The sequence below is a fragment of the Sander lucioperca genome, chromosome 24 (genome assembly GCF_008315115.2).
Source record: "Sander lucioperca isolate FBNREF2018 chromosome 24, SLUC_FBN_1.2, whole genome shotgun sequence".
Lineage (NCBI taxonomy): Eukaryota > Metazoa > Chordata > Actinopteri > Perciformes > Percidae > Sander > Sander lucioperca.
In genome coordinates, this window is record NC_050196.1 from 5,770,566 (window position 1) to 6,058,923 (window position 288,358).

The 288,358-nt window shown below is 40.6% G+C and overlaps 8 protein-coding genes, 1 long non-coding RNA gene and 3 other non-coding genes across 40 annotated transcripts in view; 6 read left to right on the forward strand and 6 right to left on the reverse strand.

Moving 5' to 3' along the window:
* Positions 1–5,682, reverse strand: part of LOC116044620 — a 24,039-nt gene extending 18,357 nt beyond the window's left edge. Inside the window, exon 1 of the long non-coding RNA XR_004103722.1 lies at positions 5,671–5,682. This is a non-coding gene — a long non-coding RNA (uncharacterized LOC116044620). The remainder of the gene's footprint in view (positions 1–5,670) is intronic.
* The window catches only part of dmd (dystrophin), a 458,768-nt gene extending 390,712 nt beyond the window's left edge, over positions 1–68,056 (reverse strand). For 16 of the 20 annotated variants that reach the window (XM_035998533.1, XM_035998526.1, XM_035998523.1 and 13 more), the window contains exon 1: positions 67,742–68,054. In XM_035998533.1, coding sequence (XP_035854426.1) covers positions 67,742–67,823 — 82 coding nt within the window. In that variant the 5' untranslated portion in view covers positions 67,824–68,054. Of the gene's footprint in view, positions 1–21,418; positions 21,780–67,741 lie in introns of those variants that run through there. The other 4 variants (XM_035998529.1, XM_031291960.2, XM_035998540.1 and 1 more) reach the window with 4 other exon arrangements.
* Positions 68,057–79,483: 11,427 nt separating this feature from the next.
* On the reverse strand, positions 79,484–112,384 carry LOC116044814 (transmembrane protein 47-like). Its single transcript, XM_031292302.2, has 3 exons — positions 111,873–112,384; positions 85,521–85,661; positions 79,484–81,199 (listed from the first exon to the last, which is right to left on the reverse strand). The coding sequence occupies exons 1-3, from the start codon at positions 112,099–112,101 to the stop codon at positions 81,021–81,023; spliced, it is 549 nt and encodes a 182-aa protein (XP_031148162.1). The 5' UTR covers positions 112,102–112,384; the 3' UTR covers positions 79,484–81,020.
* Positions 112,385–131,914: 19,530 nt separating this feature from the next.
* On the reverse strand, positions 131,915–213,713 carry LOC116044623 (cilia- and flagella-associated protein 47). 3 transcript variants are annotated; one of them, XM_035998549.1, is made up of 67 exons: positions 213,366–213,713; positions 212,732–212,889; positions 212,316–212,431; positions 209,002–209,140; positions 208,790–208,874; positions 208,481–208,621; positions 208,003–208,172; positions 207,533–207,639; positions 207,096–207,325; positions 206,801–207,005; positions 202,661–202,889; positions 202,232–202,384; positions 201,932–202,118; positions 201,700–201,787; positions 201,301–201,517; positions 200,964–201,208; positions 200,620–200,750; positions 198,058–198,180; positions 197,803–197,934; positions 197,571–197,648; positions 196,075–196,222; positions 194,870–194,955; positions 193,697–193,895; positions 193,384–193,469; positions 192,899–193,115; positions 186,665–186,890; positions 185,886–186,003; positions 182,315–182,442; positions 179,244–179,344; positions 177,249–177,371; positions 176,837–177,062; positions 176,641–176,712; positions 176,034–176,171; positions 174,549–174,630; positions 174,170–174,265; positions 173,196–173,382; positions 172,286–172,383; positions 171,887–172,003; positions 168,754–168,888; positions 168,113–168,225; positions 165,413–165,563; positions 164,606–164,694; positions 164,315–164,398; positions 161,821–161,885; positions 161,542–161,678; positions 158,312–158,414; positions 157,697–157,923; positions 157,415–157,553; positions 156,203–156,330; positions 156,015–156,080; positions 155,532–155,675; positions 154,040–154,213; positions 153,164–153,275; positions 152,712–152,765; positions 152,466–152,563; positions 151,190–151,365; positions 149,442–149,549; positions 147,550–147,661; positions 147,043–147,147; positions 146,254–146,410; positions 146,047–146,130; positions 144,588–144,735; positions 143,384–143,568; positions 139,741–139,915; positions 134,514–134,675; positions 133,194–133,359; positions 131,915–132,862 (listed from the first exon to the last, which is right to left on the reverse strand). In XM_035998549.1, exons 1-67 carry the CDS (start codon positions 213,507–213,509, stop codon positions 132,671–132,673), a joined length of 9,315 nt encoding a protein of 3,104 aa, XP_035854442.1. In that variant the 5' UTR covers positions 213,510–213,713; the 3' UTR covers positions 131,915–132,670. The 3 variants fall into 3 exon arrangements, with proteins under 3 accessions (XP_035854442.1, XP_035854443.1, XP_031147826.2); XM_035998550.1 differs by having other exon boundaries at positions 176,837–177,044; positions 201,920–202,118; XM_031291966.2 differs by having other exon boundaries at positions 201,920–202,118.
* trnag-gcc lies at positions 154,589–154,659 on the forward strand. The gene has a single exon. It is a non-coding gene; the product is annotated as a tRNA-Gly (tRNA).
* Positions 207,709–207,780, forward strand: trnad-guc. Its single transcript has one exon. It is a non-coding gene; the product is annotated as a tRNA-Asp (tRNA).
* A 3,812-nt stretch (positions 213,714–217,525) lies between the features above and the next one.
* On the forward strand, positions 217,526–243,316 carry zgc:65895 (uncharacterized protein LOC393546 homolog). 3 transcript variants are annotated; one of them, XM_031291794.2, is made up of 3 exons: positions 217,526–220,327; positions 238,380–238,431; positions 241,472–243,316. In XM_031291794.2, the coding sequence occupies exons 1-3, from the start codon at positions 218,289–218,291 to the stop codon at positions 241,733–241,735; spliced, it is 2,355 nt and encodes a 784-aa protein (XP_031147654.1). In that variant the 5' UTR covers positions 217,526–218,288; the 3' UTR covers positions 241,736–243,316. The 3 variants fall into 3 exon arrangements, with proteins under 3 accessions (XP_031147654.1, XP_031147656.1, XP_031147655.1); XM_031291796.2 differs by lacking the exon at positions 217,526–220,327 and adding an exon at positions 233,480–233,710; XM_031291795.2 differs by lacking the exon at positions 217,526–220,327 and adding an exon at positions 237,663–237,985.
* An 18,802-nt stretch (positions 243,317–262,118) lies between these two features.
* LOC116044795 (coiled-coil domain-containing protein 122) lies at positions 262,119–267,314 on the reverse strand. 3 transcript variants are annotated; one of them, XM_031292277.2, is made up of 8 exons: positions 267,119–267,314; positions 266,348–266,463; positions 265,448–265,801; positions 265,187–265,303; positions 264,931–265,004; positions 264,474–264,556; positions 263,180–264,084; positions 262,119–262,229 (listed from the first exon to the last, which is right to left on the reverse strand). In XM_031292277.2, the coding sequence occupies exons 1-7, from the start codon at positions 267,144–267,146 to the stop codon at positions 264,026–264,028; spliced, it is 831 nt and encodes a 276-aa protein (XP_031148137.1). In that variant the 5' UTR covers positions 267,147–267,314; the 3' UTR covers positions 262,119–262,229; positions 263,180–264,025. The 3 variants fall into 3 exon arrangements, with proteins under 3 accessions (XP_031148137.1, XP_031148136.1, XP_031148135.1); XM_031292276.2 differs by having other exon boundaries at positions 263,180–264,340; positions 264,475–264,556; positions 265,403–265,801; XM_031292275.2 differs by having other exon boundaries at positions 265,403–265,801.
* Positions 267,315–267,400: 86 nt separating this feature from the next.
* On the forward strand, positions 267,401–270,419 carry mtrf1 (mitochondrial translational release factor 1). 2 transcript variants are annotated; one of them, XM_031292273.2, is made up of 9 exons: positions 267,401–267,831; positions 268,248–268,345; positions 268,424–268,505; positions 268,660–268,767; positions 269,041–269,213; positions 269,311–269,428; positions 269,538–269,674; positions 269,801–269,899; positions 270,072–270,419. In XM_031292273.2, the coding sequence occupies exons 1-9, from the start codon at positions 267,453–267,455 to the stop codon at positions 270,195–270,197; spliced, it is 1,320 nt and encodes a 439-aa protein (XP_031148133.1). In that variant the 5' UTR covers positions 267,401–267,452; the 3' UTR covers positions 270,198–270,419. The 2 variants fall into 2 exon arrangements, with proteins under 2 accessions (XP_031148133.1, XP_035854648.1); XM_035998755.1 differs by having other exon boundaries at positions 268,254–268,345.
* Positions 270,420–272,507: 2,088 nt separating this feature from the next.
* On the reverse strand, positions 272,508–276,067 carry wbp4 (WW domain binding protein 4). Its single transcript, XM_031292256.2, has 10 exons — positions 275,893–276,067; positions 275,587–275,659; positions 275,432–275,494; positions 274,864–274,990; positions 274,554–274,775; positions 274,359–274,429; positions 274,179–274,254; positions 273,839–274,053; positions 273,479–273,717; positions 272,508–273,293 (listed from the first exon to the last, which is right to left on the reverse strand). Coding segments are annotated over exons 1-10 (1,293 nt in total). The 5' UTR covers positions 275,895–276,067; the 3' UTR covers positions 272,508–273,088.
* Positions 276,068–276,924: 857 nt separating this feature from the next.
* trnae-uuc lies at positions 276,925–276,996 on the forward strand. The gene has a single exon. It is a non-coding gene; the product is annotated as a tRNA-Glu (tRNA).
* Positions 276,997–279,427: 2,431 nt separating this feature from the next.
* LOC116044541 (glycerol kinase) overlaps positions 279,428–288,358 on the forward strand; it is a 19,046-nt gene continuing 10,115 nt past the window's right edge. For 2 of the 3 annotated variants that reach the window (XR_004103705.2, XM_031291799.2), the window contains exons 1-16: positions 279,428–279,639; positions 280,968–281,041; positions 281,131–281,237; positions 281,352–281,429; positions 281,598–281,677; positions 283,142–283,279; positions 283,396–283,505; positions 283,868–283,934; positions 284,160–284,177; positions 285,718–285,753; positions 285,868–285,935; positions 286,055–286,097; positions 286,186–286,266; positions 286,595–286,673; positions 286,856–286,952; positions 287,034–287,118. Coding sequence is in view for 2 of the 3 variants with exons in the window: in XM_031291799.2 (XP_031147659.1) it covers positions 279,547–279,639; positions 280,968–281,041; positions 281,131–281,237; positions 281,352–281,429; positions 281,598–281,677; positions 283,142–283,279; positions 283,396–283,505; positions 283,868–283,934; positions 284,160–284,177; positions 285,718–285,753; positions 285,868–285,935; positions 286,055–286,097; positions 286,186–286,266; positions 286,595–286,673; positions 286,856–286,952; positions 287,034–287,118 (1,254 nt within the window). In the remaining variant the exon portion in view is untranslated. The remainder of the gene's footprint in view (positions 279,640–280,967; positions 281,042–281,130; positions 281,238–281,351; positions 281,430–281,597; positions 281,678–283,141; positions 283,280–283,395; positions 283,506–283,867; positions 283,935–284,159; positions 284,178–285,717; positions 285,754–285,867; positions 285,936–286,054; positions 286,098–286,185; positions 286,267–286,594; positions 286,674–286,855; positions 286,953–287,033; positions 287,119–288,358) is intronic. The other variant, XM_031291800.2, reaches the window with a different exon arrangement.

The window sequence follows — 288,358 nt, forward strand, 5'->3', positions numbered from 1 at the left end:
TATCTACCACTACCATTTTAACTACAAACTTCATATACTGTTGGATTTATTTCTTACTTGTGGAACTCTTTATCTATGTAAACAGAAACTCTCTGACCTGTGTAATATTTCTTTTAACCAAAATGACTCTAACAATAAAACAAATATAGTCTTATTTTAAACCTAAGAGATACATTTAATGCCATGGTACAAAAAATCCTTCTGCAGAAACACAGATAGATAATATGTTCAATTTGACAGAGGCTTTTACCTGAAGGACCTTAAAGTGCCATATATAAGCCAACCAATTGTCTTATTTTTTTATTTTTATTTTAAATTTTTTTTTTTTACAGATAATTTTTTTGGGCATTTGACATGAAAAGAGAGAGAGAGGGAGAATGACATGCAGCAAAGGGCCGCAGATCAAACCCGCGGCCGCTGGGTCGAGGAGTAAACCTCTATATATGGGCACATGCTCTACCAGGTGAGCTACCCAGGTGCCCACCAATTGTCTTTTTGAATCAATTCATTTCTCAAGGGCCACTGTGCCATTCTATTAAATTTATATCAGCATTGACTTTCTGTCACCACTGAAGGCAATATAACCCACCTATATCAGCAGTCAAACTGAATCAATACCTGGAGAAAAGATCTGCTGCATCTGCATGGACCAGCATATTATTGGTCTTTTTGCATATAAAATCAACCTGAATTCTTGGTTATATTATCTGAAGAGGAGAGGACACTGACCCTCCACTTTGTATCAAAAAGAAGAGTACGTGCTCTGCGTACTGCTGCCTGTCGCCCTTCCTTCCCTGCTTCCTCTTTACAGGTATGCATGCACACATGCTGCACACACTCACACCCACCACAACAAGTACAAACTGACTGAAATGACAATGAACCTCTTATGCCCTTGTCAATCGACCAGTCAACATGAAATCAATACACAATCAGATTATATTAGGAGGGCTCGGTGTAATATCTGGACCCCGATCAGACTGAGTGACAATCACTCTAGAATAATCTTCAGAATTCATTCGTTCACAATGCTAGTTTTATATTCACTGCAAACTGAAGGAAAGCAGATCTTGTCTAGAAATTCCCAGCGACCCAGGCTAATCTCTGTATGGTATCTGTTTGCAATGAGGATTTCGTTCCAAGCTGCTGAATCACGACAAGCACCGGCCCGGCTCAATCTACCACACAGGAATGAAATAAGGAAGATTATCATCTGTTTCTGTTGAACGCTGGGCGAAGGGCATCATATATAATGTATATTTACTATAGAACTGTTGTTGTCATCCACACCATGTTAGAGTTACTGCAGAAAAGCACAAAGAAGTCACTTGCAAAGACATGCAAGTGTAATGCCTTTATTTGTTTCACATTTAAAAATGTAATGTAACAAGAAAAGAGGAAATTCAGAAGGGAAAATGTAACTGTTACTTTGGAAAATTGTAAGCTTCACAAAGCATAACCCTATTATTTAGTTCCCTGTATACGTATCCAGGTTTATGATGATTGCCAGTTTTTTTGTCAGGATACTCAAAAACCTGATCCAAAATGGGATAGTAGTGTGCATGTAATTGTAACTGACAAACAAACTCACTTAGTGAGAAGGTGTTAAACATATCCGACTGTAAATGTTAAATGAGTCAAAGCCAAAGTACGAAGCCCCAAAGTGTTCAATATTAAATAAATAAACAATACATTATGATATAAACAATCATATAAATAAATACAGACAGAATGTATGATATAACCATGAAGTTATGAAGAAATAATCCAATGCATTTTCAAAAGTCAAATCTTAGATCATCAGTTTACAAAAGGGCACAAAGTCTTTATCTGTCAATCAAGGCAAATGGGGCAGAGTTAGTTATGCGATTGGCTGGTTGCTCAAAGCAACAGCCAATCACAAATCTGGCTTTGCTCTGTTTGTCTTGATTGACAGATAAAGACTGTCGAATAAAAACTGAAAAATAAATTTAAAAAAACTGCTGGAATTATATTAAAATCTAATAATCAGAATCAGTTTTCAGTGGCCAAGTAAGTGTGAACATAAACGCAGAATTTGACTCCGGCCTTTTGTTGCTCTCTAAGTACATACACAGAAATACGACTTAAAACAAGGCCAACAAAGCTGAACAAAACATAAACACAAAAATATACATAAACTTCTTGATACTATGTACAGATATACAGTAAGTAGTAGTTTGTCTATAAAAAGTGTATATATACATATGCACATACATATGCATACACATGCGTTCATACATACACACGTAAACAAACAGCTCGAAAACTTTTTTTTACATATATTTTGTTTTTATTTATACTTTAAACCACACTGTTGAAGAGCTGCTAAACAGATTTGCATTCTACTCTGAGCACAATGAAAATAACGATCTATCTATCTATGATGATTAGGGGTGTAACGGTACGTGTATTCGTACTGGACCGTTTCGGTACAGGGCTTTCAGTACGGTGCGCATGTGCACCGAATGCAATCTTTTGTGTGCGGAACATAGGTCAATTTTCGTGTTTCCACACGAACATATTAAGTGGCGGAAGTCTCCGCGTTCAGTGCAAATCCCGCCCTGCAGCTGATTCTAAAGTTTTCATTGGTCATGTCAATATGTCAATCACTGTACAGATTGCCTACACCAAACACTGATCTCTAAACCTACCCGCCGTCACTGTAACCTAAACCAATGAAATCGACTGCAGGGCGGGATTTCCGCTGAAGTGGTTTGGGGAAAAAAATAATAATCACACACCGCGTGCTGTACAACAACACGGCACGCTTTAGCCCAGCTTCTCGCTAGAGTGTGAACATCACTACTACAAGGGAAAAAACGACCGTAATTCAAACGCAGCTCCCGTTTAAACAGATCTTTGCTGGTAATTCCAATCGGGCCAACGCAATAACGAGCAATTGGTGTTTTTATAGCAGCTGATCTATGACCATACTCGGTTGTTGACAAGCTGGGATTGATAATGCTGCACTGTAATCCATAGTTATTTATTTATATTTTTCATTATATTTTATTATGTGATATTGGTTTGAGACTGAGAATATTTTATTTAGTGGAGAACTTTGCAGCAGTATTTTATTTCTTATTCTTTTTTTATTTTATATATATATATATATATATATATATATATATATATATATATATATATATATATATATATATATATATTAATAATATATATTATTTATTATATTTTATTAAAAAGTGTTTAAAAAAGTATAAACAAATTGTTAAAAAAAAGTTTATAGTAATAAACAACCTGCAGTTTAATGTTTGCATTTCTTTCCCTTACTGTACCGAAAATGAACCGAACCGTGACTTTAAAACCGAGGTACGTACCGAACCGTGATTTTTGTGTACCGTTACACTCCTAATGATGATTGTTGATTTATCATCTAATAACATCAGAAGCTTCGTCCATTATGTTTACAGTCTATGAAGTGTATCGTGATAGCACTGTAGTTTATTGCTGCTGCTTGATTTTCTTTTGTTTCCATTCAAATGTGCTATCTGGCACATGCACGTCGATACAAAAGGGAAAAAGGGAAAATCTACGATTTTTCATATATTATTTTAATGATGTCTTTGCAATATTGCTCTTTAGTTTCATGCCTGTGTAAGACACTGAATTGAAAATAAATTGAACATGCTGGTTGGAAGGAAGGTCCGCATTTAGCACAGTTATTAATTAGGCAATAAGCTTGCAGGAAAAGCAAAACCAACGTCTGTCTTTATCAGGTGAATTTTCTGATTCAAACAGATGCTGCCGTCTAAATCAAATAGAGATAGGGCACTTCTTCCTTTGCAGTCATATCCTCCTTATGCTAACCACACCTATTATGGTGATCATGAGACATCATCATAATATATTCAGACTGATAAAGTCCAATCTTGTCACAGGACAGTATCCTCCTGTCAGTTTTGAGGCTAGACTCTACGTGTTTGTGTGTGTGTGTGTGTGTGTGTGTGTGTGTGTGTGTGTGTGTGTGTGTGTGTGTGTTCGGACAGATATTTAGAAATGATGTTCGGGTTCGGGTCGGTCTCGGTCACATCAGCGCGATAAGGCATTTGTTGTAAAATGGTGCTGTGGCTCCTTTAAGAGAGCTCAGTGCGTGTGTGGGTGTGTGTGTGTGTGTGTGTGTGTGTGTGTGTGTGTGTGTGGAAAGTGGGCAGAAGAGAGATAGAGAAAGAGGAAGCAGACGTGTAGATGCGACTGGAGCAGAGTTGGTGGAATAAGTTTAAGTTTTGTACACATTGTGTGCTGTGTCCGAAATGAACCCCAGACTGAAAAAACACAAAACAAACACAAAGGAACATTGTGAATGCTGGCCAGGGGGCTAAAAGCATCATCTTTAATAGGAAAAGCAATGTGAATAGTACTGAGTGATGCAGATGGGGCTACTTGTACTACACGCACACATACACACACCCTTAAATAGACAAATGGACATACTGATGCACACAGGTGCATAGACACAAAAAAACACGCAGACACACACACACACACACACACACACACACACACACACACACATAGTGCGTCTCACTATCATTGTGGGGACCCATCATTGACATAATGCATTCCCTAGCCCCTTACCCTAACCTTAACCATCACAACTAAATGCCTAACCTTAACATTTACCCTCACCCTAACCATAACCTAATTCTAACCCTAATCCTAAAACTGAGTCTTAACCCTCAAACAGCCCTTTAAAGTTGTGGGGTCCAGCATTTTGGCCCCACAAAGCTGTCCGGACCCCACAAGTATACTGTATTCCCGGTTTTTGGACCCCACGAATGTAGTTAAACAAGAACACACACACACACACACACACACATTGATGTGGACATCACTAGAGCAGACAGAATATGGATGAACCTGGATCACACTGAGAGACACCAAAGTAATGCTAGCAGGCCATATTTGGCCATAAAATATCCTCTGAAAACTTCCTGCAGCATGAGATTTTCAACGTTTTCAATCTGTTGATATGTTTCCTCCTTCAGCAATCTACATCAACCAGTTTGGACAGGTCTTAATAGAAAATCATGGCGGACCACAAAAATAACCAATTTACCATCAAGAGCCCAGAGTCAGAACTCACATACACAAACGTTCAGTGCTGCTTACATGTCAACTGACATTTCAGCTGCCTGCATGGACTTGAAATTTCAACTTCTTTTCGTGCTTATACTTCAGCTTGCTTTTACCAATTACATGTCAACTGAAACTTTAACTAATCTTGAGATTTTACTGCTTAAATGCCTGCTCGCTTACATACCAACTGACAACTTCAATGCATTTCAATGCATTTTTAACTATTTCTGGCACTTTAACTTCAACTGTCAATTGCTTTAATGATTTACATTTCAATTGCTTGCATTTCTTACCACTTAAATGACAGATCAACTGTTTTATCTCTTAGACTTTAACTAACAGTTTCAGTGCTGACTCTGCAAACCAAATTTCAGCTGCTTTCACATCTTACTAATCAGCTGGCAGTTCACCTGCTTCCTCTTCTTTCTTTTAGTGTTTGCATACACACTGACAGTTCAACTGCCTACGGGGCATGAACTAGAAATTGAAGTGTTCAACTGCTTTCAGTGATCACACTTTACTTAACACATTAACTCCTTTCAATGCTTACACTTTTACTGACAATTTTAGTACTTCAATTTAAATTGACATTTGAACTGCTTAATGATCTCCAACTTAAACTACAACATCTCACGTTACATTTATAAATTACAGTTTGCACTGGCAATTTTCAGCATAAGCAAGCACAAATAGCCTTTTCTAGTGGTAAGTTATTTTGACAATAATGATTTTATCTTTCGATATCTCCATTCTCTACTGTCTGATACAGACAGTAATTGCAACGGTAATTTGATTAGAATAGAGGCCAAAAAAACATAAAAGTGATGGAATGGTTGGAAAATTCCACATTCATTAGAGAAAATGTAGACCATAAAATCATATTTTTTTTACTCAAATTTTATTGCATTCTATTGTATTCATACAGCCAGTGCAATATTTTCCAGTCTCCCAGAATGTGTTCAATGTTTGCATCCAATTAAAGGTTTGTATAGCCACATTCCACAACATTGCAGGAAAAACAAGAATTGTGTGACCAAAGAAAAGCACCTGCATTCAACATCATAAGACCAAATTCAACTCTACTAGAACTCCTCAAAGCAAAACACTCCCCACAAAAACTGAGAGAGAAATGTAAAATTCCGTTTCAGAGCTGTTCTGTGCAGCCTTTGCTTTAATCTACAAGGAAAGCCTCTTTAAAAAATAACCACAAACAGGCAGGCTGCCTTTCAACTATGCTTCTCTCCTGTCTTTTCTCCCATCTGCGTCGACCTCTCTGTTCTGCACTAACCTGGGCAGGAAGTTGGAACTTTTCCTGGCAACAGAAACGGCAATGCCAATATAACAGCAACTCATAACAGGCCAGAGATGGCTCTATCTGTTGAGTTAGTTCATTGATTGGCTGTACATACATTTGTATCTCATCCCGCTTTTCATCCTTCCATCCAATCATCTGTCTATCTGTTTATAGACTGTTTATAGAAATATTTTCATATTTGTACTGTCAACTGGGCAAATTACCATGTTTTTAATCCAATCTAATTTGCTGTGTGTAAAAAAAAAAAAATGTTAGAGTTGACTGCACTACGATTTCAGACTTTGTGTTAATATTCATTTCGCCAAAAGACTGTCATCAAATATCTACAAGCAACGCAGCTCCTTGAGTAACAGACAAGGGTGGTATGGAAAATATTTTATCCAATTAAGCCAGTGTAAGCGATGAATTCCTGGTGAGGAACAATGACAGACATACATTTGATACATGGTGTCTCTTGTGAGACTCGTGTGACGGTGCAACAAGATGGATGGATATATTCAAAATCATTGAAATATCTATGAAGTTATGGTAGAGAATTTACGTAATATGTATAAATTGAAATGAACTGTTTGGCAAATAGATTTTTTGAAGGGTTTTTTTTTACATTACCTTCAATTTTAAGCTATTTATTTTATATATTTGTTGCAAACATCAACAATTGCACTTATTAACTTTACCTATATTTGTTCAAATGCCAGCATTATGTGCCTTTAAATAATCATTGAGTGCCTCCTTGTTGACAAATAAAATAGCCTGTTTCAGTAGGTTGTTTTTTTCTGTGCCACCATGTAGTGTTAAGTGCAGATAGTTTACCACATCATAGTGGGTTGCCTCATTGGCAATATATATAATTCCATCCTGGTCTTCTTGTATTTAGAGACTTGTGAACTGAGAGATCCTGTTTAATCATGAGACTGTAATGGTTAATGGACTGCAACAGAAATATACTGTAGCAGAATATAGCACTTTTCTAGTCTTAACGACTACTCAAAGTGCTTTACACACTTCAGGCACTATTCACCCCATTCACACACATTCATACACTGGTGGCTGAGGCTGCCATACAAGGTGCCACCTGCTCATCAGATAGACATTCACGCACATCCACACACTGATGGTGCAGCATCTGGAGCAATTCTGGGTTCAGTGTCTTGCCCGAGGACACTTCATGTAGACTACAGGGGCCAGGGATCAAACTGCCGACCTTCCAATTGGACGACCGCTCTACCACATGAGCCACAGCCACCACTGTAAGTCTTAACAAATAATTGTGTTGAGAGGTTTGAAAATATTACTGTTGTTGATTTTCCTGCTATCACACTATATACACTATTTTTCTCATTCTGATGTTTATGGATAAATAGAACATTAGTAAAATATTAGTCTGTAAAATGATAGTGTTAGCGCCTCCTTTACTTTACTAAGTGATCTGTCTGCAGCAAGGATCTCCTTTATACCAGAGCAAGTCCCAAAGATATCACTCCTCTGTTTAGTGGCCCAGTCTCTATACACACTGACCTTGATTAGAAGAAAACCAAAAGGCAGAAATGCAGATACACATGGCGGTATTGTTAAGCTTTAGCCTGTGACGCACACAGGATTTTTTTATGTGTTTTTTGTGTGTTATTTTTTATGTGAATTTATGTTCCTTGCTAACTGAGTTTACACTGTGAAGGCTTTTGAACCCTGTTCTGTCACCACACCGCCCTATAGACTAAACATTGTCAAACCATATGCTGTAAAATCGATTAAGATCCCTGAAGAGAGCAAAATACAATAGGCCATATAAATGCAGCACAGTGCAAAGGCAGTTTTCCATCTAGGCACACTTCCCCCTTAGTTTTCATCCTGGCATCATCTCAATAATGAATGAATGAGCTCAGCCATCTAATTGTTAAATACTGTAGCACCCAGGTCCAAAAGCCCTTTAGCCCATCACTTTGGTGTTAATGGAGACAGTTTATATGGGAGAAACTGTCAAAACGGTCTAAATTAACAACATTTACAGTTAAGTGTTCCCAATGCAGTTAAAGGCAAACGATGATGGTGTGAAGTCATCATTGCTGTGGTCTTTCTGCATCTTTTACTTGTATTTTCTATTAACCTTTAACCCTGATTGATGCAGTTTTGCAGACCTTATACCAACTGTCATTAAACAATCAAACTGGAACACACTAATGTAATACACATACTGATGAATCAGCCAAACCTTGTCCGATGTCTGTTGCATATAAATTATTCTTTTTAGAAATCATTCAAAATTATCACTGCTTATAACTCCAAATTGAGACTTTTTCATTCTTGAAATCCTTGTGGTTGTTGTCTATTTATCCATGGTTACAATGCAAACATGAACAGTTAACAGTTAATGCAACAAGACTTTCTATTGTAGAGATTCAGCACAGTTATGCTAACATAGAATGTCCTATCAATCATGAGGGTCGGGTTCACACCTAATGGAATCAAACCAATTATGAGGATGATACCTTGTTTCGATTTTCCAACTGGTTTGTGTTTCTAGTTTGCGTTCACAAAGTCAAACCTCATCCATATCCAGAAAGATCCAGAAATTGTAAACAAAAGTTGTCTGGTGGAAATGTTGTTCAATTATTATACAGTTAGCAGGAAAAAGACAACAAACCCCTGCCAATATGTTCCTGCATATCGTACATCATGGAGCGATGTCATGTTCTGTTCATGTTGGTGTTGATCTGGAGTGCATATCAGCAGACTTTAGAGGGCTGCAACCAGAAATGAACCACTCCAGAGTTCACTTGACAGCGGTTCGAGACCAAAGACGCGGACCAAAGAACAGTTGTTTGGTCCACACCAGAGTTCAAGTCCGGCATTCACACCGACCGAAATTAACCGCACCAAAGCGGTAAAAGCTACAGGGTCCGGTTCAACTCGACTAAACAAGGCTGGTGTGAAGCGCTGTGACACACGCCTCTATCAATTCATATAGAGATGCTGTTTAGCTGTTTGTTGAAAACATGAGGACAATTTTAAATTGCTTGAACATTGTTTTCCTAAAGTAATTTCTAGTACATATTCATGTTCTTTATGTTAATTGAGAATACTAACGATTGAGACCATACAGTATACTCATCATGAAAATTTTACTGAGGTAATAAATCAAGTGAAAAGTAGAGTCATTTTCTCATAGACTTCTATGCAAGCCGGCTTCTTTTTGCAACCAGTCGAGTCGTCCCCTACTGTAAATTAGATAGAATGCAGGTTTAAGGCACTACAGCATTGGCTTCACTTTTCAGAAAAGGATGCTCTGTTAATTATTTTTACCGTCTATGTTGAGAATGTACATGCTCTCATTATATTATTGTGCTGTATTAGCAGGGCCTGAAATTAACACCCGACCACCCGCCAAATGCGGATGAATTTTGCAATTGGCGGGTAACACTGTCAATCTACCTGCCACATTGGCAGGTAGCCAATGAGATGAGAATTGAGTGATTCAGACGTGTAACTATCGGTAAGCAGGGTATGCGGTTGCTTACGGGCCCGGACCAGCCACTTGGTCAGTGGCTGCTGCAGCCACTGACCAAGTGGGAGTGAGAACAGGTCAAATTCATTTCCTTGTTTCTGATATGAAGACGAGACAAGATGTTTTTTTTTAACATCAATGTACACTGTAACGATTTTTCTCTCTAAAGTCGTTGGAAGCTGCTGCGGTTTCAATTTCTGTCGGCTGTCTGCAGCAGGCGGGGCTGCTCCGTTCTCCCCGCGACTGATGCACGCACACACACATAAACACACACACAATCACACACAGTGGATGCAGGAAAAACCAGAGATGAGACGTACAGGAAATTAACTAAATTGAGGACAGCTACGTTATTGTAAGTGCAATGATAATTTAAAGCCCAATAAGTACTTCATCAAACTGTATGAATGTGTGTCCCAGGCTAGGACAGGAAATTAACTAACAATGTCAAGATCAACAAGCCACTGACAGTGACATATATGTTCATATTTGATTCATTCAATAAATTACTATTTTTTGTCTTAAATCCACCAGCCATTTTCATATTATACCAACATTTGCAGCATTCTGAGCCTTTTTGGTAAGGTTCCTAGGAAATCTCAGCCCAGAGTAATTAATTAATAGTAATAATTATTATTCGCCCCAAAACAAGTTTCCTTTTTATTTTTAAAGAACTATACAAAAAAAATTGCAACTTTTTTTGCAACTTTCACTATCTTCCGCAACTTCATTGCAACAAACATACAAAAGAAAATGCAATTTTTTACAAAAGCTCCCACGAAATCAGGCATTTTGGGCTGCAACAATCTCAAAAAAAGGCCAAGAAATCCTTGAGGGACTGCCCATGTGTTATGGTGCACATTCACCAGTGTTTTTTTGTTGTTGTGGTGCGCGTAGGCTACTCCTGATTTTCATCTCATCTCTGATATGCAGTGGCGTATTGAGCCAACACCGGGCCCCTATGCAGGATTATCAAGGCGGGCCCCCCTACTACAGCACGTGATGACGGCGCAATGTCCACGAGTAGGCTACCATGTATAGGACAGGATAGCCAATAGGACAGGATAGGATCATAGAGACACAGCAATTCCTATTTTTCACCTTTATGAGGCAAACAAAACTGTGGCAGGTGGATTTTTAAATCCACCTGTCACAGTGGCTGGTGGTCAAAAAAGTTAACTTCAGGCCCTGTGTATTAGAGAGAGGCCAAATGGCATTTGTTGCAGGTTGTTACTTGAAAGATGATCAAGCAGCTGGATTATGGTATATTTCTCTCTGTCACCCTGGCCCCAGGCTTTATTTTTTCACCTTACTCCTCTAATTATCCTTCCTTTTAACCCTATCGCAACCCTGTTTGCCAATTACACACAAAGACACACACACAGAACCAGGGCTTGGGAGGATTTAATGGGAGTCTGTGATGTCACATAAACAGTCTCTCACATGATGAGGGGCCAGTTGATTTATCAAGGGCCTGAGTGCTGCTTAAGGATAGCTGTCAATACAATCACGGCTTCTGCCAGCACACACACGCACAGGCAACCGTTAAGCTATTCATGGTTTTATCTCTTTCCATGGCTCAATTCAGCTGGTTAGACAGACACACACACACTTCATTGCTGTATTCAGCCAGGTGGTCAGACAGTCCAGTAATGTAAATACGAGGAGGAATTCATGCTCTCACTTTCTACATTTTCCACTATTTGCCCTTCTCACCCCTTATCCGAACTTTTCTTCTCAAACAATCTTCCTTCATTTCCTCTCATTCCTCATTTCCAATCAAACACCCCAGTTGTAATCACGGATAACATTTTAGAAAATGCACAGATGTACATGCTGTGGATTTTGCACTGCCGGCTGCTAACTAATGCAACAGACTGTAATACTATCATGATAAAGGATTGCTCTTCCTCAATCTTATGTAGTCTGGAAATCACGTTTTAGTCGTGAATCTACACCAGAGATCTTCAACAGGGGGGCCTCAAATATTTGTTAATTTTTTTTCAAAAGTTAAAATGTCTGAACATGAATCCAACATATCAGATATTAAAGGTCTCCTAATAGGGTACGTAACATTGGTTCTCGCATAAAAAAAGTCTCAGAAGTGAATTTAGTGATGAGGTAGCAGACGAACAATGTATACAATTTCTGAGATCTGCGCAACCTATTCAGAAGACTACCTGATCTCAGATCAGTGGTGTAGCCTATGTAAATGTTGGGGCGTGACAAAGGTAGAGACTAGAGCCAAATAAGGAGGAGCCACCGAGTTGATGTCAACTTAGTGGTTCGTTGAGATTTGCCTGTTTTCAGAGGATGTTTCAAATTGTGAGATTTGCAGAGGAAAAGGATGTCAATGAGATTTTGCTGCTTCACAATAAAAGCTTTTGAATAACGGAGGACTTTTAGTGTGAAAAATGTACAGGAAATAAAGCTGTTCCATCGTTACAGCCGCTGCTTTGACCACTCAGGATCACCGACAGTATAATAATATCTGAATTAGGGCTTTGACTTTTGCCCAAAAATCATATTCGAAGTTCGTTTGTTTATTAATATTAATATTCAAATATATTTGAATATTTATTAATAATATTTTGACCATTAAATGCCTTCAGTAAGGCTTATATGGGTATCAAACTTTGTATATGTTCTGTCCACCAGAGGGCAGTGTATCAGTCAGTAGGCGTGCAATGATGTTGTCAGAAGAAGAACACACTGCCGCCACTGTTTTTTTTAAATTAAAAGTCAGATCCTGGATTAAACACAAACAGTATGCTTTCAACAGGAAGGTCGGATATTTCACCGTGGCCTACGTAAGTGGTCTGATGTTTATACTTTTGCGCTGGTGTGTGCGTCGAGCCGCGTGTGTGTGTGTGTGTGTGGGGAGTGTGTGTTGTGAGAGAGTGACGGTGATTACCGGTAGCTTCAGAGCGAGTAGCGACTCTAGAGTCATAGAGAGAGAAACAAATCGTCTCCCCTGTGTTTTCTGACCACGGTGAGACATCCGGAGCAGGAGAAATTAACCCTCTCCTTGATTTTACGTTGTTTATGGAGAAGGAGAACCAGGAAATGAGTCGGGGGAAATGCGCTACCAAGCCGCGGCCGAGCGACGTGCGTCGCCGTGACGTGTTTACATTTTGAAATGCGTGAAAAAGCCTCAGATTCTGAATTGAAAACAAGGTTTACAAGCAAACACATTAACAAAAAAATAATGCCCATAACAGGTTCGAAATTCGAATATTAAGGGCTGCCTAATATTCGTTCGAATATCAATATTTTTTTTTATATTCGAATTATATTTGAATATCGAAGTTCGGAGTCAAAGCCCTAATCTGAATTGCACAATTCAGTCTCAGTGGTTTCTTTGACATGATTAATAATTTAGATGAGGTGGTCCTTAATGTGTCCCAGGACACATTACCGTACACATGGCTAAAAGAATGTGGTCACATGTGGCCTAGTCTCGCATTGCCAGACCTTCCTCCACAGCACTGTGAGACACCAGAGCACAAAAATGTGGTTTACTGGCATTTCTTTAAACCAATCCCAATTGTCTTGGGCGTCGCTAAGCCCCGGACGGAGCAACGGTGCCTCTGCAAAATAGCCTCGAGAAGGAACTCGTTTTGGTGGAATGTGTATGTTCAAAGGTTGTTTTAGTCGTGCAACAGAAAATTTGACAGATAGTCTAGCTAGCTGTCTCGATTTACCATGCAGAGATCTGAGGAGCAGTTATAGTCCTTATAAATCCACCAAAGTTTAAAATGCCAACACAAAGAAAGCGGAAGGTGACGGACATCTTGCCGAAATGAGGGACATCCTGTGGAATGAAATGCCGTCGATATAGACTACATGTGGCATAAACCACCTCTGAATGCAGTCCGAGTGATCAGATATTAATGCATCCTCAATGCGCCCTGGGTGCATTCTCACCTGTACTTACAGCTGTCCACTTGTGATCGGATCACTCAGATTGGATTTTAATACCAGATGAAATTCAGTACTATGTGCTTCGGCAACTCATTTTTCTGATTATTCTGACACCACATGAATGCAGCACAAACGCCCTATCTCGCAATGTTAACGTAAGTAAAAAATAATTTATGTATCCGCCCCGTGATTGGAATCAGCTCCAAAATGTATGACATGACAAGTTTATTGCCACCTTCTTTTTGTAATGACACTCCATACGTTTGATTCACATTTGCTTTCCAGTTAGATACCAACCCTTTCTTCTCTTTGTTTCATGTCCCTCCTCTGTCTCTCTCTCTTCTTTTTACACACACAGTTTTAAGCATTGCTCGCTCAGTCACGGCAGGTCCCCCAGGATGTGACAGGGGCGTATTAGGCGGTGAGAGGTAGACCGCCAAGGGTGACAGAACAATAATAATGCACCTCAGCTTAATGGATGGCGGGATGGCATCCCCCCATTCAACCCCCTCCCGTCCTACCACCCCTACCCTAGCAACCCTAACCCACCAAACCAAGCGTGGTGAGAGGGCTTCGTCACCTAACAACTGTAACAGCTGACTAGACTAATCAATCCACACAAATAGAGACAGAGGATGGAGAGACTATGCAATACGAGAGAAACAGAGAAAGAGAGGGTGGGGGTGACAGTGGGAAAAATAGCAACAACAAAAAAAGAGATGACAAAAATAGAACAAGATTCAGGTACACAGAAAGGTAGAAAAAGAGAAGAGAGAAAAATGAGACAGAGGGATGGAAGGGAGGGGGGAGAGGGAGATTACGTCTGTCCTTGTCCAAAGAGGATAATGAGGTGAGTGGAGCTGAGCTGACCCAGTGTGGCAAATCCCAGTGTGCACCTGGTGCCTGGGAAGCAACATACAGGACAAACACACAGCCTGACACACACTTGTATGACTATACTTATGAGGACTGTCCTTTCCTGACTGTTAAAGTAATGCTTCACTTTGGAAGAATATTACTCAGAGGTCAGTTACAGAACATTACTGGAGGTCAGAAGAGTTTCATGACTTATTCAAGGACTCGCTGACCTTATAACCCTAGCTGAGGTTCTGCCATTTTGAACTTGTGTCATGCTTAGGGTCAGTGGTGGAAAAAGTATTTAGATCCTTTACTCAAGTACATGTAACAATACCACACTGTGCAAACACTGTATTACAAGTCCTGCATTCAAAATCTTAAGTTAAGGTAAACAAGTATTATCATCAAAGAGGAAAATCAAAAGTAAAAAAGTAATATCTCCATCTTACTTAGTAATTATTAGTTACATACAGGGCTAGAATGTAGTTGATAATAGCTAGTTAATTATATTGCAGAAATGCTAAACATTTGCTAATATCAGTTTTCAAACATGAAGACTTTCAGCTTTTTGTTGTTGTTTTATATCTTTATGGTAATTGAATATCATAGTTTTGGGACATTTGGTGAGACGCAATAAGTGATTTGAAGATACATCATGGGGCCTTTTTACATATGTTCCTTACATTTTACAGAATAAACAAATTGCTTATTCAAAGAATAATTGACAGATGAATCAATAAATAAAATATTCTGTAGCTGTATGATGTGAATCTTACAGTATGGCAGCTTGTACTGTGTGATATGAATTTAAAATAGCTGCTGTATGAATAACTCGTAGAATAGAATCACCCTTTAGCACCTGATTATCATAAACTGGATTTGGTTTCTATCACTCCATGTTCACAGAATATTTTAGAAAATCTAGTAATAACTACTTGTGATGTACATCTGAACTACAGTCAGGGAAAACTTGATGAACGCAGAAGAATGCAATTATTTCAGAAATATTTCCCAAAGTTGGAATAGGAGGAATGGCTTGAAGTGAAACATTTTTATTTTCTATTCAACGCTCTTATATAGCCAAGAAACTCATGTATACACACACACACACACACACACACACACACACACACACACGGAGGTCAGGGAGGGTAAAATCGAAATGCTGCTTTTATAATAGCTGCTTCTATCCATCGGTGTAAAAACAGAGCAGAAATCCCACATTTATTTAATGGGGTAGGTGCAGGATAACTGCCAGTTTACTAAAATGTCGACCAATGGTACATGTGCCTCTTACACACACAAAAAACACACATTCATTCACTGTCATGAACAAATACATGCATTTTAGGTCATACAAGCACAGAGAGTTCATCAGTAAATGCACTGGATTTAAGGACCTCTCATTGACACATACATGCAACATCTTTGTGGTGGAAAATGCTCAATGTATTAGCACAAAAGCATCTTACAGCTTGATAAGTCTAGTGTATTGGGTCCTAAAGACTTTCCTCACACACACACACACAGTTCACTTGTACAGTTTTGGGATCTAGGTGTGAATTACTTGAACTTTTTTTAAACGATTAATCTAGCGATTATTTTTTCGATTAGTCGACTAATCTATCGATTAATTTTTCGATTAATCTAACGATTAATTTTTCAATTAGCGATTATTTTACCATTGCTCAATTATTAACAATTTACACAAAACAAATTTCAATAAGGTTCAAATCTCTATTTATTAAAATTGTTTAACACTGCACTGTTCAAGTAAAATTAATTTGTAGTGCAACCTGAAGCCAAAATAAAGTCACTTTCAGGAGGAATACAAAAATAAAAACTTAAAGTAAACAGAGCAAGTGCAAAAAGAGTAGCCTGTATTTGCTTTGCTGTCTTAAAATCCATTTCAACATCAACAAAAATACATTAAACACAAAACATTTATTTTCCACCTTAGTTGTGAATCAAAACAGTTGTCAAAATTAAAAAAATTCTGGTAACACTGCTCACTCAGAGTAACATTAATAAAACTGGTTGTGCTTTTGGATAGAGGTGCGCCAGTCAGATACTCAGGATTGGTATCAATCCGAACTGTAATAATTGAACTAACTAAAATGCAAAGGAATGTAAACAACAAAGACTTTTTAGTGCAAACTGCATAATGACACAAACCTTTAACAATAAACTTGATGACTGCCCTGTTGTCAACATTGAACTAATGGAGAACTAACTTAAGTGCAAAGGAATGTAATTGAGTTGCCTTGTTGCTGAAAAGTGCTGTAGAAATAAAGTTGCCTTGCCTTACTCCTCAGCCTGTCAGTCAGTCACCAGGGCACAGAAACCACTGTTGTGCCTGCATGTCTCAGGAGGAAGTGTCACCACGAATGCTTTCGGTTTGCCATTAATATCATATCGCAGCAAACGCTGTCTGCATGAAGTTTTGAAAACTGTAACCACACTTGAAACCACTTTATCAGCATTACAGTGACTCTCTGGGACTTCAACATAACTGCAGAGCCGACGTAGTTATCCCGCACCTGTGAGCGCGCACGTGTCTCTCCCGCACCTCTGCGCGCGCACGTGTCTGTGTCGAAGCTCCGCTGTCTGTCAATATGCAGACAGGACAGATAAGCTTGCGCTCAGATGCTTTTTTATTTTTTTTTTGACTCAACGTAGTTCAGGCGGCAGATTATTTGTGTCGACGCATTTACGTAATCGATGACGTCGACTACGTCGACGAATCGTCCCAGCCCCATTGCGTTCAACGCGTTCAGCGCGTTCAGCGCGTTCAGGGCGCTGCGGATGGTGTGCATGTGGTCGGCGTGAACCATCTGGTCTTTCATACTGATTGAGGTCCGACCGGCTCAAAGAACGGACTTCTTCTCTACTGTAGCCAATCATTGCAACGCGGTCTATGCGAAAGCATCCGCATTGTTACAAAATCTTGGAGGTGAGCGGCTCAGCGATCAGACCCTCCGCAGACCCTCCACATAAAGTCGGCCAGGCCGCATTTGCATCATATCGCCGACCGCACCGCGCTGAACGCGTTGAACGCGCTGAACGCGCAGAACGCGCTGAAAGCAAGAAGCATGAAACGGCTTTAATGCTTCGTTAATACACCCTTGTCACAGCATAACAGCCAAAACCCACCGGGCGCAGAAGCCCTGCGAATAGCCTAAAGCGCCGTGAAGCGAAGCTATTTTAATTTCGGCGCCCATGTTATCCAATCTGTCCGTTCATACTAGCAGCGATCAGGCAGGAATCTACGCTTTGCGGCTATTCGCGGCGCTATAGCTTGCGGTGTGTTTTCGCTGTAGGAAAGCACAGTGCTCTCACCACATGACTGACAACTTGTTCAGCTCATTATGTCTAACCATTGTCGGGTGTAATTAGCAAGCTAACTTCATTAGCGTTATTTAACAATAACGTTAGCCAGCGGCCGCAGCGATGGACTGTTCGATCCCTCAACTTTTTTGCCGAGACACAACGTTGACAGCCCCAGAGATGGACAATCGTTTAGCCATCTCCGGGTATCCGCTGCTACCTCGGCGGGGATTAAAACCGCAGACTCTTTGCTGCCGATGGCCTACCACTGATTCGTTTTATTGTTTGGTATCATAGCAACGACTACGACTCACAGCCCTGACGGATTATTTCCGGTTCAAAAACCACTCCATACCAACCACGCATACGCTTAAACTGATCATACTCTGTTAAGGTGTATACATGCAGAAATACCCTGGTTACTGAAGGAGTTCTCTAGGTCTGTTAACCGGGTTATGAGAACTATGCTTTTAATAGGGGTGTGGTGTTTACATGGCGTTTGACAAATGGGGATATTGCCTCACACCCGAATATGATGATGTTAACAAACTGACTCACTCAATTACACACACTCAGTGACTGGGCCAAGCCTCCCTTTTATCACAAGACACTTTAACCATCATATAACATCACTCCTGGATGTTGTCATAGGAGCGTGAAAGGGATCTTACATCTCTCAGCCATGCACAGACGGCCTGCACACTAATAAGTCTCACCTACCAGGCTCAGTTGGCGCTGGCGCCAAACCCTCCCCTGAGGGGAGAGGACTACAAACAGACAGGAAGTATGGGTATGTGTTGTTTGTTTACTAGTCACAGTTGGCTCAGGCTCACGGCCACTGGGCTACCGACGGAGAGTCTAAACTGCCCCGACAGCCAAGCACGCAATGCAGGGTGGAACGATCAGCTGGATAGTCGGTCTCTAATGGAAAAATAAGTATGATACTGCTATGATACTGCTGTGGGGACTTTTCAGTGAACATCTTTGTGTGAGCAGGAACTCATTAATTGCAGGACTTTGTCATTCACTATTTGGGATAAAATAAAGAAAAGAAACATGGCAATTACTCTCAACAAAACAGACAGTAGAAAACAAGATTTTCTACAGACCAAAAAGTGTATTGAGCCTACCCTTTTTCACAATACACTACCTTTTAACCTAAAAAAGTAGCACTCCTCAGCACCCGGGTAGCTCAGTTGGTAGAGCGTGTGCCCATGTGTAGAGGTTTATTCCTCGATGCAGAGATCCAGTGTTCAAATCCAACCTGTGACAATTTCTTGCATGTCTTCCCCCTCTCTCTCCCCTTTCATATCTATGCTGTCCTGATGATTAAAGGTGGAAATGCCAAAAAAGAATCATTAAATAGTAGCAGTCCCTACTAATACATTTTTAATATATATTTTTTAAAGTACATATTTTCAGTTTGTCTCTATAACAGTTTCATAAATTCAGCTCTTTAACCGAAATACATTTTTTATTTTTACATTAGTCCACAGCATGTGTTTTTCTAACATTCATATTCCTCTCAAGTCATATTGGTTTTCTCATTTTAAACAATTCTTGGATACTTTCAGTTGGTAATTTGCTTTTGACTTTAGACATGATTTGTAAAGTTTTAAAATACCAAGTCTCTGAATTGTACAGCCTTTATTTAAAGCCCTCACTAACAGTAAAGTAGGAGACATCTTAGGTCCAGCTGTTGAACTTAAAAAAAGAAATAAAAAAAGAAATAAATAAAATCAGAAACTGTATTTTTATTGAGGGAGAAAGATAACATTAATTTTTTTTTATAAATTTAATTTTGATTTGCAGAAAAAAAACATACCAGACACAAATTATTACTTAAACCTTATTTTGAATAATTTGTATATGTAAATATGTATTTTTCTTTAAACATATCTGGAAAAGGTCTTTAAACAACATTTCGATTAAGTTATCCATGATTAGTACTGCTTTAAAATCTACTTCATCTCTGAATTTAACATTTAATATGACAAACAGGTTTGTAGTTCTTGATTTTGTTAACTTTTATGGCTCTTTTGAAATATAAGAAGTGCTTTTGTATTTGTTTCATATGTGTTTCCCTAGTGACTGTATAGAGTTTTTTTTAATACTTAATTGATTTCCTTGATTTTCTCATATTTGTATCTCCTATAGTAAAACACGTTTATGTCTTAGTGGGGTCACTTTAAACTCATGCTTTTCACATTGGTTTATAGTAACCTGATTGTACTTTATATTATTTCTGTCTCACGCTGTGTGGTATCAATATGCCCAAAGGGACTTGTGTAGGTGTGATGCTCAATAGTGGATTTATAGTAGCCTTATTGTACTTTAAAGTATTTTCATCTGCTTTGATATATTGACTATTTTATCCCTGTGTGTAAGTTATAATAAACGTGAGCTGGTCTATAGTGAGTTTATGTGATCCAACATAATTTGTGCTATTTTCATCTCCCCAGGGATCATCCTTATATTCTGGGCCTTGCTGTGCAGTGTATTTTTTTCCAAGTATCCACTCATCATATGCTGCTATATAATAGCCAGCTTTAATTGGCTGTCAGTCCAGGTCTGAGATATAGAAAAATGTTTCTATACAAAAATCAAGCTGCTCCTAATTATTTTAGGCAATGGAAACTAAGCTCTTTTGTTGAAGAGTTTATTAAATCCAGTTTAACCTTTATTTATAACGTGGAGCTGGCTCAGAGTGAGCTGTCATTGCCTCATGTAAAGGGTAAACAAAACAAGAGATTAAAAAAGGGGTTGTAGACGTTGAAAGTGTGAGCGAGACAGGATACACTCAACACGCGTACCACGCGCGCGCGTACTAAAACACACACACACACACACACACACACACAGAGCTGAGTGTGGATGTCCTTCGTTGCTAAGTCTCCCTCTCTAAATTTAATGACACTGTATTAGAATGACAGAACAGAAACATGTGTTGCCAATAAACCAATACAGATCCAATGTGTTAGATAGCATTAAAAGATAATCCCTTGCAAACACGCACACGCGCGCGCACAGACGCACGCGCTAAATGCTGAGGAATTTCATAGCCTATCACTTGCAAGTCTTGCATAACACCGCCCTGACCGCCTGTCGTACAGAGTTTATTCCTATAACATGAAGATAATAAGCTGCGGAATTCACCAAACTCGCCTCAAGACTAATCTTCCAAATTCCTGTCTCCTGTTAAAATGACCTGACAGTCGCGTGCAGCTGCTCTCGTGACATTCACGTTAGCTGGACTTGTTTTGACTTAAATAAATTGCACCCAAACCGCCGGAAACGCCAGCGGAAGAGATGACTTCAAGTGTTTGGTGCGCATTCTATCAACAATCATCCCAGCCTGCTTTCCAGGGTCTTACCTGAAAACGTGCCTTTCTAGCCGCTTTCCATCTCAGCTGCCTATAATCCCGCCTAGCCGGGCTGAGCCGCTCTCGCACAGCTGAACAGGTAGGCTAAATGCCGAAGGTGTTCTCCAAATTCCCCAAGCCGTGCGTAACCGACCTTCTGCTTATCCAGGTGAACGCGCAAGCACGGCTGATGTAGGTGCGTATGTTAATGTGTGTGTCTAGGTGTCAAAGCCGAACATGAAGGGCTACACTGAAGTGTGTCGGAGTGCTCCGGCCGTTTCTCCGCTCGCTGTCAATCACAAATAGTCCTGTTGTTTGAGAGCCTCCCGGTGCCGCTTACAGAGTGGCCGAGACTCCTCCTCCGGCGGCGCTCTCACCGTCTGGCGTGGTCCGGTGTACAACAGGCAAAGAATCTCCCCCTCTCTCTCTCTCTCTCTCTCTCCCTCTCTCTCTCTCTCTCTCCCTCCCTCCCTCTCTCTCTCTCTCTCTCTCTCTCTCTCTCTCTCTCTCTCTCTCTCTCTCTCCCTCTCTCTCTCTCTCTCCCTCCCTCCCTCTCTCTCTCTCTCTCTCTCTCTCTCCCTCCCTCCCTCTCTCTCTCTCTCTCTCCCTCCCTCCCTCTCCCTCTCTCTCTCTCTCTCTCTCTCGCCCCCTCCCTCTCTCTCTCTCTCTCCCTCCCTCCCTCCCTCCCTCTCTCTCTCTCTCCCTCCCTCCCGCTCTCTCGCTCCCTCCCTCCCTCCCTCTCTCTCTCTCTCCCTCCCTCTCTCTCTCTCTCTCTCCCTCCCTCCCTCCCTCTCTCTCTCTCTCTCTCTCTCTCTCTCTCTCTCTCTCTCTCTCTCTCTCTCTATATTTATTTCTCTCTCTCTCTTTTATATCCTCCCCTCTGTTTGAGGTGGTTTCTACAGGCTGACAAGTAGAGTTCAGTAGAGGGTGAGAGTCTAAGACCCCACTGTCAATGCTGTGTAATGGTGCTGTAGTTTCCCATAATGCAACTCAATACTCTCTTTCATTTGGATGCTCTCTTTTTTTAAACTACACACGCAAACTATCGAGCCCAACCTGAGATAACCCATGTGACATCAGTATGACATCACGGTTATTTTTTAAGGGTTATTTTCTCAGACAAAGTTCATCCAGAGCCACAGCAGACATTACACAACTGTGTTCACAGGCTGTCTAGTGCTCCTTGTGACAAGTAACATTGGTGGAGTGCTGTACAGTAGTAGGCTACTTGAGTAAAGGTAGTACCTGTCAGATAACTGTGGGGAAAAGGGTACAATATTTTCCTCTGAAAGTTAGTGGAGGAAAAGCAGAAAGCAGAAAATTGTAAGACAATTACCACACACTGAAAGCAAATATTAATTGCGCTTTCGAAACAATTACTTATATAAGTAAGACATTAGGTAAGGTAGTCTTTATTATGCCCGAGGGTCAATTTGTGATACAGCCAGCAACCAACACATACAATGATTACAAAAGACAACAACAAAAATAACATGGATTAACCATTCGGTGCACGTATGGCAGTGATAAATGAGTTTGTAAATCTGTTAGTCCTGCAACTAGGAAGGCTGTAACTATGGCCAGTAGGGAGCGAGCAACTGAAATGCCTGTGACAGAGGGTGGTTGTGGTCTGCTAATATTGACTCTGCCTTCTTAAAAACCCTCGCTTTAAATAAATTGTAGAGATCGGTCAGAGTAGTGCCTGCAATTTTCCCGCACACTTTCACTATCCCCGAAGTAATTTTTTAGTCTTTTTGGTTCAGTAAACCATATACTAAGGTATAAGTAAGAAGTGATTCAGTAAAACAACAGTAAAAGATTTGAATCAGAGTCACATCAATGTTAAAATTTCAAAGCTTGGGGAGCCTGGATAGCTCACCTGTTGGAGCGTGCGCCCCATGTACAAAGGCTCAGTCCTTGTCGTAGTGGTCGCAGGTTCAACTCCAACCGGCCCTTTTAATGCATGTCATTCCCCCTCTCTCTCCCCTTTCACATCTCCAGCTGTCCTATATAATAAAGGCCTAAAATGTCCCCCAAAAAATCTCCCAAAAAAAAAGCTTACGAAAGAAATACAAGCACTGGTTGGCTTTCTTAAACACCACGTTGACATGATACACAAAGGTCAATTTTTTTTGTCTAAGACAGCCCCTAAATATTTATGTGACTGATCACTAATTCCTGAAATCTACTGCCATCTCTTCGGTTTTTGCCACATTAAGGGTTAAAAATGAGGCTTTACACCAATTAGTAAAATAATCAATAACAGGGCCAACATCAGGATCATCACTGCAGAGCAAGGACACAATGAAGAGCAAACTTAATGATGTGACGACCTACATGCTGCCTTCTTGGCCAGGGCTCACTTGTAAAAGAGATTTTAATCTCATTGTGATTTTTCCCTGGTAAAATAAAGGTTAAAAAAAAAATGCTGGCTTTGGCAGGAGTTAGTGTATAGGACAAATGTACAAAAGTAGGAATAGTACAAAAAGTAAGGTTTTTTTCTCCCACGGTTACTCCCCCCCCCCCCATAGACAGTATATATATAATGGACCAACAGATCCCGTTGCTCTGGACGGAGACCAGTGAAGGATATTAGAAGCACTTTTCCGGTGAGCGCCGAGCGTTACTGCGCAGCCTCCAACTGAGAGAGACGACGTAAATGTGACGTGAGCAACCTGTCTGAAAGTTGGAAGTCTTCTGGTAGCTGTGCCAAGAGAAATCTCAATCATTCCCAATCTTGCAGAGACGGAGAGCGTAGGTATATGTAAGGAGATAACATGGACACAGGCTAATTATTGCTAACTAAAATGCTAGTTAACATTAGTAATTAAACTTAAACAGCTAATGTGAGACGAAACTGTCTGAGAGCTTCTCCTGTACTGTACGGTAATTCCTCTACTATGCGACAGTAAGTCCCGTGGTTATGACACAATCGTTAGCCTATTTTTACACAACGTCTGCTACGGAGCCATAACGTGAGGTACAAGGTAATGGAGCCTTTTATACATTGTCGTGTTTCTTTAGAAATAAACAATGGACAAATAAAGTCTTTAAACGCTTTAGATGTAAAGTTATTCGCTGTCAAAGTGACGTCAAATTGAATGGCAGTCAATGGAATGCTAACGGGGGGTGATGATTTATTAGCATCAAATTGGCGCCATAGGAGGCTCGGGTTGTGAGGAGACGCTTACCCCCTTGGTTCTCCCTAGGTTGTCTTGTTTTACTTCCTGTCTTTTGGTTTTCCCACCTTTGAGATTGTCTGCCCCGCCCTGATGTCTTTCACCTGTTTCCCAGCCCTTGTGTCACCTGTCTCTTGTTAACCCTTGTTTACTTGTGTATTTAGTCTCTGTGCTTTCTGTGTCTGTTGTTGGTTGATCGTTCATTTGTCGTCTGTCTTTTGGGAAGAGTTCTGTCCTGTGTATTGCTGTGGTTTTGTGTTCCTGGAGTTTTTCCGTGTTTCCTTCCATGTTCCTGCTTTCTCTGGATAACTTTTCCTGCTTACAAGTTTGTAAGTCTCCTTGTGTTTCATTAAAATGATTGTTTATTCAAACTGCTGTTTACTCCTCGCCTTCCTGCACTTGGGTCCAAGCCTGCAACCTGACAGTTAATGCATCATCAATCAGCCTTGGGCTTCTTTTGGACAAGATTAGCTATAAAAATGATTTCGGAATGAAAACATTTTAAACGCAGCCCATCAGCTTGACTGATGATGCATTGACTTTAATGAAACATGTAATTATTTCCAGGTTCTCCCTATCCACTTTGGTTAGTTGAATGCTTAGCTAGCTGTTAGGTAGCTAGGCTTGGTGTCATTATGGATGCTATTCATTTCTCAGCATTTCCAAAATATAAATGATTACATTAGATGATTAAGTGTTGTATTTTGTAAATAATCACACAGGCTAACACAGCTAATGGCTTTAAGAATCAGCCAGTTAGCTTCAGTTTCTCCTTCACAATCATTCTGTGAGAGTGGGTGTACATGTTTTCAAAAGATGGTCTCAAGTTTTAAGATAATTTTTTGGCTTTTATTGGATAGGTAAACTGAAGACAGGAAAGTGGGAGAGAGAAGGGGATGACGTGCAGCAAAGGGCTGCAGGTCGGAATCGAAACCGGGCCGCTGCGGTAAGGACTGAGCCTTAGTACATGTGGCACATGCTTAACCAGGTGAGCTAACAGGGCGCCCCTGAAGATCTTATTTTAAAGCCAAGCCCTTCATTTGATTGAAAGGGGGTCATCCCTATGTTCCCCGGGTTAGGGTTAGGGTTTGGGTTAGGACAGCCCGTAGGCCTACATAGGCCTATTTGCCATGGAATTTGGCAGTAATGGTGGAAAAAGTAACAGACCGGGGAACACCCTTTTTTTGAAAAAGGGTCCTATGTTCCTCAGTCTCATACAAAGAGGGGAACATAGGACCCAGGGAACATAGGACCCGGGGAACATAGACACGCTCCCATTGAAAGTAGGATACAAATTGCAGCTGGCCAAATGCAAGCTGTTATTTTTTACAGGCTGTCCCCCTCTCACTAAATTCCTGATTAATGCATTTACTGTTGTCTATTGAGTTTTAAAAATGTCGGACTGCCTCTGTAAGAAGCCCTGCAGCTTTTAGTGCTCTGAAACATTCATCAAACCGAACAGTTGTAGCCCAGGAAAATTTTACAAAACAGAGTTTGATTTTGGAATATCTAAATGAGATAAAACTTAAATGAGGGACAATTATCAAGCGTGAGGATCTGTACTGGGGTGACTTGATCTCCGCTCAGCTCTGCAAAGTGTATTTTTCGTCTCATGAATAGAATATCAGCTCATTTCCTGGGTCATCTGCTGCTCGGGTAATTGGCTTAAGGGCTGAGAGCATATTGAGCACATCCAACTTTCACATCCAGGGAAAGGGCAAACAAAAAGGAAAGCATGTTTGTGTGTCACTCAAAAGGTATTTTTAGCTGTTGAATACTAAAACCAACATTTAAAAGAAATACTTTGTAGCAAATAGGCTTACAATCTATCAGCTCAACCAATGGGTAAAAAGGTTGAATGTTGAATTTTTAGTATAAAGTAGCAAATTCTTCACTCTTAATCTCTTCCATCTCATCATGTCTCATATGTCCTCCGATGAAAAAAACGACACCATAAGTTGTTTGTTCAAGCAGCAATTATGACCCATTTTTATGTTTATAGTGGCAGCACTCTCTATTCAATTCAATTTAATTTATAGTATCAAATCATAACAAGAGTTAGCTCAAGAACCTTTACAGAGAGTAGGTCTAGACCAAACTATAATTTACAAAATTATGGCCGCAGCAAAGCAGTAAGTAATGTAACAAAATATAAAAGTGACAAAGTATAAGAGTGCCAAACTCTGCGTAAAGAGGCAGGTTGGGGTGGTGGATGGGTCAAACAAACGCAGGACTTTTACGCAGGAGCCGGGGTTTGTGTCCCTTCGAAAATAAAAGTAAATGGCATGCTTTATTTTTTACTTTATAGAACAAACAGAACTACGTCACGTCCTGTGTCACATGCATAACTGGAAGTGAAGTAACGTAACAAATGTACTAGGGCTGCAACTAACGATTATTTTCATTGTCGATATATCTGTCGATTATTTTCTCTGTAATTGGTTTGTCGTTTGGTCTATAAAAAAATATGTCGGATTAGTGTTTTCCATATCCCAAGATGACATCCTCAAATGTTTTGGTTTGTCCACAACTCAAAGATATTCATTTTACTGTCATAGAGCAGTTAATAACCTAGAAACTATTCACATTTAGAAGCTGGAATCAGAGAATTAAAAAAAAAACTTTAATAAATGACTCAAACTAATTATTCGATTATCAAAATAGTTGGCAATTAATTTAATAGTTGACAACTATTCGACTAATCTTTGCAGTGCTAAAATGTACTGATTTCATCCAAACCACAATCATTTACTAAACCTAACAAAGTAGTTGTGTTGCCTAACCCTCACCAAGTAGTTTTTGTGCCTAAACCTAGCCAAACTGCGACCGTTTCACAACGTTAATGACTTATTTAAAACCATGAACCTTAGGTTTAGATTTGTGGACGGAAAACGCTCCTGTGGGTTGTATTTCCTGCCACAGCTAGGGGCCTTAATTTATCAAACGCTCCTATTGGTCATATAAGAGGGTAGGAATAAACAACCTATATGGTTGAATGGCTTGCAGGACTTGTTGCTTTATATTTATGGTAACCTAATATTTCCTACTGCTGCTACTCCACATTAAAGGCATTTAACTGGAGAAGCAGTGTGGTTTTTATTGTGAAGCAGTCACAGGAAACACAACATATTTGTCACAGAGGTTAGTGGTGACAGTGATCATTCACTCATCACATCAACACATTTACAAAACCAGACATGGTCATTTTAATCAGTTTTCTGACAGCAGATCAGTTTTACATATTTTTGTGTGTGTGTGTGTGTGTGTGTGTGTGTGTGTGTGTGTGTGTGTGTGTGTGTGTGTGTGTATTCTCTCTAGGACACATAACCAATCATATGTCTCACTAGTATAAGAAATGGAAACGGCCTCAGACTGACATGTTTTATTTTTGATGGACTTGCATTGAAGCTCAGATTTTGTTATATGTGTGTTCTTAAAGTTAACAACCATTTAAACATGCACAATTTGCATTTTACCAAAAAAGCTACTATATATATTTCTTTTCTACAGTTACTGTATCAAACATATGTTATTGGGCTTTTGAAATCAGTAACTACAGTATAAAGCCTGTGCTGCCAAGTGTGTAGTTAATCATTTTTTTAAATTGCACTGCAATATTCTTTATAATTAAAATAGTAAGGCATTCTCATTTATTTTTTTCATTTGGCAGTATTAACAAGAGGAAATAAAGGGACCATTAGGAACCATAGCAAAGAACACGACTTGCATTTCTTTATTAGTTTTCTTTGTTTTGAATTTGGAATCATATTAGTCAAAGGACGGTGGAAGGGTTGTTACTTCGCACATTACTATTCATTTTCTTTGAGAACTATACTTTAAAAATCCTTTTGTTTAAAACTTAAGTCTTCCTTCTTTAGTCATATTGTGCATTATCCTGTGTGTCAGCTCAATTGCACCATGCGGCTGATGAGTCAGAATCATGTTTCAAGTTATAATGTCATCTATCAATAAATCCATTACACATACATTACAAATAATTCCCAGTTTTTAAAAACAGTGGAATGGAAGTCTGATCAAACATCCTACTGATATAAATAAATCTAATGTTACAGGCTAAAACATTACAGTGGAAATGTAATACATTTGTCCAGTCTATGTGGCTCATACCAAAAGGTTTTTGGATAAAAATCCAGCTTTTTTAAATTATTTAATGTACATCTTTTCCTGCCTGTTCATGTTGCATATAAACACTACACATTAACACTGGATGAATACTGAATGAATACATTTGCATTATACCTATCGAGTATTCCTGCTAAGGTGATAACAGCAGAATGAGTTTGAATGCATATCCAAGGAGTGGCCATTGTTCAGACAGTGATGAAGGCCAGGATGCTGAAGCCATTTGTCTGCAATGGGAATAAAGCGATCCGTCATCTAAAACTAGTTCTGTCAAGTGCAGCCTTATCTATTTAACATTAAATGCTACTGACAGGGTAATGCACTGACTGGTCTGAGCACAGCGGGCTGTGCGTGACAGTGATTTTCCCCGGTGAGTCGACATCATCAAAAACATTGGAGCCAAAGTTAGAAGGACTCCACACTTCTGATAAGAATGGGTTGCTGTTTACAGCAGTCGTAGAGAGAAAGATTACATCCACACATTAACACCTGGGACAGTTTTGTTCTACTGGCCTGTGAGCTGAGCCACTGAGCCTGCGGAATGTTTTGTTCAAGGTTATCGTGGACAGAGTGATTATTTTTATACCATTACTACCCAGATGTTTCCAGCTGATTGGAATTGACAATAGTCCAGTAATAAGCTTCAGGGGTGTAGCACAAAATTCTGAACCCTGTACATAGGCATTCTCTATAGGCCCCTGCTTGCATCCACAGGAATTTATTCTAGGATCTTTGTCAGCCATCCTCTGACCTCCTAATGAGCTAAAACAAATTACACCTTCAGCTGTTATGGTAAAGGTATTAGCACTCAGTTGCCTTTTTACATGTCCAACAGATTGTGTCCACCTGATGAATGCAATCTCACAATATAGTTCCTGCAATAGAGAAACTGCAGTTTCAGGGCCACAGTCCTTGGGGTTGCATTTCTAGGACGGTAGGACCCTTGTTTTCCGAGACAGCGCCACCTAGCGATTTGGATGACCAACCCAAACACTACTATCTGTCTAACGACTTTTAGTTTTAAATGTTTTACATGGCACATTGTAACTCCATTTGCATTTCCCAATATATTGTTTGCAAATGTTTTCTTAACATTGAACTGCATGGTTAAAATAACTTTCTAAATGGGTTCTGACCTTGCATAACTTTTTCAAATTGAGCTACAGAACGGGCAGTGGAAGTCCTTGCAGCACTAGGTGGATCTTTTTAATATGGGCAAGGATCTACCTTCTTGGATTGTTATATGCATCTTCAGTGGTGCAAAAAGTGGGTATGCGCTATTTGTGGCGCATAGGGGTGCAGCACCATGGGGGGGCCAAAGCGATGGTAAAAATAAATTATAAATAAATGTTTTGGTATATTCTATATGTAGTTGCGTTTCTAAATCATTTCTGCATTTCCTCAATGTTGTATAACATTTTAGAGGACTAACAGGCTAGAGTAGGCGCTCTATCTCATAATATTCCATCATAGAATGTTGACATAGAAGAGGGGGGGGGGGGATGGGAATGGGAATGTAGCAGCTTACCATGGAATCGTGCATATATTTGCTACCAAACTTGGAGGCTTGCAAATGTTCATGTTAACAGACTGTTCTCAGAGTAGCTAGTGTTTGCTAAACACTAGCAGCTAAAGTGGGGTTTACGGCTAGCTTAATGCAAACCAATGTTGCTGATAGCTACATTTAGATTTTGGTTAAACCCGATGGTACCAATCCCATGCATGACATATCTCAATTTTATTAAGGTAAAATAACAACTGGAAATATAAGGTAGCATGCACAATAAATGACAAGAAGCTGGAAAACATAACTTATGCATTAACTCTGGTTTACCATGGACTCATTAATAGATTTTGTTTTACCATTAGCTGTTCATGTTAGCTGTGCTGTCAGACATACAGGCTATAGTTACATCGGTTGGGTGACATGGAAGCTGTAATTACAGGGTCACATCTCTCTCTCTCTCTCTCTCTCTCTCTCTCTCTCTCTCTCTCTCTCTCTCTCTAAAGGTCTGTGCTAAGTGGCCTTCCATATTTGTACTTTTTAAAATCCAAAATGTGAATGTAATTTCAACAGCAGCACAACCTTATTGCATAATAGTTGTCTTATCAGATGCCATCACTACACTGATAAGAATTGAATTTAGGCTGCTATAATTAACAATGACTTGATTTCATTCAGGTGTGAGAATGGTGGATCAGGAAAGACAGGGGAAGGCAACAGGTAGGTGTAACATTAGGTGAAAGTGTAGGGGGAGCCACTTGATACCAACAGATTCATTTCTTAATATTATTAATATGGAAAAACTAATATGGAAAATATATTACATAATGTTTGTTTGACAATATGTCTTAGTGGAGAAGAACACAGGCAAGGAGTGAATGAGACAGACATGAGGTTGGCGATGGCATCAAGTAGAGATGAGACCAGTGATGACATCAGGTAGGAGTTCTATTAGACCACACAAAACTAAATGTCCAGTTCAAGCTCCGAGTACTCCTCACTTTCGTTTCATTTTGCACTTTAACGTTAGTGTTGCCTACAGATGAAGTCTGATTACTTCTAATGCCAAATCAAAATAATTTAACATGTTTTGTTATATGCTATTAGGCAAATCTTGCCATTGCTAAGTGCATTGCACAATGTGAAACTGAAGAGACTGGCTGATAACACGTAGTAAACAGCAGAGTTTAATTATTAATATAATTTAAATAATAAAAGAAAATGGTAAAACAATTACTTTAAACAAGCATTTATATTGGTTACTGCTGATTTAATGTAGCTGACAGACAGATCATCACTGACATGCTTTTATCATCGTTTGAAGTTTAATTAATGTACTGGCTTGAATTAATTATCATAGTATTTAAGTCAACAATTAATATAAAACACGTGTTTTATATTAATTGTTGACTTAAATACTATGATATTTTCTAAAAATCGTGCTACGGTTTCATTTAACAAATAAACAAATAGCTAAGGATAACAGTTCGTTTTGCAGCAAACTATTATGAGCTAACAGATGGTTGTTTGTAGTGCCTTTAGAACTATCAAAGTTAAAAAACATTAACTTTGCTGTGAAATTAAGGACACCAGAATTGTGTTTAACAATATACAAATAAAACTTGATTCCCACTTGATTGTGATTGTCGTCCATCTTGTGCATGAAATGCGTCCTTGGTTATCCAATTTGGTAGTTGGCAGTTTCACGAAATGCCGTCCCGGGAATGCGGTCCGGAAACTGCAACTTCCTCTATTGCATGAACATGCTACTTGCTAGTGTGCAATGGGTTTATGGTGAAAAAAGCTGCCTTTGTATTGGACCAGCATTGACGAGAGCCAGTGAGGGTGAACCAAAATAGTAAAGTGGTGGGCCTGAAAACCAAAACAATGAGTTGAAAGGTGCTAATACACTCAGTGGAGCTTAGAGGAATTAGAGAGTCAGTTGATAATTCTGGGTTCATCACTACAAACAACCCCTTTCATATTACTCACAGTTATTTGATCCATTGTCAATATACAAATATTGTTTAGGCAACTTTAAGTAATTTTGAATTCATGATTTTTACTGGTAACAGAAGCACTCAGCTCCTTCACTTAAGTGAAGAAATTGAGTATTTCTTTCACCCCTGCTCTTATGCAATTGTCTGCCACTTTATCAGATTTATAGTTGCAATTAGACCATTTTAGCATCTAAGACTGCTGGATCGGCTATCACCAGAAATATTTAGTATTTCAGGCTCCAAACTATGTTTTAATTAAATAGAAAGAGACATACTGTAGAGAGAGAGAGAAAGATAAATAAAGAAAGAAAGAGGTTAAACTTTAATAATCCCCCAGGGACACAGCAGTGCAAAACTGGTGGAATTAGTTGTTAAAAAACTGGAAGTAAGATTTCAGTGCTTCAGATTCAGCTAATTGAAAGGACTGACAGTGACCCCAGCTCTACAGGGTGGCAATTATTAGTGCGGGAACATAGGGAACTACTGCACAGGTGTTTTAATGTGAAGATGCTTGCTCATATACATGTATGTATACGTACACCAACAGCTGCACCTACAGTCACCAGTCCGTCAAGGCAAGGCAGCTTTATTTGTATAGCACATTTCAGCAACAGAGCAATTCAAAGTGCTTTACATGAAAACAGATTAAAAAATTTAAAACAGATAAAATACAAGAATAAAAGTTACAGTGCAGTATAAGAAATGAAACATTGAAGAGCAATTAAAACAGTTAAATATATAAAAGCAGATAAAATAGGAATTTCTCTTTATATGCTTATATAGATTGTCATACAGTGTCAACAATGCAACTTCAGTATAAGAAATGAAGTTATTTAAAGAAAGGCAACATCAAATAGATAGGTCTTCAGCCTTGATTTAAAAGAACTGAGAGTTGCAGCAGACCTGCAGTTTTCTGGGAGTTTGTTCCAGATATATGGAGCATAAAAACTAAATGCTGCTTCCCCCTGTTTAGTTCTGACTCTGGGGACAACAAGCAGACCTGTCCCAGATGACCTGAGAGGTCTGGGTGGTTCATAGTGTACTAGCAGATCAGAAATGTATTTTGGCCCTAAACCGTTTAGTGATTTATAAACCAGCAAAAGTATTTTGAAATCAATTCTTTGAGGCACTGGAGTGATGTGATCCACTTTCTTGGTCTTAGTGAGGACTCGAGCAGCAGCGTTCTGAATCAGCTGCAGCTGTCTGAGTGATTTTTTAGGGAGACCTGTAAAGACTCCGTTACAGTAGTCTAGTCTACTGAAGATAAAAGCATGGACGAGTTTTTCCAAAGTCAAGCTCCTAAAGTTTGCGGATGACACCACCCTCATTGGTCTCATCGCTGGTGGGGATGAGTCTGGGTGGACCATCTGGTGACCTGGTGCAGCACAACAACTTAGAGCTTAACACTCTAAAGACAGTGGAGATGGTTGTGGATTTTAGGAAGAACGCGGCCCCACTTGCCCCCATCACCCTGTATGACTACGCAGTCGACACTGTGGAGTCCTTCAGCTTCACGTTTTCATTATTCCACCAAGCAGAAAGTGTTCTCCACATAACCTTACTTGGCTGATTAATTGAGTCACAACCCCCTTTTATTAATGACCAAACACCATTTGAGCAAAACTGTAACCCTAAGTCTGGGGTAATTTCTGACATAATAAATCATCTGTGTTTCTTAGACAGATATCAATTTAAATCTGAAACAGTCCAGAGCTTTGAAAAGGGAGAACCAGTATCATTTAGCTTTACTGATAAATACCAATTTCATCTTTTTAAAAACAGCCTGAAGACAGAAACAAAGCAAACACAACAAAAGACAGACAAACAAAATAGCTTAAAGACAGACAATAGCTGAAGTGAAAGTAGTGTGCAGGTAGCAGACACCAGACTACCAATATTAATGATCTCAAATTATCTTATTTAAACTCCACATAGTGTTACCAGTAAGGTCTATACAGAGTTGCTGGGCTATTTTGCAGCCTTACATCGCCAGACTAAATTGCAAATGCAAGTTAGTCCAGAACTTCTGAGTTAATTTTTCATTTCCAAGGGGCGTTATCAACGGCCGTATGACCAAAATGCCTCTGGACGCAATTGGATGCCTATCAGAGCGACGAAACATGTGACGTAGCGCTAAGTGACAGACAAATTAGACTACAGCGTGCAAAGACAAGCTGTGATGGTGATGTATCAATGTCTGTAAACAAGTGTTTCTGTTTTTGCCATCAGAATTTGAAAATAGTAGGCTACTTTAACATAAAGTAGTCTACTTGCTATCAACTGCAGCCATCTTGGTTGTTTATCAAAAATGCCTTAACGGTGTTCATCTTTACTGTGCTATTTAGTATTTATTTATTCTCGGGTATGATTATTTAATGACTATGTTTTGTATGTTGTGTCTGAATGTGCTTGACTATAAAAACTACTAAAAAGTTCCCTCATGGGAAAAATACGTTTCTTTTGATTTTGATTTGATTTTTTGCTAGGTTTATGCACACGGCTCTGTAAGTTGTCATCATCTCAAACATGCCCCATAGATAAACGGGTGTGATTGGCCTGACCAGGCCATGGTCTGGTGGAAATCTGTTTGAACGGGAGGGGATCTGCCAAAAGCAATTAAAAATATGAGATTGCAGATTCGTCTGGTTCCCAGGCTAGGTATTTTGATGGAGAGTGACATAATGAGAATTGACTATTTACTAAAACCCACCTGTCTTAGGTACTGTTGCTACTGTTGCTACATCTGTCAAACTTGGTCAATTTCGCCATTTTTATTTTGGCAAGTAAACTAAATGGTAAATATAATCACGGTGCAAATTATAACATTATCACATGTTGTCTAACAAAATAACAACAACCCCCTCAGCATTTATATTTGTCTCTCCATCTCTCCCGTGCGCAGTCTTTCAATTCAACAGCCAACACACAACTTGTAATCTGATCGTGCACATCCACACTAACTTTAAAAAAAAATACAATTTAGAAACTTTATTTTTTTTTGTTTCAAATCACTCACATAAATAAGATTCCTGATATTATTATACCGTATAACTCACACACACAACAACTGTCAGACAAAAAGTGTGATTAGGTTCACTTTCATTTCTGATATATTACACTTACCTTAATGTGAATATAATTGATTATACTGTAAGTGCATGTGAGTGAATATTGGTGTGCAAATGAGTTTCTATGTCCCATTCATTGTCTCAATGTGGTGTACAGCCATAGTGCAAATGTATCAATTCTGCAGTGAAGGAGAGGCAGCGGTGAGTACCTTAAGTACCCTAACGTTAATAGCCACTGCTCCTGGCAGCTGAAGGGGGGGTGTTTTTGTAAAAATCCACATCAAAAACCCATCTATTTGGTTTTCTAACACTATTCTGTTTGTTATGACAATATAGGTATGTGCAGAATAAGTATTTAAAAAAAGTCGTGGCAGGAGGGTAACATAGCACACGCAGTATGTTTACATGCACACCAACATTCCACTATTATTCTGAATATGACTATTGTGAATTTGATACAGGACGGCATATTCTTTTTGGATATTCCGAATTAGGCCTTTTTCCGAATTTAGCATTTTCCTATTAAGACATATGGGATATGCCTGTATTATTCAGGTTTTAGAGGCATTTTAGAGCATTCATGCGTCTCAATCTGGGTTTTTACCGCAGTTTACGACCTCTTACCTGTTTACGGCTTACGGTCAGCTCTGTGCATTGCTATGGTTGTTGTACACAAACCAACTTTTAAACATTATGTAAGACTTTCACATCAACAGGTTTTTGAATATGCACAAACATCGCAACGCCAACCTTTTTAAGAAGGTGTTTGAATGAATGAAGGAGAGAGGCAGTGTTCGCACAGTCGAACAAGTCCGCCACTGATGGAAAACTTTGAAAAAATCATATTTTGCACGGCTACATGTAAACAGGAATATTAGTAGAATATTTGCTTTCATTAGCTATGTAAACAGCTTAGTCGGAATATCATCTTTTCGGAAAAAGGGCAAAAACGTGTACGTGTAAACGTAGTCAATGACAATGACAATGATTAATCACAACGTTAAATGGCATGGGCTGTGGCGGTTCTAGTGTTAAGGAAGAGGATTAACTAACATGTTTGGTGAATGTAACACTATCTCGGGCTACGGTTACAGGAGTGTAAACTTCCCCAAAGACATTAGTAAACAATTTCTGATATAGTAACATCCCTAGCCAGCTTGCATCCATTTGATGTGCTAGAGTAGATGCTTCTTAGCCTTGGAAGACTCACTAGGTTTACTATAGTAATCGCTGTTCGGGGAGGGGCTTAGCGACATAATCAACATCAGTCAATTGATATTCACATTTTAGGTGTAAGGTGTTAATTTGTGATGATCACTACTCAAAAAAGTCTTGTAATGACAGAAACACAGAAATACCCAAAAATATGTATGATGAAGGACATTGGGTCTTTCAGTAAAAAAGCATTAATTATCATTGTGTTTATTTATTTTCTATCATATGTAGATAGTAATTTTAGTCTCAAATAAAACCAAATCTATGTCCTTGCATATAACCCTTTTCATTGTTGACCAGGGATATATCTTTCCATCATGTTCGAATGTACGGATGATTTCTGACCATAAAATCATTGATTGCTTCATTACATCAAGATTGCATGGCTCTAACTCATAATCTCAGTGCATGTATCCTGTAGCTCCACAGTAAAGCAGTTGGCTGATGGGAAACAGGACCCAGGCTGAAAACGTGGAGAGTTTTGTTTTAATGTCCTGCAAGGGACAGGTCAGTCCCCGAAGTGGAGAGGATTACCAATAACCAGAGGGCAGCTGGACTGATCTTTGGGGTTGCCTGGATGTTGTATTCCAGCTGTGATCTGGTGACTGGAGAGCGTCTGGTTTTTCATCTGCTGTGCCCAACCATGACTGCTGAACAGCCCTGGAGTGAAGCACTGAGCCCAACATTTGTCCAAGGACGCTGCAGACCCTGCTCTCTGCTACTAAGTCTACTATGTTCAGGGCCACGTGTGTATATATATCTTTCCTGGTGAGATGCTTCAAATATCAAATTCTGGTTACCATGTGTTCAGTAATGATTAGGATCCTTTGCATTCCTGTATAGTGTTGTAGTTGCAGCTGGTCTGAAGTATTTTCCCTGACTGTACTCTCATTATTTCTCAGCGGACCTGGGAGTATCATAACTCTATTCTGGGCTTGCTTGCCTTTGCCAACTTCATGCTTGCCAAACATCTAAGAGCAAAACAAAATCCTACAATACAGTGCATTATCCCCAGCAGCTGAGCAAGTCTGCATACATTACACCACCCTCAAATTGGCAGATCCTCAGCGAGAAAACATATGCCTTTATTTACAGTGATCATGAGCGTCAATAAGTGCAGCCAGCCATTTGTCAGCCAGTGCAGAGAATCGAAGGGATCCTGCTCACTCATTGGCTGGGGAACCTCTTTACGGGGTTTTAATTGGTTTGACGACGACCTCCCTGTGTGTGTAAGCGTGCGTGAGAGTGTCTGTATGGGTGTGTGCTTTGGTGGGGGTGACAGATAGGAACACAGCCGGACCAGCTGGCTGAAAATCACAGCAATCTGCTGCCTAGTTTAGCTGGCACAAGTATGCACGCATGCACGCGCACACACACACACTGTGTGCACACACATACACACACAATGCACACGTACATTAGCTAAAGACTTAAGTATATCAATTATTCACTACACATTATACGCAAAGAGTGCCAATTAAGTGCTGAAACAAGAAAAAAATCAAAAGAATAGAAGTCACACAAAGTATCACAAGGAATAATAAACAAAGATTATTTAGGTTAAAAACATTTTAAATCATAAAATGTTAAATTATTTGGAATGTCTGTTCTGTAAATTACCATATAACACTGACTAGCAGTCGTCACTAAAAAGAAACTGATTTGTGTAATTTGGCTCTGACATTAGCAATACAGACTTTTTGTCCATCCCCTGGTGGAACCACTGGTGTGTGTCTTCTCTTTTTCCCTCTCTCCACAGAGAAGTAAAACCATTTGCAGGTCATTAAAATAATTTATTACAATTCTCAATATTCTCTTAATTAAAATTCACTTATCGCAGTTGGGGACTTGAGAGCTAGGCTATTAAGGAGACTGCTCTCGAGTGTATGTATAGGAGAGTGTGTGTGTGTGTGTGTGTGTGTGTGTGTGTGTGTGTGTGTGTGTGTGTGTGTGTGTGTGTGTGTGTGTGTGTGTGTGTGTGTGTGCACTGTATTGGTATCCATGCATGCATACCAAGCTTGGGCTCTTAATCACTAGCTTTCTTAAGGCATACTGTTGGGCAATTCATTTTAGATGCTCGCAATCAGGTGGTCTCTTAACCATTTAATCACCAAACATAGAGACTAAAACATACCATGTTTTAATCATGAGTAACAATTCCAGTTAGTGGACAAAAACTTTACTTCAAATTAGCTTTAATTTTTACCTTGGGATTACAAAAATACTTAAACATATGGTATTCACTATTCACAAAGCCCTGGCCACCTTAGATACTGTTGCTACCGCATGTCAAGCTTTCCATTGTAGCACGTCACATCTATATGTATGTATATATGGAAAACAGGAAGCGAGATAGGCCTATGCCTATCTCGCTTCCTGTTTTCCATTCGGCCCTGTCTGTAAACAGCCCCGCGGCTGCCTCCTCCCCGTGCTAACTTTGATTGTTTGACCTTTGACCTATATCTACGGCAACGGCTTTACCAAGTTCACCAGGAACTCCCAAACCGCAAGTAATACCCCTTTTCCATCAACATTTGCGTGTATATGCAGGGTTTTTAAACACATTGAATGCAGATTGAAACCTTTCCCATTGCAGACAAAAGCCAAATGTTAGTGGGTGTAGGTGAATGTTTTGGACAGTGGGATAGGGGTTCTCTCTGCTGTTGTTTTTTACATAGAGCCTAACATTAGCTACGATAGCTGACATTAGCTAATGCTAGCTAAGGTCTTCTTACGGTGGACCTCTACATTAGTACGTAGTTAAGTTACTTTAACCAGTTTTGTCCGATTCAAATGGATACTAGTGTGGTTTCCCATTTGGTTCAGTTTATTTAGCTTGGTGTGAAAGCTATCCATTGAACTCTGGTATGCAGTGCTTGAAGTGGAAAAAAAGGTGCCGGTACTCTCTTGCATTGGCAAATCATTATGACATTTGAGATTTCTACAGTGAAAAACAAAACTTGGAGATATTGCTGGTACAACAACAATTTATTGTTATTTATTAACAACATAAATGTATTTATTTAAACAAGTTATTACAAGTGTGTGTGTGTGTGTGTGTGTGTGTGTGTGTGTGTGTGTGTGTGTGTGTGAGATTCTCTTGACAGCTTTAGTCCCCTCTCTGTCTGGCCAGCAAGTGACGGGATGCTGCTACATGTTTTGCAGCCCAGTTTATCTTTAAAAACGAGCCAGCTGTTCGTGGAGCAAAAATACATCATTTGGTCCCTTGACCAACAGTCAGGCCATCCATGTGTTTCGTTACTCACGTTATTGTTGACGTCGGTGTCATTGACTAAGGTAACGTTAGGGTTGGTAGCTGCAGACTCCTTATTAACGCTAGCTGTTCCGCTCACATCAACGTTAACGTTAGTTTGAAGCTCATGAATCGTAGCTACCTGATGTTTCTGGTTGGACTTGGACCTCTGTTGATGTGTCTGGCTCTGGCACACGCGTTCTTTTAGTACCTTTCTGAAGCCAGGCTAACATCACGACTTACAAACTCGACACACTTCTTTTTAGAGATGCACCGATTACAACTTTCTAGGCCGATTCCAATTTCCGATTTTCTTTGAGTTAGGCCAGCCGATACCGATTTTAGCCGATTCTGATTTCATTTTTTCTAACCACTTTACAGCACATACAAATATTTATTTTCTATCTTTTCTTTAACAGAACATTTTGCACAGAACATAGAAACAATTTTGAACAGATAATGGATCACTATAAAATAGAACTATATAAATTACTCCTGGTATGGTAAATTCACACACATCTAAAGTGCAATGTTAGAACCATTTCACATCCAATATCCAACTAAAAAAATGTGATTTTGGTTTTTGGTGTCGTCCCTCCACGCCCTACTCCTTCCTTGCAACTGACATGTTGCAGGTTAATTCACGAGGTTCCCTACATGTGCGAGAATAGCGCAGACACGCGCTTCACAGCGCGAGCGGGTACGCACGACACACGGCGGAATAGTTGAGAGAAAGGAAAGTGTGTGTGTGTGTGTGTGTGTGTGTGTGTGTGTGTGTGTGTCCTTGAGAACTGTAACTCGTATAACTTATGTTGTCAGTTAATTGTAGCATTGACCGGCATGAAATCGGCATATGTCAGACTGACCTGCCGGTCGCCGGTCATGGCCGAGCACGTGAAAACCGGCCAATTCCGGTCACCGGCCGGTCTATCGGTGCATCTCTACTTCTTTTTAGTTTCTAGGTTTTCAGCAGTGAAAAACCTGTTACGGTCAGGCAGCAGGCATCAGACAGCTTTTCCGAACTGAGATAAGTCACGTAGTGCCCTCTGGGTAGTGTAGTTTATGTAACGTTAGGGTCAATCTCTCTGACACTGACGCTTTCTCTGTCAGTGGTAGAGTACCAGCTACATACAAGAAGTAGTGGTACGCAAGAAAAAGTGCAGGTACTGCGTACCGGTGAGTACCGGCCCACTTCGAGCACTGCTGGTATGGATAAACAAACCGACAAGGACCACCTGAAAAGGAGGGTAGGGTCCACTTCCAGGTGAACTTCAATACGGCTTGTTTGTGGTGTGAGATCAAAGCACACCAACTACTGGATGTTGTGATAAAAGATATAATTGTAGCATGAATTCAAATGCTAACTATTAAATCCATGTACTGATCACAGGAATTGTCAAGGACCATTACGTAAACAAAGTAACACAATGCTTGTCCTCACAGCTCTAGTCATTGTTTAAACACTGAAACATTTTGACTCTTGTCCACTTTTATAATTGTTCCCACTGATGCTGTGTCACAAGCTTTTCTTCTCAGCATCTTCTCTGTACAAACAGAACAAAAAGATGCTGCAGGCAAACGTTCAGCTGCAATTTCAATCATAAAAGCCCTGAACTGGGTTTGTTAGATAAAATGGCTTAACAGTGGGGGCAGATATAGGGATCCGGAATCTAATGCTCTCCTCTCTAGCTCACACACACACACACACACACACACACACACACACACACACACACACGCAGGGCTTGCAGAGTGTGCGTTTACCAATGTAGCCATGTGTCAGCTCCAGCTGCCTTCAGGCTCACAGGGAGTTCTTGAGGAAGTGCCTGGGTTGCCAAGGACCTCAGCGCCTACTGTATTGTATCCCAGCTACAGTTGCTATGGCATCTGTATTGTTGTGCTGCCAGCAGCGATAAATGTATGCATGTTTCCCACAGAGACCAATCCTGCAGAGGGCGGAGTCAGTAGCTAAACGAGCACTGCTCAAAATAAAACACACACACAAAGACACACAAAATCACAGACACAAATTTGAGTGTTTGCATCTCACCTGTGCACACTGGTAAATTGTATTACTACCTTGTAACTCCTGGCAGCATGATACTGGAACGTTTAGTCTTTTTATGCTCCAGTGTGTGTATCCTTTGTGCCTTTGATGTGTCCAGCATGTTGCTCTGCTGTGAGCTTATGTGTGTATATAGGATGGAGAGAGAAATAAAGGGAGAGATTAGTGTAGTTACAGTGTAAGGCCTCAGTAATCTACTCTGCTGATGTTTGATTATACTAACAAGCCAGGGGAGTTCAGATTACTCTCAAATGTTCCCAAGCTGATACACCAAATAAACTCAAAGACTGTTTGAATCATACGGCTGCCCCGAGTGACACAACCTGTAATCTAATCCAATTGTTCTATTTGTTAATTTATTGAAGACTTTTACAACCCTGCCCTGGGTGAAATAATCCTATGGGTAATTCAATTGTGGGTTTTATTTACTTATTGATAGCATTTTCACTCCAAAAATGCCGTCCCAGCTTCCCCTGGTGAGCAAGCAATTAACCTGTGTGACACCCTCAAGTCAATTTCCTCATTATTGTATGTCTCAAGGAGTATCTGAAAACTTTAAATCACTCCTCTGTATCAATTTTATAATTGGAATTATTATTATAATTAGGGGAACTAGTCCCCCAGCAATCTTCTTCGGGGATTTAATTAGTTAAATTTCCACATACCTGAATACAGACTATCCGGTGAATTACAGTGAACGGATATTTAAAAATTTCTAGAAGATGCGTTTAATAATTGTTAACAACGTATATCTGTAAATGTTATTTCAACAGACATTTTAATGTCAAGCAAACAAAAGCATGAACAAACGTTTTAATGGTTACGTTTAGGCCCTTGAGCATGGTCTCGATTAAATAATTGAAAAAGTCAAAAGTGACTTGAAGCACAAGGCAGGACATTTAATCAAAGCCATGATCTTCCCCTAACCTTAAGTGCTTTTGTTTCTTAAAGGGGTGATAGAATGCAAAACCGAGTTTACCTTGTCATAGTTGAATTACGACAGTTCGATGGGTAAAATAGGCATACATAGTACCTCAAAGTCCCATTGACATCCCGTTCCTATGCAAATCTCACAATTTGAAACTGCTGCTGAAAAATGCTGCTGCACTCGGTGGCTGTACCTTATTTGGCTCTAGTCTCTACCTTTGTCACGCCCCAAAATGTACATATACCACTGACCTGAGATCAGCTAGTCTTCTGAATAGGTTGAGCAGATCTCAGAAATGTTATACATTGTTCGTCTGCTATTTCATTACTAAATTCACTTCTGAGACTTTTTTATGCGAGAAATCAACGATGTAAAGCAATGTAAATGTAAAGCGCTGCGGGCGGCCGCTATCTCGTCAGACTGTGTGGAGCTCCTGAAGTCCGACACCGTCTTACCAAATTTGCAATTAGCCATACATTTTCGTAAAAAACGGCCCATATTTGAGCTGTACATAGTTGATTTCTCGCATAAAAAAGTCTCAGAAGTGAATTTAGTAATGAAATAGCAGACGAACAATGCATTGCAACATTGCAGTGTCTGAAATATGAGACCTGCTGTCTCGTCTCCACTGTGTGTGTATGTGCTTCGCACAATCAATCGGCCCGCAGCTCATCTAAATATTCATGAGCTTACCATATTTGGAAGAAAAGCTCTCATTCCAAATAGGGCCATTCCACAGGGTAGCAGTAGGGCCCATAGAATAGCACCCAGGCCATTTTCAGCCCAACCAGTTACATATCCTATTAGGAGACCTTAAGGAACAGTGTGGAATACCCTATATAATCATTCTTTCACCCCTTTAAAGTTAACCATACGCAGAACGCAGTTCAGGATGAACTCCAGGACCAAATTTCACAAAGACAGACTTTGATTATGCCTTAGATCAAAATAATATTCAGACTTCAGATAGACATCTTAATTCATCAGCTGCACAAAACTATCTAGTTCTTGAATTCACTGTTTCAGAGAAGAATTCAACAGTTACAAGGATATTTTATTGGGAAAATTCAGTGAAGAGCGTTATCTGCAGGAGCATAAAATGTCAGTGCAGTGCAGAACTGTAGCAGAGCTGAGCTGCTGTGTCTTTTTAACTCTTAGTCAGGCTCTGGATAGTTTCTGGAGGAAAATGACTGACAATGTCCTCCCTGCTATGTATATTTCCGACAGGTTACTGTGTATGGCGTTATATATGTGCCTCATTCCTGAGCGAGAAATTGTATGTTTGAGCACAGAGAACTGTATTTTGCAAGCACATTACATTGCATTTTGAACAGAAATTAACACTCGCAAAAAATAATTTAGTTTGAGTAAACAAAAACCTATTCCGTGCACAATAAATGTATTTACATGTCTTTCTCTGCTCCAAGGTAGACGCTGCTGCGCTCCAGTCATGTCTCCCTCGCTCTCAACCTCTTCACTCTGCGCGCTCAACTCTAGACACTCACTCAAATTTTCACAGCGTTACAAATGTGCCACAAAACCAACCAATCGGAGAATTAAAGGTAAATTCTGATTGGCTGTTCGTCTCCAATTAGATCGCAAGTAGCAGGAAACATATCTACAGGGAAATGTATGCCCGGCTTGTGGAAGGTTACCACCCTCGCCTTCGTCTAGGGCGGTAAGCCGTCCACAAGCCGAGCATATCAAACTGTTTATTGCCCTGCCTTGAGGTGATTATCCCTTACTTATTAACCGACCGGTATATTACAGACATGCCTTAATAGTTGTTTTAATCACAATACCGTTGTGTTGTTTGAATTACATATCTCCGTGCGTGACTAACGTCATCCTTCACAAGCAATCTAACATTAGCCCAGCATGGATAAAGTCTATGCATCCAACATATTCATCCGAACACACCTAAAATGTCACAATACAGCCACTTGTTAAGAAGTTTGTAATACTGGTTACATAGTTATCGTGTTTTATTAACTTTAATTCTGTTTGCCTAGGCTATATTTTATTGGCTTGCAAAGTAGCTATCTGTTGCTAACGCTAACGTTAGCTAATTTATGTCAAAAAGCAGTAGCTAACTAACATTACTGCCAAGATATGGTCTATATAAATTCAATTTATTATTATGGTTTCATTTTAAGACATACACATGACAAACTTGATGAGTCTTACAACACCTCTCTGGTCTCCAGTGAAACCATATCTTGGCAGTAGTTAGCTAACGTTTCTGCTTTTTGAGATAAATTAGCGTTAGCAACGGATAGCTCCTTCGCAAGCTAATATATCAACAGAATTCAGGTTAATAAAACACAGTAATGTAACCAAAGTATTAAAAACTACTTACATGTGGCTATAGTGTGACAGGCCCACTGCTGTTCAGTGTCGCATTGCGAGACCTAACTTAGCTACAGTGCTGCGAGGCCTGTTCAGATGACATGTCGGCTGCTGTGTGTGAGGTAGCTAGTTAGATTGCTTGTGATGGATAAGTCAAACTAACCTTGTGTTACAAGGAGATATGAGTCAAACAAAAAAGACTGTTTCTCCTAGTGTTGACGAACTGACCGAAGAGCCGGTTAATTGACTCGACTCGTGTCACTGAACCGGGAGAATCGAGTGCCATACGTCAATGAACCGACTCACTCCTGTTTTTTTCTTTTACCTCATTCATGCCATTGTGTGTAGCTGGTATTCTTCTGCTACTGTGTGTGTAGTAATCTAGCTCATTAGCGCCTCCACTGGAGTGGTGGTGGTAGAATCAATCAGGAAATGAGCTACCTAGACCCAAGGGGGTAAGCTTCTCATCGGACCGCGTAGCTCTTATAGCGCCATTTTGATGCTACCAAGCCATCACCTCCTGTTAGCATTCCATTGACTGCCATTCATTTTGGCGCCACTTTGACAGCGAATAACTTTACATCTGAAGCGTTTAAAGACTCTATTTATCCATTGTCCATTGCTTATTTCTAAAGAAACAAGACAAAGTATAAAAGGCTCCATTACCTTGTACCTCACGTTATGGCTCCGTAGCAGACGTTGTGTAAAAATAGGCTAACGATTGTGTCATAACCACGGGACTTACTGTCGCATAGTAGAGGAATTACCGTATAGCACAGGAGAAGCTCGCAGGCAGTTTTGACTTACATTAGCTGTTTAAGTTTAATTACTAATGTTAACTAGCATTTTAGTTAGCAATAATTAGCCTGTGTCCATGTTATCTCCTTACATATACCTACGCTCTCCGTCTCTGCAATATTCGGAATGATTGAGATTTCTCTTGGCACAGCTACCAGAAGACTTCCAACTTTCAGACACGTTGCTCATGTCACATTTACGTCGTCTCTCTCAGTTGGAGGCTGTGCAGTAACGCTCAGCCATCACCGGAAAAGTGCTTCTAATATCCTTCACTGGTCTCCGTCCAGAGCAACGGGATCTGTTGGTCCATTCTATATACAGTCTATGCCTAGACCGCGCACAAGGCTACTGAACAAGACCGAATGTAACCGTCCAACCGGCCGAGTCATGTAATCAAGCGGTGTCTTGGTTCTCGGCAAGTTTGAATTATTAACCAAGCCTTGTTTCTGGTGCATCTTAGATGATTGTGTTCATGGAAATTCACACATTATCGATGTACATCACAATAAGTACATCAAATACAAATACACGTCATGTTATCTTGGTAGTTATGTTAAGTTAAATGTTAGAGAAGTGAATGTTGCTACATGGTAGGTAGGCTGTCACGACGAGACCGCGCACCAGGCTACTGAACAAGACCGTAAGGGCCGTAACCAAGGGTACTGCATGAGTCTATATTCAAACGGGTGTCTAGGTTCTCGGCAAGTTTGAGTTATCAACCGATCCCAGAAGCCTTTATTTCTCGTGCATCTTAGATGATTGTGTACATACAAATTCATAGGCTACATTATTGATGGATATCACATACAAATACACGTCATGTTATCTTAAGTTAAATGTTTGTTACATGGTAGGTAGGCTGTCACCAGAGGAGACCGCGCACCAGGCTACTGAACGAGACCGTAACCATGCCTAGTGCATTCGATTCTATGTAATCAAACGTAGCAGAAGCTTATGTCTCGTGCATTTTAGAATTGTGTTCATGGAAATTCATAGGCTACATTACCAAGGGAAAAGTATTATATCACATACAAATACACGTAATGTCATCTTGGTAGTTATGTTAAGTTAAATGTTAGAAGTGAATGTTGCTACATTGTAGTTAGACTGTCACGAGAAGACAGAGCACCAGGCTACTGAATGTAACCGTGGCGAGTGCATGAGTCTAGTGTCGGTCAGTATGATTGTGTAAATAGTATGTCGAGACCGAATGTAACCGCAACCACTCAAGTCTTCTGCGGTGTCTTGGTTCCTGGCCGGGGAAGTAAACGCGTGATTTGCTCTCTGTGCTCAAAACATACAATTACTCGCTCAGGAATGAGGCACATATATAACGCCATACACAGTAACCTGTCGGAAATATACATAGCAGGGAGGACATTATAAATATAACGCCACAACTGTGGTCCCTAAAAACCTTTCTAATGATTTACTCTACAACATTGTTAACAAATCACAAATCATCTTTTTTGTAATTTGGTGCCACTGGTTAGCAGGTAATGATTACATTATAACACAAATGCTATTTCTACTGTTAACCTGGTGATCATGGAACCAAAAGATGAAATTATTACCACTGTGAGAGTTGTAAAATTCTGTCTTGTATTATAAACCATTGTGCAGTGTTTCTGATAAACCTTCAAACTAATGGATATATATCTCAAGTGTATATTCAAACATGTACATACATCAATATAATAACAATAACAGCACACTAGATATACATTAAATAGAAATGTAAAATGTAAAAGGACAAATCCGGCGCAAAATGAACCTTATAACGCTAGTCGTCGGGGTACAGGTAAAGTAAAAAGAAATCGCTATTTCTATACCACTAACAAGGCTCAAAATAGCACCACGCTTCCATTGTAGCATAATGAGGGTCCCTTCATATAAACCGAAGCATTGAAAACTTTGTAAGTGTACAGTTTATTAAAAAGTTAGTTAATAAAGACAGTACCATTTACATATACAGACAGGCACCATCTTGGGAAAACAGTCACGACCAGTTGAACAACAAACGCCGTGTTTGAGCTATGTTGCTGCTTACTGGTTACACGGCGTTCGGTTTTTGTTCCTACCCTCACCTATGGTCATGAAGGCTGGGTCATGACCGAAAAAACAAGATCCAGGATACAAGCGGCCGAAATGGGCTTCCACAGGAGGGTGGCTGGCGTCTCCCTTAGAGATAGGGTGAGAAGCACAGTCATCTGTGAGGAGCTCGGAGTACAGGCGCTGCTCCTTCGCGTCGAATGAGGCCAGTTGAGGTGGTTCGGGCATCTGGTAAGGATGCCCCCTGGGATGCCCCCCCTGGTTCCAGGCACGTCCAGCTGGGAGGAGGCCTCGGGGAAGACCCAGGACTAGGTGGAGGGATTATATCTCCAACCTGGCCTGGGAACCCCTCAGGATCCCCCAGTCTGAGCTGGTTAATGTGGCTCGGGAAAGGGAAGTTTGGGGTCCCCTGCTGGAGCTGCTCCCCCCGCGACCCGATACTGGATAAGCAGACGAAGATGGATGGATGGACGGCGTTCGTCGTTCGACTGGTTGTGACTGTTTTCTGTACACTTACAAAGTTCTCAATGCTTTGGTTTATATGTAGGGATATGTCGGTTTATTATGCTAATTCAAAAACATCTGCATTCCATTGTTGGTCTAAGAATTCTTTCAAAGAAGTGTTGGACAGCAGTATGTTCCATGCACCCTTGTGTCCAAAAACAACTTACATAACCACTCATACTGAGTGCTTGAGCAACTTTGGCATCAAGTCCAAAGCCACTTAATGAATTTAATTGTAGCTTAAGGGCGTGCAAACAAGTCAACTGACACTGCAGGCCCTGCCGCTAGAAAACTGACTAGCCAAGTGAGACTGGCTCATTAAGACAAAATTCTGATTGATCTGCACTTCTGCCTGGGTCAAATTAAATCTAATGGAGTTAACTGAGCAAGACAACTACCACACTTGAATTGGACGGTCTCTAATTAAGCTCGAACTATCCTGCAGAGATGTGTAAATAATCAACGATAGAAAAACATTTGCACCAAACTGTTGCGTTTGATGATTTTGACAACTGTGCTTAAAATGGATGATGTGGAGTGCTTGTCTCTGTAAAGGTGCTGAATAAAAAACAGTGAGGCTGCTAATAAGCTTCCTTTGCAAGGCCTCCTCTTAAATTTCATCAAGCACATAAATGATATTTCAATCAATTGACAGAAGACAACAGGTGGTGAATGTCAAAGAAGAAGGGAGACGCTGCTCAGTAATCACAAAGCCAAAAACTTTGATCACTCTCACGCTGCATTTTCTAAACTGTAAGTCAGGATCCAAAGGGGACCAGGGGCAGTAAATCTAAGAACAGCAAGGTGCACTGCAAAACGCCATAAGAGGTATTTTCTACCAATGGCCATCAAACTGTATAATTCATCCCCCCTCTGTAAGAAGGACAGCTAAAACATCGGACACTTAGAACAATAATATCAACATCATGTGCAATATTACTTTTAATTACTTTTCATTATCATGCGCAATATTACTAGTGAAGTGGAGAGGACAACAATTTTGCTTTGTAGTCAGTGTCCCTTTGCATTCTCCAAAAACTACATTCATCTTCCAATCATTTCTAGTACTAGGATCACCAGGACCTGAGGCCGACGTCTCAAAGATCATGTTTTTAAACAGTTATCTCGGTATACACACTGCCTGGGTGCAACCTAGCATTGAAAACGAGGTATGGAGTTTCATTTATTTGGGCATTCTCTCAATAAGCAAGCTGAATGGATTTGACAATGAAGCACTGACACAGCACTCTGAAGAGAGCCAAGTGGAAAGACTGGTGTTCTTGATTTGTACTTAACATGGTAAAAGAAACTAATCATTTTCAAAAGTGGGTTTTTGTATATGTAATTAGAGCTGCAACTAACGATTTGGATTATGAAGCACACAATTACTCATTGGCTGGTATTTACCTATCAGCTTTTCAATTTAGCTTGAGGCATGTACTAACTAACAATTAAGACAATTAAGTTTAAATTCGGAACTGGATTATAATTTAATATTTTAAATACAAGTAGGCTAAATGTTGTTTGAAGAGCAGCAACAGTAATGTTTACAACAGCAAAGTCACTTCAACTCACTGGAAACAATCTAAAATGTCAGTAAAATAAATAATATTCCTGACATCAAAACACTGAGTCAAGTTTAGAAAGAATGAAGATTCAAGAGATTTATGGGGGGCTGGTTTCTCAGCCAGCAGCTAGGTTTACAAGAATATGCTAATTTCTTTTAGTTGATCCAGTCTAGCACCCCTAAAGCCCTGTTTAATTCAAACAGTCTTTTGTGTAATATATGTAACTTTGAATGACAATATTCTTTACATAAAATTATCTAAATGTTATTCCTTCATTTAGCACATATATTTCAAAAGTGGCAGATACCATTTCTGAGTGGCAGACAGAAAAAAAAAACTTGCCTGCCACAGTGGCAGGCAGTGAAAAAAGTTTATTTCAGACCCTGCCTCCAATGTTTAATTTGTATTTGTTTAGTTTATAGTTTAGGTGCATAGGTGCCTTCAAGGTCTATTAAAAAGCCATTGTAAGAGTTTTGCAAGAGGTCAAGTGTCATCACCTTTTGGCTCACTCCCTAAAGAGGTTCCCTTTATCCCCCAATCACTGTTAGTGAAAATACTTACAAGTCCCACTGGACCAACTGTCCCCCAGTGTCAGTTCCATCTGGCTACATCATTTTATAGTTAAACTTTGACTTTATTATTAGAGATTGCAGTAATATACATAATAGTACAGTTTTTATCAGGACCTGTCCGTGCCTGCGTCGGTTTCCAGCAGAAATCGGGACCTGCGGTGTTCTTTTGCCAAAACTTGGCTGGATCCTGGAGGGCTGACTCTTTTTCTGCTTTAAGATGAATCATTCACAAGTTGAAGGAGCTAATGGGATAACATTTCACTAAAATTGTACCTTGTACGAGTTACTGCTTGTTACTGCTTTGCATGGTTGAACGGTGCAAGAAGATGGCTCGGGTCTGTGTTGCTTGGCTGTGTTTTGATGCTTGCATGGCTTCTTATACTGAATGGGGATACTGTTGATGTGTAGCCTAACTGTGCTAATGTCTTGCTGCTTCCTGTAGCTCTGCATGGCTTACTGAGAAAGCGTATTTGTTGCTCTAGCTGTATGTTTGTCTTGTTGACTTCTGTCTGTATAGTTTAACCTGTAGTGTTTCCTGTTGCTCTGGTCGAAAATCATCTGGCCAAAGGACTACAGTTGAAAATTAGCCGGCTGGCTAACACTGGCACATTTACAGAAATGTTAATTAATGTGTGTTGTCCTTTAAAAAATAAAGAATAAGAATAGGAACAAATAAAAATTGATTGATTGATTGATTGATTGGTTGATATCCCCCCATTTATAATTTATTATCCCTATATAACTGCTTACTAAATTGTTTACAATGTAATGTTGTAAGCAGATAGGCCTAGTCTATAGCCAATAATATCAATCTACTTATGCACTGTAAAACTTATACTACTGATGGTTCTATTAAAAACTAGAGCTGCAATGATCGACAACGATTGACTAAACATTTTCAACAACTGTTTTGACAACTGATTAATTATTTTAGTAATTTAAAAAAAAATCACTTCAGCACTGAGCTTATTCACCACAAAACGTTCAGAAGCTTTGGATGACAGAACCCACCAAATGGAGAAAAAAAAACTACTGTAGGTTGTAGAGTGGACAAAGATATCACACAGGCACATACAATTAAGGAAAAGAAAAGTTATTTATATGGTGTTATCTATGATCCTGGCTCCCTGTTTCTCCTCTCAGTCTTATGTAAGTTGAAAAAGGGTCCCTGTCTGTCAAGTTCTGGAATATAATCTATTTGCTAATTATAAACCAAGGCTAAAGCACGACCAAGCCGCTCCACTGAGCTCAGGGCTGTACCCAGAGGCTGGGGAAGAATTAGAATAGTCTGCGCACACACACACATGCACATAGCCTCAGAGTGATTAGACCCGCCCTGGATGCGAGCAGCAATTAACTGCAATCTGAGCCCTGTCCCTCTCCTCCCCAGCCCTCCCACCATCTCTTCCTGTGTCTCTCATCCCTCGTTCTTTTATCTGCATGTCAGCCCTTTCACTGTCTTGATTATTCTTAAAGGGATCCCTTGATGTTTTGGATTTTACTTGGTATCTTTTCTTCAGCACACACAGATCGCGTTGCTGCTGAAGAAAGCGATTACACATACGCTCCTGGATAGGAGAAAAAAAAATGGTCTTGTGGGTTGTTTGTACTTCTTTAAACCAATCACTTGGGCAGCACTAAGCTCCAGTCGCAAAGACGGTGGATCTGCAAAATGACTCCGGGAAGGAACTTGATGGTGGAACATTTGCACCCCGCAAAAGAAAACGCCACATAAAATATTAAAGGAAGTTAACTGTTCACACAATACAGTAATGTGAGCTATATAAATTAGCTGAATACATGGTTAAACGTTATAAGCCAGGCAACATTGCTTTCCTTCCCAATCTTTAATATCCTGTTGAAGTTTTCCATCATTAGTATGTACAGTAGCATGTTAGCTCCGGCACTAGCAGCTGTTGCTTTTAAAGACTACGATAGTGGCAACATAGGTGGAGCAGAATGGAGAAAAAAGAAAGAGTATTTGGTCCGTGGGAGGCTTCACACAGCGGTCCACATCTGGTGGGTCAGACTGCCTGCTAACCAGCCCACAGACTCACAAAACATCCCACAGAATCTTACTGGTTCTCATATTTACGAAACACAACTTTCAAAACTCCAAATTATTATATTATTATTCTCTCTGGTCATGCCCTCATTCCTGCCAGCTCCTCGGGTGCACTGTTCTCTAGAACTTTAAAACTGTCATTATTTTCTTTTGCCCCTCCATTTCTTCATCTTTCTCACTACCCTGTTCCTCTGGTCCCTGAACCCCTCTATCCAAAAACTTGTTTGAGCAGCTATCCCTGTCTGCTTGTTCAACCTTCTCCACTCCATCCCTGAGTATATCCTTCATCTAAAATCGTCCTGCAACTTGCTCTCCCAAACGTCTGGGCTCCTTTTTGTTTTTTTTCACACCTCCCCATTCGTCCATCTTTCCCTCCTTCATATCATCCATTCAACCCTTTCAACCTAAGTGGCCCCATCTGCCCTCTGGCCATCTGTCTCCATTTCGCAACATTTTTCTTTCACTCCCTTTTTCATCATCTGTAGTTTCTAAATCATCTCTCCCATTCCATTTTTCCTTTCCACAACCTTGTGACACTATTTTAGGGAGCAAAAATAAAAAGAACATTGCTGACAACAGTTGAAAAGAGATATTGAGAAAGGTGTGAGGAATAGAAGAGAGTCAAGAAGCAGGGAGTGTGTGTTTAGTGCCGGTGTGTAGAACTAGACAGTGTGAGCAAATAAGAGATTATGAAACAACAAAATAGACATGAACATCAAGAACAATGTGGAGACAGACAGCAAACCAAGAGGAGAGAATAGAGTAGACAAACAGAGATTCTGCAAGGGAGAGGAATGAGTGAGAGAACAAACAAGTGAGAAAGGAGCAAATATATTTATATATCATGTTTTAATGTTAAATTGTGGCACAGTGAGCATAAGCTTAACTGTATCTGTGGATGGCTACCTTATCTATAGGTCAGTAAGCCTATCATCAAAAAAAGATTTATTGTTGCAAATAATATGTTGGAATCATGTTAATGTATATTTTCAGACATATTTTATTATATTTTTTGTTTTGTATTGAATATCGAACAATAATTTGGTGGCCCCCCTGCAGCAACTCTGAGGACCCTTTTGAAGATCTATGGTCTAGGGTTTGGTGGGTTGGTTGGTAGGGGTTGGTTGTTGGTTTAACCTCCATTTTACATTAATTCTCATGTAAATTAGCATCAGTTTGCTGCTGTATCTAAATCAGCATCAAATCAGCTGAGCAGACATTTCACTCTCAAACTACAGAAATAAACTAAAAACATGAATAGTCAAAAACAGAGGAAAGACATACAAGACAATAGCTTTCATTATTGATCAGTCAGATGTTTACCCAGGGCACACATCTGTACAAATGCTATTTAAGAATCCTTACATCCCACTTACAAGATGTTTTTGTGTTGCTAAATACTTCAATAATTAATTAAGTCTAATTTTAATATACAAAAGACTATGTATAGTTTAGAATCTGTAATATAAATAAAAGTCTCTCTGACTACTAATCATCACCATCAGCCACACATGTATTCTGTTAACAAAATATAAAAAAATAAATAAAACAAATATCAATCAAAATCTCTACAATTCAACAAAATGAAAGATTTATATAAAACATCATATTTTTGAGTCAAAATCTAAACCAATAAGCTGTTAGATCAGATGAGAGCCAGGGGTTTCCCATCATGCCCTGTTATTTGACCACATTAACCACCAAGGCACCACACCTCAAACAGGCATTTGATGGTTTGTCCCAAAGCAAGGATGAGCCAAAATGTCCTCATTCCAAGATCTAAAACTCCAATTGGTCCTCACAAAGATAGACGTACAAGAGCACACAACACACATATATACGGAAAGTGTCTGATACTGATGCAGCAGAGAGGATCAAAGTGGAGCAGATCTTATTTCTGGCCTTGTGAGTCTCTGTCTCTGTGTGTGAGTTTGGGAGGGAAAGGCGTGTACATGCACGTGCACAATATGAAAAATGATTGCTGACTTTAACAGACCTACCAATTGATCTCACTCATGCAAATAAGAACTGTTTTTTAAATGATTTATTTTCAAAAGACAACACCTAAAACTTATCTTTGTCGATTCTCTTTCTTGTTGTATTTTAGACTAATTTCTTTCACTTTAATTGTCTGTGTAAAAGTTAAAGGGGCGCAAGGCAATTTTGGCAATTTCTTCGCTGTTTTCTCGCTTTTTGCTAGCAGGTTTCTCTATATATTTGGCAGCTCCGATGTTTACTTGTGTCTGACTCCTCGCTCAGTCAGTCTGCCGTTTCCTCTTTCTCTGTTCCTCCGACAATGCTTTCCTAGCTTTCTGCTTCTTTTTTGCCGGCTCAGCCATGACGATAGTGTGAAAAACTCCAAAGCTACCTTGTTCTTTCTTATAGCTAGCCGGTTCCTGAATGGGGGCGTGTATGTGTGCAGTGCCGTGAAGCAATTTGTTACATCGCAAGACCTGATATCACGCGATACTTCCTGACGCTGAGGTTTCACTTAACTACGGCGCCTAGACTCAATCACATCTGTGATCTGCGACGACAGTACAGTGGAACGTTTGACTTTAACAGAGCGACAGTAATAACCTAATATATATTCTCGGTTATATTTACACCGAATAACGCATTCAATAAACAGAAACATAACTCTTGCAGCGCACATGAACAGATGCGCAATATTAGCTCACACATAAAATAGCACCCTCGGGAATTAGCCTACTGTTGCTAACGTACATTCATAAATCCTACATAACATCAGACTTACTTATTGATGCACACACACCGCTGTGTCCAAGCCGGGGCACAGAGCATGGTTACCGCATGCTGATACGTTACAGTGTATCAATGTTACTAGTCAAGGTAGAGCGAGCTGCTACTGACAGGGAGAGAGAGAGACTGTAAGGGAAAAAAAGCTTCCACTTAAGGGGCCCTATCTTGCACCCTGCGCAGCACAGCACAGTGACCAACACAGTGGTGGACGATGATATCGTCCATTGGCACAACGGGGGAAGCGAGACGGCCACCATTCAACCTGAAAAAAGTCATATAACCATTCAAATGACTCCGAAGCTGTTCAGTTAAGGTAAATTAAGCTAAAAAAAACTGCATAGTTCCCCTTTAACAAACTATTGATCCACATTTTGACGAGTTGAAAATCCCGACCAATCCAAACCCAGGGAGGATTCTGATCCCAAGCCCAATGTGAGTGGAAATGTTTGCAAACAGGTTCAGGATTCACACCCACCTGCGAACAAATCACACAAAGTCAGATACGGTGTCCTTTAATGACACCATACCAACTGCCTGTGTGGGGTGATGATAATAGAGGCTTGACACATCAATGAGGCATGATGATCTGCAAGGCAAATTACTTTTTGGGGTTGACTTCAGACCAGCGTGAGTCTTCCTCCGACCTGATTGATCAGCACACACCCTGCTGTGAGCTGTTGGCCCACTTCTGTTGACTCCTCCTAACCCAGAAAGGGGTTTTGTAGGCTCTGACATGTGGGTGCGTCTGATTGAGCAGGGAGGGGGTTCCTCTGGGATCCTCGACTACCAGACTCATTACAACACACACACACACACACACACACACACAAACACACACAGCCTCCTCTGGCCTGTAATGACCCACAAACTCCATGTGGGTCAGATCATACACTAAACCCTCCACTCCATACTGACTGAGAGACAATGTGTGTATGTTCATATCCATCACTACTCAGTCATTCATTTTGCCACCCATCCCTTTCTTCCCTCAAGAAAACAACAGCTGCCTCTTTTTCTCTACCACATTTCATGTTATGTTTGTTTTCCCCTCGATCCTCTCTCTCTCTCTCTCTCTCTCTCTCTCTCTCTCTCTCTCTCTCTCTCTCTCTCTCTTGTACAGAGCCAGACTCAAATCTCCCAAGAACAGGTGGATCTGTTCCCACACATTCATCTTCATTGCCAGCATCTCACACAGTCTCTCTGAGGACAGGTACAAAGCCACCATCTGCCTCTGCTGCCATCTTCTGTCCATAAATGTCATTACTTGATCATGCAGATCCACTGAATCAGAGTTGGGAGTTAAAGTTTGGGTTTTAGACTTTTAATTGTAAATTGTGACTTTCTAAGATTTTCTTCCTCAGGGGGAACAGGTGCTTAATAACCTCTAATCAAACATAATCATTTGCCTTGTCAAAAACACTGCAGGTTACTGTAGGTTTTAAGCAAAGTAAGTCTAGCCAGACTTGCTGACGAGTGCAGCTTATGTTACAGCAGATAAACACACCGTTTAATCCATTACTTACATTGTTGCTTGTGTTTTTGTTAGTTAAAATGATGCGTCAATTTCCTCTAGTTGACAATGTTTCAAAATGTTCATACTTGCTGAAAATATGTATAATTTAATATCTACTATGAGTGAGCTATAACTGAGTCTTTATGCAAGAATCTGTGTTCTCTTCACTCTCTTTTTTCCATCATTTGGTTGTATTTTCATTCCTGTAAGGCCTGTTCTTTTTATATGAAGCATTCTACCAACTTCAAAAATGAATTTCTTTGATACTGGGGGGCTGAAATGTCCAAATATGTATTGGTACTATTTAACAACACAATCGAGAACTATAATGTTCTATTTTTCTTCTGGAGATGCTCCGTCTTGGATGGACATACGGTCAGGTTCCTTTAAGGTACCATTGCATTTGTACTTGTATTCAGCCAAGCTAAAATACTTAAGAACGCATACTGCTCATCCTAAAGTTAATATGGTTATGTATAGTATGAGGTAAAAGAATATATGGACATATTTGGCATTCCAAGGAAACAATTTTTTTAAATATCTCCAAGTGAGGAACTCTATTTCTTCTATGCAAAACCAATCAGGTTTCCTTCACTCTCATCCTTAGAAGAAATTATAACAATCTATTGCAATGAGAGGGGTTTGATTTCATCAATCTATAACTGGCTTGCATCTGGCTCTAAAGACATGAAGGGCGGACTTAAAAGAGGACATTTCGGAAAACTTGTGACACATCTCAGAAAAAACAGCAAACTCTAATTAAAAGCTACTCCAATAAAATTGGCTGATGCAGACATACACAACTCCTGTTACTTTGATATATATATATATAATATAAAACAGTAATATACTTGACCTTTGTTTTAAATGCAGTAAGGCTAAAGGGACATTATGCACTGTCTGGGAGTGTGACAAAATTAATATTGGAAGGAGGTGATCAATAAAAAATATGTTCATCTTGTCTGTGAACATTCCACTTGATCCTAAGATGATTTTGCTGCACGTGTATCCAACAAATCTGTATCTGAAACCCCAAGAAAATAAATGTATCGATTTTGTTATACTACAGGCAAAAAGGACTATAGCTCTCATCTGGAAGGGGATGGATGCACCTACAATTGGTGTTTGGATCAAGAATATTGCACAATGTATGGAGAGCCTGACATATAGTATATTGAGAGGCAAATTGGGGGTGTATGAGAAGAAGACATAGGGGAGCTGTTACTGTGATACTTTCATATAATTTATCATCATAAATAGAAGTGAATAGATGAGGATGAGAAGAGAGGCGAAGAGAGTAAATGTGAAATGGGGAGAAATTAAGTGAAGAGAAGAGTGAACTGAGGCAAAGTCAGTCAAAAGAAGTGAAGTGAAGTCAAGAGAAGTGATGTCAAGTTAAACAAAGAGAAATAAGAGAAGTGAAGTGAAATAAAATGAAGAGAGACAAGGCGAAACGATCGAGGAGAAGAGGAAGAGAAGGGAGGTGAAGAGAGCAGAACCGTCGCATTGGCTGTGCGAAGCGTACAGGGCCTCGCACCTCTGGGGGCCTCTTGCCTGGCCTGCAATCCTGCAGGGGTTTTATTTTTGACAAGTCTATATCGACGACGTTCCATTTACAGGATTGTTCCGGTTCCGCCGGATGTCCCTCATTTTCAGCCAGACGTCCCTCACCTTCCGTCTTCTTTGTGTTGGCATTCTAAACTCCGGTCAATACGGGAAACATCCTCCGAGCTAGAACCGACAATAAAATTATATCTATCTATTTTTTGAGTAAAATTCTCATCACATGCTCGACAGCCATTTTAATTCCAGAGCTCGCCTCCCTAAGTGCACGTTCCACCAAAACAAGTTCCTTCCCGAGGCTATTTTGCAGAGTCACCGTACCTGCATCCAGCGCTTAGCGCCGCCCAAGACGATTGTGATTGGTTTAAAGAAATGCCAATAAACCAGAGCAGGTGTTTCTCCTATCCCGAAATGCTGTGTGGACAAGCCAGACCCTCCTCCTCAGCGCTGTGGAGACATGTCTGGCAATGCTAGACTCATTTTTGACTGACCCGACATGCTTCTAAAATGAAATTCCTATTGTGTATGATAAAACTTCCTTCAGATCATGAAATCCCTGCAGCATCTGAAGGCAGCAGGACTGATATTTTAACAAATCCGCAGCCTCTGAGAAGAGCGCCAGAGCGCAGCGCCGTTCACAAACGACACCAGGCTGCTACAGTATATCCATACAGACCTTAACACACATCAGACTGGTTGGTTATAACCAATATATATATATATATATATATTAGGGCTGTCAAAATAACGCATTCATTTCGATTAATTAATCTGAGAAAAAATAACGCGTTAAAAAAAATAACGCGTTAAAAAAAATAACGCAGATTAATTCATTCCATATTGACGTTTGACCCGGAGCCGTTCTAGCCACCATTCGACTGTAAAATGAAGGAGGGAGACGAGAATGTGCTGTCTGGATCATTAATTGGAACATTTACTTGTAAAAATCTTCTTCCTGCCAACCCTGGCTACCGAAATCTGGTGCCACTGATATGTCCGCGCTTCTCTCTGATGCTCTGAAACAGACGATACAGGCAACACAAACACCGCTTGCACGTGACGCTAGTTAACACTATACTCTACAGCAGCTAACGTTAGCCTACCGCTAGCTAGTAGCTGGATTAAACACGGTTACAATGCTGACAGCTAACGCTAAACGGTGTAAAGTTTGACTGTGTTTTACTGTAGAGGATGTAACAATCTGCAGCTGCCGTCGGAAAAACAACACAGACGGTACGTTCAATGAAACTGATAAACTACAGCCTTGTGGTGCATTTGAAGTTATTGTAAATGTCCTTTTCCCATCTGGTGGTTGTTTTTGTCGTTCAACAGCAATTTACTAGTGAAATAAATTATTGTTATACATTATTATCATTTAATTTTGACCATATGGCCTTAGCAATAAACAAGCCGTTCTTTAATGTCACCGACTGTTGTTTAGTACCCTTATTTTTTCTTTTCTTTTTTTACTTTCTTAAAAAGTATCGGCACCGTTAATTATGTATGCGATTAATTTCAATTAATTAATCACAGAGTATGTCATTAATTAGATTACATTTTTTAATCGATTCACAGCCCTAATATATATATATTCATTTGTTTTTTTATGGAGACATTTGTTTACCAGAGCTCATAATAGCCTTTTTTCCAACTTTCTTTTTAACAAAAGTCTCATATTTTATCCTTGAAAACCATTGCAGTGCAAACGATGTTGTGTAACATTAATTAAGCTACTAAACTATGGCCATGTACTAGGTGAGATAGACAAGAATTATTGCTAAAATATCGTCAGTCGGAATTATATAGCCGGTTTCACCAAATAAATTTCTTTTTTTATTTATTTCAGATATAAGTAACTACCTGAATCATACTCCCATCTGTTTTTTGGAGCAGATGTGTGGTGATGTGTTTATGTCGGGACGCTCTAAACCATCCAGGACATGTCCTGAGGTAAAGCTTTCCGTTTACTACGAGACCAGTGACATGACTGGCTGAGAGAGTATTTAATAATCACCACATCTGCTGTTCTATATTCACCTTCACCGAGCCCTTTTGCACAAACATGTATGTAAAGCATCTTTTGAGGAAGAGATAAGAGAAGTAAAGAATGCAGAAAAAATAAGTCTAAAGAAGAAAGGTGAAAGGAGAAGTTATATCAAGTCAAAGGAAGAGAATGAAGTGAAAAGAAGTGATGCCAAGTGAAGAGAAGAAAAGTTAAAAGATGTTTTGTTTTGATATACATGTCAGCTTTCTATCCTGGCCCCCTGCTTTTTCTGGGTGTACCCACTGTTTTGCATATTACACAGGAGTCCTTAGCATGGCCTGAATTTACCTGCCTGAATTTACCTGTCTGTCTGCTCCAGTCAGGATTAGTGTCCAGAGGTCTGTGCCTGGGAAAGGAATGATGGGTAATAGCGAAGTGGTTATGGACCTGCAATGTGTGATAACAAGGCAGACATGGCTACACATCCAGAAACACATACACGTAGATGCCTGTACACACACAAACACACACACACTCCCAGTCTCACAGACCAGATGACGAGTTGTCAATGTTGATAAATTCTACAATTTTAAAACCAATCTACAAAAGTACACAGACCCTCCCACGGCGCCACACCCTCACACACACACATATTCAGACACACACACTGACACACACACACACAGCCTGGCGTAGGGATACATTAAGTGGGAAACAGGTCCTCTCCTGCATACTTTTGTGTTGCCAGGGGTGGTATATTAAACAAAATTGCCAATTGTACTGTTTTCAGAGCCGAGGAAAAACTGTCTCTATCCATCCATCTATTGTGAATAAACATCACACTGAGAAAATTAATGCATTGCTTAGAAAATGAATGGTAACAATTACAAACAATTCAAAATGAATTCACGGCACGTAAAAAGCAGCAACTTCATAGATATTTGTATTATTTTTAAATATATTTTCAACAAATTTGGGGAAATCAAAACATATGATTTCTGATGTGTTGCTTATACATTGCAAAAACATTGTGAATCTTTGTACAGTGATGTTATTTTGTCTAAAACACAACTGGTAGACAGGTGCAGAGGAGAATGAAGTATTGCAACAGAAGGTTGTGACCTCCTGCGCACTGTCACCACTTTCTTTAATGACTTTAATGCTGACAGTGTGCATGAACCTTGGTGGAGAAAACATTTGAGAAAATTGGAAAAACAAGTAGATGTAACATAGTCCCTTGCACTAATCAGGATTTAGCAACATTTCAGCCCAAATCCGAAACAGTTGGGGTCATTTGCTTATCTAGTCAGTCCACTGTCACTACAATCTGATGTAATGGGCAACTTTTAAGGACCAAAATCAAGCAAATATTTGACAGAATAATGTAAATTATTATTATTTTTAGCCCTGGCCTGAACTGCATGATCAGCTGACTTGTTAGACTGACTCTTACTTATTCTAGGTTCGCAATTAATTTTAATTAATTACAGGAAGTGTGAATTGAACACATCCTTACATATAATTATGTAGTTCTTTCCAGGAATTATGAAGAACTTATTACGATTTTATGGACCTGTAAAATAAAGCGACATTTCACAGTTGTTTTGGATACATTATACCAAACAGTATGTGGTATGGTAAGTATCTAGAGTGTTGCCTGTACAGAACTGAGACGGTCAGCTAGATTTAGCTACTGCCAGACCATACATTGAACAACAACTTGGGTGGTCAAATATGACACAAGGAGGGAGATGAGAGGAGTGGGGCGCATAAAAAGAGCAAGAAAGCCCTAAAAAGACAAGAAAGTTTCACTGATAAAGAATGCAGAAAAGGGAGAGAAAACTAAGTTGATGCTAGAGAACAAAGGAGAAACAGTAATAGGGAGATGTACAGTAAATAGACTAGAAGACATAAATAAGGTGTGGAAAAAGCTATGGAAGTGGAAAGTGGGAGAGGTTGAAAAGGGGGAGTGAGAGATAGAAAGCGAAGATAGAGAGAAGGTGGGGGCATGGCAACCTCCCAAACTAGGCTATGTGACACCGCACAACAGCCGTCCATCAGGCCAGCTGACCGCTATTTCCAGCATGAGATGACCCACCAGCTGTACAGCGGGGGAGTGGGCAAGAGACACACACAGAGACAAGAGAAAGTGTGTGAGAGAGAAAGAGAGAGGGGATACAGGCTTTATTTATGCATTGGAGCTTTATTTAAGCTGGTAGCTCACTCAAGGAAAAAAGTTATTTACACAGACAGACAAGAGCAGAAGGGGGACCTGTCCCAGTCCCCATCTGTATAAGAAAAACATGACCCTACTGTTTGACTCTGTGTCTCACCGCCCAGTGAACCATTCTAGGTCATCCAGTATTTACAAGCGCAATAACAGGAAATAAAATCTCTGCTCATCAACTAATCCCAGCACGCTGTGAGAGATTCAGTGTCATGGTCACAGATCACATAAACAACACTTTCACCCAGAACGTTTTTAGCCCTTGTGTATAGGTGGCAGGTTAGCCCGGATATAATTTAGTCCCGATTTAGTTCTACAAATAATACTAATGATACTGTTGACTTTAAATGCAGCAAGGCGAGGCCTGGACTGAACTAACTGGATAGTTCAGGGTTAAAAGGAATTAAGTGTACTCAATTTGGCACACAGGGTCACAAGACATAACAATAACCTAAGAACACTACATCACATCACAGGGAGGGGCAGCCCAACCACATCCCACAATGTTTTATATTGCATGTCTTCATGTTCTTTGATGATTGATTTATGGCAAAAAAAAAATCAGGAACATATTTACGCAAGTAAAATTAGTACAATGTTTAGAAGTATTGCCATTTACTGGTACTACTTTTCAGAGGGCCATATTGTGCTTTTTACACAATGACATTTAGGCCTATCTGACAGCTAAAGCTACTTTTCTGATGAAGATTGGACTCGATCAGCTTGTTTTTAAAAATGTTGGCATGTGACCTGAAATAGCATCTGGATTCAGATGTCTAGATGTCACGAAAAAGACATTTCTCCTCTAAACCTCTCACATGGTTTCATCTAAATTGAAATTGAAACTGTTTAAGGTCCAAATAGGTCAAATTATCCATCATTTCACAAAAAAAAAAAAACGTTTCATCATCAAATTCATCTTGTGACCATTTAGTGGGGCCCAACCCTAGGTTGTGAACCACTAGACTAACCTAGCTAACTGTATGCAGAGTAGTTAAAACTAGCTCCACCTCAAGCAGCTACAACAGTAACATTTTACTTACAATTTGATGCATCAGTATTAACAATCTAATATATTATTATACATGATATAAAACATATCAGTTAGAGGGGACATTTTACTGTGGAATGAGTGTTTTTATTTTTTTAAACTTCTGTACTTTTACTTGCAGGACTACAGTAATAGAGTATTTATACATTGTTGTGTTGCTATTTTTACTTAAAGCTTTAGTGCGTAACTTTTTGATATTAATAAATATCCGTTACATTCAAGCCATTGCCAAATGAGTTGATACAAAACCAATTAAGACTATCAGCTCCACAAAACACTCTCTGTATTTCTCAGCATGGCTGTGTTTAGAAATTGTTGTCGTCCGGCGACTTTCGCATGCAGAAACTCAAGTGAAGATAATTACCTTTTTTAATCCTCCGTGTCCTCCTTGGCTACTAGCAACTGCGTGGCGGGGGCGCCTGCGCAATTACGGAAGGCTTGTGTCACGTGGATGCACAGTGGTGTTGTCATTACTTAGAATTCCTCATGGGGGCGACAGAAACTACGCACTATAGCTTTAAAGGATCTGAGTCCTGGCAAAAATAAGATCACTTTTATGTGCTCTCCTGGCTTGAGTTTGCACATTAGGATTTTTTGCTTGTATATTTCTATATTTTTTACAAGCATGAGAAGTTTTTATCTTGGATAAAAATGGTACTACCAGCTGCATAAAGTTAAAGTCTTATTTTACCTTAATGTATTTAAATAGGTTTTACCATTATTTTTAATATTGTTTTTTTTTTCTCCTTTGTGTTAAAATCTTTAAAGAGGTGCTCCACCAATTGTACATGTGAAGGTAAGTTTACTTGCGACACCAGGAGTACTCAGCCTGTGAAAACAGTTGTCTTTTGTGGCTCTGGAGGAAAGTCAGAATGCCTGTGGTTCTTCTATTTTGACCATTCTTTTTTTAATCTGTGTCTCACAGATCTGTCTCTCTTTTTGCTGCCAATTTTATGGAAGTGTAGAATTAAATTAGGGCTGTCAATCGATTAAAAAATGTAATCGAATCAATTACATACTATACTATATATTATACATAATTAACGGTGCCTGAACCGATACTTTTTAATAAAGTAAAAAAAAAAAAAGAACGTCTTGTTTATTACTAAGGCCATATAGTCAAAATTAAATGATTTAATAATAATGTAATAACTATAACAATAACTTATTTCACTAGTAAATTGCTGTTGAACGACAAAAACAACCACCAGATGGGAAAAGGACATTTAACAATAACTTTGAATGCACCACGAAGCTGTAGTTTACCAGTTTCATTGAACACACCTTCTGTGTTGTTTTTCCGACAGCGGCAGCTGCAGATTGTTACACCCCGGTGTTGGATTCCTCTACAGTGAAATACCATAGACTGTATATAAGAATGGACCAACAGATTCCGTTGCTCTGGACGGAGACCAGTGAAGGCCGGTGAGCGCTGAGCTTTACTGCGCAGCCTCCAACTGAGAGAGACGACGTAAATGTGCCGTGAGCAACGTGTCTGAAAGTTGTAAGTCTTCTGGTAGCTGTGCCAAGAGAAATCTCAATCATTCCCAATCTTGCAGAGACGGAGAGCGTAGGTATATGTAAGGAGATAACATAGGCACAGGCTAATTATTGCTAACTAAAATGCTAGTTAACATTAGTAATTACACTTAAACAGCTTATGTGAGACGAAACTGCCTGCGCGCTTCTCCTGTGCTATACGGTAATTCCTCTACTATGCGACAGTAAGTCGCGTGGTTATGACACAATCGTTAGCCTATTTTTATAAAAACGTCTGCTACGGAGCCATAACGTGAGGTACAAGGTAATGGAGCCTTTTATACATTGTCGTGTTTCTTTAGAAATAAGCAATGGACAAATAAAGTCTTTAAATGCTTCAGATGTGAAGTTATTCGCTGTCAAAGGGGCGCCAAAATGAATGGCAGTCAATGGAATGCTAACGGGGGGTGATCGCTTTGTAGCATTAAAATGGCGCCATAGGAGGTTCGCGGTCCGAGGAGAGGCTTACCCCCTTGTGAAATACAGACACACTTTATACCGTTTAGCGTTAGCTGTCAGCATTTTAACCGTGTTTAATCCAGCTACTAGCTAGCGGTAGGCTAATGTTAGCTGCTGTCGAGTGTAGCTAGTGTTAACTAGCTAGCGGTAGGCTAAAGTTAGCTGCTGTTGAGTATAGTATAGAATATACTATTGCCTGTATCGTCTGTTTCAGAGCATCCGAGAGAAGTGCAGGCATATCAGTGGCACCAGATTTCGGTACCCAATCCTATTCAGGAAGAAGATTTTTATAAGTAAATGTTCCAATTAATGATCCAGACAGCACATTCTCGTCTCCCTCCTTCATTTTATAGTCGAATGGTGGCTAGAACGGCTCCGGGTCAAACGTCAATATGGAATGGATTAATCTGCATTATTTTTTTAACGCGTTATTTTTTCTCAGATTAATTAATTGAAATTAACGCGTTATTTTGACAGCCCTAAATTAAATAAAAAGGTGTAGAATCAAATGAATTAAATCGCTTGAGTACCCCTTGATTGTTATCACTTATCAGAAATTAGGAAAAAATAGCTAAAGATCCTCAAACTTTATTTGCCACTTTAAGTTTATGCAGATAGTGAATTAACCCGACTTGGAAGGCCCTGAGATCTACTGTGCAAACAGCACTACTTAGCTGTATATAGGATTGATGAAAAAGGTAATGAAATTCATTCATTCATTGTGTCTTAATTGCTCATAATTGACATATTGTGAAACTATAACTGTAGTATGCTTTACTGTGTTTTCTGCGACAAGCAGCAACTGAAGTAAAACATTCCCGAGAAAGGTCACAGGCATCAGCTGTTGTTGGATTTGCACTGTGTCAATATCCTCTTTGAAGAGGAAGAAATTGTGCTCATGGGAAAGGTAGTTCAAATTTTCAGAAACAGCACTGACAACATCATGACATAGAGGCTGGAAAGTCATATTTGCATACATGTGCAAATGTGTGCACAATATAACAAAAATAATATAAATACATATAAAATAAGGATAAAACAAGCAAAGTTTGGAAACACCTGTTGGTGTTTTATTTCTTATCTTCAGTAATGCTAAACACCAAATGTATTATTTACATTTAAAATAGTTTTGGACCCAAAAGAAGATCAATTAAATGATTCAAACTTCCATTTAGTCGATGTTCCCACAGTGTTACATGAAAGGGATTAATACTGTTATAATAAAAAATATTGAATTTGTTTTCCAGTACAGAAAACAGTAAGTAACTGTCTATATGTCTATATAAAATATTTTGGGAAGCCGTTTTTCTTTGGTCACGCTGCAGTTATTGAATAGGTTTAAACTGTGATTTGTAAGTCCATTGTACATTCAGCTGATATTCTAATAGTGCTAACACTAGACTAACCTTCTATTTCTATTGTGAAAGTTTAAGAATAGCTTTGCTAAAGCAACACACCATTTAATTCCAGCTTGCTATTGGCATTATTGTGCACTTGTCACAGAAACAGGAAGCTGGTCCTATTTAAATCAGCACACATTTTGATGCTAAGCTTCCAATTTATTTGACCAATGACAGGTGATTGATTCTTCTATTCTCATTAAACCTTGCTCAGAGTTGTCTTTGTCTCTTGCTTTCAATTGTCAGTCTGGTTGAACCATTGTAGTCCTCTCAGCCATCTGACTAGACCCAATAAAGCTTTTGTGGCAGGAGATTCTCAACTTTTGAACAGTATTGTATATTAAGTATTTTTATAACATCATTGTATTCATAGTTTAGCGTTTTCAACTACTTCTTGCTGTGACAAGTGTCAGTCTAATGGGAAAGTGTGTGATTATGTTTGAGGAGTTTTCAGTGGTATGCTACTGAGCATCCTCAGCAGTGTACACAAGCATATGGTGTCTCTCGCGTGCGCAAATCGACACACACACACACACACACACACACACACTTTGGAAAGCTTTGATATCCTACCAGATCGAGACTTGATTATCTCTCCAAACTCGTCCTCCACCGGCTCGTCGCAGTAGTCCTCGGGGCGCACACTGTCCGCCATCGATAACAGGGCACCGGGTGTTAAAAGTTCTAGGCTACGTGTGGGTGACTAAACGGACAGGTTAAATCCACCAGGAGGGGGAAGAGACCCAAAGTACAAATCCAGAACAAACAGCCAAAGGTAGAGCGCACGACAAGAACGCAGCTCCAGTGAAGACGGGGAGGACGAAGGCAGGAGGAGGACCCTCCGGTCTGTCAGACAGGGACAGACGGAGCGGAGCAGGTGTGCAGGGGGAGCTGGGTGTCGGAGCATTCCCACCTCTAAATAGTAGGATGCTCGAAGGTGGTCTCCATGCCACTACCCCACCGCCCCTCCCCTGTTTGGCGGACGCCATGCGTAAAACCCGACACCCAGCGGACACTTAGTGGACAGTTATTTCCGTACTGGGACGATGAGGTAGTTGAAAAATATCAAGGTGAGTCAACTATGGACTCAACTTTGACCTGGGTGGTGTTCACATAACAGGCCACAACCAATGTGAACAAATGAATATTCAAGCATAACGATTCCCCCCATAACCCAGTTGAGTTTAGTAGGTTACTGTTGATCACTTTGATGTTCATGTATTTGGGTCACAGAGTTTTGAGCAACAAGATGGATGAACTTCACTGTAAAATATAATCTGACCGATGCCATGGTATTCATGAGCCGCAACTTGAGAAATGATACTGTGTAGCAGACAAATTGCTTTTCTTTGCTGTTCTCTCCAGTGAGGAAGTGCATTGCTCACTGTGGTTAGATGGCAGCGCCGTTACACACTTACTAATATTAGATCTGCTGATAAACTGATATACCCACTTGGATTTCCTGGCTATTCAGAAGTAGCCTAGGGCTTGGTTTCTGGCTCCATTGCGCACGACACGGTACGCATTGATATAGCCTAAGAGTTGCTATTATTAGATATGATGGTGTGATGGATGCAGGCGCGGCTCTGGGCCACAGACACCCAACTACTCATAAGTACCAAAGCCTTCGGGGATGTAGTGTGGTGTAAGTGAATGAGGTGTTCCAAAAACAGAAACCTAGGCAATGACTGGCATCCCAAGCAGCCGCCGACTGGACGGTCTGCACTGCTGTCTGGACAGGGGGAGGGGGTTGGTGTGGGTTGCCTGCTGGAGTGGGGGCTGTCGTTCAGCTGCTCCCACTTGGTGATGTTGAGATGAAGGAAAGTCGTTAAATTCACAGTAACACTTGTGTTTTGTTGACATTGGCTTTACTTTCTCATTATTTTGGAAATGCAACCTTTTTTCCACTGTTGGTTGAAAGTTTAAAGTCAGATGCATATGTAAACATGGCAGTGGTGGCCTAGGGGTTAAAGATGCGAGCTCGGGACCGGGAGGTTCAGGTGCAGTTCAATCCCCAGACTGGCAGGGTACAATCTGGATGGGGGAAGTGAAAGAGCTTCCTCATTGCCCTTGAGCAAGGCTCTTAACCCCAACCGCTCCAGTGGCCAGCAGACCGGACTGTGTCTAGGTATGAATGTGGAACTGTGTGAATGTAACAAATGAGAAATTGTTCTCAATTGACTTACCTGGATACGTTACAAAACACACATTTCAGAAGTCAAACCTCAGGAGGAGGTCAGGAAAAAAACACATTTTAGGGGTGTTAAGTATATATTTTTATTTTATTTTGAACTTATTAAACCCCAATATGTAGGCACTCTTTGCCACAGACTGAGCTTGTATTTGATGAAGGTGACAGAAATGATTATAAACCATTGTTATTAACCAAATAAGTAAATATTTCATGTTTATAAACTATGGGGGCAAGTGCCCCCATAGCAAGTGCCGTGCATCACACTGCTAACATTATTAGCTGACACAACATAGCTAACAGTGCTAACATCTTAACCTACCTGAGCATCAGAATGTGCATGGAAGACAAACTTTTGAGGCCATACAAAATGTGCGCCCTTTATTGATAAAATAAGGGGGTTGTTAGTGGTGCTGCCTTCTCCCGATGGTAGCGGCACGAGCCAGCCCAAAACCCAAGGTGGGAGTGGGTGAGCAGTTCCGGGATGGTAAGTGACGTGATCCTATCCCGAAGCTCTAAGCGGGCTAGCGCCGTCCTGACGCTAGCTTTGAGCTGAGAGCCCAGCTGCTCTGAGGCTTTACAGGAGGATTCCAGCCTGGCTATTATTCCTGAATGTTTGTCCCGAAAAGTGACTCCGTGAAGAGAGAGGGTCCTCATTACATGGAGGACAGACTAAGCCAGAGGTGGCTGTGCCAGCATCAGCTCGGTCCTCTTTTGGGTGTGGGAGTTTAGTTTATAGCCTACATGTATACCTAAGTATGAAACTTATACAGTACATAACTAAGTATCAATCAATCAATTAATCAATCAATTTTAAGTAACGTGAAATCGTACAAGGTACAATTCCATGAGTGTTAGCCAATCTGAGGCAGAGCAGGGCATTTTTTATTGTTAATTTATGCATAAAGGTTCTACTGTTTCTTTCTGTGTCCCAATTCCATACTACAGTAACTGCATACAGTATGTAGGATACTATATACTATACTTTATAGTCTTACAGTTATCAATTATAACTCAATTATCATAGCCTACCTCTTTTTGTAATTAAATGTTTTTATTTTCAACTTTCAGTTTCCTTTTTGAGGGTGGTTACATACAGTACATGGATGCAGTGCAAAATAATAAAGTAGCCTACATTTAACCCCTCCCCTAAACACCACAACAGCCTTCCCTTTATGGAACACACACAGATAATAGTCAGATCCGGATAGTCACATGGATCACAGATTTTTTTTTTTTTCAATTATAGTTTATAGTAGTGTGCATGTGTGTGTATGTTATCATGGCAAATATATTTATATGTCTGTTTGGCCAGATTTAGTCACCGCGATAGCATCACAACCGTGCAAGATACAGTCACGAAACGTTAGAGTTGAGATCAAAATGAAGGCTGAGTTCGAAGATGGCTGTGGTCTGAGCAAAAGCGGGGGTAAGAAGTAAGGAAGTGGCCCCTGTCCTGATTTGGCGTCGCGGCTGGTGTGATCCCAATCGCAAGATGGTCTCTAGATATTAGCAGTCAATCTTTTGCAACTGATTTAAGTTTTACAGATGTGAAAGCTTCCATTTCTTTTGTGTGTTGCATTTTGGGAAAAGAGTGTCGTATACTGACATTTTTTAGTATACTTGATTTTGTGATTTGTGAAACCTGCTTAGAGTCACAATATAGTGGATTTGGGACACCCTCAATCAGTGCTCTGGGTAGGCATGGCAGAACGTGGACAGCAGGGGGAAGTATAAGCACAGGTTACAGAGTACAGCATCAATCTGTACTATAAACTAGGCCAGTCAATCTTGGAAAGATGTTTTCTGGAGACATTTCTCTCAGGGCTGAGCTGAACAAAGGAGCTGTAGTTGATTCTAAAAATAAATAAATGGAGCAAGAGAAAGAAATAATCCATTGTAGTATCTCATTGTCAGATCATTCAGACACTCCCTGATTGTGTGTTTGATGCTAAATGACACAGATGTTGAGTGTGGCAGATGTTAGGTGTACTTAGGTGTACTGTGCTGATGAGACCTAATCCAGGCTGACAAGCTCTTTAACTGACCCCACTCTCCTGGAGGTTTTTAGCAGCAGTAAGATTGGCAGAGAAATCATTTCACTCGAGTTTTCAGTTAATCAGCTGTGCTATAACTCTATGAGTAGAACTTTAAAGTCTCTCAGAGCAGAAAAATACTTTGCACATCTACAACGTGAGATAGGTGCGTCAGAGGGGGACAAGCAGGTCAAAAGTGGCAAAGAAAAACTCCTGCACACTGTCTAACTTGTAAAAATATATAAAGTTTAATTATATATTTTTTCCTAAAGATGGTCCAGTACCAAAACGTTGCCGACTATTAAACTTTATATATTTTTGCAAGTTAGACAGTGTGCAGGAGTTTTTCTTTTCAAAGTCTCTCAGAGGAAAGAGTGCTTCTAACTTCAGTTTGTTTTGCAGTCTTTCCAAGGTGCACGTTACTGGAAACCAGTCTTTGTCATTTCACATTTGGTACAAGGAACTTTTAAAGCTAATTACCCTGTAGCCAAATGTCGTGGAGAGGCTGCACAGATCCACTCATAGCCGGCTGATTTGCGCGACTGACTGACTTGCGCAGGAGCTCGTGGGTCGTCGAGGACTCGTGAGTCATCGAGGACTCGTGGGTCGTCGAGGGCTCGTGAGTTCTCGAGTGGTCTGTGAGCTTGCAATGTTTCCGGCTCTGAGTCTGCAGGTCGGGAAGTTGTGTCTCGGACTGGCTCTCTGCTCGCTCAGTCGCTTGAGTTGACTTGTGGAGTTGTTGTTGCCTATGAAATTGTAAGTTATAAAGCTTTTGGCAGCTAAGATGGCTAGGACTAGTAGCAGCTAATGTTGCAAGAGGTTTGTGTGTGGCGCTGTTATCATTTTAGATTGAATTGTAGTAGGACTCAACTGATCCAAGTTAATGATACTAGAGACTCGCGACTTGTGAGTTAATTTAAAGAAATGTGGTAACTTGATAGGTGGTGTGGTGTGCAGTTTCGGCGCTGGGTGTGTGGCAACTTATATGGGAAGTGCTTAGGGCTTTGAATGAAATGGCTTTCCATAGTTTGCAGATTTACAACTCTATGATAGACTCTTAACAATATAAACTCCACAACGGCTACAAGTGTACAGTCATTTATTAAGATAAATGCAACCTTTTATTTTGTAACTTTGCCGAGGTACAATAATTATGATTATAACCACACCCAATATATGATTCTTAATTTGTTTGCGCTGTTGTTCATTTCAGTGCTAACCCCGGCCTTTGATCTCGGCCAGTGAAAGCAAACATTTAGATCGTATCATTTCTGTCATCTCTCTGGAGCTCAGCCCTCCTGCGGCCGCGGAGACGACAACAGCTGCTTCTCTGCTGCATCTAATCCATCTTGTTTCTTTTGTTCCATTCTCACAGTTTATCAGGATTTTTTCATCTTTTTGTTTTTACTCTGTAACAGATGCGACTTAAAATGTAACCAAGTACAAATCTTCTGATAGTTAAGTAAAAGTAGAATTAAAACTCAAAAAAGTACACAAAAACAACTTTGTTACACTTACACGAGTAAATGTAATTTGTTACTTCCACCCCTGGGAATAATGTTTAGTTTTTGGGTGAGGTGTTGGGTTTACATTGTTTTGTAGAACAATGTAACAACTATAGTATTTATTAAGCTTTACTCTATCAATTACAGTAGATTCCCATTTGTAAAACGCAAACATTTAGTTTTTTGGGAGTTGAGAACAAGCTGTAAGTGGATGTGAGTAATAGGCTTTATTAACTGGAGATCATCAAACACAGACTGCAACCTGGGTAAGCCTGGTTTGCATTAAAGCCGAGGAAAAACTCCCTTTTAGGCAGAAACCTTGAGTGGTGAGGAAAAGGTATACATGCAGCATTTACACCTCAAAATGCACCAATTACATTGTCATATTAATAATGTATTTTAAAATAAACACCCTAACCAGAATATGTTGCAATAGATATATATTTTTAAGTCTTAGTTAGTCCCCTGGGTGCACTCAGGGGTAGCCAGTGGTGTAGTGGTCCCTGGAGAAGTGGGTATACTCTCAGTTTTCACCTTTTTTTTTTTTTTTTTTTTTTTTTCTAAAGTAGGCCAGAAAAAAGCCCTGTTTTAGAAACAGTGACATGTAAGACTATGATTTAGTTTACCCAAAAATCTGTCATTTCTACTTGCTCACTATTATAAAATGATCATGACTTGATTAGGAGCAGTTTGTAGTTACTACTGGTCACACAAGCAGCCTGGATGAATGTAAAATGTATTTATCATGAGGCAAACATGGTGTTATCTCTTCTCCTCTAAATGTGCAGTCATATTGCCACTGGCAATTTGCCAGTAGTTTAAAATAATGATTGATTTGGAAACCACCTTAAAACTTACCTCAGAATTATGTCTTCCATCAACTGGGGTGGCACACCGCCGCTTGTGTTATTTCTTCAGCTGTTGTTTGGTCTGCTGCCGTTATTGTAGTCAAGTGGCACCGGCACCTGAGGTTTTTTTTTTGTTTTTTTTCACTGGCACCTGAGGTATTAGCGATATTTTCCTCGGCATGACCCGCCCTACTCTGCCTCTGATTGGCTCATCAGTCCTCATGCCTAAAGTTAACCAATCTAATCAGTGAAAGCAGCGAGTACCAGCCAATTAGAGGCAGAGGAGGGTGGGTCATGGCTTCACTATCCTTGAGGAAAAAATGGGCAATCTGGCTCACAGATATTACTGAATGGTGCGCATCAGGGGGGATTTAGAAGTGGGTATACGCAATGCTGACTGAAAAATAAGTAGGTATACGCCGTATACCAGCGTATACCCTGGACTACACCACTGGGGGTAGCTTACCGTTTCAGGATGCTGACAAGTTTACATCAGCATGCATGCATTATTGTAGTGTATATTTAGCTAAATTTAGCTAAATGTTGCTAAATTTAGCCAACATCTCTGGTTCTGTAAGATAATACTGCATGACGGTAATTATTTCAGAGCTGAATAAAGGTGACAAAAGATAGAGGATGTGACAACAAAATGAGAGTGAGAAGGAGACATTTTGTTAAGTGCTTTAATGTGCCAACGTACAAAGAGATAAATGCTGATTACTGACATCTCTACAATGGCATCTAAAACATGCCAACACACATGCACACACACTCTTTCTCTATCTTTCTAACACACTCTTCCTCTGTCATTCAGACACACATTCATACACACTTCCTAAACCCCTATGCACATCATTAGACAGTGTTTCTCTCCAGTCTACTGGGAGATGAGGCCTAAGACAGAGCTGTCTCTTGTTTGCGAGCCTCTACTTTTCATCAGTAAATTAATAACCAAACAAATGCTAATATCTACGAGTCAGAGCTAAAACATACAAGGTACCAGCACGTGTCAGACACCCTTGGAATCAGAACTACCAGGTATAACGTATTAAAGAATAATTGTGTTTTTGTAGCAAGCTCATTTAGTTCCCCATATAAACTACACTGAGGCGCCTTACACAAATAATCGTATTTACCCAGAACCACATTGAAGTGCTTCATTAAAAATCAAAGCATGTAGGTCATTTTTGAAACTGGTGCAAACATATTTGCATTGTCATTTAGAATCAGAGACTCATAATTAAAACTGACGTGACATTGATTTCAGCTCCTAATTAATAAATCAAAACACAGTGACTTTAACTGCATCTGCTCATTCCTGAAGGCAGCAGCTATGAGAAGTTAGGGGATGTTTGTTTTATGTATGTAGTATTGTCACTTTGAATCTTGGATAAATGTACTAATAACAGCAGCTGTACAATGTTAAACTACCCGGCAAAATAAAGCCGTAAATCTTTGATCGGAAAGGGGATTTATCTCCTTTAGAGTGTTTATGTGTCTGACGGGTAAATTAAGAATAAAGGTGCTGTAACACCACGCTGTAAATCAACAACATTTTCAGTACATCAAATATCAGTTTCAGAGTTGCTGCAGACAAATATTCTGCACAAAACACATACAAACCACTGTTAGTTTTTTGTTTTATTGCCATTATAATAATGGGGATATTGGAAATGATTCATGTATATTTTAATCCAGATCTGTTAGAGTGTTAGTGCCTAAGGCTCCTCTACACCACCAAAGCACAGAGATGTTTCTAGGTAGCAAAAACACCCTCACTAAGCTGTGATCATACAGTATTAAATATAGTGGCCATATCAAATATCATACTGGTGGTAATTATCTCTATTACAGCACTTCCTCATTGTGTCAGGACTTCTGTTTAACTCTGCCAGCATGGAGTAATAACACACAGGTGACACAAAGTGCTTCGTCCATGACCTGACAGAAAATCTGGTGAACCAACAAAGCTAAACACTGATTAACCAGAGCCCTACCACTGTACACGGTGAGCTGTGACATCTTTCAAACTGATAAAATACTAAAGAACAGGGTCATATGCTTCAAAAAGCACCCGCTGACCCATATAGCTGGTATGACTAATGGAATAATGGCCGTAACAGTGAGTGCTGTTTCTGCTTTTACTCAGTGCCAAATTAAAAGATGGGTAAACTGTGACATCCAGTCACTAAAAAAAAAACACATAAAAGCATTGAAGTTCAGGATTTTTGTCCGCCTCAGAAGACTCTACTTTTATATAACATCAGTTCAATACTACGTCCTAGAATATACACTGTGAATTTACAGCATGAGGTTTATATCACTCTGAAATGGCTTGTAAAGTGAGATTAAGTGACTTTAGTTTCCACCACATCCTGCACACAAGTTTATTGTTTAGTAACGCTTTACATTGCAGCCTACAAATTACAGTGTAAATATTTTGGACATGCAGGGTACCAATGACAATATGAATATAATAAAATATATGTGTTTAGGGGTTACCTACTGTAGAAAGTGGTCTAGGTAACATCAATTTTTTTACCAGATAAATTCTACATCGGATCCCCAAACTATTACTGTTCTAGTATTTATTCATTACACTATATATGTATATAGTGGTATACAGGTATATTGGTACACCTGTCTTCCTGGGCTTAAATTAATAGTGTTTTTCCCCATGGCAACAATAATTGATACCAAATTAAAAGAATAGTTGGACATTTTGGTAAATACTCTTTTTTGCTTTCTTTCCCAGAGTTAGTTCGATACCACTCTCATGTCTACGCCAACAGCTAGTTTGACTGTACGGATTAAACAATCAAAATACGCTAATGTTTTTATTAATGAGCTTTCCAAGTGCTGGTAGTTAGATTTTGAAATTTGGACGGAACCAGGCTAGCTTTGTCCCATTTCCAGTTTTCATGCTAAGCTAAGCTAACCAGCTGATGGCTGTAGCTTCATATTTCGTGCACAAATATGACAGTTGTATCAGTCTTTACAACTAACTCTTGACAAGAAAGCAAATTTCCCAAACTATTCCTTTAATAATGATAAGTACTCTGTATTCAACAACTTTACTTTACATTTTTACAATTTGTTGTATAAAAATAAATCACAACTTATTTAAATATCAGTATTGTTACTCCTTTTTTCCTGCCTTGTTATTCAGGAACAATATCAATGTACCCTGTAATTGTAAATTGTAAATAGGTACTCAGTAATTAAAAAAAAAAAGAAAAAAATACTTAGGAACTGTTCGTTATTTATTTCAGGGGCCACCAGAGGAGTTTTGGGACCTTTAATCAAAATAGACCTGACCCTCCCTTCACCAGCATTATATTTTGGATGACCCTCCAAAATGATATGGAAAAAAGGAATGACCCTCCCCAACTATTTATTGATGCCTTCTGTACGGGTTTGCATTTGGCAAATACATGCAGATAGCCATTGTTTTTTTACTGTCATGACATATGTGACTAAACCTCTGCATTCTCATCTTACGCATCCCACTCCTCTGTTATGGTATGGTGGCCATTTCAGTAGATTTACTCACTAACATTGTTGTGGAAACACAATAAGCATGGAAACTAAATGCACACTTCCTGCATTACTGCATTACTTCAAATACTAAGTTACTCATCTAGTAAACTAGTATTCACATGAAATAAAACAATGAGACCATTCAGCAAAGCACACTGGGTAATTCAACACTGGTTGCTATGGACTCGTCACTAGGCTTCCTCAGTCATTGGTTATTTTAGCATATAGGTAAAGCTGCCAAAGCTGAACATTATCCAAAACTCCATTTATCAGACGAGCGTCAATTTGGGAGCTTGCATGCTACCACTCCTTCCCTCTCAAATGCCTTGATAAGGCTGTCGTTTATATATATATATATATATATATATATATATCACCGGGACCGAAAGGATATTTGAGTCGGGTATGGGTGCAGCCTGGAGACCTCCCGTCTCATGCCCTCCCGGCTTGGTGCAGTACACAAGTTTTGACTTTTCAAAATAAAAGCTTGCGTCTGGTCCGTTATGTTTTCGTACGGTGTTTTGGATGTTTTTGAACTAAACAGTATGGCAATCATGCTAATGAATAAAATTATTTTTTCATCAAATGTCTTAGTTACAACACGATGGAGCTAGCAAAGCAGTTTTGTGTTTATATTTGCGAGCGGGATTTATTCAGTTTGGGAAATCCCACGGTCTCTAAAGCTACAGTTCAAATGGTCTGGCTGACTAAATAGGGAGGGATCCATCTGCTAGCGATAGGGGCCGAGACTGGGAGCTACATGGATAAATATGCACCAAACAAGCCACTTTGAAATGTTGCTGTTCTCACGAATACAAAAGTTGGGTGACCCTCCCCCTAGACTAAAAAAATTTGGATGACCCTTCCCTCAACAAAAAATAAAAAGGCATGACCCTCCCCTATTTTACTCCGGTGGTCCATTCCATAAATACCGAACGGTCCCTTACAATGCAATTTATTTTTAAGTCCAACTTAAACACAAAGTTGTTACTCCCTAATTCCCTAACCTCTTGTCTTCTTCACTTTTTTTTATGTTTTTTTATGTTATGTTTAGCTTGTTATAGGTACACAGTCATTATTGTATTGATACCCGTAACTTGTGGGCTGTAATCTAATGCATTATTGAACTCTTAGGCACATCAGAGCTCAGTCGTTAATAAACTTCAATGAGCTGATTTTAGAAGCAATACTGTTGTGGTGACAGGCAAAACTCATCAACAACAAAGGAAATTATTTTGTCTGTGGTAAGCATCTTTGTGTCAGTTTATATAAAATAAATGGACTTCTGTCAGCTGCATGAATCATGTGGCGTCTGCACAGTTCTACATTTGTTAAGGTGGCAAGGGGGCCAGCCTGGATTCTATTTTTGGGTGATGGTTACTTGATAGCTCCACGGTAAATAGGTGACAATGGAGAGCACAGAGAAGATGCTGCTTGTATCTCCAAAATATCATCTAAATATTTCTTATTTTACATTCGACTCACTTTGCACTTTTAAAATTACAGAATGGGTTTTGAAGGGAGAATGGAGGTCACAGGGTTAGGAAAGTAATTCAGCACATTCAGGTAAAGGTGAATTTACACTTCATCTGAGAGAAAACATAAATAGGGTTTTGCACAATGAAAGCAAAACTTAGCTTGCTTCCTGTCTTATCGCCTAATAAAATCTGCATAGAAGTTACAATATTTACTTCTCCATTCATATTTACACTCAGAAATGGCAGTGGACTCATGGCTACCAAACCATACCAAACAACCTTGTGGACAGGGGAAATGAGATAAATACTTAAAAGCAGTGATTATTGAATGTTCTTTCTGTAAGGTTGTGATGCTTTGGTATAAGATACAGTCTTACATTTTCTATATGTGTCTATATAAATCCCAGCAACCATATAATAACAGATAATACTGACATTTGACACTGGCTGATATTGACATTTGCCTTTCCTTGCTTGTTTCCACCCAAAATCTACACTGGGTGTGGCCGGGTTGACTCAGTGGGTAGAGCAGGCGCACATATACTGAGAGGCTTATGCCTCGACGCAGAGGTCCAGGGTTCGAGACCGACCTGTGACGATTTCCTGCATGTCTTCCCCATCTCTCTCTCCTCTTTCTCACCTAGCTGTCCTGTCAAATTAAAGGCGGAAAAGCCCCAAAAAATAATCTTAAAAAAAAAAAAAAAGATTCCACACTGGGTGCAGGGCTGATCCCTGACATTTACTGTAGACAAGGAAACAGCAGTCTGATGTTAATGAAACATGGCCTTATTTTATCAGTAGATACAATGATCTGGTTTAAAAATATTTAGCTACAGTGGTCATGTTTACATGTACATATTAATGCATTGATTCTTCATACTGAGAGTTAGGTGAATGTCTAATTGTGTCCTTTAATTTATTTTGTTATCATTAGTTAGGTATCCTTTTTTTAGATTATGAAGTGATTTCTGACTAAAATATTGCTGATGCCACCTATGCATCTCTTTTACCAAAACATAATGCAAAAAACAGCTAAAGCTTCCCTTTCACCTCCACCTGAGCTGGCTACTTAAGTTTATGAAATGAGACATAGGTGTACATGACCCAAGGGGTGTCTAATTAAGTCATAGTTCTCCATAGGTGTTTTTGTGTTTTTTACGTTCCTCAGCTCTGTGCATAATCATATGATTACACTCAGAATGCAGATCCTAACTTACCTAAACTATTCATGCTCATGTAAGCCCACTGAGAGACTGTAACTGTCTGTAGTGTGTATAGCGAACACACCCATCGACAAACAGGATGTAGATAAGTTGGACCAGAGAAGGAAGGATTCTCCAAAAATCACAGTGCGGAAAAATTTGGCTCATTGGGAATCGAAATTTAGCAGACCCTTGAAGGCTGCTAAGCGCAGTCCCGTCTCACACCTCCGACCGTTGCTAATCAATCATGACAGCTGCATGTGCACACCCTGCGGGTTGCCACGGTAACAGACAAATGGGTCGATAAAAGAATATTGAGCGGGTGTCTTTATTTTATTCCCCCCTCTTACCTCCGGCCCATGAGGAATCTATCTGTCTTATTAAAAGTTATGAACAGCAACTGTAGCGTCTGATCCTCTTTTATGTCCTTGTGAAAGTTTAAGAGCTCCAGAGGACTCTGAAAAACAAAATGCCATAATGATGCACTGATGGAGTAGGACTCTGGGGGTAGATTGCTGAAGCCCAGCCCGAGGATTTAATGTTGACAGATGAAGATACACGTGTCTTTGCATGTGCATGCGTGCGTAAACGTGTGGTAAAAGCCTCCCAGTGTGACATCCTGATTCCAAAGTAAAAGAGTCAATAAGTTGGTTTGTTAGTAGTGACTTGCAGTTTAGTTCACAGGGAAGAAAGAACAGAGGTGCGATCATCACCATAAACCTCCATCCTTTGTTACTACAGGGTTGTCAGTTCTACCCTGTGTCACAAGTCCTAGGATTAAACTGGTAAGACTCCTTCCCACCCACTAACCCCTCCCCAGGACCAACTTGGTGACGTTAGGGCTGTAAGTTCAAATATGCAGCCTCAGCACTCACATCTGTTATTTGAGGCAAGAAAACAAATCCCCCGACCGCCAGCTTCACCCCTTGAATTTCCCCCGGGTCTACTTTATACTTACAGTTCTTGGGAATTGAGCGGTTACGAAAAAAAACAACCTTGCTTGTCTTCTGACTACCTCTACCAACGTGACGGGTTCTCGGCTCGCATTAGAGCTAGTAATACTCCTCGTAGTTTTTGGGGTTGAGGCAGTAGAGGATTCCCCCACCGAAGGAGAAGATGGTTCCTCCCCAGGCCAGGCCGTAGCCCCAGTTGAACTCGTGGTAGATTCTCAGGTTGATGCTCTCGATGAACTTGATGGGGTAGAGGACCAAGCTGCAGGCCTGGAGGACAACTGAAGGAGACATGCAGACCATAAGTTCAAGTATAATTTCTTAAAGGAGAAATATTATGCTAATTTTCAGGTTCATACTTTTGTGGGGTTCTACTAGAACATGGTTACATGCTTTAATGTTAAAGGTCCCATGACATGGTGCTCTTTGGATGCTTTGATATAGGCCTTAGTGGTCCCCTAATACTGTATCTGAAGTCTCTTTTATATAGGCCTTAGTGGTCCCCTAATACTGTATCTGAAGTCTCTTTTATATAGGCCTTAGTGGTCCCCTAATACTGTATCTGAAGTCTCTTTTATATAGGCCTTAGTGGTCCCCTAATACTGTATCTGAAGTCTCTTTTATATAGACCTTAGTGGTCCCCTAATACTGTATCTGAAGTCTCTTTCCCGAAATTCAGCCTTGGTGCAGAATTACAGCCACTAGAGCCAGTCCCACAATGAGCTTTCCTTAGGATGTGCCATTTCTGTGTCTGTAGCTATTGAGGAGGAGAGGGGGGGGGGGCAAGGTGGAGGGTGGGGGTGTGGCCTTGACCAACTGCCACTTTGCTCGTTTGAAAGCCATGATGTCTCTCTCTCATGGGTGGGCCAAATTCTCTGGGCGGGCAAAGCAGAGAAAGGGGAGGTAACCTTGCTCCTTATGAGCTCGTAAGGAGCAAGACTCCAGATCGGCCCATCTGAGCTTTCATTTTCTCAAAGGCAGAGCAGGATACCCAGGGCTTGGTTAATTAGGTTATTGAATCAAAAGTGCATTCCAAGCAAACTTCTCCTGTGTGAGATTGCTGTTCATTAACTACAGTTCAGCGTTTAACACAATAGTTCCCTCCAGACTTGTCACAAAGCTCAAGGACCTGGGATTAAACATTTTACTGTGTATGTGGATCCTTGATTTCCTGACACGCAGACCCCAGGTGGTGAGGGTGGGCGGACATTCGTCTTTCACCTTCATCCTTAACACCGGAGCACCCCAGGGCTGTGTTTTGAGTCCCTGCTGTACTCTTTATTCACACACGACTGTGTAGCTACTTTTGACTCTAACACCGGCATTAAGTTTGCTGACGACACAGCTGTGGTGGGCCTGATCACAGACAACAATGAAAAGGCCTACCTGAAGGAAGTAGAGGACCTGACCAGTTGGTATCAGGAAATCAACCTACTCATGAATGTCGGCAAGACTAAAGAGATGATAGCGGACTTTGGGAAGAAGCAGGGAAGGAACCAGACGTCACCCTGCGGTGACCAATCTTGTAACCAGCAATCAGACTTGGCAGTTTCGTTTTGAGGCGGTGTGAGAGTCCCATACAGTAAACAGCAACATCACTGCCTCTACCGCTGCCACAAGATTTCTTTTAAAGACTATGAGGGTAAAAAACGAAACACAAGCACTTAACTGCCCGGGAGTTTGTGTAACAGCTGACTCTTTCCTGCAACAAGCTCCAGCACAAAGCACAGTCCCTCCGTCTTTTTTCTTTCTTGTGAGATGAAGCTGCCTTCAAGTGCGATCAGAAATGTCGAGATCTCTAAACGATCTGACGGAAAACAATAATTGTGAAACATAAAGTCTACTTGTGCTACATTGGAGGGTTAAGGAACACAATGTCACACAAATGGGCCCTTTAAATGCCACTCCCACAACCGCACAACCTTGTGGTGAATCGCCGGGTCGCTTTTTCTGGTCTGAATGGGCCCTAAGGGATGGAGGGTTGAGCAGAGGGGGGGGCGGGGGAACGCAGAAAGATAGATGTTCAAAAAAGGAGGGGTAGGAGAGATAGATGGCAGTGGAACAAAGGAGAATACATCAATCGTTATTTCTTCAAAGGGAATTCTTCCTGTGGGAACATAAACAAACTCTTGCACTTTCCTGCATGAAAAAAAAACAACACGGATTGCACAATATTCAAAAACACGCAAATATTAACAAATATCAGATGGTGTGAAAACAGCCTTTAAGAGGTAGTTTGTCGTCAAGAAGTGTGTATATAATCAATGTTTCACTGAGTGTTCCCTTATAGTCCATCCGAACACACTTTGGCTTAGTGCAAGATATCGTTTAGAAAGGTTGTTTGTGTCCCATTACGGTGAAAACAACTACATTTTGACAGCTAGTGTTTGTTTATGTTAAGCTCTAAAATGATATATCAGTATTTTGCTAAGTATTGATTATTATTAAATCAAAGCCGTGCATTTCGACTTTTTGCAAGTAAAATAGTATATGCACACATTTTGTTCAAGTTCCAATTCATGGTGTTGAAAAAGATGTACAACATAATCTAGTTTTAACAACTTCTTCAAGATTATTTAGGGTAGGATCAGCTTCTTAAATTCAAAAAGGTTGAAATGAGAATTTACATTTGGAAAATATACTTCTGGAACCAGTGGCTCTTCCCACTTTGTACCTCTTTTTGCATACAAGTAAACTGCCTGTTTGTTTTGCTGAGATAAAGACAGAAAGGCTTCTAAATCATAACAGCATGCAAAATGACTAAGCAATAGCTAACGACTAGCCGTGGTACGTAAGGGGCGTTGTTCAGCTTAAAGCAGAGGGATGACAACCCCCTTAGCTGTGATATAATACACAAACATATTACAGACTGAATTGAGTAATTGCTTTTACAAAACGGTCATCAAGCAAATATGAAAGTTATAGTCACATACTAATTCAAATACATTTCTAAAAACATAATCGGTTACACTTTACTTGAAGGTTTCTACATAAGAGTGACATGACACTGTCATGAACATGTCATAAAACATTATAAACAAGTCACGTTTATGACATAACGCTTCTTTTAGTAAGTGTCATACGGTTTTGTCATGACAAGTTATGGTTATGGTTAGGGTTAGGGTTCATGTGTCATGACAGTGTCACTCTTATGTAGAAAACTTCAAGTAGTGTTACCACATAATCATTTACCGATCAGTTACCAATAAAATAGGCTCTCCTGGTTGGCTGGTTGCCTGCACATACCAAGGCGGTTGCTGTGGAACGCAGCGCAGGTAGCAGCTAGCATCGACTTTCTTTTGCTAAACGCTAAAGAATGGCACACAATAACACGTAAAAAATGAATTGATCGAGACAGCAGTAGACAAGCAACTAACCGATCAAGGCAGCGGTAGAAGAGTAACTCTTTTATTAATTGAGTCTGGTGGCAGTTCCCTGTCAAAAAGGGCTGTCTGACGGCAAGGTAAAGTAAGAATATGGTGAAAATATTCTAAATATAGCATACACTTAAAGCAATACTTGGAATATGTTAACTCTCTGAGGACAAGAGACGCACCGGCGAGTCCAAGCGATTTTGACAACACTCCTACTCAAAAAGCTATATTACAAAATTTAATTTTAGACATTTATTTACTATTGATATATTGCGCTACTTTTAAGTGACAATTATTGTGCAAAGTCATTGTGCAAAGTCATTTGAATCAAAGCCGTTGTACTGTATATGGTTATTGTATCACAGCTTCATCAGATTGCTTGATTTGAGCTACCTATTTTATAATTATATTTGAATAGGCAGTCAAATGTCAATCCAAACATAAGAAGCAGGTTTAATTCCAAGCCATTTATGCATTTTCATTTCTCATACAAGCTTTGAAAGTATTTTTCAGGATAAGAAGACTCCCGGTCTATGAGAAATCAAATAGCTTCTGTAAATCTCTACACCATCCCTTTAAATAAGAAGAATTCCTCTTTAAAGCTTTATCTCACTTCTGTGGTTTGCACAGTATGACAACACATCCAGCTTTGCAAAATGAAACATTTCATGCCTAAAATAAATACATTTACCAATTATTCAGGGAGGTAAACTGTGGAAACTTTGCAGTTGTCCAATTTGAGGTTAGGGATGGAGGGGAAATGAAAGGGACAGGCGTGACACTCCACTCATTCTGACCCTGCTGGGCCTGACTCATAAAAATAGGATTTTCTCTAAATGAGTTTGAGGAAGAGAGGAATTGTGTGTGAATGTGTGTATGTGTGTGTGTGTGTGTGTGTGTGTGTGTGTGTGTGTGTGTATGTGCTACCTGTGTGTCTATTTAATGAGTAAGGATTATCATTTAAATGCATGTCAGTTTTCAATGTGATTACCCTGCAACCTTCCAGTTACCTTGTCTAAATTGGCTTATTAAGTGTGTGTGTGTGTGTGTGTGTGTGTGTGTGTGTGTGTGTGTGTGTGTGTGTGTGTGCGTGTGTGTGCGTGCATACGTGCATGTGTGTGCGCGAGCGTGTGTGTCATTAGGTGTATTTTAGCGCATAATGTATGGCCTTGGGCCCAGGACTGGTGTAATTGTGGAATGGACTACAGTTTATTGTGTGTGCGCTGACCTGCAGCAAAGAGCATAAAGGCGACGGGTGCGTAGAATCGCCGTCTCGTGCCGATGCACACGGCAACTAGAGCAACCAGGAATGACATCAGCACCAGGGCTCCACCTCCTAGCAATAGGGCCAGCGTAGCAACCTGCCAGTCTGGAAAGACGGAGGAGAGAAGGAGGAGAAGAAATAAGGATGGAAGACCAAGGGTTGGAAGGATGGAGGAAGGTGGACAGAGAAAGTGGTAAAGAGAAGAAGAAAGTGACAACAGTGAGTGAGCACAGGGAAGCAACATGTATGCAACATAAAAATTTCAGAGACCATTAATGAATAAATGCCACATAGTGAACGTGTACCAGAGCCAAAAATAAAATGCACAAGACCTTGAGGGTGGCCTGCGTGAGGCAGAACCATAAGAGACATATTATTTTATTTGACATTTTATTTTACTGCCCTTTACCACCATCAAGTATGTTAATTAAAGGGAGAAAGAGGTAGGAGGTGAAAAAGGTATAAAAAAAGGAGTGAATAATGAAATAGGAAGGAGAAAACAAGGAGAAAAGGAAAAGAAATTGATGGAAAGTGGAAGGAGAGATGGGAGAAATAAGGGTGGTGAAGATGGAAACAAAAGGGCAGGAAAGACACAATGAAGCAAGGGGCAAATGGGGCGAGAAAAGGAAGGAAAGCATATGAAAAAAGGATGGAAGGTGAAAGAGGAGGGTGGCATGAATCAAAGGATATGAAGGAAAGAAGTGAGGCAAGATGACAGGAGGAGAAAGATGAAGGAAGGTTGGATAGACGGAAAGTTTGGACAAAGTTAAAAGTAAGAAAGGAAGGAATGGGATGAAAAAGGTAGGGATTAAAGGCAATGGAAAGATAGATACTGTAAAGAAAAAAGAACCCTAAAAAACAAAGGGAATCAAGGAACAAAGGCAAACTGAGGAAAAAAAGGGAGAGACAAGAGAGATGAAGAGAGGTTTGGTGGCAACGAGGCAGATAGCGTCTCCAAGAAGCTGATTTTACAAGGACAAAGAAAGGGAAACATGCAAATAAATGCCAAAAGGAGGAGAAGAGGCTGAGGGTGGTGGTGGTGAAGGTAAAGGAAATAAGGGGGAGAAGGGAAAAGGAGGTAAGGAGGGCGTGAAGGGGCTGGGGACAGAGCATCACTGAGTGAAAGTAATGAAGAGAAAGAGAGAGCACTTAGTATACCTGAGCTGACAAAAAGCCTCAGCTAAAAAGCTTTGCTGGCATGCTATCAAAAACCTGTCTGCATTTATGTAAAGGGAGCACTGCTTGATGCACACTGAAATAGCACATACAAAGATACATGCTCTCTCACACACACACACACACACACACACACACACACACACACACACACATGAAGCCCAGTTGGTAACATAATCATGTCAAACTCGAGATTTGTGAGTATTACATATACATACACAATCTGTGCATTCCTCGCTAGCTAGCCTGAAGCTAATTTCAGATGACAAATACATTCACAATGACACACAAAATAATATATTTACTATAATGGCTGATATGATGCAGAGCATCCCTCACCTGGTGGATGAAAGTAAATATGCTGGTTGTAAGGAACAGATTTCAGTGATTGTGAGGCATTAGTAGCCAGTGTCATAGAAAGAGCATGAGGAATTTCTGCACCCAGCAGATGGGTTAGATGCGGACTCACTACTAGCCAGCATCAAGCATACACTCACTGTAATATACAGTAGACCTACATTTTTGTTGTTTGTCAGTGCATAATGTCAACGTTGCAGCAGAGTTTTTTGAGACACTACAAATCTACAAATGTTATGTCTCGGTCGGTGGTGCATAATCTTTTAATGAAAAAACAAAAATGAACTTGAGCCAACAGCGCAGCGCGTAGAACTCAAGAAGCTATGTGTCACTTGATGGGCATGCCAGTATAATGCAACCTGGGCAGTCAAGAAAACTCTCCCAGCAATCCGGGCCACCCTGTGTGACATCTTCCTCCAGTCGGAGGACAGAGGCAAAATATATCATTGATGAATAGTCTGTTTTGCATCTCATACTTTTTCGAGAATTTATTCAGAACAACCAAATTCATCTTGGATAAGCTACAGTCCCAATTTTGATCTCATAGTGGATGATCTAGCCCAGTCTGTAATCACTGCCATCTCAGAAAAGCAGAACAAATGGAAAGAAATCTGAAAGCAAGCAGAAGGCCTGTGCGCAGGAATTGCAACGGAGACTTCACTAGGTGAGAGAAGGCAGACCCAAACAGCTCGACATCTGGAGGGTTTTTTAGGCCCTGTTAGAAAGAGCACAATTGGACAGAATGGATGACCTAAAAACACTTTTTCTATCCCGTTAGAGACAGGTTGTTAATAGAGATGAAACTGTGCTTTTCAACAGAGTCAAATGATGTACTGAGAGGTGTGCCAGCCCTAAGCTCAAAACACATCTTTCTAGACAACAACACACACAACCCATTGCCCGTCATTATGGAATCAGTGAGGAAAACTTGTCTGCAGAGCTCTACCAGGCTCACCAGCTACGGCAAAGAAACAGGGACATACTATCACCAGCACTCAAGAGTTCCTTTCCGTCATGAGGCCGTACAAAGATGCATTTATTGACTTGTACAAACCGATATGCATGTCTCTGACACTTCCCGTCACATCAGTAAACTGTAAGAACAGTATTTCTTGTCTCCGCCCTTTTAAAAATTATTTGAGGAAGAGCAGTGGGGGCTATGGAACCAGTAACCTGGCACTGTTGGCTATAAACAATGAGAGAACAAGGGTCCAGGACAGCGTCAAAATCAGTGATGCCTTCACACTCAACCACACAACAGACACATAACAGACATATTGGTTTTTTATGAAGATGTCTAGTGGCACAGTAAGCGCTTTTTCCGTTGGTTTGGTTTAGTTTCACATAGAGAAAAATTCAAGCTAACCAAAATGCTATTACTCCAAATCACGCAATAATGTACACTCCGCTTATTGGTCAGATGTGTCTGGGGCGGGAGCAAGAAAGTAAATACACGAAGAAGGTCCTGTGTTCTTGCATCTCCATGGTCAAACCAGCTAATTTAATTTAAATAATTTTCCAGACATTGTTTCTTGAGCAGCTTTACTACGTCTGCTCTGCTCACCAGACTCTGCCGGCGTCTGTCTCCAACGTTAGTGACAGCTGGTTCGATACCCCCATTTAATTTATTTCTTATTTTAGAAAGGCAAATCATTCGTTGGTACAGTACATAAACTGTTGGTGTGCTATATTGGTTGACCATCAAAATAAATGTTTGAGTACATTTTTTTCATTTTTTTTATTATTGATTCAGAATAAGCAATCTTTCAAATATGTCACCCCCTTGCCTTGAGTCTGTCTGCACACTATGGGTGTAACACATGCTCTGATTATCACAGATTGCAAAGCACACCTGACTACAGGAGCCGTTTAGTTCAAACCTTAGTTGGGTCGGATACAGGTTGGATCAAATTCTCACCACAAACAAACCGTACCGAAGCCTACCAGAGTTCGCTTGTAAACTGGATGCCAGTTGTTTTGGTCCGCACCAGAGTGTGATTGCTGTATAGTGCATAGTTTCTGTCTCCTCGATGATGAATTCTAAGTAATGACAACAACACTGTTGTTGCATCCACATGATGCAAGGCTTCCATAATCGTGCACCACCCCCACCCCTCCTCCACGCAGTTGCTTGTAACCAAGTAGGACACGGAGGATTAAAAAAACATGATGGACTCTTCAGAAGAGGTAATTGTCGTCACTTGAGTTTCTAGTGAAAGTCGCCGGACAACACCATTTTCAAAACATATCCATACTGAGAAATACAGAGATAGTTTTGTGGAGCTGATAGTCTTAATTAGCTTTGTATCAACTCATCTGGCAATGGCTTGAATGTAATGGACGTTCATTAATATCAAAAAGTTACGCACTTAAGCTTTAACACCTGCCCAAATGTGTCAGGGTTTTACAGTAGAAATGAAACTGTGGTGACCAGCAAATTGATGGGAAACCCTACATTTCAGAGCACCCTCATTGATAAGTCGAGCAACCACATAGCATCACAAGAAAATCTCTGGCGCTGTCACTGCATTTAGCATGGCATAGTTTTTGTGCTATTATTCTGTAGTTGCCATTTGTGGCCACAGTGGTCGCTGTCTTAGGCCGGTTACACACTGGATGCGTCGCGCGAGCGTGGCGTTTCTGTTGCGTCTCAGAAGCGTGGCCGCTGCGTGGATTTTTCTGTGTCCTACACACCAGAAGTGTGTGTGACGCGGCGCTGCTCCTGCTGCTAGGTACAGGGAGGGCTGATCTCGGGACATAGCGCCAACACATTCAAAGTCTGAAAAATGGGTAAGTGGGCTGTCTGTTTATAACAACTTTGTGTAGCTGCACCGTCACTCAGAACACACACTACGTTGTTATTGTAGCCTATTCTACCATTTATATATAGGCTTGTTCGACGTATGGGGAGAGAGTTGTGAAACTTAAAATAAATATATAGCCTACTGATTTGATTAAAGTAAGGCAACGTCGGCAGTATTGACTGCAAAATATGTTACAGAATATTTTGTTTTGTATGACAGGTGCTATATTTGAAAATCTTTTCTCTGAAAGTTTTTATTACATTTATATCTACATGGATGTCAAAACCTAGAGACTTTCAAACATCAAGATGTCATTTATTAATATGCATTCGTGTCTAAATCACATATAAACATATTTTCCTATTCTATTTTGCATGGAAACGCTTCCAACACGCTCGCGTCTCGCGTGAAAAATAGGCGTCGGTTCTATTTCTAGCAGGCACGCGTCTCAGGCGCATCTCACGCGCGTCTCAGGCGCATCTCACGCGCGTCTCACGCAGGCAGTGTGTAAGCTCTAACCTGTTAACATGGGAGCCGAAATAAAAACATTTACATTGGCACGCTCGCGCGACGCATCCAGTGTGTAACCGGCCTTAGCAAAAGTTACAGTCTCATTTGAAATAAAAGTGGATGGTCATTAGAGCTAAAAAGGAACAATAGCTTCCTCTATTTTAGACTCTCACTGTCAAGACAATTTGCTATTGGTCAATGGCAAAATTATAAGTTCACTTGACTTCTCTGCAAAAAAAACTTGTGCAGATCAATTGGAATGAATGGATAAACTTCAAACTGAAAGATGTGGATAAAACATCAGTGAACCACATCTGAAGCAGAAATGGAGCATGTAGCATCAGTACAGATGCAAACCCAATGCACAGTAGTTGGCATCGATGGTATACAGCAGGGCTATTACTGTAAAGTGATGTATTTTTTATCTTACAGATATTTAAGTTGTGTAAATACGGGCAACGCCTAAATTTACAGCTCTAGTGTGGTAAAAAAGCGTATGAAAGATTGATGGTGGAGGGGAGAGATAAGGAAAAATGAGAGTTTTAGAGGCAGAGAGAGAAAAGAGACAGAGATAGAGGGGAAAGATTAGATGCAGAGGTAGATAGTGGGAGGCAGAGAGGAAAGGAGGAAATTAAAGATGAGAGGAGAAAGTGAGAAGACGATATTGAGGGATATAGAGCAGAAAGAAAAGGGGGGATAAAAAAAAGAGTACAATCAGAAGCATCTTGTATTACTACGGATCTCCCGAGGTCAGTTTAGAAAAAACTATTTGCGCACAGATTACAAATCCGTGCCCTCGGTTTTATAAACTGTTTGCGTGGACTCACAATCCGTGCCCTTGGTTTTCTAATCTGTGCGCACGGTTTTGCAATCTGTGCACACGAATTTGTGAACGATTTAAACAGCTTCTTTCTTCAGAGAACAAGAAATGAATGATAACTTACGGCACGGATCATTTCAGTAAGTGCCTCCAAGCCTGTGTTAACACGCTCCAGGGCCCCCAGCCTCCCTCCTAACCCCAACTAAGTGCCACCAAGCCTGGGTCTTGACCTCCAGGCCCACCAGCCTCCCTCCTAACCCCAACTAAGAGGCTCCAGGCCTGGGTCTTGACCTCCAGTCTTATGATTATGAATCCGTGCAAACAGTTTATAAAACCGAGGGCACGGATTATGAATCCGCGCGAACAGTTTATAAAACCGAGGGCACGGATTTGTAATCTGTGTGCACGGTTTAATTTATTTATTTTTATTTTTTCTTCTAAACTCCGTATATTACAAATGCAAAGAAACCAAAAGTTTTCCGTTTGAATGACGCTGCTGATTAGATTATTTTGTGGACAAAATGTTTCTTGGCAACAAGGTATTCCTAAACCCAATTTCTATTTTCTAGGCTTTGACTCTACACGTTTGCTTGATATTTTAGGTGAAGCACTTTAGGCAAAATTTCTGGATTTCACTTGAAGTCAGATCAACAAAAGCAACTACACTAAGGCAATTCTGTTGCCCAAAAAGTTGCCCTGTATAAGCAATGCAACAAGGGCAGATGTATGAAGGTGTAGGGTTAAAACAAGGCTGAGAGAGGAGGCTCAGGTGGTTTATCAATCATTTATATTTAACTTCCTTCGAAGCACGGAGCTGCTTCACTCTGACCATAGTTTATATCTTCTTCCAGGATTGCTCCGTTGCTGACAGGAATTTTGCCAGATTTCACTCATTTAGGCCGGATATCTGTTGCCTTGGGCTTCCTTTGGGTTGGCATTTTAAACTCTGGTCGATTTATGAGGACTATGATTAACCTTTTCTCTGCAGGGTAAATCCAGACAGCAGAGTTTTCTGTTGCACAACTAAAACAACTTTTGAACATACACGTTCCACCAAAACAAGTTCCTTCCCGAGCCTATTTTGCAGAGCCGCCGTTGCTCTGTATGGCGCTTAGCGATTGTGATTAGCCTGTCACGATAACAAATTTTGCCGAACGATAAATTGTCCCAGAAATTATTGCGATAAACAATAATATTGTCATTCTGAGACCATTTTCATCTGATATAATGATAATGGCATAATAATGCAGGTACACCTTTTCAAAGATCAATAAACTTTTATTTCTAAAGAATATTTAACACTGGAACTGGAAGACATTTTAAATATCCACAGTATGTCTTTGATCTCCTTTAGTATGTCAGTATGTCGTCTGTCACGCTGTTTACAGTTGTGGAATTGCCGTTTGTGACACGTATGTTCCATCCATCCATCCATTTTCGTCCGCTTATCCGGTCTCGGGTCGCGGGGGTAGCAGCTCCAGCAGGGGACCCCAAACTTCCCTTTCCCGAGCCACATTAACCAGCTCCGACTGGGGTATCCCGAGGCGTTCCCAGGCCAGGTTGGAGATATAATCCCTCCACCTAGTCCTGGGTCTTCCCCGAGGCCTCCTCCCAGCTGGACGTGCCTGGAACACCTCCCTAGGGAGGCGCCCAGGGGGCATCCTTACCAGATGCCCGAACCACCTCAACTGGCTCCTTTCGACGCGAAGGAGCAGCGGCTCTACTCCGAGCTCCTCACGGATGACTGAGCTTCTCACCCTATCTCTAAGGGAGACGCCAGCCACCCTCCTGAGGAAACCCATTTCGGCCGCTTGTACGGCTTGACCCAACCTTCATGACCATAGGTGAGGGTAGGAACGAAAACTGACCGGTAGATCGAGAGCTTTGCCTTCTGGCTCAGCTCTCTTTTCGTCACAACGGTGCGATAAATTGAATGTAATACCGCACCCGCTGCGCCGATTCTCTGACCAATCTCCCGCTCCATTGTTCCCTCACTCGCGAACAAGACTCCAAGGTACTTGAACTCCTTCACTTGGGGTAAGGACTCATTCCCTACCTGGAGAAGGCACTCCATCGGTTTCCTGCTGAGAACCATGGCCTCCAATTTAGAGGTGCTGATCCTCATCCCAGCCGCTTCACACTCGGCTGCGAACCGATCCAGTGAGTGCTGAAGGTCACAGGCCGATGATGCCATCAGGACCACATCATCTGCAAAAAGCAGCGATGAGATCCCCAGCCCACCGAACTGCAACCCCTCTCCACCCCGACTACGCCTCGATATCCTGTCCATAAATACTACAAACAGGATTGGTGACAAAGCGCAGCTCTGGCGGAGGCCAACTCTCACCTCAAACGAGTCCGACTTACTGCCGAGAACCCGGACACAGCTCTCGCTTTGGTTGTACAGAGATTGGATGGCCCTGAGAAGGGACCCCCTCACCCCATACTCCCGCAGCACCTCCCACAGTATCTCCCGGGGGACCCGGTCATAGGCCTTCTCCAGATCCACAAAGCACATGTAGACCGGTTGGGCATACTCCCAGGCTCCCTCCAGGATCCTTGCGAGAGTAAAGATCTGGTCCATTGTTCCACGACCAGGACGGAATCCGCATTGTTCCTCTTCAACCTGAGGTTCGACTATCGACCAAACCCTCCTTTCCAGCACCTTGGAGAAGACTTTACCAGGGAGGCTGAGAAGTGTGATACCCCTATAATTGGCACACACCCTCTGGTCCCCCTTTTTGAAAAGCGGAACCACCACCCCGGTCTGCCACTCCTTAGGCACCGTCCCAGACTTCCACGCAATGTTGAAGAGGCGTGTCAACCAAGACAACCCCTCCACACCCAGAGCTTTAAGCATTTCTGGACGGATCTCATCAATCCCTGGGGCTTTGCCACTGTGGAGTTGTTTAACTACCTCAGCAACTTCCACCAGGGAAATTGACGACAATCCCCCATCATCCTCCAGCTCTGCCTCTACCATAGGCAGAGCCGGATTTAGGAGTTCCTCAAAGTGCTCCTTCCACCGCCCTATTACCTCCTCAGTTGAGGTCAACAGCGTCCCATCCTTACTGTACACAGCTTGGATGGTTCCCCGCTCCCCCCTCCTGAGGTGGCGAACGGTTTTCCAGAAGCACCTTGGTGCCGACCGAAAGTCCTTCTCCATGTCTTCTCCGAACTTCTCCCACACCCGCTGCTTTGCCTCTTTCACGGCAGAGGCTGCAGCCCTTCGGGCCCTTCGGTACCTTGCCACTGCCTCCGGAGTCCTCTGGGATAACATATCCTGGAAAGACTCCTTCTTCAGTCGGACGGCTTCCCTGACCACCGGTGTCCACCACGGTGTTCGTGGGTTACCGCCCCTTGAGGCACCTAAGACCCTAAGACCACAGCTCCTCGCCGCAGCAATGGAAACTTTGAACATTGTCCACTCGGGTTCAATGCCCCCAGCCTCCACAGGGATGCGCGAAAAGCTCCGCCGGAGGTGTGAGTTGAAAGTCTGTCGGACAGGGGCCTCCTCCAGACGTTCCCAATTTACCCGCACTACCCGTTTGGGCTTACCAGGTCTGTCCAGAGTCTTCCCCCACCCCCTGACCCAACTCACCACCAGATGGTGATCGGTTGACAGCTCTGCCCCTCTCTTCACCCGAGTGTCCAAAACATACGGCCTCAGATCAGATGAAACGATTATAAAATCGATCATTGACCTTTGGCCTAGGGTGCTCTGGTACCAAGTACACTTATGAGCATCCCTATGTTCGAACATGGTGTTCGTTATAGACAATCCATGACTAGCACAGAAGTCCAACAACAAACAACCACTCTGGTTTAGATCAGGGAGGCCATTCCTCCCAATCACGCCTCTCCATGTGTCTCCATCATTGCCCACGTGCGCGTTGAAGTCCCCCAGCAGAACTATGGAGTCCCCCACTGGAGCCCCATACAGGACTCCACTCAAGGTCTCCAAGAAGGCTGAATACTCCGAACTCTTGTTTGGTGCATATGCACAAACAACAGTCAGAGTTTTCCCCCCCACAACCCGCAGGCGTAGGGAGACGACCCTCTCGTCCACCGGGGTAAACTCCAACGTAGCGGCGCTCAGCCGGGGGCTTGTGAGTATCCCCACACCCGCCCGGCGCCTCACACCCTGGGCAACTCCGGAGAAGAAAAGAGTCCAACCCCTTTCCAGGAGTATGGTTCCAGAACCGAGACTGTGCGTAGAGGTAAGCCCCACCAGATCTAACCGGTAGCGCTCCACCTCTCGCACCAGTTCCGGCTCCTTCCACCACAGAGAGGTGACATTCCACGTCCCCATAGCCAGCATCTGCTGCCCGAGTCTGGTCCGTCGAGGCCCCTGACCTTCACTGCCACCCATGTGGCAGCGCACACGACTCCAGCGGTTCCTCCCACAGGTGGTGGGCCCATGGGATGGACACGTATGTTCTCCCAGGTAATTCGTACTGGCTGTCAAATGTTTGCAGCATTCCTCGAGTGTTTGCGATAGACTACAGACTCTGTAATACATTTAACAATTATTTATTAAACACTAAATATTAAATTTAAATAATATATAATTAATACATTATATCTATCTATATCTATGTGGCTATCTGCCACATGGCGACCAAAATAGTTCTGTTTTTCTTGTTTTTTCTTCTTTTTGTTGTCTTCATTTTGGCGAAGGTGCAGCTATACTTTCTTCTGCTCCTCTGCAAGTCGGAGCTTCGCGGGGGCGTGGCGGGCCGACACACACACACACACACACACACACACACACACACACACACACACACACACGCGCGCACAAACAGACATACAAACAATACAGACAAACATACCTCAGGCTAATTCATTAGCTATTAAGTGGCGATTTTTGACAAGCAGTCTCAGTTCACCGTCCGGGAGCCTCTGACACACTGACAGCTGTAGGCTTGTACCGGTACCGGTTAATGTTCTGTGCATTGTCGGACACATACAGCAACTTTCCTGAAACCGCTTGCAAGACTGACAAGTCCACAGCAGCGCGTGGCGTGTAAGTCCGAGCCTGTCTCCACCCCTCCACCTGCAGGTTGTCAACTGCGTGGTTTGGAATGAAAGGGAGAAAACAGGACGCCGAGTAACACTGCGGATATCGCTCATATACGTCTTATTTTTTTGACGGCGCCTTAACTGCAAAGTGCTGCGGGAAACCCCGCTCCAACTACTAGCGTCTCTCTCTCTCTCTCTCCGCCAGGAGTCCCGCCCCCACAAAGACCATGCGACTGACAAGAGGGTTCACTCCTCGTTACGCTAAGGAACCGAGAGTGGTCCTCCATTCTCTTTGGTAGAGAGAGAGAGAGAGAGAGAGAGAGAGAGAGAGAGAGACAAGGAAAACAAACAAGCATGCAAATGGAAATTATCGCGGCCGGAAAAATTATCGAGCTCATTTTTTTTATTGTGCGATTAATTGATTTATTGACTATCGCGACAGGCCTAATTGTGATTGGTTTGAAGAAATGGCAATAAACCAGAGCACGTTTTTCTCCCATCCCGGAATGCTGTGTGGACTAGCCAGACCCTCCTCCGCAGCGCCGCGGTGGAGGAAGGTAGACTACTCTGGCCATCACTCTGACAGCAGCCACAACCAATCAAATGTCAGCATGAAAGTGAAAGGCATCAAATAACCAATCAGAAGCAATGTAAGCAGCTATAGAGCGCAACAGTCCCGCCCACAGCGGGTTCCGGAAGTAAAAATACAACGCAATTTCTCCATTGACAGTTGCAGTATAAGCCATAAAATCGTAACCGTCGATGGTAGACTTAAAACCAGCTTGCCGACATGACTAAGCGATGTATATGCTCATATAGATGCCAAAAATCATGGGGCACTAACCTTGTTTAGAGATAAATGTCTTTTATTCGCGATGTCTTGGATAAGTACTTCATTACCCACAATCCTGAACAATTCCACAATCCCACAGTGATGCCTCTGATTGGTGGAACTCATGCTGGTGATGAGAGGGGGAGGGGGAGCTGCCTGCACGAGCCGTCACGAGGATTTACGACACTGCACGAATCACGATCAGTTTCACGCTTCTGACGTTAGCCTCCACCGGGAAGCTAACGTTAGTTTAGCTAACAGCTAATTCGGCTAACCACTAGCTGACAGCTTGATTCAGTCTAAAATAACGTTAACTCAAACTTAACACTGGCTAAAGCCGGCTACATAAGCCGTTATATATGTTAACGGTTATTTTCAGGTTTTATTTTGAGGGTCTTTTAAAGTTATTACATGCTGTCTCAGCTAGCGGTTAGCCGAATTAGCTGTTAGCTAAACTAACGTTAGCTTCCTTCCTTTCTTCCGTTCCTTTGTGACTTTTTTTGAATTTTCTGTTAGTTTTTTCACTCGAAATGATATGTTTATGTTTATGAGTCACGTCCCATCTGGTTAGCCTCAGACATGGTCTAAAACTTTTTATATACGGATTTCTCCAGACGTCTATGGGAAAAATGAATGGGAATTTTACTTCCGGAACCCACGGTCTCTCGGACGAGGGGTGGGACTGTTGAGCTCTATGGATCAGTGAAAATCACAAGTCTCACTCTCTCTCTCTCTCTCTCTCTCTCTCTCTCTCTCTCTCTCTCAGACACTCACACATAGAATCCTTTAGAACCTTTTTGACATGTGTCAATACATGTTGTCAGGACCTTTAAAAACAGGTAAAAACCAAACTGCAGGCCATCTCACCAGCTAAACTAAACTTTACACGTAACTAAAGCTAATTTAACCCATTTAAGCTGTTTCTTGTAATTGAAAAAAATACATTTTAATGCTCCAACATGTTAGTAATTTAATTTTTTATACCACATAAATAAGGCAGTAGCTAAATCTAATCATTATGGTGAAAAACATTTAGCCTAGCTTGGCAGAGTATCATTAACTGCCGTCTCTGCAGCCTCTCACTCTTGTGAAATTAATATGATTAGATGTGGTTAAAGATGTACTAACCAGCATCTGTCGGTTGGTGTTTGTAAACACAGCGTTCAAAGTTGGCCCCTTCTCTCCGGCTCAACGAGTCAGGGAGAGAGAAAGCAGCGGTGGTCGAGCGAGCTAGAGAGTGCTCGAAATGGAGCGGTGCTGGCAAGAGCAAAGCCGCAAAAAAAATATTTTCTGATTGTTTCACGGCTGTTACGTTCTAAAGCACAAATAAACACACACAAACAACCACACACCTCCACACAACCATGCAGGAAGGTGTCATATTGCCAGACTTTGTGTGAATGCAGAGCTTGTCGCATGTGTGTCTCAGTCAAACAGTCACAGCGCAAGAACACAGTGATGTAAACGGGCTGGACACCGTGCACGCTGGTTACACACTCACAGGGGCCCAATAAAAAAAAGAGAAAATACAGGCAGAGGGCAAGGTCTCTGTAGATTCATACACCGGCAAAATGTATTTAAGTAAACATTAATCTATTACACTAGCTTGATAGTATCGGCCAAGTGTATCCTATTTTGAATGGAATGTTTTTTATCACTACCACTACAGTCACTCACTACAACTGTTGCAAATACCTCGCCCCCTCGTTCTCTCTCTCAAACACACACACACACACACACACACACACACACACACACATTCACATTTTTCAAATTGCATCATGGCCATATTTAGGCAACTGTAGAATTTGCCATATGTACCCTATCACTCCTCCCTCTTTCTCTCACTTGCACACACACACTCGTTGGTGTATGCAACTTGCTAATTAGTTTCCTTGACCAGTTTCTCACACACAAACACACACTGTGCTGTTCTGTGAACCTTTTTCTTTTTTTCACACACACACACACACACACACACACACACACACACACACACACAAACACGCACACACACACACACACACACACACAGAAATACCTCTTGCTGTAATGTGACTATTTGCCATGTGACAGGATTACTGCACTGTCACATTTTTTTCTTTACTGTAAAGCCACTCTAAGCAGTCACACTGATTAGCTGCTGTATTACCTTGGGGTCCTTTCAAAAACAGATCCCACCAGTGCTGTAGCTGCAAATGTAAAATCAAAAGTACAGTGTAAACATACAGTACATTGGTGTCATTTTAACATTTCACCAGCCACAAGAGATAAATAAATGATCCAAATAATAGAGAAATATATGCAGATTGCAGAGACCTTAATGCTTTTAGTGGGTAAGACTCCCCCCCTCATGTTCCCTGTTGGTCACATTTTCTCTGATGCTCATCACCCTTCAAGATGCATATACAGTATCACTGCAATAAGTAATGAACATTATTGATTATTCTATCCATTACTTTTTGGATTATCTAATTAATCATTTAGTCTATAAAATGTCAAAAATAGCTTTAGTTAGCTTAGTTTCCCAAAGAACAAAGTGATGTCTTCAAATGTCTTATTTTGTCTGACCCACAGTCCAAAACCCAACCCAACTTCTTCAATTTACAGGTTTACAGTTTCAGGTCTAACATAAACTTACTGTAAACTATAGAAAATAATAACCCTCTATATTTCACACAGTGGATTTAAAACATTTGAAGGTCATATTTCTGCTTATATTTAATCAAGTACAATTTAACAACCAAAATATGAAAGAAAAACCAGCTTTTTTTAAATGAAGATACCACCAGAAGAATATAATTGTATGGAGGACAATTTTGTTCTTTTTTTATAATACAGTAATAATAATTTAGAATGTGTTTATTTTAAGACTTTAACAGGCTTTTTTTGCTGCTGCTGTGATAATGCTGTGTAAAAAGTGTGAAAGCTTAATTTGCGTGCGTGCGTGCGTGCGTGCGTACGTGCGTGTGTGTGTGGGAATGGCAAGTGGGAGCTACTATTCCCTTGTCTGTCTGTCTGTCTGTCTGTCTGAATGCCACATCATCTCCCATTCCTCGTTCAGCCGCTACAAATAGAACGGCGTCTCTGGGGGCTCAGCTCACTGAAAGGAGAGATGGAGCCAGAAGAAAAAAGAGGAGGGAAAAGGAAGGTCTGGGTAAGAGAGGAAAAGAGGGAGAGAAGAAAAAGGAGGAGACTTGACCCTGGAGAAAATGGAAAGGGGGCACGAAGATGGAGAGGGGGAAATTGCAAAGGGAAAATAATTAACATTGTAAATGTAACAATGAAGCCCACTGGAAGGAGAGAGGGACAGGAAGGAGGGAAGAGAGGAGAAAAGGGAATGAGTTACCAACAAAAAGGAGATGAAAAAGGCTGGGGAAGTAAAAGCAACGGATGGATCGATAGACTGATAGAGAAAGATCAGAAGGGCAGAAAGCGAGGAGGCATTACTGTAATGGAGGTTTTTAGGTCTTCAGTGGTGACTGATCTCAAATCGGTGACAACAAAGACTGGTGAAGGTGGGTCAAAAATGACACCACTTTCCACTAAATGTGTTTAAAATCACACCTGGCTACCAACTTGAGTACATGGGATTTATTCCTAAATGTGCAAATATATCACATGCAAAATTGGCTAATAAGCTGAAAATGCTCACCAATTTTCATAATTCTAAACAATATACAAACAGTGTAAGAAAAGAGAAAACATAGTATGGTTTACTTGCTTTTAGTGATGGTTTCTCAAGCTGTAACCAAATCCAACAGCGAGCCTGGGAAATCTTTGGTCAAGGTCAGGTCAATGAAAAACCTATAGCACATCTTTTGTTCTCAGTAATGTAATGGTGCATTTAAAAAAAAATCTGAGAGGACATTTAGATCAACAATGAATGCGTGATATGTGGTACCTGGTGGCACTGCTGGTGCACAGCGGTGAGTTGGAAAGTAATGATATGAAGGAAGAAAAGTGAATTTGGATCTCTCACACATCATCTGTCTGCATCAGTAATGGATTGTAAAACTTATTTTGTTGTTTAAACCTTAATTAATGACTAACATGAGTGTGAGGGACACCAACCGCCTCTTCTCATAGTTTCATCATTTATAAGACAATTCTGCTGCCTTTTCTTACGTCTGACAAACAGCATCGAGCTGCGGGCAGCGGGGAGCTTCAGAGTAGGTGGATAATATTGATTAAAGCAGCTTAAAGTTGAGTCATTTAATTCTTTTTTGTTTCTTGCTTGTTATTCAACATTTCATACATGCAGCTGACATGAATAAAATAATATAGGGAGGGAGTGCTATATATTATATTTATATAATTATATCCATCTTCTTCCGCTTATCCGGTAGCGGGTCGCGGGGGTAGCAGCTCCAGCAGGGGACCCCAAACTTCCCTTTCCCGAGCCACATTAACCAGCTCCGACTGGGGGATCCCGAGGCGTTCCCAGGCCAGGTTGGAGATATAATCCCTCCACCTAGTCCTGGGTCTTCCCTGAGGCCTCCTCCCAGCTGGACGTGCCTGGAACACCTCCCTAGGGAGGCGCCCAGGGGGCATCCTTACCAGATGCCCGAACCACCTCAACTGGCTCCTTTCGACGCGAAGGAGCAGCGGCTCTACTCCGAGCTCCTCACGGATGACTGAGCTTCTCACCCTATCTCTAAGGGAGACGCCAGCCACCCTCCTGAGGAAACCCATTTCGGTCGCTTGTACCCTGGATCTCGTTCTTTCGGTCATGACCCAGCCTTCATGACCATAGGTGAGGGTAGGAACGAAAACTGACCGGTAGATTGAGAGCTTTGCCTTCTGGCTCAGCTCTCTTTTCGTCACAACGGTGCGATAAATTGAGTGTAATACCGCACCCGCTGCGCCGATTCTCCGACCAATCTCCCGCTCCATTGTCCCCTCACTCGCGAACAATACCCCAAGGTACTTGAACTCCTTCACTTGGGGTAAAGACTCATTCCCTACCTGGAGAAGGCACTCCATCGGTTTCCTGCTGAGAACCATGGCCTCAGATTTAGAGGTGCTGATCCTCATCCCAGCCGCTTCACACTCGGCTGCGAACCGATCCAGTGAGTGCTGAAGGTCACAGGCCGACGATGCCATCAGGACCACATCATCCGCAAAAAGCAGCGATGAGATCCCCAGCTCACCAAACTGCAACCCCTCTCCACCCCGACTACGCCTCGATATCCTGTCCATAAATACTACAAACAGGATTGGTGACAAAGCGCAGCCCTGGCGGAGGCCAACTCTCACCTTAAACGAGTCCGACTTACTGCCGAGAACCCAGACACAGCTCTCGCTTTGGTCGTACAGAGATTGGATGGCCCTGAGAAGGGACCCCCTCACCCCATACTCCCGCAGCACCTCCCACAGTATCTCCCGGGGGACCCGGTCATACGCCTTCTCCAGATCCACAAAGCACATGTAGACCGGTTGGGCATACTCCCAGGCTCCCTCCAGGATCCTTGCGAGAGTAAAGATCTGGTCCGTTGTTCCACGACCAGGACGGAATCCGCATTGTTCCTCTTCCACCTGAGGTTCGACTATCGACCGAACCCTCCTTTCCAGCACCTTGGAGTAGACTTTACCGGGAAGGCTGAGAAGTGTGATACCCCTGTAATTGGCACACACCCTCTGGTCCCCCTTTTTGAAAAGGGGAACCACCACCCCGGTCTGCCACTCCTTAGGCACCGTCCCCGACTTCCACGCAATGTTGAAGAGGCGTGTCAACCAAGACAACCCCTCCACACCCAGAGCTTTAAGCATTTCTGGACGGATCTCATCAATCCCTGGGGCTTTGCCACTGTGGAGTTGTTTAACTACCTCAGCAACTTCCACCAGGGAAATTGACGACAATCCCCCATCATCCTCCAGCTCTGCCTCTACCATAGAGGGTGTATTAGTCGGATTTAGGAGTTCCTCAAAGTGCTCCTTCCACCGCCCTATTACCTCCTCAGTTGAGGTCAACACGTCCCCAGAGCCAGCGTCTGCTGCCCGGGTCTGGTCCGTCGAGGCCCCTGACCTTCACTGCCACCCATGTGGCAGTGCACCCGACCCCAGCAGTTCTTCCCACAGGTGGTGGGCCCATGGGTTGGAGAGAGAGGTGCCACGTAGCTTTTTCGGGCTGTGCCCGGCCGGGCTCCGTGGCAAACCCGGCCACCAGGCGCTCGCTGACGGGCCCTCCATCTGGGCCTGGCTCCAGACGGGGGCCCCAGGCTTCCTCCGGGCACGGTCACTCCATCTCTACCTCGTTTTTTCATAGGGTTTTTGAACCATTCTTTGTCTGGCCCCTCCCCTGAGACCACTTTGCCTTGGGAGACCCTACCAGGAGCACAAAGCTCCAGACAACACAGCCCTCAGGTTCATAGGGACACACAAACCTCTCCACCACGATAAGGTGATGGTTCCAGGAGAGGCTATATAATTATATTATATTTATTATTATTATAGACTGATCTTACATGAGAAAAATCTCCCCAATGACGGTGAACGAAAATGAAGGTGCCCTCATGGCCTAGGGTTTGTGCCATGTTCATGTCATATTGGAGTTATCCGTCTCGTAAAATAGCATACATCCAAATTGAAATTATGACTGGGTAACTCCGATTTTTGTGAAGGCTCCAAAATATCAGGGCAATATCCTAGCAATTAATAATACAGAAAAGTCTGAAAACCTGTCACACATAAATGCCTCACGTCAGCCAATGTAAGTAGATTTAATTTAAACCTCACATGACCAATGCTCGCAAGTTCATCCATCCCACACGATGTGAACGTGGGATTCATGTCCACATGGAGACCTTTGTTGCACGTCTTTCCCCTTCTCCCGCTTCCCTGTCATATCTTTACAGTCAAATGTGGAATAAAAGACATACAATACCCCATGTTACTATGTCTGACCTAGTAAAATTGCTGTTGTGATTTTTACTGTGACTGTTAGAGAGCTGACACACCAAGCCGATTATCGTCCGTCGGACAGTCTGGCGAGGTCGGTGACTCGAGTCTGTTCGGTGTGTTCCGTGCCGTCGTCCGTCGGAGGAGCCGTCGGCCTTCATTTTGGCCGACCCGACATGCTCAGTCAGAGACAGGGCAGTCGGGACTCACCCAGAAATGGCGAGCGGATGAGCCTCTCAAAATCTGACGAAAATCTTTTAAACTAACCTTTCGATCTGAAATGAAGACAGATTCAGCAACTGCATGGTCTATTTCTCGCTTAAAATGTTTTCAGAAACACGTTTAGGTGAACTATTTTAGTACAATATGAGATCGTAATCTGAACAAGCCGCCATGACAGTCTGTCTGTGAATTTCCGGAGAAAAAAGACCCACGTGACGCGTTCGTCCAATCAGCTGCCGGTTTTCATTTTCTGGGAAACAATGGAAACAATACAATACAGAGAAGTGCCGCCTGCTGCTATGGAGACGTATTACGTTTCGCGCACGCGCAGAGCGTACGCTCAAGTCGGCGTTGCCTCAGTGTGTTTTGAGGCATTTTTTTGGACCTCGGGGACCCGACTGATCAGTCCGACTGCCTTTTCTGCCGACGGTCGGCCGTCTGGTTGGTGTGTAAGCACCTTTAAACTGCCATTACGTGTACATGTCTGAAAGGGGCTTCAGATACTCATAACACTACACACTATTATTGTACCTCTATCAGTTAACAAGGAAACTCAAATTGCAATTGCAACAGCTGGTCTTTACACAATAGTTCTGTTCTATCCTATTCCTCAAAGTGAGATCCTTCCTTTATGCCTTTGTTTTCCCATCTCAGTCCAATTAATTAAAAGCTTTGCTGTGCATGTTGTGAACTAAATATGTCTTACTCTGATTGAGGTTTTACAATCTGTCTCTGCATATAACCACATTTTGTTTGTTGTTTGCATGGTTGTTGGGAATGAGGCATTTGTGTGGAGATGGTGGGTGTTCCTTTGTCAATTTAACCCATAGATACATACTTTGGATCTTAAGAGGCCTGGGACCATAGTATACCTTGTCAAATCCATTATTACACAATTAAGCCCTTAAGTCTCTAGTTTTAATGATTTCCTGGTAATTTCTTTTCAAATAATTCTCTTATTTGTGTATTTGTGTTTTTACTCTAAATCTTTATAGCATATTTAAAGAGACTGTATTTTTGTCATGGTATACAGGCAGAAGGTAATAGGTTTTTCTGTTTGGAAATAAAATGGCGGAGGATAAAAACGTATATATATATATATATATATATATATATATATATTAGTGCTGTCAGTTAAACGCATTATTAACGGCGTTAACGCAAACCCATTTTAACGGAGTCCATTTTTTTATCGCGAGATTAACATTCTTTTTGGCCTAGCAAACTTTGTAGTTTTTTTCACATGCTGTTGCAACAACTAGTAACGTTAGAAAAACTATAACACCACACCGGATCTAGCTAGACCGGAAACAAAACAACAGGCACACCACACACACTTGTTTGGGCTTGAGAGCCGGCCAAAGAGTAGTAGGCTAATGTTACGTTTTGAGTGGATGGCGAGCGTGAGACGCCGAAATGGATGCCAATAAGATTCTGAATGGAAAGTTTACTTTAAAAAAGTTGCCAAATGGTTCCATTGACAAGACCAAAGTGATCTGTGTGTTTTGTCGTTGTGAACTGAGCTATAATCGCAGCACGTCCAGTCTGAAATACCACTTAATAATTAATTGCTAGCCAGCTGAGCTAATGCCAGTTAGAATGGCCCCCGGAGATTTTCTCCAGTTTCTCTTTACTGTCCTGTTTATCCACCCTGCCCTTGTTTCCCTTGTTAACCTGCAATCTACGGTGGCTGAAGGTCAAAACACGAAAGCATTTCAGAAAACACGAAAGCATTTGAGAACAAACAAAAAAACAATTGTTGTAACCTTGGTTCTCTGAGTGAAGAGACTATCTTTCCACCGTTACATATTCCATATGTATGGGGATGATCCCACTGAGGTCAGGTACGTGGATACTTCTTTAAGACACACCGGCTTGACCGGCCACGCCCTATGCTATTTCCTATAAAGCACCTGTGCTTGCATGGAATCACTGATAGTTTGATCAGAACCGTCTCTGAGCGGCCTACAGCTGGAGAGATAGTCTCTTCACTCAGAGAACCAAGGTTACAACGTAACCGAGCGTTCTCTATCGTATCGAGACTATCTCTCCACTGTTACATATTCCATATGTACGGAGAAATCTTTAAGACACCCGTGAGCAGATAGTGCTGCCCAAGCCCAGATAGTGTAAAAACAAGATATAATGAACTGTTCTAAAAGAACACTATGAACAGTCAACCAGGTCAAGGCCCTGCAAGTCGCAAAGGCCAAGCCTGAAAGGCAGAGGGGCTGCCGGGAGTAGGCTGCAAGATGCAAGACCAACCCCAGGAACACATAGAGCCTTTTCTTTGTTCAAGGCTTTGTGCAAAGCGCTCAGCTGACCAGAGAGACAACAAACCAGTGAGATGAACACAGCCACCAAGGCTTAATAATCCATTAACGTGACACCCCCAGCACACACTCACAAAGGAGGGGCTGGCTGCCACATTCAGCAAATGAAGGTGGACCGAGATGACCACGTGGCCGCTGTACATATAGCAGCGTGGGAGGCTTGCCACCATAAGCCCACAAGGTAGCAACGCCAAGGGTAGAGTGCCCCAGTACCCATGACGGGACAGTCACACCCGAAAATATATTCACCTGTTCAATAGCGTCAACAACCCAGTGGGACAGACATGGCTTTGACAAAGGTCCGCCCAGATGACCTGAAGCAGAATTAACCGCTGGACAGTCTTCCAGGGGGCCCATGTGCGCTTGATGTATTCCGCCAGGGCCCTGACCGGGTAAAACATGGACTGGGGCCACTGGGGAGAGTGAGTGGAACCCTGATGAAACCTCTCTCAGGAATGCTGGATCGGGGTAAATGATAAACTGGCCCCATCCTTTCATGGAGCTTGCCTACTCATCAGGCTGAGGTATACCAGAGTAAATCAGTGTGAAGGGAGAGCCACTTCAGATCAGGAAGGATGCAGACGTGCTCCAAGGACCATGGTCAAACCCAAAGAGTGACTAAAGGACTGGACTTATGACCGCCAGCCTTAGGAAGCCTGAGAGAAACCAGGAAATCAGGGAGTAGTCATGCTCATGCAGTGTGGAAGCACAAACACACACTCCCTAGACCACTTCCAAAATTCCCTGCAGGGTTTCAACCGACTTTCCCGCCTCCAGCTGGGTCAGCAGAAACGACAGGAGGCCACGCTGCTGTCGCAGAATAGGGAACCACCTGGTGAACTTACTCATGTGGCAAGCACCCTCCCAACTGCAAGCCCAAAGCCACCGTCAGGGGTCAGGCACCAGCCTGCCAGAAAGGGGTGGAACCTGTACCCTTAAAATCAAGTAAAACGTTAAAGTGCTGTGCAGCAGTTCAAAAGCTGAGAAGGGGGAAAGGCTCGGCTGAAAAGACATGCATTGCATGCATCATTTGAAAATGTTGCACCCTTAGTATTAGTTTTAATACAGTAATAAATGCCCGGCAGAGGGTCGTTAGGCCACGGACTAGGGAGTCACCATACGCACCTTCTAGTTTGGTTTATGTGCAACATAGTAACATGCAAATGGGCTGGGTGAAGGTGAAGGTTATTACATTATGTTGGAGCATTACAGCACTGGATTAGCAGCCGAGGAAACTCACAGACCAATAGCATGCGTTGTAAATCATCTCACGTGATGCTACTCTGTCAATCAAATCGGTGCATTCCGATAAACATTGTGAGTTGAGTCAGTGAGTGAGATCCATGATTCACCCATTCACACATTCATACACCAGTGATGGCGGAGCTGCCATGCAAGGCGATAACCTGCTCATCGGGAGCAACTTGGGTTTCGATTTCTTGTTCAAGAACACTTTGACATGCAGACAGGAGAAGCTGAGATCGAAACATTAACCTTGTTATTAAAGAACACCCAGAGCTACAGCCGCAATGAATGGATGCTGGAACAAGCCAAGGGCGCTGGCACAGGCAGGAATATATTTTGTAGGATCAATGTGTTTTTGTTTGTAAGGCTAACACACATAGCCGACACACACCTGTCGCACCAAGACATCTAATTAGGGAGTCCTGGTCTGGAGTCTGGATGTGTATGTACTGTAGGGTTGCACGATATTGACATGGAATGTGATATTGCGATATTCATTATGAATATTGCGATATCGATATTAATTTCGATATTTCTTTAACAAATGTAAAATTACAAAAGTTATGGTAAAACGCATCAAAATAGATTCATAACAAATAAAACAAGTTTTCTTACAACAAGGTTTATTACAACTGACCGTCATATTGGACTGGTAAAACATGAATAAATAAATAACGAACAGGACATGTTTTACTGGTTGTACAGTATAAAAACAATAAATAAAGAGCATGTCTACATATTAGAAAAAAATAAAAGTATATTGCATACTTATCACGACACTTTCGATATAATATTGCACAACGTGATATCGCGATAACGATATCCAGTCAATATATCATGCACCCCTAATGTACTTTGGGAGAATTTCCAGCTTACAAACTCATATGCTCTGTTAGTTGAGACAGTGGTACCCCAGATCTCATTCAGGTCAGTGTCCAACATGACAGCAGTAGATCATAACCTATCTCAGGCAGAGGAGTAGTTCAATGTCTTCATAGATGACAAAAGCCGTACAGCTGTATGATTAGACAGGGCTGCCTCAAGCACTCCCATTCGACCAAGGTCAGGGGAGGAAGTTACATACACGTACTTACCATTGCACTCACTCACTCATTTACTCACATTCATACAAACACAAACACCTAACATACATACACACAGAAACTGCATTAGTGACACACATATTGAAATACTGGATCAGATGTTCTTTGACCCAGTGTCACAGATGAATGTGCTGCATGTAATGGGATACCTCCAACGTGACTTGTAACGTAGGTAGGAACAGTTGTTGTAAATGATCCAATAGCATCTTCACACATGCATAGATGAGTGAAGAAGGACCTTATTTGGTAATATCTAAATCTTGTATGTCCAGCATGAGTTTAAATATTCCTTAAGGAAGACAGGAACTTAAGATGTTGGGATGGCACTACACAACACAACATTGTGTTATACTGTACTGCTGTATCTCCTCGATTGAGATTTCATTAAAAGCTTCTGTGTAAGTTATCAAAGTTTTCTGAACTTTCTTCACGTACCCAGAGTCCTGCTCCTAATTTTTTCCATAACATGTATAGTATGTGTGCGGGAAGGAAAGAAATAAAGAGAGGAACTTCTGAAAGTAGTGGTCACAAAGGGTCAGTGAGCAGTGTGTGTATGTGTGTGTGTGAACAGGTCCTAAGAGAGGAGGTGCAGAGATGCACCAACAGAGAAATCAGAGTGACATGAAATATTCAGCTGGGCTTCAGAGGAGAATGTCCAGAAATAGGTCAGCTCAACATGGAAGCCTCTTATTGGCACACACACACACATACACACACACACACACACACACACACACACACACACACACACACACACACACACACACACACACCAATTTACACACTGACATACAGACACCCAGACTCCCCTTTTGTCACACACACACACACACACACACACACACACACACACACACACACACACACACACACACACACACACACACAGTAATTCACTTGCATACAAATACACACCGCACAGTTGCCAAAAATACATACACACACAGACGCACACACACACACACACACACACACACACACACCAATTTACACACTGACATACAGACACCCAGGCTCCCCTTTTGTCTCACACACACACAGTAATACACTTGCATACAAATACACACTGCGCAGTTGCCACAAATACTGTACATACACACACACACGCACGCACACACACACACACACACACACACACACACACACACACACACACACACACACACACACACACACACACAATCATGATCCCATCCCACCCACAGAGAGAGCAGCAGAGACTTATGGATTGGTCACATATCAGCTCTGCAGGTAGGCTACATAGAAAGAGTGAGTGAGTGTGTGTGAGATAGATAGATAGATAGATAGATAGATAGATAGATAGATAGATAGATAGATAGATGTCTGACAGTTAAAGACCTTTAAAATAATTCCTCTTAAATTCCCCAAAGTGTAATTAGCACCAGCCAGCTCCCATTCTCACAGTGGTAGTAGAGAAAGCCACTTTCACCTTAATTAACGCTCGTGAACTAGTTTCCCTGGGAACCTATCCAACATTCAAAATCATCCTCTCATCTCCGGCCCAAAACAGCAAGCTATCTCCTGTGCGTGACAATAAGGCCATTTTCTAGATAACAAAAGAAGGTGGGTGATAATAAAAAAAATAAGAGGCAGACAGGATGAGCTCTATATCGAGCCAGTGCCTTTATTTCCCTCTAATCCTCCTCCTGTTTTGACAAATTAATTAATAAGGCGCAGGTAAGTGGCAGCACCCAGGAGAGTTGACGTACTTTGTCATGGAGGTGGTGGCAGATTTTCTGCTTTAATAATCTAGACGGTGATCATTGTGAAGTAACAAAAACAGGCTGAATATGCATGTTATAGCTCTTGAGCAGCATTCATTTTACTTTTATTTCCCTGAAATATAGCCCAGAAGCCTATGCAGGTGCTTGCATTGTTAAGTCTTACAAATAGGAAAAAAATCATTATCATCCATTATCAGACATTATAACAGAGAGATGCCTTCTCACCATTACATTTTAACATAAAACAACTTAAAATTGCATTTAAGGCCTGCAACTAATTTTTTCATAATTTTTATATTGAATATAATCTGCCAAATATTCTCTAGTTAAAGTTGAAATTAAAATGACTTGTTTTGTTTTATCAACAGTCCAAAAACTCAAAGATATTCAATTTACTGTATTTTAGTAGATGAAGAAACCAAGAAGCATTTTGGGCATTGTTGATTAAAAAATATGGCTTTAAATTAAATTCAACTCTAATGCATTCATAAATAAACTGTTTGCATCCCACTGGTGTACATCTAATGCTCATCCACATCTCCTCAGATACCTCCCTAAAAGACATGTTGCCAGCCACTTGTGTGTCCATTAACATCAGGGTCAGTATTTACCAATTGTTTTGGAAAATGCTGCTTTTTGAGTAGAAAAAGAGGAGGGGTGAGAAGGAATGTGAGGGGATTTCTATGGCAATAGAAGCCTGCAGGTACACTATAACAAACAGCAAACTTTTTTTATTTTTTTTATTTATGATCCATTTTTCCTTTACAGTTTTCAAAGCAGAAAACACTTATTTGAGTGTAATTCTATTTAAAGTGCACTCCAGCCTGGCAAATTCCTTCATTTCAACTCCACAATAATTAATGTGGATATCACAGGTTGACAAGGACTGTCAGTATGAGGCTTTGTTATGGTCTGTTAGAGACAGTGGGGAGTCACTACCTGCCTAGGCTTGTGGAGTCAATAGATTATTATCTTTTGGGAATTTCCTCTATGAATGCCCTTCTAGAGGTGAGGAAGCATCCCTCCATCATCATCATCATCATCATCATCATCATCATCATCATGTCATTCAGAACAACTCTTTGTTCTCTACTACATTAAAAAGCTCATGTCAACGCATAATAGAAGACACGTGGTAACTAGCCTACCTTCTATTCTGTCCGGTGCGCGCGGGACAGGATAGATGGAGCGGTTGTTATGATTTTATAATCCCATACATTGTGTGTTCCCTTCCTTCTCATTACCTGAACCCAGCGTGCTGCTGCACTGCCAGTTCTCGGTGCTCGCCGGCTTCCAGCATGACTCCCACAGGGACAGGTAGTACTGGTCGTCGGCAGTCACCCACGCCGGGCTCATCACGGCTCCCACATCCAAGCAGAGCGCCAAGAAGACGCACACCAGCCCGACCAGCTTCAGCGGCGTCAGCGGGGAGCTGCGCGCCGACTCCTCCGTCTCGGTGACAGCAGACGACATGGCGCGGCTGGAGAGTCGAAGAGGGGGGAGACCGGTTAAAAACCCGGGGAGGATGCCGATGTGTGTGTGGATGTACTCCTTCCAAAGGTGTGTGGATGTATATGCGAAAGTCGGGCGGGGAAGTCTAGTGTTGTTGCTGCTGCTGCTGCTACTGCTGCTGGTGGTGGTGGTGGTGGTGCCGCCGCAGCCGCCTGCGTTGCGCGCTGCACGGCTATGCGCCTATGCCACCGCTGCCGCCGCGCACCGGAGACAGCGCTGACGTCAAGGCTCCGAGGGATCAGCAGGTGCTACAGGGTCCTAGAGAGAAAGAAAGGGGGGAAAGAAAGTAACGCCGCTGAATCATGGCCGAATCCAGGATGTGAGAAATACAGAGGTCCCCAGCCACCAATCAACTTTGTACAATTGTGTGGGTATTTAACAAAACTTGGCCTATTCATGGATGTTCAATTAGCTATTTTTTTTGTGTAAATCTCATCTCCCTACTCCCCTCTACACTGTACAGTTAGAGAGTATGTAATTCTAGTGAAATAAATCACTTTTACAAAACTTCTTTTTGTTGTTGTTACATTTACTCAAAAGATATATCAGAAGCAGACATGTGGGTTTGTCAGGCTACTACGAGCAACACCATTCACCGTTTGATCCATTGTTATTATAAACTAACCATTATAGCTCCTTTAAGTCATTATTTAAATACAGTAAAAATGTCATTTTTAAAGGTCAGTATTTAGCCTATGATTTTCTTAGTTTTCCATTTAAATTGAATAGGCTATCTTTGAGTTCTGGACTGTTTTGTCAGACAAAAGAAGACATTTGAGGATCTTGGGACCTGGGAAATTACCATGGGCATTTTCCACTGTTCTCTGATATAGAACACATTAATTATTGATTTGTTTGAAAAAACAATTGTCAGATGAATTAATAATAAAAAAAAAAAAACTGTAGTAAAGCTGTCAAATCAATCCCAAACCCCCCAAATTTCCAGATATATTACTGAGCTCATGACCTCAGTGAGTCGGAGCATCTCCTTGTTGTTGAAACACACACTGTAAGGTCGATACAGCATTATCAAGCTCATAAGCTACCGGTCATACCAGACAGCAAATTGGGGTATGTTATATTCCTTATAAATTCAACGTTTTATTTGTTAGATGAAGTATGTGTTCTTTCTTCATTCAAAAGGTACATACACCTGCTTTAAAATCCACTTGCTTTATTTAAATTTGAATGTCATGTTGAAACAGAGCAAAATGAGAAGGATGACTCCATCATTTAAAGAAAAATCCAATTTGATTTAGGAAATTTGATCATTGGAAATAATATAAATTATCTCACCCCATTAGCCCTTTATTCGTGACTTCAGAAAAATCAGATTTTGGATTCATTAGCAGATTAAATATTAAGGACTTGCAGTAGAAGGAGAAGCAAAGAGGAAAAGAGAAACGGAGAGCAGACAGCTATGGAGCCGGAGAAAGAGGGAGGCACATGAAGGAATATTATTGTTTCTTCTGCATACTAATGACAAAGCCAGAGATGAGAAAGAAGAAACAGGAGGGGGGGAGGCCGATAAAGCAGACCTGAGCAGGTTCAGGGAGGAAGAGCCATCCATATGTTTATTCAACCAGAAAGAGAGGAGGTATTGAGAGACTGATGGAAGGAAAAGATGGCCTTGTTTACCCTCCATGAGGACAATAATGAGCGATGATGAGGGAGAGACAGAAGGAGGTAGGGGAGCAAAGCAGAGAGCAGAGGAGAAGAGAGGGGAAGGGTAACTGAAAGAGATGGAGGGATGGAAGCCTGGAGGAATTAAGACAGAGGATAGATAGAGGTCTTAATGAGTAGACTCACTGTTGAGCCATATCAGTTATTCATAGTTTAATAAGAAAATACCTCTTCTTTTTACTTTTATCTTTGAGACACATCGCTTCTCAAACAAAAACATCATCTTCATACTCCTAAACATTTGTTTTTATCAAGTACATAAATACAATAAAATAGTTAAACGGTAGGAAGTGGTAGTATATTATGAATAATGAAGGAATATGCCAATTTTGTTGCTAGACCAGTAAAAGCCAATAAAGGACAGTGGCTAGTGATATTTACTTTGTTTATTGTATTAAAGGGCCCACAGTGGTTTTTTTTAAATACTTTAAAGAAATGCAAGACTCAGTCATTGTTAAAAATGGAACGGAAAGGCTGTTACGTGAGGTCATTCTCTTACTTTCTCAGTAAAGTAAAAGCCACATAAGCATTTATTGGAAACATAATGCAACTTTATCGAGGACATTTTTAATTTCCAGTCCTCTATTGACATTCAGTGGAAGAATAATGAAGGTACTCGACAAATTGTATTTATGTTCTTTATGAGCTGAGAGATTCCGTTTATACTGGCTCAGTGGGGACATACATACGGTATGGTCTTCTGCTGATTGTAGCTGGATGAAAAACTCCAGGGACAGTCAAAGACGTTTAGTGGAGTTTTCGTTCTAATTTTCAGCCTGAATATGTCAAGTCCTCGAGCTACAGAAAATGCTTAGTTTGAGCTTTTTGGAAATTGCACAAGTAGGCAAGACAATTACCTCAAACCAGAAATAAAAATCAAGAGTACTCTAAATACTTAATTGTTTACTTTATACTTTCGATGTATTGTCAGTGTATTGTTTTTAGTCTTGTTTTTCCGTATTTAATGTTTTGTTTGTTTGTATCTGTCTAGTCAATAATAATGTCCTGTATAAATGTGCCAGAATTGTGTTCATTGTTCTATGTTGCTGCAGAACAGGAACCTGCTGTAAACCAGTTTTTAAACTGAGTCAGGCCTGTTTATTGTAACTTAATTGTTGCTTTTAAATTTTCCTGTATAGTAAATGAAATGAATGAATGAAAATGATTATTTTATACTCTCAGATATTTTTTATAAGAGAAAAGAATTTCAGGATGAAGAGTCCGACAAACATAATTCTATCTAACACGTTTGGCTGGAGTTGCTGGAGTGTAAAACTGTTCCCTAAATCAAATAAGAGCAGGACAGAGCTAAGGTTAGCCTAAACTCTGATATTACAGCATCAAAGTTCCCACACAATGGATGTGTCAGTAACATGCCCCTTGACTTTAGAAGTAATGCTATGTTACCACTGTAGGTAATAAACTAGTCAGCCAGGAATGCTAACGTTAATGTTAGAGTTACTGCAGGGGGGGGCCACCAAATTATTGTTAAAAGTTAAAATTAGAATTTTTTTTGGAAAATTAAAATGTCTTAAAATTTATCTTAACCTTATTCCAACATATTAGCAAATATAAATCAGCTTATTTTTTTAAAAAAACAAACAAAAAAACATCAGATACTGGCCTCTAGGTAAAGTAGTCACTAAGGCAGCCATCCACAGATACAGTTAATTACGCCTATGACCAAACAGCAACTTTTCTAGCCATTCAGTGGAATTTATGGCCTAAAATATGCATTCTAACTGGATTAGGCACTGAAGACAAGTAAACAGTGTGAGACGTGTCTTCTCTTCATTGTGATCGCTGTGTTTATGGTCTGGTGCTGCTGAAGAACTCCACTCTTTTGTTATCTTTCTGAATGTCTGTGAAGATATAGGGGTAGAAGGGTTGAAAGGTCATGTTAATAGTAGTGTAAGAGAAAGGTTTACACATATCTTTAACTGGTGTTAGAAAAAAATAGAATGAAATTCACTTGTCCTCTTTTGTTTTCTATACACATAGACACATGGTCACTATGTTATGTACACATAACATAGTGACCATCAGTCACTCAGAGCTGGGTAAAAATTCTAAAAGTCCTATATGACAAATACAGGGGAACGCCACAGATTTTTCACATCAACGTGTTTTTCCAGGTGTTGGGGAGTACTACTGCATATGTGAAAAAGTTGAATAAAGCCTTTTGTGACCAGAGCTTGCTCTGCTGATGTTGTGCCCACATTTTGCCTCCCTGCCAAGAATTGCACCCGCTTGGGCAGCAACAATAATTTCTGCAGAATGAATGTCCTTAACACTCATATCTGCTGAGAATTGCATCCACCTCACCAGCAGCAACAATACATAATTTATGCCGAATAATGCATCCCTTAACCCTCGTTGCTGCCGAAAATTGCATCCAGGTGGCAAGCAAATGCTACAGAGTCTGATAAAACATTCTTCTTAAACCCTTTTGCTCTTTGGGGAACATAGGTCATTCATGAATTTCCTCCAACTGGTTCGGTGTTGGGCGGTCTTCTCTGCTTCCTTCCACGATGTTGTTACTTTCTTGAGTTCTGCCTCAACAGACCTTTTCCAGCTGTTTCTTGGTCTTCCTGGCTTTCTTTTTCCTTGTGGGTTCCAGGTTAAGGCCTGTCTGGTCGTGTTGGAGAGTGGTTTTCTTAAGGTGTGCCCGATCCAGCCCCATTTCCTGCATTTGATTTGGGTTTCAATTTGTTCTTGTTGTGTGGTTTGCCAGAGCTCTTCATTTGTAATTATGTTAGGCCAGTAAATTTCCAGAATGTGTCATAGGCATCTGTTAATGAATGATTGGAGCTTATTTGATGATGCTTTTGTAGTTCTCCAAGTTTCTGCCCCATATAATAAAACTGATTTAACATTGGAGTTGAAGATGCAGAGTTTCGCATTTGTGGAGATGTATTTTGTATTCCATATTGGCCTCAGTATTAGAAAGGCTGTCCTTGCCTTCCCTATTCTTGCTTGTATGTCTTTGTCGCTACCTCCATCTTTCCCGACAATACTTCCCAGGTATGTATATGTGTCCACCTCTTTTAGTGCCTCTCCATCCAGTTTAATGGCATCTATTTTGTGGTTTATGGTCATCACCTTTGTTTTTGTTTTATTGATGTGAAGTCCTGTGGTAGCTGCAGTTCTGACAAGTTTTGTGAGATTGGTCTGCATTTGTGTTTCGGTGTGTGACAGGAGGACTATGTCATCGGCGAAGTCCAGATCTTCTAGGTGGGACCACATCGTCCATTGGATGCCCAGGTTTTGTTCAGATGTGGTTGTCTTCAAGATCCAGTCAACTGCCAAAAGGAAGAGAAAAGGGGACAGTAAGCAGCCCTCTCGGACTCCTGTCTCAATTGTAAAGCTGTCTGTGAGGTTTCCGATATGTATCACTCTACAGGATGATTGTAGATACAGCTGTTGGATGATGGTTATGAACTTCTTCGGGATGCCGTAATGTGCCATTAGTCTCCATAAAGTCTCTCTGTCTAAGCTGTCAAATGCTTTATAGAAATCTATGAATGTGAGGATGAGAGATGTATGCCATTCCATGGTCTGTTCTATGATGATGCGGAGGGTGGCACAGTGGTCGGTGCACGATCTATCTTGGCGGAAGCCTGCTTGTTGCTCTCTGAGTTGTTTATCCAGTTCTTTTGAGAGTCTTTCCAGGACAATCCTGCTTAAAATCTTCCCTGGCACAGATGTAAGCATGATGCCCCTGTAGTTGTTACAATCTTTCAGGTTTCCTTTTTTGGGGAGTTTCACCAGGTATCCCTCTGTCCAGTCGCTTGGCACCCTTTTGTCCTAAGAGTTGGTGAAGTAGTGTTGTTGCCGTTTCTGGGTCTGCTTTGATGGCTTCTGGGGGTATTCCATCGGGCCCTGGTGCTTTATTGTTTTTCAGTTTTTGGATGGCCTTTCTTATTTCTTGTTTGGTGGGCTTGTTGACCTGTAGAGGGTGTACAGCTGGAGAGATGTTGGCCAGTTCAGTTGGTATGGGTCTGTTCAGTATGTCTCTGAAGTGCTCGGCCCACCTTTTCATCTGGTCTTCTTGCTTTATGAGTGTTTTTCCATCTCTGTCTAGTATTGGCCTATCTGGGCTTTTGCGTTTACCAGCCAATTTCTGTGTGGTATTGTGAAGCTCCTTCATGTTGTGTTGAGCTGCTGCTTCTTCTGCTTGGGTTGCTAGGTTGTTAAATAATTGTTTTTTGTCTTTCTTGATGTTCTTTTTAACAAGTTTGTCTGCCATTATGTAGTCTTGCTGTGCTTTTGCAGTTCTTGTGCAGAGTGTCTTTTGCCTGTTTGCGCATTTTAATTTTCTGTAGAGTTTCTCTGGTGATCCACTCCTTGTGTTGCCTTGTACTTCTCCCGCATGTGTCCTCACATGCTTCTATCCAAGCCCTCTTCATGTTCTGTCATTGTTGGTCCACGGTTTGGTGTTCTTCCAGTCTGCTCAGGGGGTCGAACCGGTTTGAGAGGGTGATTTGGAATTTCTCTCTGATGTTCCGATCTTGGAGAAGGCTAACATTATATCTGGTGCTGACTTTTTTTGCCGAATTTGTGAATTTCTTGAGTTTTAACCGGAGTGTCCCTATTAGAAGGTGGTGGTCTGTGGAAACATCAGCTCCTCTTTTCACCCTGACATCTAGTTTTATCTGATAAAACATTGATTCTCTAAACGTTCTAAAATTATAATCATCATTGATGAACATGACAAAGAAATATATATAGCCTAGTTTTTAAACAGTACTTTGCCTTATAAAATCATTATTTTCCCTTGTGGATGCAATTCTCAGCAGGGATGCGGAACTTGGCACCTGTTACCCACTGATGACGGTCCGTCTGCAGCTGCAGGACCTGGAGCTCACCGCCAGTGTTTCAGTTTGACTGCTAAAAAGATTTGATAATTAAAAGGTATTTATTTAGAAGCAGGCTGGCTGGCTAGTTGGCTAACGCTAGCATGCTATTCCACCAAGCTTACATGCTACATACATAGACAGTAAAATGAATGGACAAAGCGCCGCCGTAGATTTCCACGGAGATGAGTCTATTTATTAGAAGCACTTTTAACTGAGCTCTCTAACTGAGCTTGATGACGTAGATGTGACATGAGCAACCTGTCTGAAAGTTGTAAGTCTTCTGGTAGCTGTGCCAAGAGAAATCTCAATCATTCCCAATCTTGCAGAGAAAGAGAGCGCAGGTATATGTTAGGAGATAACATATGCACAGGCTAATTATTGCTAACTAAAATGCTAGTTAACATTAGTAATTAAACTTAAACAACTAATGTAAGTCGAAACTGCCTGCGAGCTTCTCCTGTGCTGTACGGTAATTTGTCTACTATGCGACAGAAAGTTGCGTGGTTATGACACAATCGTTAGCCTATTTTTACAAAAAAGTCTGCTACGGAGCCATAACGTGAGATACAAGGTAATGGAGCCTTGTATACACTGTTGTGTTTCTTTAGAAATAAGCAACGGACAAATAGTCTTTAAACGCTTCAGATGTAAAGTTATTCGCTGTCAAAGTGACGCCAAAATGAATGGCAGTCAATGGAATGCTAACGGCAGGTGATGGCTTGATAGCATCAAAATGGCTCCATAGGAGGTATGCTTTGTGGAGGCTCGCTTACCTCCTTGGCTACATAAATAAGCCGGAGAGTTGTCCTTCATCTGGCGATAGAAGCCCTGCTTTCCCCGTTCTGTTGGCTCAGAGCTCCACAGCCTAAGTCCACAGGTACAAATTAGTTTGAATGTAGTCTGAATGTAGCCATATGGCCGAAATCAGAAGTGGAAAAGATCGAAGAAATGATACAGCTAAGAGTGTCAGAACATAAATAATAAATTAAAACTTAACTATGAATTCCATTATTAAGAAGCTTGAGCAATAGTTGCAGAAATTACTACTGTCTTACTAACAACACTAACAAAATATCTATATGTGGAGAACAGGGAAGTGATATTGCGAACAATAATTGCATATCATTGCAATTGCATAGTTGAGTTTTGAAGAAAATGTTTGCAAAACACTAAAGGAACAATATATTTAGAACATAATCAACTGGATCTTACCTGTAAAGCCAAGGAGGAGCCGTGACTGGAAGAAAAAAAAGTCAGACATTTGTTCTACATTATCATTTTAACTATACATTATCTAAAATTTAAAAATGTTTTGCCACAACTTTTTTTATACCAGCAATGATTTTGTTAACTTATATAAACTAATCAAGGCCATAGTTGTTGTTGTTGCTAGGTTATATCACTCAAATATACAGCTATGCTGAGCTGCACAGTAGACTCTGCAGCATAAGAACTAGTCTTACTTCATGAATTTGCAGTGAGAAACAGAAGGCTGTAATTTTATTCTGACAGTCCATGTACTGAAGCTGCTGACAAATTGTTACGTGTGTGTCCTCAGCTATTGAAGATAAAGAAAGAACAAATCCAGTTGAATTAGGAGCTTCTGATGCACTTCTCAAGGACAGAGAGAACCCCAGTACAGATGAAAAAATGGTGCATCATGAAGGTTGAGTAACAACTAAAAGTGAATTAACTCGTGGCACAGTCTTTAAAAAACAAATTGTAAACTTGAGTATGTACTCCTTAGGATAAACTAATAGTGTTGGCAGTGGCAGGGTGCTAGAGAGCTTTATATGCATGAGTTAAGTGGTTCTTTTTTAATTAGTCCAAATACTCTGAATCCTGTGTATGCAAACACATGAAAACCTATTAATCAAATATTCCCACTGTGTTTCATGTGTTCATTCTGTTTTTGCAAATCACACTACAGGCTGTAGGTGGTGCCAGAGGAGCCAGATCTTTTTTTAAATTACCTGCTTCACGTAGTTCTACTCGAACATAGGGTCAGTTTCAACAAATATGACAGAAAGTTAGTTTTATAACCTACTGCACCTTTAAGTAGAGCTAACCCGGATTCCAAAAGTTAGTTTTATAAGTCTTATAACCGACTGCACCTTTAAGTAGAGCTAACCCGGATTCCAAAAGTTAGTTTTATAAGTCTTATAACCTACTGCACCTTTAAATAGAGCTAACCCAGAGTGAAATGCAATGCCTAACTGAAAATTGCTGGTGTATCATGGGGATATGTGTCCTTTGTTAATGATAATGCAGGCCTGCTTGAGCCATTACGTATGTAAACAAATCTGTTGTGCCTCAACCTCAAACTCAATAGTGTGTTATATTGTTTTTTTTTTTTTGGCACTTTCAAAAATACTATTACTGCATGTTTCATAAAAAAAAAAAAAAAAAAAAAAAATCATCTTCACCTGAAATGTTCTTCATGATAGAAACCATGAGAATGTCTGCTGAATGAGAGTTTTGGCTGACAACTTTAATGATATCAGCCAAACTCATGCTCACACTTTAGATTAATTACCGTATATACTTAAAGACTTAATTCTAAGAAAAAGTATGTTTTTCTAAATATTACTCATAAATTCCAAAGACAGACTGTGCATCCAAAGGATTGCTGAAACACATTGAAAAAAACATCCTATTTTGAAATGTGAAGTCAAGTAAATTATATTTGCACAGCCCAAAATTCCAAATTTGTCTCAAGGGGCTTTAACATCTGAAGATAGTATACAACACCCTGTATCCACAAAAAAAAAAAAAATGGATGAATAAAACTCTATAATAGAAAAAAAGAGTGACATCCCTTTATAAGGACTGATGCTTCCTACCTTTCCTGGATAAAGTCTTATTTGACTGTGTTAATGTATCTAAGAAACAGGATGTGGCTGTTTTGGGTTGGAAAGACTACACATTAACACTGATGTCAATTCTGATTAATGTGCATTCACGCTAATAAACAATGCTTGAATTTTGGGCAAATTGTTGGATTAACAGTCTTGGATACTAAATGAATCAAACTCTTCACACAGCACAGGTAACTGCAATAATTAAATAACATGAGATTGATGCATCCAGTCTGATAAAAATACTTAAATCCCTCTAATTCTAGCTTTCAAACAATTCAAAGATAATACTCACAGAAAACATATTTGCAGGTCATTGGCCTCAGCATGCTTCAAATATGAGAAACCTCGATGTTTATGTAATCTATCCCATGTCTTGCCATTTCATAACACATGTGGCACGGGAGGAATGTAAATCACCTCAGATGACTTGCATATCAAACAGTGGAATTAACTCATTTACAAATCAAAAGCTTCCTCGACATCAAGGCATCCTTACTGTATCTCTCTAGGGAACTCCAAACTTCCCCTTGTCACCTGGTAGGCAAAGCCAATTTACAGCTACACAAATATTACTGTACATTATTACTGAGCTAAAGGTCATAACATAAGGAAAACAGTAAATAGCAAATGGAAAAGCACTTTAATTAACATTTCCTTTTAGACTTTCTGGAAATTCTGTTCAAATTTGCAGTACATGCGGATAAAACGTGACTAACACTGCTTTTTTTGAAAGGGGTCACCAGTCAAAAGGTTCAGAACCACTGGTTAAATCTTTACCATTGTATTGTATTAATATAAAATACAAATGCAATATATATATAAAAATGTAGTAGAGTAAAAAGTACTATATTTTACTTAGAAGTATAAAGTAACTGGATACACTCAAGTAAAGTACCTTGATATTGCACTCAATTACAGTACTTAAGTAATACTCACAATCCCTATGATCTTGTTTACCAGCTTACTGTAAACAACAACTAAATGAACAAATTTTGATCTGATAGTTCTTCTAAACATTAAATACAGATACGGAGCAAATGTGAGTTGTTTTTGTTTATTAAAATTCCACTCTGTGTTATTTTTAATTCGATTTTTTTTTTTGCAATTAGATGATGAATGAGCACCACAGTGTTTTTAAGCATAGCTCCCGGTGAGCATCAATAATGAATCCAGTGATTCTTCAAAAGAGAAATGGCTCTCTGAGGGTCCTTTACAAAATGAATCGCTTAATGTCCCCTTTATTTCATGTGCTACTAAGTTCACGTAATGGAAGAGTGCACAGTATACAAGTCTGTATTCATTTTTCAGAATTTGATTACAGTGGCTTTGTGATATGTTACATGTACTTATAAAAAGTGTATAATAACAAATCAGTCCCATAGAGTATTCGTTATTCAAATGAACGCAGGCTGAAGTACCACTGACTTGATGCATTTGTTTTTCTTAAACAAGGAATGACAAGAGGCTTTCGTTTTCTGTTTGTACTTAACTATGAAGAGGTTTAGAGAATTGCCTTGACATGGGATGCTCAGAAACATACTCGAGGAGGTAAATGTTGGTATTTTCCTGTTTCCTGTTTTTAGATATGGTTATTTAAAGGTCCAATATTTAATATATTTACTGTACTTAATGACCACAATATGTTATCAGATATTAAGGAGACATGCTAAGTTGAAATACTATCATCTCTGACAAAAATGCTAAAGCCAGTATTTCCTCCTTTGAAATTTCCATTCCGTGACGGAATGCCTTTTTTTGTTTTAGCCTGTGTGTTTTTGTCAACTGCCCATTTTGACGCCCAGGTTGCCAGACATGAAACACGAACACTCAAAAACAACAGGCTGCAGCGATGGATGGTAGCATCAACCAAACAAGCTGGATTAACAGTGATAGATTCATTCTACCCGACATCTTTCTTAACTTTCTGCCTTAACCCGAATATAATAATTTTTTTTTAACTGCATGTAAACACACAGACTGAGACGGACATATGACAGAAACCGAAAGTTTGACTTCTTCATATTGGAAACATGCAATTTAACTTTGGCAAAACAACCGTGTAGTGTGAATTGTTGGATTGGGACACAGTTTATGTTCTCTACAGGTCACTCTGCAATGTATGTAACGTTATGTTATGGAATATTACTGTGGCTATTGTTACTATCGCCAGCTTTAAGGTTATGATATGTTGGACAGTAAGATGATTCCCACTTTGTGTTATGCTTCGGTTCAGCGGCCGTAGCCGACAGATGGTGACTGGGACCGCGAGCTCCCGGCCTTTTTAGCGGCTGTTGCAGTGCCGTTAAGCCAAGGTGACTGTCAGCCGGGTCCGCGAGAGCACAGGATTTTATGGCAGTCAACATAGCCAGCATCTAGCAACTCCGCTGCACTGTGGAGTAATGTCTGGCAATGCAAGGCTAGCATCAAGCTAACATTGACATTGTGGGACGTTGGCATTAGCGTTCGCAACCCGGTAACCCCCGTGAACTTCGACGCTGGGGAGGAGGGGCAGGGGGAGACGACTCTCTCCAGTATTTTGAATTTGGACTGCAGTAACCATTTTAAATGCTAGCTGTCAGTATCACATATTGGGCCTTTAAATATGTTTTAATACAGAATATAACATAACCAGAAATGTTCAATATTTGCATATTCCTCTGCTGTGTGAGGTGTGGTGGCTATTTAAGTGTATACTTCCTTAATGTGTGTACTGCAGGAAATAAACAGTTAGAAATGTTGTAACTGAAAGACTTTGTAAGTAACCCATAATGTTTGGTGCGTGTTCTTAAACAAAAGGAACTTGCTTTGTTTCTATAATTGATGTCTTAATGCAGCTTGGACATTATTAGCCTGATTTGAGAAGAATTTCTCAAAACCAGAACATGTTCCACCCGGGGAGGATAAGATAATTACAATTTTGTATCAAACAAGGTTGGAAAAAGACTAAATCCTTTGCAAAGGTTTTCATTTTCTTTCTGCCGTGTGTGGGATGATGGGTTATTAATATGTTGGTTCATTAGCATATTTCATATTCTGGTGCCGAGCACTTTTAGCTCTCTATCTGTCTCCATTGGCGGCACAGACAAGACACAGGTGCTAGATGCTCGCTGAGGATAGCTTCATGAGAACACAGCACACACTATGGTGAACATACAAACGCTGGCTCCTTTTTCACCAAGATAAGCACACACCCATCAGTCAGTGTAAAAGCTTCAAAGAGTGTAATAACACATTTAAATGAAAGCAGACACACCAGCATGTCATACACTCACGTAAAATCTGTCAAGTCATCGAAGTTGCTTCCAAAAGATGTCAAACAGCATTCAACCAAACCAGACAAACACATGCATGCTGTCCTTCACACACAAGTGCTGCTTTGTCACACAACACTTGGATGCAAACAGAATAATAACTCCTACAATCGTCAGTAGCATGAAATATGTAACAATGTCTCTCACACACACATACACGCACAGACGTGATGATTTGTGTCAGAGCTGAGTTTTTAGGCAGTAAAAAGGGGGAGAAGATGAAAGCAGGGTTGAGCAGCTTGCTCTTTCTCCCTGTCTTTTCTGTCATGTTCACCAGAGGGTGAGTTTTGATAGGTGTATGCACGCATGCATGCACGCATGCACGCACGCACGCACACACACGCTCAAAGGAATAAGTGTAGACACACACATGCAGTGTTCGGGAGAAGTGCTGCAGCAATAATTAGATTTCACTTCAAAGAACCACGCAGTTGTTTCTGTGGAAGACGGGGCTGATGTGTGATTGGCTACGCAAACTAGCAGGTGAGGGACAGTGGGTACTCCAGGATACCGGACCATTTTCCTCTCTTGTAAAACTGTGTGGGTGTGTGTGTGTGTGTGTGTGTGTGTGTGTGTGACTGACGAGTATGTTCATAGTAATTTAAAAATTATCCATCACTTTGACATCAAACTAAGTAAAAACAGGAGTCATGAGGTGGGAAGATTTCTGCTTTGAGATGCAGAGTTAAGATTGATGGTATGACACTCTTGTTTTAGTGGAATATGCCCATTCTGAATGACAGTTCACTGTTGGGTTTTGGTATGTTGCTGCTATTCAACTGTATTATGGCATTTAAAAACAGCATATCCGTCATGTTCCATTGGAAGATACCACTTCTCACAGACATATACTAATTCTTACATATGCCATATATGCCGCTGCTGTGTGCTACTTATAAAACACCTTACCGTCATATACTGTATAAAACGGTGTTTTACTCTTGTTTCAATGTCATATGTCAAGTGGTATGTCGCTGTTTTTCTACTGGCATAAGCCACATGAAAACATTAGCACTCTAACATTGAGCACTCAATATAAGCCAGTTGAATATTGTGTTCGGCAGCAGAGGAGGAGACTGCGATGCCAGAAACACATGCCTTTTGATTTATTTGCTATTAGTTCAAGTTATTTTGCTTGTATTTTCTTTTTATATTTTGAGTTATGTGTGTACAGGGTACCCCTAGGATCTTTTAAAGACCTTTTCAACCACCTAGGCTAAAATTGAATTAAGCTTCATGGCCATATAATAGAAAATCAGTATAGATTTTAAGACTAAGAAGAAAAAAATATTTACCTCATATTCATATTTAATACACAATAGTTGTTTAAGATCAAACAAATAAAATATTTGTCGCATTAAGAGCTTTTATGCTATGATATAAATAGCTCTCGCACCTCGGTGCATGCTGGTCGACACAGTCATACACTGTTCACACGAATTAGACTTTATTTCCTACATGGAGTGTGTGGCATTAGAAATGGTGATTCACGACAAATGATTTATGAAAGGGGGAGTGGTCAAAGTATAGGAGGCGGGGAAACCCATCACCATTAAAAAGGGAACTCTTAGCTGAGTGCAGTGATGCTTCCCACAAGTCTACGTGGAATAGTTCATTAGTAGGGATGCACCAAATTCAGATTTTTGGGGTTCGGCCGAATACCGAATCCACTGGTTAAGATTCTGCCGAATCCAAAACCGAATACCGAATCCTACTCCCATCCTCAGTCCATTAATGTATGTGTGTTTACTTCATTAATGTAAACACATTAATGAAGTAAACAATGTCCACAGCAGTGTATTTTTCATTTTATTTTAACTGTAAAAAAAAAAAAAAAAAGAATGGGCAACATTATGCCAGGAAGACAAGTGGGGAAAACTACACTGAACAAAATTATAAATGCAACACTTTTGTTTTTGCCCCCATTTTTCATGAGCTGAACTCAAAGATCTAAGATTTTTTCTATGTACACAAAAGGCTTATTTCTCTCAAATATTGTTCACAAATCTGCCTAAATCTGTGTTAGTGAGCACTTCTCCTTTGCCGAGAAAATCCATTCACCTCACAAGATGCTGATTAGACAGCATGATTATTGCACAGGTGTGCCTTAAGGCTGATTTATGCTTCTGCATCAAATCGACAACGTACCCCCGCAGACCCCTCTGCGTCGCCGCAAACCCCCCTCAGAGCCTACTGCCGTAGCTCGACATAACATCGAAGCGACACAGACCGCAAGGACTGTGATTGGTCAACTCGTCCTGTGTGTTGATAGTCGGTTTTCAAGCAGCCTGTTGTGGGGAGTAGCAACATGCTAGTTCACTGACATAAGCTTTGCAAATAAACTCAGACATATTTTGGTTACAATGACGGGGTTGGTGTAAAGTGTCTATATGTCAGCAACGTTTTGAAATTAGCACTTCGCCAGCTAGCTAACATAACGAAAAGCAGTCAGTATCTGGTGTTAGGGTTAGGGTTCATCCCTCTCTCTCTCTCTCGACCTGACTGCAGTTCGTCGTCATAACCGACTTCAGTGGGCAAATGCTCACATTCGATGGCATCAGTGGACACACACACACACTTACTTCCCCTTCTACTGGCAGGCTGTCAAATAAGTTTGTGTGCATTTCAGGGAGAAACATCCCCTGCTTAATTATTGCCATGCTAATTGAATTCCTGTGTGAGTGATGTATGGGGATAGGACTCTCTGTGACAGAATGAAAATGAAATAGTATTAAGCAGCCAAGTAGATAATCCATTTAGGAATGTCGGGGAAATGAGAAGGATTAGTTAATGCACAGCCATATGGCTTGCCTGTTGGAAGACGTAAAAGTTGTTTGAAATCTAAAATGTTTTCATTATCAGTCCCTCTCTTTATAAAATTACCAGAATTCTTAAGTCTCTAACAAACTAAACTACCTTCCCCAGGCACATCAGAACAAATTGTTAGGATGTTGTGCCTGGCTTATTATTCATTATTTTTTGGATGTTACATTTTACCTGAGCTTTTGTAAGCTGAACCCAGAGGGAAAACCTTGGACTTAATTAGAAAATAACTGAAAACAATTATTGTTGGATGAATAACTCTTACTGTAAACATCTAATTAAAATGATTCTTACCCTGGCATGTAGGGTCTTAGACAGTGCTGGAAAGGTGGGCCATGTAGGGTTGAATCCCAATTAGCAGTGTTTGTTAGCTGTCAGAGAGGAGTGATGAACAGCACCTTCCCATGAGTCTTTTAGAAACAGCAGAACATGGGAAGGTGCTGTTCATCACTCCTCTGTGACAGCTAACAAACACTGCTAATTGCTACTTACTTAAAACATTACATATGTATCAAGCATCTCAGAGTAGGAAATCATTTCTAACTGGCCAAAGATTCCCATAGTGCAAGATGCAAAATGTAGTCCTACTTTTAGGACTAGGAGTAAATCATTTTATTAGCTTTCTTATCTTAGGGAATGACTGCTATAAATGCTAAGACAGCTCCTGAGGAGTCCTAACCTGTTAGAAAGATGAAATAATGATGACAATACGTTTATTAAATATTACAGTTTTGTCAAAAAAGTTAAAATGTTAAGAGTGACCTTGTGCAGCATATGCTCTCACTACAAAAAAGAGGTCTTGCAACCTTCAACTGCGGAAAAAGCAGCTTTGCAAAAGTGATGATTACGGTCTGTAACAACCAACAATTTAGAGGTGAGGGTTTGAACTTCTCTCTCAAGTTCTCTTTTTTCCATTCTTAACAAGCATTTCTATCACTTTTCATGTGAACAAGCAAGTGCAGCACTACGAATGTCTTCCCGGAGACACAAGGTGTGTTTACAAAGACCCTAATAATCATTATAATACCCTAATCAGAATAAAAATGTCTCATGTAACTACCTCAATCAGAAGAGATTGGGGTTGATCTGGCACAATCGGAAGGAATTTTCGAACTGGTTGAGAGAAGTGGTGTAAATCTTTGATTATCCGTTCAATCGGAAAATATTAGCTCCTAATAACCAAGTAAACACGTAGTCTCACATTGCCAGACCTTCCTCCACAGCGCTGCGGAGGAGGGTCTAGCTAGTCCACACAGCATTCCGGGATGGGAGCAAAACGTGCTCTGGTTTATTGGCATTTCTGAAAACCAATCACAATCGTCTTGGGCACTAAGCCCTGTACGGAGCCTCTGCAAAATAGCCTCGGGAAGGAACTTGTTTTACGTTCAAAGGTTGTTTAAGTCGTGCAACAGAAAACTCAGATTGGACAGATAGTCTAGCTAGCTGTCTGGATTTACACTGCAGAGATCTGAGGTAAATTGACCTGAGTTTAAAATGCCAACACAAAGAAAGCAGAAGGTACCGGACATCCGGCCGAAATGAGGAACATCCAGCGGTATTTCCGGCAGCACCTGAACAATCCTGGATGTGAAATGTCGTTGATATAGACTAGTAAATGCTTAATTCGATTGTTTCTTTCTGGTTGGAATCAATTTGCCTATACATATAAAGCCTACACGTAAACTGTGGTACTGTTTCAGCATTTTCAGATCACATAAACTCACAACTGTCAGAAAACTACAATATATCATCATATTTCTACTTTGCAGCTCCTAGAAGTAATCCATCTCCTTACTGAAAGTCAGTGTAAGGAACCCTATAATTACCTCTCAGTCCTAGTCTGAGTGAGGAGTGTTTTTAGTCCTAGTTCAACTAGTTCAACAAAGCTGTACCTTATTACCAACATACTCTTACTCATACCTGCACAGACTAGCTCAACAGAAGCCAACGGAATATCTTTGTATTACTGCACAGCTGTTAAGCAGTGCTACACAATTCAGAAAAACTAAAGCCTTAACGTTCTCTCGAAGGAAGTGAAGTTAAACTTTGAGTGTCTTGTTTTGTACGGAGGTCAGTGGATCTGCTTTGTTCGAGTTTAATGTGTCAGCACTTCGCGGACTGTCACCAAGATTTCATTATTGTAAGACTGACTTCAGTGTGATCTCTTGTTACTGCAGGCAACATAACATACCCTCCACCAATTACTGTTGGCTTGGCTCATCTGTTGCTGGGGCAACGCACCTGCAGAGGAAGGCGAGAAGGGGAGCTCATTTCCGCAGGTAATCTACGGACAGGAATCAACAACCGCACGCACATACAGCCACACACCCCTTCCCTCACAGATATGCAAAATACATGCAGTGTCTTTTCTTTATCCTCCACCCGACACCAGCCTTTTACTGTTCACTTTATCTGCTGCTCTCATCTTTTCTTGCTCTCCCTCCCCCTTTTGGTACTTCCATCATGTATTACTCCAACCATATCCTTTGCCTTACCTCTCTTGTGTCCTTTATTCCTTTCTCTCTCTCTCTCTCTCTCTCCATCTTCTATCTTTTGCTTCTTTCCTCAATCTTTCCTATCTCGTCTCTCTCTCTCTCTCTGCTCTAGTATGCTGCAGATGGTGCTTAATGGACGCATAACTGAGCGTAACTGCCTCGTGAATAATTCCACAGGCACAAGGTGAGCCATAGGACAGCTCCGTATGTGGAAAGTGCAAACGCATAGACACGCACAAACAACTGAATGTAACTCTCTAACACAACTAACACATTTTAAAACAACTTCAAGGGTACCATGAATTAATTTGCATCATGATTAATCATTTGAATTAAAAAACATTTACAGCTTCAACATACTCTTTATCTCTGTATCTATCCTCTGACCTGTGCTTTTCCATCATCTTTTCATTGAGTTCCTTGGAGTGTTAGCCTTTGTCTTCATGGTGGAGGTTTTTGCCAAAATGCTGACTCACCAAAACTTGAACCTTCCAGATACAGGTGAACTCAATTTAATTATGAGACTTATGTGACTTGTGAAACCAATTGGCTGCACCTGGGATGATTTAAGTGTATTTTATGTTGGTAATTAATTTAGATCAGATTGTAGAGTTCTGTTTTGACTTTGTCGTTAAAGGATCTTTTCTGTTGTTCAGTGTCAAAGACACATTAAATCTCCTTTGATTCAAGGAGGAGGAGGCTATGATGCCAGAAACACATGCCTTTTGATTGATTTGCAATTAGTTGATTTTCTGAGTAATGTTCCTTGTATTTTCTTTTCATATTTTGAGTTACATGTGTCATGAAGAGCACTACAAATACTAAAAACTGGTTAAGAGAAGTGGTGTAAACCTTTGATAATCCGTTCTATCGGAAAATATTAGGAATATTATTCCTAATAACCATGTAAACGCTTAATTTGATCGTTTCTCTCTGGTTGGAATTAATATATTCTTTCTGCGCATGTTCGCCCCATGTGGGGGTAACACTAGATGATGTTGCTTGCGTGAGGGACAGTAGCATGGCAATAGCAAAAGCAAAACTGGTCGCTAGCTGATACATTTTTGTTGTTAGCGTACACTTAAACTGATATTGACGCCATATGGCTATATGGCCATTTAGAACAGCTATTAAGACTTGCTTTCCAAAGGTTGGACAACACGGCGTAACAACTAATTACTTTCTAGCATAACCCTTAGACTACAGAAATAACAAGTTTCTCCCCAGCTGTAAGGGTACATAAGTTAACAAGTGTCACTGAATGTGCCATTGAACAGTGGAAGAGAAGATTCCATATTCTTCATGGAAACGGTGTTCAACAGTCCACAGATGGTTTGCAACATCCAACATTGCTGTACTTGCAATACTGCACAATATATGTAAGGGATGCAGCACCATAAAACAATTTGATGGCTAACATGGATCATTTTACTAATGTTCGTACATTTATCTTATGAAGGACAAACACAAGCAGCTTGCCAGTATTTTACATTAAATCTTCTTTGATTCAGTGTTGCAAAATAACACAACATGGTATCTTCCAAGAAGCGTGAATACTTTTTCATAGACACTATTTTATAGACACAATATTTATGAAACTGAAATAGACTTTATTAAAAATCCTTAGCTGACAATGCAGCTACAGATCATAGATACTACAGATTCAAGAGAAGAGCCTAACAGCCATGTGTGCTGTGTAGGATACATTTGTATGCACACAGGCCCACACACTGGGCAACCTCTTAAGGCTCATGTGGTTTGATTTATTAAATGGAAGATACTGAGATTTTCAGAAAGGTTGCACTGTATTTCAAGGTTGTCCTGGCTGGTGTAATATAATGTGGGGTGGCAATATCTGCCTAACACAGGATCATAAGGGAAGGGATGAATAAAATGAAGTTGGTAACATTTTACTCTTAGGCATTATAGGGACACCATAACCATTACTGGCATTTATTGCTTATCATACATCTTATAACTGCTGAATGTGTAAAACGTCAGGAACAATGACTCTTTCAATTCATACCAATCATAAAGAAAGACAAGGAGATGAAGAAAGCAGCTACAGAAGGAATTTTGCATGTGGAGTTTTTTTTTGCCAACTGTGTTACAACATGTATGATGATGACTTTGGAGAGTATTGTTTAAATGAAGGCATTACTTCAAGGTTAATTACAATTCGAGATACATTAGCAGTGATGAACACTGATTTCAAATCAAAGAACTGGGCAATTTATTTTTCAAATTTCAAGTTCAAGAGTTTTCAAAAATGATCTTCATTTCAATTTGACAAAAATGCCCTTTTTGAAATCCATCTGCATCAGCACCATGTGCCTGTCCAAACAGTTCATTTTTAAAATATAAAGGTATCTCTTTGAAGACGACACATGTTGCTGGATAAATAAAGCAACCATGGTTATAATCTAAACATAAAAAGTCAAAAAGGAAGTTAGACACAAATGACGATCCTTAGCTGTAGTAGAGAGTGAGAATGTCCTTTATCTGCGGACTTTGAGAGGGGACGAGTTAGCCAGGGCGGGAAGCCGAAGGTTCCGAAGCACAAAGTTCTGCAGCTGCTCATTGGCTGGGCGGAGCACAGAAGAACTGGCATTGGGGGATGTGGTGCCGATGGGTGGGGAGTCATGAGGGGTTTTCCCTCTTACCTCATAGGTCCACTGCATGTCTGCTGCCTGTAATAAGAGAAGTAAGCTGTCAATCATGCAACTCTGATAATTATTGAGTTTGTGTGGTGAATATGTAATTTAGCATATGCATGGTTTTAACTTTGGCCAGTACCATGGCATCTCACATCTGCAGCTGGAAATCCTGCTATCGCTTCTGGCTTACTTGGCACTTTGAGTGGAAAAAACTAACTTTTTTTGTCGTTAAAGCTGACATTTTTAACAGAAACTGTAAATTACTGCACTACTTGAAACTCCTAAAAGTAATAATGACTCAAACAGAAACTACAAATAGACCCAAAAGTCAGTGAGATTATCAGAGAATAAATAATTGAAATACCTGGATGGTTAGTCTTGCTCTGTGCTTGCTGTACATGGTAGGTGTGAAGGACACAGTGATGAGGGCTCCGGTAGAACCAACAGGAGGTAACATCCCTGAGGCTGGAGTCACTGTGAACTCATTGCTGCTGCCTGGCAGGAGCACTGCTGTGAACGGCTCTGGCCTCCTGGAATGGGAATGTTAGCCACTTTTCACCACAAGACCTTTCTCAGGAGACCTGATGACCTTTTGAGGATCTTTGGAACTTTACATTTTGACCAGAGGAACAAGGGACTAATGTAGTTCCTCTACGGTAGTTCCTGGTGCCAAAAACCTTTAGTTCCTAAGTTTACACCCAAAGGCTCTTGAAACTTTGATCAAAAAGGGCAATATGGCTGCATTAATAGGGTTTTTCCCTATGTGCTGGCTCGGCTCGGTTTGGCACGTCAGCCCAGCACGGCAGGGATTTGCCTTTCCATTACAACAGTGCTACCATCTTGAAGGTGTGTCTTTAGTGGCGTGGCTTTTCAGGGCTATGGCTCAAAGGCAGCGCTGTGTATTTTTGGCTTTCGGAGAGTATTTCTCATGTCACAGAAACCACTGAGAGTGAATCTTGTGTGTTGGATGTTATTATCACACTTTCTCTGATGTGTGTGGACAATAACCATTTAGTTTCATGAAATGTACCCAAATTCAGACATTCCTGTTCTTACGTTGCAACATCTGCTTTTGCTATTTAGAAGCCGGCGAGCCTGAGTGGTCAAAGGAGCGGCTGTAAAACGGTGGATAAAATGTATAATTTCCTATTACTTCTTGACGATAAAAGTCCCCTGTTATTTTGTTATTTAAAAGCTTTTATTATTAAGCAGCAACATCAGGAAATGCTGGGTCTTCATCAGCAGTAACTTAACACAACTCGCGATCATGAACCATTAAAAAAGCAGATTTATCACATTCAGAGATTCAATTAGAAGCTACAAAAATAGCTGAACACTCAGAGATTTTCCAGCACAGACATGAGCGGAGTCCATGGCTGAGTCTCGCAACACTTGAGGGGGAGAAAGGGGGGTTAGAAGGGGTTGGCTGTGATTGACGTCACCGCAGCCTGCTTGGAGGCGGGTCGGGTGAGCTTTGGAAATACTCGGAGAAGGCCCATTTCCTTTACCAGTCTCGGGCTAATAATGGAAACGCAAATCAGCGATGCATGGTTTGGCATGACACAGCCAAAAGTGCCAATGGGAAAACCCTATTAATGTTATAGGTGTAGTGAATTGTAGTTTGTATTAAATTATAACAAAACTTGAATGGAATAAGCAAAATGATAGGCGAGTCAACACACACCTGGTGGTGCTGGTCAGACGAAAGCCAACATCTGAAGTCTCGCCCAACTCAGTGGCTTCAGTGAGGATGACATCATCCACTTGAGGCTCTGTGGTAATGAGAGTAATAGGAAACTCCCAGATCCTGCCGGACACACACTGCACAGCTAGTACCGCTGAGCACCTGGACACACACACACACACACACACACAGTTTTTTTCAATTGGTTACAATACTCAACCGCCACCAAAACTCTGTATTTACAGTCTATTTTGCACACATTACATACTATTTTTAAAACTGTTAAAACATAACACAAAATTATTGTAAATTAGACTGCTATTTGGCACATTCTAATGCCAATATTTCATCATTTACACTGACCTTAATTATTTAATATTTTAATATTAAATATTAAAATATTGTAAATGTGTAAATGTGCTGAATTATTGCAAAGGAGAATTATGCTTTTTGTGTGTTTTAGCCCACACAGTCTGTAAATAGCTATTCATATTTACAGCAAAGCCACAGTTACTCCTGACTGATCAGAACTTTTGAAATTAAGAATCGTTAAACCTTATTCATTATTTATTTATTTATTGAATCCTTCAATGTAAGTTTTATCAAGACATGCCACAATGATATTTAATGTTTTATTAGAAACATAAACACACTTATATAGGCTATTACTGCAGGGACTTCTATGACATCATGTTTTATTTTTAAAACGTGATTTTGGGCATCTGACATTAGTTTGCATATTGGTCAATAGCAAAAAAGGCGTTCTTGGACATTTTAAACTGTCAATTACGGTGAGGCTGCGTTTTCCTATGACAGTTCAGTTACTTTGACAACATTGCCTGTTTTAGTGTGTGTTTGCAGTGTGTCTTAGAGATGGCTCTGCTGTAAAAAAAAATGTAAATAACGATGGACTAATTTATCACTAACTACCGTTATTATACTTGTTGCCATAGCAACTCCAAACATCCTGGGCTGAAGCTGTCTCAAGCCAGAGAAATCGAACATGCAGTTTTTTTTTGTTAATGATTAATGCTTTGTTTTTTATTGATGAGGATACATGTTTTATTGTCAAGTTTACTTCATATGTTGTGTATTTGTGTTATTACATTATCTGGGTCACATAACAGTCATATAACCAAAAGTTGTATCCTGGGATTCATTCAAAACTTTCATTTGTTTTAAAGGAATAAATAAATATTTTAAAATTTGACTGAACCAGACAATTATATTGTTAATCGCAATTATTTCTGAGACAATTAATTGTATAGGAAAATTTGGAATTGCTACAGCTCTACTGATTGGACATCCACATTAAAAGGTAGCAAATCTTCCCTTCAAGCTACACATCAGGACCATGTTAAAAAGGAAGAGGAACTAATCAGTGAAATAAACTACCATTAGGCTTCAACTGGAATAAAAACCTTAACACAGTTTGCCCTCTGTGGTACGCAGATGAATACCTCTGATTTAGTCTGCGTTCCACTCATGTTTTTCTTCAAGTCATTCTTCCACTCTAATTCATCTGAAAAAATGGAAATTTGAGCATTCCTATTTATCTAAAGAAACATGATACTCTAAACCGGTCTTTAATGTTCCCGCTTTTAGCTTGCGATACTTGGTTTCCTCATCTCACTACCCACGGCAGAGAAATAACGTAGATAATGGAAGAGCCGATTAGCGACACCACACCCCCCGTCATTTCCTCATGGAGAACTCATTAGCTCTCAGAGGTATTGATCCTACCAGGGCACGCCTCATTAATTGCCTCCACAGATGAAGGCAGGAGCTGATAAATGAATGCACTCTTCACTCAGCAGGATGTCACATATAATGTACAGTAAGGAGGACAGTAGAGAATAGATACATTGTGACTGAGATCATACTGTATATTCCCAGTACATACAAGTCAGGGGGACATTATCAGACTCGCTCTTCTGACTGGCTTTTACTTAATGTTCCACGAGCTCGGCCTGAACTTGGAAAAACTGCTTTTAGTTTAAGTGCACCCGACTCCTGGAACAAATTACAGCACTTTCTTAAAATCAACTCAATTGTGCCGTTCGGACAATTTAGAAATCTGGTTTTAAACCTGCAAACTTCTACTTGTAACTGCTTTACATAATTGAATTTTCTTTTGCATCCCTATTATCCTAATGTATTTATCAAACCATTTTCCAATTGTGAATGTTTTGTTGTCTTTCTATAGTTCTTATGACTGTACTTTCTGTGTTGTTGTTCTGTATTTGTCTTTGTAATCTGACTTGATAAAATTGAAAATGAGGGTCCCTCAATGATCTCTCTAGGATAAAGGTTGAATGAATGAATGAAAGTTAGAATGGATAATTTGTAAGTATCTACAGTGTTTATTTTAAGTAAGAAAGGTGGTTATAACAATGAGTTTTTGACTTCTTGTAGCTGTATAGGGCTGTTTTATTATGAGTTCGACCAGTTTTGTTTGTATTGTGCATGGGCACAAGGACACACATGCATGTGCACAGGTGACGCTAGTCATATTCCCACCTATGGTTTCACACTATTGTGAGGTAGTGGTACTGGCTGATATCTCTCTAACTAGTGCATGTATAGGTCCTGGGCATGTGTGTGTATTTCAGGCCTTTGTGTAGTGTGTGTAACAACAGAGTGTAAAATGTAACTTCCCCTTGGGGGATTAATTAAGTATTGTCTTCTTCTTCTTCTTAATGCCCCCAGAAATGCAGCAATTCGCCAGCAAAGACTAAATGCAGGATTGCTTTAAAAATCAGCTTTGTACATGTTTTATGAGGAAGGAAATGTATTGTATTGTATGTATGTAACACTTTTGTTGGACATCAAGGACACACACAATTTGTAAGTAACACTGAATGTAAAAATAACTTTTGTGTGTTTACAAGAACACTCCACAGGGCACCCTTAGGCCATGATCACACTTGGCATCTTTTTTTGACAAGAAAAAGTTGACAAGGGCGCTTTTATAGTAAAAAAAGGAGTAGAAGCTGGCAGCGTTTTTGTCCAAAAAAGCAGTCGAGAGCATTTTCTGTTGCTATAACAACAGCTACAGTTAGCGTATCCAAGAGTGATATGTGGAGCTGTGTGTGATTATGTGTGTAGATAATCAAAGCGCCCGAGCGATGTAGAGAATGAACAGAGAGAGTGAGCGCTGCTACTACTAACGTTAGATAAAACAAAGCGAGTTGCCCCAACCTGGTCGGTCATATCATATAACTCGCCGTGCTCATGACACTAGCACAAACCTGTTGATTTTGGTTTAAAAACGAATATCTTTTGCTACATTTACACCTCACATTCATACTGCTCTGCCAGAGGAATTTGAAAACCCCCCGTTTTGGTTTGGAATCTTCCTATTTGCTCACGTGCTTATTGTTAAGTGTTGGTGCATATTCATAATTTCATCAAAGCAGTTGGGAATATAGGGAAGGAGTGCTGGTCCAATTATTACGGTTGAATTAGCTTTTTTAAACCTCTTTTTATGGAGCTAGGATAGTGACATTAAATTTTGGCATTGAAGATTTTTTTTGGCAATCCAAACAAAACCTGAACTGAAAAAGGAAACATTGGCCTTGAAACACTTTTATTTGAAAAAGTTGTATTGGCACTGAAACAAGTACTGGCCCTGAAAAAAGTTCCACTGAGAAATAAAACACAGGCATAAAAAAAAAGTTGAAACGGAAATCCGAAGACTGTCATGGAAAAACACATCAGCATGCAGGCAATCTCAAAATAGAATAAAATATTTGTTAATGCCTGTGTTTTAATGTTCAGTGCCAATACAACATTGTCCAATACAAGTGTTTTAATGCAACGGTGGCCTTTTCAGTGATCTGACATGAGAAGAATTGCCTCAACAACTTAAAGTTGGCTCACCAAAGCGTCAAGGACAAAGTGTGTGTGAATAATTGACAATTCAAACCTAAGAAGCTTAAGTCAAAGGAATATCCAAATGCTTTTCTCATTGACTGCCATTATATGAGATCTTCAAAAAGCCATGTGTGAATTGATTAGAAAAGCAAGAGGAGAATCCCTGGCATTTTAAACCTAAAAAGTATCAAATGTGCTATAAGATCACACCAGAGTTAATGTCTTGTCTATAGGGATCTGACCTATTGTCTATAGGGATCTGATCTAACGTGGCAAGTGCTGTTAAAGCAGAGGCAGCTAATGAGCTGGCCTCCTCCTTTACCTCTGAGATAGCACAGCATCCTTTAGCTACAAACATTAAGACTCAGCACATGTAGACAGTAGTTATAAATGAATGCAGAGTTCACACCCACATGAGAGAGAGAGAGAGAGAGAGAGAGAGAGAGAGAGAGAGAGAGAGAGAGAGAGAGAGAGAAGATGGGAGAAAGAGTGAGATAGAGGAAGAAGAGACTGTACTTTAGAGGGAGAAAGACAAGAGATAAATGAATGCAGTGTTTACTCACTACGCTCAATGCAAGTGTGTTATCTGCAGAGAGAAAGCGAGAGAAACAAACACATTGTGTTTGTATGCCTTCTTTCCTGATGTGTGTCTGTGCGTGTGAGAATGTGCTAGTACTGTATGTGCTTGTTTGTTTTTCAGACTTATTATTGGCATCCTTTTGTTTTTTTCCCCCCACACAAAAGAGGTGTGCATATTTGTTTCTCTGAGTGTGTACAAATTTGTGTTTTTTCTTTTTGTGTGTGCTTTTTAACGTTTGAGGTGTTTGTGTGCCTCTCTCAGTCTGCATAATTCTCTCAAAGTGTGTGTGTGTGTGTGTGTGTGTGTGTGTGTGTGTGTGTGTGTGTGTGTGTGTGCGTGCGTGTGTGCGTGCATGAGTGTGTGTGTTTAGTTCTCTCTTCCAATGAGTGTTTGTGTATGTCTACATCTCTCGCTGGTCTTTTGGCTTTTAATGTGGTGCGAGTCTGTGGTTTGTGTCTCTCAAAATGTGCCTGTATGGTTTCTTTTTGTCTATGTGCATTTGTGTGTATAATAACTTCTCTTGAGTGTGCAAGGTGTTTGTTTGCTTTAGCTGGCAACACAACCAATTGAGAGGTTTAACAAGGAGAAGAAAAGGATTTCACTCAAAAGCTACTGAATCTCTGCAACAAAGAGACACATTCCTCCTCTAACTATCTAAAAGTTTCTCAGTGTGTATTTAATTTTCCTCCGTGCTTGTCAATGTGTCACATTTTCTTTGCACAGGTTTTTTGTGTGTGTGTGTGTGTGTGTGTGTGTCTGTAGTACTGTAACCTGCATGGCCTGAGAGGAGTGTAGACTAGATTAAGGGTGAGTGATACGATGCCAGTCTCAGGGTCCCTTCTCACTGCATCGACGGAGGCAGAAAGGCAGTCCTCCACCTCTGAGTGCTCTGTTTCGCTGTCTGAACGAACCGCACACAGGAAGTCTTTCCCCATCACCCAGGAAACTGTCCGGGAGTAAGAAATAATAAGAAGGTGATTGCGCAGCTGCAAAGAACCACCAGAAAAAAAAGAGAACACACTGATGCGTTCCATTTGTACTCGGAAGCCGGATTTCCCGAGGTCAAAGTCGGAACCACGTCCCCTGACGTCGGATTTCCGAGCTCAGAACTCGGACAACCACAGAGTACCCTGAGCTAAAAATCCAACATGGCTGCTCTGTGCATCAACAGTTGTGAAAGCTGTAGTAACATACAGATATAAGCCCTTCTGTCTTATTTGTGTCTCACTAAATCAGTCGTACACACAGTGCTGCCCATCTTCTATCTGTGGACATGTTGTTACGCTGTTTGTATGCACACAAAAAACAGCGTAATGCGTTGTTACAAACTGGCATTGCTAACAATGGCTAACCTGGCTAGAGCTAATGAAAACAATGAAAATCCGACTTGTAAATGGAACGCCTTCATCTCCGGTGTGACGTCATTCCCAGCTTCGGCTTCTGAGTTGCGAGGTAAATGGAACGCACTATGAGCTGCTGTACTTGAGCGGATTTAAGCAACTACTTTGAACAATTAAAATGTCTACAATTTTTGTTTAATTTGATGCTTCATTATTTTTTTATTCAAGCATACTGAGGATTTTTTGTTAGTCATAAAATAGGACACTCCAGTTTGCTGTTACAGATTGTGATCCACTTATCCAAAACTAAAGATCGGAATCAGCCCAGATACTGACCATATTAAGCAGAGTGGGTATCAGCAAGAGGTGAACACTCCTCCTTAAATAAATAGTTTTTCTTTCTGCTCTGTTCATATGTGAGCGCATGTCAATGTGTCAAGTTACTATTTTACACATTCACATCCTGCATGTGCTTTACAATAAATCAATTCTACTGTGGAGTCAGTGGTAAGTACTAACAATGCCATATGTGGTTAGCTAATGTTATAAAGAAAAGAAAATTTCCCCCCCCCCTGAACTTAAAAAGACTTTTACAGCCTCACAATAATTTACATAAGAATCAGAGGTGGAAAAAGTACTAAAATATTGTACTGAAGTAAAAGTACCAATACTTTGATGAAATATTACTCAAGTACAAGTAAAAATACCTATCTGAAAAATTACTCAAGTAAAAGTAATACGTAGTTAATTTAAAATAAGTAAAAGTTACTTAGTTACATTAAAAGAAACTGTAAAACGGGGCAGGGGGATTTCTCCCATGTAGTGAAAATAGGACAAGGGGTCATAAATTCCAAACTATTTTGTTTTTAATTAAAGAAAAATGTATACAAATATATAAACATCTATACAAATGTATGCATATGTAATAACAACATAACACATGTCACACATGATATTTAAGACCCTTAGAAAGGTATAATGTGCAATTTTAGTTCAGACCATCCCATAAAACGTTTCAATCAACAATCAATTGAAAGTGAAAGTACCATACATTGTTAGTTCCGAGGGCCATCCTTCTTTTCTTCACAAACACAAACAACAGTTATAATGCAAATCAAGACTTCATCACGTGTTTTGACTCCATAAATGGGTTAGACCCTAATGTTCACAGCCCAGATTAGCAGCTAGCTTCTACACACCTAAGTAGCCCGTATGAGCTAATTAGATGTATGTGAATTCATTTAGCCAGTCTCCTACATACGTTGTCCTACGGAAGGGGTGGGCAATTCATTTCCCCAAGGGGCCACATGAGAAACAGGGACTGTTGTGGAGGGAGGACCAATAGGCTAAACTCAATTCTACTGAGTCCACCATACACTCTTTAATAAACTCCCCTTCAGATAATGGCTTACTGTTTTTGGCGAATTTGTGGGATATCACAAGCTGGTCTTGAGTGCTACATCCCTGGATACATTGTTGCGTTTGCAGTTTAACTAGCAAAGCTTCAGATGTCCGTGCCCGCTCTGCATCAGTCAAGTTGTTGTATTTCTCTGTGTGTTTAGTATTGTAGTGGCGATTCAAATTATAATCCTTTAACACAGCAATCTGTTCTCCGCAAACTAAGCACACGGCTTTACCTTTGACTTCAGTAAATAAATACTTAGAAGTTAAGAAACTTAGAAGTTAAAAACTCGGCACTCTGTATCAACCTTTCTTTCTTTCCCACGAGCTGACATTTTTGAGGGATAACAGCTCATTCACGTCCATGCTAACGTCTCTAGCTGACACAGGGGTCCGACCAAGGGGGTAAGCCTCTCCTCGGACCACGAACCTCCTATGGCGCCATTTTGATGCTATCAAGCCATCACCTCTCGTTAGCATCCCATTGACTGCCATTCATTTTGGCGCCACTTTGACAGTGAATAACTTCACATCTGAAGCGTTTAAAGACTCTATTTGTCCATTGTTTATTTCTAAAGAAACACGACAATGTATAAAAGGCTCCATTACCTTGTACCTCACGTTATGGCTCTGTAGCAGGCGTTTTTGTAAAAATAGGCTAGAGATTGTGTCATAACCACGCGACTTACTGTCGCACAGTAGAGGAATTACCGTATAGTACAGGAGAAGCATGCAGGCAGTTTCGTCTCACATTAGCTGTTTAAGTGTAATTACTAATGTTAACTAGCATTTTAGTTAGCAATAATTAGCCTGTGCCTATGTTATCGCCTTACATATACCTACGCTCTCTGTCCCTGCAAGATTGGGAATGATTGAGATTTCTCTTGGCACAGCTACCAGAAGACTTACAACTTTCAGACACGTTGCTCACGTCACATCTACGTCGTCTCTCTCAGTTGGAGGCTGCTCAGTAACGCTCAGCCATCACCAGAAAACTGCTTCTAATATCCTTCACTGGTCTCCGTCCAGAGCAACGGGATCTGTTGGTCCATTTTATATATGCCAATGGGTCCGACACTTTGCAGTTCTTCTTCTACTTCTTTTTAATTGCGACTTGCAACCAGAGAAGAAGAAGCTGAATATGTTCGCACAAAAAAGAATGCCCAGGTATGGTGCGCGATTTTTTTTCTTCCTTTCGGTTTCCGTTAGTCTAAGTTATTTTTTTTTTTACTCAGTAACGGATAGGATTTGTAATGTAGCGAAATACAATACTTCACTCAAAACATAATCAAGTACATTTTAAAATACCGATTTTAAAAACTACTTGAAAAAAACAAAATACACAACAAAACTAAGCAATACAGTAACGTGAGTAAATGTATTTTGTTACTTTCCACCTCTGATAAGAATGATCTCAACTACATTAATGCAGCAAGGAAGTGTAATACACATTTAACATTTAGGAAAAATAGAGCACTGGTATCGGATCTGCGTTTGGAGTGCTACAACTACTGCTATTAGTCAACTACTAAACATTTTCAGAATTATGACCCTCAAAATATCCCCTGTTGTAACAAGGTTTAAAAAATGATCCTCACAAGTGTTTTCTAATATTGCAAGACCACTGGGACTCTTGGAAAAAAAAACAGTAAAAATCACAAACTGGCACACACCTTCTTGTCCTTTCCGGTCTTCATTCCCCAGCACACAGCCAGTGAGCAGTACATCCATCTTCCTTTCCAGCTGGCAGCCTGCTTCACAATGGATCATGCCCAGTGGAGAGTTCTCAACAGGATCCTCCATGGGAATTCCACGGATAGGGTAAATCCAACAGATGGTTGACAATTCCTGCTCTGACCTGAAATATTTATTTTGATATAGAGTGCACACATTACTTGGGATTAGTAATGAACCATAACTGGATTTAAAAACATGCCAGGCCTCTTCCTAATAGGATATCTGTGGCAGGCCAAAATCTAAAACCAGACCAACAGCCGTGTACAGCATGTTAGAAATCAGATTAGATTTTTCACAGAGCTAAGGATAGTAGCTGCTACGTTTATTTAACTAAAGACTAAATTGACTGAATACCCAACCTTTGTTTGTTGTTAAATAATTAATCACAATTGAATCAAATAATTATGAAGATAAGATTAAGAATGAAAACGATATATACCTTATTTGAGTATTTTATATTTACTTTGGCTTCCTTGTCCCAAAGGAGTTTGAATTTGCAAAACCCTTAACACAAAATGCAGTATTCCTATTTTTGGCCTCAAATTTATATTTAAGAGTCAGTTTTCCTATTTGCATTATGTGTTTTGCACATTGAAACACATTTGTGTTTCCCAGCCAAAGCAATTGTACAGTACTGTAAAAGTAATGGATTATGGTACCTTTGCCAGCATGGGTTTCCTCAAAGTGTTCCAAGGTGTGAAAAAGAGTGTGATAGATGTGTAGACGACCTGTTCAGGATTTACCCTGCTTCTCGCCCAATGTGCAATAGCACAGCTACTTGTGATCCTGAGTGGGCATTAATATGAATGGATGGTACATTCTAGATACACTATACTGTTCCCACTGTAGGGAATAGAACATATATTGATGAGCTCAAAACTGTACTGAGCACTTTCAACACTTCCCTGTTTTGTTGACAAGTAACTGTTATTCACTTTGTTTACAGTGAAAGGCTATGTGAAAACCCACCTGGATGTTGGAATATAAGATGCTAATGAGCTTTACTGAATGTCTAGAAGCTTGTCTGGGACCAGGCATAGACTCAGACATAGCCTCTTATGCAGACAAAAAGACAGACACACACGCATGCACGCACGCACGCACGCACGCACGCGCGCACGCACACACACACACACACACCTCACGTTGTCTGTACTGAAGGTACTGTTGTTGCTCGGGCGGCTGCAGTGCTTCGCAGTGATGCAGAGCCAGACCTGTTTTAGCTCCATAGAGTTTGGTGCAAACACTACAGGCACATCAAAACGGTCCCCTTCACAGATCTGTATACCTGCAGCCAAGATGAAGGACAGCCATCAACATTTTCTAAAGCGTTTTCTGCTTACGAACCAAATGAGAAATACAAATGTTCACTCTGGTAACCATGGCTAATTAAAATACATTGCAATAGTTTAAATGTGGACATCTGCAGAACTAATACTTAAAAGAAATTACCTTTTCTAGAATGTAGAGGAGTGGTGGATTTATTTAGGTTATGAAGACTAATAGCGCTCCACATCCCTACTGTCAGTTAGGTAAGCCTTAGATACAAGGACATTTATGGTAAATTGACTGCATTTACAGTATATAGCGCTTTTCTAGTCCTAATGACTAGACACTAAAGGTGGCCGAGGCTGCCATACAAGGTGCCAGATTCACGCACATTCACACATGGCCTAGCTTTGGGAGCAATTCGGGGTTCACTGTCTTGCCCAAGGACACTTCAACATGGAGACTGCAAGGGCTAGGGATCGAACCACCGACCTTCCGATTGGTAGACGACCGGTTTCTACCCACAGCCACATCATAGCTTCTATCAAATCTTAATCTTTGCTGAATCACTTTTAACCTGTTTTGTTGCCAACTGAAAGGAGCTTTGTCAAATTTAAACACAGCCAAGGCAACATTAAGAGGTTTCAGAAAATGTTTTAGCTGCATTAATTGATTTTCTTGGCCAGTAGGGCAACAGAAATTGACAAAAACACATCTGACATATTACTTTAGAAAGTTCTTATTGCTAACATGTTAGTAAATAATTGCTTATTTACACATTAATAGTTAGTTAGAGAGATTTTAGCTCTGCTTTAGTTTACACTCATGACGGAAATATCTGGCGCTTTAGCTTTTTAGCTGAAAACTGCTGCCTGCTTCGGCTGGAAACAAGGTTGATGAGAGCGGTGAGAGTGAACCAAAACAGTTGCAGGCCACAAAAAAGGAACAATTAGCTGAAAGATGCTAAACAACTCTGTAGAGCTAAAGGGAACTGCTGAGGTGAATAATAATTCTCTGTGGGTTTTCACTACAATTGACCCATTTTACATTACACATAGCAATTTGATCCATTGTTAATATAGAAAATACTGATCAGAGCAGCTTTAAAGGTCCAGTGTGTAACGTGTTTAGTTGTTCATTATCAAAATCTGTGTTGCCCGTTCACAAACTTGTCCTTTTCATGAATATTTACCTCCACCATCAATTCCAAGTAAGTAAGTAAAGTTGGACCTTTAAAGTTCCGGAAATTTGGGAACTATGTGTTGCCTGGTAAAACTGGTTTATTGAACATTTTATCATAATGTGGTGAAAATCGTATCAGTTAACATACCTTCAGTGTGGCTCAGAGGGATAGAGAAGACCTCCTTGTCTTTAGTGACTTGATGGCAGTTGGGGGCCCCACTCGGGTCCTCATCTGAGAAGAAATACCAAGTACACACTGTGACATTATGAGCGTGTCTGAGTGTGTCACATGCATGCGACGAGAACAAATTTGTGAGAAAGTGTCTGTTAGAGAAAGACAAGGAGTAGCTGTGACCTGTGAGTGTGATATTGAGCACGACTGGGAGCTCAGTGGGGTTTGTGAAGGGAATGGTGATGGAGGCATTGGAGCCAATCAGGGATGAGATGCTCAGAGGCTCCTCGCTCTCTGGAATAAGGCCACGCCCACTCAACAAAACACACCATTCCCGCAACTAAAGAAAGATAGAGGCAGATTAACACATACACAGTGGTCAGAGGGAGAGACATGAAGTAAATGAGAAATAAGAACGCATGAAGGGAATACAGAGGAGGGAAGACAAAGAAAAGGTGTGGTCAAAAGATGAAACTCGGAGGGAAAATGGCAGTATGCATTCTCTCTTCACTATAACCATGAATCATTTTTTTAGATTGATGCCATTTAAAAAAAATATTTTACAAATACTACTGTAGACAATAAGTGGTAAGGCTGGGTGATATGGCAAAAATGTATCACAATAATTGTCAATATTAAAACAATATATATCACAATAAGTGTAAAGCGTGTAATTTTCTGGTTTCATGTCAAACTTTAAGTAGCCGAGCCCCATTTGGGACTGTCTCATCTACTTTGTGGCCAAACTGTATTGCCAGTACAGCAACATTTTGTTACTTTATCCAAAGTAGGTCTTTATGATCAAAGTTGTTGTGACTTTTGAGTGTCCGAATGTATTCTTGTGTGTGTGTGTGTGTGTGTGTGTGTGTGTGTGTGTGTGTGTGTGTGTGTGTGTGTGTGTGTGAGAAGGCAAGGGACACTAATAAATGTAATCAATTTTCTCTGTGTGTTTGTGTGTGTATATATACACACCTGAGGGCACGTGAAAGTGATCTTTGCCGTGTGGTTCCCCTCTCCGATGGATGAAGGACTAAAACGGACACCAAGCTGGGTGGAGGAGTGGGGCTCCACAATAAGCTGGAACACACATACACACACAAACACATGAAATAACGTTAATAGGGACAGTTAGGGAGGATAAACACACACATGCTCAAATCCTTTAAATCACACTGAGGCAACCCACAGCTTTCCACCCAGATATAAAGCAAGTAGAAAACAGTGTAAAAAAACAACAACTGTGTTATCAAGTGTCTTATACTGTATGGCTGTTTTAAAAAATGTATGTAATTTTAAACAAATCAAATATTCATTCAACTACAAAGAACATCGAAAACAATGGTAAATCAATTGCAGGAGCAAGGTAACTTCAGATGTACAGTATGCTGTGACAAATGAAGCTCTATTCTGCAGTAATGGAACAGAATACTGAGCTGATAAAAGTAAGGATGAGGCACAAAGGTGAGTGGGAGTACTTACAGTACTTCCTGGATCCATTTCAAGTGTGTAGTTTCTAGGGTTACTGTTGGTTGCAATCAGCTCCAGAGTCTCAGCTGTTGGGTTAACCAGGGGAATGGTCTGGCTGGTCCATCTGACACACACACACACACACACACACACACACACACACACACACACACACACACACACACACACACACACACACACACACACACACACACACACACACACACACACACACACACACACAAAGTAATGCCAGATAAGCTTCCGGACACAAATGTTGCATTTAGAATTTACTGAGATAATAAGCAGTGTGCATAATTTATATGCAGCTATAATCGCTATTCATTATTCTGTTAGTGTGGTAAGTTATCTCTCTGACATAATTGTCATGCTAGGGGTGGGAATCTCTAGGCACCTCACGATTCGATTCCGATTCAGAGGGCTACGATGCAATGATAAAACGATTATAGATGCATCTTGCATTACAATTTCTATACATGACTTATTTTTTGTGACTACTTGCTACTTTAAAAAACATATTGTAGTTGTAATAAGCCACTATTAAAATAGACGGATTCATTTACTTCCATTATCTTTTAGTTTAGTCAGACACAATTTGCATTAGGGATTTTTTTTACATTTTATTTACATTTACCTCTACTCACATTTCCAAAAATTGGGAACATTCAATGGTGGCTCATTGGCCATAATTATTAGTGTAAGCGTTAAGGCACTCAAATACTGGCATATTGAGAAGAAGAAGAAAAAATAAATAATCAGTAATGCTATTTCATGAGACTCTGACCTGTTGATAATTTCTGATCGGCAGCTTGCGCTTGTTTATTCAGGGAAGACATAACGGACTGATTAAAATGCACCAGACCATGACGCCAAGGGGTCCTGACCAAGCGTCCGTATGTAATGAGTTGGGAATGTGGGAATGAGAACAGGTCGTGCACACATTTTTACCGATACCTGAAATTCGGTTCTGGTACCCAATGGTACCTTTTTTTTTTAATTTCCCTCTGTATAGCAAAAAAAAAAATTGAAAAAAATTTCAGTTGTAAAAATAATTCCAAACCTATTTATCCATTTTACACACCACACAAAATAAAATCCCACCCTCTCCCCTCCCAAACCTGCGCTCGAGGTACGGAAATTTGGTACCGTTTGATTTAACGTGAATCGATCCTCGGTAGTACCAACGTAATTCGGTCGGTACCCAAAAAAGTACCAAATTTGGTAAAATTTGACAAAATACACACGCCACCAAAACAAGTTCCTCCCCGAGTCCATTTTGCAGATACACCATCTTAGCGATTGGTTTAAAGAAATGCTAACACACACACACACACACACACACACACACACACACATAATATTTTCACAAATATAAGAAGACATCTTATGAATATTCTGGGTATTTTAGTCACCTAAGTGTATGAATATGAGCCAATATTAAATCGTATTGAATCAATATCGAATCGTATTGAATCCATATTAAATCGAAATTGAATCGTGACCCAAAGTATTGAAATTGAATTGAATCATGAAGTCCTTGACAATACCCAGCCCTAATAAATGGGCTTTTTTTCAGGAGTGCATAAGAATTGTTTAAGATGCAGGAGTGATACTGGCACACAAAGCCATATGTTTCGGTCCTGGTCGTAGATGGAGGAATTTTGGACAATTATTGATCCTAACCCTCTAATGGCCATATTCAGGAAGATCATTGTTAACAATGCTATAGTTGTGGCCTTCTCTGCACTGTTTGCTCGACGACAGATTTTTCTCAGATGGAATAAAGAAGAAAGGATGTAATGGCACACCTTAAACTCAAACACCTATGTTAAGCCAATAAGCGTGCATTGAGATAGTATGTGTCTTGGTGTGTGTACACCTACTTGCCCAGCTGACAGCAGGCCTGTGGTAGCATGATGACTGGAGGAGGAAGAGCATAAAGCTCCAGCTGATACCAAAACTCCCCCACCAGCTCTGACTGGAACACCACACTGTAAGGAAACACACACACCAAACCTATGCAAATACTATAGATGTACTTCAGATTTAAAACACTTCAAAATAGACAAATAAATTGTTGTGTATATTATAGGGCTGAACGATTTTGGAAAATAATCTAAAATTTATATAAATTAAATTATATAAATCAAATAAATTGCACTTTTTAAACACTGTCTTTGAACTTTACTAGACGGTTAAATAAGTAAAATATATTTATATACACATTTATACAACGGTGTATTTTTTTACAGCACACACAGCTGCCTCCAGCCCCTCCCCCTCGTGAAATTGCGTGCCGCATGCATGACAGAGTCAACGTTGCACTTGCTCAGAGAGGCTATCGTTACGTTACTAGTAGCCTAGCATGCTGCTGGTGGTCTTGCGATGCAGCCACGCTGCTGTGAAAGCTCCCCGAACGTCATTTATCAGAGTCTGGTTGTTAACCCTCTCCGTGGCAGTCTCCTCCACTCCATATCTTTATAACGGAACTAGCTAACTGGAACTAACCGCTAATCAGAGCTAATCGTTGCTAACCGAGCCTTCAGTTCTGCGTGCCTGTATCCATTAACTGCATGTATGGACTCAAGCCTGAATAAAACCCTTCATTTTATTACAATGGCTGTAAAAGTTTTAAACTACAACTCAGAGTTGTTTGAATGACAGAAATCAGCTCAAGGTACGGCATAGCGTTAGCGTGCTAAGTTGATGCTTTCTCTGCAGAGTGCAGACTGATTTGCCAAATCGCAGCCTTTGCAATTAGGAAATCGCGTTTTAACTAGGGCTGAACGATACATCGAATTTTCTTCGTCATCGCGATATGAATTAGCGCGATGAACACATCGCAACAGACAACCTGACACGATGAATAAGCGAAAACAGTTTACACACTTAGACGACGCAAAGCGTAATACGTCTCCATAATAGCAGGCGGCGCTGCTCTGTATTGTTTCCATTAACAGTCTGATTATTTCACAGAAAATGAAAACCGGCAGCTGATTGGACGAACGTGTCACGTGGTTCTTTTTTCTCCGGAAATTCACAGCCAGACTGTCATGGCGTCTCGTTCAGAATACAATCTTATATTGTACTAAAATAGTTCACCGAAACGTGTTTCTGAAAACATTTTAAGTGAGAAATAGGCCATGCAGTTGCTGAATCTGTCTTCATTTCAGATCAACAAAGGTCAGTTTAAAAGATTTTCGTCGAACGTTAATTTCTAGTTATAATGCCTCATTTATGTGTAATTTGTTCAATAAAAGCATGTCAAAAATTATCTATTTGATTTCTTTATTCAGTGGGAATAGGCTATTCAATGTTTAGGTTCGCAAAGAACCTATTAAAGCACTAAGACATGGGAACAGTATAGCTAACATTCACATTTGAATATTTATCGCAAGTCATATCGTCATCGCAATATTAAACAATGTTATCGCACATCGCAGCTTTTCCTCATATCGTGCAGCCCTAGTTTTAACATATCGCATTATTATCGCAAATGCAATCAATCATTCAGCCCTAGTATATTACATTACCAAGCTCATGTCGTGGACTGTAGTATATTGTATTCCAAACAATGAATGGTAAATGGGCATTTTACCTCCTCCTTTAAAGAAGGTCGGGTCAGTCTTACCTGCCTGTGCTCTTTCCTACTCTGCCAGGGGAGAACATTGCTTTGTAGGTGAGAGTCTCCTGTGGGGGAATTGAAACCCAGTTGGGCCCACTTAGGTCGTCTCCTTCCAGGTGCACATCCAGCATCAGCAGCTCTCCTCGTGGGTTTTTGACAGGGATCTCTAAGGCAACTGAGCTCTGGGAAGACAGCATTTCAAAGATGACACCTGTTTTCTTCCCCTGAGATGTTCTGATAGTCTTTTGAGTGTAGAAGGAAGATTAAGTTTTCCAGTAACAGTGGCCAGCAGCAGAAACACTACTTTAGAACCTGCATGTTAGAAATGTAACAATATGATATATATATATAAACCTGAACTGAATTTACTGATTTCACTTTCTTTCAGAACATTGCTCTTTAAGCTAAGTATGAATGTAGTGTCTTGCTAACTAACAAGTGGGCTGACCAGGGTCTTCTAATCTCTTACCACTTTCGGACAGTAAAATTGTTGTTTGTATGTCACAAAGTAAAGTTATTATAGAAGACGATAAAATCTGAACAATTAGGCTACAACTACCATGTGTTGTTGTACAATAAGATGTTTCTATTTTTACTCTGACTACTGCATTTGCATTCTTACCAGATGAAAAATGTATATTAAATTGAAAGAAGTAATTTTTTTTTGTGATTTTGGAGAGTATGCGCTTTTGCCAACTCAAGCTACAATCTTTGTGTTACTGTACTTTTTAAAACAGCAGCAATTAGAGGCCTAAGGGGGAAATGTGCTACCCTTTTTAAGTGGTAATAAGTCAAATTGCATCAATATGGAATAAAAGCAGCAATGCACCGTTCAAAGGTGCAAACTAGCGGAGGAGGGATTGTAAATTAAAACAAATAACCTCTGCAACAGAATAATCACCGCAGAGTGATCACTGCAGCAGAGGAAACTGTGTCTGAAATATAAGGTTAGTGAAAGCTTGGTGCTTCCCAAAAAACCAATTATTTTTCAGAACTTAAATCACTGAGTTGACACAAATAGGTCATATAATATTTCCTCACATGGAAACTTCCTCTTAAAAGATAAATATACTCTTACAGCTACCAAAGAGTCTCTTCAAATACAGTAAATACATATTCCAAATTCAGCAGCAGAAAACATTAGATGAACTGTGGATGTGCTCATTTATCCCCTGAACTGAAAAAAAAATTACTGATGCTAATTTTTGCGGCCCTGAAGGTAATTTGCGTCAGAGTTCGTGAGTATCCACTTAAGAGTACAAAGTGTGTTTGCAGAACTTACCTGAGCAGAACACTGTACGTCTATGATCTTGATGGGTGCTGCTGGCTCACAAATTATCTCTAGAGAGTAATGCACCTCGTAGCATCCAAGTACATTTCCTGGATAACACATGTATAAATCCGGTATAAATGCACACACGTTTACACATACCTAACATTCTAATTAAGTCTTGGGCAAAAAAATTCTAAATAAAGTGTTAAGTTCTAAATGGTTCTTGTACAGTATATGGTACAACACTAAGCTTACCTTTCTGCTTGTCTGCCTCCTGCATGTCTTCAATTTCTAGAAATGACACACAGCCTGCAGGAAAAGTTGTAAATGAAGTGTTCAGGTTTTTTTCTTTTTTGATTGTTTGTTTTACATATGTAACTACAAGGGTAAACTACAACTTTAACGTTGTGATTCAACAATGTAAAATATTCCGTCATTATGTGCTCAGCATTTGTTCGGCTTACAGGCATGCTACACAAACACTACAACATTAGTGTACACAGTCAAAACAGAATTCAAATGTAGGTCTTAAAACAGGCATCTAAACAATGGACACAAGAGTGTAATAGCCTGTGTGTGCTTGTTTACGCAAATGTAATAGAATATGATAAACAGTCAGCCGACATTTGAGCGCAGCTGCCTTCCACGTCAAATACTAACCACATAACCCCCACAATCACAAACATGCAGAGGAAAAAAAAAATCACCTGTCTGTTTTCCTCGTTTCCATGATGACACAGCCAGGGTGTATGAAGCGTTGTGACCAGGTTCAATCTCCAGGGAGGGCGTGCCACTTACAACAGATAGATCTGTCACCACCTATGTGTATATGCATATGCATGTACACAAAAACACAAAAAGAGAAGAACCATAAATACAGACCAAAAAGGAAATACATGCACTAGAACACACACACCATTCAAATATATTCTCACTCACATACAAATGGCTCAAAATGCACAAGGATATACAATCAGAGCAACATTGTTGCTCCACTACTGTGGTCCAATCTGAAATGTCTCAAAAACCATTAGATAGGTTGCTGTAAAATCCTCTACAGACATTCAAGGTCCCTGAGGATGAAGCCTGCTGACTTTTGTGATCCTTTGACTTTTCATTTAGCTCTACCGGTAGGACAGAATTTTCATTCATCTCAATATCTACTTGATTGATTGGCACATATATCCTCATGTCTTTAGTGATACCCTGACTTTTTATCCAACTATTGGATGAATTACCATGACATTTCACATTCTTGTCCCCCTCAGGATAAGGATTTATCCTGCCGTCATCGGGTCAAATTTCAATGTGTTTAATACTTTGTTTTAAGACACAATACTTTCTAAACCAATGGCCTTCCCATCAACCTCAGCTGTACTTTGCTGACTAGCAAACGCTAGCATGCTAACGTGCTAAACTAAGACAGTGAACATGGTAAACATTAAACCTGTTAAACAATCAGATGTTGGCATTGATATTGTGAGCATGCTGACATCACTGAGTACATCAAACCCAAAGATGTTCAGTTTACTTTGTCAGCAAGTAACTGCATGTGTGGAAGTTATTTGCATATGTGCTTATACCTTGAGAGTAAGTTTGTTCTGGCTGTAGTTGGGGACATCAATCTGTGTGTGTGTGGTTTGACCTACAGAGCACCGTAATACCACATGGTCCACAGGCAGGGGGTGCTCTCCCACTCCTCTGAGGGTAAACACGTGCACGATACCGTCACAGTCATTGTGTAAGGACAGCTTGCCCTGTGGGGGTAGGGATAAAGTCCAGGCAGTCAAATACACACAAACTGGTGTTCAGTGTGCATACAAAGTAAAGGACAGGCCCAGGACAAATAACTATAGGACAAAAATGTTTCTTATTAAAGTCTAAAATGCATTAGACTGCATTGGAGGGACATGATGGTATTCCCTGTACAAAGATATTTCTTACACTCTTGATTGTGAACACAAAATACACATAATTTCCTCATTGTGGTACATTCTACAGTGAGCAGCTTCATATTTTAATTTACAAAAAATAATAAAAGTGACAGGCAAACAAATTAATAAACAGCACAGGGACTGCTGCAGCAGCATGTCTCCTATTTAAGCCCCGCCCTTGAAGATACATTCAGAAATGCATTGGTGGTTCAGTGGTAGAATTCTCGCCTGCCACGCGGGAGGCCCGGGTTCGATTCCCGGCCAATGCAACACACTTTTCCCTCTACTGTACACATTTGTTTCTATTTTTATTTCAAGATGTTTTTTTTTATTTATGTATTTATTTAAATATTGACAATTAAGTCATTTTAAATTTTCCGCTGGAAATATAGATGCATAGGATAAACTGTATAATCTATACATCGTTTTTTTTTTTTTTTTTTTTTTTTTTTTAAATATATCTTGCTAGATTTTTAACTTCTTACTCACAAAATAAATAATAGTTTTCAACTCCTAGTCCACTAATGATTAAACAAATGAATCACTTTAAAATGGGAAAATAATTTTTTGTTCAACTTTCTCTATATCAGAAGTAGTGAGGTTTTCATTAATCACTGTAAGGGGCCAACTAACTAAATTGCAGAACACTCCAAAAAGAGAGACCTCAGTTACAGTAAAATAAATGTCTATCCCATTCTTAGAAAAGCACTGGAAGATTATGCTGGCCACAGAGGAAGATTAAATTCCCAGATATCATCTTAACAGCCACACAGGCCAGACAGTGTGCTGTGCTGCTGTTTGAGGCATCAAGATAAGTGTTCCTACTTGAGCTGACTGTTCCCTGAGAGGGTGGAATGGAATAGGCTAATGAGAAGAAAGGCCAAATATGAGGGCTTGGCTAGATGAGCATTGGTGTCAGGGGACTTCAAAGTGGGCTTTCTACCTTTAGTGTTGCTCTTTGAATTATATCGAATACACACTAACTCAAGGCCACCACACTGTAAAGATAGCATGGTCTATCAGAGAGTGTATATTAGGGAAGACAGTTAAATAGCAATAATGTGACAAAGAAGGACAGAAATCAAGCAAGACAACACAAAGAAAGAAAGAAACAATGAAACCACAACAAAAAAGGCATTACCGTGACAATGCATTGTGCAGAAGGGTGAAAGGTGAGGGGGTAGCAGGCTCTCGTCCCTGCTGGCACATTCAAAACATTTGGGCCGGAGAATCCTTCACCATACACCTCAGCTTGCATTTTCCAGTCTTGGTGAGTCTCATTGTGCTGTGAGAGACGCATAGGTCTGATCATTTGACTTAAACCCAGAACCCACCATTATTTAACATTTCGGCAGGCAATTTTACAAAACTACCATCATAACATAATCTACTTTTCTAACCTAAAACTGTGAATATGTTAGTTAGTGTCAGTGATATAATTAGGCATTCTGACCATGGTTTTTGGTTGCTGTGTATTCAGGATTACCACTCTCCTCTAAGAAAGCAGTTTCTCATTATGGAAGGAATATATAAAATGATTCATACTTAATCAAATACTTTTAGGATAGCCCTTAATAAGCAGTGCGCACACAGACTGATTGATGCATTTTCTCTTGCCCCTTACCAGTGGTATGTCTTGCGTGACCGAACGGTGAGCAGGCGAACTGAAGTCCAAATGCACAGATCCTCCCTGTGGTCACAAATGAGATTTTTAGTAACATTAACCACAAACACATGAACCAACAAGCAATCCAGGATTTACTTATTATACCATTGACAGGTTTACTAAGCTCCGCCTGAGCTGATATCTACCTGTGAAGTAACCAGTGCCTCTAGCACATAGACCCTGGTATCACACCAGGACCTCAGGACCACCTGACATGTAAATTGCCCCACGGAGTTCGCCTGGAACCGTAATGGGATGTCCACACAGCCACAATCTATCGTACACAGAGAAGAGGAGACTTAGGGATGGGAGGAGGTGGACAATCAAAGGAGAAGTGTTGACAGTTACATAAATAAATCACATGACCATGAGTGAAAACTATTAGGGCATTTCAGTCGTGGGACCTTTTCCAGGGAATCAAGGCCCTTTTGAGGAGCTCAAGAACGTTAGCCGCATTTACACCGAAGCAACCACAGACTAAATTAAGTACCTGTACAATAGTTCCAGGAGTACAAAAAGTCCCTTCTCCGAGGATACCTGTCAATGGTCCAGCAACTATCGAGGTGAAGTTTTTAGTACTGAATGTTGTTAACTTGTCGCCAACCTCAAAACCATTTACCTCATAGACCGCCATTATAAAAGAGACGGCCGTATGGGGGAAGTGGTGGTAGGTTAGGGTGGGTGGCAGAGAGATACAGGGACAGGATTTGGGGATTTAGCCAAAAGGTGAGGTGACAGACATGGGCTATGCAAGGTTATTTTAACAGATGGCAGTTTTCTATTTTATTTATTTATTATTATATTTATTTTTTGTTATCTCTGAGAATGTGAAGGCCACTGTGTTGTTTAATTTAAAATGTAATGGTAAAAATTAATAAAAATGGACGTCCATAAAATGTTAGACAGGACATTTCCAACTGCAAACAAGGTCAATTATCATTCTTTGTGTTATGCATTTGTAATCCATGAAGGTTTTATTTATTTTTTTGTGAAAAACATTCCCAGAGCCTAGCAAAGCTTTTTACTTTTTTTGCGTGAGTCAGCCCAAGGTAAAATCCATAGGACCTAATTAAAGACGAGGGTCAGACATTTATAACCTTAATGTTTTTAAAGTTATAAAAATGTTTATGTTAGGATAAACAGAGAGAGAAAGACAAACGAGCTGTGAGAGCTAGTGAGTGAATAAGAGAGAGGGAGTGAAGATGAGAAATACATCTTTGTTTGCTGAATTTTTCATTGCGAGACAGGCAGTCTGGGGGTTTTCAGTATCCTATTCCACCTCTGCAACTCTCTTTTTCATTCATTCATTACATCGACTCACACAACACTACATTCTTCAGGTATTTACGTGTGTGTACCTGCAGGATTCTCCCATGGTATTTTGGTGTCTTCCATTATAGGTATTGTGACAATACTAGGTAAAGCAAAGTATTGTGGTAAAGAAACCTCCACACTGTATTCTACCCCTTTACTGCGAAGACCTCTCAACAGTTGGGCCTAACAAGAGACAAGAGAAAAAGAGGGACAGCAAGTCAAATATGGACAACAGAGAAAAAATATCACAATACTGATGTGGAATCCCCCCGTCTGCCCTTCCTACTGTAAAACATCTGCTTTCCAGAGCCAGTATGTGTTTGTACCTGTTGTTTGAAGCGCTTGCGTACAGCTGTGGTTGCCCTCACAGTGCTGCTGTGCAAAGTGTGTGTCAGCATACGCCTTTTGTGTTCATCGGCACTCATGGTGTGCTGACCCCAGAAGGCCAGAGCTTGCTCCCAGGCCATATTGATCAGCGGCACACGCACCAACTCATCACACACCTGCCCCACCTTGCAGTGTAGGCTTAGCACTGATACACACACAGCTTTGTCTACTGGTGGAGAAAAACATCACTGTTGATATTATTTGATTTGCTATTCACTATAAATACACTACTTAATATTTAAGTGATACAGCTAAAGACAAAATATTGCTACGGGTGCCTCTTAAAAGTGATTATGCTCTTATCATGTTGCCACCAAAGATTATAAGAACATAGTATGTCCACTGAGCACAAAATATGTAAGATATTTGCATTTAGAGTAAATGTTTAATGAATAAATGATAACTGATGTTGGTGTCCTGCAATGGTGAGAGATGTTCATAAAAAATAGGTAAATGGAAAAACAGCAATAGTAAATAACATTTAGTTTCACTCAGATTGTGCTATGATGCCCTAAAATACTTTACGAGCATTATTTAGGTGACAGGTTTCCTACCAGAGTTGATGGGGATGGAGATGTTAGAACTGGGCCTTGCAGTGAGAGGGGAAGGAAGAGGCAACTCCGCTGTGGCTTTTACCATATACAACATATCTCCCACCTGGTGGGACACACAGAGACAGACATGGTTGTGGAGAAATGAGGGTCACTTGATAAACTGGCTGGTAATGTTTGGAGACCTAATCAATCATGACAAGAGCTGACAACATAGGTATGTTTTACCTATGTTAAATATGCTATTTGTTTTTTGCCTGTTCTCAAACTTTGACTTTACTATCCTGAACTCTAGCTATAGTGTCCTCGCAAGGAGTTGCCCTTTTCCAAAGCTAGCCTCCAAAAAACACAAGGCGGAACGTTTCTTGCAATTTTTAGTAAAGCCGCAACAAAAGCACAAATGACAAATTAGAACATAACCAGGTAACACAACATAGGCACACTGTAAGGCCACAACGGCTAGAAACAAAAAATGCTAAGTCACAGGGCAAGCAGCACTAGCTACCAGCTACGGCTATGCTAGCTATCAATTAACTCCCTTTAAAATGTATTTTTCAGCAAACCAAAGAACAGCAAATACATTATGCTTACATTATCCAAAAGGTGATCAAACTAAATACTTAATGGACTAAAAGTGTCCAATGCAACAACATAGGAAGATAAGTTGCAGAAGCAGTCACACTCTACCATGCCTTATTAACTCTAGGGAAATTCCCTGCTCTAACGCTACTGCTGTTGACCAGGTGGGAGCACTACAATACTTAACACTTTTACAAGCACTCAAATAGAGGGCAGAACACTAGCAAAGAAAAGCTATAATTTGACTGGCTGTCGTTACACATCTAGACTCTTTTTTTCTGAGGGTTAATGCTATCAAACCACTTCCACATAATCAAAGTCATGTGTTGCTGCTAGACGTAGTCATGACATAAATATGACAACACGTTGCAATTAGGGCTGTCAATCGATTAAAATATGTAATCATGATTAATCGCATGATTGTCCATAGCTAACTCATGATTAATCGCAAATCAAGCACACATTTTGTTCTAAATGTACTTTAAAGCTGTAATTTGTAAGATTTTCATGTAGTTAATTGTCTGTTAAGTTCCTATGTATCAAAGAGTGAGTTAACAATGGTGATTGAGCATATGATCCACTGATGAAAGAGCTTGTATTTGCTGCTTTGCCAAGTAATAGGATCTGAGTGTCTGTGGCGACATTCCCGCCCTAAATTAAATGCGGTGCAAAGTTTTCTCTTTTCTTATTATTTTTCTGTGTGTGGTGGGCGGATCGATCCAAATATCGATAATATCGATACCAACGTTGGTATTGATATTGATCAATACCAGTGTAATAAGATTGATACTTTAGTTCAGGGCTGTAGTACTCGAGTCCGCTCTTGGATTGGAGACGGTTCTTCTATGGTCTTGGACTTGTCTTGGACTCGCTGGTATTTGGACTTGGACTTGTCTCGGTCTGTGCCACTGGTCTTGCCAAATATGGTTTTTGATCTCGACCGAGTCCAGGTGTCTGTATTATGTTTATAATAATATTGGAGGGAAAGTGAAACACTGGCCACCTGATAACCAATCACACACTAGATTATTTTAGCACGCCCCCTGCATCTGCAAACATTATTGCCATTCATTTTCATTGAATCACACACACTATAACAAACGAAGATGTCCGCCAATTCTGCCATATTCAAATTTGGTTATAGAAATCACCAGGAATTTCTCAGCACTGCGCTTAAAAAGAAACACAGGGCAGACTGCAAATTCTGCAAAGCAACAATTTCGGAAACCTGTGGGACAACTTTGTAGACACCTGCAGAGGCATCATACATTGCGCAAGTTAAATGCAGAGCTAGGAGCTGCTTAGCCTTATCTATGTGTTAACGTTAACATTAGCTAACATAGCGGAAGATAAAGGTAATGTTCTTGAACATTAAGTTATCATAACATACCTACATAACATACCTATAATGATTGTCTTGATACTGTCATGCATTGTCTTGACTCGGTCTTGTCTTGGACTCGACTAATCCTGGTCTTGGACTCGACAAAGGTGGTCTTGACTACAGCCCTGCTTTAGTTTTAGTTTCTCTCCAGTATGCACTGCTGCGGTTTCATCAAAGAGGCGACCTGGCTGTCTGTGTCTTGGGAAGTGCCACTGCTTTCAAGTGCCGCTCCTGTCACAGCGCAGAGCAGGTACACTTTGCTTCTCCTCCCCCCTCTTGTGATTTGATGTTGTACCGTCACGTGACTCAGCGGCGCCAGGCAAACAAGTACGCAAGCAGCCAGGCCCGGCAATGGCCAGCAGCACACACACACACACACACACACACAAGCAGGACAGAGACGGAGCAGAAGAATGGCAGAGGAAGAGGAGCGCTGTGTGGCTATATTTTCAGGCCAAAAATGAAACAACGGCAAGCTGTATAATTTGTAAAAAGGCTGTAAAAACCAGTGTTAACACAACAAATTTATACAAGCATATGAAAATTCTGTCCTGGGTTTTAACGTATTAATAATCCAAAGGAAAAATCACAAAAACATTTAAAGGTCATGAAAATTCATTCAGATTTAGCAATTTGATGATGAATCCACCTTAATTATTAAAAAGTATCAGTATCGTATCGGTATCGGCGATACTGGCCCTGTATTTAATTGGTATTGGATCGATACCAAATTTTGCAGTATCGCACACCACTAATGTTAAGTGGTGTCAGCAAAGAGCTTTTGCGCCCCACATGGGTATGCAACCCTCAGCAAATAGCACCGTGCAGCCCATTGTCATTCCTAACTGCTGCTTTGCCCTTTAGCATCTCATACCGACGCACAAGTTTAATTGACACACACAAACACACACACACACACACACAGACAGGATGAAGCTTTGCAATCACTCATAATCCGACAATGGGGCACCTTCCAGCAAAAGTGTGGCTGTGTTTATTTGTGCTTTAGAATATAACAGCTGTGAAACCATCAGAAAATAACTTTTTATTCCTCCGATTCACTGTTTTGTTCAGCTCTCCCTCGCGCGACCACTAGGGTTGAGTACCGTTCACATTTTTTTTTCGATACCAGTAGCTGGAATTCGGTTCCGGTACCCAGCGGTACCTTTCCCTCTGTAATAACAAAAAATAAATTTCAGTTGTAAAAATAATTACAACCTATTAATCCTATTTACTTAGAACATTTAGTCACTCACTCACACACACTGACCTGTGGGCAAACTAGCAGCACAGAGCAGTACTTGGTGCCTGGGCAGAAGGGCAGGTAGTGGATGTTCAGAATGTCTGCTTGGCCTGACTTCAGACAAACGCTTCTCACTGCACTCAGGAACTCACTACCTTCACCATCTGGGCACACACACAACGGTATATACTGTAGACCACAACCAAGCAGATGTGAAGAAAGGTAGTATACTCAGACACAAGTATAAACAGTAAAAAAGTCCGGACAGAGTACAGAGCATGTGTGCATTTGTGTGTTCGTACTTACTGACATCTGAGCACTTCCCTTCCATCTCCTCCCCACAGCTTTTGTCTGAAGTAAATTTCTTTAAACTGAAAGAGGGAGGAGAAGGAAAAAAGTAATAATAATTCATAGTATATGGATATAAGACTACACAACCTAATTCAGCTGCACCATAGATGACCTCAATCCTACTTTAGTCAACTCCTGATCAGGAGGAGGAACTGGAATGTTTGGCTTTGAAGATGTCTCAGGTGGAGAGATGCATACTAACATGCTATTCTTAATGACAACCTCTCCTCTCCTGAGGAATAACCTCATACTTTACCTCTCTTTACCTTTACCTACCTTCTAAAGCAGTGACTAGCAGGAGAAAAACCCTTTTTGCCAAATAAGCTTTTTTGATTAAGCTACTCAACTGTATATAAATTATTTTATGTGCAATTAAGTAGCTAGCTTGGAATGTCTGCTTAAGACACAGCATGTACTGTGTTTGCATTTATAATAGGTAACTTTTGAGCTACCAGTGATATTTTTTTACCAGTGGGAGATCAGACAAAAATGCTGTGTTATCTTGTATTTAGACAATATTAACAGTTTACTATTTCTGTTTGTCATAATAATAATAAAAAAAAATCTAGTAATGTATTCATATTAATCTAAAAAAAAGAAACAGGTGAAATATATTCAAAATACTGACCACAGTAAAAACCTGTACTGTTACAGGTTTTTAATATTCTGAGTATACTTTGCACCACAGGAACCGGTTAAACTGCTGTTAAGTGCTTTGCAGCAAGACTAAGAATTTAGGGGACAATCTGTTTAAAATGATCTACTTCTTTCAAAGTTTTGTGAGTGCTTTCCATTTCATACACTTGAGTTGAGTTCAACTCAAGTACCCTTAAAAGAATAGTTAATTCAATAGCATCTGTCCATTTAATATGAAGCTACAGCCAGCAGCTCGTTAGCTTAGCATAAAGACTGGAAAGTGCCCTGTCTCTCCCTTGTGTTTCCCTGTGTTCCCCACTCCTCCTGTCTTCTATGTCCCTGGTTTGCCTCTCCTGCATTATCAACCCTGGCTTTTCTCCCATTCATCGCCAGATTGTTGCCTCAACTACAGTGGTAGCTATGTTTAGGCCTCTAGCTTACAAATCTTTGTGAACGGTTTTCCTTGTGTTCTGGTAACCTGAATTAATGCTTGCTTGTTTCCTGTGCTCCAGGATTCCTGTTGGTCTGTTTGCCTGCATGCCAACCACCTCTCCCTTGCTACCTCTGCCTGCCACGCCGCCCAGCCGCTTTCCCCTCTGCAACCCATCTCCTTCTACAGCAACATTACAATAAACCTGTTAAACTTCATCTACCTTTGTGTCAGTGTCCTTCGATTGAGTCCTCCTTACTACACAACAGAAAATATGGAGAAACAACTGGCTTTGTCCAAAGGTAGCAAAAAGCTGCCCACCATCACCTCTAAAGCTAACTAACTAACATGTTAAATCTTGGTTGTTTAATCCGTACAAAAAATAAATGTAAAAACCTAAAGTTGTGGTGTTACAAGGGGTTAGAGCTTAGATCGGCCCAAAAAATCAAGCCCGAACCTGCCCGAGCCCGAGCACGTTGCGTCCGAGCCCGGCCCGGCCCGACACATTAACTGTAATTATGAGCCCGAGCCCGATTTAAACCCGACAATTTTTTAATTGATACGTTCTTGAGACGTTCTCAACTACAATTCAGAGTTGTTTGAACTACAGAAATCTGTTTAGAATAATACAACAAGGACGAAGCCTGTAAACTGCGCTGTTTGTTTAGAATGGAACGGATCGCAAATGGATCTGAATGAAGAAACGTAAAAAAAAAAAGAAACAATGATGAACAACATATTGTTGTCACTGCCCACGACTTGTTTAAACTGCTTCCATACCTCCGACTTTCCTCCACACTTGCTCAAAGTTAATTCTCCTGTTTTTCTTTTTTTCTTTACATCTTCAAGCTCCCGGTGTGATGCGTGCGAGAGGAGGAGACTCCGCGCATGAAGTGCTGCATTTTGTAACTGCAGCCTAACTTTTGTACACATTTGTTACTTTTATATAGCCTATATATATATATATATAATATTTCTGATTATGGCATAGCTTTCTCCCCACCCAAATAGGGTAATAAGGTAATGGATAAAAAAAAAAAAAAACTTGCTTGATCAAGGGTCCGGCCCGGGCCCAGCCCGGCCCGAGGATGTGGCGGAAAATAACGGCCCGAGCCCGACCCGAGGTCCGGTCTGGCTCGGGTCGGGCTCGGGCTCGGGTTGAGTCTTGTCGTCACTGTGAGGTTTCCAGGCAACCATTGAATAGATTCTAAACTTCAGTATATTACTGCACCCGGCCAATGAATAGTCCCACACATAACCCCCCATAAAACCACCACCTGTCATTTTTACTGTGGATTATATTACCTGTAAAGCATGTGTGTGTGTGTGTGTGTGTGTGTGTGTGTGTGTGTGTGCATGTGTTGTAATTAGTGCATGTGTTACTTGTCTTTGGAGGAGGCCTGTTGAACGAGGCTGTCTTTCTTTTCAGGCTCCAGTGGGTTGAATGGAGACTCCACCAGCACCACCCTAAACACACGTGCACATACAAACACACCAGGGAGGTTTCAATTCAGCAAAACAGCACAAAGACATACTGTACTGGGACTTTGTTTCTGGAAAGCCCCATCACTGTGAGCAATCATGGCAATCAGTGCAAACTAAACTTTATTCACCTCCATTGTACTAAACATCACAGACAGTTACAGCATATAAAACCTAGACACAGACACCTACCTGAATGTAGCTTCTTTGTTGAAAGGGTTAGTTATGGGCACTTGGATCACTTTCAGCTGGTAGCATGGAGACTTGCACTTGACAGTGTTCTAAGGAGAAACAGAAGGAAGGAGACAGTCTGTCATCTGGTTATCATCAGTCTACAGCAGTAGCCTCTCTGTCCCAGCCAGCCTTCAGAAACACACTGTATTCCAAACCGCTAGTACTGTATATAAGGATGTCACGAGAGCCGATGCTTCGGTACCAAGTCGAAGTCAAAATTCTAAAAACATGGCGGTACTCGTTTTTCTACAGTACTGCAGGGCAGCATATACGCCTACAAGTGTTCTAGTCTGCCATTAAATGCAAAAGGAAAAAGACTGCCTACCAGCACAGAACAAGTCGTTTGTTTTAAATACATGAATGTTACATTCCACTGTTCTTTTTTTGTAATGTTAATAGTTGGTTACCTTTTATTTATTACTTGGAAGCTACATGCCACTGTTATATTTTTGTTCATGTTCAAATGTTTTTAATAAAAGGAGTGTATGTTGAAGTACATATGGATTAATATTTGGTTTTAGTTTTTTCCCATGTAATCCAATTGGTTATCGAGAACCGTGGAATTTCACTGGTGCTGGTATCGACTACTACATTTCTGGTATTGTGACATCCCTAGTGTGATGTGTGTTAGACAAAGCATGCTAGTGATGGTTAGCAAGCTATCAACAAATCAGTAAGTGAAGCTTGAAGCCAACTATGTCAGTAGTGCAGTAAGTGTAAATGTAGCGTGGTAGTCAGTCCATCCCTTTAAATCAGGATACTCACCGTGGGTGTGATGTGAGTGACGTGGGTCTTCAGAGTGAAGGTGAGAGTGGTGCCGCACAGGCCAAAAGGAGAGCTGGAGAAGAGCAGAAGGACTGCCTCCATGGGCAGCATGGTGGAGCAGCTGAACTGGACGGTCAGTTCAGTGCTCGCCCTGTGAAAATCACCACAGGCAACAACAAATTATCGGTTAATTTTCTGTGCTACGGGAACCAGAATGCCCTTCACAGTGCTTTTACAACTCATTTTAGCGTACAATCTCCCATTTTCAGGTTATGACAGTAATGATTCCGCAGAATTTGAATACTGTTTCTGCATAATGGCATTGTCATTAAAGACAGCATTTCTGAGAGAAAAGCTAGGGATTCAAAACGGGACATGGGCTATTTTTATGGAGAAGCCTCACTTGAGAGCAAAACTGGTACATTTTAATGAGCTACACTCTCAAGGCAATTTTACTCAACTTGCACACTGAGCTGAAGTTGAGGAGGGTTTTTTTTTCTTGCAGAGCACAAGTCTGCCTAAAACAAGTTATTTTGGGAGTACTAATGCAAAGACAGCACTTCTTTGCTAACAATACAAGTTTTAGTAAAGTATGTATTGTTGATGCACACTACAAAGGCATGCGCTATTGTTTCATAATTACAATTTTATTGCACAATACTCATTTTTTCAAGATTATTTAATGCTTTAACATGGACAAATATGCCTGTAAACATTTTGTTATATATGAGTCATTATCATAAAAAGGTAGCATACTATACATATTATCAGACTTAAATCAACAGGAAGTAAAATATGGAAGAAAAGGATAATTATTTTATTAAATGAATGTCAATAATTAAGACAAATTGCAAGAGATCCCAAAGTCTCTTTAAAAGACCATTAAATGATTTTAAGACAATGGCACTAATGGGGTCTAAGTTAAGACCAGAGAGGGCAATGGTGGCCTCAGGGCCATAGAAAAAAAGAATTCAGTGCTTACAGTCTCTGCAATATAAGTATAATGAAATATTCCCGGAACTCCTAATTCATTTTGTACGTTGTAAAGTGTTTTAACCCTTTAATCCTTAGGCTTTTTGCTCAGTTCATTCTCTTATTTACAGGCTTTTAGCAGTGTCACTACATGTCTTAGCTACGGTAGGTATGGCATACATTGGTATTTTTAGATTTTCAGAATAAGTTGGGCTGTGAATTGTACCATATGTGTTCTAGGGCAGTTTTTATGAAAACTGGGTATCTGCACACTTTTTGAAATCAAATGTAATGCCTTTTAAGACCTTTTGATGTCAACAAGACAATCATCGGTCATCTTTAATTTCTGTGTTTACTTCCCATTATCCTCAGGGTATATCGTTAGAACGGGAGCTGGTTTAAAAAGACTTTAGAGACCATCCCCTTCTCATGGGTATGCATCATCTCAAAATTCACAACCTTTCAAAAAAAAACATTTTATGGCCCTAAATTAATTTTAAGGCCTTGCAAGACTTTAGAGTATATGCAAATAAACTGAAAAATTGTTTTCTTCTACTTGCTAAAGTCCCAAACCATAAATATCTGTATGCTATTTTAATAGGTAGAGGAGAGTGTCAATGTCCAATCTGAGCGGAGGGAAGCAGTAAGAATTCCCACACCTCGCTTACGGAGCTGTTCTTTCCCGGCTTCTTCGCTCAATATCGCTCCACGCTCATCTCTGATTTCACCCAGCTCCTCTCTAATAGATCACTGCTCGCTCCAAAAAAAAAAGAGCTACGTTGTATTTATCAGATGAACAGCACCCACCCGCCCTTCATGCCCGGGAGGTCCGCCAGCAAAAAGTCAGCTGGATGACAGGCACTGGCGGCATGGAGAGGGAGGGCGGGAGCCATTAATCTGAATGTACTGTGCTGCAGTAATACAGAGACGGACACGGGCATGCCTCAAACTCATAGTGTGAGTGGTACCGGAGCGAAATTGGAGAAGGATGTAGCAGGAGATAACCACGTTGATAGGACATTCTGAGCCTAAGTAATGTCAAAGTGCAAAATAAAAACCCCTATTATTAAAATTAAAACACCCCAATTGCTATTCTTTTTTCCTTTACTTCTATTTGGGATAATCGTATTCTAAGTTTTGGAACTACAGTTCTCATATTGCTTTGGGGGGGTGAAGCAGTAGGTAGATTGTTGTTATATTTATTTACATTTCAACACATTTTCATAATGAAAAATCATTTTTCTAATTAACATATTAATATCCCTGGAGAGTTAAAGCCACGCTGAATACATGAAAGAATACATGAAAAACGTAGCTAGTAATGTTCACTCAGCGTTTTGTTTTGTTGTTAAACTGTGTGTAAAATGAGCGGTGACGTTAAATCACCGGTTTCAGGTAATGGTAATGGTAATCCGTCTATTTGCTGGATGGTTTCAAGGTAACGGTCGTAGCTAACATTAGCAAATAAGCCCGTTGACAGCGATATTATTGTTAATATTTTTGACACAATGTTTCTGACCGTAGTAGTGGTCATAGTGACTGAAAGTGTGATGTGAGATGCTAAAAAGGAACTACACGCTGTTTTCAGGTAACGTTACTTTTTGACGCTCTGTGATGTCAGATACTGTACAAACAAAACCTAGTTTCTTGCAAGTTTTGTACGAATTTGTACTATAAAAATGTCTATTAATTTATTTCAGTCATTCATTTTCTAGGTAAAAAACATACTTTGGGGGAATGGTGACAGTGGATCCATCAGGGAGGGAGAAGAGATGGACATCCTCTCCTAAAAGTAAGACCTGGTATTTGATCGGCTTTGAGGATGGGTTTTTCAGATGCACCTGCAGCACAAACACACAAAGACACACAAAAACACACAGAAATAGCCAAGTTTTTGTTCAAACACAGGCGAGCACAACCACAAACACATACAAATGCTGCTGCCAGAAAACAATACAACCATGAAATCCATCTTCCTTAGCACAGACAAAAAGACATCCATTTTTGTTAGGCTTGTAATGCGGCTTAAACTAACAATGTGGATCATTACCCAAATGTATATTTGTCTGTGTTTGTAATCCTGTTAGTGTATGTGGGGGTGTGTCTATAATCATGTTAATGTGTGTGTGTGTGTGTGTGTGTGTGTGTGTGTGTGTGTGTGTGTGTGTGTGTGTGTGTGTGTGTCTTTGAGTGTGTCATTATCTGTCCAGGAGCTTATTATCCATGCCATTCAGTCTTAAAGTGCAAATGTATTTGATGTAGATTTTTTATTAAGGTGTCTTCTAGGATCTAAGTTGGTGCTGTGTATGTGTGTGTGTGTGTGTGTGTGTGTGTGTGTGTGTGTGTGTGGGGGGGGGGGGGTTTGTAACCTGTTTGCTGAAAATGCAGTGCAGGCCTCCTGATAGAGTGATGGTGTGCAGTGGCAGGTACTGAGGCAACCTCTCATACAGGTGAACACACAGCATTAACATCTGCACTGGATTTGGGTCTGACAAGTCTGTGGGCTGAACACACCACACACACACACACACACACACACACACACACACACACACACACACACACACTCAGATACAGGGACAAAGGAAGTGCTGCCTAATCTCTGACTTAAAGGTGCAGTAGGTAAGACTTATAAAACTAACTTTCTGTCATATTTGCTGAAACTGACCCTATGTTCCAGTAGAACTACATGAAGCGGGTAATTTAAAAAAAAAATCCGGCTCCTCTGGCACCACCAACAGCCTGTAGTGCGATTTGCAAAAATCCACCGCTCCCTGTTCAGATGCACCAATGATGGCCAGGGGGGGGGTGTCTAACTGCGTGTCAATCACTGCTCATGCACACGCATTCATTCTCCCTTGTGGGGGGAGGGGCTTAGGAGACCATTTGGGCTTTAGCAGAAAGGGGGGAGGGACTGAGAAGTTGTTGCTGTTCAAATTCTTTGGCTAAGTCCTGGATCTTCACAATCCTACCTATAGCACCTTTAATCATCATGACATATTAAAATCTCCAGGTATGCTAAATAGGTCATTAATAAAGGCAATTAATGCTGTAATTAGCTAATATGTCTCTGTCAAGTAATTGCTTGCACTTAAAATGTGGATGGTATTAATATGTACTAGATATCTTAAAAGATTTAGTCTCAGTAAATTCAGATTTCGTTCATCATAAGCTATCAAATTACACGTACATCGCTGTTGATTCAAGTCAATTCATATACAGCATAGTATATCGATCTACACACACAGAGTAACTATGATATGTGTAAAGTAGTTACTTATGCATCATATACAGCATATAATGACATGATTATGGCAGAGCTAAAAGTGCTCTACCTCTGCTGTCATGTCATGATGGGCTGTATAGTGTGAGTAATGTGAATTTTTTTCTATCATATATTAGGTGCTGAAAGATAATGTGCAAGATGTGTAAGATGCATCATGACATTAAAGAACTTTGAAGTATCAAATGCCTTTAAATCGGTTGTCTGTCCAGCTTTCCGTTTTGTATTTATTTTGCCCCCTAGCAAGCTAACTAACTAACCAGCTAGCCGGCCGACCACTAAATTAGTAAAATGTAACAACTTAATGTTTCATTCACACACTCTTGTCACAGCGTAGGAAAGCACATTGCTATCGCCACATGAGTTTAGTTTGTGAGCTTTGTTCGGCTCTGTTCTGTAACCAGTGTAGCATGAAGGCATGTTGGGTGGAATTAGCCATATCTGTGGTAAGCTAAGGCTAGCTAACTAGCCAGCCGCCCGGCCACAGCAGGCAAGCTAGACCATCCCACGGGGTCTGCTGTTGTCTCGGCTGGGAGTGAAGCGGGCTGGTTTTTTTTAGATTTTCTTTTGGGCTTTTCCGCCTTTAATTTGATAGGACAGCTAGGTGAGAAAGAGGAGAAAGGGGGAAGACATGCAGGAAATTGTCACAGGTCGGAATTGAACCCTGGACCTCTGCATCGAGGTATAAACCTCGATGTGCGCCTGCTCTACCCACTGAGCCAACCCGGCCACAAGGGACCGTAGGCTTTGATCTGCCGCTGGCTGATTCGGGCAAACGCTGTTTTGTTGTATGTATCATAGCGGTTTATAGGTTAAATAGCGGGGTCTTCCTACCGTTCAGTCGGAATTGTGGAAGTCTCTCAAGTGAGAGGCGAAACGTCTTCTAGCATCTTAACAATACTTTGTGGGGGGGGGGGGGGTAATGTTTCAGTATGCACTCATTAAAGTATGCACTCATTAAAGTTAATTTGACTGGCAAAACAGTTCTTTCATTACACAATAATAAAAGTAATAATTTATCAGAAGTAAAAAGTTTTGGATCAATTTTTACTTCTTCCAACCATATGTTAAATTAACAGTCAATGTAAATTTACATATTGCAATACTATCATAATCCTACAATGAATCATTGTGAAAACAAAACTTTCTAGATGTTGTGTTGTTACTTTGGCCAGGTCATCATCAAAAAAGCGAATTAGTACATTCATGATTTTGTCCATGCTGACATTAGTTGCTTCATGTACATTTATTAAAAACTTTGCATTGTTTAGCTATTCATATAGCTAGACGTCTAAACTCTGGGACAAGGCCGTTATGTTTAAATAACTGCCATGCTGATTCCAAACAGACAGCTTTGTCAAGGCAGTTTGGGCTTCAGATAGCTTTTTCGTTAATGACAAATCGTGTTCCGCTATGAACGTGCACACACGTATTGTTTGTATCACAAACACGGTCGGTCAGCGAAGGCGCAGTCGCAGCGGTAGCCGTCGTTGCCCGTAACGTACTCGTATGACAGAGTGCACGGACCGAAGCTTTGTGACTAGCCTCTAATGACTAGCAGCACTTTCTTACCGCTGCTGCCGTACAGTGTCTTCCTTGAACATACGCTGCAGAAGCAAGCACCCGGCTCCCTCAATTTGAGGCACCATGTGCTAAACAGCTTTCCGTCTCCACCCTTTTCCTCTTGTCCTCTATTCATGCCCAGCGACATTTGTTTTTAACTCCTTTCTCAACTAAAGCTGTATCTACATGCTCCAAGTTTGATAAACTTTGCCTCCATTTTTTTTAGCCGCATTACCACGGAGACCACACCGCACTCTCACTTTTCGGTAAAGACCCGCCCTACTTTGCATCTGATTGGCTAGAACTTGTTTCATTGGTAGGTGGTAGTTCGATGATTGGTTAAATCCAGCGCATCAAAAACAAATCCCATGTGGACTTTTTAATTTATTTACTTTTTCTAAAATAGTCATACGCCAGAAATCCGGCACCAGGCCTGAGTACTTTAAGCCCTGTGTTAGTTAGAGCTGCGTTCCTCTCATATGATTGGTATGTGAAATCAATTGACTCGAAAATATTAAACCGCACGCAAGTTGTTTTGTTTTTTTTTTCCTCACGGCCGCATGCCGGAGATCCGGCACGGTGCCGGAATACTTTAAGCCCTGAAGCCTTGTTTAACTGGTAATGTTGTCACCCCTCTGGTCCCATCTGGTATTTACCTGTACATCTAGGTTGAGAAAAAGTGCAGTTAAGGCCTGGGCCACTATGATGTTGTTGTGAAGGATCTGTTCCAGGCTGCTAGTTGTGGTGTACATCCTCTGGAAGTGGCTGCAGATCTATTTAGGAACACAGCAGGTAAGAGGGAATAAAAACTTATCTTATCTTTATCTGTAACTCCTGCTTTCATTTAGAACTCTACTTTCTCTGACACTGAGACCTTTTTGGAATTTGTCCAAAGTTTCTATGACAAATTTACCAACCACAAAACACCACCACAAAAATACAGCGTGAGTTGCACTCTCTCTAAAACACACACACACACACACACACACACACACACACACACACACACACACACACACACAGAAAAATAAACATACACATGCACACACACTGACCAGGTAAGGGCAGTAGGCAGCAAGCAGAGCAGCTAGTACCAGTCCATCTGTCAAGTCCAGGTCAAAATTCACTATCCAGCGTGTTGATGGGACACCACCTGCGTACCATTACCATGAAGAAATGACCTATTAATCAGTAATATATATAAAGGAATCAAAAGGTACTGATAAAAATCTTGCCTCAAGCCTTACAGCAGGATATTAAAATGTTTGAACACATTTTGTCAATTCTGAATTCCCTTTTTAAAAACATTTTACAGTCAGCACAACAGAAGAAAACTGTAAACTGTTGATCACTTTTCATTGCTTTAGCACAAAATGCATTAAATGACCACATCTTTCAAAATCCATTAACTGTTATCTCACTCAAACGCAACTAAAACTGTGTATATTTACACACCATTTTGCACATTTATTGTATACTGTTCACATTCTGCTACATCAAAAAGAAAAACGCATACGCTCTTAATTGGGACATACAACACTGAGTGCCTCATTTCATTCATTGATAAAGTCTTTGATAGACTTGTGCCAGACTTGAGGAAAAGGGTGCAAGTGAGGTAGAATTCTGTACTGTGAAGCAGTCATAAAGGAGTTTTGCAACACTAGCAGGCTGAAGTAGACAAAACAGTAGAATACCTACAGTTAAGAAAGGATCAGCATTTGATGGGCTGTAGCATTTTTAAACTTCTATATATTCAATTAGTATATTAAGTAATATTTTTTTATTATAATTTTACACTTGATATATCTTCTTTCTGGTAATTATGTGTATTAGGGTTAGGGTAGCAAAGCATTAACAGTATGCCACCACCCTGCATTTCACTGCAGATAGTGTATGAGCATGGGAAAAATAAACCCCTTTAACTTTTAAAAAGTTGTGAATGTTTGTACATGTTGTGTGTCCTACCTGTTCCCCACACAATCTTCTTCATGCCCTGGTAATGCATGTTGAGCCATGAGAGCAAATGGAGCTCACAGGATGAATAGATGTTACTGGCCAGTGGCTGTGAGCTGACAGGGAGGATTCCATCTACGTTGTCATGGTTCAGAGTTGGCTTCAAACCGCTCTCTGACACGCGACACAACACCAGCACCTGAGCATATGTAGAGGAATATTCAATACTGGTATTAAACAGGACGAGATTCACCTTTTTTCAGCACTACTCTACTTTACATCTACACAGGTAGACACATTAACAAGCTGTTCCCAAGTACAGCAATGTTGTCAGGCTTCCATTAAGCTGTTAGGACTAAAAACATTTATCAAGTCAAAGTGTTTTTATTCAACCTTTCATTTAACTTTTATCTGACCATCAATAATCAATCAATCAATCAAGATTACACATCTTTCATCCCGTTCGCTGTTAAACTCGCTAATTTAGGCTACGGCCGACTGAACACATGACGTATTATTTGTTCGTAAAAAACATAAGTACACAATGCTGTTGACTTTGAATCTTGCTAGCTTTATGGCTCGTAGCTGTCTGAGCCAAAGGGTCCTATGAGCTAAGAGGAGCAGAAATATCTCCTGTTGCCTAGTGTGGCAAGTCGAATATAAAGTCCATGCTATTTACTGGAGCAGTGAACGTTTGCATTGCCTAAGAACCTTGTGGGATGGGAATGGGATGGGAACGATTGTTCCAGGTGTTAACAGGGATACAGAGTTATTTATTCAAACACATGAAAATATAAATGAATGGTGATAAAAAAAAATTGAATTTGGCAAGTGACCATGGTAAATGCAGGTTAATGCAGTTCGAGGTGTCCCTTATCAGGGAGACTAATTAATGGACTTCGGCGGAGACAACCATTAACCCTTACTGATCTGACAAGATGCAGAGTGGATGACGACAGACAGAGAGTGCCAGAGAGAGTTTTTACCTTGTATATTTGCAGCAGCACGTCAGTCCAGGATCGTTTGCTCAGAGACTCGTAGTCAACACTGCTGTAGTCCAGACCACATTCTTCCTCATTTGACTGAGAGAAATACACAGATGTGTATATATATATATATATATATATATATATATATATATATATATATATATATATATATATATATATATATATACACAGTATATATTGCACAATAAACTCTAAATATGTTGTGTGTGAGTGAAAGCGAAAGACCATGAATGAGACCATTATGGTTTGTTTTTTTATTGTTAGCAAAGAGGCATTGTTGAAGCAGTCTCCCGTTGCTCCGAAAATAGATTAGAGATCTAGGACCAAATGGTTGTGTGTGAATGTTTATCTGTACCTGCAGGGAGCACCAGTGTTTGAACTCCTGCATGTCTAGCAAGTACTCTGGTCTGATATGACAAAGGCAGGCTCCTTGTACCCTAAACAAAGAATTACAATGCACTGAAAAAAATGACAGTAGCCCCAAAAAGTTTCCAAAATGTTACTTAAACCCTTTTCAGACATGGACAATGTAACATTACTGGCTTTATCTATCTGTTTAAGTAATGGAATTTTGACATTTAGACATACAGTACATTAAAGAGCCACAAAGCTTGCACGATATTTACCTTAATGGCCTGTTTCACCAAATCTGCAACATGCAAGCTGCCGTCAGCGGCCGCCTTAACATGCGCCTGACGCCTTAACTAAGTCTTCAAAAAAAAAAAAAAAAATAGAAATATCCGCCGTGTTACTCTGTCCTGTTTGAGTGGCTGTAATGTACAAGTCGCATCAACACAGTCTGTAGGAAACAAGGTAACGGCGAGTTGTCAAGATACCACCAATCACAACGGAAAGAACATTTGATGGCGGTGAGTGTAGTCGTTTATTCACATTTGAAGGGATAAATCGCCATTTCACCGTCGCGTGTGCGTCAGAGTTTGTCAACAAATGTGCGGGCAGCTGGGGCGTGCCCGGGCAGAGACTGGGTGAGTGGACTTGCCGGAGCGTTGGCATATGGCAGGCAGAGAGCATTTATATATGTATCTCTGTCCTGTTCTTCACATCAGTGAGGCCTTCTTCTCTTCTTTCAACGAAGTGAATACATGATGAAGTGACTGGAACTATCCATCACCTCTCGCGCGTGGATTCTCAACGTCCCGGCTGTTGCCCGGTCTTTGAGACACAGCTGTTGTCTGTTTGTTTGTTGTTTTAATCACTACATGCGGTTCACAACACACGGTTAGTTAGTGTAGTTAACACTACACACAGTGAAATGACGTGTCCTGTTTTTATTTCACCCATACTATCTGCTTTGAGTGAGTGAAGCTATGGGCTGAGCTCTGTTATCTCAGAGCTGTTTGTTTTGGAGAAGAGTTGTCAGGCAAAGTGGAAGAGAGCGCAAGAGTGTGTGTGTCCCCCCCGGGTGATATGGCAACCCCAACCCTACCACCTTAACTAACAAATTTGCTGTGGGAAACCCTGAGTCAGCAACATGACAACATCATTTCATTAATCAAAACTAAAGCCATAGTTGCGACCCATACATGTTTTTTTTTGCGGCATGCATTTCATTTATGCCTGTGCAAGTTTTACCTTGTGCTTCTAAGGGGCATTTAAGTCATACTTGTGCCATGTTGGACATGTTACTAGGTCTGACCTTGTGAGATTGCAGTATTGACTTGTACATAAAAGTGACTCAACAACTCACTTATTCAAACAATAGACCAACATGTAAAACTGCCGTCAAATGTAAGTAACAAAATGCATGTCTGAAAGGGGTCTTAGTCAGGAATCAAACAAACAATGTCAGCAGCATGGTATTTGTGTGTGTAAGGCCTACCTGAGAAAAGTCAACATAGCTTCATGCTGTTGTAGCAGCTGATTGGTGCGCTGGTCTATATCAATGGAAAACGTCTGACACAGAGGAATACCGGGAATCTGTTTGCCAGTCAGGTGATGAAGCATGTCCACCACAGACCTGGACAATAAAATAGTTATATCCCTTGCATCTGAAGCCAGATCAATGTCAATTGATATGAAATAAATTCCCATCGGAGTTTCAATTTCAGTATCATCTACAATTTTCTATAATAATCAATAATGACTACAAACCAGAGTAGAGTGCCCACTGCCATTTCAAATGGTCTTTTATAAGCCTTTGTTTATTCTTGAGATCTCCACATGAAAGCAGTATTCAGCAGACAGAACCAGCTTTCAAGGTGCACACTTTCAATCCCTTTCAGTTATCTAGTTTCATTATGGTTTTTGATTAAACTAAGTAGACTTACACATCCAGTTCTGTTATTTTGTCATGATGTTAGCTATGTCAACCTTCACTACTTTTCAGCATAAGGATGACTCATTTGAGGCTGCCTAAGGCCCTGTACCACAACACATTTTTATATTTTTGCTCAAAGAGTGTGTACTAAAAAAAGGCATATACACACCTGGAGTCTTTATTTTGACTAACTCGAAAAGTCCGTCCACTGGAATGAGTCATTAGAATTTTGGACACAACTCTGGAGGGAGAGAGGAAGTGTATATTATAATAGAAGAAGTCCCTAAAAGTAAAAGTCATTTAACATTAATCAGTCTCCAAATGTGGCTCCTCAGCTAAATTATTGGGAAATCTCTTGGGTATACCTTCTGAGCGTGTGTGGCACAGAGATAGGGTGTGGTCCACTTGGCCACCCAAAAAGACTAAACCATCTCTCTACAGCCGATAATACATTCTGGTAATAAAGTCCTTCCTCTGAGTTGGCAGAAGGGAATTCTGGGGCGCCAAGATTGGTTGGGCTGTCTCTGTTAGGAGAGGTGTCTGTATTCCTGCTGGCCTGACCGCTCACACTGTCACTGTCTGGAAAGGAGCCTGAAGAGGATAGATACACACACACACACACACACACACACACACACACACACACACACACACACACACACACACACACACATATATAGAAACACAATCCTGCTCAGGCATACACACAAATTAAGAGATACACTCAAACAATTACAAAAAAAAATACAATTACATAGTACATTTAACTTTTCTGACCTGAGGCTGAGTTTTTGTTTGTTGAGCTGTTGTGATCAAACGATGACAAGGATGATGAAGTCGGAACAGAGGCAGGACTTGGTGTGTGATAGCTCTGAAGTATCGCCTCAACAGCTGTGGCCCCTAAATGGCAGTCACATATAAACCAATCAAATACAAGGAAAAAATGTTGATTAAATAATCATGGCATAGTCAGGGTACAATGGCATAATGTGCTGATCCAGGAAGTGAATGGGATATAACCGCTGTTCTTCCGGCGAATTACCATGTGACAAGACACAGTCAGTGTGTGGGACATGAAAAACAACAAGTGAAGGTGTCTTGATGTGCTTCATAGGCTGTTGGCTACACCGCCTACAATAAGCGAACTGCTTGCATCCTGCTTTGCCACACACAGCTTTTATTATTTTTGCCCCAGTGACAAACAAGTGCAGGTGTGTCTGTGATTTGCCCAGTTGGAGCATGGACCCCTTTGGGTCACAACATGAATTAAGCGGGCATCATATTTTTTTGGCGCCATATCTTTTATTCAATAAGGTGACAAGTTTGCAACTATGAAATATCGTTAGCGATCATATACCACCCTCATATATTATATTGCTTTTTGTTTGTTTAACTGGTGGAACTTGCAAGAAGCAATCATTCTACCTCTCTAGCACCACACATAGGGATCAATATTCAGCTTTTTCATGTTTGTGGAGGGTAACTCAAGAAACTTTTTAGGTTTTTGACTTAAAACTATGCAATTTCACATCATCAACGTTTTGTTGTATTTATTTGCTAAATACTTAGCTATTTGGCACTCAATTAGTGTAATAAACATCGTTTCATCAGTGCTTATCAATGCACAACTAGTTCCAACCCGGCATTCTAACGGAATTATTGATAGATGATTCGCTGTCATCTGCGATATTATGTACTGCTTTTGCAGGACTTGAACATCGTATTGATAAATTACAGCACCCTTGCTGCGCCTGAGTCATATAATGGCAGGGAAAACCCTTCCAGACAGTTTCCTAAAAGCCTTGAAATATCCGTCACTCATAACAACAGCAGCTGAAGTTTGTTGAAGCGAGTTTTGATATCCTGCAGTGGTCTCTGTTATGGGCATGTGCTGTGCTATACTATCAAAACTGGTGAGTTGGATAGTTTTTTTCACACCATTATTAACAAGAATGAATAGCAGAAAGGAAGTCATAGCTTGCATGTTTACAGTCAGTTGTGTTTATGCTTTGCCTAGTCCAAAGCAGTGTTTTCAAGTCGGAAATTCCGGAAATCCAGATAATTCCGAAAAAATGGCATCCTTTAATAATCTTTACACAGTTTGGATTTTGAAGCTACTTGGGTGGCATGTGAAATTATTTATGTGGCAAGAATGCTTTCCTTTACAGCTCTAGCACTCACTGACAGGTACAAGGTTTGTTATGTGCACAACAATAACAGAAGTAGTCGTTAAAATGAAAATCTTAGGCCTCAGGCACCTCCAACAATGCTCATTAAATAACAAAATAAAAGGAAAAGGAAAAACACGTTAACACAAGTAAAAGCAAAATCTGAATCTAAGACGGAAGAAAAAATAGTGCAAGTTAAGATATAGGGCTTAAACATAAACAATAAAATATGAATGAATATAATTATAAAATTAAAATGCTTTGTGTAGACAGTATTGTAAAATAATAAGACTGAATATAAAAAGGAATGTAGTAATATGCATAATGAAAAATAAATATATATATATATATATATATATATATATATATAAACACACACACACACACACACACACACACACACACACACACACACAGAGGTGCAAACTGTTCTTAAGTAAAGTGTATAAAGAAAGTGATGGTTTAGAGGTAAAGTGACAAGTGATGAGCTCATTCCACCAATGCCCTACAGCTCTTCAAAACTTTCAGTTCTGGTCCTTCAGTCTACCCATGCTCCATATAGGCACATTGTGTCATGGATGCGTGTTGTGTATGTATACAGTACCAGTCTTGAGAACTATCTGTTGCCTGGAGCGGTGCAGGGCCATGTAGGGCCAGACTGTCAACAGACAGTTGTCAGCAATAGCACACAACTTAACCTTAAACCTTGTGGCAGAGACAAAGAAAAAAACAGAAATAAGTCAAGTTAGTGGATTGAATCAAGGATAATGCTTGATATTCTCTATTTTCATTATTGTTAACAAAGTTAATGAAAAGACCAAACCAACATTGTGTTCAATGTGTTGAGTCTGCCTAATGGAGGGGGGAAGAATAGAATAGAAAGAAAGAATAGAAAAACAGAAAGCTGCAAGAGTAAAATGGACAAATAAGAATAGGATTTTACCTTTGTTGAGGATGGTTTGGGGTGGGAATCACACAATCCTATAATGATATATCGCAATATCGGTCTAACTATGAATACAAAACGCCTGTGTTAGGTTAAGTGCTGGTTGTCTCTCTTTACTGACTGCAAGTCCAAACTGTTAGAAAACAGCACAATTCTGCAGCACAAGTCTTTCAGTCTGTAAATTAAAATTACAGAACTATAGAACAACTATGGGTCCAGACATTGGACTTAAACGTGGCTGGGGCATCTGTTATTTTCCTCAAACTGCTGTCTGCCATCCCGTTGAAAACCTCTCCCTCTTCAGCTAGTTAACTGATGTTCAAGTTTCCCTCATTATTGTGTTGAGTGCCACCTCGAGGAGCGATGAAGTAACTATGCTGGAAGCAGTGAAATCTATTTAGAGCACCTTATTTTATTAATTAAAATATCAATATTTGGCGTGGTGGAGAGGTTTGTGTGTCCCTATGAACCTGAGGGCTGTGTTGTCTGGAGCTTGGTGCTCCTGGTACGGTCTCCCATGGCAAAGTGGTCTCAGGTGAGGGGCCAGACAAAGAATGGTTCAAAAACCCCTATGAGTAAGGAATGATGAAGTTACCCTGCCCGGAGGAAGCCTGGGGCCCCCGTCTGGAGCCAGGCCCAGATGGAGGGCTCGTCAGCGAGCGCCTGGTGGCCGGATTTGCCATGGAGCCCGGCCGGGCACAGCCCGAAAAAGCAACGTGGCACCTCCCTCTCCCTCCCATGGGCCCACCACCTGTGGGAGGAACCGCTGGAGAGGGTGCGCTGCCACATGGGTGGCAGTGAAGGTCAGGGGCCTCGACGGACCAGACCCGGGCGGCAGAGGCTGGCTCTGGGGACATGGAACGTCACCTCTCTGTGGGGGAAGGAGCCGGAACTTGTGCGGGAAGTGGAGCGCTACCAATTAGATATGGTGGGGCTTACCTCTACACACAGTCTCGGTTCTGGAACCATACTCCTGGATATGGGTTGGACTCTTTTCTTCTCCGGAGTTGCTCAGGGTGTGAGGCACCGGGCGGGTGTTGGGATACTCACAAGCCCCCGGCTGAGCGCCACTACGTTGGGAGTTAACCCCGGTGGACAAGAGGGTCGCCTCCCTACGCCTACAGGTTGTGGGGGGAAAACTCTGACTGTTGTTTGTGCGTATGCACCAAACAAGAGCTCGGAGTATTTGGCCTTCTTGGAGACCTTGAATGGAGTCCTGCATGGGGCTCCAGTGGGGGACTCCATAGTTCTGCTGGGGGACTTCAGCGCGTGGGCAATGATGGAGACACATGGAGAGGCGTGATGGGGAGGAAGGCCTCCCTGATCTGAACCCAAGTGGTTGTTCGTTGTTGGACTTCTGTGCTAATCATGGATTGTCTATAACGAACACCATGTTCGAACATAGGGATGCTCATAAGTGTACTTGGTACCAGAGCACCCTAGGCCGAAGGTCAATGATCAATTATATAATCATTTCATCTGATCTGAGGCCGTATGTTTTGGACACTCGGGTGAAGAGAGGGGCGGAGCTGTCAACCAATCACCATCTGGTGGTGAGTTGGGTCAGGGGGTGGTGGAAGACTCTGGACAGACCTGGTAAGCCCAAACGGGTAGTGCAGGTAAATTGGGAAGGTCTGGAGGAGGCCCCTGTCCGACGGACTTTCAACTCACACCGGTGGAGCTTTTCGTGCATCCCTGTGGAGGCTGGGGGCATTGAACCTGAGTGGACAATGTTCAAAGTTTCCATTGCTAAAGCTTCGGCGGGGAGCTGTGGTCTTAAGGTCTTAGGTGCCTCAAGGGGCGGTAACCCACGAACACCATGGTTGAACCACTGCTGGTCAGGGAAGCTGTCCGACTGAAGAAGAAGTCTTTCCGGGATATGTTATCCCAGAGGACTCCGGAGGCAGTTGCAGGGTACCAAAGGGCTGCAGCCTCTGCCGTGAAAGAGGCAAAGCAGCGGGTGTGGGAGAAGTTCGGAGAAGACATGGAGAAGGACTTTCGGTTGGCACCAAGGTGCTTCTGGAAAACCATTCGCCACCTCAGGAGGGGGAAGCGGGGAACCATCCAAGCTGTGTACAGTAAGGATGGGATGTTGTTGACCTCAACTGAGGAGGTAATAGGGCGGTGGAAGGAGCACTTTGAGGAACTCCTAAATCCAACTAATATGCCCTCTATGTTAGAGGCAGAGCTGGAGGATGATGGGGGATTGTCATCAATTTCCCAGGTGGAAGTCACTGAGGTAGTCAAACAACTCCACAGTGGCAAAGCCCCGGGGATTGATGAGATCCATCCAGAAATGCTGAAAGCTGGTAAGGATGCCCCCTGGGCACCTCCTTAGGGAGGTGTTCCAGGCACGTTCAGCTGGGAGGAGGCCTCGGGGAAGACCCAGGACTAGGTGGAGGGATTATATCTCCAACCTGGAATGGGAACGCCTCGGGATCCCCCAGTCGGAGCTGGTTAATGTGGCTCGGGAAAGGGAAGTTTGGAGTCCCCTGCTGGAGCTGCTGCCCCCGCGACCCGACCCCGGATAAGCGGACGAAGATGGATGGATGAAAGGACCAATATTTGGCGCTAGCCTATCGATTCTCATATCGCACAAAGAAGGACAACGATATATTGCCATATTGATATTTTTTCCCACCCTATTTGAGAGCGGGATGAAGGAAGAGAGTAACCAAAAAGACAAAGATACAAGAAAAGAGGGGTGGTGTTTTAGAATAACCATTTACCTGTTGTGGAGGTGGTCAGTGAAGGTTATGGTTGTGCAGAGGGACAAAGGGATGGCGGAGCAGAAGGACACACTGCAGATTAGAGAGGTCACCTTGGCCTCCTGGTTCTGAATGCCAACTGGAAGTCTCTAGGGTGGCAGATAAAGTAGGAAAGTGGGATAATTCCACAGATCATGATAGAGTTTCTGTTGAAGTGCCAGTCAGGAAAATCAGGTACACTCATATAAATCCATTTTTGTTACATCACAATGCACAATAGTCTTAAAGCTATTGTGCACATTTTCTGTCGCCCCCATAATTCTAAGTAATGACAACAACACTGTCGGCACATCCACATGACGCAAACTTTCAGTGATCAGCACCACCCCCACCCCTCCTCCACGCAGTTGCTAGTAGCGTTTATCAGGTCAAATCAAGGGGGACACGGAGGATTAAAAAAAACGTGATGGATTCTTCAGAAGAGGTAATTATTTTGTAATTTTGATGTCCTCTTGGTCTCCAAAGCTGAACAGCAATGTTTTGCCTTTCTCAGTGGTGACGTAAAACGCATCACTCGAGCTGCTGTGTGCGAATGTCACCGGACTACGACATTTTGTAAACATAGCCATACTATGAAGGTAAATATGGTGCAAAAAGGGAGAGCTTGTAGAATACAATGTGAGAACTTGCAGAACAAAAAATCTGAACTTGTATGTTAAAATTTGCACTTGTAAAAATTTAATTTGCACTTGTAAAAATAAAATTTGCACTTGTAAAAAATATTCACACACATGTGATCTGAATTTGAAGTCATACAAAGAAAAAAAACATGAGAGCTTGTAAAAAAAATCTGAACTTGTAAGTTGAAATTTGCACTTGTAGGAAATGTTCACACACCTGTATTCTGAATGTGAAGTTACAGACAAAATATTCACAAATGTGTAGATTGATATTTACATGAACACAATGACAGCTGCAAACTTATAATGCAACATTTACTCGTATACTTTTTTTTTTACTTTGGTTCATTTTCCATCACAACCACAACTCAGTGATTACAACCTCTCGAATCTGTCACTGCAACTTCACATATGTGCTCTCTCGCATCACAAAGTGGCGAATCTGCGCACCTCGACTTTCACAACACTCTTGACGATACATTTGGTGCAAAACTAATTTGTACCTGTGGACTTAGGCTGTGGAGCTCTGAGCTAACAGAACGGGAAAAGCCTTCTTATATACAGTCTATGGGAAAAGCAGGGTTTCTATCGCCAGATGAGGGACAACTCTGTCCGGCTTATTTATGTAGCATGGAAACTTGGTGGAATAGCATGCTAGCGTTAGCTAACTAGCAGCCAGCCCGCTTCTAAATAAATACCTTTTAATTGTCTAAACATTTTTAACAGTCAAACTAAAACACTGGCGGTGAGCTCCACGGCCTGCAAAATCTCTTTGTCATGTTCATCAATAATGATTAGGATTTTAGAAGGTTTAGAGACATCAATGTTTTATCAGACTCTGTAGTAGCATTTCCTTGCTACCTAGATGCAATTTTCAGCAGTAATGAATTCTGCAGAAATGATTGTTTCTGCCCAAGCGGGTGCAATTCTTAGCAGGGATGCACAACATCAGCAAAGCAAGCTCTGGTCATGGCCGGGGGATGGGCTGCTGCTACCGGATGTGGGGCTCTCCGTGTCCCGCTGGAGCTCCGACTGCAGGTCGAGGTCGGCAGCGAAGCTTTCTGGCAAAAGCAGTGTTGCTACGCTGGTCGATCCCCACTGATGACAGTCCGTCTGCGGCTGCAGGTCGTGGAGCTCACCGCCAGTGTTTTAGTTTGACTGTTAAAAAGTGTTTAGATAATTAAAAGGTATTTATTTAGAAGCGGGCTGGCTGCTAGTTAGCTAACGCTAGCATGCTATTCCACCAAGTTTCCATGCTACATAAAACACTTTTTAACAGTCAAACTAAAACACTGGCGGTGAGCTCCACGACCTGCAGCCGCAGACGGACTGTCATCAGTGGGGATCGACCAGCGTAGCAACACTGCTTTTGCCAGAAAGCTTCGCTGCCGACCTCGACCTGCAGTCAGAGCTCCAGCGGGACACGGAGAGCCCCACATCCGGCAGCAGCAGCCCATCCCCCGGCCATGACCAGAGCTTGCTTTGCTGATGTTGTGCATCCCTGCTAAGAATTGCACCCGCTTGGGCAGAAACAATAATTTCTGCAGAATTCATTGCTGCCGAAAATTGCATCTAGGTAGCAAGGAAATGCTACTACAGAGTCTGATAAAACATTGATGTCTCTAAACCTTCTAAAATCCTAATCATTATTGATGAACATGACAAAGAGATTTTGCAGGCCGTGGAGCTCACCGCCAGTGTTTTAGTTTGACTGTTAAAAATGTTTAGACAATTAAAAGGTATTTATTTAGAAGCGGGCTGGCTGCTAGTTAGCTAACGCTAGCATGCTATTCCACCAAGTTTCCATGCTACATAAATAAGCCGGACAGAGTTGTCCCTCATCTGGCGATAGAAACCCTGCTTTTCCCATAGACTGTATATAAGAAGGCTTTTCCCGTTCTGTTAGCTCAGAGCTCCACAGCCTAAGTCCACAGGTACAAATTAGTTTTGCACCAAATGTATCGTCAAGAGTGTTGTGAAAGTCGAGGTGCGCAGATTCGCCACTTTGTGATGCGAGAGAGCACATATGTGAAGTTGCAGTGACAGATTCGAGAGGTTGTAATCACTGAGTTGTGGTTGTGATGGAAAATGAACCAAAGTAAAAAAAAAAAAGTATACGAGTAAATGTTGCATTATAAGTTTGCAGCTGTCATTGTGTTCATGTAAATATAAATCTACACATTTGTGAATATTTTTTCTGTAACTTCACATTCAGAATACAGGTGTGTGAACATTTCCTACAAGTGCAAATTTCAACTTATAAGTTCAGATTTTTTTTACAAGCTCTCATGTTTTTTTTCTTTGTATGACTTCAAATTCAGATCACATGTGCGTGAATATTTTTTACAAGTGCAAATTTTATTTTTACAAGTGCAAATTAAATTTTTACAAGTGCAAATTTTAGTTTAGTTTAGTTTAAGTTCAGATTTTTTGTTCTGCAAGTTCTCACATTGTATTCTACAAGCTCTCCCTTTTTGCACCATGTTTACCTTCATACCATACTGAGAAATACAGAGAGTTGTGTGGAGCTGATAGCCCTAATTAGCTTTGTATCAACTCATTTGGCAATGACTTGAATGTAACGGACGTTAATTAATATAAAATTAGCACTATAGCTTTAAGAGAGCAACTTTGGGAGTAAACCAATAACATTTAGAGTAGAATGTTAAATTGCTTGCTCATTCATAATAGAATACCTTCAAAGGATGAATTGCATTCACTAATTTTAGTTTTAGTAAATAATATCTTCTTGGCGGGGAGGAAACATTTCTGATACCATAAATCGCCAATAAAACAAATATTTTTTAACCACATGACACAGAACTCTGGTAACAAGAACAACATCCATTTTTGGTCAGATGGTTCATGACTTTTTCATAATAGTGTAAACTGCTCTGAGTACAGGCCTGTACCTGATCCTGGTTTTGGGCAGGGATGTTGTTACCCTCTGGAAAGATGATGGAAACAGGCTGTGTCTTTGTCCCATCCTCCAGTTCCACCTCATCCACTTCAGCTGATACCATAGTTCCACTGCAAAGGTGGACAGACAGCATATGTAAAAAACAATGTTCCACTTTTTGCTCCCATGCAATATTATAGGCAACCTTCTCAACATATCTCAAATGTTATTGTTTAATGTAGATATGTAGCATGTAAACAGTGCTCCAGATATATTTCTTGAGGAGATGCACTATGTTGCTGAGTTCAGTCACAGGGATTTAGGTCATAAAATGCTGCCAGAACTGTAATAGTGCCACCAACTTGCTTTCCACTCTGAAATCTAAACAATGCAAACCACAGAGGAATGTGGATTAGCTAGTTGGCTTACAATGTAAGCTAAATCCAACATGAATGCAGATTTGCCAGTTAATGAGTCCTGGCCTGATTGATAAAAATCCCACTGAAATGAATAATAGTCAGTTAATGTGTGTGACAGTGTTTCCTCTGCATTAATTTAGCTCCAATGGCTCAACACAGCAGGTGAATTGGCACAAGTTAGAAAAATGTAAATACAAAAAAATTCCATCAATGTTATTCTAACCCTGTTCAGCTTACCCAAAAAGCTGGAGACTACAACTGTGATCACAAAGCAGCTGTCCGTGTGTCATGATTCAAATAATCAAAAGTGAGGCAGTCATTAAATGTAACAGTTACTGGATCAGTTTTTGGCCTCGGGTGTATATAAACCAACCTAGGATACCCTAAGGCCAGCAGGGTGAATGTGGCAGATGCATTGCTTCCCAGGGGTACTGGTGTAAGGAGGATTTGAGGGGGGTGGATGGTGATACAGGGAAGCTGGAGGATAACAGTGATGGACAGCTCTCTGTAAGGTTGATGTACCTCCTCTCCTCCCAACCCCTCCCCTCCCTCTTCTCCAAGGTAAAGAGGTAGGGACAGTTTGGTCACTCTGCCAGAGCCTAGGAGAAAAAATGTACACATAGGTCAGTCAGTGCAGCCCAAAGGTGAATTAATAATGTTGCATCAAGCTAGGTTCATAACCTACATAACTAGGGCTGGTTAAAAGATCTGATTAATCAATGCATTGCAATATACGTTTACCCAATTGAATACCAATTTAGAAAATTCTGAAATTGATAGTTGTTAAAACTATCAATATCAGAATTTTCCAAAATGTTCCGCTCCTATAGGAGTTACCTTGCCGTCATTTTGCATTGTACGGAGGCTCCACTTGACCAAACAATGGTGGCGGCTGATCAGGACCCAGCCAGCCAGTGCCGCTCCTCACAAGAGTATAGTAGCATTACGCTTGGCTGTTAAAATGTTTACCTTCGCCTGACCAAAACCAGGCTGCTGCAGTATAACCCCACAGATCTCTACACCCATCAGACTGGTGGGTTATAACTCAATATTTAAAATGAGAGCAGAGAAAGACAGCAAATCGCAAACACTCTGAGCGCAAATGGAAACCCTGCGCTGCAACACGTGTCTTTTGGTTTAATTTAAGGCAGATTTTTGGGGGGATTTTGTTATTACAGTATTGAAGAAAAAAAACGTATAATATTAATCCTAAAATTGAAAATCGAGTAGGCCTAGCTATCCAAGAAACGAATATTTGAATAGTCAAATATTCGGTCCAGCCCTAGAGAGGTGTGCATTGTTTACATTGTGCTGCAAGTTGAGCTATGGCACACATTTGCATTTCAGTGTGTATGCACTTTACATTTTATTTCAACGCATGAGCACAGCATGCAGTACTGTGAATGGTTCATTCTTTGCTTAATAAAGAATAATGAAATGGTGAAATAAGTTTGGAGTTCAATTTGTTCTAAACCATGCCAATAATGCACATAATATTATATGACAAACATCAGAAGGTACTCTTATGAAACAGCCTGGGTATTTCAGTCACCGACGTGTATACATTTTGATTTCATGTGAAGTATTGAATCAAAATCAAATCGTATTGAATCTATATCAAATGCTATCAAAATCAAATCGAATCGTGAGGTGCTTGACAATACCCAGTCCTACACATAACCCCTGTGAATGATGTGTGCCTCCAAAAAACAACAACAACACTACACAGTGGCAGAGAGGGTTTAGGTTGAAAAAGTAATGCACACCAGCTTTGTCTATGCCACAGGTGCAGTGTTTACCTTTTTATAGTGAACTATATCCGATGTTTAAACAGGAATGACAGGAAAGTAGTGTATTAGGTTCACATCATGGAATGTTAAAGGTCTTAATGGTCCTATAAAGAGGTCAAAAATCTTTTCCCATCTTAAGCGTCTTAAATCCGATATTATCTTCCTTCAAGAGACACACTTACTCAATTCAGATCATCTTAGGTTGCAGAAACCATGGGTGGGACACATTTTCCATTCGAAATTTAATGCTAAGGCAAGAGGAACAGCTATTATAATGCACAAAAAAATTCAATTCTCTGCCTCTAAAGTTATTGCTGACCCTCAGGGCCGTTTTATCATGGTGTCTGGAGAACTATTTCATACCCAGGCCTTGCTGGTGAATGTTTACGGCCCTAATTGGGATGATAAGAAATTCGTAAATAAGCTGATTGCTGCTTTACCTAGCTTTAATTCACATTATCTGATTTTAGGTGGTGATCTAAACTGTGTAATGGACCCAAATTTAGACCGCTCCAACCCAAAACCGCAGGCTCCTTCTAAAATGGCAAATGAAATCTCAACCTTTTTGAGCCAGACTGGCTGCATAGACCCCTGGCGCTTTTACAACCCCCACAATAAGGTTTATTCTTTTTTTCACATGTACATCATTGCTACTCAAGAATTGACTACTTTTTTATTGACAAAAATCTCCTTTCTTCAGTAAAGGGAGTTGAATATTCTGCTATTGTGGAATCTGATCATGCTCCCTTACTACTAGATCTCTCCTTTCCATCTAATTTTACAAACCACATATGGCGATTAAATTCTTCACTATTGTCAGATGACTCATTTTGCAAACATGTATCCTCTTCAATTGACAATTTTTTAGAATTCAACTCAACGGAGCAAGTCTCCCCCTCTCTCCTCTGGGAGACGCTGAAAGTAGTGCTCAGGGGGGACATTATATCATATACTGCTTTTATTAACAAAGAGAGGGAAAAGAAAAGGCAACAGCTACTTCTCCTACACCAGAACTTTATAAAGAAAGGATTGATCTTCAAACCCAATATAATTTAATTTCATCGAGTCACGCAGAACAGCTTATTCTCCGGTCACGAGGTTTTTTCTATGAACATGGCGATAAGGCCGGTCGACTTTTAGCCCATCAACTTAAATCCAGATCGTCAGCTCAACATATCTCTCAAATTACAAATAATGCTGGGGATTTAACTGTTGATCCCCTTACAATTAATAACACGTTTATGAACTTTTATTCTAGCCTTTATAAATCAGAAACCCCTAAGGATCAGAGAAGGAGCCAGTCTAAATTGATAGAATTTTTTGACATCATAAATGTCCCCACTATTTCACCGGAACATAAAAAAGACTTAGATCATCCCCTTCAGCTCCAAGAAATATCTGCGGCCATATCAGCGTTGCAAAGCGGCAAGGCCCCGGGGCCTGATGGCTTTCCGATCGAATTCTATAAGACGTTTTCTACCAAATTATCCCCAATTATATGCTCAATATGTTTGAATATTCTTTGTCTCAAGGATCTTTACCAGAGTCCCTCACCGAAGCACTGATTACGCTTCTACTGAAGCCTGAGAAAGACCCAACACAATGTAGCTCGTATCGACCAATTTCTTTGCTAAATGCTGACGTCAAAATTTTAGCCAAATTACTGGCTATCCGATTAGAGTCTCCTCTGGTCAGTATCATTTCAACTAATCAGACTGGTTTTATAAAAGGTAGGCAAATCTTCTCTAACGTTCGTCGTCTTTTGAATGTTCTTTACACCCCCCAATCCCAGGACACCCCTGAAATTGTAGTTTCGCTAGATGCTGAAAAGGCATTTGATCGGGTGGAATGGGACTAACTTTTTTTTGCCATGAATAAGTTCAGATTCGGCCCCAGATTTATAGAAAAGGACCCGTCTTTTGTACACTTCCCCAGTTGTGTCAGTGGTTACTAATAAATGGCGATCCAAAAATGTTTCTCTATCAAGGGGCACTCGGCAGGGGTGCCCATTAAGCCCCCTTCTGTTTACAATTGCAATTGAACCACTCTCTCTGGTATTAAAATCCACACCTTCTTTTCGTGGTATAAATAGGTGGGGTGTTGAACATAAACCCTCATTATACGCTGATGACTTGCTTCTCTACATCTCAGATCCTTTATCATGCATCAATGATATTATCAAAATCTTGCACAATTTTGGGGCTTTCTCAGGCTATAAATTGAATATCTCTAAAAGTGAATACATGCCTGTTAACACACTTGCCAGGCATATGCCTGACTCTGCGTTCCCCTTTCGCTTGACAAGATCTGGGTTTAAATATCTGGGCATCAATGCACGTAACTTTGGAGGCCTTTTTGAAAATAATTTTACTCCTCTTTTGATTAAACTCAAATCCGATCTTCAAAAATGGAGGATTCTTCATCTAACCCTGGCTGGTAGGGTGAACTGTGTTAAAATGACAAATAAAGTTCTCCCGAGATTCTTATATTTATTTCAATGCCTACCCATCTTCCTATCCAAAGCTTTTTTCAACAGATTAGACAAACTTATTTCCAATTTTATATGGGATGGAAAAACCCCTAGGATTCGGAAAGAGTTTCTCCAGAAGCACAGGAGTGATGGGGGTTTAGCTCTCCCTAATTTTTTATATTATTATTGGGCAGCCCAAGTTCAGAAGATAGTCTACTGGATGCACTCATCAGGTACCACTGATTGGTGTGAAACAGAATCTAAATCCTGCACAGCAACCTCTCTACAAGCCCTATTAACATCTAGCCTACCTATTAAAATAGCACAATATACACTAAATCCGGTTGTTCATTCTACTCTTAAAATTTGGACTCAGCTACGCCAACATTTGCAGTTAAGACAAGCGCTTTTGCTACAGAGCCCAATATGCACCAATCATGCATTCCTCCCTGCCCAATTAGACTCTGCATTTAAACAATGGCAAGATAAGGGCATCGCTCAATTTGGTGATCTTTATATTGATGGTCTTTTTGCTAGTTTTAATGATTTGCGTTCTAAATTCAATCTTAATCAAGCTGACCTTTTTTCGTTATTTTCAAATACGACATTTTGTGAACGCCCAAAGCCCATCATTTCCGCATATTTCATCTAAGTCTCCTGCAGACTCTCTGTTTGAAGCTCCCCTCCATCTACAAGGTTTTATCTCAAGAATATATACAATTTTCATGTCTTTAAAAAGCGTAGGAACAGACAAAGTTAAAAGTAGATGGGAGAAAGAGCTTGGAACAGTATTTTCAGAGGAGTTCTGGAGCAATGCCCTCCATAGAGTGAATGGTAGTACCTCTTGTGCCCGATTGAGTCTTATACAGTTTAAGGTTTTGCACCGTGTGCACCTAAGCAGAACAAGGATTGCTTCTTTTAATCCTACTTTTGATAAGACTTGTATAAGATGTCACACTGGAGAAGCTGATCTGACTCACATGTTTTGGACGTGCCCTACACTTACTGTTTACTGGTCAACTATATTTGATACACTCTCTCAAGTATGTAACGTACAACTGAAACCAAGTGCTGAATTTGCTATATTTGGTGCTCCAGCTGATGAATCAAATCTGACTCGAAGGCAACTAAACATTATTGCTTTTGCATCCTTATTGGCTCGTAGATGGGTGCTACTACAATGGAAATCTGCAAACCCACCTAAAGCATCGCATTGGCTTCAGGATCTGATGTTATACCTACATTTGGAAAATATTAAATATTCAATTAGACGCTCCCATAAATTTTCATATGTCTGGCAACCCTTATTATCCTATTTCTCTGCCATAAATGTACTTCCTGGGGAGTAGTGGGATCTACATTGGTACTTTTTACACACACCTCTCTATATGACAAACTCGTGGTCTTTGATGCTTCGGCACAAGTGCTCCAGGTGTCTCTCCAGGTGTTTACATTGGTACACATGTAGGGCTTGTGTTTATTGTTGTATCATTGTTACACTTTTGATTGTGATGTCCAACCTAAATTGACCGAATTATTTTTTTTTTATTTATTTTTTTATTTATTTATTCCTTTATTTATTTTAATATTGTATTATTATTATTATTATTATTATTATTATTATTATTCTCATATTTTGTACTATTACTATTAATGAATATTATGTAAGGCAGACTGTTCTGGGTTGGTCGGGGAGGGATTGAAAATGTAAAAAATACAATCTCTGTACAAACAATAGCATTTGTCCCTAAAATAAAAATATATATAAAAAAAAAAAAAGAAAAGAAAAAGTAATGCACTCTTTCTAAAACTACTGGACACAAATAAAAAAAGAACCACCAACCTGTTTTGTGGTAGCTATCAGATTGCCAAGATTAAGCATTGTGGAAGCAAGAGACAGTAAGAGGCTGGTTCCCAGGGTGAAACATAATTCCTTGTTTATGGTCCATCACTAAAGATTATTAAGGCCCCATGATTTAATGGTCTATGCTGCACAAGAACATTCTTTAACAGAGTGTTACTTGAATTTAAATTTAGTTATGTTTTACTTTCTCTTAGTTTTGCCCCATGTGAAAGTATATTTTGAGGGATGTTACACTCTATTAAGCTATGACATATGTTGTGCATTATCTAGTTTCCCTCCAGGTGTGTGTGTGTGTGTGTGTGTGTGTGTGTGTGTGTGTGTGTGTGTGTGTGTGTGTGTGGAGGAGAAAGGGGTCAATTGTGATAAATTTGTGATGGTGTGATCTGAGTAAAATTTAATTTACACTGGCATGACTGTGTGTATGTGAGAGAGGGGAAAGCAGTGAGAGATCATAATGTGTTTGTGTTTCAAATCATTTCTCACCAGTTGTGATATTCTCAGGGCTGAAGCTGACCGTCAAGCAGATGGACTGCCCAGGCCCCAGACTGCCTGAGGATGGAGACACCATACATAGCTTTCCCTCTTTTCTGTGCTCTGTTGGTACCGCTATTGCTCTGCAGTCAAACCACCAGTTTACATGTTTCTTGACACTCCTACGCCAAAACACACTCTCTTCACACACTGCCTTCAGCTCCACTGTCTGCGGAGGGAGAGAGGAGGGAAAGAGAGAATGGGGAGGAAAAAAAAACAGCAGAAGCACAGAAGATAAAAAGCAATCATTTTATTTGTCAGAATGTGGTATCAGATATTCAGTAGGATGGTACAAACCACAAGATGACAGGTACAAGTAAAAATGAGGAGTTGGAGTGAGAAAGTTGAGGGTAAGCTTGAAAAAAGGGGAAAATAGAGGGAAAATGTAGGTATGGAAGCAAGAAAATGATAAGCTGCGGACAGCCTCTTGTTGATACCTTAGTGTAAGCATCAGACTGTGGTGCCAGGGGCTCCACGTGGAACTCTAGGCTAGTGGGGGACATTTCCAGTGGGGCGCACAGCACTAAAAACATTTTAACAACAGCAAGGAAAGAAAAACATTACATTTAGCTATGTGAACATAGTGCCACATATGACATTTGTTCAGTACACATACAATGTATAAGTATTTCAGCTGTGATTTCAGTTTCACTCCAGCAGAAGGTATATAGTGAATCATTTTTAAAAATAGACATCACTCACCAATACACAAACACACACACAACTCTAACTCCACATTGATGACCCCACCTGCGGCCTGTACGCGCTGTGACCGTTGTGTCGCCATGGTGATAGACTGGGGAAGAAGCTTGACGACATGCTTCCTGCTGCCAGCTGACAGCGAGGAGGAGATGGAGGAGGAGGGTGGAGTGAGAAAAGGAGACGGAGAAGCAGCGGGCCATCTCACTCCATTGACCATCAATGGCAGGTCAAAGTCATAACTGGCTGCCTGCAGGGAGACATTTCCTTGACTGTCCATCTCTACTTCCTTAATATTTTAATGGATCACTTTTACAAACAAACATTTTAAAAGCTTTAAGATGAGAGGGAGCAAGATCTGTAATGGGCCGTTCGCTAAACCCTGCCCCCAATAGTTACAGTTGCTATGCCTGTCAAGCTTTAGTGCCAGTTGGGCATGATTTCCACTCCATTTCAATTCTGCACGTTAAATTATGACAACTTGAATCAACGACTCTGTGCGGCACATAAACAAAATTGTATGTGTACCAGCAGCTTCAACAGCAGCAGTAAATAACACAGACTAAGAAACACATATTTCACATGGCTTATTATGGCTGAATAATAATGGAAAAGGCATTGTGCCAACACTATCTCAGATAACAAGTCTGGCCTGGACAAAAACCTCTTAGGGTTAGGGTTAGCTAGCCTAAACTGATAGAAACCTGGACTTCCTGGCTTTAACACAGTAGGGATATATTACACAGTGGAAGTGCTAGCCGTTTTTTAACTCTCGGTTACTGCTGAAGGTAGTAAGCTGGTTACCTGGACATGCTATCTATCGTAGCTAACGTTTACAGATAAACACACACTTTTGCCCTTTGGGATTTTTCTTTTTGACAAGGCTAAGGCTAAAAAAGACACAACCCTATAAACTATCATATGTATATTGAGTATCTCTCTTACTAGAGCCTTGTATACACTATTTCAGCAAGTGGAGACATCCAAAGCTTGTCAGAATCAGAAATCAGATCAGAAAGAGATTTATTGCCAGCCAGGACTAGGAATTTTTTTGTCCGACCTGCTGTGCCTAGTAACGGTTGCTAAACTATGATTGGACAGTCGCTGTTTCGAGGAGGGGTTTAAAGAACAGTCAATTCACGGATGTTAAATGTGCATTTGAGCATGGTTTACTCAATCTTCGTGATACTGTATCCACTGGGAGACATTTGGTCAAAATCTCACCTGGGTGGGGCAGAAGACAAGGGAACAGTCCACTGTCTGGTTACCCTGGACCTCCACAACACTCACACCTGGCTCCTTCTCTGCTCCTTCAAAATGCACAGGAACAATCACAAAAATAAAAGCGCACACAGCCTAAAACTCAAGACAAACACAAGGCAATGTGCTGTGTATTTAAATCACATTTAATTTCACATATTCCCATCTTTTATTCTAGTCACAGCCCACACATACAATACTGTTAATAATAAAACAATAACATATTATCCACCTATACACCAGGACTTTTTAAAGTCCGGACCAAGGTCCACATCCAGACCAAAGCAGCAGGTCAATCGGCAAGTCAATCTGGACCAAGCCTACACCTTGGGTTATGAATACAATAACACCCCCAAAATGTAAATAGGACAAATAGGTTTGGACTTATTTTACAACTGAAATATTTTTTTGTTATTACAGAGAGATAGAGTAGGCTACCAAAAAAGGTACCATTGGGTACCGGTACAAAAGTTGACCAGGAAAACTGAGACACAGCAGCATCTTCTAATGGACTGCTACAGAGATAAAGAAGTCTGGGTAAGTGTATGGGGCAAGTTTCAATCTGTGTTATAAATCTGTGATGTACTGTATCCTGAGAGATGTAATGTCTGGGAAACATAAATAACTGATGCAGTTGATCATCTGCATGTTTGTTTTAAACTGTGGAGGACCAGCTGTTCAATGGTTTTACAACAGACTGTAACAGACAGTGACACTGTGTGCAAGCAGGTGCTCGCTGACCTCTGGAGGACGAGAACAATGGACAAAGACCAGCTCCTTCCATGGAACAAACTGAACTTATAACTCACAGCGCTTAATAAAAGATCTTGGACTTCATGCACTTGATGCACTTTATTATATTTTGCACATTATGCACTGGTTTGCACATGTTTATTTTTTTATATATATAATAAAACATGTACTGTATTTATAAACTTGTATTGCATAACACTTTATTAAAGTCTTTAAAAAGAAAAGAAAAAGAAAACTTAAATGTTTGTTGCTTATAAGTGAGTTGATTAAATGTTATTTTGTTAATGCCAATCGTTTCGGACTTCTGATCTTGAATAAAAATCAGATTTAGACCTTTGAGTAATAAGTTTGAGAACCTCTGCCATACAGTATACTGTAACTGTGCGATATGCAGCATTGTGTGCGTATATACGTACTTGCTGAGGGCTGAGGGAGGTTTACAGAGAAGTCTGTGTGTTCTGCCAGGTCGAAGGTAACCCTGGCTGCGGCTGGCGAGTGGTTCGCCAGAGTGAACGGTATCGCTCGCCGAGAACCAGCATGGACCCCGTAAAACTGGAAATGGGACTGAAAAGAGGGAGGGTTAAATCAGCATAAGTACTGAGTTAATGCCTTCTGGACAATGCTGCAGAACACATCTGGTAAATAAAAAAGAACTGCCTTTATGCCATAAAAAAATGGATGACATCAAAACTTAACTTTCATTTCAGCATTCACAAAACAGAGCTCATAGTTATGTGCGCAAGATCAAATCTGCCTTCTTCCACCTGAAGAGCACCTCCAGACTCCATCATTTCCTAACTCCAAAGCAGAGACCCTAATCCATACATTTGTCATGTCTTGCTTGGATTAATATACTGTAATTCTAACTGGGTTTCCCAATAAAGCCATGGGCATACACCAATAATGTTTTCTTTATGTAAAGTGTCCTTTAGTTATGTGAAAGGGGCTTTAAATCTAATATTTCCTATTCCTATCCTTCAAGCCAGACATTACAGGTAAAAAAAAACATGCAAAATAATACAATCAAACCTGATTTATGATTGGATATTTAACAACGATTATTTAGCTAAAGTTTAAAAACCCTTTTCAGTCGGCTGTTGCTTCAGAGATCCTGGAACACTGTTCCAGAGAACGGAAGCAGCGAACAAAGTGTATTTTTGCACTTGGAAATCCTGAATCTAAAATAAATAACTTTAGTTGAACAACCTCCCATTGACACAGATTCATCTTAATTAGTAAAAGCTCAGTCTGGATCGACGATGGTTCACGCCGGAAGTTCCGCCGGATGTCCCTCACCTTCCGCTTTCTTTGTGTTTACGTAAACTCAGGTTGCATCGAGGAGCAGCAACCGCAACCTCTGAGCTACCAAGTTAACGTTACACCCTGAAAAAAAAAGTTTTAGAAAGAATATGTTTACGGCATTTACTGTCTAACTGGGACGTTTTGGGACTGATTGCTATAAACAAAATACACCCAGCAATACACTGGTAAGAGCAAATTACCATCAACCATGTATCCAGCTAATTTATATAGCTCACATTACTGTATCGTGTGAACAGTTAACTTTATTTAATATTGTATGTGGCGTTTTCTGTTGCGGGGTGCAAATGTTCCACCAAAACCAGTTCCTTCCTATTTTGCAGAGCCATGGTGGCTGCGTCCGGAGCTTAGTGCTGCCCAAGACCATTGTGATTGGTTTTCAAGAAATGCGAACAACCCCTGACAGTTTTTTCCTCTATCCAGGAGTGTATGCTCCTGTTGCCAGACCTTCCTCCGCAGCGCTGTGGAGATAGGTCTGGCAATGCAAGACTCGTAAAAGCTGATCAGCATTTTTAATGTTTTAGACTTTAAAATGTCTTTTGCTCAAAACACACACACACACACACACACACACACACACACAGAAACTCACCACACTGATGTCTACACTTGGAGGCTCCACTGATCCACCCACTCTGAGCTCAATGGACTTCATGTTCCTCAGAGCTATCTGTAATACACACACGTTTATTGTACATTGCTTACTTACACACACACACACACACACACACACACACACACACACACACACACACACACACACACACACACACACATACACAAAGAGAGTACTCTCACTCCTGTTTTTTCTATTTCTCTCTCACCTCTACTCTGGTGTCAAACTTGATGACAGAGTCGGGATTAAAGTTGATCTTGAGCGCTACCTGCCCCCCACTTGGCACCACGCCCTCAGATGGACTCACCACCAAACCTGGCAGAGGGCACACATCTAGCACCTGCCACAAACAAACACAGACAGAGACAGACTGGCTATTTTTCTAAGTATCTGTGTGTGTGTGTGTGTGTGTGTGTGTGTGTGTGTGTGTGTGTGTGTGTGTGTGTGTGTGTGTGGGGGGCACCTGGTAGTAGGCATGGTTCTTTCCAATGTTGTGTAAGACTGCAGTTCTCATAGAAGGCATCTTGAGAGGCACTGATCCAAATGTGACCTGTTTGTCTGCCAGCAGGACACTGGTGGACCCAAACTGAGAGGGAAAAGGAAAAGTTCTTTTAATGTTATATATCATTTTTCTGTGATATTCAATACATAGTGTTCTGTATTCTACATCTGTAGTTTACCCTCTCTCCCTTAACCTGCTTTGTCTAATTCTACTCTAGTCACTGATTTCACACATTTTACAAAATTACTTTTGACAGCCCCCAGAGCACATGTATTTGGAGCATGTGTATGAATCAGTGAAGAGAGCAATAGTAACGCTGATGATAACAGAACAGCGAGTAGTACAAGTGGGAGAGTGTTTTTCTATTGAGTGTTTTTCTATTGAAGAATGCATGAAAGTCCCAAGCCTTTCTTACCTACTTAAAACATAACACTTCTTGTTGCTGAATTGTGTTCTGGAACACTAAGGCTGCTGTCAGAGGAGAAATCGATATATGCCTCTTTGATGGATTTGGCCTCATATGACAAAGAATGAGCCAACAAAGGCTCTTTCTATTTGATAATTTATTTCCTTTCATTTATCACAGTTTTGGATTGTTGAAATCTTTTTTTTGCTATTAACCTTAATTATAGCTGTCTTCATCTCAAGGTGACAACAATCATTTATGTTGCAAGGCACATCCCTTATAGTTGTTTAAGAATTGGATTGTTTACAATGTTGCAGGAATGAATTGAAAAGTGTATATGGATGTCTTGATACCTCATTACTGCTATGAAAACTTGATGAATCCAAGCTGACCAAAGCCATTCTTCTCCGTGAAGGAATAGACTACAAATCATTTACATTTTGATAAAGATATGAAGGTTGGGAACATACTGAGCCTATAAATCAATGATTTTTAACAACCGCCTGCAACCTTATACCACTGAGTTTCCGTTGTCCGGTAATTATCGGTCATTGACCAGAAAAAAATGATGAAGATCGAAAATTCTTACTGTCTTGACCGCTGGAAATAATTGCCTCTGCACAATTTGAATTGTGTTAAAATAGGCTACAGTGATTTTCATATCTTTTGTTTTATTAAAACAATGAACAATCATGTTTTTTCATTTAAAAAAATGACTGTAGACTGTAGCGTATGCAATAAAGGAAAAAACTACATATCGCATTCTCACTCTGATTGAACGAAGGAGTTGACTACCGTGTATTTACAAACTACGAACGGCAGCAAGCAAGCGGGAAAGTCAAAGTCCAAGCCATGACAAAACAGGCAAGTATTGAGAATGACTTTATTAAAACCAAGCAGCAGCCGCTCTAACGTAAATTAAGATAAGAAATTGCCAGCGAGTCGGCACCAGCTACAGCTACAGCCCTTCTCATTAACGTTAATGCCACAAACGCACATCGAGGTACCGTATATGATGACAGCCCTGCACGGTTACGGAGGCATGACTTTCTCAACAGCCTGCGAGGTGCTTATTATGGACTCATCACCAAACCTAGCAGAGGGCAGGGGCTAACACACACACACACACACACACACACACACACACACACACTCCATATCACTTGCTAACTTCAAAACACTCAAAACCCATTTGTTCAAAGCTGCTTTTAACCTGTAACCAACTTAGCTGTTTCCACTTGTTTTCTATGCTGTTTTGCTTCATATTTATCTCTAGTTGTTATTGATGTCTTTATACTGATCTTGCTATTGTTTTTCTGTTTTAACCTTGTAAAGTGCCTTTGAGTTTATAAGCGCTATATAAAATAAATGTATTATTAGTATTATTACTATTGGGATTAAGGTGAAATCTATCCGGAGTGTGTCAAACTGGCCAAGCTAGCTCACGTAATTCCCATCTCCAGTGTGCCAGCAAAGGGAGGCTTCTCCCTGCAGAACCACATCAAAACAGTGCAGCTAAGTTGCCTTGGGTAAGGCAGAGGTTATGCACATCGTGAGTTGCAAAAAGACACTTGTTTAGAATTATTTTGATTCAAGTCGGCACTTCATAATTTTACGAGCCACTTTGTACTGCAGTTTGTATTGTTTTATTTCCTCTGCCTAGCAAATGAAAAATAGGACTATTTTAATTCAGATCAGCACATCATGTGCAATGATTTAATTTTTTGCCTCTCTGCCTGTAGCAAGCAGCCCATATATATATATATATATATATATATATATATATATATATATATATATATATATATCCATTGATGATATTGTTCTTTATATAGCCTAACTATCAATTGTTTTTAAGCGCAATAAACACAGAAAATGTTTGACCGGAACTTTCCCCATTTGACCGGTAAAATGAAACCTTACAGGTCACATGACCGGCACCATTTTTTTCTAGCAGAAACACTGTAATAGTGCAGTTTTGGCTGCTGGATGGCAAAGATGTAAACGGAGATCATCGATCAACTCTCTGATGACCAAATCTCACATACACCCAACCCATCCCCAACTGGTCAAAGCAAAAGTAGTACTAAGTCATTTTCCTTATTCTAGGGCCAGACCTTAGCAACACAGTGCAGGCGTTGTGTGTTGCCCTCGTGGACACAGAAGTCAAAGTCTCCTTCTGGAGGGGAGGAGAAGGAGGGATGCCACACTACCTCACAGTCCAATTCCCTGTATGGCTCTACTGTACCTGTGGAGGGGGTAGATTTGTTGTATTAGCCCTAATTCAAATGGGCATATCTATTAATTAAAAATGCTTATTAAAAATAAAGCTCCTTAAAGACAAACACACAACAGTGAGGGAGAAGATGTGAAGTGACATTCTTGATGTTTGAAGGCTTTGAAAATGCTAACCAAAGTACTCACACCCTGGGAAACTAAAATTGAGCTGCACTTTTAGCACCTGTAGCTGGTCGAATGGAGAACAGGATGCCGCTCTCTGTGACGACTGGTCTCCATGTGAATTCTGCAGCGTGGTTGCGCTGGTTTCGAAGGGTAACTGAGCTTCTGTATCCTGACTGGGCAAGCAGAGTGTGGGTGGGGCGAAGCACCAGCAGGGTGTTGGACAGCTCCAGAGCCAAGGGGACGACCTGGGCCTGGACCAGTATCTGACCAGGGTGTTGCTGGTTTACAGAGTAGGATACAGGTCTGGAGGAAAGAAGTATGTTTATATTGCACTTGAACTGCAATAATTGATTTAAATGTAATAAAAGGTGTGTTGAGCTGCTTCCTACACCAACCTGTAGAAGTGACCCAGCTTGTTGCTTTGGAAAGTCAGTGTTAGGGTGTTGAGGGAGTCGGGTGGCAGGATGTGGGAGAGGGGTGAGGAGCCCTGCAGCTCAGGGCAGTCCACCTCCAGCTGCACCCAGACAAACACTGACAGATGATTGATCAGCTCCAGCTTCTGAACACACACTGACTGCACACACACCTCGCCAAAGTCCACTGACAATGGTCCTAATGAGGACATAGTGAGATTTTGTTTTACCATTTTACAATATTCAAAAACATTCATCTTCACTTAGGTATTGCTTAACACGAGAACAACACACAAAAACACACTAATACTTATTATACAGCTTGTACACACACTATTATTCAAAACAGTGACTGTAGCACTTCTGAATTTACTTTCTAACCTATGACAACTTGGTAGAGCTCCTGAGGTGTCAGAGTCCTGTTGCATTCTGCCACCTCCTGGCTGGTAGAGGGAAGTGCACTCATTACCTAGAGAGAATGCAAGATATTGAGAGACAGCTGAAAAAAAAGGAAGCCTTCCCCTGAATTTGGCATTGAAATTCCACTCTGTTTAACAGTTAACTGATCTGTTACCATTCTTTTGACCACTTTTGATCTGACCTGACTGTTAACCTGCTGGTTGATGGATGTCACGTCTTGGGGGCAGCTACGTTTGGCTGGTGATGAAGCATAGCCGTATTTTGGCTTGGTCTTTATGATCTTACTGCTCTCCAGGTCACTGATGCAGAGTGTAGGTGGAACAAGCCCTTGAGACGGTACAATCCCAATTTCCACATCGTCCTCCACTTTCCTCTGCTGTCTAACAACCAAAAACAAAGGTCCAACTACACTGTTTACTGTCCAACTGTATGACAAAAAAAGCTTGAGATGGGCCTTTAGGTCAGCAATCAGAAAATTGCTGAGAAAGCCTACCTCTCCTTGATCTTCTGCAGGCGCGTTTGTCTGAGCTGTTCAATGAAGTCTGTGTAAATCTGTCGATGACACTGTCTCTGCTCCTCCTCTTCCTCAGTGAAAGCATAGTCTGTGTCCACATAGCGATAGCGTTGTACACCAGTGAAGATGGTCCTGAACACGATAAAGACAGGAATCCTTCAGTAACAAAGTTACAATTTGTTGTTGTAGCAATTAGCACATTTAAAATATAGAATTACAAAACCACAGAGACAACATTTAAACTTATTATTCTGTTTAAACAAGCTAAATACTATTTGGTTTGTCAGTGTTTTTAACAATAAATACGTTTGATTTGTTGTCTTTGATTGTTTCAAACCCATTTAAGTTGACAAATTGGCTGTCAATCTGCACTAGCACTGTGAAAGAGTGTGTTTCTTTAACCTCTACCTGTACTGTCTTTGTGCAGAGGGAGGCCTGATGCTTGTGGCTCGGTCATTAGGAAAAGCCAGGAACTCCTCCACCTCTGTGTTCTGACTCTTCTCCCTACGATGTTTGTGGAGTTGTGTTTTGTCGGCGCTGAGGACGGCAGCACACACCATCCCACGACAGCGAGCCAGTTCACTGGACCGAACGTGAGGCAGTGATCCGGTTGGATTAGTCACTGCGGGAGTGATGCCTGTAAAGCAGCCAATTAGAGCAGGACAGGTACGCATTATGAAATCATTAAGGGTGTAAAGATTCACCGATACGAATCGGCATCCAATGTGTATTATCACAGATATGGCTATCGATACACGGACCCCTGCATCAGTCTAGACGGACCAACATTCGGCCGATGGCCTGCTTCTAACGTTACGAATCGGTTGACTGAAGCTTTGCTGTCAATTTACCTCATTGGAGTTAGCGGTGAAAGTGGCTGACAGGAATACATCTTCGATATTGTAAATTGTACTAGCTGCGGTCTGTGAGTCATCCATCAATGTGTATGTTCATAAACATGTGAGTAGACTGGTATAAATATATATATATATATATATATATATATATATATATATATATATATACAGTGCTGCTCATAAGTATTCATACCCATGCAAAAGTTGACTAAAAAAAGGAATAAAAAAAATCATCTTTTGGAAATTGATCTTAATGCCTTAATTAAAAAAATGAGGAAAAATCCAACCTTTAAGGACACCAATTTGTTTTGTGAATGAATAATGTATTGTAAATAAATAAATGTTCTTCCTTAAAATACAGGGGCCATAATTATACATACCCATATGTTAAATTCCCATAGAGACAGGCAGATTTTTATTTTTAAAGGCCAGTTATTTCATGGATCCAGGATACTATGCATCCTGATAAAGTTCCCTTGACCTTTGGAATTAAAATAGCCCCACATCATCACATACCCTTCACCATACCTAGAGATTGGCATGGTTTTATTTCAGTTAGCCTAATAGCTAATTGAGATAAGATCCATATCAATGCAAATCAAACCAGCTATTAGGCTAACTGAAATAAAACCATGCCAATCTCTAGGTATGGTGAAGGGTATGTGATGATGTGGGGGGGGCTACTTTAATTCCAAAGGCCAAGGGAACTTTATTAGGATGCATAGTATCCTGGATCCATGAAATAACTGGCCTTTAAAAATAGAAATCTGCCTGTCTCTATGGGAATTTAACATAGGGGTATGTATAATTATGGCCCCTGTATTTTAAGGAAGAACATTTATTTATTTACAATACATTATTAATTCACAAAAAAAATTGGTGTCCTTAAAGGTTGGATTTTTCCTCATTTTTTAATTAAGGCATTAAGATCAATTTCCAAAAGATGATTTTTTTATTCCTCTTTTTAGTCAACTTGACCATGGGTATGAATACTTATGAGCAGCACTGTATATATATATATATATATATATATATATATATATATATATATATATATACAGTGAGGAAAATAAGTATTTGAACACCCTGCTATTTTGCAAGTTCTCCCACTTTGAAATCATGGAGGGGTCTGAAATTGTCATCGTAGGTGCATGTCCACTGTGAGAAACATAATCTAAAAAAAAAAATCCAGAAATCACAATATATGATTTTTTAACTATTTATTTGTATGATACAGCTGCAAATAAGTATTTGAACACCTGTCTATCAGCTAGAATTCTGACCCTCAAAGACCTGTTAGTCTGCCTTTAAAATGTCCACCTCCACTCCATTTATTATCCTAAATTCGATGCACCTGTTTGAGGACGTTAGCTGCATAAAGACACCTGTCCACCCCATACAATCAGTAAGAATCCAACTACTAACATGGCCAAGACCAAAGAGCTGTCCAAAGACACTAGAGACAAATTGTACACCTCCACAAGGCTGGAAAGGGCTACGGGGAAATTGCCAAGCAGCTTGGTGAAAAAGGTCCACTGTTGGAGCAATCATTAGAAAATGGAAGAAGCTAAACATGACTGTCAATCTCCCTCGGACTGGGGCTCCATGCAAGATCTCACCTCGTGGGGTCTCAATGATCCTAAGAAAGGTGAGAAATCAGCCCAGAACTACACGGGAGGAGCTGGTCAATGACCTGAAAAGAGCTGGGACCACCGTTTCCAAGGTTACTGTTGGTAATACACTAAGACGTCATGGTTTGAAATCATGCATGGCACGGAAGGTTCTCCTGCTTAAACCAGCACATGTCAAGGCCCGTCTTAAGTTTGCCAATGACCATTTGGATGATCCAGAGGAGTCATGGGAGAAAGTCATGTGGTCAGATGAGACCAAAATAGAACTTTTTGGTCATAATTCCACTAACCGTGTTTGGAGGAAGAAGAATGATGAGTACCATCCCAAGAACACCATCCCTACTGTGAAGCATGGGGGTGGTAGCATCATGCTTTGGGGGTGCTTTGGGGGTGTTGTCGTTGAAGATGGGTCGAGGCTGGGTCTTCCAACATGACAATGACCCGAAGCACACAGCCAGGATAACCAAGGAGTGGCTCTGTAAGAAGCATATCAAGGTTCTGGCGTGGCCTAGCCAGTCTCCAGACCTAAACCCAATAGAGAATCTTTGGAGGGAGCTCAAACTCCGTGTTTCTCAGCGACAGCCCAGAAACCTGACTGATCTAGAGAAGATCTGTGTGGAGGAGTGGGCCAAAATCCCTCCTGCAGTGTGTGCAAACCTGGTGAAAAACTACAGGAAACGTTTGACCTCTGTAATTGCGAACAAAGGCTACTGTACCAAATATTAACATTGATTTTCTCAGGTGTTCAAATACTTATTTGCAGCTGTATCATACAAATAGTTAAAAAATCATACATTGTGATTTCTGGATTTTTTTTTTTAGATTATTTCTCTCACAGTGGACATGCACCTACGATGACAATTTCAGACCCCTCCATGATTTCTAAGTGGAAGAACTTGCAAAATAGCAGGGTGTTCAAATACTTATTTTCCTCACTGTATATGTATGTATGTATGTATGTATGTGGTTGTGTTAAGTTTTATATGTTCTAAGATGTTCAGTAACATTAGCATGAAAGTCGCATGCTGGCCGCATGCTAACGCTTACAACAGTATTATTGTGCTCACGTGTACTCACGTAATACTGTATATGATTATTATTAGAGTGCTCACAATGGCTGCGTAACGTGGACCTATGTTTGAGTTACTGTCTCTAAGACTACAGCAGCAAGGAGGCAGTTTCATTTAACATGGAGCTGTAGTGTATGTTATTTGGTTATAAGTGGCTAGCTAATTAAGTTGAAGTTGCAGTGTATACTATAAGCATGTCCTAGCTTTGCTATTCCCTGGTCCCTTTTACAAAATATATATATATTTGAAGGTAGGCAATGCTTATTTTATAAAATTGGCTATAAAATTTTAATTCATAATGGGAAATGAATGTGTGTAAGTTAAACAAATATTAACTGTATCTATCAGATTGAATCGTATCTCATCGTATCGCACCGAATCATTTCATATTAAAATGTATCGGCCCTGAACCGTATGTAGCCCATGTATCTAGATACGTATCAGATCGTCCTATAAGGGAGAGATGCACACCCCTAAAAATCATCTAGTCTGATGATTTTTTTCATAGACATCATTTTCTTATTGTCAACAAAACATGAGAAGACCAAAACCAAAAAAAAATGTATCTTACTTAAAAGTATTGTGTGTGTATCAAAGCCTGATATATCTTCATCCTCTGTGCCATAGAGCTCCATTGACCAAAACTATTTAAAAAACATCAGTGAGCCACACTGTTGCATTGGGCGACATGTTCCTTCATTACAATGAACACACACACTGCAGTTTATTTTGATTCAGGCCCACACACACTGTCGTGCTGCCATAAATACTCACTAGAGCACCAAATGTGGATTAAATAGCCTCTGAATATAGTACCAACAAATACAAACTACAGTGGTCAGCTGTTTTAGGAAATTTCTGAGCATTTTTTGTGAACTGTTTTATAAAGCAGCAGAAACCAGCTTAGACAGGGTAGGGAAGTCAAAGTGTTGAGAGACAGATACATTGTTGGTTATGGTCTTTTCATGAGATTTATCCTTCAATATTCACCAGGATTTAGTTTAGGCATGGGGTGTGTGGTCGCACTGCAGCAGACAGCAGACAGGTGTAGAGTGATGGTGTGGAAGCTGTGAAGCTCAAGTCCAATAACATCTTCAGCTGTGTTGCCACCCCTCACAGCATGACCTAAGACATCTAGCTTCTGACACACCTGGAAGCTCCCTTGCTGCCGTGCAGTGAAAGACAAAACTATATCCTGAGGAATACAACAGAGAGAAAAAAGTTCCCACATTAGCTGCTTTGCTTGGAATTAAAAATAAATAACTGACTCAATCATGATTCGTACCTGGCATTGCCCAGGAGCAATTGTGCCAGTGGAGGGCTTGGTGGTGAAATGCGCCAACTTGCGGAAGCGGAAGTTGACAGGAAGTTGAGGACAAAGGTTCTGCAGCACACACAGCAGGTCCACACGTTGGCCTGTCACACAGGTGAGGAAATCAAATCTATGAGAGGGACTAGGCACCAGAGACACAGGCAGTCCAGAGCCTGTCACTGCTAGCTCCACACTGCTGTTACCTAAAGACACAAAGAAAAATAATGAAATCAAAATATCAGTGTGATATATATATATATATTTAATTATTGGTTTATTAATCAATGAATAGTGTGCTCATTAAGTTATATGAACAGAATTGCTGGCTTAAAAACAGTCCTCTGAGCACTTGTGTTGGACTGGATTATATTATACAATGCGACATGAGTGTGTGTGTGTGTTGTGAGTACCATTATGGTGAGTGAAGCCATATCTGCTTCCCAATGACTCAAACAGCAGGAAAAGACAGTAGTCTTGCCGGCTGGCTGAGTAATTGCGCTTCTTCTCTTCACTTGTACTGAAAGAGAGTGTTTTTTTTTTTTATAGTGGTAATGTTAAACTCCAGTCCCAATACATCTCTACATCCTCCTCGTTAGTATAGTGGTGAGTATCCCCGCCTGTCACGCGGGAGACCGGGGTTCAATTCCCCGACGGGGAGTAATACCTTTTCTTTCTCCCTCTCTGACGGTGGTGATACACACCCCCTCTCTGGCCCTCCTCCCCCCTCATTTGATATTATTGTTTACATAGGACATTTTACCATACAATTATTTTATAAAACATTAGTGTATTTTTTTAAACCATTGGGTATGTTATACTCTGGCATTAAATTCAGAAAAGTATTTGTTTCTTTTTTCAGGCACATTCAGAGACAATTTACCTCTTGCAGATGGGGCTAAAGCACACTGCCACAGTGGTTTTGCCATATGGTCCCAGTCGACCCTGTTTGGGGACAGACATCAAGACCCGAGAGACGTCTTGGGTGGCTGGCCTGCACCTCTCCATTCTTTCCAGCAGGGCGGCGTCTGTGCTCTTCTGGAGGTCTGTTCCCTAGACAGCCAGCACAGTAAAGGCCTTGTTTCATTTTCAGTTCAGTGCAACTGGCCTCCAACCCATGTTCCAATCAAACTGCCAACCTAGCTTTCTTTCCTGTTTACCCCTCCTACTCAACCACTAACCAGTCTATAGCTATCTCTACTTGTCCACCTCCCAAACAAATAACTTTAACAGCTATGTTTTTACTTACAATCAACCTATCTGTACCTAAACATTTCCTTGCTTAAACACAACCATGCTTATCTGCATAGCAGCTGTGCAGATTGGCAGCTATAACTACTTTGCCTGAGGGCATCACTCACCACCTCAGTCCCAGCAGCAGTATCCTGGAGCAGGCAGACCCAGTTACATGCCTGGGGCGCATTGTTCCTCAGAACCACATTCTCCACATGGGATGTCCCTAAGTATACAGGTCCAAACCACAGACAGGACAGTGGAGCCCCCTGTGAAACAGCACAGTTATGTTTTGTTCAGCTCCAGAAATAGGCACAAGCATATTTACATGAACACCAGTTTGAGGAGGGAAGCAGTAAAGATGAATGTGAATTTCAAGGATCAATTGAGTATCACCATTAAGTACTATATGAATTCCACTTAGACCACTGAATTACCTGCAGGTCAAAAATCTCAAGGCACTGGTCCACTACCTCAGCCCTTATACTGAGAACTACAGGAGAGTGATTCTGAAGTTTCAACCTGGGACAAAAGGAGGGTGAGGTTCAGGTATGAGTGTGCACAACTCAGTAGTGATATAAAAATATATAACCTTAAATATGACACTGAGCATTTAGTGCCCAATCTGCTGTTGTAAAGTCTTTCTTACAGAGCCTTCTCATCAATCTGTCTGGGTCTGTCTGTGCACAGTTCCACTTTGAGCCACTGGGTGGCACCAGCTGCTATGACTCCACTGCAGGGTGAGAGTCTGACTGAGGGGTCTCCATTGTACTCCACCTGGAACACACCTTCAATGCACACACACAGAAATACATACACAAGTATTCTCATAGAGTGAATTTAGTATAGTCCCAACTGCTGCATAATATCCTAGTAAAGGTTTAAAACAGAGGACAGATACCGTCACTTGAGACAATTCAATTTTATTTATAGTATCAAATCATAACAAGAGTTATCTCGAGAAACTTTACAGATAGAGTAGGTCTAGACCACACTCTATAATTTACAAAGACCCAACAATTCCAATAATTCCTAGCCTGGATGACACCAGACTCTTCTCAGTTGTAACTGAGAAGGGCAAGCTTCATTAACAGCCCATTTCCAAAGAGGCGTCACCAACGGACGCCGCTCAAATGCCTCTGGGCGCAATTGGATAGTCCTTCAACCAATCAGACCAACGATCTGGATCGGGTGACGTAGCAGCTACAGCGGCATCAACGGGTTGCTGACCTTCGGTGGCCGTCATGTTGAATGTAAACAAAAAGCTGCTTGCCATCGCTGCGCTATCGTCATCGTGTAAAGCCCGCCTCAACGCTTGTGATTGATGCCTCAATTTGGAAAAATTGGAAATGGGCTTGAATGGGCTCTTGGCCAGACTGACATGCAGAGCAAATCTCAAATTTGCCAGAAGTTCGTCAGGGTTTTCCCAGGCTAAATAATTCCCACAAGAGCAAGCATTTAGTGTGACAGTGGCGAGGAAAAACTCCCTTTTAGGCATAAATTTTGAGAGGTAAGGAAAACTTCCTTTTAGGGAGAAACCTCTGTCAGAACCAGGCACTTGGTGGGCGGTTGTCTGCTGGTGCCGGTTGGGGGTGTGATGAACAGTGACAATTATAGTCACAATAAAGATAATGGAACTATGACTAGAAATTCATAAGAATTCATAAGTTAACAAATCAAACCTACTTCCTCAAACAACGGTTTATCACTGGCAAGGTATTTAGCAAATTAAAATGCCCAGTTGACAATAACAGCACATCAGTTGCACACCCCCATCATAGGTGTGATTGGCAAAGGACAAAAAAGCAGGAAAATATACGCCGCACCCATGACGCTGTGACAGCACCTCCCCCTCCCCATTTTTTTTTCAAATGCTATAAAATTGAATGAAACACCCAAAATTCAATGAAAGTAATCATTAATATTACTTGCATAGAACGTTGTATGCAGGGGTTAAATTGGGATTTGTTATGTGGGGGGGCTTTCCCTAGGGGGGTCCGGGGAAACCATTAAATGGTACTTTCTGGAGAGTTTTGTGCAAAGAAATAGAGAAATTGAGTCTTACATGATATGTGCAAAACTGCAGATTAAGAGCCTATACTTTGCATTATTGTAGTATCAACAGGTATTAGGGTATTTAGCATTTACATTACTGTTAATCAGTCATCACTTGATTACACATTGCATTACCTTGTTATAATATAAATAATGTGCCACATGAAGAGACAGTGCAGCATATGACAGTAGCAACAGCTGAGAAGATTTGGGTCTGTAGTGACCAGGTCCACCTCACACAAACTTCCTTCTCCCATTCTCTCTCTTTACTACCCCCCACACACACACACACACACACACACACACACACACACACACACACACACACACACACACACACACACACACACACACACAAAAATTCAGCCCTGGCACTGTAGCCACACCAGCCGACATTACCACGCCCATGCAGCCCCACCTACGGATATGTGCATTCACTAATTACATTTGTGTACAGATGGTGAAATAATATAAGCAGCACCTTATGTAACAGATCTTAAAACGTTTAATGTAACTGGCAAACAATGCTTTCTACTTTTTAAAGAGCACACGTTTATAACAAATTTTTATTTATGCCGTTTGTATGCTGTTACTGTCATCCTCTACAGTATGTTTTTCTTTGTTGTCACTGTCTGTCTGTTCGATTGTCCATGTTTCTCTCTGTTGACACTGTACATATTGTCTGTCTGGTTCTCCATCTTTTCATCCGTTTTAACTCTAACTCTGCAATTTAAATGTTTTTATGGCTGTCTGTGATTATACTTCAGGGTTTTTCCTTGCTCAGAAATTGTCTTTGCAGGAACACACAAAGCAAGGGGGGAGGGGGGAGGGGGTCTGGGGTTTTGAGGGTAAAAGATTTCAATTCCTGCATTCTGATATGATTAGGCACCAATTTATGGTTAAAATGTCAATATTTATTGCAAGGAAATCACAAAATTCTGGTGGCAGGTAACAATTCAAAATACAAAATATAATGGAATATTATTATATTCAGTTATAATTAATTAAGTTATATTAAGGGGGCTTTCACATCTGGGACATGGGCCGGATACGACAACATTTGACCCTAAAGTCCAGTTGTTTAATTAGCATGAACAGGGCTTTATGGTCACTTTTTTCCCCCAAGGAGCATGTTTTGCTCCCAAGTTGAAAAATGTAGGATTGACTTAGGCTACTTAATCAGTGATGTTGAATATAGCCTACAGTGTAACGGACCACCACAGTTCATACATACGTGTGAACCGTGGATTAATTGCAGAGTTTAATCTACATAGTGGAAAACTACTACGTGAATGGGGCACAGCAGAAAGACAGAGCAGAGCGACGCTGCTTGTTCAGGGTTGTCATGTGTACTCCTATAGGCCTACACTTCGCATCAGGCGTTAAAACCAACTGTACCGAATTAGACTACTATTTAACGCGATAACGAGACGTTTTTAACCGGTAATGAAACTGTCTCAGTTTAATACTGATGCCGTCAGACGGCCGCGCGGACAGACAGCAGTCGGAGTTCCGGCAGGGCTCTGCGCCCGTCAGCAGCTTCTCACTGCGCAGCCGGTCCCCCAACGTTGCCCCCATGTTCTTTAATCGAGCACAGCCCTACAGTCCACCATGCATTTGCTGTCAGACATGATGTCTTCATAAGGGAATGGAAGTATATATATCATTACAGATCAACTATTCCTTATTTGTTTTTATAATATTGAAAATGTGTGCTTTAAATGAAAAAGGGGAAGGGATAAGGTCACTGATTAAGTCAAAAGAGGGAATTGCATTGTCATTCTGATAATATGTATCCCTTACAGGAACAGCTAATGCTTAAATTTGATTGGTCATGGAGTCTGTGTTTTTGGAATATGAATATGGTCATCCACGTAAACAACTTAGATTCATTCATGCTTGATTTACCTGGTGCCGATCCCTGATTGGTTATATGATGATGTTTGCTGATCAACTGACTGCTTGCAGCAATACACCCAAAGTCTAGTACTGAGTCCATTATGAAGGAACAAGCCCTGGGGAACCTAGAGGAGCATAGAAAGAAAGACACAGAGTTGATTTGCCAAAACATTTGTGGAGTTGTTATATATCTTTATATACAGTCTGTCTATGATGTATGTGTGTACCACGTATCAAAAAATGTCACAGGCAGTGTGTTTAGTTCTAAATCAATTCAACTTTACCTCAGACACACAGGTCCATATCAGTACAAAAACATGCAAACACAACAACACAGACAAGAAAAAAAAGATTCATTGTCATACGATCAAAGTGATTAAAACATATCTACTCATATGTTAATATCATATGGCTAGCCTGCGTACCCCAGCAGTGGGATTTTGATGGTCTCTACATCATCTATGTGAATCAGAAGGCAGTCTCTGACCTCCTCTTCTTCCTCTGGAGTAAACTCTAGCAAGCCACTTACAGACAGACCAGGAGCCACCACCTTGGCTGAGCTAGATGCTGTGAACTTGAACAACTGCATGACAAAACAAAAAGAAAAGAAGAAGAGAGAAAAAGGGCATAGATCAAATAGTATACACAGATATGACAGAGAGTTAATGTAGGGAAAACTTTAGCTTAGTTAACGTTAGATACAACACACTAACTTTAATGTTAGCTACTCTCTTAAAACATTGACCAATAAAAAAAAATAAAAAGGATGGATGGATGGAAGATAGATAAGAATATTGGACTTGTTGGTATTATTGGACGTGGTCGCATCAAGCCAACAATGACTATGACGTTATTTAGAGTAATTAAAGTTGGCTAACGTTAGCTAGCTAAGTTATTAACGGTACTTTAGCTAGCTAGCTAATTTCTTGCACGAGGTATTAGCCGCTAACGTTAGCGTTAACGCCAAATTCTTAATTTGCTAATGTTAACGTTATGTCATTTATTTATTTTTTTTCCAATAGCTTGTTGTTGATAGAAAAACACCTGAGTTTAATTTACCTTTAGCGCGGGTTTTTCAATAAAAATTTTCTTCAAAGATTTTCCAACATTTGTTGCCGTGACTGTAGTCTTGTAAACCTCCCCGACTTTCACATCGCTGAACTCGACAAATGGTGGGTCAACTCGAACACAACTTCCAGCCATTACAACGTTATGACTTTAGGGTAACTAACGTTAACGTTACTGACTTACAGACGTCACAAATATATTCTTCTTCTCATTATATATCAAATAATTATCGCGCTATTTTGTCGACTTGCAGGCTCGCATAGCGATAGTCAACTTAACTGTTGCTACCCAAATGTCAGAGACTAAACAGAAGTTAAAAGCTCAGGTGGTTTCTAGGCGACGAGTCCGTAGTTGCGCTCGTTTTACAACCTTGGGCAGTCCAGGTGGACGGTGCAACTGTTGACACTGAACAGTAAAACTTTATACAGACCCAAAATATCTTGTATATTTCGGAGGAATGTAGCCTAATGTTCTTCATACCATAAGTGTCAATACATATGATCATTATTCAAGAAGTCATTTCTCTTATTATTATCTCCGCTTATGTCTCATCGTTTTTTTCAATTGGGTATAATGGTGGTGTAACCATAGAAATAGAATGAGATCTCATTATCATTCTATTTGGTGTAACCATAGGGGTGTAACATAATAATTTGCTAAATGGATAGTTAAATCAATCTGAAATCTCTTGCCATATACTAAGTATGTTAGTACACTGCTCATAATATTTGTGGTAGCCTACTGCAAATATGACAATAAAGAGATCTAAATACACATATTTAATATTAAGTTCCTTTCACTTTCAACTCAACATCAGCACGTTGTACAACACAGCAAATCATAAACATATATCCATAATTCAAGCTTAAGTTAATTTGAACAAACATTTGTACAAATGTTAAATGATCAATAGAGTTGATGTAATTTATTTCACAAGAAAAAAAGATTGTCTTTCTTCAGTATATAGCATGTTACAATAATATAACTGGGTATTAAATAGTTTGTTAATTGTGTTAATTATATTGTGTAGAAATAGATTGGTGAAAACGTGTATAATGTTTTTGTCAATTGTAGATTCACACAAATTGTTATGCATATATATATATATATATATATATATATATATATATATATATATATATATATATATATGTTAATACTTTGGCTTATGTCTTGTTTTTTTTTTTACAAGATCTGATGTTATTTGTGTGACTAATAGTGATTAACAATATATATGAAATATATATAACATCAGATCTTGTAAAAAAAAAAAAGACATAAGTCAAAGTATTAACATCAACCTCTGAAAGACAAAAACAACTGTCACTGTTATGCTTTAGAAAGAAATAAGATTAATCCATTTTAGTAGCCTGACAAGCCAGATCCACATACATTTGCTGCCACTAGGGTGCGTCTAGATTTCTAGGCTACCATTTTAGTACTTTGCTAGGTCATAACAGCGCTAGGGCTCTCCCATATTTCATCAACAGAAATAGATATAGAGCTGATTTGATCTGTGCCCGTCAGGAGGATCCTTTGATTGTTCTGAGCACATATGCAAGTACAGGTCAACTCCAACAGCATACTTTTTTCTAAATCCTCCTGATTACTAACTTCTGCTGAACTTCTCTCTCCATCAACCAGAGAGGTAAACCGAGGCACAGCCCTAGCCTCCTCTGATGGCTTTTCCTGCCTCCCTTCATGCTCTCCAGTTGGGATAGCTGGTGTGACTTTATCCTTTATCCCCTTCTGGTTCTGAGGTGTGCTCTCCAGGCCAAAGAAGTTGTTTCGGACAACACAGCGCACACTGCAGGAGGACATTCCTCCCATAGAAAGAGACATGGTGTCCTTTTATAGTGATAAAGTTAAAGGGAGAGCATGTCCACTTTTTTTCCTATAAGCTTCTCGTTTAGTGGAACAAGTCCAGCCCGATGATCATGTTTGCTTTTTAGTGGAATCTTGATGCACAGGTGTTTAGCAGGTTACCAGTAGTGGCCGCAGCAACAATGGCATAAGTTGTTCTCCAAGCATTGTTCATATGATCTCCTGCATAAGATGCTGCACAGCAATCCCTGAAAGAAACAAATAGAGACAAAATATACAAGATATACAAGAATATCTGTTTAATATTTCTTTCAGCATGCACAGTTTCGATGAAGATTTTCTCACACCAGTGCACAGAAATGGTTTATGGTGACATTTCTTCATAATATAGAAATAGTTTGCTTAGATAGATGCCATTTGTTTGGATTGTTATATTATTGCCGTAATGCATTGGCTAAATTATTTTTTCCATGTAGAATTAAATCACCATTGGTTGAGAGGAAAATGCCCTGTGATTATGAGCGTTTTATATTGACTCATTTAAACATTTAAGTAAAGGTTGACATTACTCTTGTTGACTAAACGCATGTTTAAACTCTTTATCAGCAGAAGCTGAGGCTGTCAAGGAACAGTCTTGACGTTCAAGGTTGAACGTTTACAGAAAGCATGGGTTACATCTCTCTGTTTACTTTCTGTGGTTTCAACATTATGCAACCTTTGGAATCAGACTTCAGAGTGGAACTTTCCCATAGCTCGCCCTCCCCTAAAGGTGCATGTGATGTGTTTATGAATAGCCGTGATGCTGACAGGTTGGAAGTGCTCTGACAGGCGTGTCTCAACTCTTTGATTTTTCTTCACCTTCATTCTGGCAACCCTTCTTGTCCTGCTGTTATATGTTTAGAATCTGTTGCCAGAAGGCATGGCACAAAAACCGATAAGTACATTCAAATCTGATTGTGTATAGGGGGATTTGTATAATAATGGCTGACTTCAACCCAACAGGCAAGACAAGCAGGGTCCTATATGAGGAGATGGTTCAACTTTATCTTTGTGTCAGGACTATTTTTTTGGGCTTTTTCGCCTTTAATTTGACAGGACAGCTAGGTAAGAAAGGGGCAAGACATGCAGGAAATCGTCACAGGTCGGATTCGAACCCTGGACCTCTGCATCGAGGTATAAATTGCTCAGTATACGTACGCCTGCTCAACCCACTGAACCAACCCTGCCACGTGTCAGGACTGGTTTTGCATGACATGTCAGCAATGATTGGCTTGTTATCTCATCCATCAAAAGGTTATTTGAATATAGAAAATAGAGGCTGGAACTTTTCTAAAATTCAGTATACTGTTTTTTGCCATGAAGAAAATCAGTCTTAGCTGACTTTATAGTTAATGTGTAAAGGGGCAACTGTTAGATAATGGTTTAATTTGTTATTAACCAGTAGCTAGCAAATAAACAAGGAAAATACTTATTAGACCAGCTTCAAAATACATTACTCAGCACTGTTTTTTTCAGCTTGGTTATAGTAGCACTTCCCAAACAGTGGGGTCCAAGATAATAAATAAAAACGCCCCCTCTAGTGCTGCCTTCAATTGCTTAGTAAATATTGTAAAACGGACATTCTAACCATGGCTATTATGGGTTTGAGTGAGAAATACTTTGGAAAACGCCCAATTTTCTAATATAAAATTGTCTAAATGATGTAAAACGATTAATATCAGAATACATCGATCCTAATAAAAAATATATGTTTAAAAACTCGGCCTGACCTAGGCCTACTTGAATACCTGGACTTTGTACATTCCGTTTTTTTTTGTTATTCTTTATTAAACATTGTGAACAGACAGACATTCAGCAGGTCATATCCTACAATTCAAGATTCCAGTGTGTACAAAAAAAAAAACACATAGCCTAGCAATATGAAAAAGTAAATGAAATATAAAACATGAGATATCTAAACATAACAAATAAACAATGACATCGATAAGTCAGTAGGACTTATTCAGAGGCTGCAGAAAAAAAATATTAAAAAATTACACTGTCCGTTCACTTCACTTTTTTTGTTTGCCATAAAGGTTAATGTAGCCTACAAAATGAATTCAACCAGAAAAACGTTAATATTTGCCTTGTGAAATTTACCCGCTACAGGTAGGCCTACAGTATTTGTCATGTAACTTAAAGGTTTATTACTACATTGAAATTATTTAATGTATTTAGGCATACCTTGTTATAGAGTGTCCAATATTGTTGTTACAAACAAATGTCTCTATCAATGAGCTTGAACGTAGCACAAGTCTGACGAAACAGGCAGTGACGCGCATGCGCAGCTGCAGTGTTTGCATTCCTCCTCCCTCCTTTGAGACTGACAGCCCGTTAGCTGCTGCTGCTCACCGGCAATGATACAGCAAACACGGACACTGAAAGACACACCGAGATGGACTTAGCGAGCACTTTTTACCACTACAAAGACGGATATTATTTAGACATCGTTGTCTATTAAGTTTATTTTTCGCCAGGATCATTTTTGTTTCGGGGAAAAAGGAGACTCGACGTGCAAGAGAGGAATTGACGCGACGACTGAATTCCTGCGACATACACCGGCCAGCTAGAAGCTTTCACGTTCACTTTGAAGACCACCTGAGTAAACCTAAACTATTCTGGGCTAGACTTATTTTTGTGTGTTTAATTGTGACACTAAATATCTTCAAAATAATCGTAATAAGTAGTGAAGAGACAAGTTGTGGAAGAGCGTGTCTAATTGCGACTGGCGACCCAACACAGCTTGAAGCTAACCGACGGTTAGCTGAATTTCACATTCTTTGTTTTATTTATTTACTTAGCCAATTGAATACAGTGTTGATGTCTTTCTGATGTTGGATTAATACTTGTGTTAAGAAGAGTAACACCGCTTATGAGCTAGCGTTTCGACAACGTAACGACAGCCCGGATCGTTTAGCTTGATTTTTAAAGGACATAAATCACCTGACTTATGGCTCGTTAGTATCGCGGTACTGCAGCTGACCCAGCTAGAAGGTAGCGCCAGAAGCCAGAAGCCACTTCTTGATCTTTTGCAACTCATTGAAGGTAAAGATGCACCACCAGGACTTTACTGGGGACCCGTCTGGGACCGGGAATAGGAAAACGGCTCACCACTACAGGAGGGGTAGCAGCGGCGCGCCTGCCTCCTCCTCCGCCGGTGGCAGTGGAGTCAACACGGCTGACGACAATCCCACCCAGGCTGGATCCAGTTCTCCCGGACTCCACCACCAGCCGCTGTCCCAAGTGTCTGGCGCTCAGGTGAAGAAGAAGAGCGGCTTCCAGATAACAAGTGTCACATCAGCTCAGATCAACGTGAGCGGCAACAACAGTTTAGCAGATGACACCGAGAGCTATGATGATATGGATGAGTCACACACAGAAGACCTCTCCTCCTCCGATATGCTGGATGTTTCCGTGTCCAGGGCCACAGATACAGGTGTGCCGGAGAGAAGCTCTTCAGATGAGACCCTCAACAGTTTCCATGGGGTCGATACACCTGGAATTGTATCACCCAACGAGCCTCTTCACCATCATTCCATCCCTCAGGGGTCTCAGCAGCACACCTCTATGGTAAATGGGACCATGCAGTCTCATTATTACCCTCAGCAACACAGCCAGCCCCACCATCATCACTCTGATAGTTTGGGAGGAGTTGAACCCTCATTGTCAGCTCTTCCCATTGCTCCCGTGGGTAGCTCCAGCCCAGCTATGGCTTCCAAAGCCGGGCCTAGCCAGAGGCCACCGGTGTTGGAGGCTGCAGGTGGAACAACCCAACCACTAGCCCCTATTGTTGGTGGGACAGCCACTGATCCACATCTACAAGGCAGTGGGAACGTTCCTAATGTGTCAGCTAACACTGCTGCTGCAGTTCCTTCTACTTCTGGGCCTGCAGGTTTTGACAACACTAGTGTGAGTGGACAAGTAGCTTCTGTTGGAGGAGGAACAGGACTCTCTGCTGCTGCCCCCAACGCTCAAACCCAGCACACCCAAACTCAGACAGCTATTGGCTCTCGTTTTAGGGTGGTCAAACTAGACACTAACTCTGAGCCATTCCGCAAAGGAAGATGGACATGTACAGAGTATTATGAAAAGGAGGTTCCTCATCCAACGACATCTGAGGCACCAAAAGGCGTGGAGGTGGCTGTAGAGACTGAGGCTGGTAACGCTGGGATTAGTCAGCAGGGCATACCTGCTGTACAGCCACCTCACACGCTTCAGCCGCCGAGTCAAGATTTCACTAGTCCACAAGCCATGCAGAGCCCACCACAGGGACTGGCACAAACCACTCCTCTGACCTATGTTTCACCCCAGGAGATTGTTGGTGGGACCCACATGCAGCACCCAGTGGCTCCTGTCAGTGTCCCTTCTACAGCGACATCACAGGCTCACCCTGTAATACCCCAGCAGCTGCCCTATACTGTGGATCCCCACCAGGCTCAACCCCAAGGAGGCTACCAGTTCCATGGAGGGGTCATAGCCCCGGGAAGTGTCCGGCAGCCAGACTTTATCCAGCCTACTGCTCCCTTCCAGACCCAGGTCCAGCCTCCGCTGCCGCATGTTACAACAGGACTCTCCATAACGCCGGTTTCAGGGGTCATGGCACCGCCACCGATCAGCATTCCTCAGCAGCTACCCCATCAAGGTTCGGTAGCCCCAGCTGCCCAGGCAACCTTTGCCGGACAGCCACAGACCCTGCCAACTCAACCTCAACCACAGCCACAAGTCCAGTCCCTCTCCACTGCTACAGTCCCAGTAGCGCCCACCCATGGGACCCCCTACATGCCTTTGAGTGCACTGCAAGCTGACCTCCAGCCTCTCCTCACCCCGGGTGCCACCTTCACCCAGGTCCCTGGAGGAGGGAGCTCCATAAGAACATCCCAGCTGGAGGATGCCCAGAAGCTCCTGCTCCAGCACCAAGGCCTGCTGGGTCTGCCCAGGCTAGGGGCCGCAGCAGGTGGGGATGGGGCTGCACAGGCCGGTGGCGCTGCCGGAACCCTGGCCCACATGGGGATGTCAGCTGAGGCCAGCGCCTTCATGGTCGCTGCTGCTGCAGGCCTCAGGACTCAGCATGCTGAAGGAGAGGAGGACAGGTAAGGATGGAAGGCCTGTGCTGCCAAAGCTGTTCATTCTGATGTAAACTCTGTTTTGCAGGTGAAGATTTTGTAGGTGAACCGTGTAGTTCAGGCTGCTTTTCATCGTAACATTTCCTCACAAATACTTTCTATTGCAGTAATATTCAAAGGCAAAATGTGCAGTGAATCTTCTCTGTTTTTTTTTTGTTTTTTTTTTCCTGAGTTTCATTCAGATCTAGAAGTCCAGTGTCCCATTTGCTTGATCCCCTGTCCCCCTGACGTAGCTCTGTGTTCCTTCAAAAAACAGTAGTTGAAAAACAGCTCGCTGGACATGTTATCGTAAAAATATCAGTGGCTGGAGTAGAGGCAGTGGAGTTGCTGAGTCACCGAGGGAGCTGGTGACTCAGCAGATGTTCTACCCTGGTCGACCCCCCGCCATCACACATCTACCTCCATTACTCTTTGTGTCAGTAAGGCTGCATTTTCTCCGTTGTACTGCCTCACACTGTCCTTCCTTTCTTGTTTAGTTTTTGCGTCTCCTTTTCCCCCCTTCCTTCCCGCTAGGTTAAGTCTTTTATTAGACACTGGATCTGTTGATTTGCACCAACCTGAGGGAACTGTGCAGTGGTTTATTTATGTGTACAATTACTCAATCCTATGTTCTATGTTTTGCTGCTCAAAAGTGGTTATTGCAGTTCCAGGTAGTTTCTAAATGGAGTCGATGCCCTAGAAAAAAAATCTCCCGTGCCCCATTCAGAGACTGTGCTGTAGATACTATAGAGGGCCCGATCAGGAGTTGTGTTGCATAAATCTCAAACTCTCGCTGCAGAGAAATTGAGCACTGTTGTGGCAACACTCTAGTGTTACCACTATACTGCCCTGTGTTCCGTTTTAACAGTTTTCATGTTGTATGAGTACAACAATTATGGCTGCAGGGTATGGAGGTTGTTTGACTGAGTACTGTCAGTCTCACCCAAGCACCCATAACTGAAATACAAAACATATTCCTGAATATAATGGCTTTTATTTAGCAGTTGGCAACAAATTAGCAAACTCTCTGTCTGAAAAAGGTCTCCCAAATGTTGCACATATACAGTACATGCTATATACATCAGACTTGAAATGGAGAAAAATAAAAGACTTCTGAGTAGTTCCATGATTAAAACAACAGTTGCTGAGCGAACCGGTCAACATACTTCTAATTCAATTATCAGCACAGCAGGTCATTGGTGAGCTGGAGCTAACTGTTATGTATTTTCAGCTGTCCAGACTGTGTCTGAACTCGAGGGGAGTGCAGCAATTGCTGGTTCAACGTTGTCGTAGTCACATTCAGCGGCAGACAGAGCAGGGCTGTATTCTGTGTGAAGGCTTTTGTCGGCAATTCATGGCACCCCATCGTGACCGCGTGTGTCTTTTGTATGGTCTCTGTAAAGTGTGTCTGCCCGTTTTCTTGTCATGAATCGGTCACTGTCCTGCAGACAGTGTAGTGCGTGTGTGTGTGTGTGTGTGTGTGTGTCTGCTTTGTTCATGGTCATGTCATTCTGCGATCTGTCTCTGTCTCTTGATTTCCCTTTGTCACCCTCTCTTTCTTTCTCTCGGTCTCCTTTCCTTTTGCAGTTTTGTATCATTTTAGCTGCTCTCCTCTACCCTTTCCTTCTAGAAAACTAGTCCAGGGTTTTCCCTACCTTTTTTTATAAAGCTTAGGCGCAGTGTTGTTTTTGGCACCACATAAGCCAAATCAATGTGAGCATTACAACAAAGTAAATGACTTTTCTCAGATCTAATTATTGTAGTTGGTCCCCAGTGGACTTCTTTAGCAAGTTTTGTCTTTAAGCTTTTCGAGTGTTATCATCCACTCTAGCTTTTCCAACGTTTTAGACACAGATAAGGTTATAATCATGGTCCAAAATGATGTAAAATTGCATATTCTTTCATTGAAAAGCAAACTTGTCTTGCGGGAGGACCCCTAAAACCGTAGTCTTCCACAAACCTAAGGGAAACACTGTAGTCCGTTCTTCCCTTTCCACTCTTAAAATATCCCTCTCCTTTCCCTGCATACGTGCAGTGTTTCCGTGTGTGCCATAGATGACCAAAACCATGAGGCATTTCCACCCGTATTTACTAATGAGAGTGGGCAACGGTGTGTATGAAAAGGTAAACAGTCCATCAACTCAAACAGAACATCAACTCGATCAGTGGTGACCGCACATAAGAAGGCCACCGCAGATGCATTATTGTTGTTTTTTTCTTCCATTTAAACAACCAGAGGCGTACATGAATACATCAGACGGACAAATTAACACCATCTTTGAATGCTTTTGTCATTGACAGATCGTTTTGTTTACAGTACAATATTTGGGTTAATCCTGCAACAAACGGTTCTTTTTACGATTGCTAATTTTGTCTAAAAAATGTCGAAAAAAAAATTGAAAGATGTGGACTACATTTTCCCAGAGTGCAAGGTGACGTCATCAAATTGTTTGTCTGACCGACAGTCCTGAGAGATTAGACAAAATGACAGCAGATAGTTTTTGTGATTTTTTTTTTATTTTATTTTTTATTTTTTGCTTGAAAAACGACTTGATTGATTATGAAAATAGTTGCTCTAATTTGGGTCAACTCTAAATGACAGACTTGCAACTCTGACAGGAAGACAGTGACTTTAACATGTTTGTGACATATCACTCTTTTTTTCTGTTTTTACTTAACAACAACTAGTTGTCCAGGATGATTGTTGTACACAGAGCACAAAACAGCTGCATTCATTCTCAATTTCAGTTGTGATAACTTGTTATCAGAGTCCAGTCTAACTCTTTAAAGGCACATTGCAGTTGCCATGACTTTGACAACTCCAGATCTAGCACAGCTGTGTGGTTGACTTGTGTCCTGGTTGACTTGTGTCCTGTTGTAAAACAGGGATGTGAGGGTGTGTCTGTGTATTGCTAGGCTTTACTGTCCTTCTATATCCGTCTCTGAGGTTGATGTCAGTGAGAGTGCCGTAGGGACAGCCATATTACCAAATGAAAGGGCTCATCAGGTCCTCTTTCCTCCCCGGGTGGAATTTCAGCCTGCAGGTCGGTGCCAGTATAATTTGACTTTTGGATAGCTGCCAGCAGGGCTTCACAGTAGAAGGAAAGCACTCGTGACTTTCATACACACACTTCTAGTATTTTATACACCTGTTGCCTGTGTGATGTCCACACACCTTTTTTTTCTCATTCCACCAACAACTACAGAGAAATATGACTTTTCATACAGGTTTCAGAGAATGCATTTATTTGTTGCTTGCCACAGTTTGTAGCCTTGTAAACCGCAATAAGCAATGCATGCACTGTATAAAATAGTCCCCTTTTAAACTGAGTTATAATAGCTGTAGAGATGTTTCAACACTCAAGCAAAAAGTGTGACTCTACAAGTTGTTTTTTGATGCAGAAATAGTGTAATAATATCACAAAGTTCTGCTTATGTGAGCACAGTCTACATCCTTCTTCTAGTACAGCATGCTTTGCCAATGAGCCTTACCAAAATAATCTGTATATTTAGTTTATTGAAAACTCTGGTTCAAGGCATTTTTTTTGTAATAATTACCATGCCAAAGGTGTGTAAAACTTGTGAACCATGTGCTTGTTTGTTCAAAACTACCATACTGTGGTATTTTCTATTTCCCAGTCAGCTAAATGTCAAAAGATATATATGAAGTGGCATAGTACATTTTGTGAGTTTTATTAGGGTAATGTATGGTAGACTGATCCTTTGGAGCCATAAAAGTTAGAGGTGCAATCTTTATTGTTCTTTTCTCATTAAAAGTTGCCCACAGCAGTTTGATGTTAGCAGCATTCTTTTAGAGTTTGAGTCCCAGTGATTTACTACTGTTTTGATGATATATGCATGTGTGCAGCAGCAGTTGAGGGGCACCGAGGAGTCACGGGTTTACAGCCTGAATACAAAGTGAAGTGATAATATCATCCATCAGTCACGATCGCCTCTAAAACAGTCAACAGGTGTGCCAAAAGGGGGATGTAAGAGATTGAAGAATCTGTTGCACAAGGTTGTCAAAAAGAGCCTTGTTTCTAATAGACATGGAATACTTTAAAAAATAAATAAATAAATAATAAAAAAAAGTGACAACAAGCTGTGTAATGTTCTGGAGATGCAGGCTTACTTTCTGATTTTCTGATCTGTTTTTAAAAGCGTTATTCATCTCATGACTTCCCAGCATCAATAGATGATCAGGCACAGATTTAGGGCTGCAACTAACGATTATTTTCCTAGTCGATTAATCTGTCGATTATTTTCTCGATTAATCGATTAGTTGTTTGATCTATAAAAATGTCAAAACATGGTGAAAAATGTGGATCAGTGTTTCCCAAAGCCTAAGATGACGTCCTCAAATGTCTTGTTTTGTCCAAAACTCAAAGATATTCAGTTTACTGTCACAGAGGAGAGAAGAAACTAGAAGATATTCACATTAACAAGCTGGAATTAGAGAAATCTTTTTTTTTTTTAATAAAAAAATGACTCAAACGATTAGTCGATTTATCAAAATAGTTGGCGATTAATTTAATAGTTGACAACTAATCGATTAATCGATTCATCGTTGCACCTCTACACAGATTAAAGCTTTTTTTTCTTCTTGCTGGTAAGATGTTGGTTAGAGCACGTACTAAAAGTAAGAAGAATAATATGTTAGGCATGGATTTTAGCCACAAAGATTCAAAGATTTGGCTTCTTCAAGCCCTGTGTGTTTTAATGTCAGTACGTGACTGAAAGCTGTTCTGTTTTTATGTGGCGCTTCAGTCTCTGATGGTCTTTCATGTGTTTTAGTGATAATATGCTGCCTGTCAAGCGCTGCAGTTATACTGGCTTTGACTCACGATTTGTGTTTTGTTAATATCGACACGCCTGGTTTTAACTGGCTCGCCATCCAGAAACTGAGGTAGAGGGATTCCCCGACGGCAAAGACCAAATATGGATCAATGCTTGGACCTACAGTCAAAAACTGTTGATGTTATGATGTATGATTTTAAGAAAATCCTAGCTTCTATAAGTGCCATGGTAGAGGATCCCCGGGGTTTCCAGGAGAAGCTGTAGACAATTTTTACTTAGCGTTAAGATTGTAAATGTAACACCAATACACTATTCTGACTCTCTCTTTATAGTACAAACATACAACTGAGCAGTGAGTCATGCCTGACAACAAACATATTTGTGAACCACTGCTCTTGTGAACACACCCCAACATAAGAATGTTAGGTGTCCCGCTGCTTTGTTTAAACACGCTTAAATGACTAATAAACGTAACAAAGACAAGAATAAACTGAGACACATCAGCTTATTAAAATTTTAAAATCAAACTTTTAGACCTTGTAATCACAATATACAAATCATAGAATGTTCAGAGATATTTTGTTGGTTTATGTGCAAGTCTTTAATATGTTTCAAATATCTGCATTTAAAAGTAATTTCATGTGATGTGGTCCTTATTTAGCAATTTAATATTTTTGTCAATTCTCAAATTTCTTTATCCAGGTACCTACAAAGCCCATATTTTTTTTTAAATGGGAATGAAATCATTTATAAAGACAGTTGGGGTCGTTTTAAGGGACTTTAAGTGGTTGCACATATGGAGTTGAACGTACCAGACAAAGACAAAAAAAACAAACAATGGTATTGATTGGCTGGTCAAATGTGAACATTCACTAGCCATTTGGCTGGTAGATGAACACGTTAATTTTGAACCCTGGTCATGTGCTTATATGGAAACAACTCTGCCTCTAATGTACTGTCTTTGAGCAACCTGACAGCTTGCATTTGGCACATCATGCGTGCAGTATATGATAGTCCAGTTTCAAGGTTTTGCCAGCCTGTGCGTGTACACCATTTGCAGCCTGTTTTATTGCATTCTTATTCCCGTTTGGTGGCTCTTTAAACTGAAAGTCGGACAGCAGCTTTGTGAAACAATAAGTCCTGAGGTGCTTCTTATTTCTTGGGCGGGATCTCCTGGATTAAGGGTCAATAAATCAAACCAGAAGGTAGTTACTAAGTCAGTTGTTAATGAGATGTGACATCTAATCATGCTTCAAGAGAGACATTAGCTTTACTGTCATTAGTCTCTCTCCCTCTCACGCTCTTTCTCTCACCTTGTTGTACTGCTGTTACCCCACAAGGTGGCAGTCTTGGTTCATAAAACCGTTGTTTATATAACCCTAACATGCTTTGGGAATCACTGACCTAAAATGTGCCTTACAGCTAAGTGGAAAGGTCTTTCCTGCACACAATGTATGAATTACAGAAATGAGTGGTTGATCTTCTCTGGGCTTCATATATATATATATGCGTTTAATATCTGATAAGTGTGGTTACTGGCTGCAGAAGGCCCCAGCAGTACAGTGATTGATAGCATATATCCTTTGGCAGGGTTTGTAACACAGTAGGTGTGCTTATTTTAGGGGTGGATTGATTACCATGGGCAGCATTACATCAGCCACTCTGAATGAATCTGTGAATGAGACTATTTGGAAAAAGCTTATTCTGGAAGCCCTTCTATATGTCCTATTGCAAAAGTGTATACAGCGGAATTTATCAGTGTCCCGTTTTGAATACACACAAAATGTACAGGTATTATGTGGATCAATTTGATCTATGGCTCTCCCATTATATTACAGTCAACTTGTACTTGCACTATGAGTGATTTTTATACCGAGTAACACATTTTGAGTTTGTTGTTGCATCACATGCACGTTTTTGTTCAGACATCATAATATTTGAGTCCCCCTTGAGATGACATTGTGTGTACGTTTCAGGCTCTGCGGTCGTTTCTGAAGGTGCATCTCGGATGTGTGCGAAGACCTTAATGCAGCTAGATCAGAACATCACCCGGCTCTGACCGGTTCATTTTTTAGTTCGCAGTGGTGGGGGCATAGGTGGGTTTAGGAGACTGGGGTGCAGAGCCAAGTAGAGACTGGTGTCACGTTTGCTCGCCTTGTGCCTTCATGCAGAGCTGCAGATTCTTGAGTAGAGAATGTAAAATGTGTCCATGCATGCATGTCTGTCTGCATTTCTCAGCAGGAGCGTGTTTATGAGTTCGGGATGATTTATGGTGTGTGTGCATGTGTGTGAACTGGCAGGTGTCTACAGGAGAGAGGTTTTTAAAAACATTTTTTTTCCCCTTCAGGTATTTTCTCACAGAGGGAGATGTGTGATATTTCATGTCCTATAATTGAACATGTGGTGGCAAAACACCTGGGTGTTTCCAGCTGAGCTTACTGCAAGAGGAGAATACTAGATACTCCTGAGCAACTTGTAACCTGCCATTGAATTAAAGTTGCGCTCAATGTAATTTCACATAATTAACTTAATGCTTAGGATAATGCTCATCCAATGCTTATACATAATGCTTAGACAAGCCATGCGTGTTGTTTAGGAGTTCAAAAATGACAAAAAAAAAATGGAAAAAATCTTAAGTAGACTTAAAAGTATCTGGTGTATCCCGCTTCGTCCTGGGAGACTAGATGGATATTAATCTAATGTGATGCTTTGTTGAATGTCTTTTTTGTCAGAGATCAAGTTCAGTAAAGAGCCCATTAAACAGACAGGCAATGTGTCCTGCTCAAGGGCACTTTATAGGGGGCGCCCTGGTAGCTCTCCTGGTTGAGCGTGCGCCCCATGTACAGTCATGTGAACAAATTAGGACACCCATGCTAAAGTTTGAAAAATCTTTAGGAAATTGATCTTAATGCCTTAATTAATAATAATGTATCGTAAATAAATAAATAAATAAATGTTCTTCCTTAAAATACAGGGGGCATAAGTAACATAGGGGCGTAAGTACACCCCTATGTTAAATAGTTAATAATTTTTAAAGGCCAGTTATTTCATGGATCCAGGATACTATGCATCCTGATAAAGTTCCCTTGGCCTTTGGAATTAAAATAGCCCCACATCATCACATACCCTTCACCATACCTAGAGATTGACATGGGGTACTTTCCATAAAATCATCTCTCAATGCAAATCAAACCAGCTATTAGGCTAACTGAACTAAAACCATGCCAATCTCTAGGTATGGTGAAGGGTATGTGATGATGTGGGGCTATTTTAATTCCAAAGACCAAGGGAACTTTATCAGGATGCATAGTATCCTGGATCTATGAAATAACTGGCCTTTAAAAATAAAAATCTGCCTGCCTCTATGGGAATTTAACATAGGGGTGTACTTACTTATCCCCCCTTTATTTTAAGGAAGAACATTTATTTATTTATGATTTATTTATTTATGATTATTATTCATTCACAAAGAAAACTGGTGTCCTTAAAGATTGGATTTTTCCTCATTTTTTTTCAATTAAGGCATTAAGATCAATTTGCAAAAGATGATTTTTTTTATTCCTCTTTTTAGTCAACTTTAGCATGGGTGTCCTAATTTTTTCACATGACTGTACATGGGCTCGGTCCTTGCCGCAGCGTTGGGTTCGATTTTGACCTGCAGCCCTTTGCTGCGTGTCAAGGAAAAACATAAATCTCCCCCCTGAAAGTGACACTTCATGGTAAAAAGAAACAATAATATTCTGCGTAAAGCCAGTTTGGATTGTTTTGTGTCAGAGCCTCAACCCTTCCTACTGTGAAAACACATTCCGATCACTGCATGAAGCCTGTACGCTGCAGAGAGCCTGGAACAAAGTTTCTCAACTGCTGCTGAGAAGATCCTCACTGTGAACGCACATGACAGTAACTCTGTTTACATTGACATCGAGCCCTTAAACCTCACAGCAGTAACACTGTGCAGATCCTTGTGACTGGGGGTGGGCAGCACAACTTCCGTGACGTTTTTAATGTTGTCAGTGTATCGTGAGGTTGTGTAATATTTACAAATGGATTAGAGTGAGGGTAGGGGGCTGTTGAATCCCAATTTTACGTGTGAAATTTGTCACCGTGCCCGGATTATCCGTAAGGGCACTGGGGCCAGTGCCCAGGGGCACCAACCATTCACAACCATCACATGATGACACAAGCTTTAACAATATTTTCCGTAAATAGTTATATTAGTCACTCCAATAATATATTATTATCCAGTTTGATAGTCAGTTATAACGGAAAAAGAACATAAAAAAACTACTTAACGTAGATTTTCTTTAGGGCTTTATCATGTGGTATCGGATCAGTGCATAAACTCCAGTACTTCCCGATACCAGCGTTTTAGGCAGTATCGGAGGCAATACCGATATTGGTATCGGAACATCTCTAGTGCTTGTGGGAGCATACATGCCAGAGATTAAATGAAAAGCTACTGATTCATTGGGCATCAGTAGACTTAATCGTCAATTATTTCGATATTTATTGTTCTCTAATACAGCGGCTAAAGGTTAGGATATGCTGCTTTTTAGTTTTATTTAATAGCAAACTGAATATCTTTTGGACTGTACCAAACAAGCAATTTGTCGGCTTCACCTTAGACTTTGGGAAATCTTTCATGCATGAAAGCATCTTTTTGACATTTTTATATATCACACATTCCTTCCTAAAAGACAAAAACTCCCTCCCTCATTTTTACCTCCATTAAAAATGTGTTTCAACTTCATAGTGGGTGAGGAATGTGTGACAGTGTCCAAAATTAAAACCCCATCCATCCATCCATCCATCAGAAGAACAAGGCATGTCTGCAGTGTCACTAAAGCAGTAGAGATGTTGGCGCTCAGTCTCCTTTCTTTCTTCCCTGTCTCTCTCTCCAGTCTCTTCCGTAGCCCATATGGCACAGAGGTCTGTTATGTAAGGCATTGCGTGCATTGCAGAGACCGATTCACTTACGCTCTACAGAGCTGCTGCCCTGAAGCTCTGTGATGCCATGAGAGCTGGTCTAGTTTTAGGGTGTTCCTGCTCTTTGTTTGTGCAAAGATCAAAGGAGATTATCCCCAGTTGCGAATAGAAGTTTTTTTATTGCTATCTTCGCACGCTTTCCCTATTCATGAATTATACCTTGAAAACAGAAACATAATTGCATGCAGCAGGTACTAATTTGATCATGTAATTGTCCCTTTTCTTTTCATCAAATCTTGTTCTTCTGTTGTTTTTTGATTTCTAAATTTGGAAGATATAAACACACTTTATTTGCGTGTGTGTGTGTGTGTGTATGTATGTATGTATATATGTATGTATGTATATATGTATATATATATATATATATATATATATATATATATATACATATACATATACATATACATATACATATACATATACATATACATGTACACGTACACGTACGCGCGTGCAGTGGGGTTGATCTTGCTGCCGGCCTTGGTTCTCCTCTGTGTAAAAAGCCTCCGAAACCGGATCCTGCCAGTTTGCAAACATAGCCTCACACATAAACAGGACACACATGCCAGCTGATGTCTCCTCACTGCTTAAGGACAAGTGACGCGGAAGGAGGTGGGCGAATCACAGAGCGGCATACAAACCGATGAAAAAAAAGAGGGAACATGCAAGGAGTGAAGCAGGGAAACATTAATTTGAGGATGGATATAAAAAGTGAACCCAATATTACTGGTGGTTTTTGTGAGTTACTTTTATGTTGTGTTGTGTTCCAAGTCACTTCCCTAATTGCTTTATAATGTCCTCGGTTATAACTTACAGTCGTGGCAGAGTTGGATCATTTTCAAGACCACACACTGCAGCTAGAGTGATGGCCCAGCTCTGCTTTTACTCAAACGGCACAATAAAGTAAGGCGGAAGCGTTACTTCCACTCAGCTGGAGGCTTTTGTGAGAGAGAATGTGGATAAAGGAATGATTGTGGTAGAATGGGGAGACGCCTTCAAGTGTATACAGCAAATACACAAGAAGGCATTCAGGTTTCTGTTGGCACTATTGATTTTACACTTTTCTGGAACACTGGAGCTTAAATATATCTTCTCCTCTGCCTTCTTTTACTCTCAGCTCTTCTTAAAAAAAAAAATCTATATTATGATGATATAGTCATATACTCTCTTAAGATATTTCTGAATTTACATGTAAGCCTTCTCAGTTTAGCTGTCTGAGTTTTGTTTTTTTATGGCTCCTCATATCTCAAAGATTGAAAAATATGGCCGCTGTGTAATCTACAGAAACGCCCAAAAAAGTACAAAATTGAGCGTTTCTTAAAGTTAAGAGCCTAAAACTACAAGGATTTTGATTTAAAGATAGGTGTCACTTTTCTCACATATATATAGTTCACTCCTTGTTTTGCAATGACAATTTATAGTTTAACCATGCGGGCAACGCATTCACCATCTGTTTTTTTTTTTTTTTTTATTCCTCCACATCGTCTGCTGCTACGCTGTGGCTACACATCTGCCCTTATGTAAGCTCCACAGGGTGTGACGAAGAAGAAGGCGAAGGACACCACCACACTTTTATTTTCTATTCAGATCTCCTTAAAATCATGTAGCTGGTAACCGTTTTGTGGTTAATATGGCTGTGGTTGTCTTGACTAGAAAGCATTTTGTGATGGGTGAAGATGCTGTTTTGATGAGCTTTGCCTGTTAATTGTTTTATTCACAGTTAGGCAAGCTCAAGACCTCATTACCTGACTAATCAAATCTAATAGCTTGGTGTAACATCAACATGGTAGCCTCGCCAATAAGGACGCATTGAAGTGACTTAAACAAAGTATTATTACCTGATCACTACTTTTCCTTATAGCCTGTGTAGTATAAGTATACATTAAGCTTTAACATAGTGGTTAGGTAATATATGGGTCAGCCTTTTGCACATGCTCACATACACAAGCTTTAGATGGACGTGGATACATAATGAATGAAAGCATCCCGTCTGTGATGAACGTCTCTCACCATTGGCTGAGCTGAGTCTGTTGCACCATCAGCGATTGGCTGAATGTCAACTGTCTCCACATCGACGAACGCTCCCCTCAGCCTTTTGTTCCAAGTGGGGCATGCGTACACTGACCCCAAACCTGCAAGTGCACAATGTACAGATATACAGTATGAGAAGAGCTTTGTCTTCAAATTACAAATAAACTTTAGAAAAACAAATTGCCACTAATCAATAATGGTAGTTTTGAATCTCCCGTTCCTTTTAAAAAAAAAAAAAAAAAAAAAAAAACTCTCAAGGCTCTTGTTTTCTAGCCCTCGAATTTTGGATTTAGTGACACACGCAGTGGAGGGAAGAAAAGAATATGTGACCTTCACCTAATGAGGTTAACAATTTCATGCAGGCACTGAGCCTCAATCCCACCAACAAACTCACTCTTCGCGCCCCTCGGCGCCATTTTGTGGTCCACACAACTGCGCACCATCTTCAATTAGGGTTGCATCTTCCCTTTGTTCTCTACAGTTCCTCTACTCAACGCTTTTTTAACGGCTGAGATACAGTGTTGATGCTTTTAGTTTTTGTGCCCTACATCAGCTCTTTGCCTGATCTACCATCTAGATAGCCATCTTGTTGTGATCGTGCCTGTGTGGGAGCCTTTTTTTTTTTTTTTTACTGCTAACACAGAGCTACACGTGAGCCTTGCTCCAGTGGAGACCCATACTGTGAGTGTGTATCCAGTGTGCATTCACTGATGTGGAGTGACAAGACAGCTAAAGGCATGGTTGGTACACAATACACATTCTCCTTGAGATACCTTAAGGAGGGGCACGAGTGTGAGGAAATGTGAGGGATGCAGGAGGTGGATGTTTGTGGTTATCTTCAGGGAATTTAAGGGAAAATGAACTCACTCTTCACTAGAAACTGATACAAGGAGGCTTAGAGTATAGGGTACCACTCCCACGTCCATCACAGAGAGGATGCTGCAGGAAACGAACAAGAAAGGAGTTTGAGGTTGCAAACCGAAGGGAGTGGCTTGTAGGAGGCTGTTAGTGTGCTAGCAGGGTGTGTGGTCAAAAGTAGCTCATCCCATTGGACGGATCACCCTAATCTCTACTGGCTGTTATATATAACAGAAGGGGAGGTGACATGACTTCTTATGCAGTGACATCACACCCCACCCACTAATTTTCCCTTATCATGCACCCAATCGGCTGAGAGTCTATATGTGATTGGGGCTTAGTAAGAGGGCAATCAGGAGGACTCGTACTCCTGTTGTACACACACTCACATCCCCATCCTCCATTGTTGGCCATGCTCTCCTATGTGAATCTCCCACAGCTAAGCTAAGCAGGGGGTTAGGGCCAAAGGGCGCAGGTCAGGAGATTGGAGGAGGTGCGGCGGCAGTGGTGGTGGTGGTGTTTTTTTTGGGGTGTTTTCGGTGGGCCGTGTGGCAGAGGCCCTCTGTTTGGTCGGAGAGCGTGTTTGAGCCTGAGAGCTTCAATGAGAGAGAAGGGGCTGGCTGGGGCAGGAGGAGCACAGGGCAGGGATGCCATGGCGTTAAAGCTGCTCTTCTGGGAGCTGGAGAAGCATCTGAAGAGGTAACGATGGCTGTAGTGTTACATTGTGTGGGGGGGGGGGGTCGGCGGTGGTGTAGCGGGGGGGTCAGGTCCACTGCAGCAGCCTAGGGATTAAACAAAGGGCTTTGTGTTGATGTATCTGTCTGAATGTTGTTGTGGCGTTCAGTTCAGTGATTTTTTTCTATCCATTGTTGAAGGAGAAAAATGCCAGTAGGGGCTGCAGTTATCAAAGCGTTCATCCAGGAAACTTAACACCTGCAGTTTTCAAATCTAACTTGGCACTTGAGTGTGGTGCCTCTAACTGCAGCAAGGAATCGAGGCACATCACCTCAGCGTGTGCATACACCTGCTCCACAGCCCCGAAGGGCCATACATATGTTTGAGGACACAATGTTCTTGCTTCTGCACACGCATGTTACATCTAACTGTGTGCAAGTGTGAAAGCAAGGCTGGCTAATGTACATGTGGTCCTGGACAGATCCAGCATTAAGACTTTATCTTGTCTGCTTTCAGTTTATTTTTTTCCCTGCAATCTCAAATGCCACAGATAAGCATTGTGTTTCAGATCCTCAATTGATCCAGTCAGCCCATATTTGCTTCTCTTTGCTCAGTTTTCACACCACTAATAGACTCCTGTCTCCCATACCCAATCAACAAATATGAAATCAGCTTGTCCAACATTCAAATTTACAACCTACAAAAACACATTTTTCCTATAGTTTTTTTTTTTTTTTTTGCACCCAACAACCAGTTTCTCTAGAGAGTTTAATATTCGTCTCCAACATAGTTTTTTTTTTTTTTTTTTTTGCATAAGCACATATTAATAGGGTCTCTAAAACAGTGCATGCATGTGACCCTGATCCTTTTGGAAGAAGGAAAAAGGAGAAGTCACTACAAACATTATTTTCCAGTTTTCTAAAAAAAATCACTCGATCCCATCAGAGTTCCCTTGACTGTTGAACCCTTAAAATAGAAAGATATGAGCAGGCTGAGGGGTTTGTCATCTCTTAAGACGAGTTTCTGATCCCCAAACTCCCATGTTGACACACTTCTACTTACTCAAATGAATGTTCCAGCCAGAGATTTAACACAACTAACGTAAGCACCTTAGGTGTTTAACGTGGAGTCAAAGATCTTATACCACTGGTGCTTAAAGCTTGATCGAAGCTGTTACATGGGTCCAGTCCAAGTCGATGAAAGGTGTGAATAAGGAGCAGTTAGAGATCAGCTAGCTCATACTGATTGAATTAAAATGTGTCCGTGTGGTCAGGAGTGTGAAAAGAAAACCACACCCTGACCGTTTTTTAGTTTCAGTCTTGTTTTTGTTGTCTCTGTGTGCTGCTTGAGTAATTTAGACCCATGATTCAATCAAAAAAGAATTGATTGAATCTGCCTTTTGTGTAATTCAAGTGGCATGTGCGTCATTAATGTTTAACCCTTGTGTTGTCTTCGGGTCAAAATTATTTTTTTCTTCAAAATGTCTACCTTACTACCTTATTTGAATGATTCCATACATCACGCTTCGCAAGTACAACAAAAGATAGGATACTTTCATTGACTTTTGGGTGTTTTATAAAAAAAATTAGCATTTAAAAAAAAAAAAAAAAAAAAAAAATGTTTCAAAACCAGACTGAACATTGACATTTACCCTTCTTTAATTATCCTTCCTTTAGTATGAGTCTAAATAATTCAGAATTTCTGCTTTTTTAACTCAAGAATTAGGTATAATTTCCTATAAATGAGGTGTACTGACCATGAATTCCAAAAATGAGTGTAAAACTGGTAATAAGTTGGTGTTAGTAGTGTTTATAAATGGTAGTGAAAAGAAGCGTTAAACGTATAAAAAAGAGCCCAAAACATTGGAAAAAAAGAGACGAAAACGTCAGAAAAAGTGTTGATCTTCAGGATGACTTGGTCGAATGGAAGACAACACAAGGGATAATACAACGGGTGCAGCGACTATCAAAGGTCCTGCAATTCTTTTATATTAGAGCTACAACTAATGACCACCAATAATATTCCTGATTATTCAATTACTCTTTTGAAAAATGTCCATCACAAGTTCCCAGAGTCTTCAGATCACTTGTTATGCCCTCCCAACAGTCCAAAACTCAAAGATTTTCAGTTTAATATTCTAGAAGAATAAGAAATCCACCAAATATTCACGTTTGAGACGCTGGAACAAATAATTTTTTTTTGCTTTCGATTATGTTCCTTCTAGTGCTGAAAAGATTAGCCGTTAATGAATTAGTTGACGGACAGAAAATCAGTCTTCAAGTTTCGATAATCAATTAACCGTTTCAGTGATTTCTCAGATTTCTCCCACATTTGTTATTATATATTGCTGTTTTGTAAACTTCATATTTTTGGGGGTTTTATACCGTTTGTCTTGTGATGGGCTTTTTTTAAATTACTGCCTGACATTTTATAGACTGAACACTTAATCGTACAACTAAACAGATGAATCGATAAATAAAATAACCGTTAGTTGCAATAGTTCCCTCTTCTTACTTTTATTGTTTTACAAGATCCCATTTCATGTTATTAAACTATACTGCTGTTATCATTTGTTTATACCAAAACTTTAACTGTGGTTGCCTTAGAATCTGAGGATGCATTAATAGAAAATGATATTAGTTAACAATAGATACTTTTTTTTTGCTCAAGTAGACTAACTAGGGCTGCAACTGACTGTTTTTATCGTTATCGATTAATCCTTTTTTTTTTAATCGATCATTCATGCATAAAATGTCAGAAAATTGTAAAAAAAAAAAAAAAAAAAAATGGACATCACATTTTCCCAGAGTCCAAGGTGATGGTGTCTTATTTTGTCTGACCCACAGTCCCACACCCCAAAAATACATTTACAATGACATAAAAAGAGAAAAGGCAACGTATCCTCACATTTGAGTGGCTGAAACCAACCCAGTATAGTTTGACAAGTCATTTACTATCAAATGGTTGGCCAGTCATTTTCTGTCGATTGAATCAGGGATTCAGCTCTATCACACATCACAGACATGCAAAATAAAAACTTGGGACAACTCCTAAATAATTTATCATAGAGCCTAATACAGAACAGAGGAGTGGTTCTGTTTTATTGTTCAGAACAGGCTGTTCCCATTTTACACATTCAAACTGTCTGATTCAAAGGACATAGGAGGAGCACTCCACTCCGCAGACTTTCAGTGTGTAAATGCTTATTTACTCTCACAGATGGACTTTACTGAGGCCACAGGGTCAGCTCGTGGGCAATTGATTATGTTTACTTATCGTGTGTGTGTGTGTGTGTGTGTGTGTGTGTGTGTGTTCTTGTTTAACTATATTCGTGTGGTCCAAAAACCGGGAGCCCAGTATACTTGTGGGGGCCAAAATGCTGGAGCCCACAAGTTTAAAGGGCTGTTTGAGGGTTGAGACTTGGTTTTAGGATTAGGGATAGAATTAGGTTATGGTTAGGGTAAGGGTTAAGGTTAGGCATTTAGTTGTGATGGTTAAGGTTAGGGTAAGGGGCTAGGGAATGCATTATGTCAATGACAGGTCCCCACAAAGATAGTGCCACGCACTATGTGTGTGTGTGTGTGTGTGCGCGCGCGCGCGCGCCGATAGGTGGAGACATTGTTTCAGTCAAAGTTTTCCCATCACCTGCAGTCCACATTTAAGCCAATTTAAGCATGAAACAGACAACACATTAATATCGCAGTTTGAGACGAGACAAACAGCTAAATGTCCGCTGATAAATTGCTGTGTTTGTCCCGTTTAAGTCGAGGCAGTCCCCTCTTTCATTTCGTGGTTGGATGCGGTGTTTTATAGAGGACGGTGCAGCAGGTAGAGATATGTTGCATAAATCATTACCATGAGCGACCTTTCCTCCAATCCGGGGCTCCGCGGCACCATTTTCTCGCACGCATTATGTTAATGAGCTCACTTTTCCGCCAATCACGCGGCTGCTGGCGCTGTTTTCCCTGCATGCATTATCCAGAGAGAGGGGAGCCGCGGTGCGCGGAGCTGCAGTCTTTTGTGTGCTCTGTCCCGGCTGCGAGCTCCACGGTCGCCCGGAGAGCAGACCCGACATCCTGCCCTCAATAATGCGCTATATTTTCTACTTTTATACCACTGGATTTCCAGTTTGCACAGCCGAAGAATCGCCTTCGGGGGTTTTAATGGCCAGGATAGCATGAATTCCCAATGTTATACGGTGGCGATGGATCTTGGCGTTTGTCATCTGAGGAATTTCTCCATATCGTTTCTGTCCTCTGTGCTCGGAAAGGAGAGTGCATCAGTCGCGCTTGACAATAGGTAACGTTAACGCACTAATCTCACTATCTTATTTGCGATGTGGGGTAGATTAAAAACGGAAGCTCCGTGCCTGAAATGTTGGCTCATTGATTCTCCGCCATCAAAGTCAAAGCCTGCCTTCTCGACCTCCGTTTGCTTTATTGCAGACACTAAATTGAGCTTTCCCCTGAATTAGCCTATAACATGTTTGTTTTGCTAATGACAGCTTCATAATGTGATACCTCGGGCTTTTTTTTAATTTGTGTTTTAATTGTCAGCATAGTCCCGCAAATACCAGTCTACGGTCTATGCTATAACCCCTCCGATGGAGACATTTTCAAATCCAACCTGCAGCATTCAGCTAATGCAACGCTGGTATATCTAATCAACATCTTTTTTTCGTTCCGCTTTTCAGCTCTTCCGGTGCAAGTGTGGTGGCCATTGACAACAAGATTGAACAAGCAATGGTAAGCATCTAAAAAACCCACTCCTGTTACACGCACAGTGTTTGTAAATAGGCCCATGTTATGTAACGTTAAGCCAAGCTTAAGGACCCTCACAACTGTTTGCTTTTATTTTGTCATGTTTTGATTGCCTGTTAAATAATATTGGTAAGATGTTATGTTTTTATATAGAGGTTAAAGTAGGAATGAATGAATGAATGAATGAGAGAAGCATGGTAGACGCGCATTTTAGTAGACATTAAAGCTGCAAAAGCGTAAAAACACACAATTTCCCGCATATATGCACCTGCTGGTTTGTTAATTAGAGGCAACAGGAGTTTCCTGCACTGTCAGGATTTTAGACCGATGACCTCCGGCTTGCTGGCAACTTGATGTTGGCCAGGCTAAGGTTCACACGCTATCCCCTCTCGCTCTCTTTCTCATGCATAAACATCTAGTCCCTCGCCCTCTCCCCCCTCTCTCTGTCCCGTGTTGCTAGGCAAGCAGCAGCCTCCCTACCGCCCGCGGCTCAGTATAAATAACTCTGCCGGTGATTGGCTCCTCCCACCCCGGTGCAGGAACATTTTGTTCCCTCGCTGCGTGCCGGGGGTAGGGAGGAGGAGGAGGAGCGGGACCAGAGGAGGGATGCTCAGATTATTAAACGCAGATCCTCCTTCAGCAGCCTGGCACAGCACGCAGCTCGAGCATCGTCATGGGAATGCACTATACAGCTGTTTCTCTTTTGAAAAATGCCACCTTCTTCTGAGGAATTCATGTAGGCCTTGTTTTCCTCCTGTCGGTCCTGCAAAATTTGCCTTTTAACTGTGTGTGTGTGTGTGTGTGTGTGTGTGTGTGTGTGTGTGCGCGCGCGCGTAGATTAAATAAAAACATGGACGAGCCAAAACACATTTAAAAAATAGAAGTCAAGAAGTATGTGTGAATCGTGGAGTTTGTGACGGGGCTGCAACTAGTTTTACTATCGATATAATGTGGTGACTTTTTCTCTATTAATTGATTCTCATTTAATATACAAAATGTCCAAAAAATGCCAATTACAAGTCTTTAAAGACTACAGTGACGTTATGAAATTGCTTGTTTTGTCCAAGCAGTCCAAAACCTGGTGATATACCTAATAGAAATAATCACATTTGAGAAACGGGAACCGCATTGTGTTTAATATGAATAATCCATTATCAAAACAGTTGCCATTCATTTTTTGTTGATTGACATGTTGGTCAATTAAGTGACTTATGATTAATTGATAAGAATTTGATTTAGCCTTTTAAAATGTAAAAAAAAAAAAAAAAAGTGAATACATGTCCATCCCAATTCCCCAGAGCCTGAAGTGACACCCTCAAATTACTTGTCTGACCAGCAGTCCAAAACCCCAAAATATAAAATTTACAAATGAGAGAAAAGCAGTAAATCATCACTTAGGAGATGCTGGCACCAGCAAACATTTGCAATTTGGCTTGAAAAATGTTCAGTTCAGATCTTCATTGACGATCCCTGGCCCTACAGTTCCATGTCCAAGTGTCCTTGGGCAAGACGCTGAACCCTGAGTTGCTCCCGATGCTGCGCCATTGGAGTGTTAATGTGTGTGAATGTTTATCTGATGAGCAGGTGGCACCTTGTACGGTAGAGTGCGGATCGGGCCGCATTTTTCTGTCCGAGCCCGGCCCGCGTCCGACAGAGCAGTAACCGAACCCGGCCTGAGTCCGACAGGCGCTAAGATATTTATATCCGAGCCCGACACAGTTTAAATCTCGATTTTTTTTCTTTTTTTTTTTTCTTTCTCATAATAATGACACATATGTTTGTTTGCGTGGAAAGCACGCTTTTATTAAGCAACTGTAGGAAGGCATTCAGAAATGTTAACAGATGAGCGCATCAGCGCACACGGGGCAACAAGCGCATGTTAACACAGGTGCGCACCTACATAATAAGCTTTTTTAAAATTTAAAATGTTCAATGCCTTATCGCGCTGATGTGACCAAGCCCAGCCCGACCCGAACCCGAACATCATTTCTAAATACAGCATCTGTCCGAACCCAGCCCGGCCAATCTGGTACCGTCGGGTATCCATCCTCTATTGTACGGCATCAGTGTATGAATGTGTGTGGTGAATGGTTCCTGGACTATGTAAAAGTACTTTGAGTAGTCGTTAATACTAGAAAAGTGCCATTTAAATACAGTCCAGTCCATTTGCAGATAAATGCCTAACTAATCATTTCATTGAATAATAGTCTTAGTTCCAATGTGGTTTGACTTGACCCTTGTGTTGTCTTCCCATCCACCATCAACTTTTGGTGCTTTTTCCGTCGTTTTTTTTTTTTTTTTTAATTCATGGCCAATAAACCTAATTTTTATGACATTATACAAAAACTATTTAACTTCTCGCTTTTTTTTCAGCGCTTTTTGTCGTTTCTTTTGTCGTTTTTGTCACGTTTTTTTCACGTTTTTTTTGTAGTTTTTTTCCCCGACAGTTTTCACGTGTTTTTCAACGTTTTTGTTGTTTTTTTGTCGTTTCTTCCATGATTTTGTCACTTTTTTTCAACGGCTTTTAGTCGAAATTTTTCACGTGTTTTTCAACGTTTTTGTCACTTTTTCTGAATTATGAATTATTTTGACTAATAGTGAAGATCAGAGGATGTGGATGGATAATTAAAGTAAATAAATAAAGTTTAGTCTGATATTGTCTTGAAACCATTTACATTTTTTTTTTTAAATGCCATAAAATTGAATAAAACAACCAAAAGTCTATGAAAGTAATCATTCATGTTACCTGAAGAACTTTGTATGGCATACATGTTATTTTTAGGCAATTTGGTTGAAAGAAACCCAAGTTCCTGATATTAAAAATTTTGAAAACAGGTCAAATTTGACCTGAGGAAAACACAAGGTTTAAAAATGTAAGTATATAGCATTTTTGTATATGTTTTGTTGTGTAACAAGGAGTTAATAGCCTCAAACAGAAATGTGATTTGAATAAGGTGTTATCTAAGAGGGAAAACAAGATTAATTACATAGCTAACCAAATCTCTCTTCCTCCCTCTGTCCTCAGGACCTGGTGAAGAGCCACCTCATGTACGCCGTGCGCGAGGAGGTGGAGGTGCTGAAGGAGCAGATTAAAGAGCTGATCGAGCGTAACACTCAGCTGGAGCAGGAGAACAACCTGCTCAAGAACCTGGCCAGCCCCGAGCAAATGGCTCAGTTTCAGGCACAGACAGAAACTGGCGGCTCCCCGAATGGCACCGCCCAGCCTCCGGTCCCGGCCGGAACCACGCAAGTCCTCCCTTCCACACAGAGCTCCGGCACATCTGCGTAACACAGAAACGGCACACTGGAGAAGCCCCCCCCCCCCAGAGGATGAGAAATAGGGGGAATGGAAGGAAGAAGAAAAGGAGGAGAAAGAAGTTTTGCCATACTGTGAACTGACTCTAACATCAAGACCGACTATGCCACCGTCTCGAGGAGGGCACACGTCAGCTGAACCGGAGGACAATTTTTGTTGTCGTTGCACATTTAATTGAACTGAAAGACTTTGAAATTGCACCGGTGTGTGTGTGTGTGTGTGTGTGTGTGTGTGTGTGTCTCTGCTTTTATTACCTGCCTCAGACCATCGTCGTCTTCAATATAGTGTTGATGAGCGGAAGGACAGAGCTGACAGGAACTGACAGTCGACCCTTACAGCCGCTGCCATTGTTCAGAGCCGCCAGCGGAGGAAGGAGCGGGGTCCCGGCCAATCAGTGGGAGTATGCTGCACGCTCTTGTCAGTGCTGTCGAATCCCTTGCTGTGTGACCTGTGGAAAGTGTGCCATCATCTTCGGCCCCCCCCCACCTCAACCCAGCACTGTCCATCCGCACACACTTTTTTTTTTTTTTTTTTTTTACTGCTGCGTTCCATGCACTTTCGGACGATATTAACAGCGGACGAACTATAAAGATGTGTACGACCCATCTGGAATGAGAGTCAAACAGCCCAGCTTACATTTTTCTTTATCTGAAGACGATGATAATGTCTTCTTGATGTTTGAGGGTTGAGAGGGGGTTATAAAGGATTACGAAATATACATTAGCTGTGCCTCATTGTTTTCGCTTCGAGAACTCTGTTCTCTTCAAGGTTCCCATTACCATCCCCACCTTCAACGCACTCTCCCCGGTCTCGGATGGAGCATTCAACATTTATGCAGGGAGTCAAGGTTTTTGTACGAGAAGTTTGTTTGTTTCAATGTTTCCGCTCTTGTTGATGTAATTAACGTCCTAGTGATGCGTAAAAAAGTAATTGATGGAAAGGCAAATAAGTAGGACATGACTGTTTCTCAGTAGTGAACTTTGTACAGATAAAGAATTTCCAATTCAAGTGCCTGGTTTCTAACCATAGATACATATATAAAAGCTTTTTTAGTTGTTTTATTCAATATGTGTATATAAATGTGTGTGTATGTATATATATATATATATATATATATATATCTATGGTTTTGCCAGGTTTTAAACTACCTGTGATGTCATTACTCAGGTTGGGAACACGAGGATAATTTACCTCGACACTAAGATGCTGTCTCTCCTGCAGTGACATACGGCATTGTACTGTATGCGAACTCTCTTCTGCCGTTGCTTATCTCAAATACTCAAATTATCTGGACTGTTCCACCGCTTGGGGACGTGTGATATTGTTTGTTTGTTTTCATGAATGACAATGGTTTCTTTTTGTACAGCCAAGTGTTTTTGAGTTGCTCGTTGTGCAACTGGAGCGCTGAACACAATAATGACACACTTGGCAAAGAAAAGGAAAAGGCCTAGCAGAAGTATGTCGATGTTTTGTGCATGTTCCTCAGCCCATCACAAATGTGACGTTACAATTGCACTAGACAGTTGCACCTCAAATAAAAACAAAAATGTAAAACCTGGACTGTTATGTTTTTTTTTATTTTCTTCAACAATGTCGTGGTTTTAAGTACAAGTCTGACCGATCTTATCCAACAGGTTTCATAGATGACGGTCGGTGCATTCTTCAGAAATATGTATACACGTTTAATTTTGGTCATAAATGTATGCCTTTTCTCCCTCTAGAAACCATAACACTCTGGATTTAAGTCATTAAATTAAGGCAAAAATGTAGGTCGGCCAGAAATAAACCATATTAATTCCACTATGTAAAAATAAATAGCTGGTTTTCTCTCTACTCACATTTTAAAGCTAATAAATAATCGCCTCCCAGTTAACCCTGTTGATATAACTATAACATCCATGGTTAACACAGACATTCTGCTGCTTCCACTAGACCTCATTACACATGCGCACAAGTGGAGCGCCATATAAATATGTAGCCTGCGCCTGTGTAGACATCTGATTGGTTATATATGACCGAGCCCTCTTACAGCCATCTTACAGTTGCTCCGCCCACTGCATGTGGAACTTCCTTTATTATTATTCATCCATAGGACCTGACATGGATGTATTAGGGACCGCTGGTAGCGAGAATGCGCAAACCGGAGCGCGCAGAAATATAGGACGACATGTTGTGAAGCCGAGCTGAAAACGCTTTAATTACGACGTGTGTTTGGTGTTTTTTTTGTGTGTGTAAAATGTAGTGTTTAGCTTACACAGTAACAGCGATCCAATAGGCTCTGTTTGTGTTTTATATTACAAATGTTCTGGTGTACTGATGATGACCAAATGGAGTGGTTGTTTAGATTTAATATATATATATATTTAAGTTGGCGACTTTTGTTTCTAAAGCATGGCAAAAAGACAAGAAGGTATGTTTGTTTAATTTATGTTGCTATTTTGGTATCTGGTATCTGGTAATGGTGTCTTGTAAGCCCGTTTGGGCTGGGCATACTTTTTGTGTGCATGACACAATAATAAAATGATTCATTCATGCATTCATACATATGTAGATGTCTCTAATTAAAAGCTGGTTTCAAAGTGAATAATGGGCGACTGTGAGGAAAAAACACCCTATTCTATTCATATGACGATCATTACATTAAGTATTTGTTACTATAGCATTCAGAACTATAGGTATTACAAAAGAAAGGTGAGACAAGTAGCCTACATGCATGCAAACATACGTTAATAGGCTATATTACATACTTATACCAAATGTATACACACATGAATACACATTGAGTCTGCCTTTTAATCTCCTCATATAGGATTACTTTAAATCATAGGCATAATTTACAGGGGGGATGGGGGGGTTACAACCCCCCCAATATTTAAAACTGCAGTGCAACCCACCCCAAAAACCTATTATAATTTCCTTTACATAAATACAGACATTTGAAACATAACTTGATGCAGAAAAGGCACAAATTGTTGCAGAAAAATTCGCCAGGTTGCAGAAAATGAAGTGTTTAATGCTCAAACTTTGAATTTTGTTCAAAAGTGGAGATCTCAACCATGGTTTAGAAAAAAAAAGTCAACAATTAAATAAAACAGGAGGTTCTAAACAGGCACTTTTTATATCAATAAAAATGTACACAGGTACAAAAAAAAGGTCCTATAAGGAAATCCTTTATTCCAAACTACTTTGTTCATTTAAATCATAGAATATCTCTATTATTGTATTCATCCAATAGTTCAAATCTGGAGCTTTAGCTATTTTCCACTGCCATGAAACAATATTTTAACCAGTTTTAATAATTAAAGTATAACATGGTGCAGAGATTTATCTGAAGTCATTTTGACTAATTTCTTCACATACAAAAGTATGACAGCTGCGTATCGAAAATGTAAAATTAACAAAACTGATTAATGCATATATACATGCACATTTTACACCAAGAAAGAAGGATACTTTTATTTTCAGGGCCATATTTTAACCTCGAGGTACAGCAGCCTTAGTGTGTCTATTTTAAGCAACTTTTTCTAGGCTGCACACCAGAGAGCTCGATACAGGCAATCAGAACTAGGTTTCTTTGTAGTTTACCTAATTGTTTTAATGAAAACAAACTATTTCATGTGATATTAATCTATTCTAATCAAAAGCGTCATGTTTTTTTACACCCCTGGTATGATAAAAATGTAACTTGAGAACAATAAGGAGCTTCGGTTTGGGGTGTCCTGGGGAAAAAAAAACTAATTTTGATCTAATGTATATCTATTTAGAGGGCCTTGACCTGCCCTGCTCTGTCCTCCACCCCACCCTCCTCCCCCTCCTCAGGTCAGTCTGATCCTAGATCCTGATCTCGCAGTGGCTGACTGGCTGTCTCGGTGGATCAGACGCTGCGTAGAAACAGAGCTCCAGTCCAGATGGCACTTTCGCAAATCCTGTTCCATTGACAAAAGGTGTTGTCTTCAAGCACGCCGCCGCGGGGACAGGATGTACTCTGAGGCAGAGGGATCACACGCAGATTAACCTCGTATATATTTGTGCCACTGCTGATGTTTGGACGCACAAGTATAGAAGACAATTGTTTACATTATGTGCTGTGTGATCCATCAATTAAGTCCTTTGGCCTGGTGGCACATGGAGGCTGTTTTTTATTGGCCAACCAGCAAATACACAAGTACGCACATAAACCGATACGCATGCAACCTCTATTTCTGGCCTACTGTTTCCAGACATGCAAAGACCATTCTGACCCCAAATCAACCCCCCCCCCCAAAAAAATCCTCTTTACACACTCTGAACTGGACCTCCCTCTGTGCTGTTCCTTATCGCTGAGAAAGCAGGTGGCCTGCTGGTTAAACCCTGAGCCTCTGGGCCCCCCAGAGACGCTACTGTATGAGGGGATTAGCCTGTCCAGTATCCAGGCATCAGACATACGCTTCATGTTTGTACACACACAAAAAGACAACCTGTTAACAGCACTCTCATCACTGTGAAAACCTTGCACAGTCTTTTCAGACAATCAAATAAAATGGCCAAAAGTAAATACAGTGCACTATATTATATATACTATACTAGTACTATATACTATATAACAAATAAGGGACGAATGTTTCAGACACAACCCTTGACTTTGACGTTTTTAAATAGCATCTGTGATGAGAGCTGGTTAGATCCTCTAAATCAGAGATCCTCCGGTCCAAGGTCCTCAGAGTTAATGCAGGGGGGGCAGCACATTATTGTTAATTTTTTGAAAGTTTTTTTCAAAAATGAATATGTCTTAAGATGAATCCAACATATTATTAGCAAATATGAATCAGCCTATTTGTTAAAAAACAAACATTAATGATAGGCTATGGTCTCGCTTTGCCAGACCATCCACATGCTGCGGAGTGGAGGAGGGTCTGGCTACTCCACATAGCATTCCGGGATGGGAGAAAAACATGCTCTGGTTTATTGGCATTTCTTTTAAACCAATCACAATTGTCATGGGCGGTGCTAAGCTCCGCATGGAGCCGCTGCAAAATAGTCGTGCGAGAGAAAACTCAGATTGGACAGATAGTCTAGCTAGCTGTCTCAATTTACCCTGCAGAGATCTGAGGAGCAGTTAACCATAGTCCTCATAAATCCACCCGAGTTTAAAATCCCAACACAAAGAAAGCGGAAAGAAACGGACATCGGCGAAAATATATGCATCCGGCGGAATTTCCTGCAGCACCGGAGCAATCCCGGAAGTGGAACGTTGAGGATAAAGACTATTGATAGGTTAACTGGCCTATAGGTAAGGAAGTCACTGAGGTAGCCATCCATAGATACAGTCAATCCTAAGAATGCATAATTGAAGTTTACATATACATTAACAAGCTCTTGTTGGAAGGAGGGGGGGGGGGGGGGGGATTTTGTTTTGCCCTTATCAATCAGTAGGAAGTAACAAATCTGTCCAGATAATGTCATTTTTAGTTGAGACAGAAGCTGTTGCTTGGAGAAACTATCTGTGACCAAGACTTGATTGGTCAATTTCTCTGACCATGGGAAACAGCCGCCAACACCCAACTATTCAACAAATCTGTGATGACGGTGTCTGGATCCAGGCGAGTTGGACTCATCAATGCTTTTCCTTTTTTATATCTTGACTTCTGTCTGGTTTTCCACTGATGCCAAGGACACAAACAAGTACTCTTACAAATATGCATTTGACTGCCCCCCAAACGAGGCTTTGGGAGATCAGACAGTATTTTGTCTCTGACATATTAATCAGTTTTATTGAGAGAACCCTTTAATACCACACACACATTTAATCAATGGATTCAGTGGTCTGTGGTGTCCAAGTCATCCACACAAGGAAATCGCCTGTCTGTGTTTTCCGTCACACACAGACTCACATGTGCACTCAATCAGTGCTGATTTTTAACTCGAGTCAGCTGGTTCCACACATGTAGTTACACAGAAGATTCAGACGAAGGGTCAGTCATTTGCAGAAACCCTGGCGACGTGTGTGGACATTTTCATCAGATAAATATTCATGCACTTTCACCCAATTTGGGATTCAGTATCTTGCCCAAGGATGCTTTGACATGTAGACTGCAGGGGCCAATGGTAGACGATTGCTCTTCCACCTGAGTCCCAGTCGGTAGTCGACTGCTCTGAGCCACAGTCGCCCCTTCTGAAGATACCCAGATACTGTAGTTTTTTTTTTTTTTAAGATTCTTTTTTGGGCTTTTCCGCCTTTATTTGATAGGACAGCTAGGTGAGAAAGGGGAGAGAGAGGGGGAAGACATGCAGGAAATCGTCCAAGGTCGGATTCGAAACCTGGACCTGTGCGTCGAAGCATAAACCTCTCTTCTCAGTATATGTGCGCCTGCTCTACCCACTGAGCTAACCCGGCCACCCAGATACTGTAGTAGTAGGCACAAAAAGCTGGCAGTTTTTTAACATGATTATTCACAATGATGAAAAATGCAAAGTAAAACGGGCAAAAAAAGACTCACTAATTGCCAGACGCTCAGATTCAGTACTGTTCAAATGATTTAACTTAATTAAGTAAGAAATTAAAAAAAAATTCATTTAAGAGTGATGAGCAGATGGAGACGGAGAAAACAAGTTGTCCCGAAAACAATAGTTTTTTTTTAAAAGTCAAGCCCTTTGCTCTGGTACAGTATCTCTTCTTCTTGTGTCTTCTCATCTTTCCTTTCCCTACTGTCATCCTTTCCCTACTGTCATCCTGTCTATTATTGAACATATATATATATATATATATATATATGAGTCTAGAAAGAGATTTTTGCTCACGTTTGTCATTCACAAACTGCACAAACAATGACGGTGAGGCATTAAAAGACAAATAGAAGAGTTTTGCTTAATGCTTAATGCACAACAAAATATATCAGGACTTCATAATTTTAGGCAAGATGTATGAGTGTTGGAAAATATTTGGCTTCAGTTTGACCCTCCCCTGCCTTTCTGTTTGTGCAGATTAAATAAAAAAATGGAAAATATCCATAAAAATAAAACTTATACACACCCACACAGTCAGTGATTTTTTCATGGGGGGATTGAGTATTTTGTGGGAAGCTCAGGGTCAGTGTGCAGCAGGTCTTCATTATGTCCCTGTCCTCGTTTGTCCTCCACCCCAAAGTCACATTTCTTGGAGGCACGTGCCCCTGCCTCCAAGCGAGAGCCCTCTGAAATTTCAAAACAAACCGCGGACGGAATCACAGAGAGCGAGGCTTGTCACCGGCGCCCCATGGGGAGAGAGGGGGATTATTGGGGATTACGACCCTCTCTTATCCTCCACTTTTCCTCCCCTCAGCACCTTCTCTCGCTCCCTATGAGTTGTCAAAACAGGACAAGTTTTCATCCTGAAATCTCTACAACCGTGGTGGTGTGGTTGTTTTTAGGCACACCGCAGATCAGTTAACTTCACCTTTGCCCCATTGGTAATGATTTTCACTCAGCTGTCTGACTGAAGTGTTTCTTCATCTTCAGGTTTGACTGGTTTTCTTAAACACAGTTACATTCCTGATGTGTTTGGTATCTGCAAAACAATTTGTAATGAATACAAAACAACACGCAGACAGTGTTGAGATTAATAAATGTCACAACTGAGGTTTATTCCTGAATTTACTGCTTATTAGGGCCAGAGCCCGGACAAACCCTAAGGCCCCCTTTATTTGAATATAAGAAATGGAAATAAAGAGAGGGAAATAAATAAATGTGGCATTATGACATAAAACTCCCCTGAAATAAGTAAAAGTTGTCATTTAAAAAATGTCCGTTTTTTTAAAAATAAAAAACTATTTATTCATTGAACCATACTGACTACTTACATTTATTTATATATTTATAGTAGGGTATGTTGAAATTATCATCGCACCGCATCGTGATTCGGACCTTGACGGCTCTGCATCGATGCAGTGGCAGACAATAATCGATTATTGCCTGCTCTTGTTATTTGTTGATTTTCCAGTAGCTGCTTTCTTTGTTTTTGCCTTTTCTCTGTTGTCTGCTGTGTTCAGACACCACGATATTCAGGAAGTGTCTTTTTTAAGAGCAGATACAATAAAAAGGGGAGTTCATATACATCTGACTGCTTGAATTTGTTGATGAAAAGCATGTATATCTATATATTAATATTGAGGAGGTGACGCATCATGATATCGAATCGATTCGACCAGTGAAGATTCACACCCCTAATTTATAGCCATATTTTTTTTATTTCAGGCTGTATTTCATTGGCATATTTATTTATTTAATATTGGATAAATGGCATGCCACACATTGAAACACGTGAACATTCGCACATGCATCGGAACTGGTGAAAGTCTTGATATTTGATGGGTCTCACGCTTGGGTGAAACCAAATACTTGATAGTGCCCCCTACACGTTTCAAAAAAAGTAGCCCTCGCAGAACATTTCACCTAGATGTATGCGATACATAATACACGCAAAATAATTGCCACTGTTCATCATGTCATTCCATTATACCCACTGCTATAATTATGACGAGTCATATTTCCGTGTCTCTCTGTCTCTGTCTCTCTCTCCCTCGTTCCCTCTTCCTCAACCGGTCGAGGCAGACGGCCGCCCACCTAGGGCCAGGTTCTGCCTGAAGTTTCTGCCTGTTAACTACTACTGTTTTTTTCCAACCTGGACCCTAATTTCCTATGTTTTTGTGTCTAATTTTGTCAGACAATTAGAATATAAATCTGAGCCTGTCAGTGGCAAAACAAGCACTTTTGTGAAGGTAAATACAAGCTGGACAATTGCCCTATTAACTTACATTGTAAGCTTGTTTCGCAGCTGCCGACTGCAGCGATCTTGCTTAATACTGGACCAATTTCAAAGATTGTTGTTCCCATCAGTCACTTAGACACAAAAACATAGGAAAATAGGGTCCAGGTTGGAAAAAAATGGTAGTTACCCTTTAAAGAGAAATTTTCCCTTGCCGCTGTCGTACCAAATGCTTGCTCTTGGAGGAAATTGTTGGGTCTCTGTATATTATAGAGTGTGGTCTAGACCTACTCTATCTGTAAAGTGTCCTGAGATAACTTATGTTATGATTTGTAAGGTCCTGCCAGCACCCTCGACAAGCAGGGAGATGTAAGGACCCGTTCGCATGCAATTTGGGGAATCTTCATAAGCCTGGACATATTTTTAAGCAGACTAAAATGTGTATTTTTAGAACAAGAAGAATATATCTAATTACTTGTGGCATGTGCTGCAAAATGATGAGGATAAGGTAAGCTAGACAGACAGCAGGATTTGAACTCTTTGTTTTGGCAGACATACAGGGAATGTGTGTCTGTGCAGCCAGACGGTCATTATTATACCTTTGTTGAACTGACACAGCAGGAGAGACAACAACAGGTTCGACGTTTACTTAAAGAGCTTTTCTCTTAATCAGGTTGTTAATGCAACACTGTTCCAGTTTAGAAGGGTGCTTGCAGGTCTTTATGGGCCATAGGCCTACAGTAAAGTATAGAGAATAACATGTCTGTTTTTTTTGTTTGAGTCAAAACAAGTGTGTAAAAGTATCCATGGTTCAACAGGATAGACAGAGATTAAGTTGGTATGTTGCACAGAACTTTAGCCACTGAAATGTTCTGTTAACACATAATAAAACCAAGTTAAAAGAGACTCCAGGAGCAATGTCACTCTTACAAAACTGCATATTGTACTGTATAAACTAATTACAGGTTATATTGAAAAAAGTCCTGAAAAAAGTTCACGATGAGCACTGCGTTGGAGCAGGTCCTGGATGCTATCAGAGTTTAGGCAAATACTGGCAGCTCTGTCCTGCTCTTTATTGGGCTTAGAAAAGTTTAAACTTCAGCAATCCCAGCCAACACAACAACCTGGGTACAGTTTTTAACCAACTCATGGAGTTAAACATTAGCTTAAGCTGGAAAGCTACAGCGACAGTTTTCATTTCAACTGTCAACATCTACAGTTGCCAGCTAGAAATGAGCGGCTGTGTTTGTCTACAACTGTAAAATCAAGGACCCATTGTTTCTAAAATGACATTGAATTTTGAGTAAATCTTCCTCCGTTATCTTTGGGAACTGCATATGTGCGGAAAGCTTAACAGAGGTGGACGGGGCTTAGCAAACAGATAACTGCTTCACACTGTGGCATCAATAGTACTTGATTTCCATCCTCACACAGGCTGACATCAACTGTTTCATGAACTAAAGTGGAGACGGCCTGTTCCACGCAGACAATATGCAGATCAGCAACAATCAGAGGGTACGAGCGGCGGTCACAATGCCAACATGAGCATTAAATACGTCCTTCCTTTGCCTCCACACTGACACACTCAGCACTTACAGTTCAGACAGGAGGAAAGAGAAGTGTCGACCTTGTTTTACCCAGTAACGTGACCTAAAACCACAGCGATCTCAAAAATAGCTTGAACATGACCCGATTGAGAAAGGCTTGCGTTGACAATTTTTTAGGTCAAACCAATCCAGTGTTTATATTATAAATGCTGTGTTTGCTAGAAATCATTTATTTTCTTTTTTACACAAAGTATGAGGCCTCTTAACAAAATAGCAGAACAGATCTGATAAAAGCCATGCAGACCTGACCCTAGATCAGCTTTGTGTAAGTAAGCAGTTGAAGGAATCATCTGGCTGACATCTGCCTGTTTGTACTGACACAAGTGCAAGAGAAGCTCACAAATCCTACTTTTTTGTTTGCAGGGAGGGACAGTGGGTGTGCTCAGTGTGCAGATAATTTGACACAGCAAAGTAAACCGAACCCTTACTTGCCCTTAAAGCATATTTGTCCAGCCATCATCTTAGCTAGACACTCAAGAGCAATTTTGTATTTTGCTCCTCTGCAGCTCACCATAAACAGCCATTTTACTGAGATAGATGGAGCAGATCTGGGTCAGTCAGGCACGAAGACTCTCTACTCTAATATGTCTTCATTCATTTTCAGTGCTTCTGAAACTCTGTTTCTGTGAATACTCTATGTCCTCAAATCCTCATTCAGCCAACATTTGGGTACATCGTGTTCAACCACACACACAACCGCAGATATAAACATGCACAGTCTGAGGTCAGCTTCTATCACTGCAGTGTTTCCTGTTTGCTTCCTACTTTTGAGACAGGAAGAGAAATGAGTTGCCTTCTCCTTCTTCCTCACGCTGTCCTTCACTTTTCACCTCAGTCTCGTTTCGTTTTTTTTTAAAGGGGAGTGGGAAGACAAGCAATTTCTGACAACCAAACCACCATTATCACCATCATTATGCATTTTTATACTTATTACACTGACCTGCAAATGGCATCTTCAGCATCTTTATTTTTTCTCCTTCCATATCTACTTTTGATAAAGAATGTCGGTTACACAAAAATGGATGTTGCCTCAAATATGGTGATGTAGTTTCTTTATATACAGTCTAGGTTTTTTTTTGTATTTTAGTGTCATGTGAACGTTAAACGAGCAGACAACTAGATAAAATATAACAAAAAAGTACATAAAAGTAATTTTCACAGGCTCCCATATTTTTGAAAACGTCACAATGTTCAAATTGCACACAGTAAACACGAAGGCACCAACTGTGATGGCCCTATAAATGATGAGAACATGGATATCAACATTTTCACCTTTCATACATGCACTTTGATCTTAAATCAGAATCAGACTTTTATTTTAAAGTTGCAATATGTAATATATTTACTGTATTTAATAGAGAAATGACCCCAATGTGTCATCAGATATTAAGGAAACATGCTAAGTTGAAATACTATGTTTTCTGACAACAATGCTTTTCTCCTTTTGAAATTTCCGTTCCGTGACGGAATGTCTGTTTGTGTTTTGGGCTGTGTGTTGGTATCAACTGCCCAGTTTGACAGATGCCAGATATACCTGTAAAAACACAAACCCAGCACGCTACAGCTGTAGTACAGCCACGGAAACAACAAACAAATGAACGGGGATAGATTCATTGCACCCCGCCCTAATAAAAAAACTGGCCATCTTTCTAAGGTTGCCTAACCAGAGACGAGGTAAAACACGGGTAAATATTGGAGATGCATTTAAAAGATGGAGACAGCTTAGAGCCTAGAAGGACACCGAGTTGACTAATTTCCTTCTAAACGGGTAAGCGTTGAGCTTCATTCATTTATATCACGGCTAACATAGGGATAGTCATTTTCATTCATTTCAACATTCATGTGCTCGCATTAAATATTATATAGAGTAACGTTACTCGAGTTAGTTACACAAGATCTCATTTCTCTCCTTCATCCAAACCAACACTGACACAAATGCTGTATTTGTAACTTTAGAAAATGTTGGAATTGAAGCTTAGTACAACTCACACCGACTCAGACTGATAAATGTACACAAAGAAACACGCACACACACCAGCGAGAGTAGCCTACAGGCTTTGAGAGCAAACAGAAGCAGAGGAGAGGTCAGTGTTTCAGCCGAAGTCAGGATGTATAGCAGATCTTGGGCACAATGTGTAAAATACTGTAGATCTTAAAGAAAAGAAAAAAAAACACTTCCTTTTTAGGTTTGTACCTGCTCAGTGTTGTCTGTTTGTAGCTGTATGTGATGTGTCAAAGCTAACGTGACATTAGCTGCCGTCACGGCTTACAAAGACGCTCTGAGTAAGAAGAGAAAGATGTGACAATAGAGCTTGTAATGCAACATGTTTTGAAGGATTATTTCCTGAGGACTCTCTGATGGTGCCAAGTGACTGACGTGCCAGTATAAAACACCTCAGCATTGTGAAATAATGACAATAACTTCATGTAAACAAAATGATTTCTGGGGCCTGCAACCTCTGATGCTCTTTTAAAAAAACAAACAAAAAAAACACCAGCAGTAAAAAAGGCAAATATTGGCGTCTAAACACCCACGCACACCTGGTGTACAGTACCGAGTGGTAAACAAGCAGCCTCTTCACAAGCACGAATTGAAGATGGTTGGTGGGTTTGTTTGCATGATGTGTTTATATCGGCCTGGAACCCTTTTTAAAGTGCCATAGGAGAAGTACAGCCATTAAAAGTGTCCACTTCCTCTTCGCCTGTAGCGAGAGGGATGTTGTAAATGTCCAATATTTAACCTCCATTTCTAATGTTTGAAAAAGGAGTTTGTGGTAGTCTGGCTTATCACCAGACCAAGCTCAATCTTTTAAGATTGAACATTAGACTGGGGAGTCTGCTCTGTATTTTCTACTGCACAAGAGGCGTGATCAATGGGCATGACTCTGTATGCAATTGGATAGTCCTTCAACCAATCAGACCAACGATCCGGGCTTCGCTGGCCGCTATGTTGAATGTAAACAAGAAGCTGTTTGGTCGCTTCTCTATCGTCATCGCGTTAAACCCGCCAATAGCACGCCAGGTGGATAAGCCAGTTTGTGATTGGTCCCCGCAAAATTGTCTGGATAAAGTACGACACAAATATATTAATAGTTAATACACTAATATCCATGGAGGATAATAGCAATATGACAAGAAGTGTTGTCTAAGCCAGGACCACTGCCATATACATTAAGAGGACTACAGCTATGCTAGCAGCTCTGTGAAGCGGTGCTTTGAGCTAAATGCTAACATCGAATAGAATAACTAGAATAAGAACTTGCTAACTAGCTCTAAACACAGAAAAAACAAAGAATCCTTTTCTTAAAAATGTCATCGACATTTGGTATCGTATACACCAGCATATTGGAGACATCCCTGCTTTATCTCGTTTTTCTCCTATATGGGGAAACAATGATTTTATACCAGGTAGAGGTGATGGTGGTTTCAAGCTTGGGCAACCAAGAGTGTGCAATGTGTAGGGAACCTATACAGAGATGACAAACTACTTACCTTTGAGCAAAAATGTAAGGAGTATAGTATACCAAAAAAGCATTTTTTCAAATATTTACAACTGAAACATTTTATATCATTAATAAATAAAGATCTAATATCTGAGCCACCTTTGACAAATCTTGAAACCCTAATCATTACAAATCTGGCTAAAACGGGTCTAGTATCTTTGTTTTATGGGACTTTGGTATTTTATGAAAAGGAATCATCCAAAGACAGATTAGACGCATGGAAAGTCGATATTGGAGAGAATATACCTGAAGAAGAATGGGAAGTGGCATGCTTAAAGGCACAGCAAAATACAATTAATACAAGATTGAAATTGCTCCAATATAAATGGCTAATGCGAACTTATATCACCCCAGTAAAGCTGAATAAAATCTATCCTAATATTCCAGATATTTGTTGTAAATGTTTAGAGGAAAAAGGGACACTGTTCCACTGTGTTTGGGAATGCTCCAAAGTACAACTATTTTGGCAGAGTGTGATGGGGGCCATTTCCCAGATAGTAGCTAAGAATGTTCCCCTGCAATCCAAACTTTGTATCATGGGTATATACCCTGAAAATTTGGTCGTTAATTCTAAACAATCAATGTTGATTGATTTTGGGCTTCTTCAAGCTACAAGACTGATCGCTCTTTTCTGGAAAAATATACAGTTGCCCTCTGTAAAGTTGTGGCTGAAGGAGATTGCAACATACCTTGCACTGGACAGACTTAGATATATTGTCAGAGGGAAAAGAAAACAGTTTGTTAAAGTGTGGAAACCTTTTTGGGAATTTTTGGAGGATGAGAATGTCACACTAACTTAAAGATCATCATTACTGCTGCTTTTTCAGTTATTTATTTATTTATTTTTTATTTACTTATTGTACAATTATTTAGTTTGTTTTGCATCTTTTGATTGTTTTGTTGTATTGTACACTTAATACATTATTTGTATTGCTGTGGTCGTTGTTATTTGTATGTTTTCTATATGTGAAAAACTTAATAAAGTATTGTTTAAAAAACAAACAAAAAAAAACTAGCTCTAAACACAAACCAAAGTCGAGGCTGATGGGAACGTCACATTTAAATACTGAAGAATAAAAAGCTTGATTCTGTTGGAACTTCCTTCTTATAGAAAAACATTTCCTCAGCTTCTTTATGTTCTCAGTCATATAGGAACATTTAAGGAACAGAACAGGGCAGGTAAAGAGGAGGATGTTGTTCATGTTTTTCATTGCCGATGTTCAATGCCCTGTGAAAAAAAAAAACAACTCACTGCAGAGTGATAAAACTGCAGCTGTGGTTTCTGCGTGCCTGTGTGAGTGGGAATAAATAAGGAACAGTATGTACAGGACAGAGCAGAGCTTTTCCCTCTCTGTATGTGAGTGAAAAAAAGTCACTGTGGGTGTGGGGAACAGATACTTGAGTTTTACTTTCTCCCCACCATTTCTTCCTTCTCAGTTTCATTCATAATTTACTGTCCCACTGTTCTATCTGCAATTGGGATGCAGAGAGGAAACAAGCTGACGCAAGCCCCCCTCCTCCTGTTAGCACGCACACTTGTTCTTATGATGTAATGCACGACCCGGGACTCCCTGCTGCTCCCCATAACTGCCCTACTTTCTAGCTGCAGAGGAACTAAATGAGCCTCCTCATCTCTTGTGCCGCAGATTCAAAGGAGGCCAGAGCTTTTTACTGTCCTGCAAACATCTGGCACGTTAAGCATCTTGTGTCCTAGATTGTTTATTTACAACGCTATTTATAAGTAGTGTGCCAAAGATGTGCTGGCATACAATGATAAAGGCTATCTGCCTTTGCATTTACAACCTTGGATCAAAATACAGACGCCAGGCTAATGTCAATTCATGTCATTAAAGTTAGTACATTTTGGAAAACGCATATTGGATCAGGCTGAAGATTAGCTGCATAATAACCAGTGTTGTGGAGTATGTTGTTATACGAACGTCATAGGATTTCCTTTATATTTTACACAATAATCAACATATTTACTTCTCACTGTATGGAGGACAGGTGTAAAAATAGGAGTCTGTGACTTAATGCAAACAGCTGGTTGTACAATACTCCTGCTGCAGTCTACTGAACATGCACAAGCAAATGAACAGCTTTATCAGAAGAAATACATACATACATACACTGAATCACATACAGTACATATGCTGAATCACAAAGTGTTTCTGTAAAGTGTGTACTTTCCTTGAGCATTTAAAATGTATTCTGCTTTATGGTCTTCACTACATTTAAGAGACATATCGTGCTTGTAAAAAAAAAAATCCTGTTATCTGCCATGGATACCATGAGTGTTTGCTCAGGTACATAGCAGGGTGAGGCTCTGTTACAGGAGTGTGTGTGTGTGTGTGTGTGGGAGGGGGAGGGGGGGGGGGGGGTTAAAGGTTTTGTTTATTACATCTACTTTCGGCCTGGTTTATTTCCTGGAGTTAAGCGAAACCTTTTAGACACGTCATGCTCTTAAGTTCCCTCCTCATCCCACATTCCTGACGCAAAGTCACACTAAGACTGTGGACCATTTCGTGCCTGTGAAAATCAATACTTCCCTCAGACTCATGCCCAGCCACACCCTATAGTAGCTTTTGAACACCTTTATCTGGTTTCTGTGTGCAGTTAAAAGGGCACAGCCCTCAGCCTCTGGAAAAGGAACATCTTTGTGACGCACCCAGTGGGCTCAAGTTGAACTAATTAGCTTTTGGTCATCGCTGAATCACATACTGACAATTATTACTGCATATCTGAGCAGATTAAAGCAACGTGAAAATAAGGCAGTTGGTTTAGAAATCAGCAAGTTTTTTGTTGGTACCAAGCTGGTGTTGTTTAGTCTAACAAGAACCAATGGGAGCAATTAGAGGCTGGCAGAATCCCAGTGGTTTCGCCTGTGTGTTCAGCTCTGACTGCCGAGGGATATTCCCTCCTCTCTTCTTTTTAATTTGGTTTTCCACACACAAACACTTCCCCCCCCCCTGCACAAACACATACTAGGGAACTATTTCATAAGTCAGGATTAGTCAGCTTTGTGAGACAGTACCTCCTCTGAGTTGTCTGGATAACTTTACAGAGACAGTAATTACTTGTCCAAACAAAAGGAAGGTAAATAAACTCTCTCAGGTCTCTGGAGGTAAAGCCATATTCAAGTTGACTGAGCTGTTGCCTGAGGGGCACTAAGCTTCTTAAAGCCGCAGCAAACAATTAACGGTAGCATTGAAACATGGGTTTCTCTGGGACTTGATCAGCCTCCGAAACTAAGTTCATCAGTCTGAGATCAAGAGCAAACAAATCCCGTATTCTCTCCTGACTGCTACGACATGGAAAAGACGAAGGATGGCGACTGAACTGCTGAAGTCACGGAGGAAAACTTTACTCAGTGTGTTAAAAGAACACAACAGCTCAGCTGATTGTGTACACACTTGAGTCAGCTGTGCCACCCACCACTCACCAGCTGCTGGTTGGGAGTCAGTTGTTAATGACTATAAAGATATCAGCAAGGTGTCTGTTTTGATAAGAGTCGGAAGCAGAGCTAAAATGATTAGTCCATGAGCTAAAAAAAAAGTTACGTTTGTCTTTTATAATAGCAAATTGAATCTCTTTAAGTATAGTTAATATCATTTCTGAATGACTTTGCTGATAAAAACCTGGAAGCATCTTAAATCTGGAACCTGGGGCTCATAAAAAAAAAAGTGTTTTTCTCAGAAAGGATTCCAGTTTACCCTGCTTCTTGGAACAGTCCCCAGATGTACTTTGCTGTGAGAGGGCAGACACCCAAGTTAAATAGCAGGTGGTGTTGCTACAGCAGCCAATGCAGATGCGTGACAACACTTAAATAAGACATATTTTCTTAAGAGGATTATCTTTAGACTGACTTGTTTTCTAAATGGCTGTCACAGGAGTCAGAGAAAATGTTCCACTATCCACCTGCACACACACACAAACACGTACACACAGATTGTGCAGGTGAGATAAAATCAGTAAAGTGCTAACAGATAAAGGTGCACATGAAAACATACATACATTTTGAAGACCGAATGAGATTTTCATGCAGTTTGGATAATAATTGCTTTACACCTCTACTGTTATGTTGGCTGCTCTGCCACACTCTGCAGTAAATACACCTCAGCCTACAGTAGTTAGGAGTTCAGGAATTTATTACACAAAACCCAACACTCGAGACATGCACATAACGATTTCTCATACAATCCAAGCCGGCTGTGTTTGCCTCCACGCAACATATATGGGCAGCGAGCCATAGGAGGTGCAAGCAACCATAAATTAGCCAGTCACGAGATGGAGTACAACCTTACTGGAAGGTATGCAGAGCTGCAACTGTGTGAAACAAAATGCAGCAGAGAAATAACAGGCTGTCATTCTGCTTATATGACAAGTGTGAAGATTTAAAGCCTGGCATCTAGTACAAACAAAACTGTCTTCATGCGACCATTAAAGGACAATTCCGGCGCAAAACGAACCTAGTGGTTAATAACAGATGTGTACCCACTCGATTGCTCTCTGGGACATGTTTTCATGCTAATCAAATGTGTTTGTAGCTTGAAACAAGCTAGTGCGGACCGCTGATTAGCTTACGACGCTAGTGTTTGGGGCAGAGGAAAAGTAAAAACAAATCGCTATTTATACCACTAAAAAGGCTCAAAATATCACCACACTTCAACGGTAGCACAATGAGGGTCCCTAAATGTTAACCGAAGCATTGAGAACTTTGTAAGTGTACAGACAGTTTATTAAAAAGATAGATTATAAAGACAGTCGCGTTCTTGTATACAGGCGGCCGGTGTCTTGGGAGCTACAGTCTTTCTAAACTATCTTTTTAATAAAAAAAAAAAACTGTCCGTGGTGATATTTTGAGCCTTTTTAGTGGTATAAATAGCGATTTGTTTTTACTTTCCCTGTGCCCCGAATACTAGCGCTGTAAGCTAATCAGCGGTCCGTGCTAGCTTGTTTCAAACTACAAACACATTTGATTAGCATGAAAACATGTCCCAGAGAGCGATCGAGTGGGTACACATCTGTTATTAACAACTAGGTTCGTTTTGCGCCGGAATTGTCCTTTAAGCAAGGATGGAGAAAGCACGCTTTCTGCGATTGTATGTTTACAATTATGATCTGTTATTCTGTGAAGCAGAATTGTAATGTAATGTTACATGTAACAAGATAGCATTTTTGGTATCTTAAAAGCTCATGCGGGCATGACACAATAACTAACCAACATTACCTACTCAATTATCTTGTGGATGCTAATTGATTGGAATCTTTTGATGGTATTTTCAGTGAGAAAATGCAAGAATACAATTCAGGATAAATTGGAGAATGGATGTCAAATTTCTATAATAACAAAAATCAGAATTTGTAAAAAAAATGTTTTACAGAAACACTTTTACTTAAAAAATATAGTGTAGAAGTCTGGTATTTGTACATTTTTGCACCTAGTCAGTCTAAATGTTGCTTTTTAATAAACTATGTTTTATTTAACATCACACATTATTATAATGTTAACTCACTGAAATACATTATAGGACATACATACGACAACTAATTAAACAGTGGCTTTATCTGTACTGTTATTGCAATCTATAGATTCTTTCCTCACCTTCCACTACTTTCTCTATGGACCCGATATTGTTGAAGAGGCAAAATGAATAAACGGTGCACTGCATCAACTCAAGATGACACAGTTGCACAGAGAAATAACTAAATAAATGAGCTCAGCCATCCTGCAGAGAGCTTCTCAGTCGATGTGAAAGCTTGCCGAGCATGTTTTATTGGCATACTCATTTATCAAAGGGGGAACACAAAGTGAAAGAGATGTTTCTGGTAAGGAGGCAGGCCAAGTTTAAAATGAGAAAATACAATTTTTAATAATAACTTGTTTTTATGGGAATGGTAAAAGAACTCTCTTTGAGTTGTAAAAATGATAATACACATGACATATATAATGACATACCTAATTAAAGATGACAAAATGAATGATAAAAAACAACAACTCTTAATTGTCATACATTCATCAGTTTATTTTTATAAATCCCCACACTCCCCCTCTATGTTCTCTATTTCAGCAGCCAAGTGTATGTTGAAGTGATGGTTGATGCCAGAGTGGGGTAGACAAATGTGTCAGAGCCAAATAAATAAAACCAGCATGTGGTTGAGGGCTGGTGTTATATTCATTCCATAATTAGCTAGGCCTAATGTGCTTGGACTGGGAGGATGTGACTGGCAGTTTCTTACAAAGGAACTTGCTGCAGGAACTGCTCCTCAGAGTGGGAACCTCTTGATATGCGTACATATGTTGAAACAATTAATGCACACTGAATTTCAATTTATCAGCTCCCCACTATGGCATACTGGAACATTATTTCTGACTTCTTTATGAGAATAAAAGTTGTATGTGACAACAACAAAAAGGACGAAAGGGAATCAAGGTTAAAAAAATAAATAGCTATGTATGGTCAATTTTAAGGAGTGTACACATGCTTGTACTGCACAATGTGAACGCTCAAATGGGGGGAGGGTGGGGGGACATAAATTCCCTCTGCCAGTGACATTGCAGTATGTTTCTATATATACTGTCCATCCACTTTCGAAAAGGGGATGTTTTGGGCAGTTTGATGCACATTTGACTTTCACTATCTTGCACCCGGCGTAGCGCAAAGCCCGGCGCAAGTGTCTTTGCTAGTTTAAGACCGACGCAGTTGTCAATTTCCCGTCCAACGCCCACGTTGTTTAAATAGCAAATGCACCTGCGCCCATCTGTGTGCCCATGGGCGTACTGGTCTTACACGGAGGTGTGTTCAGGTGCATTCTTGGCGTATTGCTATCTTGAGGCAGCGGGAAGTGATCGCGCCATTGACCAACAAAAACCTGGTCTAAAGTCAATAGCGCTGCATTTCATTGTTATTTTAACAGCGCATTAGTAAAATGCGCCTAGGCTCATGCACAGCGCGCGCACACTATGCTTGTTACACACACACAGGAAAGCGCAGCAGCACACAAACATGCAAAAGATTACAAATAAGAATATTACGGTGCAAATCCGCCATCATAATAGCAATGCGCCAAGGTACAAACTTGCCTGGCTTTTAAAGGGAATGGGAGATGACACTCTGATTGGTTTATTGCATGTTACGCCCAAAACACACCTATGAATTAATGAAGACACTAAGTACAACCCTTTTGAACCATGCGCCCGGCGCACGGACCCTTTTTTCCGCCGTCAAATTAGCAAAAGTGGATTTGGACACGCCCTAAACGCACCTGTGCCAGGCGCTTCACGATGCGCGCTTAGATCGTTAAAATAGGGCACCCCGTGTAATATTGTGATTCATCAGTTTATTTTTATAAATCCCCACACTCCCCCTCTATGTTCTCTATTTCAGCAGCCAAGTGTATGTTGAAGTGATGGTTGATGCCAGAGTGGGGTAGACAAATGTGTCACAGCCAAATAAATAAAACCAGCATGTGGTTGAGGGCTGGTGTTATATTCATTCCAAATTAGCAAAAGTGGATTTGGACACGCCCTAAACGCACCTGTGCCAGGCGCTTCACGATGCGCGCTTAGATCGTTAAAATAGGGCACCCCGTGTAATATTGTGATTGCATGTTTCGACAGCTTGAGTGGAGGGGCCCGGGGACTAAGCAGCGCCAACAGGACAGGACAGAGGGCTGTCAGGCTGAGCACATGCTAATAAGGTCAGCCAGACAGAGCAGTACTGCAGTAAAGCAGGAAGCCAGACTGGCTGGATAAATTCCCCAAGGGCACCTTTAAGGAAATGGCCCACTAAACTACAATTTGTGGTTGAGTGGGTAATAAAAACACTCCTAACTATTGGGTAAATCATCACATGTTGTCTTTCACCTCCCACACATTCAACCAGACTCCCTAATAGTATATTAAAGCTGTAGGTACTATGGGTTAGTACACACACACAGTTTGGTGCTCAATACCTACTGCAAATATGTGATAGATTCATTGTTTTTAGATGTCAAATAGTTGCATGCATTTGTCTTGAAATTGGTCATTTTGCTATTTAATGGTTGACTAATTATGCCAGGGAAGATTTGGAAAGCTGGCACACACATCATCTCTACAGATGATAGGTAATACAAATCTGCACATTGCCCGCGCAATGTTATCTCATTCTCAATTCTACAAGGGCATGACAACAATTTTCTGAAAAGGCAGTTTCATTGTTTTATTAGTTTCGCATTATGGCTGAAGTGGCACAGTCACGCCCTTGTTAGCCGGCAGTGGGACTGTCACCTCGCAGACCATCAAGCGACCCAGTGAAGCAGAAGCTGGAACAGCGTGTACCAAAACAACACCATCACATAGACAGTTAGAGTAGACACTTGGCTTCTGTTTTGCATGGGTCATTGTTGCGGACACTGACTGGACAAACCGATTAACTGTCACAACCCCGACCTAAGATCCCATCCCACGCCAGGCTGCTGTTGCCTGCAATTTAGTCTCAGAACAGCCGCAGGAAAGTGCATGCTGTTATCAAAGGAAATTAAAAAAATGTGATAACAGACAAATATTTGAATACTTCTACTGTTATCTCTCTGACAAAACGTTGTGTATTTTAAAGGAACACATTCAGCAATACATGTTATTATCAAACTACTGTATAACAGTCAAGGTGAGGGTTTTGTGATGAAATAAAACAGAGAGTTAAGACTTCTAGTTGACACTGCTGCCCCCAGCTGTTCATTTGTAGTAACAGCAACCTGTTACTTCCTGTAACACACAGGCCCATAATAACTACAGGCTTACATTCAATCTGATAACAAAACAATCCAAATAAGATGTTATCATAAACCGCGTTTATCCAATTTAGACAAGCCTGACACTGCAGTTTAATGACCACTGACCGCTGAGTCCTGAGATGACACCAGCTGCCCTTTGAGCTGGGCGAGCTCTCTCTCCATGTGGTAGACATCTTCAGACATTTGCCTAAGTAAAGCATGCACAGTTTGGCAGCGTTTACAATGTGGAACGTTTTTGCACTTGGAGCAATTTGCCTCCAAATAGCCTCCCAAATAACAACCAATGAAAAGGCACAATGAAACAAGATGCATATCATTAACAATAAACCCCTGGGTGGTACAGTGAATTATTTTCTTGACTCATTAATATGATTTTTTTTGAAAATTCCTATTCTAAATGTATTAAAAACAAAAAAAATGTCTGCCGGCTTTTAGAGCTGTAGCGTGTCTTTTTGCTATTTTTACTTTACTTTTGGTTTGTTGTCCATACATTTAGAATGATCATCTGTACAAAACACTTAAAAAAATGCATAAATAAGATGGTGTTGCATTTATTTTTACCTGTGGGCAGCCTGGGCCCTGCTCAGTTGGCAGCGGAGGCGCTTCACAATGGCTTCATAGCGCCTGTTCTGGATCTGAAGGAAACGCACAATAACAATTCAGTTTAATGAGATCATTTGGGATAAAACAGGAACTCAACCCATGAACTTGGTCTTAAGCCCTGAGATCTTTGTATGTCGAAAAATCTGTAGATTCATAACTGATGAAAATAACTGTTAGTTTTAGACAATAAGTTCTCCACTTCTCTTTGCCATACCTCTATGTCTTTCTTTATCTGGGTATGAGTCTCAAACTCTTTTTGCACTTTCTCTCTCGTTTTAGATATAGTTTCCCTCATTAAAGACATCTCCCCCTTCAGAGCATCAATCTCACTCTGCCGAAAAAGAAGAATTATGTCAGATTAACAATGAACATGATATGTAATATTTAAAATGTCAATATAATTTAGTATCATCCAGTTCGTTTTCTCCACCTTTGCCATTTGCACTGTGTTTCCATTTGGATCCTCCAAATCTACCTTCAGCTCCTCTTTCTTCTGTGTCAGCATCCTGACCAGTGCTCTTTTCTCCTCCAGCTCTTTATGGGCCTCCGTCTGGCTCGCCGCATGCAAAACAGCTGCTCTGTGAACCTCCATCTTGTTTCGGTAAGTGTTGAACCCTGCCAGTGCCATGCGAGCGTTCTCCTCCTCCTCGCTTATACCAATCTGGAGTTCGGTATTTTCTTTGCGGATGGATGCACAGCGATCATGCAGGACTCTTGTCTGCCGCTCCAGGTGCTCCATCTCACCCTCAAGCATTAGGAATTCCCTCACTTTAGATCTCAGCTCCTGTTCTACCATCCCACCTATCTTCTCAACCTCTGAAAGAGTTGCCTGAAAAAGGAGGCAAGACAAAATGTTCAAATCAGTGTTTACTCCCCTTGTGAGACCTTTGAAATATGCAGGTAGATGACACTCTCCCAGCTTTTTAAGAGAGTAGTCAGCTTGTCTATTCCTTATAATTGTATTGCATGGATGCATATTCCTTAACAATAAACTATATGTAGGACATTTTATTACAATAAACCCTATTTTTTTAATGACTGCAGTGGCATTGATCCCATTTTCTTGCAAATTGCATTGCACACCTAATGACCAATTTCTGAAAAATATGGCTACATTTGGCTATATGTTAAATAAGACCAGCATATTTGTATAAATTATTTAATTGCCATCTATTATGTATCTATTAAGGCAGCACTTCCACTGTGGTACCCACTACTTCTATCTATTTTACAACTTCTGCTGTTACTGTTGCTATCACTGCTAAAAGGTAATGTGAACACTTTGTTAGAAAGTGTATAATGGAGAGAATACTTTTGTTAATTATCAGTGCTAGCTTGAGCCTACAGTGAAAGTTATATTAGGTGTATGGTGAACCTGCAGGGAGATGAGGGTCTTCTGTTTCTCTTTCAGGGCCTCAGTCTGGGCATAGCCGTGTTGGCTGACATCCTCCACTGCCTTGGTTAATGAAAACCCAGACTTATCCTGTGTTCCTGAGCGACAGTTTTCAAAAAGTGTTAATAAAAAGTGTATTCAAGTTTTTGTTTAACTAGCTGACTTTTAATGCAGTCAGTCAGCAGTCACATTTATTAAGTATAGGTTGGCAGCCAAAAAGTAACCTAAGGTCTTGCTAGAAGTGTTTCCAGAAGTCACCTTTTAATTTTGGTCACCCCTAAACACATCACAAAATGTTAACGTTTTAACCTTGTGTTGTCTTCCCGTCAACCTTTGACGCCTTTTTTTCACAGTTTGTTTTTGCTTTTTCCAACGTTTTAAATTTTTCTTCTAGATATTTTCAGCGCTTATTTCTACGTCCCAATTTTTCTGATATAAAACAAAAATTAAAAAGGGTCAATGTGACCCGTAGTCAACACAAGAGTAAACATGTAGAGCTCTAGCTAGCTACTGGGCTACAGTTAAACCAGCACATAAAGGCTAATAGCGCGTTCAAAGCTTCAAAACACTAAGTGAGCTAAAATTATGCTAGCTAATAATTGCTAGTAACATAGCTAGTGATGCTAGCTAGTTAAGATTATTTTTGTGCATAGTTAAATCGACTTTCATAAGCTCAGTTAACGTTAGACAGACTTCAACATAATTCATTTTTTGTCAATAAGCCCACTAAACTAAAGTTAGTTAATATCTTACCAATTTCACTTGCTCTAAAGTTTGACATTTTGACATCAGTTGGCTATGAAATGCACTGTAATGAAGCTTTGTTAGCCAATTATTAGATCGGTCGATAGATAGACATTGGATTTGTCGATACGATTAAACTACTAATCCCAGAGTTCACGTTTCTCCTCGACCTCGTTTCCCAAACTACATCCGGTCTCTGCTGCGTTCCATTTACCTCGGAAGTCGGAGGAGTCACTGAGCGGTGAACTGCCGTAGCAATGACAGTTGTTGTAAACACTTGAACAACAGGTGTAGCGTTATATTATTGTTTTTAATTCAGTTATTGCTCTCTAAATGTAGTCAAATGCTCGTCAATCGCTGGTCTCGACTGTGCTCTCTGTGTAGCCGTGTAGTTTACAGCAGCAGAGGGAGAAGAGCAGGATGGAGGACACTAACAGGACATAGCAGAACACAGGTGCAACGTTGGGGTACAGTAGCACCAAGACGCCTCTATCACAGTGATTTGGGGGACTTGTACAAGAAAGAGTCTGTTCAGAGGTATATTCAGCAGCTCATGGAGGAGTTCAGAGACCTCAGCAAGAAGTTACAGCATGCATATCTCAGCGAATCGGACAGAAAAGTGCTTAGTAAGAAACACACAGAGCTGCTGCCTCTGGCAAATGTGTTTGAGGAGATTGAACAAGCCCTAAAAGACCTTGAGGAAGTCCTTTCACTTCTGCATAGTGAGTATTTTGTTTGTTTATGTCAGTAACAATTGTCCAAATATACATATAATAGTATTTTTTTAGTGATATAAGAAAATACAGTTCTATACATGCAATATATATACCTAATATTTAAACTCACTAGCAGTGCCACATAGATACTTTAAATGTGTTTCCAGGTTGCACATGACAAATTCAAGGTCTTAAACTGTATTAGAAGTAAATACAAGTTTTGCAATCTGTATTACTGAGCGCATTTGGTGACCATGTTCTTGTTAAAATCATTTTCTCATACCCTTATTTTTATTGTTCTTATTATTATTGTGTCACAATATCCATCATATATTTCCAGCTGTAAATTAGCAGATTTTTCTTTAATATTAGTGAAAGTCACTCTTAAATGCCATGATCCTTGCTTTCCCTCCTCACTGCAGGTTCAGCTGCAACCAAAGATGAAGATGACCAATTGACCCAGCTCTTAAAGGTGGAAGAAGCACAGATCTCCTGCAAGATTTTGGCCTTAAGAAAAGATGTAAGAACACAAAGGCATGATGAAATATATGTAGAGATGTGTTAAAGAACAGCTAATGAGTACCTTCTTTCTCTCCAGTTGATCAAAGCTCTTGTGCCCATCGACCCTCTTGACGCCAGTAATATTCTGCTGGAGGTTGTATCAGGACGAACAACAGGAGGTATGAAAGAATGAATTTTGTTCACTATGGGCTTATTTAAAGACAGCCTTTACAGCCACGGTTTACCAGGTAGCTGCTGGTAAATAATTCTTGCGACATGCCTGCATCAACAAGAACAACAACTTTTTCCTAATATCTGTTCTTGTGGTTTCAGGTGACATCTGTCAGCAGTTCACCAGAGAAATGTTTGACATGTACCAGGGTTTTGCTTCTTACAAGAATTGGGACTTTGAGCTTCTGAACTTCACACCTGCTGAGTATGGTAATTCATATTTTTGTCTGTTTACAGTACTGTGTCATTCATCCTTTGCAGCCATTGCTGAGGGGTATACACGTGACGTGATGTAGCTAATAACAATATCAGTTGCATTGTATTGCAATACTTACTGTAAAGATGCCATTTCTTTATGTTATTAGTTCCACTTGTGCTTTTCTTGCTGTGACAAAAAACAAATCTAAAATATCTGTCGCTTTCAAGGAGTGGCATGATAGAAAAAGTTTGGGAACACCTACATTAATTGACTGTGTCTCTCAGGTGGTCTGCACCATGCAGCAGTAAGACTAGTTGGTGAGAATGTGTACAGACATCTGAAGCATGAAGGAGGAACACACCGGGTGCAACGGATCCCTGAGGTGGGCCTCTCCTCCAGGATGCAGCGTATCCACACAGGAACCATGACTGTCATTATCCTGCCTCAGCCAGTGGAGGTACACTTTACACTCTGCTTTTTCAGTCTGTGTTCATTAGCACTAAACAAGTAAAACACATGTCTCTATATTTGTCCTATGCCTTTTGTTTTCACAGTTTGACGTCCACATTGATCCAAAGGATCTTCGCATTGACACGTTCAGATCTCGCGGTGCTGGGGGCCAAAGTGTAAACACAACAGACAGTGCAGTGCGCATTGTTCATCTTCCCACCGGTAAAACATGCCAGTTCTCGAACTACTGCTACTCCAGAATAGAGAAAGTTCTGCTTTCGTGTCATCCAAGCATCAGAACTTTCCATGCTTATCTTACCCTCCCAAACAGGTATAACAGCTGAGTGTCAGCAGACTCGCTCCCAGCTGCAAAACAGAGACACCGCCATGCGTGTGCTGAGGGCCCGGCTCTACCAAAGCATGATGGGTAAAGAGACTGCGCAGAGGCATACAGCACGAAAGCAGCAGGTGAGTGAACTCTTCTTGCAAGAGTTCACATTTAACAACACATTTTGACCAGCCAAAGTGATGTAATATTCAAAGATCTCTGTACTATTTCACCACGTCTTCATTTTTATCTGTACCTTACTACAGGTGGGCACACGTTCTCAGTCAGAGAGGATTCGTACCTACAACTTTAGCCAGGATCGTGTCACAGACCACAGGACTGGATATGTTACTAGAGATATTAAGGTAAGATATTAAGGGGGTGTCAGCGTGTCTCTAAATTCTGCATAAATCACAAGACACTGTTTATATTTGTAATTGTTTTGATTTTCAACCAGCCAAACTGATGTAAATAGATTACTCTTTATTGCCTTTTTAAAAAAAAAGCAATGTCACATGTGTTGTGCTTCATGTTTAGGAGTTCATGAGAGGAGGGGAGGCTCTTGATGATCTGATCTCTGATGTACTTGAACATGCAGAGAGGGAGGCTCTTTTGGAGGCGGTGGAGAGCAGCAGCGTGAAACCACCAGAGTCTGCAGACTGACACCCACCACAACACCACAACAGTCTGTCAAGTGTACTTAAAAGACAGTATATCATTTAATGGACGCATCAGGCGTCTTACAGTACCGTACAGCACATCAGGGCAGACACACACATTATTTTCATATTAATTTATGCTTGTGCAAATTACGCAATGTAAGACAAACTGCAGTTTACCCATCATTAAGGTTTTTATTTTTGTAATAAAATATGAAATTATATATTATATATCACAATGTCAATTTTTCTCACCATGTTTTTTTGTAGCGATGAATACATTCTGTGCAGAAGCTTCGAAGCCCGTGTCGAGAAATCCCGGAAGTTGTCCGTCAAGCGCGTATCGAGGCTTGTATCGTTTTAGACCAATGACGTCATTGATGACGTCCGAAGCCTCGCTGCCCGTCCGTACCACGTGACTTGGTTTATGACGTGGTTCGAATTTACACGGTTGTATTACACATCCATGATCTACACAAGCACATTCACCACCCTCTGCCCAGTTAAACCATTGCCACTTTCCAGTTTTAGAATAGCCCACTAATATTGCCACTCCTGCTATTATATTATGACCAAAAGGATCGATTTACACACGTTTGATAGCTGCGTTCCTCTTAAAGGTGCCCTGCCACACGTATTTCATTACTTTGTGGTAATGTCTGAAGTTCTACCATGGACTCTGTAACATTTTTTGTGGAAAAAAATGCCTTGGTTACCTTGTTTCAAGCCATTCTAGCGTGGTATAGAAAGCCTGCAGGAAGACTCCGCTCGATTTGTGCCAGTTGTCATTAATATTCAACGAGCTAAGCTGCTTGACTCTGATTGGCTAACAGCTAGCCAATGAGAGCCTGGCTATCAGCATCCTTTACCCAGCGCAACTTGGCGAGCTCATGAATAGTAATGAGCTCAGGCAACATGATGTCAGACTGACCAGCTTTTGTAATTGGCCTGATTTCTCCGCTAATTTCTTTTCAGTGGCTAGAGCTGACAGAGAAGGTAGCAGTTCATTTTCACATTCACGACATAACACAAACACATATGGACCTAACATATTCCAAAAAATACAAGTAAAAACAGTTTTGTGCAGCAGGGCACCTTTTAAAGGAGAATTCCGGTCAATTTCAACATGTAGCTCTGTTGTTTGGAAAATCGGAGTGCTGTCTGTAGCAAAAAAAATGAAAACAATCGGTGCTGCCTACACCGTGTTATCCCCCTGCTAGCGTTAGCACCCAGCAGGCTTAAACAGAGCAAGTTTTAAACGTGTTTTAAGCCTCTAAACATGCTTGAAATGTCATTACAAGTGCCTTCCCATGTGCAGTGATTCCTTCCGAGGGAACACAGCGAATCTGACTGCAGTAGATGACAGAAAGGCATAAAAGTTGTGTTAATCCAGCCAGTGCACATACCTCTGTTTATTTCCTGTTTTCCGGTCAAGTCCACACTAGTCGATTGTCGAACTCATACAATCCAATATTCCAGTAAAATTTTGCTGCACTCCAAATTTCCAAACGACAGAGCTACATGTTGAAATCGACCGGAATTCTCCTTTAAGGAAATCCGTTTATTATGCAGTTATGTTGATTGTATTATACCAAAAGAAATTACACACTATATTGATATAAATGGATTAGGTGGAAATTGATTACTGGCGCAAAACACAGTCAAAAACCATCTCTGATAGTGTATCACAGATCCCTAGATCATCTGTAATAGCCTAGAACTTTCTGTTTTACACTCTTTGACCAACAGGTGGTATTGTGAGCAAATGGAGCCTAGAGAAATAAACCCTTTTGCGTACCACTTTGTTGGAAAGCTTCAATGCTTCATGAGGCTTAATTTTTCCATCACTAGATTTTAAAGATTTTTTTGACATGAAAGGGGAGTGAAAGGGGGAAGACGCGCAGGAAGACCATCACAGGTCGGACTCGAAACCTGGACTGTCTGCATCGAGGAATAAACCTCTATATATGTGTGCCTGCTCTACCAACTGAGCTAACCGGCCACGCCATCACTAGATTTTTAGCATTTGTGTTCCAAGTAGAAATTTGGTTGTCCAAGTCATCAAACCTTTTTGTCCTGTCAGTTTGTAGCATCTGCCAAGTTTAAATGAGCATGGGACTACACAGCAGTAAAACCATCATAGTGAAGTACAGTAAAGCTGACTTTTTACATTAAACAGACGTCAGTCTGTAAATATCCTTCATGGTTCTTTGCCAATCATCGATATCAGCTTTATACACACTCACCAAAAACACGTCACACCCTGCATGTGTGTGGCAACTGACTAGCAACTTTTCAATATCATTTTGCTGAAAAAGTTGCTTTCTGTATCTGGACAGTCATAATTTATTGAGATCATATCGTCCCATCTTTAATCGCTTCTATCCATACTGCGTTATGACTAGGAAACATTGCAATGTTTCCACAAGGATGCATTATTACTAGCTTTTTATTACTAACAATGGTAAACAAATACAAATATGGAAAATACAAAAAGTTATTTAAATTTCTCTGTACAGGTAATTCTGCCCTTACCAGACTACAGGATGAAATGACAATATTGTATACATGAGATAAGACTATAGAAGTGTTGCACACCTCAATTATAACAGATATCAGTACAAAGAAAAGAGCATGGATTGTGTCCAATGGTAGATTTTTTTTTAGGATTAAAAACATTTAATTTAAAGAAACAGCATTTTTTACTTTGTCTACAATTTTTCCCCAAAAAAGTTTTTTCCTAAAAAACAAACATCTGTGCATCTTATGTTTAAAAAAAAAAAAACTCCTAATAAATTTACCTTTCAAAAAGGTTCATCAATATGTCAAAAGTTCAGAGAGCGAGTTTTATTTGTGTAAAAGTCTTCTACTGCATAAAGTTTGTATGTGATCGGGTCAGTCGTCGTCGTTGTCTCTCTGTCGGAGGCTCCGGGATTTGCCGTTCTGTGTCTTGTTTTTCCTGAATGACGCAGGTCCGCCTTCCTCTCCGAGGGAAGTGATAATGCGTTCCCTGAACTTTGGTTTTGGCTCTGGCGGCAGGTCGACCGGAGTGCTGACGGTGCTTCCCTCCACTTGAGGCAGCTGTAAGTCCACCTTGGAACTGAAAGAAAGTAACGAAAAAAGGAACAGTTAGAGCAGGGGTCACCAACCTTGTAAGCATTGTATAGAACCATCCGTGTTATTTCTGGGTAATTTGCTTGAAAGAAACCCAAATCTCTGATGTAGAAACTTTGAAAATGGGTCACATTTGACCCGAGGACAACAGGAGGGTTAAACAGCACTTACTATGGATCCTCCTCTTCCTGGATCTCTTCCCATGCCCCGTATGGATTGGCAGCTTTCGGCCTTTTGGTTCGTATCTTCACTGGTGCCACCTCTTCCTCTTTCTTCTCTTTCTCAGGTTCAGCTGTCGTGCTTTGGACATCTTGCTCTTTTTTCATCTCCTCAGGCACCTCTTTAGGAGCATCATCACTCATTTTATCTTCTCCCTCCTTTTCTAATGGCTCAGCTTCTGCTTTCCTTTTCTGAAAACAAAAAAGGGAGTGTGAAGGTCTGGAATTATTTATTTTTTTTCACAGTATCTTGACAAGCGAAAGTTAAATTTGTTCTTTACTAATTCCCATTCATTGCCGGGACTCCTCTCACCCTGAAGCTGATCTTTGAGGCATTGGGCTGCTGGCTGGCTTGTTCAGGAACTTGAGCCTCCTGAGATGTCAGGGCCTCGCTGGAGCTCTCCTCTCCTCCTGAGGACGGCTCTGCCTGAGGGGTTAATGGCTCCTCCTGACTCTCGCCCTCTTTGTTGGATCCAGATCCAGGTGATTCCTTCGAAGGAAAGCCAGCTGGCCTCTCCCAGCTGGTCTCTGTGAGGTGAGGAAGATAGAGCATGTGATTATCAGACATTATCTCCATAAAGAATAAGAAATGGAATCCAGAAATGACAGTGGTATTTAAACGATCATTTCAGATGAATAAAGAAATATTCTACCTCCAGTCTCAGAGTTGTAGTAATATGTATAACCATCAGGACTGACGGCTTCCATCCAAGGACAGACTGAAGAGCTCTAAAGCCAAACACAATATTAACGTATAAATACAAGTCACCAACAGAGTTTGGAAAAAATCAAACCAAATGACTAAAAATGCACATAATCTGAAAAATATTAACCTCAGTCTGTCCAGGCAGTGCAGAGGCTGAGTTTTCTCCATGAAAACCATCTGGTTTTTCCCATGTAGATTCTGCAGTTAAAATACATACACCAAAGCCATGTTGGAAAGAGTCACTTTGACCATACAAGTATAAAAATATTGTGGGAGTATGTTGGTGTACAGGACAATGTTTGTGTTTTCAGGTTCTCCCCACCTCCAGTTATTGTGTTGTAATAGTACGTGTGTCCATCGTCTGTCTGTCCTTCAACCCAAACCTGCGCTTCTCTTTGGCCTCTGGACTTCTCGCTTGCTTTCTCTTTCTTTTGCTTTTTTTTGGTCTGGGGTCTTGTCTGGGGCCATGCCTGAGGTTTTGCCTGAGGTTTTACCTGAGGTTGTGGGGGTGGCTGTGTTGTTGTTTGGGCAGATGAACCTGATCCTAACACACAAAAAACATAAATTAAAGTTAAGCTCCTCATGTAGCCCACGTGACACATCATTTCAATAAAATGTCAAAAAGAAATTACCTTCTGACTCCCTTTCCATCCTCTTCAGATCTTCCTGATACGCCTTCAGTGCAGCCTCCTCCATTGCCTTAAATTCTTTAGACATACGTTCCTCCTGCTTCATCTTGTCAACGCTCTTCTTTTTAATCTGCAGAAAGAAAGATAAAATGAGATGACTGGCAGCTGCTAGTAGCCAATAAAAAGAGAGCTTTAGGGTCAGATTGTTATGTCTGGACCTTATCTCTCCGGACAGTCCTGAGGATGGTGCCAAGACGGGCATGTTTTTCTTGGCTGTTTGCGTCACTGAGAACCCTCATTTGATGTATATAGATCATGGGCAGGGTTAAATTAACTTTTAACAAACTTTATTGTTAAGTCAGATTGTGCAGAACTGCAGATACGTGTCACACCATTACTAAAAATCCAGTTATACAACTCATCATTTGAAGTAAAACACTTTTTCTTAATTTCTGGAGATCATATAAGGTACTAAATTAGAAGTGGGCAGCACTTCACACCTATGTGGAGTGATTTAATCCTTGCTTAAGAAAAAGGGGAATATATATATAGCCTATAGAAAAGTGAATACCTCAGAGATTTTTGCAGCCACATTTTCTTTGTGATTTTTCCCCCTTTCGTGGAACTCAACGCTCTGCAGAGCAAAACAAGCATAAGGAGACACATGAGCATTACGTGGAGAACTTTCTCAGCAACATGAACTGCATCTTTAGGCCTACTACTCACAGGCTTATTGTCCGCAATCCAGCACTTGCAGTACTGACAGAATTTCCTTGGTTGTGACTTCCAGTAGTCCGCCCTGAAAATGCACACAACCATCATTAGCTAACAAAACATTTATAATTTAGATTACATTTATAATATGGTTATACAAACTCTTATTCTAGCGCAAATCACATTGTCTTTTTTTTTAATGTTTGAACCTGTTTTTGTCGGCTGTGGATGTTTGTTTGCTTACATTGTTTTTGTCTTTGTGAATGATAATAACTTTACTTACAGATCAGGTATCTGAATGTACCTCGTTATACTTACATTTTTAAGTCTTGGTGGTTAAAGTACGACGAAATCTTTTAAAAAGAACCCAATACAAAGACAGCCGCTTCCCACATTTCAGGAATGACAACACTGTCCGTTTATGATGACGTCATCGCCAGTCGCCGTAGAGACGAGCATACCCATAGACAGTATATAATTAAATATAAAAAATAAATATATAAAAATAGATACATATATTCAAATATAAATATTTCAATCTGATAGAGAGTTACGGGGTCGCTAAAACTGGGTTTAGTTTCGAAGGACGTCGAGCATAAGCTCCATTAGAAATTCTTTGGCTCCACCGGCTTATTTTGATGTTGTATTGCCCCCTAGTGGAGTAATAGAGGGATGACACATGGCAGAAACAGATATAGGTGACAGAAGGCTGACAGCATCCCTCATGCACTCAAAACTACACCACAACTACCTGGGAAAAAGGGCTTTGCAGCAATTTGCACCAATCTCCAATTATATCTATTACATGTGCTCTTTTTCAGAGCCCAAAATAAATAAAAAGATGACTAATAATGGATTTTCAATGTCAGTTCTCATTATACACATTCACCCTACACTCATGTGTTAGGGGAAAAAAAGTGATAACATGTTGGTTAATAGTTAGTAAAATAAAAAATAAAAAAAGTTTTTTTATTGGGCCCAGGTGCCAAATTGAGCTGTGGGCCGCTATTGATTCCCAGGTTCCTCCCATTCTCTGCACTATGCATGTATAGTTGTCTACATGCAACATGTAAGCATAATGTCAGCCTAAATAATAGAGGTATTTAAACTAGACGGTGACATAGCGTGTTCTAAAAAAAACGAGGTAAAATGCAGGAACTGCCCTTACCGTTTTAGGTGATATTGTGAATTAATATGAAGTAATGATGATCCCATACGTACATTAACCAAATGACCACACAATTGGCCTGGGGCTTTTTGGGTCCCTGAGGATTTTAGTCCCTCAGTCATTTTGTATTTGTCAAGCCAATGTTACCAATATTTTTATAAAAAAAACAAATTGACATAGCTTCCCATATGGTCTAGCGGTTAGGATTCCTGGTTTTCACCCAGGCGGCCCGGGTTCGACTCCCGGTATGGGAACTACTATTTTTGTTCGTACTCTTCTTGTTGCCATTGGCCATATGTTTATATATATATATATATATATATATATATATATATATATATATATATATATATATATATATACCTTTTAATTTAAGTGAAAATTGTGCCACCAAATATTAATATACACAGCCTAGTACTGCGAGAGGAATTAATGTTGCAGTAAGTGTGTTGGTATGTCATGAAAATGTCCACAACAAATATTAAAAATATTTGTCGACGAATACAAGAAGAAATGAAGAAGCTGGATACAAGATGGAAAATTCTCCCCAATGATAGGTAGCCTACAAAGGTTAATTATTGGCATGTTACTGGAAATGCTTCATGGCCGCGGGAACTAGGGGTGCTGAGGGTGCTGCAGCACCCCCTAGCGAAAGGAGAAACTACTACAACCATAATAAAAAATAAAAAAAACACATTTATTTTTAATACTTTGATTATTAATATAAACCTAATCCCTTTCATTACAAATTAAATGTAATACATTTTAAAATTTGGTAAGTAAGAAATAAAGACATAATTTGATTAGAATGAATTTGCCGATTTTGCCAAGAGTCGAGGCGCGCCGTGCGTCTCTGAGCCTCTGACGCTCATTCATGAGTGGTGAAGATAGTTGTGGAAACTTTCCCGGCTGGTCAACAACAGTACAGAAGTTAGCTAGCCATGGCACAAAAGCGCATTTTGGATTTCTTTATAGATCAACCACAAGCTAAAAAGCGTAAAAGACCGGAGGCAGAAAACTCAGCAACTGTAACTGAATGAAGTAGCGACCCTGCTAGCAACAGACGACGAGGGAGCTAATCTTGTAAACCAAGCTAGCAGCACCAACGTAGCCGCAGAGGGAACATCAACGTCAACTTAGTGCTGCCAGCCTCGGGGTCACACTTTTCCTGGTAGACATTTTGGAGATGAGGATTTGTTTTTTTGTGTTATGACTGCAACACAACGTAATAACGCTGGTTTACTATTATAATGCCGCCGCATGTGCAGTAAATTGGCATGATTTATCAATTGTTCAGTAACAGTTCAACTGAAAGTTTATACGAATTATTGGAGATAATTGTGTTTTTTTACACTCGTGTAAAGCCTAGCCTATGTATGGAAAACCAGAATGAGGTCACACCTATTTTTAATTATCCTACTGTAGGCTATTGTTATAAAAGTATTAGGTCCAGCTTAACACGCTTCTGATACAAGAACTTCTGATACATTAGGCCCAATATCTTTATGCCTTTAATTTGCTATTGCTGTGCTACAAAAACTTAAGGCTGCATTTCTCTATTTCAGTGTTTGTGTCAGGACTGACTGGCTTGCTTCACTTTGATTTTATTTAATATACTGTAATTCAGTGATGTGTTACCCTTGTGTTTTGTGGCTCTGTTTTTGAGCTTGTAGTAGGCATATTCTTTACCATTGTCGTAGCTTTGTGCCTATATCCTGCGTTACCCGTGCCTAGTTTGTTCTGTCTTGGATTTTGGACTTTATTCTTGTTTTTGTTTTTTCGCTTGTGGAGCGTGTACCTGTGTTCCAGTTTTATTACCGAAGCCTTAGTAGTGTTTAAATATATAATAATATAAATAGAGATATTTTGTCTTCATCTTGACAGTATGGGTATGGAAGAAATTTAACTTGGTTAAATAGCGATAACGGTCTATTATTTTAATTTTTTAATTTTTATGTTTCGGGATCAGTAGCCCACGGCAGGCTAATTACGGTCTTGGATAGGCTATTTATATGAATTGAATCTCTATAGAGTTCAATTAATTGTGATGGATGCAGTTCGGTGTGTGGTGGTTGACTTTGGCTGAAAACATCACTCTGGAAAATTTGTCAGCACCCTCAATTCAAAATATGTTCCCGCGGCTCTGAAATGCTTGTGAGAAGATTAAAGACTTTTGCACTTTGTTTATTATCTTTTTTTTCTTCTTCATTTTTTGACAAATAACATGGTACACATAAACCTCATACAAAACAGAAAATGCCAGGGGATAAAAACGTTGATCAAAATAATAATTTAGTTCATAAAAATGTTATATAGGATACATAGATTCGGGGTTTTTAATACCTTTCTAGATTATATAATAAAGGAATGATGTAATGAAAGATTTCATTTCATTTCCAAAAATGAAAATGGTTTATGATTGGAAACTTTTGATTTATGAATATGAGATTTTACGAGTAATAAGATCACATTGATTTAGTATTTAGTAGTGAATTGATGTAGTATTGAGTTGCTTTAGTAGCAGAGTAAGAAAAAAAAGCCAAAAAAATACATTTTCATAGTCAACATATCGGGAAATAAATGATTAGATTATATATTATATTGGCAAAAATAAGGGACATGAGGACGTGCAGCAATGTTGGTTGTTTGCATGGTTGTTTTGACGTATACTGGTTGCGTCATCACTGAGCGCCAGGACGACCCAACGTCGGAAGTCCGCGACTGATTAGCTTGAGCCCTGAGCCGCTTTGCCCGGTGTTGATAATCGGTTTCCTGTCCCTGCCAAAGCTGCTGGGCTGCTGCACATGAACGACACCATGGCCGCGTCCTCACACCGGATAATGTTGGGGCCGCTGGTTGCTGCCATCGACCAGGGAACGAGCTCCACTCGATTTTTGGTAAGACAAACCGGTATTATATTCTAGCTGTGTTATGTTTAATGTCTGGCTCATAAACTTGTCAGATCTTGCGGTGTCCTTGGGTGTGTTTTTATAGTGGAGAGCGTAGTCTTGCAACCACAATGGTGGTTTGTACTCTGTATAAATCTTATTCTGATTCTGATAAATTAGCTTTGTTGTTGGTTAAAAAGCTGTTAATGAGCTAATAGCTCCAAATGATGTTGCCTTCAAGTGCACCCTTAAAGCTCATAGGAGCAGGGAAAGGTGTTGGAGTCACCCTCTGGTTGTAGCTTTTTTACATTCACAATAACAGAATACCATTAACACATTACATACTGTATATTAATATTACATATTAACCTTTGGTGTCGTGAAAGGCAAATAAAATGTAAAATTATAGATATATATTGCAATATTAACGAATCAAAGCCACTTACATGTCTGTATTCTGCCATTGAAATGTGGATAAACTTTATTTATAGTTTATTGATATTGTTTACTGCATGACAAGCATAGCAAAACACAAGTGTCATTCTAACTGAAAGGAACAGATTTTTTGATTTATGTTAGAGCCATGAGTCACCTCAAACTGTCAGACAGGGTTGGGTAGTAATGGATTACATGTAATCTGGATTATGTAATCAGATTACAAAAATCAAGTAACTATAATCAGACCAGATTACAATAAAAAAATGTGTGATCAGAGTTAGATCAGATTAAGTTACATGTTTTAGGTAATCCAACTGATTACGTTACTGATTACAAAAATTGCCATGTAATTTGTAGTCAGTCATGGATTACATTTCAAAGTAATCTGACCCAACCTAAAAACAAGACACATGGCAACAGATCTCTAAACTTTAGAATAAAACATAGGGTGACATTTTAGAGAAGTACATATTTTGAATTTGAGTTTTAACCTACTGTGACTTCTAATTTGAGTTTGGTAAATGCCACTTGACATGTGCAGAGATATTTTTGGCTGTTGTACCATGAGAAGGTGATATTGGTCATGCGTTGTTACAATTGCCTACGAAACCTCAGAGTATACTAACCACTGTTCAGTTTGTTCTTCAAAGACAGTAGCCTGGAGTCCAGAAAGCAGGTTTAGGAAACAATGGATGTCAGTTTGGATCCCTTAACTGCTAGGGACATCTAAATAAGAAAGGGGCATCAGAAATCCACGATGAATCACCAAAAAGGAGGATTTTAGCAGGGTTAGAGTGACTGCATGCTCGGTCAGCTTTCCCTCGATGAATGGAGAATAAGGTGATGTGTTGTTGGCTTAAGCTACATTCTTTCTCTTGTGCTGTTTTCTCTCTTTGAAGGTGTTTAATGCAAAAACAGCAGAGCTCCTCAGCCATCATCAGGTAGAAATCAAACAGAGCTTCCCTAAAGAAGGGTAAGTGAAAAGATCCGATCCGATTCCTAAAAGATCCGTGCGCAATTTAGTAGATCTTATTTGTTGTAATTTTTCTTTCTAATTTTCAGATGGGTGGAAGAAGACCCCAAAGAAATTCTGCAGTCGGTGTTCGAGTGCATGGAGAGGACGTGTGAAAAACTCACCCAGCTCAACATAGACATCTCAAACATTAAAGGTATTCACACATGGGGGTTATGCTACCACCTGCTCTCTTGAGGCAGGGTTCTTTTATTTCAAAGAAGCGTTCACGATCAAAAATCTTTGGAAATTCTTGTTTGAATCTGTCTAGCTATTGGAGTAACCAACCAAAGAGAGACTACTCTTGTTTGGGACAAAGAGACAGGGGAGCCCCTCTACAATGCAATCGGTAAAGTTGTTTCCTTTTATTATGTATACATCATTTGCATTTACCCTGGCACATATCTGACATTCTTCACTAGTGTAAGCAGTCTAAATGTAAACGCAATCCAAAAGCAGATGTCGGATTGGACAGATTTCTGGTTGCTATGAAATAACTGCAGTGTTTTTTCTTCAGTTTGGCTGGACCTGCGGACTCAGTCAACAGTTGAACGTCTAATTAACAAAACTCCAGGAAGGAATAAGAACCACTTGAAGGTGAGTCTCGTTCTGTTCTCTCTTGTATGGTGACCTGCAAACCTGACTGATTTTTATTGCTGGTACAGGGTTTTTCCTGACTCAAAATTGGCCTTTTGGGGGGGGTTACTATGCACAACAGCAAGCATGATCGGTTTGTGAACAGTAAGGGCCCTATCTTGCACCCGGTGCAGCACAGCGCAAAGCCCGACTCAAGTGTCTTTGCTAGTTTAAGATCGACGCAGTTGTCAATTTCCCGTCCAGCCCCCACGCCGTTTAAATAGCAAATGCACCTGCGCCCATCTTTGCGCCCATGGGCGTGCTGGTCTTACAGGGAGGTGTGTTGCTATCTTGAGGCAGCGGGAAGTGATTGCGCCATTGACCAACAAAAACCTGGTCTAAAGTCAATAGCGCAGCATTTCATTGTTATTTTAACAGCGCATTAGTAAAATGTTCCTAGGCTCGTGCACAGCGCGCACACACTATGCTTGTTACACACACACAGGGAAGCGCAGCAGCACACAAACATGCAAAAGATTACAAATAAAAATATTGCGGTGCAAATCCGCCATCATAATAGCAATGCGCCATGGTCCAAACGCGCCTGGCTTTTAAAGGGAATGGGAGATGACACTCTGATTGGTTTATTGCATGTTACGCCCAAAACACACCTATGAATTAATGAAGACACTAAGTACAACCCTTTTGAACCATGCACACGGACCCTTTTTTCCACTGTCAAACTAGCAAAAGTGGATTTGGACACGCCCTAAACGCACCTGTGCCAGGCGCTTCACGCCGTGCGTTTAGATCGTTAAAATAGGGCCCTAAGTGTGTTACCTAATTTGACAGAAATCTATGTATTTTCCTGTTATTTTTGAGAATTTTATAAACAGAAATGCCTATTATGCTTGAGGAAATGAAACCCCAATCAACAAAACTGCTTTAAAAAAATAATATTGATATTTAAATACTACCGTTAAAATTCCCGGGAGAGTTCGACACAGCCAGACTCTGGACTGTAAAACTGAGATTAGCGCTCCCATTCACATTTTATGTTCTGCTTGTTCAACAGTTGTTGGGTAAATTGCTGATAAACACACAGAAGATTTGAAGTGCTATTTTTTCCTCAATTATTATCATTTAAGCACTGATGGTCCTTTGGGGCTCGCTAAAACATCCTGCTACTCCCTGTAACGCCCTGTAGTGCCCTGCTACGCCATGAACTACTACAACTACTATTTCTAGTCATAGTTCCATTATCTTTATTGTGACTATTATTGCCACTGTTCGTCACACCCCCAACCGGCACCGTCAGACACCGCCTACCAAGATCCTTGGTCTGTCCGAGGTTAAAAGTCCTCCACGCAGGAAAAACCCTGCTGGTAGTACTGTTGATATTAATTGAGGCACCTTGCAATTTAAAAACAAATGCAGACGTTTGTTGGCACTAGTAGAGTAGTTTATGTCATTGTCATCCTGCAGCATAAAACGGGGCTCCCGATCAGCACTTACTTTAGCGCCGTGAAACTTCGCTGGCTGATGGACAACGTGGACGAGGTCCATGAAGCTGTCGTGTCTCACCGTGCCATGTTCGGCACCGTGGACTCCTGGCTCATTTGGGTGAGTAGCAGTTGTATGTCATTGAAATGTTGTACGTAGGGTTAGTGACAATCTGGAGCCGACTACATTTTGTGAAAAAAATGACTTTTTTTTTTTTTTTTACGGCTGTCCAAAAGTGTTTGACAGGAGGCAAGTCAGGCGGAGTCCACTGCACAGATGTGACCAACGCCAGCAGAACCATGCTGTTTAACATTCACACCTTGGAATGGGACCCAGAACTATGCAAGTACGACAGCTGTCTTACATTGGCGTTTAATCCCATCGTGCTGCCTGTTATTTGAAAAATATCATGTTGAAATTCATGCCATAGTCATTTATACATTTTATTTATTTATTTATTTTTTTTATATATATCACAGAAAGGTGGGAAGAAACATTGATAATTGCATTATTTGTAAATCGTAACCGTGCAAAATGCCTCTGTTGGGCTTTTTGTGTCATGTTTACATTAATATGAATTTGTTAAAGCCACATAATACATTCAGAATATCTTTTTATTGCAATGAATAATACAAATTAGTAGCAAAAGAAATAAATTGTGTGGAAAGCAGAATTGGCTTAATGATTCGTTCCTCTAATTCCCGTCAGATATTTTGGTATTCCCATGGAGATCTTGCCCAGAGTGAGGAGTTCTTCAGAAATCTATGGTCTCATGGTAAGCATGCATAAATATAAAGTCTAGCCTACTTACAGTTTCACTTTAATGAGTTTATATATTAACTTTTTAACGATTTCTTTGCTGTGCCTAGTGTGGCATTAGTGCAACAGGCCTCTAATAAGATAATAGAGGGTTTGTTTTTTGGTTAGTGTGTTTTCTGACTGTTCTAAGTGCATTTTAGGCATTTTTTGTTTGCCATTGTCTCTCTTTTCTCACTGGTAGAAAATATGTTCTAGCCTGGTAAGTAATACTCGCCATCACTATTTTCCTCCTCATGCAAAGTAACCCATCCTGCTTCTCCGTGGCCAAGGTGAATACGCCATCACACAGTGCATTTCCAAGATTCATATTGAAGGCTAATGTTTCAGCAGCTGAGCTGTTAATTTAGTTTGCCTAATTGCTGACTGGAGGAAAGAAGTATAAATGGGTCCAACCAGCTGTCATTTTCTGCCACATTGGTGTAACTAACTCTTAACTAACAACATACATTTGCTTTTGTATATCTTTGCCACTGACAAAATAAGAATATTTGAGCAAATTTGCCAAATATACACATTAGTTTTGGGTAGAAGGAAGAGAATAAGTTGAAAATGTTATGATTGACCCAAACCAGCTAAAGACGTTATTACAGCGTTTTCACCCTGTGCCTTCAGACAAAACGAGCTGCTCCAACAAACAAAATAATAACTAGATATTCATATGAAAAGCTGTCCTATAACAAATAACTATAATACAGTGGCTCCATATATCAAACAAACAGACAAAGTTAGTGACTAGAATGTAAACATAGTGGAGCATTTAGCTGCTAAAGAGCCAGATATTTCCTTCAGGAGTGAGTGCAAACCGAAACAGAGTTAAAATGAAAGTGAATATTAGACTTGATGAAGGTGATGATACTTGCAGGGCTGACCGAATAGACAGCAGAGAAACAGTAAAAAAAAAAAAAGTATATTTATTTTGTGTAGCTTTCAGACATTAGTGTACAAAATTTACCAGCCAATGTTCAGTGGTTTTGGACCCAGCAAAAACACACGCACGCACGCACACACGCGTGCGCATACACGCATACACGCATACATGCATACATGCATACGCTCTTTTGGAAATGTACTGGATGCTCCCCATTCCACATTGCTTCTGTTGTGGCATGCCACTCGTCTGGTTGTTTACTGCTCTACTGACAGGCCATTTTTCTCCACAATGTCCCTAAATCTCTTCACTCTTTGGCACAGTTCTATTTAACCAACTTTATCTTTCTGTCTTTAAACGTCTCACCAAAACAACAGCCTCCTGTGGAGGAGTGAAGACATTTTATTTTATACAGGTTCACACTTGCTCTTGATGTCCCCTTATTGTTACAGTACACTTAATGAAAGAAAAGGGGTAGAATTAGAGTCAGTTTATTTTTGTTATTTGGCTTAATGTAGTCAAATAATGAGTAATTAACTTCTGTTATCAGTGTTGTTGTCAGGGCAAGTAGCTCATAGTGATGAATAATAAGATTTATATTTGGAATTTCTGTCGATTACTTTGATATTTTAGCTACGAATATGTATGTAGAATTTCAAATGTTTTAATCGGTCAATTATTTCTGAAAAATACACGTAATTTCATGCCACTTAATTCACAATTTTTGCACATTTCCTTTACAAAAGGATCAGATATTAGAACAAAAAAGTCATAATAAATAAAGTCAATCGTATAAAAAGAAGGAACAAAACATTTCAACGTTAAAATACACAGTTCACTTATTAAACAAGTTGTTACTTTCCTTTGGCAGAAATCTGGAGCTCTTTCAGGTATCCCCATTTCAGGGGTAAGTTTATCTCTATTTTTACTTTCCAACACTGTCTCCGTGTTCTTGCTTTGAAGTCTTTGAGGCATTTGCAATGGTTCCACCTGATTTGATTTTGGGGTTATTTAATAACAGTGTCTCGGGGATCAGTCAGCAGCTCTAGTTGGACAGATGTGTTTTCAGGACGGGCAGGCTAAAAACACGTAAGCGACTTTGTGTGTTTTAGGGTTACGTGTTGTGGCCTTCCATGTTCGTCTTTTCAAATGTATGAGTTGTTTGTCTTTGTAAGAAATTCAACTAATACTTTTATTACGTGTTTCAGGTATGGAACTGGCTGCTTTCTCCTGCGAAACACTGGAGCTAAGGTACAATCATTAAGATTTGTATGTTCATGGTGAAATCCCTGCACACATTGCATACAGAGGCATTTTTCTTGTTTCTGCTGTTTTGCAGCCTGTAATGTCTGACCACGGTCTTCTGACCACTGTGGCGTACAAACTTGGTCGGGACAAACCTGCCTGTTACGCTCTAGAGGTACAGTACAGTATCTTAAATACACTAATATTCCCACACCTGTCATTCCTTTCACAATATACTGTATACTTATAATAATAACTTTATTTGTACAGCACTTTTCATACAATTAAATGCAACTCAAAGTGCTTTACAGTGTGGTATTAAAATAAAACACATTAATTAAAGAAAAAAGCAATATACATAGAAATGACAACATACATAAGATAAATAAGTTTATAAAGGGAGAATAAAAAAGCACCGAGGTAAAAGTAGACAAAGTGGCCGTATAATCGTTCAGTACTTTTAATCTCAGATTTGTTTGTTTTTTTCTGGTACTTCTTGCCAGGGCTCTGTGGCCATTGCAGGAGCTGTGGTTCGTTGGCTGCAAGACAATCTTGGGATCATCGGATCATCTGAAGAGCTCGGTATGTGCTGCGGCTGGTTCAGGACTGTGGTGTCATTTCATCCATGTGTAATTATCTATAAAGGGACATTTATATCCCTTAAATTGGTGGGATATAAAAGCGGTCTGATTCTTGTCTGTAATGGCTTGTAATATACTTTCCCTTCATTCCAATTCCTTTTTCTGTTTCTGTCCTGGTTGCAGAGAAGTTGGCTGCGTCAGTTGGTACATCCTACGGCTGTTATTTTGTTCCTGCATTCTCGGGTCTTTATGCACCTTACTGGGAGCCCAGTGCCAGAGGGTAAAGAGCTACTCTGTAGTGTAGTAAACAACAACACAGTAAACTACTCCCTGATTCACTCAATCTTCCTCTGATTCACAGGATCATTTGTGGGTTAACTCAGTTTACTAATAAGAGTCACGTCGCATTTGCTGCACTGGAAGCAGTGTGTTTCCAGACCCGAGAGGTAAGCTCTCCTTCTCTTAGAGCTGAAGATCTTTGTCTTAATTTCTATCATGTTACACGGGTTCAGGCTTGCGCTCCGGGTTGCGCGGTAAATGAGCGGTCAGGTGAAGCGTTTCGATTAGCGTGAAAATAGATGCTGAGGAGGTGAAACGGAGACTGGCTTCTGGAGGACTTATTTTATTTCTTTGTTCCAACTTCCAAGTGGCCTATAGCCTCCGTTAGTCATCAATAAATGATGTTAAACAATGTATAAATGACTCATTCTTGATGAAAGACATAAAAGCTGTGTGCGTGCGGCGCAGTCTCTTTTTTTCCCTTTTCCGCCGAGTGGTGCGTGTGCCCTCTCGCGGTATAAAGCGCATGTCCACGCTATTTTCCGACACGCACTCTAATCACTGCTGACTGCATAGACGGCCTTTTGTACAGTCAGGCTGTAGACGGGTTCGGGCTTTTAAAAATGTACTTGTCGGGCTCGGGCCTTTTCGGGCCGAACTTTTAAGGCCCGATTACAGCTCTACCTTCTCTTAATTGGTCATCAGAGAAGCGCACTGGAGTGTGGCACATGCTGCACAAGCTCAGTGGAGTCTAACTTTTGAAACTCCTACTCCTTAAGCGTGATTTATGCTTCTGCCTGAAATCTACGCCGTGGCGACATACGTAGGTACGTGGAGACACAGAACCTACGCCGTACCCTACGCCGTACCCTACGCCGTACCCTACGCCGTACCCTACGCCGGACTCTACGCCGTACCCTACGCCGTACCCTACGCCGTACCCTACGCCGGACCATACGCCGGACCCTACGCCGGACCCTACGCCGGACCCTACGCCGTAGCCTGACGCGCACCTCTCGAAAAATTTAACCACACGTCGCGACCACGCGCGTCGGAGTTTCGCAGCGTTCTCCTTCTCCATAAACAACATGAAATCAAGTAGAGGGTGAACTTTTCCTGCTACAGAATTCCCACCGTGGTCAGAAAGCACAGGGGTGACACTTTCTTTCTCCCACCATGACTCTTAGAGTCGGCACTCGCTCCGAAGCTAATCGCCGTCACTCTCTCACTTCTCCCTCGCTCTACAACACACTCCCCACACACACACACACACACACACACACACATGTCGGCTCAACGCACACACCAACGCACAAGTATAAACTTCAGGCCACTTACGTACGCTACGGCGAAAGCTCTGCGTGGAGCCTCCGCACAACATCAATCACGCTTTACTACTATCTCATA

Bases quoted from the DNA above. Each gene is read 5' to 3' on its own strand.
- LOC116044814 (XM_031292302.2), bottom strand. From the start codon at position 112,101: ATGTCGTCTGCTGTCACCGAGACGGAGGAGTCGGCGCGCAGCTCCCCG. The intron at 85,662-111,872 runs GTAATGAGAAGG...CCGTCTTTCCAG, and splicing joins CAGCAGCACGCTGGGTTCAG to ACTGGCAGGTTGCTACGCTG. The intron at 81,200-85,520 runs GTCAGCGCACAC...TGTCTCCTTCAG, and splicing joins CTTTATGCTCTTTGCTGCAG to TTGTCCTCCAGGCCTGCAGC.
- LOC116044623 (XM_031291966.2), bottom strand. From the start codon at position 213,509: ATGGCTGGAAGTTGTGTTCGAGTTGACCCACCATTTGTCGAGTTCAGC. The intron at 172,384-173,195 runs GTAGGACACACA...AATGGTACGCAG, and splicing joins GAAGATTGTGTGGGGAACAG to GTGGTGTCCCATCAACACGC. The intron at 152,766-153,163 runs GTGATTTTTTTT...CTTTTCCTGCAG, and splicing joins GAAACGAGGAAAACAGACAG to GCTGTGTGTCATTTCTAGAA.
- zgc:65895 (XM_031291794.2), top strand. From the start codon at position 218,289: ATGCACCACCAGGACTTTACTGGGGACCCGTCTGGGACCGGGAATAGG. The intron at 220,328-238,379 runs GTAAGGATGGAA...TCCGCTTTTCAG, and splicing joins GCTGAAGGAGAGGAGGACAG to CTCTTCCGGTGCAAGTGTGG. The intron at 238,432-241,471 runs GTAAGCATCTAA...CTCTGTCCTCAG, and splicing joins ACAAGATTGAACAAGCAATG to GACCTGGTGAAGAGCCACCT.
- LOC116044795 (XM_031292275.2), bottom strand. From the start codon at position 267,146: ATGTCAAACTTTAGAGCAAGTGAAATTG. The intron at 265,304-265,402 runs GTGGAGAAAACG...CTTTTTCGGCAG, and splicing joins ACACAGTGCAAATGGCAAAG to AGTGAGATTGATGCTCTGAA. The intron at 264,085-264,473 runs TCAGTGGTCATT...ATGCACTTTCCT, and splicing joins GTCATCTCAGGACTCAGCGG to GCGGCTGTTCTGAGACTAAA.
- mtrf1 (XM_031292273.2), top strand. From the start codon at position 267,453: ATGCTCGTCAATCGCTGGTCTCGACTGTGCTCTCTGTGTAGCCGTGTA. The intron at 268,346-268,423 runs GTAAGAACACAA...CTTTCTCTCCAG, and splicing joins TTTTGGCCTTAAGAAAAGAT to TTGATCAAAGCTCTTGTGCC. The intron at 269,214-269,310 runs GTACACTTTACA...TTGTTTTCACAG, and splicing joins TCCTGCCTCAGCCAGTGGAG to TTTGACGTCCACATTGATCC.
- wbp4 (XM_031292256.2), bottom strand. The intron at 275,495-275,586 runs GTGAGTAGTAGG...TTTGCTCTGCAG, and splicing joins GGATTGCGGACAATAAGCCT to AGCGTTGAGTTCCACGAAAG. The intron at 274,991-275,431 runs GTATTCACTTTT...TTCTTTCTGCAG, and splicing joins TGGCTGCAAAAATCTCTGAG to ATTAAAAAGAAGAGCGTTGA.